We start from the raw sequence: 279967 nt of genomic DNA on the forward strand, positions 1-279967 counted from the left end.
CAGTTAATGTGTAACAGCCCTAACATGGAAATGCACTCCGGCAAAAGTCTTCATAGCTTCCGTTGCCCAAAAAGAAAGCAATGACTTGACCTTCAGTGTTGACGAGTGAAACTGAAGCGCGAAAGCTAAAGAGGCAAGTGTAAGAAAGAATAAAGCAGCCAATGAGACTTACAGTGGAATGATGGATGAAGGCATGACGTGACTCAGCTCTATTGTCGGCCATTATTTCCATGACTGGCATTCCCCCCACCGCTGCGTGACGAAGACAAATGACCCGGCAATGAAGCAAAATGAGGATTTTATCACCCATTTCCCCCTCCCATGATTGTGGGCCCACAGATTGCTCGCTTGCCTGTGAGTGTGTTTGTGCACTGGGAAGTGAACCATTGGCTTCCTGACAGGCCATCTTCCAGTCATTCGCTTGCCCAAGGGTGCAGTTTAGAGAAATCGGTCACTCGACTGGGAGCTCGGTGAGAAAGGCCCCGGGTTTGGAACATATATACGTTACCGAAGACTGTGTGGGTGTGTATATGCGTGCACATGTTTAAAAGGACATCCTCTGATATAATTACACTGCCTCAAGGGAAAAAAAAGACACCTGGTCCTTGCATGCTCTACCTTCTGTGTTAAATAAAACTACAGAATCCAGCCTGACTTTCCAGTCATAGGAAGTCATTATGGGCTTAAGTTATTCCCACATCGTGGATCTCTTCCTTGGAGCGCCACACATGGGTCTCAAGGAAGAAATCAATGAAGGTTTTCTCCTGTGGGGGGAATTCACTTCCCAAGTGTGCTCACCTTTAGCAAGTACAAACAAAGTCATGTTCAAATCAAGATTGTATTTGAGATTTGTTTCTTGATGATTTTGTTTGTTCAAATTTAAGGTGAGCAGATTTAATAACAAAAAATCTATGCATATACCCCCTGCAATATTATCACAGACCTGTCGTTGTTCTATTGGTGTACATTGGACCCCCGTGTTACAACGTCCCTGATTTACATTATTTTCATGTTGCGACCTGGAATATTGACGTTTTTCATCCCCTCTTCATGACATTTTCCCGAATTTGTGACAAACAACTGTCATGACCCTGGGGTGTTGGCTGTATTTGAGTTGCTTTGCCTCCATCTGCTGGCGTTTTTAGGTCATTTCACTTATTTACTATTACCGTCTAACTGCTTCCATGCAACGCGTGACTACAATGCTGGTCTGAGATATTCTGAATCCGAGTGATTCATGTTTACCCGAATATTAACCACATGTAAACGTAGTCAATGACAAAGGAAGAAAATCACAGTCTGGGGAGGGGTGCGGCATAATGGTTATGAACGCTTCCGACCTAAAGGCATTTAGGTTATGAAGACTGCCTGCAATGACACCCGTCACTCACTCGTTCACCCTCACAGCAAGATTACATCACAGGTTGCTGGAAAAGCAATTTCTGTCAGCTTCTTACTTTTAGGAAGACTAAATCGTCATCTGGATGCACAAGGTGCTAAGAGTGTTTCATCATAATTGATCATCTGTACTTCCAAATGATTCTTTACGGTTGATAGAAGCCGGTTGTTTGATTTGAGATATCGAGGAAGAAATGGCCAAAAAAGACCTGTTCTATGAATCCAGCTCTATTACACTGCACATTCTCCACTCTGCAATTTACTCTTGAAGAAAATGCGTCTCCATACTGAAGCCAACAGCTACATGCCAAGAAAAATAAGAGTCTTGTTCATGTCTCGTTCTGATTGATGTTTTCAGCTGGAGTTCGTAATATCCCACTATAATATTTTAAGGTAGAAAACCGACGCCAAGTCTGATACATCTGAGCCGGCGCTGTGTTGCGGAAAAGTGGCATTGCCGAATTCTTAAAGCCCAGTTGAAAACACATGGATGCCAAAAAGTGATACAGTAAATTTGCCTGTGGAAAAGCACCGTGACAACATTAACGGTTAAGAGAAATAATGTGCCGCCAGATCCCGTATATCTTTCTGAGAGCCAGCCTATTCATTTATGTCCACTTCAGTGAATATTTTCTTTTGGTCTATATCTTTTGACTCATTTGAGCTACACTACCAAGTTCTGATGTGCTCAGTGGAGGACAAGCCAGCCTTTTGGATGACGTCATGTTTGAGTGGGATGCAATTCACTTTGCTGTCTTGCCAAGAGAAACTGAACATTGGAAACACATTTTTAAAATGGGTCTCAAGATAATATCAAGCTAACTTTATGTCTTTGTAAAATGTTCCAATACTCACATTCATACATTAATACAAAGTAGTTATTCAATTTGAGAAAATAACCTTTGTAGTCAAACACCCCTGAGGTTTTATAATTTGGAATTTTCTCCTCTTTCTACAACGCTTGTCCTCAATTTGGTTGCAGGTGAGCTGCAGCATCTATGACCAATTTGCAATTAATTTAACATGCATTACCTCTCTCCATTCAGGAACGTTGAACTGAGATTTAAACCCCAAACCTCAGAGCTATCAGACAGTTGTGCCAAAGGCTACCACTACTAATTGAATTATTTCTCTTGCAAGTTTTTCCTGTGGGAAAATTCTTTTCAAATCCCACCCAACATTCTGGAAAGGATTGTGATGGGTCTTAACTTTAACTCTATTTTAGTGACTGGTGAAAATCAGCCTGATTTTGCCAATGCACACCTGTCAGCGTGTTTTAAAGAGAAAAAAACAACAAAGATTTCGCGCCGTTGTGGGTGTGAACATAACCGACGTCACTACTGGTGTGGCAACATACCCTCATTAATCCTCTTCAAACACAGAATGAGCCGAAAATAACCACTGGTGACTTCAATATGTCTGTGGACCTCATCTATCTACCCTACAGCCCTATTGTATCATATGAGTAAATACAGTGACAAACACTTGTCTGTACCTGTAGTTGTGTTTGTGGAGCTATAGCACACCCTTTTGACCTCTTTTGACCTTTGAGGGTCACTGTAGCATAATTGAGCCAAAACAAATCACAGCATGTGACAGTTTGAAAGCAGAGAGGGAGAGGGAAGCAGCTGATGCTGGCACTTGTTGCAACTCAGAACATGTGATTTTTTGTTTTTTTCCCCCAAAAAAGGGATTTTTACCATTCTATAGTAGTGTGTGTGAGACTGGCATATGTCATTGATTTTATTGACCATTGAGGCAATTGTGAGTTGTCGCCAAGCAATAAGTGACCTTTGGAATGTACAATGCTTCTGCATGTCCTTTTGACTGACCAATTGGTTAATATGTTAAAATTTGGTTGATTGATGCATCAAATTTAAAACAAAATAATTCCATATATTTAACTTAAAAAAAAATGTCATTGTCCAGCAAATGAAAATTTCAATTCATTAATTGTTCAAAGTTTAATATAATGCTCTCATTAGCAACCTAAAACATGCACAAAAACTTCCTCCCTGACACAATATTCTGTGACACATTTGAATTGAATGGGAAAATTCTGATTCGAACCATCGATTCATTATTCAATACAAATAAGCACCAATTCTTCCCATGTTCTAATTAATACTCGTCGAAAGCATGTAGACAATTTGAAAAAAGGCTGAGTGCTTGTTTTTGACCTTTTTTAAAAAAAAAATATATTATTAATATTACGACGATGTTTTCAAGCAAGATTATGCCAAACAAAAATAGAACGTTTAACATTAATATGTTTTTTTGGGCACTCAAGTGGTTTGAACAGTGTTTGCTTATTTCAAAAGCCCTCCTTGAGACTTTGTAGAGCCTCTTCATCGTTTGTCATATGAAAAGTAAAACAAAATAATATTAGAGAGTAAGAGACACTACTGTTGTGTTTGTGCTATGTTGCCTAAAGGAACTTGGCGCGGCACTTATTTTTTCCTTTAAATAAAGACGCCATTGGGAACACTAAACACATAGCGAACTGTACTGCTTGGTGGAAACAACGTTGTAAAGATGGGGAGATAAACGCATTACAGTGATGTATTGAAGAGCTTCGCTGAGCCAATCCTGCTGGAACTTTCTTATCATTTATTGTCAAATGAAGACGGGGGCTGTGAAAAAATTTAGCGTGGCACAATGTTGAGGGAGGCCAACAGGCAGTGTTTCATAAGCATGCATTGTGGACAAGTCATGCTCACAGGGTCCTTTCTGATCTTCGCCACTGTGCAGCTGTCTGTCGCCATGCTCAAGGGCATCAAGCATGTGTTGGTGACACACACACACACACACACACACACATACACACTAGAGTGTTATGCTCAAACTCAAAAGTTGTCCAAATTGGGCCATGTGGCAGCCTCCTCTCATAAAGAAGCCATACACATTTGGTGGCCGCCTGGGCATTTATCTCGCATAATGTGATTGTGCTGACATGCCCTCGCTCTCGGTGGCGATGGGTCAGGGTGGGCCACGCGGTTGGGGGCCGGCCCCTCCCCTGGGCCCTGCTTTTACTCACATCGGTGCTGCCCATTGTTAGTCCAAATGTCAGGCGTCAGAGGATCGGACCTGATTGAAAGTGAAGCCTCAAGGTTTAAGCCACGCTTTCTTGCCTATTTTTTTCCCTCTTTGTCTTCAATGGCTGGACGCGATAATGACGACCATCCATTTTATGGGAAGTAAATCAACCCATGTCACCTTAAGCATGCTGTATGCATTTGAGACTGTTATATCGTAATAGTCCCAGGTGAGATTGGGTGCAATATATTCTTCACGACGTTTGGTCTGCGGCTATCATTTTAACCAATCTGTTGATTCATTTTTCAATTCATGAATCTGATGTTTTTAGAAACACGTTTCAATTCCATTCCCTTTATTGAAAATATATATTCAACACATTTCTATTCCATTCCCTTTATTCAAAATATATATCCAAAATGACAATAACACAAGTAAACAGAGATTTAATTACTGTTTTTGAAAATAAAGTAAAAAAAACAAAATTGTAAGGTTAGATCAGTGCTTTTCAAATAGGAAGGCCTCCCCTCATGGGGGGCGCGAGGTGATGCCCGGGGGCTTGGATGACCGCAGGAACAAGACTTTGGTTCTGTCATATGAAGTGTAATTGCAATAAAATAAGAATGTCCATCATTTTTCATTTTTTCAGTTTCAGGCACTCTGATGCATTTGATTTTATTTTCCGTTTTAGACTAAGATGTAACCCGTATAAATGCTGTAAAAAAAATAATGAAGTTGTCAAAAGTTGATTTACTGTTTATTGCTTTTTTCTTTTGGCAATACAATAAAAATGATACACGTTTACATATACTTATACATGTTTTATAGATAATAATCTTATTTATAGTCAGCGCAGTTTTCTCTTTCCAAAATATAATTGAGAAGCACCGGGTTAGGTCTGTTTTTATGCATCAAGGTTCTTGTCCTTGGATTGGTGTTGGTGGTTAGAAGAAAAAAAAAGTCACTCAAATTATGAAGTGGACACTGATTGGCTGTCATTGTGTTTAGCATAACCTGATTGGCTCCCGTTGTGAGTGGAAGGGCGAGTTCGGGCGCAGAAGGAAGACGTGAAAATGAAATAGCGTGCGAGTATTGTTGGTCCGATAAAAGGTACATTTATTTAAAAAAAAAACATTACTAAAAAGTTCACTCGGTTGTAAGATGACAGAAATGGGATACTATATTGATGAGAGTCTGAAATTCCAAGGATTTGGAATTTTTTTTTAAACAAGGCCTTGAAATGATGATCAAAAATGGCTATCATTCAATCTGATAATCAATTAGCTTGTCGATTAATCATTGTAACGCTACATGAGAGTTGGCTGGCAAGCAACTTGTGATCTGCCGCTTGCCCAATATCAGAAAACACGATTTATCACAAGTATGAATTTAAAACAGTACTTAAGCTATCAGGTGATCGTTGCTGTTCAGTTAATTTAGTTAGTAAAGTCCATCTTCAATTTCCTTTCTCCCCCTGGCCTCAATTTTCTATTACATGAGATCATAATCTATTTCCCCTGCCTCCTCTTCCATAGCGGCTGCTCCAAACTTCACTTCTATCTTGTGTCATCCACCCCGCTTGCCACATACAGCCTTCTTCTCATCTCGGGAGAAAACGGCTCCTTCTGCGTGAACATCTCGGTATTTTCATCTACAAATGTCTCTTGAGTGACGGTCTGAGAGGCAAAAAAAAAAAAAAAATGCCAGTCAGATTGCCGTTTGAGATCGGCCAGGCGAGATGGAAGCCAATCTGTTCGGCCTGAGTGTCCAATCATTTCACCTGAAGTCAAGCTGGTGGAAGGTCTGCGTAAGAAGGCCCTGTTTCTTTCCAATCTCAAAAAGTATACTGAGGTATCCACACTATGAGTTTTAGCTTTTATTTTGTAGTTGTGGACATTTGTTTTGACTTATTCGAGCGAGCCTACTAAGTCCAGGTGTGCTCAATAGAGGACATTCTGCACTTTCCAAGGACATCTTAAGTGTTTGGGTGGGATACAATCCACTTTGCTGTCTTGCTGGGACACAAGAGTATACAACAATGTATACAGCTGTCATTGGCAGTGAATGATTTAACTCATTCATTTGCAGTACAGGAAAAGCAGATCTTTGACGTCAATCGTCAAAAATTCGGACAAAATATCTGATCATCTATTTTGCAGTGTTTCGTTGTTTTTCGCGGTTAATGGAGACTGGAAACCCCCCATGGAAAATGAAATCCGCAAAGTAGAACTCCCCCCTTCACACCCCAGAAATTTTCTTGCATGTGTATATGGTTACCAGAATTTTTTAAACGTGAAAAGTATTCATACTTTACGTATTTGAGGCAAAGATTCCTAAAGCGCACATAAATGACTTAAATCTTGAATTATTCAACCTTATAAAATAACTGTACTGTTATCCCTTCTCGTTTCCATCCCTTCGCTGCAGCCGGGATCAAGGAGAGACAATGTTGCTACTTGGATTAACGGCACCTGGACTTCAAATTTGAGTGAAGCCTGTAGCTAACCAAACATGATAACAAACAGAGTTTACACATGAAATTCCAATTTATTACAAAAGAAATGTAGGTAACAGATTTACAACGCTACCTTTTGTGGCCACCGCTGTCCTGCTGCTCCTTCCGTGTCTCACTGTGAGATGAGCATGTGAGTTTCACAAGAGGCACAGCCAATCTGTCAATCAGCTCACTGGCACTCCTACAAGAAACGTGTTTGACTCCCAGCGTGACCATGGAGCAATGAGAGCAGGAGTTGTATCCATTTCTGCTATCCAAGTGTAAGTATCTAAGTTCTTGTGTTAAACTCTACTATTGTCGTCAATATTCCAATTTTTATGATCTAATTATTTTTGTCAACTTATGCTTCTTTTCCATCGCACCATATTGCCTAAGCTCAGCCCAGCTGGGCTCGACTCACCTAGAGACAGTTCCACTCGGACAAAAAAGTTTTGAACACGAACAACAACAATGGAAGAGAGTCAGGATCTCCTTTCTACTTTTTGGCCTATGGCTGTTGGGTATGATGGAAATTCATTATTTATTATCTCTCTTCTTTTTTTTTTTTTTTTCAAAAGTAGACTGAAGGCAGCAAAAAAAAAAAAAAAAAAGTGACTGCATCAGAAAACCGGACACCTCGGCATATTCTACTGCAGTGGTTCTCAACCCTTTTTCACTGTGAACTATTTTTCCAGCCAATGCAAAAATGTTAATTATAAAAAAAAAATACTTTTAAACATCGTGCTTTGAGATTCATGTCTTATTAAACTTTAGAACTACATTTGTAGTGCTTTCTCTCGATGTAATTTATTCATCAAATCAAGGAGATACATGTGGTAACATCATCTGTGTCCTTTGGCATTGCTAAGATTTTGTTAATTTTTATCCCACTAAACAATACAAAATAAACAGCAATTTGTTGATGAGCAGTTAAAAATATTCCAGGACAGCCCTACAAACAAAAGAAAATAAAGGCATATGTTTTGCCAAAGTGTCACAACATTTAGCACTAGATTGCTCCATGTTCCAATTAAATTTCTCTTAATTTGAAACAAAAATCATACTGTTCCTGTCATAGCCTTAAATTAGATTTGCAGGTACCTGCAAAAATCCTGTTAAAATCTCACATGTGTAATCTCACGCGTGTAAGTGCATGAAATGCATCAATTAGTTTTCCCATAGTGAGTCATATTCTTACACTATATCAACAAATATACATGTGGATTCCCTAGCACTCTGCTGCACGATTGGTTCCACACCATGGTGGCTTCAATTCTTCACAAGGCCCCCCATCTTGCTCATTGCGACATCAATAAATAATACATAGATGTGGTAGCAGTGCAGAGGAAGCGGGGTACTGTGTGTCTGCGTGCGTGTGTGCATGCGTGCATGCACTATTGATCTTTACGGCACGGTGGGGACCAAATCTTTGGTTTTACTGTCTTTGGGGGGCCATTTTGGTAAAGCCCACAGGTTGAGACATTTTAGGGTCGGGTTTCAGAGTTTGATTTGGATTTTGGTTGAGATTGGGGTAATGGTTTGGAGTAGGCAATCTGTTGTGGTGGTACTTCCTTGCACATGTATGTGTGTCCTCTAGGTTTTTGCTACATGGTGGGGACCAAATTCCAGGTTTTACTGTCTTTTGCACTGGACCCTTACTGGAGCTTTTGCACTTTTGAGGACCTCACAAGTTCAGACCTTTTTTTGAGAATCAAGACTTGCTTTTAGAGTATTGGATTGCGGTTGAGTTAGGGCAAGGGTGTCAAACTCAAGGCTCAGGTACCCGATCCGGCCCACCACATAATTTCATGTGGCCTGCGAAATGCTGATTTGACTTCAGGTTTCTGGCTAAAATACCACATTTGCAAATGTTCTTCAACTTTAAAAAAAAAAAAAAAAAGGGGAAAAAAAAGCATTTTTTGTTCCCAATCTCTCCTTTGATCAGGTTTTACCAGCCTCTGACTTACAAACGAGGTAAATATGTGACGGACGCACTTTTATTTGACTTCACAGTCATACTGGCCCTCTGACAAAAACTCTATCTACCACACGGCCCTCTATAAAAATTAGTTTGACACCCCTTTGTTAGGGTAAGTGCTTGGTAATCTGTCATAACGGATGTCCCCACTACGATAGAAATATAATCTTTAGGTTGTATGTGTGAGCATGTGTGTGTGTGTGTGTTTCAGGGAATGAGGGCAAGAGGAATTTATATGGTGTAGTGTGTGTGTGTGTTTGGTCTTCAGGCACTATATGGAAAGGCCACAGCTGTCAAAGAACTCATGCTCGTCTCTATACAGTCTCCACCAAAGAAGATGTTTGCATTCGCCTCTCAAGTCCTTTTCTCTATGTGGCTTGTTCCGCTTTTTTTCCCAAAGGGTTGAAAGGGCGAGCGGGCCATTAAGATCGTGATTGACAGCATCATTTCACTCGTGATCCCCAATAATGTGCGCTGCCTGGACCGCATCATCGGCTCGCCCGTAACCCGCACACACGGCCAAGCTTGGCCTACATTTGATCAGGACCTCTCAGTCACTTTTGACCGAGATCAAAGCAACACGCGAGCAGCCATGCATGCATTATCAATCACGTGTGTGCCGCTTCCTTTTTATTGGACAAGAAAATACAGTATATTTCAGAGCCGAGATCAAAAGGAATGAAAGACAGTCATTTTCAAAACGGTGGGGGGAGATGCGCAAACATGAAAATTGAATTCATGCTTTGTTGTGCTGTGACCAAAATGCATGAGAGATTATTTTCTGTATGTTCAACCTTGAAATTAGCCATATGCCATTGAATGGCTTTTAAATGAGAAACTTGATTTCTCCCCCTCCATTTCCGCCTTTTTAAAAGACAATAAATTTATGATAGCAGCATGACATGTTATCTCAAAGGACACACGCAGAGGGAAATTATTCGCTCCCTCTCTGGACTAATTCCACTTTTATAATAAAAATGAATTAAAACAGCAGTCTATGTCGCCTTGTTGTTTATCACATTCTTCTTCTTTTTTTTTTTTAATTGTAAAGGTAGGAGATGCAAGCTCAGCTATTTGCACACTTGCAGATATCTGCGTGCAGGTTGCTGATGGATGCACTCCGACTGGACGCAGCTCACATGGACGGGCAGCTGAGGAATATGTCTCAACAGCTCAGACACACACTCTTGCAAATACACACCGACATGCTGTTTCTAGGCAGTGCGCCGTTGCTACACTCGCTAGGCAAGTCAAACCGCACCTGAACATGTTCAACCTTTGTTGCGCGTCAGTTGCGGCAAAGCAGCTTCATTTATATCCTCCTGAGTCCCAGCCTATTCATTTGTGCCCACACACTCGTGGACATTCGTTTTTGGTCTATGTCTTTTGACTCATTGGAGCTATCCTGCTAAGTCCTAGTGTGCTCAGTGTAGAAATGTAATTAACTTTGATGTCTTGCTGAGACAAAATGGACATAGCAGTGGAGTCAAATCAATAGGCAATGTCTCAGGAGGCTGTAGCTTATTTCATAGGAGCAAGCAAAGACACAGCACGGGGAAGCTTTTTCTTTTGTTTGGGAGGGGGGCTGATATCACCAATCCAATGTAATGGTTTTTAATGCAGCGATAGAAACATTGCATCTTTCTTTTCATATAATGAGCAAATTAATTGGAACATGAAACACTTAATTGGTAAATTGTGTTGTCGTGCCTTTTTTGCAGTTTTCCTTTATTTTAACTCTACTTTTACTTTACTTTTACTTTACTAGTGATGCCATTAAAACAGATGATGTGACACGACCAGTCTCCGGAACAAATTTTCTGAATAAAATACACCAAGAGATACCAATATAAATGTCTTCTCAAAGTTTATTAAACCCGATGTGGGATGGCTCTTTTTTAAGTCTTTTTTTTTTTTTTTTTGAAAAATAGATTTTCACGAAGGGTACATAACCACTGGCCTATCCTATACTGTCCCATGAATCAATTAGATTGTCCGAGCAAATAATGGATGGAATAAATAATGGATGGATGGGTGAAAAAAAATAACACATGGAAGTAAAAAACAGTAAAAGTAACACATAAAATTTAAGGGGTCCAAGGATTGACCCTTGAGGGATCCCGCGTAGCCCTGTTTAGCTTGACTCACCCGTTTATCTATTTTCCACAGTAAAACAATAGTATTTAATTTATAATTTGATATAATTAATTCATATGATATTATTAATTTGATAACTAAATTATTTTTCATGCATTTTTAAAACATGTTTCCATTGTCTCTTTACTGTAAATGATATCACCTGGCTTTTCTGGCTTTGGACGCAATGAGTTAGCTGACCTGTGCTTGGATGATACCTGAGCCTAAGTGCATGTAATGTCATTTTTGATCAACAGTCCATGTCCATGAAATAAAAATTGAATCATCAAATCAATTTGAGACAAAATATTAACTTTTTTCTATATGAAAAAGGATTAGCGTTCCTTTAACTTGTTAAATAACAGCGTTGTCGTATGTTATTCAAAAATGTATGCCTTACTTTTCTCGTGCAAGTAATTTCTCTTTTTCTTTTCCTTGGTCTAAAATCATTCAGTAAAATATTTACTTGTAAACTTTACTTACTTTATTTACTTGTGGGCTTCAATTTTTCTTAATTGCAGGCTCTGCTGTGTTGTGCAATGACGTGGTTGGAAGGCTGGAGTGTGAAGGCTGACAAGTGTGACCAGTAAGACCTATTTTTTTTGTACAAGAACTGGACAAAAGTTTGTTTCCATGGCAACTGTACTAGCATCCTAAGGAGACTGCGGAAAATTTGTTGAGTGGCTGGTATTGAATTGGAATCACACCTTGTGCATGATGTCCTCTAGTCACTTAAATGAGAAAAAACAACAACAAAAAACATCTCTGATGATTGTCAGCAAATCGTTTCTGGTAAATGTCCTTTCTTAACAATAACTTTGAAGAAAGAGGCATTGTGCTTCTGCCTTGCAGGGTGGTGATGCATGTGTTTTGGAAAATGAAAGTGTATGTGCATCTTTCTCAGAAAGTACCAGTAGTTCTTCACAGAAATAATACACAGCAGCTGTTCTTCACAGAAATAATACACAGCAGCTCTGCTGTCTGCATGGCCACAATCAATTATTTATTTATTTATTTATTAGGGATAATCTGATATTGGAGTCACGCACAAAGAACCTGTTCTCTGCAAAGCTTGGACAAGCCTTTTGTTTACAAGCTTGCAATCATATTTCTGTCAGTTAATACTGCGCATTGTTAATGAACTCCAACTACGATTGTTTTTATGTTAATTTACTAAATGCCTACTAATGTATTGCAAATACACAGTATACAAAAAATAGATGTTTCATAGTGTTTAGCTAGTCTGGACTCAGCTCCTCATACATGGAGGGGGGCTCCCGGTATCCACCCCCTGGAGGGGTTTGCGGGTCACGGTTGCATGTAAAGACATTCACGTCATCACGTCGACGTCCCGTCACAGCTGTAAACTCTCAATTCACATCACAGCTCGCAAATCAGCGTTTTCTCATTTACCTTCCGCGTCCCGAGCGTCTTTTAATCGCTTGTATTCTCTGCAGTCTTTGCCTCACATGTACTCTCCGTGTCTTCCCCTCCTCATCTTCAGAACCTATCGAGGATTTACCGCGACGTCGGCGTAGAGTGGATTAAGCCGTATAGTGTCCGATGGGAGGGGAGGAGGGAAATCAATAAGCACATGTGATTTCCTGAGCCGCTAACCATCCGATGACATGTCCGCCAATTAGCAGTGTCAAATGAGGATATATTACCTACGGGTACAAGGTCATCGGATAAGTACAGTGCCAGTCAAAAGTTTGGAAACACCAGCTAATAAGAACATCTTCCACACCATGAAGCTGACAGAAAATACCAGGATGCAAAGCTTTTGAAAGCTGTGGACTGAAAATGGAAAATGTCAAACTGTTAAAACCTGTTGAGAAGTTGAAAATGCATAAAAATCGACTTCAAGTCATTTTGATCATTTCTACTTTATAAAGCTAACTGGGGAAATCCCAGGATGTGCAAAGGTGTTATTACCTTGAAAATACATAGCTGTGGACTGAAAGTTAGTCCAAGTCAAAAAGCATCATCCACATCATTAAAAGCACTGGGAAAAATACCACAATGCGCAAAGCTGTTGATAATTTGAAAAAACATAAGTCTGGACAGTCATTTCAGGTCATGAACATCATCCACACATAAACAGCTGACTGGAAAAATACAAATATATGCAAAGCTTTTATTAACCTAAAAATGCATAGCTATGGAACTGAAAGTCGTTTTAGGTGCAAAAGCATTATCCATATCATGAAACTTACAGAGAAAATTCCCTGCAGGGAAAAAGGCTAAGTGCGGAGTGAAAATCACTTCAGGTCTTAAAACATCAGCCGCATCATAAAGCTGACTGGAAAATATTAAGATATGCAAAGCTGTTATTCATTTGAAAATGCATAGCTTTAAAACTGAAAGTCATTTCAGGTCAAAAACCATCTTCCACATCATAAAACTGAGTGCAAAAACGCTAAGAGATGTAAAGATGTTATCTGGGCAAAAATTGCCTACACTGATGAATCTGAGTAATGTTATTGAATTAGAGGGCGTTTCCAAACATTTGACTATACCGTATAGTTGAGGAGCATTACATGCTGTGGTATGCATATGTGTGTGTAATGGAAACATGAAACAGTAATGTGTGCTTGTGTGCTCCCTTTGTCTTGATTACCAGTGTGCCTTGCCTAATAACATTTGGGATTACACCATGTGCAGCTTGTCACACTCGCTGTAATTGCATCCACTTTAGAGAAATGAATCGAGAAGCAATTTTGCAATAATTTTGATTTTACGACGCAGTTAGTGAAGGCTTTCGCGGCTTGCACACCACATACCCTTCGCTGCTCCTTTTTTGGGATTTTTTTTGTCACACGATGAGAATGAAAGACAAAATGGTGACTTTTTTCCCCCCTCATACCTGCCGTTTAAAAACACATGGGATTTATTTTGACAGTAACTTGCATCGATATTGCACAGTTGAAATCATAATGAAAAATTGATGTCGGTTTAACACGTGCATTCCCTCTATATGGCGCCATGTTGGATGCCGGCATACTATTTGATGAATCTGTGCATTAACATGTGAGGTTCTAAATTTGGGCTTAAAAATTTGCGGTAAAAAGTATGAAGTGCCTGACTAAATAAAACACTGTCTTTGGGATTTAATCTTTTAACATTGATTAATGCAATTGATTTCTCTATGAATTTATTGCCTAAAATAATGGATTACTTTGAATTTAATTACCTAAAGTAATGGATTATTTTCACACTTTATTACCTAACGTTATTGATGACTTTCAATTGATCTGACAGTCAAACTTAAGTGGGTTTTTTTTTAGGTAAATTAGGACTAAAATAATCAATTTAGTTACTGAAATGGTAAAGTCATTAATTACTTTTGATAGTAAAGTTTTAAGGCATTGATGACTTTTGGTGATAAATTACAAATATGTATCGCTAGGCAAAAGTAAATATTGGGGCAAACAAAAACGTAAGAATAAGCAGTGTAGAAAATGGATGGCTAGCAGCACAGCAGCAATATCAGGTGGTTAAGTGCCATTTTAGACCGCCGACTCCGCTCTGCTCAGCTCGTGTGCTAAGGTGTTCATTTCAAGGCCGAATATTTTAGCTTCACATCCAAATGTTTAGTTGAATGCACCATGAGATACCAACTTTAGGGCCCTAGTCCTCCCTGCAAGCTTTTTCTCCGTCGGCCTCATGAATGGCACGCCGCATGATCGATCCAACCGGGAAGTCATTGGAAAGCTCCGCTGCACTTTCCCGCGTCACCTAGCAAATGTTTAGCATTTATATAAGTCCCTGTCCGTCCATCCACTCCACCAAGAAGATTGCGCTACCGTGGGTGCGTCTTAGCATCGGCGAATATACTTTCTCGAGTCTGACTTGTGCTTGGCTGGCTGATTTCAGGACAGCTGCGAGTGAGGACCACTCGCTGCTCTGTCAGGGATGGAATCAGAGGCAGCGGACTGAAGCCTGCCATCCTCTGTTACTTCTACTTGTCAGCTTTTTTTTTTTTCCCTCAAATGGCTTCCCATGTGGAGAACGGTCCAAGTCAAGAGGAAAAATACATATTCTCCTCAACACTTGTCTGTGGGTGGGTGTCATGCAATTCTCCAAAAATGTCAAGAACTCAAGGTTACCGTCCAATACATGCCTTAACTTACATTGTGGGCCAGACAAAGGGGCCATAGAAAACACTTGTATTCACAGCTTAAGTATTTGAGAAGACGGAGAATATCCGTGATTACAAAAGCGCAGAGAGTGGCCCAGACCTCGGCTAAGGTGGAAAGACTGTAGACTGAATTTCAACAAAATTAGCCAAAAAACGCTTTTGCTGGTTCATTCCTTCCAGACAAAGCCCCCACATTTACACTGTACTCTAATTTTTCATTCAGGATCCATTCACTAAAAAGAGACGTTCAAAAGACTGGCTCTTTTATGTTTTTTAGTTTATTTTTAAACCTCAATGTTTTACTCCTAATTGTAGGGATTAGTGACACATCTCTAATTCCTGTCATGTGTTTAAGTGATAGGACATTTAATATTGTCTTCATCTAAATTATTGTCATTAGTAAGTACATTTAGGCATGTTTGGAAATGTGCCAAATATGCAACACCGCGTGAACATAATTGATTTCGGAATTGCACCGTGAGCACCGTGATGCTCACATTGGGCATGCTGACTCTCAGAACTAAAGGTTATCAACTTGTTTGAGAGCTGTCATGTCTATCCTCATGAAAATTACTTCAAAATAAAAGCGTATTAATGCCATTTGTGTCATATGTTACCATAATTACAGTTTATTTTGAAAGATTAGCTGACTTCCTCACAGCATTTGGCTTTAACTATGATACCTTGGCTTGAAGAGCTGCACATTGTCCCGTTTGTCGAGTAGCAATTCTAAAAAGTTAATAGATCACGTCCCAAAGAGCCCCCCCAATTTAGACATATGGAAAATTAAAAAAAACAAAACAACAACAACAACATTCAGTAGCTTCTTAATATCGTTAGAACAAAAGTACTATATTTTACGCACCATATGCACACTGTATTATTATGGCTTCTATTTCTATATTTAATCCATACACGGGGCACACCATATTAAAATGAGTATGCTCAAACATATGGCTGGCAAAAAATTTAACATACACAATGTTCTCTGAATTCTGTATTGCTCCCGGTGTACACACCATGCAAAAGACGTAATGGTCGATGATTGGTTTATTGCTGCCTGCGAATGTACTGTAAATATTGCACAATGTTATTTAATTGGTTTAGTGCTGGCAGCGTACGTACTGTTCATATTCCATAACTTTATCAGTGATAAATGGTCGGAAAGTCGTTCAAGCGGAGTGCTTACCCAAACATCTTTACAGATTTTTGGACTGAGTTCACACACGTCTCACCAGATTGCCGGGCATACCGTTGATTTTTGGAACGTGGTAGAAAGCCAGAATGCCCTGAGGGAACCCACGCAGGCACTGGGAGAAAATGCAAACCCCGCACAAGGAGGCTGGAGGTAGCTGGAGTTGAACTCGGGATTCTGAACTGTGAGGCGGACGTGCTAAGCACTCTTCCGCCTCGCTGCCGTGAATATAACAATAATTCTTAATTTTGGAATGAAAGTATTTGGCAGTCAATTGTAGTGACATCACCAACTTTTGAAGATGCTTCTACCACAGTATTCATTTGCTGCTTGTTTGTGGTTATATCATTTTTTTTTTTTTCACATGAAAGCATGCTCCATTTATAACACTTCAATCGAGGTCAAGAGCCAACGCAGCCATTACGGTAAAAAGCTGAGGATGATTTCAGCTCTGTCAAATCCCAAACTTCCAACTTAACTTTCTACTTATGCATACCTGGCAAATCATGACTAAAATTTGTACTGTCACAAAATCTGGCATGACCACCATTTTGGCATAAGTCTGCGGGTTTTAAGTGAGTAGCGTAAGGCAGTCATTAAAAGTACGTTCTGACAAGCAGTCTCCCGCAGGTACTGAGCCAGCTTCTTAACTGCCTCCTTCCACAACTTTTACCCTCTGAAATGCAGTCCAAAACAATTCATGTTCAGCCTCCATTAAAAAATACATTCAAAATATCTACGCGAGGAAAACATGAACCTGAGAACCAATTTTAAACCCTATGCATTTCCATTAGTGCAAACACGGCCTTCTGATCTTTGTATATGTGGAATATGAATTAAGCCGGGGGTGAGCAAATGTTTTGACTTGCGGGCCGCAAAGGGTTCTAAAATTTGACATAAGGGCCAAGTTCAAATAGGTTAATAGTTTGCCTGTGCGTGAATCAAGCAGTCAAATCAACCCAATTTTAATCCATTTTTGGGACCATTTTTTCACTGGCTGTTGAACATTACATCACAGTTGCTCAGGGCTCTGGTAGCAACCAATCACGACCTGGAGTTTGGTCATGTGACATTTACATGTGGCAAAATGGCCACCCTCTGAGATGAATAAAGGCAGGTACATTTTTCTGCTTGATTCATATTTCACAAATGCAATTTTCATCAGAAAACCATTTTCAGAGTAATGGTGCCGCACTGTACCACCTGTAAAACACTTTTTTCCCCAGCCAAGTACAGTGCAAAGCATCTTTGTGCCCCCCCCCCCAAAAAAAAAAAAAGATCTTAAAACTAGGGTTTACCAATGTTGCAACCGAAAGTTCTATTCCATACTGATATCAATCAGATCAGATACCAACAGAAATTATGCACACTGTCATGTTTTGTTTTGTGTTTGTGTATGTGTGTGTGTGTGAGTGTGTGTGTATGTTAAAAGACACTTGATCAAGTGACACAATACAAAGAACAATAGTTGGCGAGAGTCTGTATGAGACAATATGACCTTTCTATTCCAAACTTTGGGTTACGTAAATTCAACCTCAAACACGAGAATGTGCTGCATATGAATTAAGAAAAGAGACTAAATTAATTAAATGGCCCCTTAAACTAATATCGGAGGTTTTTGAAGTAGACTGGTACAAGCCGTTTTTTTTCGGCTAATATTGGATTGCTATCCGATATCAATGTCGGATTGAGCCACTCCTACATAAAAAAGAGCATTGCGACATCTGTGTCTCATTTATTATACATTGTAACTCCTTTAATAGTGACGCTTGACTGCCAGAAAATTGAGTCACTAATAACAATGCCGATTTGTTCAAAATAAAGACACGATAGTTTGCAAAGGAGTCACTATAGCACAATTTGGGAATAGCTTGCTTCATGTTCCAATTAATTTGCTCTTGATTTGAGAAGAACAATGTACTATTCCTGTCCCTATTAAAAAAAAAATCATTTAGATTTGCAGATACCTGCAGTAAAGTGCGTCCATATCCATTTAAAAAATGTTGGCTAAAGAACACATTTGACTTGACGTCCCCTTTAAAAGGTAAATAGTTAAATCACATTTCAGTCTGATATGGTGGTTAGTGTATCATGCTTGAAATGTTGCTCATAACATCCCTTTTATAGTTGAAAGGGGTGTTATGATGGCAGCAGTTTGAGCCTGGAACCATTGAAGGAATTCTTAGTTTCACAACTTGTTTTCCATTCGGAAGAATAGTTTTGATTTGAGTATGGCCCAACATCATGGAAGAGAATTGAGGAAAACGCAAGCATCTCTAAATAAAAAAAAAGAAAGCCCCTATTTTTGAATTTGTTGTCTGGATTTCATTGTTCTCCAAATCCCATGGCTATGGCGTGAGAAACAATCCAGGCAGGAAAAGCCACAACATAAATTCCCCCTCATTTCATCATAATGAAATGTGTTGTGTTTCCTGAAAGAGCGAGCGTGTGCGCTGGCCTCCCAACCTTGCACACCCCCGTGGCACAGGCATCAGAAGCTGGCAAACAAAGGCTACACAAAGTGTTTGATAGCAAGTGCGAGACTACAAAGAGGTTGTTTGTAGCTGATTATGCGCCGGGATTGGAATCGTGATTGGGTACTTCAAATATTTCCCTCGCTGAAATTCAAGGAGGCTTTAACAGACAGTGGCTGGCTTAGCTGCTAACTAGCTTAGCATAATGAAGTCAACTAACGTCCCCCCAATCACGACTTGATATTTCAAGTGTGTCATCTTTTATTACATGACCGCAGGTGTTTATCCATTTACAATATATCCACAGCCATCATTAAAGCAATTATCTAATGCAGCCGTTCTCAACATTACCTCGTTCAATCCCAAAAATGTAATTTTATGTTTTTAAGAACCTAGATATTCAGTCAGGTTTTTTTTTTCCAATTATAAATGAATGGAAATCCATCCCTTCTCTCATAAAATAGCACAGGTTGTGCCCTAGTTGAATTCTAGGCTGCCTCTTGGCAGCCAATCATATTGCAGCAGAGAGTTAAGATTCTTAACTTATTCACTGCCAGCCCAAAACTGGATTATGATCAGTCAGTGGCATTGAATGACTTAAAATCCTTCAGCCGTTTTCAGCTGTAAAAAGTTAATATATTAGGTATAATTAATTTGATAGCTATTTAATTGTTCATGGACAATTATTACCTTTAAAAACGCATTTGCTGTCCATTTAAAATGACAAACGCATGACCAATCACAGCTCACCATTTTTCATTCATAAAATGAGCTGTAATTGGCACATGTGATGCCATTTTTAGTCAACAGCAAGCGGGAAAAAATACTTTTAAAGATTATTGTCTGCACATAAAACAATTTTCTTAACCTTTTATGGACAAAATATGAACTTTTTACTGTTAAAATAAAAAAAAGTATCTTTTAATTGTCATTTATTTACCATTGGCACTGATTAAATGATGGATTAGTGTTATTGGGTCTGGGCTATTATAATTGAAGGGGCAAAATATGATTAAGGACAATATTATAATAAGGACTACACTTTGACAAGATAATATGCCATAATATGATAATGAGAGATTGAATTGCATCACACCGTGTAGGTGTGCGCAGAAGCGCAAAGACTGATGAAATTAAAGTGCAATGTATCAAGTAGAATTACATGGCACAAATCAAATGTTTTTCTCTTTATCAACAGCAGTAGTTGGATGTAATCCTGACAGAACTGAAATTATTTAAATCCAGTATCAAGCTAGCTTTACGTTACTGTTGTTCCTCATGTTGACCAATGAGAAGTGGGGAGGAAACAGACTTATAAAGTGTCACACACATGCTGTGAGCTCCATTATGTGAGCTGGCCAAAAGCGGGATTGGAGAGATCAGACAGGTTTAGCTAGATGATATCCGGTCACCCCGCTACCGTCTTGTTGTTAGCCAATTAATGACTCATTAACTGGTTAGTCTGCTTGAGGCCACATCAAGTTACAAGACCGGCAAATCTGCTCTACGCCTGCTGTTTTACAGTCGTATTGTTATTAAGCGGACAGAACATGTTGTCGTTCGTTCTTTGCGCGTTATTATGGTTTGGCATCCCTTTTCATCTGTGATGGTGGGAGCGCTGAGGAAACTGGAAGGTTTTGGAAGGAATATTTAGATCAGTATAACCCAACTATTTGGGTCAGTCCTTTGTGGAAGCTTAATTTGGTTGGAATTTGAAAACCACTGGGTTAAAATAACCCAAATATGAGTTGAAATAAGACCTATCCAATATTTGGGTTGATTTAGGCTTGTGTGTTGTTCTCAGAACATTGGGTCAGATTGACCCAGTTTTGGGGTCTTATTAATGCTAGTTGAATCTAGCATGAAAACACAACTATTCTGAACTGCTTTTTCATTTTAGTGCTTCTTTTGTCATTTACCTCTTCAATTGATGTTTTTTGTTCTGTTATTTTTATTGTACTACAGTGACCTTGCATGCCCTATAAGTTGGCTATAAATAAAACAAATTATTATGATATCCTTATTTTTGAGCCAATCGTTTTTAAATTGTTGGGTGTATCAGTAATTGACTCAAGTATGGGATATTCCCCTTTGGACCCAAATTGGAATATTTTGATCCAATTGTTTTTAGAGTGTAGCTTGTTCATTTGAGATGTTTGGATGAAATGTACAACTCCGAAAGTTGAGTTTCTCCCTTTTTGACCCAATCTGGTTTATTTTTGACCCAAAGGTTTTTGGAGGGCACTGTTAATACATACTGTGTGAAATAATTATATACATCATTCTTCCCCTGCATGGCTTGAAATAAATATGTGTGTTCAAGGACGGAGAGATAAGTCACTCGGTGTGTTGTCCAGAAATATTTGTTCTTCTTGCCAAACACAAGCCCATTAATTGTGCATGAATAAAAAATTGAGAGCAAAGCAGCCTAGCAGCAAACAGTCATGCGCAAGTTGATTTAATATTCTCTGTGCTTTCAGCCCAAGCTGCTCAGCCTGTGCACTGTCTAGTCAACTTATGACAGCAAAGACTAATCTGGCTCATTAAAAAAGTAGTGAGCACTACTGTATATGCAAAACAAGTTTGGATGTCGTTAAGTATGCAGAGATGAAGGTGCTTTATTTAAGCCTCTTTAAGGTGCCGTGTCGTTTATATTCGGCCATCTTAAAAAGTTGCGCTGTGTTACTGTATATACAGCATAATACACACTCAACAAGAAACTCGGGTGCTTGTTTTCATGAGAACTTTCTGTACGCCCAAAGTGTAAGTCAACCATCGTGAACGCAAGACTTATCAACGTGTTGATGTTTTAGTCCGAAATCATGAACAGCTTTGTCAAGTGGCCTCATGCTTTCAGATGAGTAAGACCAAAACAACCATTTCCAATGGTGCAGTAGGCCTTAGAAAGCAATTGAAACCGGGAAAAACCTTCTTGGAGATGACTGAAATTCAGTCACATAATATTCATTTCTGTATAGCCTAATCAGTACCACACACCTCCTGTGGAGCATACACAGCAAACTGGATCAGGTGGTGTGGTCAGAACCAGAGCGTGTTTTCTGCTCTCCTGAGTGCAATCAGTAACCCGAGCTGCCTGCTTGAATAACTCACTTATGCCCAAAGCTTTCTCACTGCCCAAACATCTTTGTAAAGTGCTTAAAAAACACTTTGTCCGCGTTGCTAATATTAGCCTAAATTGAGACTGACGTTCTGCTATCAATGCCACTTTCACTGACAATGTAGCAGGGAATAAAAGTTGTCCGCGGTGCGACTTGTATTCATCATCTGTTGCCAGAGTGTTACTCAATTTAGATGAGACGGTGTGAACATTTCAGCTGATGTGACATGACAGGCAAGTCCAGAGCCTCCTTATTTAATTAGGAGCCATGTTTGTCGATTATACATTATAATTGTCCATCCGTCACTGTGGCTTAGCCGACGATCCACTTGCTATTGATGCGCTACGCAGTGTGCCAATTCAGAGGTCACCAACATGGTGCCCATGGGCACCAGATGAGAGTGATGGACAGTTGAAGCTGCATGAAGAAATTATAATATTTTGCTGCCCTAAATACTTGACTTAATGAGGCAGTGGAAATGTAATACTTTCCTGTTGCACGTCAAATGAAGATTCAATGATGCTTCATGAAGCACCTCTTGATGGCAGTCTTGATTTATGGCAATGGCAATTCAATACTTTTCTTTTGCATCTTTAAAGCAAGAGCAACATCTAGAGGGGTAAAAAATGTTGCAAGTGCTTCATGAAGCACTTTTGATATTGTTGGTTCCTCTAGATGATAGCCTTGATTTAAAGAGGTACTGGAAATTGAATACTTTTCTTTTGCATCTTTAAAGCAAGAGCAACATCTAGAGGGGTAAAAAATGTCGCAAGTGCTTCATGAAGCACTTTTGATATTGTTGGCTTCTCTAGATGATAGCCTTGATTTAAAGAGGTACTGGAAATTGAATACTTTTCTTTTGCATCTTTAAAGCAAGAGCAACATCTAGAGGGGTAAAAAATGTCGCAAGTGCTTCATGAAGCACTTTTGATATTGTTGGCTTCTCTAGATGATAGCCTTGATTTAAAGAGGTAGTGGAAATTGAATACTTTTCTATTGCATCTTTAAAGCTAGAACACCACCTGGAAAGTTTAAAAAAGATATCACGTGCTTCATGAAGTTTAATTCTCACATCAAATTACGCTTCATGAAGCACTTCAGATCTTTGGACTGCCCTAGATTTGACTGCCTTGATTTGAAAAAAGCAGTGGAAATGTAATATGTTTCAACTGCTTCTTTAGCCAAAAAGCACCATCTAGAGGGATCCAAAAATATCACAAGTGCTTTATGAAGTTTCATTTTTCGATCACTGCCAGATGGTCCCCATGGACCATACAGTATGAGTAGCCCAAAGGCCTATTTTAAAAATAGGTCAACAATGATTGGACTTTGTGATTTTCAAAGAATGTTGTATGCTATCCCCTTAAAAATGAGAAAACTGGCAGAAATGTATAGAAATTAAGCGGTACATATTTATAACAGAGGCAGAGCAAGATGGCTGCCTTCAAATGCAAGAGCCAATTAACAGTCCAGGTCCTCTCTAGAATGGAAAATCTCCTAACTTTTATGCCTCCTTCGCTTTACCATATTTTTTTTGGACTATGTTGGTGCCTGTTTTGAATGTTGCTGCCGTAAAGAATTGTGGGTAATATCCAATTGTAAAAGTGATGAATGTGATGGAATTTTTTGTTTGTTTTACTTTTGTTCTTTTTTTTCTTTAGTTTTTTCTTTTGTTAAATAAATAAATACATAACTGATATTTATTTCTCTGGTCCAAACTTGAAAGAGGAAAAATATCAAGACAAATAGAGAGATAAACCTGCAATAGATATGTTGAGACTTCAGAAATGAAAATCATAGTAGAGTTGCTTTATTTTTTCTTTTTAAATAGATAAGATTGCTGTATATTGACTGGTCCGACTTGAAAGGAAGACAAATTGCAAGAAAAATAGTAACATAAACCTGCAATAAAAAAGGCATGGTCATAAATACAAAATTGCGATGGAGTGAAGCCGCATTAACGGAACTGTGACGTAGTGAATGAGCGCTGTACAAACATCTTCCCTGAGCATTTGTAGCTTGCTTCCATTTCATGTATTTCAATAAAATAGTGAGGGGAATTTTCTTGGCCAAAAAGAGATTGATATCCGTCCATGCCTAAATGCAGTAGGGCATGTTCTACCTTGTTGCAACGGCCAATCGTATTGCAGCAGATTTGTCACTGACGGGCACTTTTCAATGTTTGAATTTTGCATTTTCTTTGTAAGATTATTTATGTGGAATTTGTGTAGATGAGCGGTCCCTTCTGGGATGTTTAATGTATAAATATATGCAGATATTCAATGAATACATTATTTATATTACAAATGACAACATCAGTCAGGAAAACTGGAATCCACTAGAAATTAAACGGATTCAAAAATAATGGAAATGAATAAGTAAACACGAGTGCCAGAATGAAATACGCTCAAATGTGATTTGTGGAAATGGGTGAGCGCTCGTACATGACAGAAATGGAACCACGGGCGTCGACCTGGGGCGCTCTCTATAGGCCGAATGAAGAACTGCACGAGTGTAACGCCTGCCCCTCCTCACCCCTCTCCTCCCATCCCCTTCCCCCCTCCGCGTGGAGCCTGAGCTGCATTCCTCTTCTCTCCAGTCACACGCAGGGAGCCGCCGAAGAGAGAGCCCCAGTCACGCCGTGACCAGAGTGGAAATGTCCCCAAGTTTTGGAATTTAAACCATGGCGAGGATTTCTTCGCTGCGGATCACTTGACTGGTAAGTGGCGTGAAAACTCTGGCGTTGCGCTCTGAAAGGAGCCCGATCTGCATTTTTTAGGAACCGAAGCCGGTTGGCGTATTAGGCTTATGCTGCTCTTGTGCAGCTCTGCACCGCGCGGTGGCTCGATTGTATCCCCAACAGAACCGCGCCGCTCCTGGTTTCGCCCTTCGGCCCCTGTTTGAAATTCTGGGCGCGCCACTCAGAGCCAGGCGTGAATATAGACTCGAGATCCAACAGGCAAAGTCTTTTTCAGCTTGACTTGGGGCACACTGAAGAACTCAAATCGAAGCTTTGCCAACTTGATCGGAAAACGTCGACTTTAGTCTTCCCGGATCTTCTCTTCTGGTCCCGATGCAGCGATCGCGGTAGCGTGCGCAGCCCGGAGTCATTTGGACTTTTCTGCCATGTCAAAAAATGTTGCAATGGCACAAGCAGGAGGCTCCCGGAGTGATGTTTGTTGACACGGAGCAGCTAGCCGCCTCGCTGGCTGTTGGAATGCAACCTCCGGCGTTTTCACGTCCACAATTCAATTCGCGTTTGACACTCTTGTCAACTGCAAGCACTTACTTTGTTTGTTTATTTCTTCTCGATTGCGACGCAAGGGGACCTCCCTACGGGATGAAGCCGGATTTCTCCGAAGGGACGTGCTTGGTCCCCCCCTTCTTCACCCACGATCAATACCCTTATTAGCTTTGAAATCATTACAATCGTGTTGGCGCGGCGTTAAAAAGGGGGCGTTAATGCAATTTGTAAGCTTTGTTATTCGACAGTAATTGAGCAGGCAGAGAGCGGAGTCTGTGGGTGTGTGGAGTGCGCAATGCTTGGCAGCTCATTGCAAAGCCTCGTTGCTCTGTGGGATTCTCCACACTCCCTTCTTTGTCGGAATAAAAAGTCAAATTAGACTTATTTGGTGCACTTTGGAAAAATTCTGCGGCACCTTAGAGAGAAATCACTGCACCGTTCCTTTATTTCATTTCAAATAAAGGAGCGTTGCAATGTTACGCACTGTGGTTAACTTAACCTCGCAAGTGCTTAAGCGTGCTCAGGAAGCCGGTGTGAAGACAATATGAGTAACTTATAAGGAACATGGCCCCATTGTGCCCATATTCAGTCACGCGGCAGCTTATTATTGGCAGTGCGATGCCACCGAGCACTCACAATCGAACAGGTGGCGATTCAAGCATGACGGTGTTTCTTTAACCGTTGACATCCGCCGCTATACTTTAACCCAGACATTCTCGAATGAGGGTTCGAGTACCCCAGGGGTACGTGAGTGCACTTTAGGATACTAATTTGTTACTTTGACATGTCAAGAAATGCACATTCTTTTCAAATTAAGAGCAAATTAATTCCTACACGAAGAAGCATGGCTTATTCTCGTGTGCGAAATGCTGTTTTCTCTTTGTTGTCATTGTTGTCATGTTTGTCCATTCAAAAGTGCTTCCTTCGCTGGGAAAATATTTCGCAGTTAAAAAGTAAAGGTTAAGAACCAACAATACTTTGGCCCACTCAAATCAGTGTCACTTTATAATGGTAGTTAGTTCATGATGATATTATCAACAAATGAAAAACAGCTTTTGACATGGCAAATAGTTTGGGTTTTGACACATTTTTATGGTGGTCAGAAATTCTGTGATCCACCATAAAATCTTTGCACCTGCACTGAACATGAGCCCATCTCTAAATTCTGAACCATAAGAAAAGCAATTTGTTGGAAGATGATTATTTCTAAAGCGGTTACTTGTGAATCATTCATGCGATTTGTTCACAATGTGTGCCCTAACACAGAGAACAAATGAAGGGAAACCCGTTTTTATGTGTAAAAATTAATCTTGTTCAACAGTTATGAAAGGAAATTTGCATTTTTTGGAGAAGTCTTTGAAATGTAGACAACACACTTACTAGCAGAAAACAAACAAACAAACAAAAAAAGCCGCAGGCCACGTAAAAAAACTGGACTGTAGGCCACAAATAGGCCCAGTGCCTTAGTTTGAACACCCGCCTTCTTGTCGTGTTTAATTTTATATTATTTTTCATCAGCCAATCTGTGTCAGTGCAGGTGCTAAATTCCCCACCCCTGGTTGCCTCCATTGAATGTGCTACGCCGCGATCTGCAATCATAAGCCAAATCTGCAACCTTGCATGACATTTACATGATTCCTACAAGCCAGCCAGAAAATGACTAGCAATTTGCCTTCATCTTTCCTAATTATGATACATATCTGCCCACAATAGAGCAGCGATGTCATGAGTTTTCAAAGCCTGCGCTGCATCTGGCTCGTCCGCTGGCGTTGAGGCTCAATCTGTGATGTCCAAACTTTGGAATTCTCGCTGACATGTGCACTTTGCACCCCTCTGTTTCTGCTTTTGTGTTGTCGCCCCCCCCCCCCGTCCCCTCCCTTCTGCGGGCATTCCTCTGGACTATTCTATGAGCGGGATAGTTAAGTTCTGATTAGATTGTAGATGGATGACAAAGCAGAAGAACCGTGCAGAAGTGAGAACGGAGTAGGGATAGGATGAGACACGAATCCGACGAGGCGAGATGTCTCACGAGATTGAGTCCGCCAGATTGAGACGCGACAAGATTTCGGCAAAATGTGTTTTTATAAAATAATGCCCCAATTATATTTTCCAGTTTTCAATTTTTTGTTGTTGTTGCGCGAACTCCTAAAAAATTAACACTTTAGTGTGTAAATGTAAACATAAATAGTATAATCACTTTTGTTACAAGCTCCTTTTCTAGCTTCAAATGAGCTGGTTTTCACAAAATTCACTCAGCTCGAGGTAGCTGTGGTGGTTGGCGTAATCTTTTTTGAAGTTTACAAACTTTTTTCTGATATACCAATATTTTACCATTCTTATCTTCAACTGGAAAACCAAAATATCCCTAAACAGATTCTTTGAAAGTAATTAGCACATCCTGTAAAAAAAAAAAAACAAAAAACAAAAACAAAACCTATCAGTCCCCTATATATATATATATATATATATATATATATATATATATATATATATATATATATACCTATCAGTCCCCTATATATATATATATATATATATATATATATATATATATATATATATATATATATATATATATATATATATATTTTTTTTTTTTTTTTTTTTTAAACTTAAATTTGAACTGTGGGATTTTAGACAGATGTCCCCATTTTTTTCCGATCACACTTCAAAAGTGATCAGTAGCAACTGCAACCATGTTTTGATTTACGTCCATTAAACTGTCACTGAAAATTAATCCGACTGCTCTTGGGGGCAATTGATTACTGCTAGCTAGCGGCTAAGCTATTCTAGAGGCTGCGCTAAACACTGGTAACAGGCACCGTACAATTAAGCCTTTTTTTAGTGGCCCGAGTTTGCGATTGAACGTGATTTCACAGCAGTGCTTTTGTTTATATCGGGATTTGGGACTCGCCACAGAGGAACACTTTGTGCAATCTGCTGTAGAAAAAGTTGTTGTGCCATGCTTCTGGGAAGAACTTCAAAATAAAAGCATGCAGGAGTCTTCATATCAATACGGTATTTGTTATTGTAAGGTTTATTTTGAAGCCTTGGGTGGCCTCCTCACCACGTTTGGTGGCGTGTTTTACTCTCACGCAATGCATTCTGCTGTGTATTCCATTTCACTTGTGGCCCAACAAGCCCAAAAAAAAAAAAAAACATCTCGCACTGTAACGGACGCAAAATCTTTGAATCTCGCGAGATCTCTTCTTCTTATTCTGCTTGAATATATGTATATTGAGATCACACACAAATTTGTGTGTCTATTTTGAGCCTGTAAAAGCCAGCCATCTCTCTCAGTCTCCTTTCCGGTCCGGTTCTTCCCGACCTTTTGATGCCACTCAGGATTTAGTCACGTCTTCTTCCCTTCACGCTCAGGTTTTCCTCTCGGCGCATTCTGTCAGGAGCGTCTAGCTCCCTCCTTTCACGCCGACGCGCGCCGTCTTTTGTGCGCTCTCTCGCTCCTTTCGTTTCCGCTGTTCTCCCTCTGTCAAGTTACACGCACATTCCCGCCGCACATATGTGAGACTCAACCATGCTGCCTCGCCTCTTTGACGAGTTCGCTTGAAAAGTCCACCATCTTCCTCAATGTTTTCCTGGCATACTTGTAGAAGGAATTATGCTGTTATGTAGCTCAGTACATAAAGAAACACTTGTGGAGTTTCCATCCAGCTATTTTTATTTGAATTTCTAAGAATTGCAAACATAAAGCTGAATGGAAGCCCTAAAAAATTGGAGGAAAAAAAGCGTAACATTTTCAAAGGACGTTTTTATGCTTGGAGGGGTGAATTTTCCAGTGTGTTGATGAAACTAAAATGAATTTTCATCCATTCATCCATTTCTTTAGTTGCTTATCCTCACTAGGGTAGCTGGCTTGCTGGCGCCTATTCCTGCTGTCTTCGGGCTGTAGGCGGTGGACACCCTCAACTGGTTGCCAGCCAATCGCAGGGCACGCAGAGACAAAAAACATTCACGCTCCCAATTACTATTTAGAATGTCCAATATATCTTCCATGAATGTAATTAGGAATGTGGGAGGAAACCGTAGTGTCTGGAGAAAAGCCACATGGGCACGGGGTGAACATACAAACTCAAAGGCTGGAACCAGTATCTAACCCGGGACCTCTGAACTGTGAGACGGGCGTGCTAACCAGTCTTCCACCTTTCCACGGAAATACACACTTTGTCCTTGAATATAGCCTTTGGGACTAAACAATGGACCCGATGTCTTATCACACATTTTCCTTGACATTACAACACATATGCACAGATTGTTGGCGGAAAAATAGCTGCGGATATAAACTAAGAGGTATTTGGGGATAAAGAATATGACATATTTCTAGAATTTTTAAAAGAAGTGAATTTTACCACAGGAAGGTACCTAGATCCCGGAATGACGTGGCGGTCTCCTTATCTCTTGTGGGCTCGGTATGCAGTGAATGCTGACACAATTGTTTTTCCAAACCAACAATCTGTCCATGATTCCTTTTGCTGACTGTTAGCCAAGTGTCTTGAGGCAAAGATTCACTTTCATGTGAGGTAGAAGTCCAGTATCCTCTCTCAATATTCACAAAACATTAACAAACGGAAGCAAGCATATGTTGCAAATCCGTTTTGCACAGTTTGAAAGAATTGTCTTAAAAATGTCAAAATAACCGATATTGGGATTGTGATCTAAAATAAAAGAATATGTCGATGTCAGAGGTAGTTAAATGTAATATCTATGCTCACATCAAAGGAAACAATTGAAGTGTTCACACTAAATGTCCACATTGAACGCTAACGCTAAAAACAATGCTTACAAAATAAGCTATTTTAAGGCCCAACATATAATGTACCGTATCTTTTTTTTTTTTTTATCGCACCGCACCACAATTTTCCTCACAGGAGTAGCTACATTATTATAATTGAAAGAAAAGTAATGTATAAGATAAAAAGGAGAAAGTCTGCCGGATTGACCGGATGCATTGATGTATGAGTTGGTGCAATAGTTAAGCCATATTTGACCACATTGGTGTATTACTGGAGTTAGTGCTCTAGTTTAGTCTCATTTAGTTGTATTTGTGTGCTAATTGATGCAACAATTAATGGTGTTGACCATGTTTGTGTATTATTTGGCACAAATTGGTGCAATAGTTGCCTTTGACCGCATTGGCGTGTTACTAGGTGCAATAGTTAAGTCAAATCTGACCAGATTGGTGTATTACTTGGTGGAATAGTTTAGTTTCGTTTGGTTGCATAACGTGCATTTGTGTACTAATCGATGGAAATCATTTAATGGTGTTGACCATGTTTGTGTAATATTTGTCACACACCAGTGCAATAGTTGCGTTTGACCGCATTGGTGTATTAGTTGGTGCAATAGTTAAACCATGTTTGACCACACTGGTCTGTTAGACGCAATAGTCTAGTCGCATTTGTGTATTAGTTGACACGATAGTTTAATCGTGTTTGACCATCTTTTTGCATTGGTAGGTCTAATAGTTTAGTCCCGTTTGACCACGTTTGTGTTTTGGTTGAAACATGAATGCGGTTTAGTCACGTTTGGCCGAGTTTGTGTGTGGCCTTTTGTTACATGTGCTGGCCCTGTTGCTCATTCCCTCGGTTTGAAGGTCTCAATATTTTTCCTACCTTGTGTACCATCGTCATTTTTCTTTTCCCTTCAGTTGGAGTGTTTTTCTTGAGTCTCTGTGGGGTTGTTTTTTGGTACCCTGAGGCAAGGATCCATGCAGCAGCAGCAATATTAAAACACACCAAAGAGGGACCAGCAGCAGAGCTAAAGGACCTGTTATACGCACGCACACACATGCACAGCTCGGCTCGTTGCTAACACCTCTCCAGTCGACAAGCCCCTAATATGAAATAAACTCACTCGCCAATACCTGGCGGGCCTGTCTTGACTGGCTGTTCAAATAGAAATGACCTCCATTTGGACCAAATGAATAGCTGGGATTGAGATTTGAGAGTCAGTGGGCGGCGCTGAGTGGCAAAATACTAGCGCATTACAAATCATATCTCAGGGTGCGAGTGCAGGTGGGCCCGCAGCATCAACCCTCATCAGTGCCAATTTGAAGGCTACCAAAGCTGTCAAAAGATTTTCAAGGATTGAAGCTGCTGGGTTATTGAGCGTTTCAAAAATAAATGGGTGAAATAAAGCATATGCACAATAGGCGGATTTCAAAGGAAAACAAAGTGTGTATTACGTGATCCTGTGACCTTTTCCCAAAAAGATCCTTTGTCAGTCCCCTACTTCAGGCAAATCAAAAAATATGAGCAGTATAAGGACACAGCTCAAATATCAGCGCCAGAGAAGGGCAGCCTTATTTTTTCCCCCCTGTCTCAGATTCAGTCTTGCTCAGCCAAGTGAACTGTCTGTTATGTATAATTAATTTTCCCTCCTCTCCCAGTTTATTTTTATCACCCACTTTTAACCATTCCTTCAAAGGACCCCTTCCTCGCTTCCGTCCTCCACAGTGCCTGCTGAAAGTGACAGCTGCTCGGCTAAGGGGGATGCTGTTTGAAGCAGATAGTAGAAAGGTCCCTCGTTCGAGATGATTTGGAACAGAAACATCTCTCTCTGCTCTGCTGACGGAATCAAAAAGGTGCCTGCTAATCTGGCTGCAAATTGAAAATAGTATCCACCTCCACTCGAGTCTGCGTGGGCCTGTTGGGAAACAGGATTTCCATGTTGGAAAGGTTGTTTGGTGGAAATCCAGTTTATACTGTGAAGCGGGATAAGGACACAACATCTATCAACCCGTTTGTCGATAACATTTTCAGTTTTGAGAGTTGCTATTTTTAAGGATTGTGGCTAAGTGGTGAATGGCTAATGGTAAATTTGGCTTGGTAACACTAAACGGGTTAAGTCTGGTACTTTTTAATAGTTAAACCTTTGTGGTCAAACCTCAAAAAGTATTTTTATTTTTATTTTATTTTTCTTTTATTCGAAGCTAGTAGGGATTTTTGATGCTTTTTTTCGAACGATATCAGTACGAGTATCCAAGTCTTGAGTAGTCACAGATTTAACACCAAGTACTATACTTTTGATGTGCAAAGGTTGCCTCCATTAAAACAATAACATGATTTGAAATAAACCTATTACAATACAGCATTTTTTCTTTGTGCTGCATTTTGATCATTTTTGGATAATTTTTTTTCCTCATGACTCTCACAGTATTTTAGCCAATGGATGACACACTCCTGCAATGGTTCTCAATTACAATATGTTTTCAGCCAAGTACCCCTTCATCAGTGCAAAGAATTTTTGGTTAAATAAAAAGACTTAAAACATATCATCAGGAACTGATTTACTAAACTTTAGAACCTTTCAAACTTCATTTGTATTTGTCAACAAAAAAATAATCAAAATGAAGTGTCCCCTTTTGGATCATAGGCACGTTCTTTGAGGATGTGTTTGAATGTCATCCTTTGGCATATCAACACGCGATTTAGTCACAGTCAAAGTGACAATTGTGCCTGAAGGTGCAACGAGCCAGTATTGACTGTGTTTCCTTTTCTGACCCGCTGGCCCCAAGTAGAAATCGCACCGCCTCCTGCAGCTCGCAGGCGCACCCGGCTCCTTCGCTTGCATGCTAACGCTCTCGTCAGCATTCTGTCCGTCTTCCCAAACTCTGAGTCAGGCTGGCCGCTTTGGGTCCCCCGCTTGCAGTCACATAAATAAAGAAATAAAAAAAAAAAAAGATGCCAATCCTTATTGCATTTTCTCCACTGCAGAAGATCTGGGACTTTCCCATCGATCATCAAGTCCTAAGTCCTTCTTGTGTCTAATGCTAACTTTGCCACTTGTGTTAACTGATTATGTTAATATAGTTTTTCTTTCATTTCTCCTTCATGTTGATTTCCCACTGGATGGCAATGAATAGTTATCATCGGGTAACTCTAACCTAAAGTACAACTACACTCCTAAAGTTATCGAGGGTAGAAATTAGATAACTAAAGTAATCGATTTCTTTATTAATCATTGCAAGTTACCTAAATTGATCAACATAAAGTAACTGATTACTTTTGCATTTAATTTCCTAAAGTAATACTATAAAAATAGCCATTTAGACCCTTCTTTAGCCAAATACTTAAAACATGGAAATTGCAATCACATGGGATTTAATGTCTTGACAAAAGAAAAGACTTTGTTGGTTAAACATGGTAAAAATCAATCAAGCAAGCAATTACACATTGTCTGTATAATGTAGCTGTTTAAATGTCTACCATCTGTCTACCATCAAACTTTTGATTTTGTTTCCACAGAGCGCTGCCAGCCATGTCAAAATTTTGGTATATACCGCGGGCCGCAAAAATGTGGATGGTGGGCCGCAAATATCCCCCAGGCCGTAGTTTCAAACGGTCGAAAGGCAAAAATTCTGTGGGTTTCGGCCATTTTAAGACGCTATAAACGATCAACCGATAGTTGAAAGAATATCCTGTTTTTGAATGACGAGTTGAAAATCAAACTTGTCTTATTTTTATCGGACCAATCAACTTAATAATCGTCATGTTAATCGATCATTAAAATCATCTTTTTTTGGACCCCCTTTGCTGGTAAAATGCGTTGTTGGCTTCATCAAGTGTTAGCCACGGTCAGCCTTTCCAGATAGTCCTCACCAACCCCACCAAAATCTGCTGGTCTCGAGAAAATCTTTAATCCCAAGTGGATGTCTGGCCCCACCTGTCAGTATCATCTGCAGAGACTGCGCGCTTGCGATGCCGAGATGTTCTGAACGTCGGGCTGAGGGAGCCTACCGGTTATTTACTATGCTCACTAGAGTCTGTCTGCCTCTTCAGGCATGTTTGGCTTGTTAATGAGAATCACCATGCGAGCGTGTGTGAGAGTGAGAGAGGAGGCAGCGCAACGCGGGTGTGTGCGTGTGCATGTATTAGCATGGAGATAAGCTGCGAATCGTCGGCGCGCGCCCATTGATGTGCACAGGAGGAAAATATACGGGATGCTATCGGAAACGTACACGGGGACCCGTGTCCAACGTAAGGGAACTATCACAGTAGAGGAGATGAAAAGGGAATCGGGCACACAGCTATTTATCCTTGCGATTAATGTTAATCACAGGCAGCGACTTGTAATTGCTCTCTTTTTTTTCTGTTAGCCTTTCGGTCTGTGGCTTTCCACTCCATTTCTTTGGAATATCATCACCTTTTCTTGTTGGACACACAACCTGCTGCTTTTTGTGGTGTTTACCCAGGGAAATGTTAAATTATTCAGTCGCTGTACATCCTAGCTCTGTACATGAGATGTATAGAGGTTAGACCTTTAAAGCGGAGCGCTTGGCGATGGGAAGCTTGACTTTGGGCTAGAATATAAATCTGCGTCTTTATAGGCCTGTTATCAGACCCTTACTAACAAATATGGTCTTGTTTCACTTGACACTGGTTTTGGGGAGACTGCATACCCTTAAACCATTTTTCTGCATTCTCTTAGATCCTAGCAGAGTTGTTAAATAAGTAATGTAATGAATAAATGAGTGAAATGCAATCTTACTCATTCGAGAGGCAATGATGAATTGATACCAATAGATTACTACAATAGATTAGTTAAGTAATCCATAATTATTTTTTCAATTATCTAACAATCATTTAGAAACATAAAATAGTCCAATAGGTTTGAATTTCAGCCTCTTGACATGACATATTTATTTTTTTAGTCCTCTTTGAAAGCAGATTGATTTTGTTTGTGTTAGGGGTGTGAGATTATAGCTAAAAGATAAAATCATTTTTTTCAGTCATTCCAGACTATTATGATTTTAATCGATTTTAATTTAGGTAATAAACCTCACAAACCTTTATTTGAAGGTTTGGTTTATGCAAAAAAAAAAAAAAAATCCCGTCTTCAGACAAAGAGAATGTATTCTGATTTTAGTTCAGTGTTAATGTAAACTTATTTCATTGCTTGTGCATAAAATGCTCAAAAGGGTCAAAATTAAACGTGCTGCAGCCCACCTACCTAGCATTTTGACACTTGTGCAAAACCTTGATTTCACAATTTCAGTCATTTTCAAACCGTGTTGGTCTTACGTCGGGCTGTCACAGACAATTAATCGACAAGTAATTGATGATCAAATTAATTGATGACTGTTTTAACAATTATTGTCAGATTTCTTTTAGATTTTTTTGCATTTTTTTTGGTGTGCGATTAAAGTTTGTTGCAGTTTATTTAGTATTGTTTACTGGAAGAAAAAAACAACAATTAAGCAATGCCACACAGATTTAGTTGAAGCTTGAGTTATAACATTTTCAAAGTAAAAGCAGTGTTTGCAAATGTTTTTTTTTTTGATAAATTAAAATTAAATTGCATCCGATTATCCGATTAATCATTAAATCAAAAAATAATCAATTCCCAAAATATTCGCAAGTGAACACTTCCCAACAACTTGTCAATCTATGTATCTTTGTAATCCTCATTCGTTGAATTTCCTCACAGGGCTGAGGAAACATGTCGAGACTTCAACCTTGCTGTATCTAAATGACAAACCAATAGTGATAGCGAGACTTTTCCCGAAGAGCCTTACAAATTCCTTTCTGGGAACTGGAAACACCACAAAATTCACCGTCCTCTTGGGATCTCTGTAATACAGTGCGGTTAATATAAGACTCAGGTCATTAAAATTACATATAAAGTTCAAAACTGCATTACAGATGTTACCGAAGAAACATGGCCTACACTTCCTCCCACTTCTTTTATTTCTTCAGCGTCTTTGTCAGCTATTGTGCTATTCTCAATGGCTTAAGGAGGGAGAAGTGATGAGTAGCCTGCCAAGTTGCTCTTCCATTGTGCCGTGGCATTGTGCCATGTCAGCCATATACATAAACATTTTCCTGTTGGCCTCGCCTCCTCAGTGTAAATTTGGGATTTCAGAGGTCGCGTGTGCTTTGCTTCGGTGATCTTCCGAAGTTACTCCTGGCGATCTTTCCGTTCTCATTCAAACAAGTCAGTGCACCTTCCTCTAACATCCAACACCGCGCGCCAGAAATATTCCTTTCTCCTGTCTTAGTGGAAACATGTGGTCCAGGACCATAAAACATGTCCCCCTCCCTTTCCTTCCTTCCAAAGCTAGTTAAGAAAACCACACAGCGCCATGTTGTTCAAAACGGTGGTGACTGCTCAAGCCTAATTCTTTTGGCAGACTTCGGTTGCCGCGATTCTACAACAGCACAAGTCCCGGGGGGGCTTTTAAGTCCTCTATCCTTCCCTGACCCCCCGCTGAGAAGAAGCATGCAGAGCAGGAGGCTCTGGGAATAAGTACTCCAGGCCAGACAATGGTGGACTGGTAGGATTGGGTGGGGGCCATAGATTTGGAGGGAAAAAGCAGTAGGGGAAAGATGCCCTAGATCTATACGGTTGAGATAAAGGGGGTCAAAGGTTAGAACCATCCCTTGTTTAAAGGTGGAATTCTCTCGAAGAGGTTTTATTGGCAGGGCCCTGAGCAGCCATGGGTGAGTCACCGGATTTTATGCTGGGGGTTGGGTATTTAGCTTGGTGTTACGATGAGGCCCACATTAATATCCTATTATGATGTCAGCTGTGGCCCGGGTTTCCATACTGAGAGTCATTTGTGTTCCACGGGCCTACGCCGACATATATTATGAATCCATTTCGCAGTAGTTAGTAGCCGGGCTGCACCGTTTCGAACACTGAAAATTAATATTGCCCGGTGAAAATGGGATGAAAAAATAGCTTTTTCGGACAAAACAATACGCCCGAAAACGGATGTTATGATGAAGCGAAAACCAGGAGACATCTGTCTGAAAGAGGCGTCACTTGGTAGGCGGCAACTGGGAAGCATTTCAGCAGGTTGGAAAAAAACCACGGCCAAGCTTCCGCTTCTTACCTATCAAGGAATACGAACAACAATAACGATGAGAAAGATGTGAAATTATTTGTCTGATATTTTAATCGGTCCATCTTGCCACTTTTGCGATACCCAATCAAATAGGCTTCTGTCTCCCTTTTTAGTATGTCAGTGAATCAAAAATAAAAAGAAGTAAAGCCACCTGGAGCACATTCTAATTAGTCTCTTTTTTTGTCCTTTGAAGTGTTTGCCATTTGCGTTTCGGTCAAACATTTTTATTTGATTGCATCTCGAGTTAATAGAGTCTTCAACTGGTTCTCAGCACTTGGATAAATGTGTGCCACCAGTCTGACTGTATAGTTTTCCATGGCAGACAAGGTGACTGAGCATGTGACAAAGCAGCCAGCGAGCATAGCGGAATGCAGCAGCCATTTGCCTCTATGGGCCACTGCATTCCAAATGAAATGGGCTGTGTAACTTGTGACTAGTGTGATGTGCTGATGCGTAGCAGCTGGGAGGAGTTTCCGCCTTCCTCTCCGCTCATCCCTCTCCCAGGGCCGACTTCCCTCCTTGCATCACCGAGATGTATATTTTCCTTGGTTTCCATTACGCGCGAAGGAATGTGTCCCGGTTCTTCTCTTGAGCCCGCTGTGACCTCACTTGGCTCCGTAAATAAAGCGACATGGCGCGCTAGGAGCACGACCGTCCGCGACATCCTTCTGACAGATGGTAGCTGCCCGACGGAAAGGCAACACCGACTGTTTATTGGAACAATGACAGGACAGCGGTATTGTGTTTGGGACACGCCCGTTTGCTTGCAAATCGCATAGTTTGTCCTCCCAAAACTAAAAATGTAACGTGTCAAAGGCACCGTCTTACGAAACGCGAAACGAAACACTGTGTTTTCCGATTCAAGAGGCGCAGCCCATCCTGCCCCGGGCAATCAGTGCTTCATTCAAAACTTGGCTGCTGTACAGGTACATGTGAACAAGTAGCCCATCTCCCAGTCTGCCTGTAGGCGCATCAACATAAAAGCCTTGAGCATTTTTAGATTTGCGGATGGGTGGGAATGGGGAAATCTGAACAAAATGACGACGGAGGCTGCGCCTCGGCCAGGCGCAGCTGCCGAACGCAGACAACAGAAGAGGGAGAGAGGGAGGGAACTTGGCAGAATGGGCACACTCGGAGAGTTTGAGCAACAAGCCAATATTAATGTTGTGACGAGACACGCTTGCTTGGAAGGTGGGGTGGGGAAAATGTAAGAGTGGGAAAAGACGGATGGCATAGGCTGAGTCAAAGTCAGCCCCGCCATGTTGTTGCTACTTCTTTTGTTTTATTCTGCACTTCTATCGGACCAGAAATTGGGTTTCACAGAAAGAGAATCATTTTTCAAAATCTAACTGATTACTGCAATACACCTTGAATAATTTGCATTTTTTACCCACGTGAAAGGCCCCAAAAACATCCGTCCATACTATACAGTTATTTAAAAAAAAAAAAAGTATTTATCGACTTATATAACCAAGATGCTAAAAAAAATGATGTACTTTGACACCCATGACAACAAAAAATGTCCTAAAATGTTGTTTCTAATTTCGGGAGAAAAAAACCAATACATTTTATTATACGCTGTCTGTTGCCGGTATTAACTCATTCCAAAGACATTTTTCAATGTATTTTAAGAGTCCAAACATTCAATCCAAGGCATTTGATAATTGATTACTGTAGGCCATTAAGTGCTAAAAAAGTTGATTACAGTGTTAGTAGCTAGCAACACTCAAGCGTCGCAGATGAGAGCCGCCAAATATGCTTTTCGAATGCAAACCGTTGCAAGCACATCTTGATCCTGATTGGCTAACGGTTGCTGTTCCTTTGAATCACTTTTTTTTTTTAAACAAACTAAGCCTACTCAAATGTTTATTTTGTCTCATAGTCCAAATTTTATACAAAGATTGGCCTTAAAAACAAACAAGCTGCTTTTTAAGGCTGTCTTTTGGGTTCATATTCTAAACTGGACTTTTCCTTTGAAGAAATTTGAAATCCCACTTGTAACATGTCAGTTTATATTGTTTTGCCTTTTTTTTTTTTTTAACACGGTCCGTCATCCATGTGATACCGCATATTGCTTGAAGAACCCCATACCCTTGGTGATGCTCACTGGGCTTCTGCATTTTTGTATCCACACAACTGGTCTACTTAATACAACCGGCTCCTCTTCTTTACCAAACGCCGTCATCCGTGTGAAGAGTTCCCATTTTTCCGGGCTCCTTCACCTTCTTATCAGCGAGCCTTGTCTCTTGCCCCCTCACGCTGTCCTCTGCTGTGGAGGATGTGATGAAAATGGCTGTTTAATCATGCAGAGAGGTCAACCAATCAAAGGGCCCGGCTGAGTGATTTAAGGGCCTATTCAGAGCACAGCTGGGGGAATAGGGAAAGGGAGAATGACGTGGCTTGGGTTTTTGATTGCTGTATGGCGCAGGTCGCCTCTCATCCACTTAGCACCGTTTTTGTTTCACCAATAATGGTTTGCGATAGATTGATATTTTACCAGACAGATGGATGGGCAAAGGGGGTCGAGAGCAGATTGACACTGAAAGTAGCAAACCAACTGGCTGGTTATCAGGCGCGAACACGCTGTGCCATTTGCGTAACCTTGTCAACGGTAGCTCATCTTGTAAACTCGGACAGGTTTCTTAACCACAAAGAAACACACTCAAATACGTCACTGTGCACATATGCCGTCTGCCGACGAGACACTTTTTACCTGAGTGTTAATGGTAGAGAATGACAGATGGCTGGGAGGAGCAGGGGTGGTTAGGATGGACAGAGATTATGATTGTGTTCTCTCTAAGTCCTTTTCCACCCCCCAATATCCAGTTTGTGATTTATCACATGGGTTGTCATTGGCATCACCTCTGCCGTTGCGGCTACAACAAAATGCATTACAGTCCATTTGCCTGCACTTATATTGTATTTAACGAAACAAAAATTAACTAAAGTCATTTTTTGAGTTAATCTAGTAACCTTTATGCAGAATGATTGGGCGTTAACCTGTGAACAACCCTCATCTTGAGCAGAATCAATATCCTATGCCCCATGGTACCCCATGGTACCCCATTCACATCCATGTGTACTTTCATACGTGCGGCGGTGCGGAATCAAATAAAGAAAAAATAGAATCACTCTGAAAATAAAAAGTGCACTCTGTGAAACTATGCTTTTTATTCTCTAACATCAATTCTGTTTATTCTTTCTCTTTATTTAATATGCACCAATCGGACCAGCGTTTCCAATTTTATTGTATACTGTAACTATAGAATGACAATAAAGATATTCTATTCTATTCTAGTCATTCTGGTGAGTATCATTGGAGATATTTGCAACTGCATAGAAACATACTTGTATGTTTTTATGTACTTGCAGGTGAAATGCTAAAAACAGCAAATTGCCTCGCAGGGTTTTGACTCGTGCGTTACATTAAGGGAAAAATGACATGCAAAGCATTACCAATTGTTGCTGCGTTGACTGCCTTTGCATGTTTTTCTGATGCTAATAAGCAGGTATCTGGGGAAAAAAAAGAAAAGGCCTGATTATTTTCACTAAAACTTGAAAATACTTTTAACTTTGAACTTTGACATATTGTCGCCATCTGGGTGAAATTTCAGCCCCCTAGTGTCTTTGTTCAGTGCTTTCTCTTTGATGTGAAATTGCTCTGATGGAAAGATGAAAGGATTGGACAAAATACTGCAAAGATTAAACATACTTGTAAATATATTGAAATGTATTTGCAAGTTTGTTCAAATGAGTTTGCCAGTGAAAAATATTCACTCCACATGAGTAGCTCCACCCTCCAAGACATAGATACAAAACGAAAGTATATATTTTTTTTCTGTCTTTGAATTTTATTGAAGATGTGTAGGTACTGTAGAGTAGAAAAGAGTTTGCGATGAGGTCATTTTGAACGTTCCTCAGAAATAGCCAATCCTCACTCTTTGCGCTTGTCTGACGGATACAGCCACTGAGTTGGTATTAATGGAGTAGCACTCTAGGAGATAGCTGGCCTCCTGCTCTGTCTCTCTTACTGTCCCACCTGCCCCCCTCTAAATTTCCCCGACCTTGCGTCGGCGTGTGCTGATGAGCGCTGAGTGGATCCACTCGTGAGTGGTGTGTGGCGCGCCCGCGTGAGAGCTGGAAGAACGTGGGCGCTCCATTTGTTGTGTAAATGCGAGCCGCTAATTGACTGCCAGGCACGCAGCCTCTCCTTCAGTGGGTGAACCCTGGCCTCCGCTGCGTCCCAGGGATCCTGCCAGGGGAATGCATGCCCCCCTTCCACACAGACCCATTCAAAGCACCCTCCAGTTCTCTGTGTTCCTCTTTTTGGAGCAGGCCTGGCACGGGGCCAACACGAGGATGGCGCACGGTGCACTCATCTGCTCCCTCTGTCTGGCTGTTGAGCTTCTGTAATGAAAAGCCGCCCAGCTTTTTATGCATGGTCGCTCACTGCTCTCTGACATTCTTTGATACCATATTTTATCTCATAAAACACAATGGCGTTCCTCTTTGCCGTACTGGTTTTAATAATGGTCCGGAAGTTTGATCTTCAGTCAAGCGGACGGTGAAATCTTTAAAAAATGGTCAAACCTGCTGCTGTCTGCTGTTAAAGGCAAAGTCTGTGGAACAGTTGCAGTCATCAGAATTAAGCTTGAGTCTATATGAAGTCTGATTTGAGCACTGATGGAACCATACGTGTCTCCCCGTAAACGTGAATGCAGCGCAACAATAATGTATTAGGGCCCAACGGACTCATTAGGCGACCGATATTAGCTCTTTTAAAATCGGCACATTCTTCACGAATGCATTTTGATTGTTGTCGTTTTTACACATTAACACACGGCACAAATAAAAAATAACAATATATAAATATAACGATATATATATAACAATAAAATATAAAATATAACAACACTACCTAAAGAAATGGCAGGAAAAACAATGGACAATTGTTGATTCTGGATTTCAATTAGTCAAATGTTTTGCCTGTAAGCTCCTTCTTTGTTGTTATAAGAGAGCGGAAACATTTCACGGCCCTACACTTGCCACGCTGACTATAAATAAGATTATATGTATATCTAAAATTGTATCCTTTTTAAAATTATCAAAAGAAAATGATATCAATCAATTTTCAACAACTGTTAACTCATTTCTTTACAGCATGTATACAGATTGCAGGTTAGTCTAAAACAGATCAAATTTAAAAAAATGATGGCGATTAATGCCAAAACAAAGACCCCCCCCCCATAAATCCCTAGTTAGGAAATAACTAGCTAAAACTAAAAATATGTATTTGTGGTAGTTAAGCAAGTTGCTTAACTACCACAAATACATATTTAATGACTTTCTGCATTGTCCCCTGTAATTTCCCTGTTTTAGCTCATTTGAAAATTGTTGATTTTTAAAATAATTATTTATTTAATTCATCATGGGAGAAAAACAAGGTTCTCCATAATTAATGCTTGTATGGGACAGCGCCTGGGAATACTGCCTGTTGTTTATGGGAAGCTATAGTAGTAGTTCACTTCGCTTGTTTTCCTGCGGTTGTGGTGGCCAATTACAATCAGCGTCTGTAGTAATTTAGTTGTGACTCGATACAGAAAAACCAGTCCAATTGTGGCTGCTACAAGGCAAATTGTGCAAGTCACTCAAGAGGACCCGGTATTTAATTTTTTAAGAATGCCGTTTAAGAATTTTTAGAAGGAAATGATTCCAAAACTGCAATCAAAATGATGGCGGCCCAGAAAAGAACCAAACACACACAGGATCAGACTCTCATTGTTCTGATTCTCCCAGACTCGTCCATTGTTATGCAGAGGTAAACATTTGGGGACACAGAAAAGAATAGACAAACAAAATGACACTCTGTTTAGACTGCAAATGCAAAAGAGCAACTGTGTTTCGTAACATAACCGTTTTAGACAGCAATTTAAAAAAAAATGGTCATGAAGGTATATTCTATTCATTCTGGAATAATCTCGGCAGCAATCAGTTCTTTCTAAAATGTGTCCATAAGCACCACATGAAAAGCAATTTTTTTTTTTTTCATAGTATGAAACTTCAACGTGACGGACAGTTGTGGCTGATAATAGGAGACAGAGTCAATAGTAAGGGTTTAACATCAAGTGTGCTCCTTTGGTTCGGGCGACAACAACAATAGGATTAGCTGGCACGCTAAATACGGAGGGCCCGGGCCAAGCCTCTTAAACTGTCACAAGGCACATTTCGTGTATTTCAATACAATCACCTGTGATGTCAATGTAGCTTGCTTTTAGAGGGGTGAGAAAAACCTTGGCTCTTTCCTAAACCAAAATAAATACATTCTTTATATCTAAAAACGGATGAGTTTCAATTTCACTTTCTGTTGGTCAGTGGAAGGAAATTGCCTCACAATCACGACATAATAAAGGCCTGCATCAAATAAAGAATAGCTGCTCCAAAAGAGCTTTGACCAAAGCACAGCTAAAAAAAAAAAATGCCATCCCCTTGTTTTTTTTTTACATTTCAGACATCAGACTCTAGGCAAAAAAAATTCTAAACCACAGGTGACAAACTCAAGGCCCGGGGGCCAAATCCGGCCCGCCACTTCATTACATGTGGCTCGGGGAAAGTTGATTTCTCTTCAAGATTCTGGCTGATATAACAGACTTGCAAAATGTCTTCAACTTTTTACAATTTGGTTTGCTGTAAAGCACAGGTGTCAAATTCAAGACATCATTTTATGTGCCCCCGCAAAATGCGAATCATGACTTTAAGGTTCTCACTAAAACATTAAATTTATAAGTTGTCTTCAACTTTAAAAACGTTTTTAGGGAGACAAGCATATTTTCTTCCCAGTCTCGTTTTTACCGGCCTCTGATTTTAGTGTGTGACAAACTCTAAAATTTGGAGATTTATTTGGAGTCGTGTTCATCTTTCGCAGATTGTAAGTATCTTTACAGTTACACTCTCAGGACAGAAAGTATGGCAGGACTAATCTAGAATAGTGGTTCTCACAATGTCCTCCTCTTTGTATTCATTTTATAGCCGAATAATAGCCAACACAAAGCATTTTGGGTGGAAAAAAAAGACTTAAAATTAGAGCCATCCGTGACTGAATCATCTGCTGGAAAATATGCTTCACTAATGACAATAGTTTGGCCATCATTTTCCAAAGTAAAAGCAGATGTTTTCAAATGTCTTGTTTTAATTTAATACAAATATAATCAATGAGCTCTCATAGAATACTACAGAAATCAGAGAATAATTACTACTGAGAGATTGAAATCATAAGATTTTGACAATTTTGAGTTAAAAAATAGGTCTGAACAATTACTCGATTATTAAAATGGTTGTTGATTAATTGCACACTCGATAACTTGTTGATTAATTTTGACAGCTCGGCATACAGCAATTTAAAAACGAGTCACTATAGCGCAATTTAGCAAAGGTTGCTTCATTTTCCAATCAATTTGCCCTTAGTTTGAAAAAGAAAATTTGCTGCTGCTGCATTGGCATTGAAAATCACAGCAGAAATCCTGTTCAAATCTCTCACTTACAGTACTGTATCTCCTGAAGTTCTTTCATGTACTCCAAGGGGTTCTCGTACCACCGATCCAGAATTGTTCGATTTCGAGTTTTATGTTCAATGTTTGATTTTCAGCCAAGCTTAACATTCATGACCGCTTGCTGCAAGTAGGCAATTATTTTAACTAACTCTGTGGATACACGTATGAGAAGGTGCTCTATCTTTACCTCATGTTTATGTTTCCCAACTAAGTGCAATGAGTCAGTGAAGCAGTTAATTCCAAGTGTTGCCCATCAAGTTTGATTCGCTCCTGCAAGAGCAGCGATATACACTTTCCGAGAGTTAAAAGACAAAGGATTTTTACTCGGGCGTACATTTAGTAAAGAAGCGTTAATCTATTGCGCAACATTTAGCAAATGTTTTTCCTGTTGTGATTTGCGCTCCTAATCTCCATGTCTGCGTCGGTTGCCAATAAAGCTTATTGACTATGCAGTGGGAGGGAGGAAGAGGAAGCGAGGCTGTCAAATATGGGGAAAGAAAGTCACACAGACAGGGAAAGAGCAAATTGCTCTTTCCCGCTGCCTGCTGCTACAGCAGCGTTGCAGCCAGACGGGCTGTGTTGACTCTGAGTCAGCAAGACTTGAACTAGGGGGCCTGGTCTGTAGCTCCGGGGCTGTCAGTACCACGCGCGTGCATACAGGCATGGTGTCAGACATGTTGCCCTATTCTCCTCAGCCCTGCAGCTCCGGCACTAACTATAGCTGCTCAGCCAACCACTCTTAATTAGTAGCTGCTGCTGCCCGCCGGCCCCGCTCCGGCGCCACTGTGGTAAAGACCCAGCCCCGTGTCTCTGTGTGTTTACGCTCAGTACCAGTGTCAATGTTGACAGTCGATGTGTGATTCAACTCGGATTTGTGGATGCCGGTTAAAGTTTTGCTCCCTCACAAAAGGAAATGATGTCTTCGTAAATAAACTTTCATCGCTTGGGCATACCTTGCTTGAAAGGGTTGTCGGTTTATTTAGCAAGTTTTCGTAGTGAAAAGTTAACGTTTTGTCCGTAATTTATTTGATAAACAAATTATGGTCCAAGGAATACCTTTAAAAACACGTGACGTTCATGAGCTGCAATCTCTTGGTTGTTATTTGAGCATTCACCACATTAGGTGATGACATTTTCGGTTATCGTGTGAAAAAAAAAAATCCAGTTATGAAATCAACTCATTCGCTCCCAAAGATCTGATTTTACATTTTTAAGAGTTCAGACGTTCAATCCCAAGTATTTTTTTTTTCTTCAAAAACATGTTTTAAGTGTTAGGCTGGAGCTGTGTGTTAGTAAAGTTACATATTTTAAACTTTTCAAACATTTAATCTTTTTAATTATGAATTAATCGCATATAAATTTGATGTATTTCCCTGCCTTAGTTTGTAGGGCTAAACAGAAAGAAATGTAAGGGAAAAATATAACGCCCACCATTTCAGTCTCAAAATGTTTCACAAATTCACAACAAACTCCTAGAAGGGCAAGGAATATTTAAAAAATAAATAAATAAATAAAACATTACAGCGTTATAGCGGACTTGGCTGATTTTTTTGAGTCACTCAGTCGCATTAAAAAAAAAAAACACAATTTAATTGGCAACAGGTAACCCTGTTATAAATTTAATGGACGCAACAGCGTTAGCAGCTAAAGATAGCATCAAATAAGTGCCGTTGAATATACTTTTCATAGGTTTGTTGGACATCCAGAAAACAATTCTGCACACTTTGATGTATGCAAAATTTGAACAAATCAACCTACTCATGCCTCACTCATGCCTGTCAAGCCAGCAAAATTCTTACTGTGTTTTTGATTTGTCTGTAATAAAAGAATACCTTAACCCTCAGAAATCATTCAAATATATTTGGACCTCAAAATAAAAGGATGCCTGAAAATAAAGGGACCGTATCATACACAAGTTCAAAAAAAAAAAAAAAAAAAAAGCTGCTTTTAAGGGTGAGTTTTGGGGCGAGGTGTATTATGCATGGGTGCGTTATGCACAATATTTCATGGAGTTGGAATAGCTACCAGCAGATCACCACAGCCAAATGGAAGCCAGACCGCCACAGCAGTGATTTGATAGTGATGACTGCAATCATTTTACCAACAGACCACCACAGCCACAGGGGTTTACTCATTACAATCTTGTCTTAAACACATGAGACAGTGAGAGCGAGAGACAAAGGGAGCGTCTTGACAAAGCTTGGGACGGGAACCACGTGCAGCTGGAGAACAGACATCAGCGAACGGAAACGGCAGCGCGTGCACACACGTGTACATTGACTGACTGCAATATGGCAGCACAGTGACCCATATTAGCAATTTCCGTTCACAGTGGGGCCTTATTTGGGCCACATGGAGACACGATTGCTGGATGAGACTTTCTAGGATTTTACAGCCACGCCAAGTGCATCGTTTTTTTTTTGTTTTTTTTGGGTGATGGTCTTAGCGGTTGTGTTTGTGCTGTATAATCTCTTGATCTCTTTTGGTCTGTTTGTAGTTTTCTTATCCTTCCTCCCTGCTCCTTAATAAATCTGCTTATAGAGGATATTCATTTTCAAGTGTGCCAATAAAGCAAGTTTTATCCCTACTTAACTCTTTGAGTGCCAAGCGTTATTGGAAAAGGATTTCTCTAGAGGGCCAATATTTTTAGCATTTTAACTCACATTTCAAGGCCAGCAGAATATTGTGTGCTATGTCTACGTAAATACGCGTGGTATCATATGAAAGATTGACTTCCATTCCTTACTTTGAATTGCATGTAGATAATAGCTGTGTTATAAGTGTTGGAACACTGCCATCCAATGGTCACAGTTAGCACTACAGTGCTCAATTTGCTTATACTGCATTAGATAAGCATTAGTCAAAGACGACTGCACTTCTCCATAAAAAATGCTATTTGACCAGAATCACATGACTTTTTATTATTACTATTTTTAAAAGAGGAAAATTCTCGTCCATGGCACTGAATGAGTTAGGCAAGTTAACACTTCATGCTTTGAAATTATATTAAATATTCACAAAAAACTCTGAGGAAAGACACATTTAATAGCCATTTAATTTGATTTTAGGTAACTCAGGAATGACAACAGTTCACAATTTTGTCTTCCGTCTGTTTGTGTTGCATACTATTCAGTATTCGGTACTCTATCATCTTGAGCATAGAGAAATGGGATTACGTTGCCACACGCGCACACAGGTTGATTTGCATTTAAGATGCTAATGTTGTCTTTTGGGTGAGCACAAATGTCTCGAGCCTGCCGGTGCTTTGTTTCATCCCACTCATTCGTTAGGCTTTAATATAGTGTCTCATATAAACACCCGCAACCAAAATGTCATTTTTATCTCTCTTATTGCAAAAGTTAAAGCATCTTGCAAGCGAATGTAAATGACTGTTTCATGCAGTTCTTCCACAAAATAGGCTCTCCAACAATAAGACCAAACCATCGCTTTTGATCTTAAGCTGGTTCACGTCACTGCTAGTTGGAAGAGATGAACGGGGTTGGAGGCCATTGTTGGTAGAAATGGCTCGCGCCACCGTGGTCGTGTTTTGTTGCCGGGGGAAGGGACCTTTCCCCCTTGACAAATCACATGATGTTTTAACAAGGCAGATCAGAGGAGGCAGGCAGATCAGACCATGGAAGCCATTCTGGAAAACATCAAGGGAAGGGTCAGATGACCTGCTGAGGAAAGTGGATTGCACTGCTGCAATGGAGACCGGTTTAGCATTCAATCCCATTATCAAACAGTGGCTATCAAATAAGAGGTCAACACTTACTTGTATTAACGGCGTTCTGGTTTTTGGGGTTTAAGGCCTTGTCTACATGTAGCAGGGGCTATTAAAACCCACATATTCTCTTTCCATTTATCCACATGGCTTTGTTTATTGAAAAAAAAAATCACTGCCACACAAATCCATATAATGAGCTGTTATTCAGCATTCCAAGCCACTAGGTGACAGTAGTGTCAACCAAAATCCTTCCAATTACAAAGAACTTCCGTCTCATAAGTCTTTCAGTGCCATGGATGAGAATTTTCGTCATGTAAAATACTTAGGTTGTGTGCGAGTGACAAGATTCCTTATCAACTGTGTTGTTTTTTTTTTTAATGAGTGGATAAATGACACTGTTGTAATGTAGTTATATACATACGGAAGATATTACTTTGCATCACCTTTTCACTGTTTTTGTTCATGTTTTATCGAAGGGAAGGACTGTTGAAATGTTTCCAATGCTACTAAAAAGATATTTGTGTGAAAGTCACTGCTGTGCAGAAAACACATCTTTTCACAAAACAGCTTGGTGTCACTCAAATGACCTAAAGAACGGAATAAGATAGAATCTTACTTTCTTTTTCTAGGCAAAGAATGAAATCCAGTCTCTCACATGGTACCATCAATTTACCACCTACATAGACATACAATATGATATTATAAATGTTCGAAAACGACTAGCACTCCAGGGGTTGCCTTTTCAGATAATTGGCACTGAAACTTGCCGGTAGTCTCCACTGATCAGTTGACTATAGCAGTCTGTTTGTCCTTTCTTGGCAAGGATCTAATACATCCTGGTGGCACCGTGAGAAAGCAAGTCCACACGCCCACGTTAAGTAATCAAAACGAAATCAAATTCGAGCACGATAAATGCCACTGGGAGAGGAGTATTTTGACTTTCAATGATTGCACGTCCCAATTAGGCTGTTTCTTTTATGCACAGCAATATTCTGACTGGAGATCAAATTTCCCTGTTTTATCACCTCAGTTTGGATTATTGTCGGGGCCTCTGGAGAAAGCTTTCGCTTTGCTACGAGTTCTGCCATCAGAAAGCGAGCCGCCTGTGTGCAACTTTAGTTTGCGGTTAACCCAAAAGCCATCGTTAGTGGCTTTTAGCCGTCATACGTCTGAGCTCAGTCTCATTTGCTTTTTTTTTTTCTCCTGGTGTTTTTACTTTGGAACTCCTCTCACTAACTCCTTTTACTCTCATCTTCTAGCAGACTGTTCTTATCTCTCTTTCACCGTGCTCAAATTACTCCTACCTACGTGTCTTTTTTTTCTTTATGTGCCCTTTTTCAATGCTGTTATCCCACACAAAGAAGTACCTCTGAGGTTCCGCTGGCACAAGGAGAGCTATAAGATCTTTGGCCAGTTTTACCTCTTTTGGACTGTTTTGCACTTTATTTTCATTTAGGATTACAACATAAACATTGACCTAATGAGATTGTGTTCAGCATATGATTTTTCTTGAAATCCACTCACCCCTCCGCCCCTGTCTGTGACTCACAATGGTGATGTTACTCGTTTTTCTGGACTGACCAGTAAGTCCGCTCCCTTCCTTTTGGGATTTGCTCCAAGAAGAGGCAAGCTCATGTCAAAAGTTTGCCCTTGCTCAATTCAAGTCCTAGAGAGTCGATGGTGTTCTAATTTGCTCAATCTGTTTAGAAAATGACTACTTTCAAGGACATCCTAATCATGGCTATTTTGTGACTGACAAACTAAGAAGTGTCCACACCTTGAACAAATGCTACACAAGTATTTCTAGTATTCTGTCGTCTAAGTGGTGTAGCTGTGTGACAGGCACTTAGTTTCCTACCGGTTGTAAAGGGAACATCTAAACATGCACAGACTGTTCTGCTCTTATCTCTCTTCATTCCACCCTGTTCTGCCTGACTGGCTATCTGAAAAGGTATCAATGCCTCTTCTCATCTTTCCCCCACTTTCCTTTTCCATTATTTTGTCCTTAATGTCTATCCTTTTCCCGCTAGTCTCCTCTCTATTATACTTTTTTTTTTCCTCAGTTGTCATTAAACATGCATCTGTGTGAGTGAATCTCTGTTTGACATTGTACATTTTGCCTGTATGTAAAATGTCTTAAATGCCTTAGCAGAGTATACATTGAACAATGACCTCCTGATTGTAAGTGGATTTTCAGAGTGGTTCTTCTCATCTTGTATTAAAGATCACGTTCTCGTCAAAGCACGGCAATGATATTTAACATTGAAATCAGCACAATTCACAATTTAATGCCAACACAGTGAGTTGGTTTTGAATTAGGTCTTTGACAGTGTAGTTGTGCACACGGATAACTTTCATGCCAGTCGTTTGGAATCAACTTTGACTCAATAGCTGTTTTTTTTTTTTCCCCCTTTTTTGATTGAAAATCATTCCTAAATCTTTGAGAATACAGGGCAATTTACTTAATGCGAAATATTTGGTTTTAATGATAAGCCAGAGCAAGGCAACGGCCAACTGGTATTTTTTTTTCTTAAATGTGTAAGTCACACATTGAAAACATTCTGTCAAAAAAAGAAGTGTTTAAAAACATGTTTACTCTAACAAGCAGTATTATTAAAGAGTATGCCGGGTAGCTAAAACCACATGGTATTGTTTACAGTATTTAATTTTTCTGCAAAGTCTGTCAAGTTTTAATATGTAACCGTGACACACGTCTGCCATTTTCCCATCATCAAACTAATAGCTTTGCTTCCTCTTCCAACTGTGTGAGGTGCAAAATGTAAATTTTGCCTTTCTAGCTGGGACACGAAACTGCTTGTCTGGAGCGTTGGCAATTTAATGCTCACTAACTATACCTGTCACAACACATTTTCCGCCTTTTAACACCTATCCAACCCGCTTGGGAAGCTAAGACCTCAGCATTGTGAGAGATATAAATAGCTTTAGAAAATGAAGCGGTTTGTGGTTGACCTTAATTGTGGCTAGCATTCCTCATTGTTGATTTAAGTCATCAGCTGCCATGTAGATGCTTGTTTGAAAAGAAGCTACCATTCACCGCCATTCACACAAACATGGGTGTGTTTTAATGTAGCTTCTGCACTGGGCCTATTTGTTTTCTTTTGACACAACCAGTTCCCTAAGCTCTTAGGATTGGCCAAATTCAACAAATTTGACCTGATTTAGGAAAAACAACTCAAAAGTCCACTTGTTTGAGGTTTTCATCACCACCCAAAAAGTTTTTTGTTGTTGTTTTTGGAGATTCCCCCCCCCCCCCCCCCCGCAAAAAAATAATCTGTCTAGTTCATTCAGTCTGAGAAAGTCCATCATGATATATAGTACAGTATGTACTGGTTCCGTTGGTTGTCTTAGCTGGACTTTTGCTTGCACTACTCCTGTATGAATCATATCCGGCTCGGTCCAGGCTTGACCTACATTTTACGTACCTTCTTCACACACTGACACAGACACACGCATTCACACAGACAGAGGATTTTTGTCACGGAAAGAAAGACCCAGTCAAGAGATTACAACGTAAACCACTAATCTGACCGTGTACGTTGCATTTTATGTGGCAACTAAATGTGGGCTGCATTAATGTGCATATAGATTACACACCAATGATTGTTGAAACAATGTCCACATCATACATGACATTAAATCATAACAGAAATAATGTGGTTTCTTCATAAAAAAAAAAGAAGGTATTACCGAGGGTGACCAGATTTTAAAAAATAAAAACTGGGACGAGACAGGTTTGCTAAAAATGGAATGTGGAATCTTCCCCAGGAAATATTTATAACAAATTGAATCAGATCAATCTGGTGTCTGTGGTTGTGTTATGACTTAAGCTAAGGCTAAATGCTCTCTTGGATGATAGTTCAGCAGCGCTAAACAGGTCAATGCGCTCACCATGATCCAATCGTTTTGCTTACTTCTGGTGTTGAGCCAGTTTAGTAAAGTTTGTAGCCCGCGCAACTTGAGTTGGCATTCATTTGTTCTCGTTTTGGTTTGTCAAATAATTAAAGATGTTTCCATATTCCCCCTGCAATGTGCACACAAAGTAGTCATTGCTGTTTTGTGCATTGAGTTCTTCTTTCGGCTTTCGCAACGTCCCATGTGAGGTCATTGAGCGTGATTGATTACAGTACCATCTTTTGATTCTCCCCGTAGCTAAAGATCCATGCATAGGAGTGTTCTTTTTTTCTTTTTTACAAAACCTTATTCATAAACTTTAAAATCCACCTGGCACAATCTACCTCGCTGTCCCATATTGAGTACATGTGGCTAAAAAGCTCAACTTGCTATTGTCTAATGTCATTTAATTGACATGGAAAGAGGAAGTAGTTCTTGTTTTGGTGTAATGTGAAAGTAAACTGCTCAAATTCCTTTTTAGTTGGTTTATTGTATACAGCGCTACAGCAACTGTGGGATTGGCACACACAATTAGCTTGCTGATCTTAAAAAAATAAAATAAAACGGACGGAACTACGTAAGATTGGGACGAAAAAAATGGGGCTGGCAGAATCCTTTGAAACTCAGGGACACAAGCAGGTACAAAATCAGGACTATCCTGGTTAAAAACCAGATGTCGGGTTACTCTAGAACTTGTACAACTCCTTGATGATAATATGTCCTGAGATTTCTGTCCATCTTCTGTACTTTTAGGGACATTTTGCTACATTTAGGTTTCTTAAGTCCTAACAGGAGGAGAATATGAAGTAGGGAATGCAGAGAAATGCGTGTGGCACATCTGAAAGAGGATATATGAGGATAAGAGAATTCAATGAAGTGAAGGCCAGAGGGGATAGAAGTCCATATACAGATGGAGATGAAAACGGTCTGTCTGCTTGCCGTGTGTTATTGTAAGGACAACAGCTCTATGCCTTGGAGATAATGAACTCTGTGTTCACCAGCCAAATCAGGCATGGGCTTTCCAAACAAGTGGCTGAGAAATACCAAGACGGTTTCATTGTTTAATACTTTCAAAATGAATGTGGAATATGAAAAAGATTGACTCACAGATTCACTTGCCACCAATTATCTCTCAAATCTCCTTCCACACTGTGAATGTGTTGAAGGTGATGAATTCCACACAGAGGTGTGTCTGCAACACATTCCCTCTGCATTCTTGTTTGGGGCTGAATGAGGGTCAGCGGTCATATTAACAGAGCCGACATGAGAGTGTTACCCTATGGGTGCACTAGGATTCCGATGTGCTCAAAGAGAAGTGTGTGTGAGTGTGTTTCAAGGAATGAGGGCAAGAGGAATTTATATGGTGTAATGCCCACGGTCAGACTGGAGACTTTGGTTGGCAGCTGTCACTTGTCAGATGCACACACACACACACACAAGAAGCGATTGTCCACACACTTTACGCTACTTCAGCCACTATGCTCGTTCACTGCTTCACTCCTTCTTCCTGAGTAAGCTTTGTAAGAGAGAGAGTCAGTAGGATGGAAAAGAATTGTCTGAAAACTAATTAATTCGATAAATACTCAAGTCAGAGGTATAAAGTCTTTCTAGTGAACAACGGAGTACTTGTCATGGCTGTAAACTACTGTATTTCTTTGTTCATTTTTTTGATAATTACATTTAAATGTTTTTGAATTATTATTTAAATAACGGACCTTAGACATTTCTAGCAATACAAAGTCAATATTTTATCTATATCAAATTTGATTACTACAATAATTTTTATGTACAATTAACGCCTATTAAAACACATTTTGCCACTTGCTGTCTACTGAAAATGACATCATGTGCTCAGTGCTAAGGTAACAACCAATCACAGCTCAGCTTGTGAGCATCATATGACCAAACCAAGAAAATATGTGAATTGTAATTGGTCGTTACCTAAGCCTTGAGCACGGAAGGCCAAGTGGCAGAATGTGTTATCAAATTCATTATAGGAGGATAATATATATATATAAATGCATAAAAATCTGATGTTGACCAAACAGTTCAGCCTTTGATGTTTCCAGTGTTTGGCAAAGAGACACTTTTAAGAAACACTCTCCTTATGCAGTTATTAATACACATAATGCAGTCGTTCATCTTGGATCAAAATGGAAATATTGCACAATGACAGATGGGCTTGGCTGATTTTTGATAGTATTCCAGTGATCCTTTGCAATTAAGTTGACATACTCTGATAATCCCATGCAGCCGGAGTAATGGCTTTGTTGTCATTTCCAGATATTAGTTTATTGCGTGCAAACTGTTTGAGAATGCCGGCCTGCTCTGAAACTGACTTCTTTATAGACCATATGTCTCATTGATAGTGTAGGCTTTGGTAGACCTTTAAAAAAAAAAAACAAACCGACTAAGACTAGCCATTTCTTAACAACTCCATTGTTTTTTTAATGTGATTGTTTTTCTGTCTAGGGATTGCGCTCCCTCTATCATGCACCCATCAGTGTCTTGGGGGATGGTAATCCATTCTTTCCATATGCAGATAGTGACTGCAAGATTAGGCAGACCCTGGGAGAGGATTATGGTTTGAGGACTTGCCCCCCCCTACTATTTTACCTCCTCTCCAAGCATGCAACCCCCAACCTCTATGGCCCCACCTCCATCCCTGCTTCCTGCGGTCGTCTCTTGCCTTTCTACCCTCGAACCTTCTTCCTCTTCTCTCCTGGGTAAATCTCCAGTCTCTGGAGTGTGTTGGTTGCTAAGGGAAGAGGTGGAGAGCAGATTAAAATATAGAACTGTACAGTTTTTTTGGTGTGTTTTAGATCCATATGTGCACACACACACACACACACACACACACACACACACTTGCATGGGCACTGTGCTTAGAGTGTGCATGGGTTGGAGTGTGTCCAATGCGTATCTTTTAAGTCAGATTTTTTTACAGTTGCCTCTCCAAATACGCTATGGTTAGGGATTGACGTTTGTAGGAGGTACAGTATGTGTGTGTTTTGAATTTGCATTCATTTAAAGAGTCTTTTTTTTTTTTCACTAACCGTGCAGAACTGGATGAATAAACTGTTGTTAAAAGCCATTTATTTCACATATTGACACACTATTTACCTTTTACATCGTGCTAGCAATGAGGAAGTTTGCGAAACTGGACATTCGACCACAGAAATCTTCGTTTGTTAGCCTAGCGCTAGCTAATAAGTATAATGGACAAAACGTGGCTGGATTTGAAAATGTGATTTTAAATTACAAAATAAAAACCTTCTCACAGTTTGGAAAAGGTATTGTCGCGCATCGGCCAGTGTTCGTACAATCCAATTATGATTCCAAAACGTGAATATGACAGCTTGGTGAAGCACTCCAGACATTTTTCGGCAAAAGTACCCCTATTCGAACGAAATTGGGATTCAGTGGTAAATGATTCGCAATTGCAGGTTCGGAGCAGGGGGTTCAATCTCCAACACAAACATGAGTTATTTCAGATTCTGTTATTTATTTGATCAGCCTTATTTACTGTTGAGAGGCTGAAATTCGAGGATATGGAAGATTTTAAGTCTAAACCATTAATTGACGATTAAAAATAACTACTGATTCAATTCTAATCTTAGCTTTTGATTAATTGCTGCAGTACTAGAGTATGTTTGTCAGTACCCTTGATTGGGAGCAATCCCATTTCCAAACTGACGATGAACAAGAAAATATTTGAGAAAACCCAATTTAGATTAATAGCCATTCCTGTATCACACTCCATTTTAGTGGCCAAGTCTACTTACTTAATCTTTGGCACTTGATATTCTCCTATACTTGGCGTGATCCACATGCTGTGATGTAGTGCAGAGGGCAGAGAATTTGTCGAAGCGCCCTTCTACTTCCTTCCTCATCATCATCATCATCATTCCTCCAGCGCAACCTTCTTCTCGTCTTTCTCCCCTCCAGTTGGGAATGCTGTAATTGATATGCCACTGGCAATAAATCAGCACTGCACCAGGGTGAGCAACAAGCATTATCTGAGTGGACAGCTTGGAGGAAACGGGAAAGAGGGAGCGATGACCCACCGTTCTACTCACCAGAGGCACCGGAGCCTCATCACTTGACCTAAAACACCAGCGCGGCCTCCTTGCGGGAATCCCACTACTGTCAAGCCAAACAAAATTATCTCGGGTCAAGGCAATGACCCTTCAAGCTTATCCCCTTTTTCCTCTCACCTGACTTCGCATCCCGCATGACTATTCCCACCCCGACGTGACGTATTGAGGTTCTCTCGATGCAAAAGGGCATCCCGATATCAAATCCAATCAACTTGACCCCTTACTGGCAGTTCACTCCAATGCTTTTCCCTGATGTGATAACATCCTCAGTTCCTTTGACACGGGCGCTACACATTCCAAAGTTGCACTCCTGCCTTGAAGTGATTGACATGTTGTTCTCTGGATGGTGCCAGATGTCTGCCTGGGTGCTCTTCCCTCTGTTTCACTTTGAAGAGTTGACTGAAACTGAGTGAAAGCCAAAAAGCCAGTCAATACAAAAATAGCTTTTCTTTATGCATTTTAATTTGGTCTCCTTCTTGTTTACTCGTTCTTTTGGCCTTGACGTTAAAATGTAGCAGCTGAACAACATTACGAATGGCCATCTGCAGTCGTTTCAAAGACCTTTTTTGCAGTTTGTTCATTTTCGTAATGTCGTGGTTAATGTCAGGGAGGAGACTGTGGGCCAGGTGACGATCATTGAATAGTTGGTAACGTCATTCAGAACCTTGCTTGTGTAAGTGTTGTGTTCAAGTGCCTCATCTTTGGTCTCGTGCACAAGTGAATGTGGAACACTAATTAAAATGCAGGCTTTGCCTTTTGTTTGGCTTCTGCTGGCTGCTAATAAATCACCCTCCCTCCCCCCCTAATGTCTTTGTTGCATCACCTGCACCCCCCTTTATAGTTTTTTTGTCCTAGAGCAGGGGTGGCAAACTCATTTTTATCGTGGGCCACATTGTAGTTAGTTTCTGTCAGAAGGCCGGCTAAATTTTAAGTGTGTTTGTCACACTCTTTACCTAGTTTTGAAATCATAGACAGACTGGGAACAAAAATCGTTATTTTTATTTTTAATTTTTTTAAGAAAACTTGCAAGTTCGGTATTTTATCCACAAACTTGAGGTCAGTCACATCAGCAATTAGTGGGCCACATAAAAAGATGTGGTGGGGCGGTCTCATGTGTTATTTTAGATGCTTTTCTGTGGTCGATCATGTTTCTGTGTTTTTTTTTTTTTAACAAATTGAAATTGGATGCGTTTGCTATTAGTTGTATCTAAACACAGTCAGTAATATCCTATCTCTATTGGGAGGAAAACATTCTTGAATGTTTTTAATGGTCGACTATACATTTTTTCCCTGTGGCCTTGTGAAAATAATACGAGCGCATTGCTGCTTGAACTTGGTCACTTTTTCCTACTTCATTTTCACTTTTTAATAGGCTACAATGTTTCGAGTAACTATTCTATGGTCAACTATACATTTCTCTCCCCCTGGTCTTGTGAAAATTGTATGAGTGCATAGCTGCTTGAAACCAGTTACTTTTCCTACCTTATTTTCACTTTTTAATAGAGTACTCAGGTAATGAGCAATGTTATAAGCTTTGATGCATATGTGTGCCTATTGTATTAGTACATTTGGTCCCTTTTAACCGCCACTCCCTGGGCTTGACGAAATTTGAATTGATTCTAATTGAAGAAATTAACCCAACAAAGTTTTTAAAATCAGTTTTTTACAGGAATTTACAGCTAAACATGGCTTACCTGTTGGTCATGTGATGTTCATAAGCTGAAATGTGATTGATTGGTTGTTACCTGATTCTTTAGCACGTGTGATGTCATTTTCAGTCGGCAGCAGGTGAAAAAAAATGCTTTCAAAAGTATTAATTGTAAAAATAACTTTGTTATACTGTTGTCTTGCTAATACTATGTATATATTTTTTGAAAGCTTGTAAGATCTGGTGGTACACTGCGGTGTTCCCACTCATACTTGAACCACAAAGGATAACAAATGTAGATATAAAAACACTTACTCATTTTTCTGAGCTTGGTTAGCTGACAACCTGACCTTCTCCTTGATTGATTGATCGATGGATAGCCTTGCTCCCGTGTGTCCCGCCACACTCAGAGCAGGAGGCAGAAACAGGGGACTCCATTTGATTATCCCCTATGTCATGGCTTTTCCCTTCCCCCTCATCTTACCTTCCTGGGGTCCAAAATGATTCTCATCTTTTCTGATTTGAAGTGGTCATAAAACACTGTTTATGTAGACACTTTGATTGTTAAGGTGAAATTGAAGCATGGCTTCCCTGGGACTGTGGCGTTCAGTTTAGCATAATCAGCATTTATGGGAGATCTCAGCTCGGTAGGAACAGAATTGGTCTGTCAAAGTAGCGGCGCACACAACTCTAAATATTATCGTTAGAGGGTGTCAATTGCTATTTCTGATGCCGGAGTAGCTCGGGGAGCGCAGAACTAGCTCTTCTGTATATCATCTTCTGTGTGGATAAATTGAAGGATGTAGAAAAGGCCCCTGTTGAGTTTCAGCCATGTCATGTCAGCAGTGATATATTGTACATAGTGATGTAGATATTAATTACGCTGGGGAACACAATATATGTTGCGTTTGAGCTTTTTGTTTGTTTTTTTGTTTGTTTGTTGTAAACCAATGTTTGGGTGTGGAATTTTTGGAGCTGTAACATCCTCATTTTCCTATAACATTAATTAAATGGCATAGGCCATGTAGTCATTACATAGTCAAGCTTCTAAAACTTCACAAAACAACATAAAATCAAAAAAAGACTTCCAAAGGTATGCCCATGCTTACAGGGTTAAAGGAAAAGCTACCGCTAATCCTCTTACTATGCTAGCTTTTTTGCAGCTATTGATGGTGATGACCAAGTGGGAGCCGCACACACCTCCCACAAAACTGTCTCAATTTTAACACTCAGCTCTTTTTACAAGTCTTACTATGACTAAAGAGTAGCTAGTTCATCCCAGATAAACACATTTTCCCTCTAAGAGCTGATTTTGTATTTTTTTTTCCCCAAAATGTTCCCCAGTGCTATAAGGAATACCAGCGCCACTGATTCAATAATCACAATACGGGTTACTCTGTAGTGTAAGGCTCGGCTATGGATATTTTTTTTCCAATGTAAGGATGCACTTTGGCACGTGATCAAACATTAGCCTCCTCTGATTGAAGTTATAAAATATTACTGATTTTATTGTTGTGTCCATTACTCATTCCAGCAAGTCATATATTATATGTACAGAGCCTTCAATAATTGGCTCATGCCTCCCATGCTATCTTCCCTCATAATTAAATGCCAACACACATTTGCCTTCCAGACTTGATTTGATATCATTAATTCATCACGGTGGCAAATGTCAGATTTTTTTTTCCCCTCCTCATTTTGTCTGTTTAATTTGTGAGCCTTTAAGGCCCCGTCCATGCTTGATGCATAATCAATAGGAAATGTTCCTCAGTTACTAACGGTGTTTTTCTTTTTGCCTTCTAGGGCTCGCGCCACGTTCCTCTGTGGATGATGATCCCGATGATGGTGTGCAACAGGGCAGTGGATCAATAGAAGTGTTTGTTTGCCACTTCATCTTCCTCTGTCTTCTTTACATACTTCTCATTTGTTCCTTGATAGTCCTCCAAAAAGACTGAAAATCCTGACTCGGCACTCGAGACCGAGTTTACACTCCTCCTCCTCTTTTTCTCCTTCCCCGCCCCCCAAGCCTCTCTTTAGGACAGACCAAACATGCGCTCACAAGCTCGATCAACAGTTTCCCCTGTCCTCGGGAAGCGCTTTCCCGTGTTTGCGCTTTTACTTATCATGACCTCGTCCTCCTGCGGAGGCCAGCCGCCAACTTTCAAACGATTCGCACCTGCAGAGTGGGGGCTTACACATTTAGCAATTCACAACAAAACTGGAGAAGTCTATGTGGGAGCTGTCAACTGGATTTTCAAGCTGTCCAGTAACCTAACCAAGCTGCGTAGTCACATGACTGGACCTGTGGTGGACAACGAAAAGTGCTACCCACCACCCAGTGTCCAGTCGTGCCCTCATGACCTGGCTCAGACGCCCAACGTCAACAAGCTTCTCCTCATCGATTATGCTCAGAATCGCCTCATTGCCTGTGGTAGCACTTCACAGGGAATCTGCCAATTTCTTCGTCTGGATGACCTCTTCAAACTGGGTGAGCCTCACCATCGCAAGGAACACTATCTGTCCAGTGTGGCTGAGTCGGGAACCATGTCAGGAGTCATTATAAGCTCCCCTGATAGTCCAACGAGCAAGCTCTTCATTGGAACCCCCATCGATGGCAAGTCCGAATACTTCCCAACGCTCTCCAGCAGAAAGCTGATGGAGAACGAAGAAAACGCCGACATGTTCAGCTTCGTGTATCAAGACGAGTTTGTCTCCTCCCAGCTCAAGATTCCATCTGATACTTTGTCCAAGTTCCCTGCTTTTGACATCTACTATGTTTACAGCTTCAGCAGTGAGCAGTTTGTGTATTATCTCACAATGCAGCTGGATACTCAGCTCACTTCTCCCGACGCCAGTGGCGAGCAGTTCTTCACCTCCAAGATAGTTCGCTTATGTGTTGATGACCCCAAGTTTTACTCCTATGTTGAGTTCCCCATTGGCTGTACTAAAGACGGTGTTGAGTACCGCCTGGTTCAAGATGCCTACCTGGCCCGACCTGGCCGCCAACTGGCAAATTCCCTGGGGATCTCCGAGAATGAAGACATCCTCTTCACGGTCTTCTCTCAGGGTCAGAAGAATCGTGCCAAACCACCTAAAGAGTCGGCGTTGTGCTTGTTCACCCTGAGGAGAATAAAGGAGAAAATCAAGGAAAGGATCCAGTCTTGTTACAAGGGAGATGGGAAGCTCTCCTTGCCGTGGCTTCTCAACAAGGAACTGGCATGCATCAACTCGGTAAGCGATTTTGATTCGTCTGTTTTATGCCACGTACCGGAGTTGTTGCTTTTCAGAAAACTGGTCAGAGGAAAATATATGTTTGCAAGTACGTACTATCTAATGGAAGAAATCACGTGTTACCGTTTTCACAGTCCCACTAAAGGTAGATTCTTAGACCTTTTGTACAATATTTCTCTGTTAGCCATTGCCAGCTCGCGTTGCACCCGACCCCGAGGGCCACTCAAGAAGGTTGAGTAACATGGATGCAATCCAGGCAATTAGGCGGTCGCCCAACAAGCCACACCCCCTTCTTGTTTTTGGTGATTAGAAAACCAATCGCCTTGAAACCGAAAACGCACTATTGGCCCGTTACCGATAGACAAAAAAAAGATGCGATTCAATTGTCATTATTGAAGCTACAGTTTCTTCAAATGACTGTTTTGCGTATGCAGCCATTGTATTTCAATTCTATTCTATTCAACGACAAGCTCATTTTTCAGTACATTTGAATTAAAATACCCATTGAAAGCGTTTTCTTCCGATTCGAGTGTACTTCATTTCTACCAGAAGGCCTCTTTGCACACTTAAAACATGTTCTATTGTCTAAAAGAGGTGGAGCCTGTGGCATAAATGATCTCTTTATGGTCGGTGCATTTGCCTGTGTTCAGGTGTTTTTTTTTTTCTTCTCAATACTGTAAGTGATGTGAAGGACTTATCCAAGGCCTATTCACCCTCCTTTCTCCCTCTTTGTCATCAAACCCTTGGTAAAGGAACTGTCTTTCCACTTCAGTAGTTGTCTAATTTTTTTGTGGATTTTTTTCACACAGACAGTAGCTGTGATTCCGAAAACAGGATCTCATTTATTTCAGTTGGATCCTTGCCCTTGTGCAAAAGAAACATGCAGCATGTGTCTGTGTATAAAGTGAGGAAGCGTGAGGAGAGAGAGGCTAAATTGTGGCAGTCTGTAGTTTAGTCTGAGGTTTAGAATTAACTGCAACGCTAAGCTCACATGTTACTATTTAGATGCTCATGTCATGCATCTATTTGTCTTATTTAAAAAAGATAAATAATCGAAAAAAAAATGTGTGCTGCGCTGAAGGCCTAGGTGTCTTTTGATTACGCTGACCTCATATTTTATTCATGTTTCTCAACTGAGTTCTGCTCATGTACAGTGTCCAAATCAATTTTTTGAAGAGATTTGCTGACCCTCATATTAGTACTTAAGCTTTCATAATAAAAGACAAGGACATTAAACTGTTATCTGTTTTAATCCATCTAATCTTCTTTCATCAAGGTGTTTGCCATTGTTGTGAGCTTGAAATGCTCGATAATCTGCCGCTCAGAATTATTTTAGTCACGGCTTAGGTAGGTTCACTCATGAGTTATCATAACCCTACAGTTAATTAATACTCTGTTCAAGATGGCTGATGTGAGAGGAGCACAATGGCTGAGCTGGGCGACAGCAGTGAGGCCTGAGGGTCAACCTCAGGTTAATGATGCCTGCTCCATGTGACCTCATGTCAGCTAGCCACCACTGGCGAGTGACCATCACCACTGTCAGCGAACCAAAGGACCTTAAATCCCACCTCCCATAAATGGAAGATAGAAATTTTTCGTGTGAGCGGGAGCTGATGTAATTAAAAACGACAATATAGGCACACTAATTTTGTTTCCTGCCGCTAAGCTGCTATAATAACCATTCACGCAGTGAAAAGTGAGTTATGTCTTCCTACCTTAAATAGTTCCGCTATGATTTGCATACCGTGGCAGTGATTCAATTACTGGTTCTCTATCCCTCCAAAAACAATTTATCCAGCCCTATACTTTCAACTTATCTGGTTCAACGGTGTACTGGCAATTTCCTTTCTTCCTTTCCGCTCTTGAACTCTTAAGCTAGTCTCACCCACTGTTTCCCCACAACTTCAAATGTGCTTTCAAACTAAGGCCTGGCATACAACTGCATTTGACTGAACAGTGTGGGAAAGCTGTTTAGCTTGACCCTGCCTTACAGCGGTGCAGAGGGCAGGCCAGGGAGGAGAGAGGGAGTCCTGCACAGCTGGTCGACGCACAGTTGTGATTGATGACCCTTGAGCTCCACTAGTCCCAAGTGTGGACTTCCTATTTGTGCCGCATCATAATTTTTGGCCTCTGGTAATCATTAGCGTGATACGTTTATGGGCACAGTGAAACGACACACACACACACACCACCTTCAGTGCTGCTACCTCGCTGTGTATATTGTTTCCTGTGTTTGTGTGTCTGTTTTTGTCCGTGAAGTTTATTACTGAACCCCTGACCTTTTCTTTGGTTTGAAAGTGGATCAATACAAAGCAGTTCCACCGAGAGAGCGCATGTGAAAGCGAGACTCTTTCAAAGCTAGTGTGGGACGAGAAAGGTATCGCAAGAAAGGATAGAAAACAAAAAAAAATCCTGACTTTAGTGAAGAAAAGAAGCCGAGTTGTGGGTCGCAAACTAGAAAGAGGTGCTAGATGTGGGCGTTCACTCAGGGAGAGAACCTTAAATAGTTAGAGCAGAGAAGAGCTACAATCATACCGCACAGTGGGAAGACATTTACAATACGGCGAGGCGGAAATTGAGTGTAATATAATAAAAGCAAGTCCTGGACAGACATTGCAACAAGAGTCATATACGTCTTAGTAGGATTGTATTCCAATTGAAATGACATAAAAAAATCAAACTAGATATAAACACTGCATTTAAACATCTCATTCGGAATAAACAAGGCGAATACAAATAATATTTAGGAGTCATGTGTTCCTTTTCCCTTTCCAAACAGGGGTCGTATAATTTCTTCAATTGTGTACACAATGCAAACCCATAATGACTTTTTCATTTACGTCCTCGAAAATAGCCGCTTCCGTCCGGAGCTGATCTGTAACGGGACAGCTTCTTTTTTCATACTTGAAGGTAAATAGAGATGTAACAACTACAATGCTAAATAGATAACTGAACTCCTTGATACAATATTGTGTTTACATCAACCTCTGTAAAGCTGCTGCTCTGATGATGAAAACATTTTTTTACAGAGTGATACATTTTCCCAGAAGCTATCGTGACAATCTATAGTATTTATTGTATTATTATTATTTTTTTGGATGATGGTTACCCATGAGATTTTTTTCTATGTAAAATAGGTACCTTGGCTCAACTACTAGTCTTTTTTTTTTTTTAAATAAATCTTATTGAGATGTTTGTATACATGTACATTACAATTTCAAACCGGACTTAATCTTTTTTGAGCCACACAGTTTGCATGCTACATGGACTCTGTGACTTCTAGCTCTTGAAACAACCTTTTTATTTTTTACTCAATGCAAGTACCTTTTTAGTTTTTAGTGAGTATAGTGAATATTGCAGGACTCATGCTTCACAAACTTTCAATAAAATTGAGGAAAAAAAATTACATAGATGATCTCAGTCAGACAAAGAATGGTTAGCGTTAGTGCTACAGTATACTTCTGCGCCTCACTTAAAATGAGAAAGAATGTTGCATACCATCGAATGAAGACATGCGAAACAAACTGGAAAAGTAGACCTAAAATATTTTTCAAAAGCTGGTATTACTCAAAAGGATTTCAATGTAAACCCAGCTATAGTAAGTATGCTTTCATTTTATCTCTTGAATTTTCACGCATGGGGGCCAGCCATTGGCTGCGTCCAAGATAGTCGCTGATGCACAAACAAAAATCAACTGAAATGATCATTTGCCTTATGCACCTGGATATTTTTTTTCTTTCCATTGCTCATTGTTATGCGTCCAAATGGAATACGCACAGTACATTTTATTAATGCTGTTCCAGAAGGAAAATTGACTCTGTGAGACCTGCTCCTAACCTTATTAAATCCATCATGATGAATATCGTTTAATGGGTGTAAGTCACTCGTGGACTGTGTAATACACAACCCTATTCTAGTGGAATACCCAGAAAGGACGTGTGTGGGCAAAAGTGTTTCAGTAATTTGCCTTGATTAATTGAGCCGGACTTGATGAGCAGAGTTAATTGGCAGTCTAAATGAGGTGAGCTGGGAGAACACTGATCGCGCAGGTGGCCGTTTGTGTTGCTGCTTACTATTAGGTCACCTTTCACATTAATATTTGCCAAAGGTGGAATTTGTTCTTCACCCTCACAAGCGCTACTGGTTTTCAGCACTCTGTACGCGGTTGTGTGCGAAAGAGCCAATGAGTGAGCCAACAATTTCAAAGCCGCACTGCACTCGAGCCTTGTTCTCATCTTGTTATTAGGGGACATTAGAAAAGCTTTTGGAAGAGACATCATGCGGCTAGTGTGAGCGAGCAGCTCGGTTCTTCATGTTGTTTGACCTTTCTGTCCGTCTCTCCGAGGAGAATTTAGCTCAACAAATCCCCTTTCCCTCGCTGCACTCTAATGATACTAATTGTCAATGTAATTGTGTATTGATCTGCGGTGTGTGTGGGTGGCGTGTTGCTTACATCATTATCAGGAGTAATTAGAAAATGTGGGCCAGACAATGCTCCTACACTGCTGACATTCAACTGTTTTCATGCTATGCTGTTTGTTTTTAGATGTTATACCGGTAAGAGACGATTTTTGTTAACGACTGCGGTGTTTGAGATATGAGTTTCATTTATTCTCTGACCATGAGATACTAGTACCGTGTATTTTTTGAGGCATTCCGGACTTTAAAGCGCAGTCTCAACTAAATAGTCTATTTTTCGGAAATTTCCATAGCCGGGGCACACTGGGTGATAAAGTGCCAGGAATAACCTGTGAACTGGTTGATATGGTGACTGGTTTCCAGAAAGATGGATTGATCGAAGTGAACAAATGTCTTGGCGGTCTTTCCGACAACAAAAGTCGCCACCGCTGTGAGCTTAGATCACAGTTGATTGGCAGATGAGTGAAATGGGACATATCATTAGGTGTCACCTTGGTAACAAGAACTGGGGAATGTCGAAGCAACAATTGACGGGCAAGCAGTTGTTACCCGATCTCCCTTTCAAATGGAGATTTTTCAACGTCTTCATTGTCATTTAATGTGAGATCAATTTATAAGTGACACAAGATAGAGTTCTTGACAAAGATAAATGTTTCAATGTGCTGACGTAGTCTATCCGGACAGGCACTCCGGAGCCCCACCTATTTGCGTACAAGCAAATATAAAGGATATTTTCCATAAACTGTCTCATTCAAATGTAAGCATTTTGAAGAGTTTCAATTTTTTAACTCCTTGCACGTTATGACCGAAACTTTACGTCACTCAATCCACCCACACTTCTCTGTTGTACATGTACATATGTACATACACACACACACACACACACCTACACCCGCACATGCACACACACATATATATATATATATATATATATATATATATATATATATATATATATAATATATATACTGTACATACTTATGTTCATATTTATACAGTATGTTCATACATACATTTGTACATCCGCATGTTTGTACATGTATTTTTGCGCGTATTTGTACGTGTATACATATTTGTACATATGCACATATTTGTATGTATCTGTATGTATTTGCATTTGTACATATTTATATATGCAAGTTTAAAGGTGTTTGTTTATGCATATATTTGTATGTACATACTGTACGCTTGTACATAAAGTACATGCGAATATATATTTGTACAGATGTGTATATGTATGTTTGCACATATGTGCATATGTACACCTTTGTACGTCCCTATATATTTGTACTTTTTTGTACATTTGTGCATATATCCGCATTTGTAAGTATGTGCATACACATGTGCAAATGTACGCATTTGTAAGTATGTGCATACACATGTGCAAATGTACATGCTTGTTTGTCCTTTATGTTTGTACGTACGTATCTAAGCTTTTAAATAGAGCATACGTATTCATGTGGATATGTACGTGTTATGTACGAATGGGGTTACATAAATATATGTGCATACATATACATGTTTGTACCGTACATATGTGTTTGTGTGTCGGACATACGTTCAAATATCAGATAAGGATTTGATGATAACTTTTAAAGACTGGATTCTCCCTAAAACCTGCCAAACCCTCATGAGTTGACAACTCTTTTGATCTTGAAGAATAGATCAGTAAAGATTAACACATGTTTAAAAAAAACTACATGTTTGAACATATAATGTCAAGTGTGAAAATCACTCAACCGCATATGAGTTTCAACTTCTTGAATCAGTAAGCCAGTTTTCCAGTTCAAATTACTGTAATAAAAGTTCTAAGAAACATATTCAACAGCAATGTTAGTCAGCAAAACTGATTTGTACACCACAAATTCAACATTATGAATATGTAGCTTCAGAGTCCCTACATTAGATGCAGCATTTTTCTTCTGCAATAAATCACCAGGAGTGCTTGTTGTCCCACACACACACACACACACGCACACACATTGCAGCACCTCTTGAAAAAACTATTGCAATTTCTCCACAAGTTCAAGGCCCCCGCTGTGACTTCTGGGTAATTTATGAGGTAGCCTCACCCACAATCCTTCACTGCTGTGCACACTCAGGTGAAGGCACCTGCGTCTCCCAACACAGTCTCGTACTACTCGGTGTGTATATATGTGTTATTGTGTGTGAACGTTTTTATCATCTGATAGGAAAACAATGTGAGAGTCTACTGAGAAATTGCCCCTCTGTGTTGTTTGCCTGATAATTCATTTGTTTTCAAACCTGTAGCTCCCACACCCTCACACATGAGGATTATTTGATATACACACCTTTCTTATACACAATTATCATACAACATTGGATAGATATTATGATGAGACAGTTCCCTGAGCTGGGTGTGTCATGTGTGTCTTTTTGTGTGTGCGCATGTTATCTTTTTAGTCAAATGTTTGCTGTCTCATACTTGGAGACACTAATGTGTACACAGTGCAAATCCTTTACATACTTTATGATTCAAGCATATTTTTGATTGCAGTTTTAGCTTTTTTTTTACACTGCATAACACAGCTTTTGAGGAAGAACGAGTGTTTAAACCTTCCATATTTATCTTCACACCAGCATAGGTCATTAACATCACATACACAAGTCGCTTGCTGTTTCTTTTCAAGGGGCTGACTATTGATAAAATCCTATCGGGGCAGGCGTAATGTTTGCCCACACATATTTTACAGACAGGAAATGTTAAAGGAATAGCAAATAAGCAATCTCTGTAATTACGGGTTGATTTACGTGCACACGCACGTTTGGTGCCTTGTGAATGACTACATTTCATCGGTGTGTAATTTGACTTGAGTATACACACAGCTCCTTACAAGAAAAACATAAGCGTGACCATTTGCCAGAAATATGCCATTTTAAGTCAAATAAATAGTCTGATTAAATCATGTTTTATGAATTCTTTACTTGTAATTCACTGTATGTCCTGAAATAGAGGCTTAATAGGTGCTGTGCAATTTCACAACAGCTGGTGCTACTAGGTAGCTGTAATGTCATTTACAAGGACACTTTTCTCTGGGTAATCCAGCTTCTCCCCACATTCCTTACCCCAAACCCATGTGTATTAGTTCAAATATTGAGGGTAAACAATACACTAAACAAAGTTAAAAAGAAAATACAATGCAGATTAAAACACTAACTACTGAAAATGGATAATTGGATGTAATTACCGCAACCTACCATTTGCTAACATAGCATCTGCAAAGTTGAAATTTGAAGTTAACACTATGCTTTCTATCTGGGTTTAAAGATGCTAAACGTTTTCAAAATACTACACCTAATGGACACCTTCCTCAAGAATAAAATGTTAGCTGTAATTAACTTTTACTCAGATATCTGATACACTGTTTTGAAAACATCATTACCACAGTATGCCTTCAAAATAGACATGGCGGGACCTAGTTGTGCACACTGTAAGTCGAGTGAAAAGTGTAGTCTTATTGTGCAGATGGGTGGAATTTTCTCTGTTTTGGTATTTTTCTAGACTTTGTGCACAATAGAATTTGGTGTAGTGGAGCATTTGGATCAAGTCCTGGCCAATCCTGAGGTTATCCCTCGTTAGCATTAAAAATGTTGGCGTGCAAAGCGCAAGATGTGTTTGGCATTGCAAAAGAAAAATGGAAACCGCCATCCAACCATGCAAAATGTGTGATTCAATGCCATGCGCGATGGTGGTATTAATTTAAAAAATATTTAATAGGATAATGATGATTATTCCTTCAATTACATAATTCCCATAATTATTCAGAGGGATTGTCCCTTGCGGTTGTCACATTTATGAATGAAATATGATAACATCCACATACACACGTCTTGGAGCGCAGATTCTGTCTGTCTGTGCCTTCGTCCAATCCGCCAGAATCACGTTAATACAATCTGCGCAAAATTTACAAATTGACAAACATTTTTTTGCTTGTATAAAAAGTCTTTTTTGTAACCAAATCAGCAGTTGCACTGCGGGGCGAGTCCCGTCACCTTCGCTAGACTCCTAACTTAAGTCGTAGCCGCTCGTCCAAACTCACAAGCGCGCTAAACTAGACTTTCAGTGGCACAAAAATGCAACCGTTTTTATGCTAAGTGCAGTCTAATTTCTGTCACCAAATTACCAGTAGGCGAGGTAACCTTATGCCAAGTGCAACACCGCCCCAAACACGGTAGACCAGGCTTGCTCTCAAACCAACATAATGTTATACCAATTTTTATGCCTAATGCGCAGAAGCGCCATTTTACAGTATAACTGAAGTTGGTCTAGAATTCTGAAGCCAAAAGTTCTGAGCTGTTCAGTTTCGACATCAAAAGAGTTGTTTGGGGGGAAAAAAAAAATCTAGGTTATAGTGTGCCTTGCAAAGTGAGGACTTATCCAAAAGAGATGCAATGAATAATAAATGTTCTTGGCCACTATACGAGAACGCCCACAACTATGCAAGCCACAGTTCACTGTAATGCACACTCCAATGCACACATGGATTTTTTTTTTCTCCATTGTTTGTTAAACCCTGCTGTTCAACTCAGCAGCAGGTTGTTGGCTTAACTCTTTCATCCCTGCTGGTTGTTGTGTGTACAGTACTTGAAAACAAAGTCGAATCTTAAATATGCTCTTCCATCAATAAAATACCACAAATGATAGACGTAGTCCTGTTGTATTGAAATTCATGTGGTAATGCTGTGTCCCAAATTACACATTTTTTCCCCATGCTTTATGAACATGCAGGATTGTTCTGGGGCGCAACAAGGAATTGATTAAATGAATTCTAACTGATTGCTAAATTAATCAATAATTATTTTTGATGAATAAATAATTATTTTGAGACCAAAAATGATCCAAACGCTCAGACTTTCAGTCTCTCTACTGAATATATTTTTAGATTATTAGTCAAACTAAGAAATTTATCATTGGTTTTTACTTCTGAAAATATTTATTTTTTATTTATTTATTTATTTTGACAAAGTATGGACAAAACCAGAACCAAATCTTAAAAATGTGATTTCTGCAATGTTGATTAAAAAAAACAAAAAAACAAAAACCAAAACAAAAACAAGATGTTTTTAAATAATGGGAAGAAATAAAAAATGGAATTCATAGATAAAATGACAAAATAATAATTCTATTCTTCAGTTATGAATATATCTGTTAGTGTACTGCCGTAAATTGTACCAGAATCTTTAAGTATCCGTTGGAGAACTGTGTATTCTTGTTCCTGAATGTGTGTTTGTGTGTTAACTATGGACTCCAGGGTATTCTATATACAATATTTCCGACATTTAGTCTGCGCCATAGAAAACGGATGAACCCTTTTACGTTTTCCCTCAGGCTGTGACGTCATGGGCATGCTTGTGTGTTGTATGTGAATGTGGCTGATTACGGAGTTGATTGTAATCCTGAGGGTGCAGTCCTGCGGCTATTATGGTTTCAAACTTTGCCTGCCAGTTGTCTACCATATGGAGACGATCAACTTGCCGCTTGTGTGCACAGAAAGGTAACAAACAGGTTTGTGTTGCTGGCAAGTCCAGACATGTATTTGCAAGTGTGTCGCCTGTCCACCGCCCGTTTTAAGAAGAAAAATTTTCTCTATTGCCATTGGTGGCCACAAAAGAAAGTTGTTTGCGAAAGGGGCCACGCGCCTGACTTACTTGAACGCTCAGCCATAAATATCAGTGAAACAAGCCTTGAAATCCTCCGCACCCTGAGACAGAAAATGGCAGCGATCAAGCTCAGTGTTGACTTTAGGAGACAATTGACTTTCCCCTCACACGTCCTCACATTTTGCCTCCAAAGCGGATGAGTGATTGATGCAGATTTGGTCTGAAAAGATTTAGGCAGATGAAGGCGATGGGCGAGTTACTTCAGCAAGTGGAAAGTAGAAAAAAAGCAAAAAGACGACCTATCGATGTACGCTTTTGCTGCAGGCTATTTAGTCAGATTGAGGGGGTGAGGGAGGGGTGTGTTATCTTTTCTTCTCCGTGGATCAATCAGATGATGTGTAGTGATAAGACTGTGGATTACACTGCCATTTACACACTCCCCAAGTGTGTGTATGCGAAAGAGAGGGGTGTGTTATTTCTTTCTACCTTCCTCTGGACACTTTCATCAATGTATCCCGACTCCCCTTCGGTTTATCGGTTAATCAATCAAACAGCGCGGCTGACAAACTTAACTTTTATTCACTTATTCGTGTATGGGCGTGTTTGGGCGTCGACCAACTCATGGTTTTTGACAGACATTTGGGGATTTCGACACAGACAACCTCCTTCAGGTCTCTAATATCATTTCTGATTTGCCAAAAAGTTCAGTGTATGAAAATTGGGCAACATGCAGAATCAAAATGAATTTTTCTAAATGTTAAATGTTTTTTCTCTAAATGAGATTTAGACTCCAATCAAATTGCTTTACTATTATCCTTTTTTCATGTATTTCTTATAAAAGGGAATTATGTGTGAAATTAGAATATATCAATATCTCAATTTTTAATTTTCAAAGACATAAACCTGATTTTGTGAAAACACCACATAAAGTGAAGTGTAGAATGGAGGTTATTTTTGGGCAATTTTGTCTGACAAACTTATTCGATTGTACTTGCAAGTATGTTGAAACTTTTGAAAGTACATTCACACATATTTTCAACTATTTTAAAACGTACTACCAAATACATTCAAACATACTTGCAAATATGTCTAAAAATACTTGTGGGCCAACGGTTCAAAATATTGGATATGTCCCCATAATGTCACGGGGTGCTAAAAAGCTGACCAAATAGTATTATGGGTAAAAATGCGATGTTTTTATCATATAGTTTATAAGTATGTTCCAATGTATTTTCAAGTATGTTCAAACAACTTTTGATATACATTTGAAGGCAAACTTATTTCCAAATACAGTCAAATATATTCAATTGCAATTACATCCAAATGTTTTTGCAAAAATGTCTGAACACATCAAAACATTTTGAAATAATAGTTGTTAATTTGCTTGAACATGTTTAAATATGTTCATGCATACTTGTAAATCTGTTTGAATGAGTTTGCTCGTCAAAAATGTTTACTCCACACTGGCAGCTCCATGCTTGTTTACATATACACGTATATACATTTTTTTAATGACTTAAAATATGCTATTAATGATGTGTTTATATATAAGGTTTAATATTTACATTTAATAAATCGGTTCTTTTTTTTTCGGGGGGGGGGGGGGGTGGAGAACTTGATTAGTCACAAAAATGTGTAAAATGTGCTTTTTGTTGGACAGCAACCACCATGTGACTGTGTGCGAGCGAGCTAGCTGTTTAAGGCGTCATATGGGTCAGCGGAGTGCCCGGGGTGATAGTCTCTCCATGACACTGGAATGCTCCAGATATTGTCACATGGTCACCAGCATGTCTGAGCACTTCACAATAAGCTTCGGCACGAGAGGGCTCTGTCTGGAAGAAGGGGGAAAAAAAGAGACATGTTTCTGAATGGGCCACATTTGAATGGACCACTTAACATGTAGGAGCATCACGGAAAGTTGATAGTTTAAGTGGAGTGATTGATGCGCCCTCAGCTTATTCTGCTCTGCTACGTTTTGTGCGGAAACAAATGAGGAGCTGGTTTTTTTCATACTCCTGGTGCTTTCAGTGGTGACTTGCATGGGACATCGGAGCCAAATTGTCACATTTGCAGAATGCGAAGTGTAATAGAATACATCTGAATGTGTATGTTAAACCATGGGTAGCCTCTAACACAGATCTCCGAGCTTCTGCATTAATATGCATGATATTGAGATTTTTTTACAATACTGTGTACTGCATCAGTCAATAGAATTCACTTATCTGCATGGCTTTTACCATAATTCCCCAAATATAGGACACACCTGTAGTAAATCATTGTCACATACATAGCACGAAACCACACAGTGATGGCATCATGCTAAACATGATATTCATTATAGTAGACTGTCTAAAAAAAAGAGATAAGAAATTAGTTGATTTATTTTCCAATTAATTTGCTCTCAATTTGAAATAGCACACAGCCTCAATTGTAAGGTCAAACTCTGGTATTTACTTCATTGCTGTGTGCAGGACGCACCAACAGTTGGTGACAATAAAAAAAACCACCCATCATTGTAAATTCTTCATATGGTCTCGTGTCCCTGGGTTATATATTTGTTGTGGGTTAAGTATGTTTAAAATGTCCCACATTGTGAGCGGTCAGTGAAAGCCTCGCCAGTATAACATTCAATGTGCTCGAAGCAGATTAGTCTTAAAAAAACTCAAAACTTTAAGCTCTCTTATATAGGACGGATACTTTTGGCCTTCATTTTTAGGAAGAAAATTACGCCTTATATTTGGGAATTAAGGTATCTGTAAATCATAAAGATGTATGATCAATTGATTTATCCTGTCTTCTTTCCCCAGCCTTTGCAGATTGACGATAACTTCTGCGGCCAGGACTTCAACCAGCCTCTGGGCGGAACCAGCACCATCGAGGGCATCCCACTCTTCCTCGACAAAGAAGACGGCATGACCTCGGTGGCAGCATATGATTACCGTGGAAACACCGTGGCTTTTGTTGGCACGCGCAACGGCAAACTCAAAAAGGTATGGATCATTTAGTTTTTTCTTGAACAAACTGATTTAGATCAGTACTTAGCAGGTTTTTTTTTTTTTTGATCATCAGTTTGCGCTTCTGGATTACGACTTAAGAAAATTTCACGCTTGCCTTTTAATCTCCTTTTACACAAAGCCGCCCCAACTCCACACTCCCCATCACACACGTCAATGCAAAGATTTAATGCACCCAGACTCATTTTCCTCATGACATTTCAGGGCCGATTTGAAGCCCGTTAGTTTAACGAGCCGTTTGCAGCGAGTCTGTGGCTTTGCCCTCATTGATTGTCATGTAAGTCACGCCAGATGTAAAATGTTGCTGTTACCACATTCTGGCTTGCCTCTAATTTGAAGAGCTCGCTTTCAATCAAGCCATTGGCAGCGAAGCTTAAAGTCTCTTAGCTTTCGTCAGACTGAGATCAATTAGGAGGATGATAGAAAAATGATAGAAGGGACTTGCATAACTAGTGTATGTGTGTGTGCGTGTGTTTTTATGTGTATGCGCGTTTATGGTCTCAGTCGATGAATGACCGCACTCATGGGAGTCATGCAGTCATTTACGCCAGTCTCCCTCTGTTCCGCTCAAGACTTGCCTGCAATTAAATATCATGAATACATTATTAACTCAGTTATTTGGCTGCTTTTGAATGCTTATTTGTGTATGCGTGTAGCGTTTGCCACTAACACTATGCATTTTGATATTTGCCATGTGGCGTTCAGGAGCGACAACGGGAGGAGAACAATGCATGTTGGGCTATGATTTATTGTTGCGCATTTGTCAAAATGACAGCTATTCACTGACTTCACTTTGCTTTTCTTGTGGCCTTCTTCTGGGTGATTGTGCGCTTCGCTTGATAGATGTGTGTGTAGGTCATTTTGGTGGGAAAGGTGTGTTTATGGATGAACACATGCATTCACACAACAATCCCCATATTGATTCCTAGGAAACTTTGGATTTTATGAAGAATGAAAGTTAAAATAGGAAAAAAGATGACTGAGGTAGAGCTTTATATTCTCTTTATGAAAGAGGGCTGGACAAAAAAATATCCATAGTGTGTAATTGATTAACACAATGCCTGCCAGCCATTTAAAATTAATCTTTAGCTTCTATAGCTGTCAGTGGAGCCCATTAAATATTAAGGATGCACTGGGTTTTTGGCCAAAAGTGGCAGGAAAAAATGCAAAACATATTTTAAACCAAAATGAAAAAATCTTTGCTAACATGTGCAGGCAGGAGAAATAAAGAGCTGTCGGTTGGTTTGCAACAACTCAAAAGGTCAACAACATGTTGCGAAAGCCAACTTCAAAATAAACACACCAAATAATGCATGGATGACCATGCAATATCTGTAGCAGGCTTTTATTTTGAAGTTGGACTTTGAAACTGTCAGTGGAATGGATAACTTGAGTCCTTGCAAGTCTGTTTTATTGTCATCATCCCAGAACTCCCAACATCAACACATCATTGTGAAAAAAAACAAAAACAAAAAAGAAACACACATTCAATCCCTGATAAGTGATGCCAAGAAATTGCGAGTCAGTTCATGAAAATAATTAATGAAATAAACAAGTCTCCAGCATTAGCACAAGCTGCTAATTCTGTATGCAGTGCATGTGGTGCATTCAAATGCCATCAGACAGTTCAAACTGAGACAGAAAAAAAACCTGTCAACCCATCAAATGTTAATAATTGCAATTGTCTAAACAATCATTGGGCTTCCCATCAGGTTATACTATATAAGATGGCATACTGTGTATATCAAGAAGAAAAATGGGGGGACATCACTTTGATATTTTACTTGATTACAATAAATGGTCCATCTCGTCACTTAAGTTTACAAAACGCAATCAAATACCTAATCTCCTGGCTCTCATTCTAGTGGTTGGATTGTCAATGGAACAAAATCGAGGAAAATACAACAACAAAAACCACCTTTTTTATATACAAGTAATTATAGAATTAATCACAAAATGAAATTGAGCATATCTAAACAGGTATTAAAACGTTAAAGAAGAATAATATTCAGAGCCATAGTATGCAGTTTTTAAATTTTCCTCATTGATTTACAGGTCGGTGCAGGACACAGCTTGTGATGTTACAATCCATTGTAAGGGTTGATTGGCTGGCTTCTTCTCATTTTCATTTCAGCGCATCCTTGTTAAAAATTGATCTTTGACATCTATTGTAGACTTTGGCTCGAAGTGAGTTCATGACAGTTTGCATTTTCAAAAGGAAGTCAGCCCAAAAATTCTCCTTACAGAAATGCATGCAGCACCAAATGTCTAAACACTGCACCCTGATTAATAGTTCATTTTTGGATTATGAATTAAGCCGCAAAATCCTTGCGTTTTAATCCATGTCAGGGGGCAGCCTTTGTGCCACATCCCAACGACTGAAAATAAAATGACACATTCTCAGCGCTCAGGTAACGACCGATCACAACAGCTTGTAAACATCACCTGAGCAAACTCAGAAAACACCTGAGCCATGATTGGTCCTTACCTGAGCCGTGAGCAACTGTGATTTCATTTTCAGTCCACAGCAACGTTTACCCAGATTATCATGTCACATGAATACATTTCAAAACTTAACTTTTAATCAACTGAAGACCAAATGTTTACCCTTGTTCAGCTGCTTCATTGTTTTATTCAAATGAGCTCATCATTAAATAGCGCAATGGATTTAGCTGCTGACAGTTTTGTGGGGCTTCGTTTTGGAAATACAGAGGCTGCCCCTGTTCTTTATGCTCTCCCCTGGAGAACACTGCTGTATAGTCGTGTTTATACAGTCATGCCTGAAGGCTTCTCCAAAGGAAGGAGTAAAATATGTGGAGAATGGATGAATAGACTTCTAGAGGGCATTTTTCTGCTGTTTTGTACAGTCACACTTTTCCAAAAAGGGCAGGAAAAGATTGATGCAAAGCAATTACATTCACAATGCAGGTAGAAAAAAAGATCCGAAAGAATTGTATTTGTTTTCCCTTTTAGTTTTTATCAAAATAATATTTTACCCGTGATATGTTTCCTTTTTTGGCTTGTTGGGAAAGAAGAGAGCGACTGCATAGAAGTGATGCAGGTGGTATTAACTAATTCCCAGTCAGCGAGATGGTCAAGGACACAGCGGTGGGCCAGCCATACGCCGCATTTCATATTTCGGATTAAATGTCTCCGTTTCATTTGACTATTTCATTATCCGGAACTGCTCGATTTGGCCCGACATTGGTCAGGGTGTCTGCTCATCTGTCTAAGCTTACATACCGTCTCAGTCGCAGATCAGGCCGTGTCTGACTTGTTGAAGCCTCGGTGCAACATTACAGACAGTTAAGATCTCTAAATAACATTATTGATAAATTGGCATACAGAGATGATTACATGAAAGAAACTCTTTGTCAATTTTATATATTGGAAGTTGCTGTCAATTGGAAATGACATCACTTGCTCAAGGTTTAGGCAAAATGACCAAACAGGGATCTCCTGCTTTCTTAGTTTGATCACATGACCTTTGCAATCTGAGCCGTGATTGGTTATTACGGAGGCTTCAGCAGATGTGATATCATTTTCAGTCGACTGCAAGCAGAACATGAGTTTTAAAGATATTAATTGTGCATGGAAAATAATTATCAAATTATACAAATCAAACATATATTTTGCCCCCGGCTGAAACTGGCCAAATAAGTTTAGTATTCCTTTCGGGAAAAGTCATTTATTATTGTGCAGAAATATGGAAAGACTCCATTTCCAATGCTAATTACCTTCACTGTCTTAGGTAATTAAGAAGCAGTTCATCTTCCTGGTGACAGTGGTTAAATTATTTTTACACTCGTGTGACAGTTAAGAATGTTAAAATGTGAATAGAATATTGCCTGTGGGTTTTTTTTTAAACAGGTCTTTGGGTGCAAAAGACTCTGTTTGACTTAAGAGGTTCTTCTCTATATTTGAGCGTACTTAGCGTGTTTCATTTATTTGTTGGTGGCGTTGATGAGGGGGCGTTCAATGTGAGCCATCTGCTTTGTGTATGTAGCCAGTGAGCCAGGTGGTGGGTGATCCCATTGCCCACTGTGTGCTCGCGGTGCTTGTGCCAGGCTCGGTCGGGTTGGGTTCCTCCCAGTTTATCCAACCTGGATGGAAGTAAAGGAAGGTAAAAAAATAGCTTCAGCCAACTATCTATGACACCGTGCCTAATCCAGCCAAACCCTGCACTTGAAAACCCAAATTCACAGTGTTTCTTGTTTTGTTTTAATACAAAAGTTTTGTGTTTTGCGCTCGTTATGCATATGCATGAGAATGAAAAGAGACAGCCTGCTGTTGTGTGCTGCTGTGACAGGCAGAGTGGAGATCCTCTGTCCAGGGTACTCCTCACATTTTTGGCAACCGTCGTCTAAAGTGGTCACTATCCACGTACTAAATATATCTGACATGGTTTCACATTTTAACACAGTCTAATCACTCATAATTCGGTGTTAACTTTGGTGTTATTAAACTGTTTGACATTGCTTGTTTATATCGCGGTGTGAAGCAAATTGGTGTATTCCACTGGGGACACTTTTGTCACCATTGCAACATGGTCTAATTGACTGATATTGTACTGACACATTGTGCTGACCTGTCACACTCCCTTGTGTGTGTTTGAGTTGGTTCGTGTGTTGTTGGTGTCTTGACGCCTATCACGCAATTTCTAAGTGCTATTAAATGCACAGTGGAAACTCAAGCTTCCAGCAGACTAAAGTGCATTTTTTTCTATTACTTACTCACTGATTTTACGTTAGGCACATTATGCTGTGCTTGCTTTTTGATAAATTGCTTAAACAAAAATTTCTAGAGCATGGAAGGAATCAGCTGACTCAAATTGGTAGCAAAATGACCATTGGAAATCTCAAGGCCATTGTTCTTACGTCGCTATTGGCCTCTTGCGCCATACTACATGAAGAGATTTTGCAAAGTCGGACCTTAGGCGTAGAATCCCTTTTTTGTTAGCTTAGCGCTAAGCTAGATAGGATGACCAAGGTCACTTTGATGGATTTAAAAATGTACTTAAAGTGAAAAACCACCCTGGGTTCTGCCATTGGCCAGTGTATGGAGATGGTCCTGGAGGTCAAGGTACCGTTTTTTTTTTTTTTTCTACAAGCTACATTGGCATGTAATCTGCACAACAAAATTTTAACAGAAAATCAATATCATGTCTAAGCCACACCGTAATATAAGCCGCAGGTTGTAACATCAGATATATGCGGAAAGATGGTACATACATTTTTTTGTCCATTTTTGTTTTTATTTAAGACTTTCAACTTCAAAACAGACTGAACATGCCCGCACGTTTAGAAACGAGAGAAGCGCCACCATATTTTACACATAACACCGACACACAGATTGACAGAATACTGCACCAACACAACAGTAACACGCTTGATTGCATTTGCCCGCGGTGGTGAGTACAATAACACTTCAACCTCAATATCAAGAGGGAGGTTGCCTTCTGGTGGTTAGTAAAAAAAACTGCAGATAAGCCTCACTGGACTTTAAGCCGCAGGGTTCAAAGTGTGGGGAAATAGTAGCGGCTCCAAAATGTATAGTAAATAATTTTAATGATTACATAGAATACTCTACAACTATGTTTCTAAAAAGCTCTTTTTGGACAACGTATGTTCACACTGGATTTTTCATTTGACATGTGCGCTCTGATTCAAATGCATTCAGGATATGGTGGGTAAATTCTATTTATTTGGGGTGCGAGTCCTGGCCTTGATACTTTTCAAATGGGAATGCCTCTAAAGAGGTTAGATCCCATGCGTGGGTGGATGCACATGTGTCATCTTTTGGCTTGAGCCACTGAGCCACGAGTTGTTTGACCCGGGCAGCCGCACAGTGGTTGGCTTTGTGCAGGCGTTTGTTGGCCCTCGGTCATTAGTTCACACAACCGCATGTGCTCACACACACACGCGCGTGCCCGCACTGAAACGGATGAAAGCGAAGACGGGAAATGCAGGGAATGATGAAAAGGATCAGATAGTGCTCAGACTGACTTCTCAAGACAAAACGGATAATTTACACTTTGCTTAAGTACATCTTTTTCCAGTTAATTTAACTCCTTCCCTCAGCGCCATCAGTCATCCAATCTTATCAGGATGTTCCCAAATTAACAGCAAAATGTGTCATTTTCTCCAGTTATTTCTTTTTCCTCTTGACGGCACAGAGTCTTAATGGCATTTTCTTATTAGATACAGCCCAGTTAAGCCATAATGCGAGTGTGACAAGTCAAGCATGGACAGTATGTCTCTCGCTCTGTCTCTCTGTCGCGATTTCTTTTTCTTTCGGTCTCAGTATCTCTCACTCCCACTCACACAAGAGTTCTCTCATCACATCCAATCTTGAAGCAAATCAGCTCAATCACATGAAGTCACAAGCCGGCTGGCTGCTCGAAAGCATGCTAACAGGCTAACCAAGGGGCACCGTGTAGGTGAGCGGTGCAGCTTCCGCGCCGCATCATATCATATATTAATCATGGATGGACTCAGAATCCATCTATGTGTATTTTAATATTTATATTTCCAGATAATGTTTGCATTTAATAACGTTATAATTTCAGGTTTTTCTGACTGCGACTCCTGGCAAAATTTATGGAATCACTTCTCCCGAAGGATGATCGTTTAAGTGTTAACCGTATTTTTCAGGCTATTAACCGCACCGGATTATAAAGCGCTGTCTTAATGAACAGGTCTATTATTGAAATTTTCCTTATATACGCTGCACCGGGCATACTGGGTTATAAGCAGCATTACTGCACTTTAAGGGCAACAAACCAGTACATCAAATAATGTAAAGTTTATCATTCGTTTATTCATTCTCTTCAACTCGACATCCATGCACAAGGGACATCTGATTGTAAAGCACACTGTTGATTTTTTGAGAAATAATGTCATTCAGCAAAGATTTCAGAGTATCTGTGAAAATGTTTATTTTCATTAATACATGTTACTTTTAGGAAGATGTCAACCATAAACTAGGTTTTAATTTTGCATTCCAAGTGATTCCAAATCTAAAAGCTTGAGGCATGGCAGGTGTAGTTACTCTATCCACCACTAGGGTTACCGGAATGGACAATATATAAGCTAGAAAGCAGGCTACACCTTAGAGGTGCTGCAAAAATATGCCAAATGTTTGGATTCCAGAAATGCAGTTGTTTGTTTTTTAACCGGAAATGACAAGACGACTCCATATTTTCACCGCAGTTTTATGATTTCAAATGATTTCCCTCGGCGTGCTCCAGAATAATGTGAGACTGCAACCGTTTGATCCCTTGCATTTTTTTCAGTGCACTTTAAACCCAGAAGGGTGGCATTTCAAATAAAATGTCTTTTGTCGAACTGTGCAATAGCACCTCTGCTGGTTTCGGTTTAACGGTGCGATATAATTTTACTCTTGTTTTCAGTGTTTTTAAATAAACGCCACGCAATCATCACATTGTCTAAAATGTGCATAGTATTTTGATGTAGGATTAGCATTTTATTCACTCAATGACTAATTGTATAGTGATACTGAAGGTAGTCCAACTGTTTTTATGTGCGCAACACAAACATAGATGGTTTATGCCTATCAGTTTATGCATGACTCGAAGGCAATCTCATTCTTATTTAAATTGCCATTGTGTAACCACAGTTATGAATTAATAACACGGCTTCTTAACGTTGTCTCTCTGCTTCTGCTCTCTCATTTTCTGTTTCATCTGCTGCTCACATATTCCCTTTCCACCCTCTCCACTCGTAATCAATGATTCCGATTCCTCTCTTGATAATGGCTGAGCGTTATGTATGCGTGGAGGTGTGGTGTAGTGATAGTGGCCTCCCCGTAATCATTTTCTCCAATTAAAGCGAGAGGCTGGCGGCACATACACACTAAGGTGTAGTAGATGTAAGAGAAACCTAAAGTACATACAAATCAGATGCCCTAACCTTGAACACATTTAAAATAATTATGTGTAACACTTTTGCTATATGGGTAGAAATTATTAAAGGCTCTTAAAAGATTGAATTCCACATCATCTACCATGATACCCGTTCACCCACCCCCACGGTCTCATTAAACTGCCTTCTGCAACAGTACCTTTTATCCTACAAACTTCTCATCTACTATAATGATCCATATTTTTAAATGAGCATCGGTTGCTTTGAGGGACATTTTTAATTGCTGCAAGTTAATTGTCCCCTTATCAAATTCTCACATGTAGCTCCAAAAGCCAATGATATCCATTTACCAGTAATTCCAATACAATCATGCTATCACTTTCAAAGCACATGTACTGTAAACGCACATGTCAGATGGGGACAGTTCATTTCCTGAAATTCTCATTTTTGCTCTTTTACTCACTTCTGCTCTGCGGTTACGCAGCACTCGCTCAGTACTTTTGAATGCCAGCCATAATTCGCCACTTTCAAGGGTTAATGAGGCACAATGAAGAGACCACGTGAGAGGGAGTCTGAGAAAAATCTTTGAGAAGATGGGAGATGAATAATAAATGTGTCAGGATAGAATCCAATTTTAAAGGAAGATCAGATGAGTGGCTACAAGCTGGGATACTCGTATGATCCCAGCAAGAACCTGGACAGCATGTTTCTAGGTCATCTCCATCAGACATCACTATTCCGTCATAATATTTCCAGAGGAACGGTGTCCAATTGTATGTATAGCGTGACGAAATACAAACAAACAAATGTATCACAAAAGACCGATAATAGGGGTAATTAGCATTAGGAGAGTAAATAAAATAAAATTAATTTGAAAACTATTTTTTATGACCGATTAATGACTTTAAAAATCATTTATTTATTTATTTGTGCCCTAACCTTGAACACATTTAAAATAATTATGTGTAACACTTTTGCTAATTGGGTCGAAATGAGGAAAATCATGGCTCATCTGTTGGACATGTGATGTTCATAAAATAAACCCTGATTGATTGGTTGTTACCTGAGCCATGAGCACACATATTTCATCTTCTGTTGAAAATCATTTACTGTTATTTGGAATTCTCAAGTGTAAGTAGCTCACATTAGTTTTCTTCAGTACTGTAAATAAACCTGTCCAATACTTTACAGTATACGTATCTCCAAATAATAATGTTAAAATTTTGCTTAATTTTGAACAAAATCAAAAGGTGCAGTGTTCCCAGGCTCAACTGAATCTCTGATGTCTTAGAAAGTTACTTAAACATGTAAATAAGTAGTTTCCTGAAGTTAATATATTTAAAATCGATTACAAAGTTACCTTTATTTCATATTACAAAAAGGCAAATGCCGATTTTCGGTATTTTGACGAAACATCGGCCCAGGCGATAACAGTATTGGCCGATAATCAGTCTTTCTATTCTCCAAACATTATATCATATAATAAGCCTGATGACAAGTGTAACAAATATGCTCCCACAGCAATGAACAAAGATTCACAGTGGGAAAGTTGGAAGCTAGCGGTGTCCAGAGGGTCATGCGCAAGTTGCACAGTGTGCCGAGATTACCTTTGGCCCACGCTCTCTCTGCCACCTCAATGTTCTAGCACACTTATTTCCTTGCAATTAAACCCAGCATCTCACCACGTATGCTTTGGCTTAGGAGAGTCTACCTTGGCTGCACACCCTTCATCAGCCCCTAACTACCACATACTGAAACTACATCAACCTTGTAGTACGCAGCACAAGATTTTAGTGGTACATTTGCATAGAGGTAGGACACATGGGAATGCAAGGCATTTAGCTTCCTCCTCTCTATTACACCGAATTTGGAGTGTAAACGATTGTAAATATGTTGCTATCAAATTAGTTAATCTAGTGTGAAGAATGCAAACAGGCAGACACTCTCAAGGAAGCAACGGAAGGAGGCTTTTCAGATTAGCCGTTGCCACCCTAATAGATTTACAGTAGATCATTTTGATGAGATCTTCTGGGGTGGAGTTGTCAGGGCGATTACGGTTTGTGTGATCTGTTAGGAATACATGCTCCTTTGTATACTGTACTCTCATTAGTACGCGTATGAAAAGGCTACACATTACATGGTTGAATGTTTAAATGTGGCTTCGCATGGATGGCATATGCTTTGGGACTACTGTATGCGGAGGCCGCGGTGTGCACCAAGGATATTACCCATGAGATACAGCTCAGCTCCCTCATATTCATCACTTCTACACAACATGGTTAAGTTGCATACTGTTTAACGAATTACCCAATTTCCTAAGGCCCTCAATGGAGATTATATAGCATACTTATAATTTAAATGCAAAATCATACACTGCTACGCAGTCAACTATAATTTCCCCTCCCATGTAACATTCTGCCTTCACATTCTTCTGCGCAGAACACCTAGTCCTCGAACCACATGTGCTAAAGGCACCAAAATGTTTGCTCACACCCAAAACTGCCTCTCGAGTCCACCGGTCTCCTTTTCTCACCGCAATGTGAAATTCGTTTGCCCCCAAATTTGCAAGCAAAAGACATCTTTAGAATGGGCTACTTGCTTATTATGTCAAGCTAGCTTCCTGAGAAAGAGAGAGAGAGTATTTGTGCTAAAACGCCTCTCTATCCTGGAGTTACTTCAAATGAAGGACTTGATGTGACAAGCTATATGATTTTCGCCATGCCGGGTTATTGCTTCAAGCAAGTTTTGGCAGGCTACTTCTTCTCAATGTGAAATACAGTAAACGCATCGTCACTAAAGGGCAGCTATAAGGTTTGTTTGCAGTCGGCCTTGTGTCACGAACGTCCTCCTGGATTTGGGTCTTGGAACTTAAAGTGGACTAATTATTTCCACCAGCTTAAGGCTTTATTAAAGCATTAGTGGACCGAGGAAAAAAAGATCATGGCGTTATTTGTGCATTAGCTGACTTTGTAATGTAGTGATTTCCACCCATTAAGCTGTTAGTAATTAAAAATGGCTCAGTCAATGTCAAGCAGAGGGTATTTTTTTCTTTATTTGTTTCGAACTTTCATTGTTCTTATCACCATACAAAATTTACTAAATTATTGCTTGTTTAAAAAAAAAAAAAAACATCAATTCACATTTGAATGACCTTATTTAGGACTGTATCTATTGAATTTTGATATTCAGATATCCTACTAAAAATTCTAGCGAGTCTTTGAGTTTTCTGGAAGAGATATCCCATATATATACATATACATTTTCTAGGCTAAAACCGCATATTCAAGCAAGAAAGGTTTGTTAAAAAGTTAGCGTCTAGTGCTGCTAGCACTGCTAGCCACTAACTTTGAAGCTGGCAACAGGTGCTGTATAATACAATGTCCTCAAAATTCAATCTTTATTAAGCATACTTAATCAGCATGATTAATGAGTTTGGGAAAGGATAGTATGTTGAGAACTGTGATGAGTCTAGTTCGCCAATATGGGATTTACTTCAAAATAAAATGTACTATGGTAATAATGTCTAAATGCTATGCTAAGATTTATTTGGAACTTGACCTTCACACAGTGCTGGTAGTGCTTTAGTAGTATGCATAGCTTGAACACTGTTGCTCTGCGGTTAGCGTGTCTTCTGACAGTGTCCACTGAATAAACTGATACCATCATGCAGGTTTTTTTTTTTTTTTTTCTCAACTGTGGTAGTGGAATTAATGAGGACTTGCATCACACCTCTATTTATTACCTCAACAATAGCCATATCTTATTTGTCTTCTCTTCTGCTTCAGCCGTCATCACTTCTCATGCGTTTGACCCAGCGCCTGTTTACCTCTTTGATTCATAGACATGCATGTCTACATTCTTAGTGCTGCACACTTTTCCCCGTGGAATTAGTCATTAGCTGACTGACTGAGCGGATTGTATCTATTCCCAAGTCTAGGTTTTATGCATCATATTTCTTCCGACTTTTCTACCTTATGCCCGCTTGTCTTCCTCCACGCTTTTTTTCCTCTCCACCAATCTTATTCTACTGCTTTTGGAGCATCTTTTCTCCCACACATCTGACAGTATTTACATATATCCTCCATAGCATTAATTCCATGTGTCATCTTAAATTGGCTAACACCAATTAAGCCCTTGCTATTATATTTAATTGGTCATTTAGCTTGGCATCTCTGTGAATGCAAAGTCTCTCTGGAAATGGTTTAGCTGGCCTCCTGCAGCACATGTGGTCATTTCAGAAACAGTTTCCTCCTCCCTGCAGGTTTCACAATGGCTAGGCCAACTATTGATGCTGCCAAGACTGAGGGGTGCTTTGTATGTGTGTGTGTGTAGCATGTTCGGGGGGGAAACAAATGGCGGAAGGAGAGATATTCTCCTCTGTGTATCCTCAGTCACCTCACCTTCCAACTATCATCAAGCCCCTCTCATTCCCAGCTCCCCCATCCATGTGTTGCTGGTGGATTAAGCTAATTAAAGCACTGCAAACAGCGTCCCAAGGGAGAGGCCATGCACACACACATATACACACACACCCTCATTAAAGACAGCAAGTACATAGGCGCACACAATAGGATAAACAGGGAGGAAACATGAGAACAGGCTTGCATGGATACAGTGGTGTGATGCACGACAACTGGCGCGGATAGTATTTACTTGATAGGTAAGGCTTGAACTTGATGAATGTTAATAAATCCGGTCACATTCCTTTTCCATGGAGACCATCTTGAATCTGCAACCCATCTGTAACATAATGTAGTACTCTGCTGTTCAAAGCTCATGCTCAGTGTGGGATTGCTCAAAGCGTCAGCCCAAGGCCTCTCAACTATGTGTTATCATCCAGAACAGCCTTGTGCTGCCAATTTGTGGGTCACTGGCAGTGAACTAGTGGCCCAGAAATAACACTAGACCCACTTTCTTCAAATTTGATACGTGCCTGGATGGGTTTGTGTGCCCAATTTTGAGAAACCGTCATGCCTGCAGTGCAGGTATTTGTTATTTGCTACTATTTGCCTCTCTGAATTTTAATATATACATTTCCAAAATGTTTTATTTCTTCCTGGCCTGTAAAATTACATTTTAAAACTACAAACATAGCAGAATCATTGAAATTCATGTTTACCTGTGGCTCCGGGTCTGTTATACCTACGTCTAGCATGAATTAGCAGCTAGCTAGGAACGCTGGAGTGCTCCGTATAGGCTGGCAAAACAGATGTAAATGACTCTGCATATTTTGTTGCTGCTGACCTGACACAGTTGCCGTTCTTACTGATCACATTTTAACAAACCATAGTGACTCATATGTGCTATTTTAGATGGCAAATTCATCTCGTTGACACATTTATGACGAGAGATATGGAAGAGGAAAGTGGTTTGAATTTCAGCAAAAAAAGTTGACATCAAAAATTTAAAATAGTCGGTCTTCCATAATTACCTAGAAATGTGTTTTTGTTTTCTGTATTTATACATAATTGTTTTTCACCAAGGAAAAACCTATATTTTTTGACACGCCCAGGAAATGTGGGGGACCAAACAAGACAGGCATGGAAAGCTGATAGAAAAATACAAGCATTGATTAGCGACTTAGAAAAACATGACCTCCCAATTTTTGTTTTTGCTTTTAGTCCTTATGTGGAATTGGAGTCTAAACCAGTAAAAAATGCATAAAAAATGCAGGTCTGAAAAGGTGGAAAGGGATCATTGATGTCTATAGTTGTCAACGGCAGTAAGGGTGTTAAACAGTTTATACGCACATCTATACCGAAGTAAACTACACTGGGTTTAAATGCGTCAGTTCACACGTATGAATCATCAGTTTGTCATCAGCGCCAACAAGAAATGAGTGGAACAAATGAAAGAAATATCTGCGGACAGCAGGAAACATTTCATCCTGTCACATAGATGGACGGGAAGAGAGCAAACGCTGTGTCACTTAGACGAGATTCCTTCCGGATGTTTCCGCTTACAGGATATTGGCTGCGTCGCTGGAAACATGCCCGCTTTCAGGGAAACCTATTGGATTACTGATAACCTTGGAATGGATAGGACTAGCACAGATGGTGTGTATATGCACATCTAATATTTGGTAGAGCGGTGAGGGTGTTGCTTTAGCCGCTTTTTTGTGTCACATTTGCCGGCATTCGGTTGGTTATTTAGTATTATGGTTAAATAACTGTCAGGCGACATTTGATGTATGATTCTCGATGTTTCCTCTAAATGGTAAGTGTCCATGTGCCACGATGAAAACTCTGTCCGTGTCCCCTGAGAGACCTGCTTCATTATTGTGGAGAAGATCTCAGTGCGTCTTGACACAGCAAAGACAAGTCACAGTCAAGAACACACCCAGTAATAAGCCTCCAATAACATAGGGATCTTTACTCCAAGTTGCCTCTAAATCCCTTGTGGCGGGCCTGCTCCTTGGTTGCTATGGCAACAGTAGTCAGGGCAGCCCATAGATACAGATAGTGAGGAAGAGGAACAAGGAGGGAAAGACCATTGATGTTTGTGGTGCAGGCTGAGGGACAACATTAAAATGGATCCACGACGTTACCAGGTTGAAGTTACGCCCGGCACAGTGCTAGGAGTAGAGTTTCAGATTGGGTTGGAATTAAGTGGGCTTGTAGGTCATGTTTACCCCTATGTGCGCATGTGTGCGCAAAAAAAAAAAAAAAAAAAAGAGCTGGAGACAGCGCAGAGATGAAACTGCGGAGACGGCGCACTCGCTCATTAAGTCCCTTGGCATGTTCGTTGAGTCTCCGTGTTTGTGTGCTCACAGATGAGCTCCGTCTTTGTGCTCATCCATGCACGACGCAGCGGTTGTGAACAGGATCCAGTTCGCCCTCCGCGCTTCTTTGATCCCGCTTGTAATTACAGTCACAATGTGAGCATATACATGAAAATGCTGCCTGGAAGTTGATAAAATGTAAATATCCTCTAACGATTCATACGCCGTTCAATATCATTCACCGGTGACGGAGATTTTCCGGTGGGTGTGGATCTTACTGTAAACATTTTTTAAAAGCTGTCTCCTACTTGACTGCAAATCAATATATAGTATATGGTTATTGCTATCAAGCTGACAAACCATTGCCACTGGCAGAATGATGTGAAACGAATTACAGAAGCGCCGTTAAAATCGCCTCTCCATATACTGTACGGAATAGTGCGGCCGGGACTGGATGCACGGCAAACAGGCAGTTAGTGTCGGGACTCTGATGGAAAATCCATAGTTTCATTACAGACTCAGTGGTATGAATGTGGCCGGGAGGCGACCGAGGCTCCATCATGGGCCCTACGGGAGCCCAAATGGCTGCATTTAGTGATGCAGTGAAGGGCGGAGGAGGCGCCGGGGTCAAGGCTGCTGCTGGGAATGAAGTGTGTCCGAGTTCGAGAAAGAAGCCGCCACGTAAAGTTCACATGCGCCGATGAGCGCTCTTCCAACTGCGCTCGGTCTAACGCGTCAGACGCTGGAGCTGGGTTCCGATTGCGCTTCTGTTGGAGGCGGATCTTGTCAAAATGGTGTGACAAACATGGGCCCAAAATAAAGGTGATTACAAACAGAAAGTTCTAACTTGAATTTGTGAGAAACTTTCTCTAACTGGCAATAAGTATATTTGGGGGGGAAAAAAAAGTTCAAAAGTGTGCTGTGCCGTCGCTGAGCAATTTAACTTTGTAACTACTGTGCATCTGTAGTGGTATCTCTATGTGTATTCAGGAACGTATTTGTTTTATCTCTCGACCGTCTGCTGGAAAATGATGTAACTAATGACGAAAACGTAGAAGAAATTATTGCTGACACATTGAACTAAAACCTGAATTCTCACATTTGACTCAAATGTGCATGGCAAATTGTCAAGGCACACTACCTTTTACAAAGGATTCCATATAACACAGTTTACCAAAAGGCTGCTTTTACCAAAAGGCTGCTTCATATATTTTGAAACATCTTTCAAGGCCAACGAAATATCTTCTTGTATGACTATGTAGATATTGCTGGTACCATATGAAAGATTAGTTTCCATTCTTTACTTTGAAAGTGAGATTTTAACCTATTCTAGTAATCACAGTTTGAAAATACTGTAGGTCAGTTTAGTGGCACCAAGGTATTTTGGACAAAAGGAGGAAAATCCTCGCAAATATACACTTTGACCTACTTTGACGTAGCATCCGAAATATCTCAACAGTCCTTCCCTTTGATAAAAGACGAACAAAAGCATCGACAATCTGTTTTTGATGTCAAAATAACAGTTTGTGAATGTGCATAACTACATTAGGGCAGTGCTCCGATGGCATACAAATAAGAGGGGCGCTGGCCATGTCATCTATCCATTCAATAAAAACTAAAGAGTTTTACATGACAAAAAATCTCATCCGAGGCACTGAAGAGTTAAAATCTCAGGTAACCCGAAGGTGTCTTCACATCCCCTTAGGGGCACGTATTGTGCTTTAATAGGTCTGGTTAAAAATGTAGTATGCGTTGTCACGTCCATTCATGGCGCAATGTGGTGCTTTGTAGTCTTCTACACTCATACATGGCACGTTCCATCTGGGCGGGGCTATTAAAGCTGGGCCCGCAGCAGAGCTCGGTATATCATATGAGGTTCCTTTTTTGCACCCCTGTTATAGTGCATGTTTTAATAAGAGCCAGAATCATAAGGCAAATATCTAAAAATGCAATAAACAAGTGGTTGCTTTTTTTTTTTGTCACAATCTCACTGATAGAAGGTAATTTACTGGACATAGTAAAGGAAATGATTGCTCTAAGGACATGAACATAATAGCATTTTTGGACAGCCATTATTATACATACTCTAAGTAAGGAACACTAAACAGTCACTGTGCCTGCCTATTGTACAATGTTATTTGTGATCAAGGATTATGATATTAGATTGGGCCTTTAGTTCTTTCTCATTATAGCTAGTCCACGACAGAACACGGTATGCTGCATATCACTATGACCTAGCACCTCCCACGCACACAACAACATACACGTTTAATGAGCATATTAAAGGTGCAGAGCTATTAAGGGATGTTGAAATGGGCCTTAGGTGAGTTAATCTGAGAAAAGGTAGCACTCAGGGGCTCCAGGCCGTTGTTTGTTCCTCTAGGTGATTAGAGTTTAGAGGCTGGCTTTAAGGGAAATTAGCTTTCGATTGGACCTACTGATAAAGAGGTGTGCTTGTAATCGTTAGTGACCCCGAGGACTACAGAGTAAAGATCAAATGAGACTTATTGTTCAAAGTAATGTGGATTGATTTGAAAATGTGGTTTATTTTGTCGTTAGGCCACACACTGCAAGTACACTTTAAATAGTTGCGGTCGGCTTGGCGTTGCCCGCTTATTGGCAAACAACAAATAACACCTTCCATTTAAATCTGGCCTGTTCAGTTATTTACTAAGTCTCGAGTCTCTGACTCACTACAAATTTGATTAACTCTGTTTCTAACCTTGTGTTCTGCGTCTTTGCTTTATGCCACATTTTGCGATTAGAAGAGCGTCTTCCATCCGCCTCTCCGGGCGCTTGATTGATTGACTGCTATATTTTTGTCACACTTGCGTGTGCCGCATTTAGCTAACCCGGTGATGTCGTGTCAAACCTCGAAAATACACTCAAGGCAAGGCATAGCTCAGTGGGATAGTGGCTCAAGCAGGTGAGGACACACAGACACACACACACACACACTTAATCAGACTGATTGCTCCCTCTCTTGCATCATTTCTCTAATGCATTGGTCCTGCGTCACTTTCTCCCTTGAGTATGGTGATTTCAAAAAAACATCCCGGGTCCTCGAGAGTGTCAAAAGCCGCAGGGAGCAGGTTCTGTTGTTAGGAACCTTCACTTGTTCACAATTTATATGATGTTTCACACCTTATCAGGGCTGAAAATGAAGATTATTTCAATAATCGATTATTTTGTTGAATATTTTACCTAATAATCAATGAATTGGATAAAATGCAAGTTTTCATTTCAAATATTTTATTCAAAAACAGGGCATGATTTCAAAGTGGCAATGCAAGTAAACTATGAATTAGGTGCTGATTTTGTCAGTGTTGCCATTTTCCAAATTCAATACTGATGAAAGATCCTTCAATTTCCATCAATATTGATTAGAATATTGTGTGACTGACTCCGATATTTCTGTGTGAACCAGAAATTGAGGCATTGAATTGTAGATTAATGGCAGGCCGACCCCATATAAACAATGCCTTGTCATTTTTCGTCCCCCTGCTGGGAAGTATGGTTGCCCTCATGTTGTCTCGACAGACATGTTCCCCCAGCTTTTATAAGCTTCTTTTAATACAATTAGCGAAACAACACTTTTGGATCCAGTTTTTCTTGATGACCCATGTTTATGTTCCTTTCCCAGCTCCACAGGTAAACTGTGAACCAGGTCTCAAAACGCCAAATCAATTCTCAATAATAGTTATTAATTAATCTCATACTCAATTTTTTTATTAATTCAGTAATAGCTCTCCTGCTTATACACACCCGTTCAGAGCTTTTTTTGACAAACCTCTTCAGTGTCCCCAAAGTAGCGATTGACTGTATTTTCAGAACGTTGTTCTTGATACCAGGACTTAGGAGCAACTGTTACAGAATAAAGACTATTCACTGCCAGGAACCTCTTCAAAATAAAAGCTTACCAAGGGATTTTTGTCTTTGTATTATGTTGCAAAGTAAAATGTACTTTGAAGTTGGCCTTCTCTCAGTGTTTCCAGCTTGTTTTACTGTCATGCAGAGCATCAACAATTATTGCTACGATTGACTTGTCATAGTTTTTTCTGATGTGTACAAAAACAAGCCTGTATCCGGCGCAAGAAAAAAAAACGCCTCAGCTTTAAGTATTTTTTGAACAGTGAGGTACTCAAATTACTCGAGGACTAATTTCAGCCCCAGAAAAAAGCCCAAATTCCTGCGCTGATTTAACTGCTAAACATGTGTTTCCCTTAGTGAAGACATCCAAACGAGACAAAAACTATCGCATACAGCTTTACACTGTGACTACTTGGCTCTTCCTCGGGGAGAACGATGAAGCCAGAAGCAATGCAAATTGGGTAAAATGTTCCGGAAAGTGGCTTTTCCCGCCGGGACTCATCCACTCCAGCTTTGCGTTAGCGCTCACTCAGCTGAAAAAGAGACCTTTGTTGGAAAGAAAGGTAAAGGTAGTGAGGGTTAAGACATCAGTGTTAGAGAGTGCTAGGATTTGCCTCTTGAAGCATATTTATTACATCGGTTAATCGTGTCTTCTCAACTTTGTTATGCAATAAATCCTCTCTTTTAAAAATGTAATAACAGGCTTTACCCTCCATTGACAACTTTGAAAAGCAGTCACAGAAATAAATAAATCACATGTTTTTTTTTCCCAGTAGTTAAGCTAATGGCAAAACCCTCAAATTCCCATCATCACTGAATTGAAGAATAGCATCATATGACTTTCCTGGGAGCGCTATTCCGCTTTACCTCCGGTTGAACTCTGGGGCGTGCAGTGTTCTCTGGAATAAACCACCACTCCCACCACGTCCGTTGCGGGGGTCGCATTGTACTCGATTCAATTTATCGCCTTCCTCGTATGCGCATGTTAGTTTGTGTGAGTTAGCCCGGTTAGGCTGGACAGTGAAGCATTTCCAGTCCGCAAATGGGCCATGATAAAGCTACAGGTTGCACCATCTGTGTGAGGTATTGTCAGACGAGATCTTGCGCCCCGGCCAATAGCAATTTGAGCGAGCGCACCAACAGTAGATTTATGCAGAGGCTGACTCGACAAACTTGGCATCGCAACACCTGGAGGATACAAGAGAGGAAGTCGGTGTGAATATGATATTTAGTTTTACAGGAAATGACACAGCGCAGGAAGAGAGACACAATACAAGTTTAGTGGATGTGTTTTGCTTGTAAATAGTTCCAGCATTGTTGGATTGTGAAGGATGGAAAGAAAACAACATTTCACTGTCTTTCCCAAGCCGCACTTGCTTGGCAACTGAGCAAACATTATCAGGGGGATTTAATGCAAAATAAGTGAATTCATTTTAGTATCAGCAGTAATGCGTTGTTTGGATGCTGCATATATCAGGCACTTATCTTAACAGCCTGGCAGACACGGGAGCATTAGACATATTTACATTTAATCCTTCCCTACTTGTTACCTCTCCCCTGTGTTGTGTCTTTTGGAAAAAAGAAAAAGTTTAGTTGTTTTTTTTTTTTTTTTAAGCAAAGAGAATAGCACACAATGTGTGCAATGTTTTGTGAAAATATAAGTCATATTGAGATTTTTAATTGCTTCCTAAATCCTGCTGAGAATCCACGCCGCTGCCGAGTCTCTCTATATGTGTGTTTGTGTGTTTTGCATTTGTCCGGTCTGTTTATGTGTCAATGGTTCCTGTGTGTGTTTGTGTATGAGTCAGGAAGGAGGCAAACGGGAAACTGTTAAAGAGCCATTCATGCGCTGTTGGGTGTGTTGTCTAGGTTTTGTTTTAAACCAATTTGAAGCAACTTTTGTGTGAAAGTCCCATATTCCATAACCCCCCCATAAGATAATGCAACACTATTCCTGTTGTGTTATTAATTTTCCAAAACCCATTGTTTTTGTATATTCAGCTTCAAATCAGGTCAGTACAGCCTGAAAATAATCAATGTGTTTGTGTGGCAATGTCAAATTACAAGTGTATCTAATCAGGCCTTATTGCTCTGATTGCATCTTGGAATCATTGTGCGAGCTCCCCATGTGCGTGCGAGCGAAAGTAATCCAGGATAAAGGATTTCCTCGTCTTCTATATGGACAACTTCTCCCCCTCATACAATCTTCCTGTTGCTTTCTGCGTAACAGTGGGAAACAAGACTATAGGAAGTGACAAGGTTAGATAAGATTGCGAGCGTGTGAGTGCGTATGGGCATGTGTGTTTGTGCCACGTAATGTCACAATAAGTAGCGCTTCTGTAAAAAAGACCGTCTTGTGACAATTCAGCATACTCAGCTGACTGTCTGAAAACTAAACTGTGCATTCCTTTCAGTTCACCACATTTGATTCACGGGAAGCCCGATTTTAGCATTCATGTGGACGACTGACGTAGGTCAACTTGATTTTGTTTTTTTGCTCTATTTTAAGCACAATGGTTGGAGAGCAAACTGCCATGGAGGCAATAAGCGATGTAATGCTTAGTGACATGTGCCAACAGCCTGTAAGGAACACAAGCACACACTTGCACATTAACACAAGAGTTCTTCTCTTACATATTGACGGTGATGCTCCTTACGTGTCCAATTACATATTAAGTAGTTTTAATAATTCAATAAAATGCTGATTTTTTTTATTGATTGACCAATCAAATGGTAAAAAAAAACATTTTTAAATTATATCTACATTGAAAAACGTGACAATTAGATTACAATTGGAATTACTTGGTTTGTTTGGTTTTCAAAATAAAAGCATGTGTTTGTAAATGTTTCATTGTGATTCAACAACATGACAATCAGTTTGTTTCATGAAGTCAGAGCCAATAAACTGTCGAGAGGCTGTAATTCTGGAGGACTTGGACATTTTTAGGTCTCCAATCAATTGATCATTAAAAAGAATTATTAACTCTTTCAATGCCAAGCGAAAAGACAACTTCTCGAGTGCCAGTATATTTAGTGTGCTCACTCATTTTTCAAGGCCGACAGAATATTGTGTGCTATGTCAATGTAAATATGGGTGGTATTATATGAAACTGATTTCCATTCCTTACTTCAAATTACAAGTATGTAATGTGCAGTGTAGTTAAAAAAACATGTTTTCATTTTCACCCCTCAATTTAAAAAAAATTGATGTTTTTATTTTTCAAGTTGACAATGCAGGAAATGGACTTGTGAAGTATCTGCTGACTTGAAGTTTTGTTTAGCGTTGGATGTATAAGTGCCTCGAAATATTTGATAAAACACCAGATTGTGTTTTTTTCAGGAAAAGCAATTGTACATTTGCACATTTTTTGCAGATGTTTTGTTTGTACGGCGGTAGTATCTTGTCCCCATTTCCATTTGATCTTGTGGTTGTATCCTGTCCCATTGCTAAAATGAAAATAGCTACCAATCATTTTCATGTGCGTTCATTGAATTTGGCATTTTTATGATTATTTGCTTTTGGCTGCCATATTTTCCCTTCGTCCTGCATTCCAGCTTACTTATCTTTCTGCATACCTTTTTTATGTCTTCCCTCGTGTTGCATACACCCGGTTGACTGAAACCAGTTTGCTGCTCACATTTGCACCATTTGGTTCTGTTTTTGTGTTTGGGACTTCCTGTCAATGGAATAGGAAACCATTAAAATGTTATATTTAGCCTCCTGCAACAAGCACATAAAAGAAAAAGAGGCATTTGCATCTGTGTAGCTTTAGTCTATGTTCTCCTCCTCTCACTCTCGTTTTTTTTCTGCGGAAAAACTGAATCTAAAAGAGAATTACGCTCCATGTCATGTATGGTGATTAACAAAAATAAAGGTTCGGAAGCAGCCGGGCCCGGGTGTTCCAGATTTTGTCCCCGCTGATTCAATCATTGCCAGATTTGTTCATGCTAATTGCACGCATGCTGCCCAGCCCTGGATGACATCATGCGCCCACGTGCGGCAGGCCAGTTACAGCTTCTTATTGTCATCATTTGGCAAGGCTCTGCTCGACGTGGGCGAGCCGGATCGTTTGATTGGTCTCCGAAACACATCCACATTTCTCTCCCGAGACCACAGCCATTGGTCGGACCCCATTGTGTTTCCGTGGCGACGGGCCAAATCAGAGGCGGGGCATCTGTCACCACCTGGCCCATACCAGCTGCTCGTGCACTTCTGCTATGGCATGACAGGAATATGTGTGTGTGTTTGGAGAGGATCGACAGTGGTATTCACTGAAAATCCTTGGCCTAAATGGAGCCCGATCCTCGGCCTCGCTGACCTCGCAGTTACGCAAGGTGATGTTGTCCGGTTGGGAAGTATTTATAGATGGCTTTTATTGTAGCAAAAAAAGGGGAACTGTCCATGCAGCTCGCTCTTGAAACTTGAAATGTACTTACTTCATTTTATTCAGTGGTAATGCTAATTTTGTGTTTGGTGTGAAATTTTTGGATAATCACAGACAATTTGTCTCTCCTGTGCACCATCGTGATGTTTTTTTTTTTTTTTTTTGGTCCATGCTGGGTGGGGATCCAATCATTCTTGGAAGCCAATTCCTCTCATTCCATTCTCTTGTCTGTGTTAACAGATGAAGACTTGATTGCGGCAATCTGTGGTGGTGCATTCATATAAAGTCAAGTCCACTGAGAAGGGAATGCAGATTAGCGATCAAGATGAATTGAGATTTTGCTTGAAAGTGTTCTGTGGGGTTTGGATCCTTGTTATTTACGTTATTTTCAGGTCGCTGACTGAGAAATGCTGTGTTCGAGTCATACATACTCTGTTCCTCCTTCCTTCCTATCTTCCTTTGTTCGTCCTTTTTCGCTCAGTCAAAATTTTGTTGCCATGTACTGCAGGTAACGACAATAAACGGTACCTACTGACCTCTTTCATTCCTTTTTCCAATGTTCCTTCCTTCCACCCTTTTTCTTCCTCCTTCTTCCTGCCGACATCAGTCCATCTGGTCTAATTTCCTCCCTTCAGCCTTCCTGTCTTTCCTTCCATCCACCCATACTTCCCTTTTTCATTCTGTCTTTTTTCTTTCCTTCCTTCTTCTTTCCTGCCTTCCTTTCCTCCCTGCTTTCCTTTTTCTCCTTCCTTCCTGCCTTCCTTTCCTTCCTTCCACCCTATTTGCCAACACTCCACTCCTTCCTTCCATCCACACATCCTTCCTTCAGTCATTCTTTTTCTTTCCTTTGATTCTTCTTTCCTTCCTGCCTTCCTTTCTTCCCTTCCTTCCTTCTTATTCCCTGCCTTCCTTTCCTTTTCTCCTTGCTTCATGCCTTCCCTCCCTTCCTTTACTTCTTCCTTCATTCATTCTTTCTTTTTTCTTTCCTTTCTTCTTCTTTCCTACCTTACTTTCCTTCCTCCTTTTCTTCAATCCTACCTACCTTCCTTCCTTCATTTCTTCCTTCTTTCCTTCCGTCCTTTCTTCCTGCCTTACTTTCCTCCATCTTCATTCTTCTTTCCTGCCTTTTTCCTTCTTGCCTTCCTACTCTCCTTCCTTCATGCCTTCACTTTTTTCCTTCCTTCCTTCATTCTGTCTTTCCTTCTTCATTCCTATGTTACTTTCCTTCCTGCTTTCCTTCCATCCTACCTGCCTTCCTTCCCTTTTTCCTTCCTTCAGTCACTTTTTCTTTCCTTCTGTCCTTCCTTCCGGCTTTCTTTTCCTCCCTTCTTTGTTTTCCTGCTTTCCTTCTCTCCTTGCTTCATTCCATTCCCTTCCTTCCTGCCTTCCCTCCTTCATTCTTTTTTCCTTCTTACTTCTTTCCTGCCTTTGTTTCCTTCCTGCTTCCTTCCTTCCTGCCATGCTTTAATTCCTTCCTTCCTTCCAAAATTCAGGCTTGATGAGCAGAGGCCCTGCCTGACACACAGTGAATAATTAGGAGGTGATTGAAAGGCGTGCCTCTGTGTATATGCTGTAGTGTCTTGTTATTCACAGTCTTCCTTTTGAATATCTTTCGCGCCTCATTTTTTCTTTCCTTCCTCTCGTCTTATGTCTTTTGATTCAGCCGGGCTTGTTGTATTAGTGGACTGCTGCCAAGACTGTCTCCATGGACCATTACAGCACACTTGGAGAACAGTTTGAGTTGCGAGGAAGGGAAACCAGAAGGAATGAGATGTAAAAAATGTAAAAATGAGACTATTCTGAATCAACCATGCGTAGAAATGAAGTCAGTGAATGAACATGTATTTAAAGGTGTTGCTCCACTGGTCCAGCTTTTATATCCTGTCTGCGGTTGCATTCCCGTGCTTGTTTTCTGTCCCACTTTTGATTTTCAAGCAGCTATTTCAAGCACAAGGCCTCAGGACCATGCCAGGGACTTTCCTCTGCCTCACCTAGGGCTGAACCAGTAGGGAGGAGAAATTATGAGCATATTTGGGCTTGCACCGGTGTCGTTTTTGACTGCATCCTACTGTACATAACCTATTGCATGCTGAGCTGGCTGGACAGTGATGGATGACAGAATGCTACCGCTAAGACACAGTTCCTGTTCTATGGTCATCACTCTGTTTATTTCTTTCAGTACTGTCACTTTTCACTGGTCAGAAAATACATTAAAATGCAGATGACGTCTTTCATGAGGGAGGTTCATATGTTAGGTTATGTTCTAAACTTTTGTCTTTCAAGTTCATTTCAAGCAATGCTCAACAGATATTTCAGCATATTTCCACCCACCCTATCTATCTCCCTGTCCAGATTTGGAGCTCCATAACTCCAACCTTATCCATCAGGTTGTGTCTGTCCAACTCTCAGCAGAAGGCCTTACATTCAGCCCCATGCCAAGAAAAACAGTTCCGCCTGACAGAGAAGCACAAATACGGTCTGGCTGTTAAGCAAACAACACAGACCCCACCAGATGTACAAAACACATACCACGTCACCATTTAACACAGCACTAAGACACAGGTCATGGTGTTTTTGACTCCAGCCCAAAGTTAATTCCTCCCCTGGCCCCTTTGACGCTGTCTTGTAAATGTGAAGCTGACACAACACATGCACACAGGCCTCCATATCTTCCTCCTAGGCATGCCAATGCCTGTTACCCTTGAACTATATGGCGAGCGTTGTTTTATTGGATGGCTGTCTGTCCGTGCCTTCACTGTGAACTGTATGCCAACAGAAAGACAGAGTTGTGCTGATGAGCTAGCAGATAGTAGTAGGATTGTTTTTAAGGGCACTCATGTCAGGAATGTGCCTCCTTTCTCTGCTATAGTAACCACCGCAAACACACACGCATGCATTGTACACTAATCACATGTCCTATATGCTAATCTCATCATTTCCATGCCATTAAAAACAATTCCGCCATGACAGCTCATCTTTACACGTTTATCACAATTTTCTGACATTTTAAGGAGAATGCCAGGGAAAAAGACAGGTCACATTTGAAAGAGGTTAATTTTGCATGAAAGGGACACATTTGAAAAAGTGTACCACGAGCAGACTCACATTCTCCATGTAAACACGCACATTCGGAGCCAATAAATGCCAGCCCACCACTACTATAAATTGCTCCAAACCACACCATAAAGCTCCTTCTAAACACCATCTGTATTTCTTTACAGGCAGACATATTTTGTGCCTGTGTATGTGTGTGTTCCTGTTTCATTAAAATCGCATCTCGTACACACCAAGCTTCTCATTGTTCCCACTATATTCTTAATGGGAAACATCGTCAACTCATGACTTTGCCAATTTTATGCCCAACGCCCACTGCCGAATTTGTTTCTCCCAGTCACAAAACTCATTCTGTTTTCATTTTTTTGCCGTGAGTGTTTGTGGTTTCAGCAGGAGCTGAGTGAGGATTTCAACTTTTTTTTTTGCTTGCAAGGGGGAAAAAAGACAGAGCTGTTGAAAGAAAAGGCAACAGTGCAAAATACTTGAGGATTTCAGAACTGAATGAGTGTTGAAGCTTTCATGAAGAGGAATGTAAAAAAAGGTGAACGTGTTGAAAATCACGTCTTAGCTTGTGAATGTTGAAGTGAAACAAATGTAAAGGAAGGTACAGAAAAAGAAGACTTTTGTGTCCAAGAGTGTTTTGGCACGCATAATACTGAGGTTTAGTTTTGGATTTACTCCCGTTAGCCTCTTGTGTTGCATCCAAATGCAAACATCTTTACAGAAACACGCTCGCTCGTAAGCCAGCCAGGCTAAAATGATTGCTACTTGCTAGATTGATATCTTCTCCTCAGGAAGTGACTGAAAAAAAACTTATAATTTTCTGCATTTAAAAACAAACAAACCAATATTCTTATACTTGACCTTAATGGACAGTTTTTTGCCTTGCAGTTTTTACTAATGCATTTTTGATATCAGTTGCTATGCAGATGGTCGGGCTCTTTTTTGAAAAGCTAGTGTTTACTATTTTATCTGTTGTGACTAGTTTCCTTTGGTTGTTACAGTTTAAGCTCTTGACTCTAATTGTCTTCATATGAATGATAGTAGGAAATTTAGAAAAGATGAGGTATTTTTTATGAGAGGGATTTATTTGCATCACGTTAATGACTATACACTATTTGCAGAAATATGATGACTTGGGCTTTTGAGAAAGTTGATCTCAATGGCGTTTGCCACTTTCTTACGTTATTACCAGCTAAAAGGTACCAATTTAAAAGAAAAAAAAAGATCTTAGACAGATTCTCTCTACCATAAAATGCTTCTATCATCATAAAATCGGGTCTTTCCCAAGAAAGATGCAAATCACTCATCACCTCCTCCTCATTCTCTAAAAGATGCTATTAGAGGCACCAGTGGCCATGTAATCACTCTGGCTCTCCCACAGGAACACAGAAACACACACACATACACACACACGCACACCTACCTTGGTAATTACTGCTGAAGATGAGGTCCATAGTCAGTGTAATCCCAGAGAATTGAGGATTTAGTCGGTGAATGGTGGGTCAAGTGTTGCTGTGTGGTGCGCCATCAGTTCTGGGATGTTGTTTGTTTTATGTTCTTAATGCCTTCCAGTTATTAATTGATGTAACGCTGCTCGCTCAATTGGGTACAAGCATCCTGTTGCACGATTAACTGTCTAACGCAGTTTGTAGACACACACGCCGTACAAAAACCTTTGCTCTTACACACCCCACAGCTCGTTTTCCATGTGCGTTGTTTGTATGCTCTCTGCTTCTCTTTTCACCCCCCCCCCCTACACACACACACACACACAGTACGTTGTGATGATAGCATCTGTCCCTCGCATTCAACATGCTTCCCATTCTTTGTCGCTACTTCTCGTTTTGTTGTCTGATAAAGCTAGCAGCTTATTAGCGTAGCTCATTTCCTCTAAGAACTTTGACCATACCAGTACATATTGTCATTGCTGGATAAATACAGCCCATAAATATATGCATGCAATATCCTTTACATTAATATTCTCTCAGCAATAGTTAAGGTGTAATATTGTTTCATATTCCATAAGGGATTTGTCCTCTGCCTCCCAGTAAGAGAAAGTCTTTCCTCATTTGAATGGCGACACTAAAAAGGCATTCAATTGGGACCCTCAATCTCATTATATCGCATATGATAATGTTGTGGTGTAATTTCTTTGCACGTTTGCAAGACGGCAGATAAAATCAGGCATATGAAGGCACCGCACGATGCACACGCGTGTACGTGTGTAATTCCTCACAGATGATTGAGTTAGTGAGATACAGCGGAGGCCGAAAGATGAAATGCCCCCACCATGCCGTGTGTATAGTTACTCGCTGCGCACACTTTATCTGACAACTACGAGCTAACTACACTTAATTTGAATGGGAAGACCAAAACATGAGAAAAAGAGGAAGTGATACTTGAGAGACAAATGAGGGCAAGAGAGAGCATGAGTGATGATAGACTAATGGCAAGATACTTAAGAGTACATTTACGCTGTTGGTCTCCTGTAAGTGCACAGTTGAACCTTAATGCTATTTATACTTAGAACCAGAGAGAGGCTGGGAAATAAATCAAGTTAAGTCCAATATGTTGTCATTCTAGAAATCGTCTAAATCGTGAAATGTGGAAGAATGCTAATTGCAGCATTTAAACAAGCTGTGCGCAAGCTATGTCTAAATTAACATTAAAATGGTTTTAAAAGCTGTACATTAATGTTGTATGAAAATTATACACGGTTTATTTTGAATACATTGAACTTTCACAATCACTATTCAGAATGAATGGAAAAAAAAACAATCTGAATTTTCCTCTACCTACACCTGAGTTTTCTAAATAATCAATTCACATAAAAACAAAAGCAAAAATTCCTTTCAAACTAATAAGATTTTCAGAAATTGGTAATTTTATAAAAAAAAAGGACAGAAAAACAGATTGTAGAAAAAGTGATACATGCATCTTGAAGACGTTAGCATTTGATATTGCCTTATTTACATTTACAAAACTTTACAAAACATAGCAACATCTGGTAATTTTGCCACAACACCAAGATGAAATGAAATGATAAAAGATCATTTAAAAATCGCCCCAGCTCTCCTTTTTTTTGAAGGGCTTTACAACTGTAATATAAATGTAGACCATATGAAATGGTCTCAACTTGCAGTTGACTCACTGCAGCTTTGATGTGCAGTGTTTGGTTATTGTGGCTTCACACTATCACAGACCTTCACTGATGACCATAACTTTTTCTATTGCAGGTTTACAGTGCTATTTTTCTTGCATTTTTCTTTCTTTTCATTCAGAAAATAAATAGCAAGTTTTTAAGTTAAAAAAAAAATCAACATTTACTACTACTACTACTACATGGATTTTCATTTATTACCCTATATTGTATTCCAGGTTTATCTTACTGTTTTTTTTACAAAAAGCGAATTTCTTTCAAACCTATTAAACGTTTTAAGCAGGGTTTCATTTAACTAAGCTACTATTCTTTTACATCCAAACTTACCTAACAGCCCTTTGATTTTTTTTTTTTTGTGCACGTGTATGTCTCTGTGTGCACGCACATGTGTGTGACCTTTTGCAAGTGGAGCTTGCAAAAGGTCACAGTCTCGCACATGAATAAGTACAGTGCAGACTGACAGGTGAATATCAAAGCCTGTCAGTTTGAGTTGGCGGAACAAGTAAACAAGGGAGGACAAAAGGATTCAAGCCACCCAATTTGGACTGACTGTCAATGGCTTCATGCTGGTGAACTTTGTCAAGAGTGGAGCCGCCGCCACGTTAACAAGGGCGATCCAAATGTCTTTCCCTTGTTTTGTCACCTGCGTTGCCAAATGAAGTTGTTTCATCCTTACTTTTCTCCGCGTGTTGCATTTGTCAAGATTTGTGCTTTTAAAGGGCAAGAGGCTTGAAAAGTGTGCGCATTAGTGTCAGCAAGGTGTAGTCGTGTGTGCGAGAATTACTGTCACGCCCCGCGGCAGCTTTGTTTGTCTTTGAGATTCTGCTGGTTGAGACATTTGGACACATCAAAGTATGGGGGAAGAGGTTGATCTTTGTTTCTGCAGCTGGGCTTTTCATCAAGTCAGTTTTAGGAGTATTTTTTAGGAGTCAGTTTTGAGAAGTGCAACCTCTAAATTTTAAAGTTATCTGTTTTTCTTTTCTTCTCTATTATACAGGCATCGTATAAAAAGGTTTGACTGTCTTTTTGTCTTTTATACATGTCTTATCTAGCCACACACACACATATATATATATATATATATATATATATATATATATATATATATATATATATATATATATATATATATATATATATATGTTTTTTTCTTTCTATTGCATAACCCCCCCATCTGCTTTTTGAGATTCCCCCAAAATTGTATTCCCTCATGTCAAATTAATTATTTAAATAGACCTCAACATAATAGAATGTTAAATGATGCTCTGCTGTTAAATATTTTGTTACACTTTATACTGTAATCGAAAAAAGCAAACTTCAAAATAGAAGCAGACGAACATAAAGACATAAAGTATACAAAGGTAAGCTGGTTTACGTTGACTTGCACATGTTGCAAGACACCGATGATGTCCCAATGATGAACTTGCTTTTTCGCTTGACAGTTAAGAAAGTTAACACGTTCCTGAAATCAGTCAATAAAGATTTTATTATGGTGACAGTTTGACCCTTGAATTGTCGAAAAGACGTGAAATCAACTAGCATCCGAATGTGTTCTTTAATAATTCATGATAGTTATGATGGCGGTGAATAAAGATCATTTTTGCGTCCCAGACCTCAAAATAACTTCACACGGACACACACGGACACTCACGGACACACGCTGTTATGATAGCTATCACACAAAAATTCCACAGTGTGTTTTTTTTGTGTGATTTATACGCGAGTACACACCCCCTCCATCATTTTTGCTCTTTGTCTGTCACAACGCTGTTAAAAGAAAAGCTGTGCTGTCCGTCTGACCCACATATGGTGCACGTTTACCCCCAGTCCATCCTGCTTGGCTGTATATGCTCTCAAAACCGTGTATGTGCGTCTGCAGGGTGTGGTGATGAGGGATCCGTCCAATAGATGTTTAAGGTTGAGCACTCATGTGTGATGCTCCATCTGCCCTCATCTTTTCACCATTAGGACATAAACACACAAACCGGCAGAAAGCTCAAATAAATACCCTTGCAATTATCGAGGAGTTCAATTATGTTTGACCTTACCTGAACACATGGTGATGGATAGGCTGTGTTCCCTAACGCTTCGCGTTGAAACCGCAAAATATTTGTATCGCTCTGCTTAAGTCGCGCCTCGCTCGTAATGCGATAGGACATGACTGATTTCTTTTGTTTATCGGTGCGCCCGCTAAAGGCGACGCGGCGTAAAGAGTCGGCGAGAAGATAGACAAGAAACTGTCGGCAAGCAGTGATCTAGTGTGGCATTGTGTGTATTTAAAAACATTTGTGTGGAATAACCTTGTGGAAGAGATCTGCGGCAATGGTAGGAAGATTAGTTGGAAATGTGCATACGGCGAAAACACAATGGCCATGCGCAGTACCACTACCTTGACAAATGCATGACATTAATAATGCACAGATGTCCTTAATGTTGCTTTGTTAGCAGGGTTTGAAAAGTGCAGTATTCGAGAGCCTGCTCTATAATTGATTTGGATTTAAAACATTTTTGGGACATATTTTGAACATATGAACCATTATTATGTATACTACATTGGAAGGTATGATTCATCACTCTCATGACAGAAAAAAAATAGTTAATCCATTCAAATATCAACGTGAAGTGCCTGTAAACTTGTCAATAATTACTAACGCTGTTGCTTTTTCGAGCAAGTAATAAATTAACTATACGGTAACTACCTTATTATTCGGACTATGAGCCACACCGGCTTATCAGATGCACCAACAAATATTGAACTGAAAATCTAACGTCAGATATTTACGCAGAAAGATTGTGCAAGGAAGTTTTTTTTTTTTAATTTTTGTTTTTGTTTGAAACTTTTTTCAGACAGCCTGGTTACAATAACGCTATGCCTTCAACACAGACTGAATATACCTGCACATTTAAAAATAAGAGCAGCACCAAGATATTTTCAACATAACATGGCAGTCTTGGATTGTTAGATTACTACGCCAACACAACAGTAACATACCAGAAGTTATAAGTGAAGATTGCCCCCTGGTGGTTAGTCAATTAAAAAAAACTGCAGATACGCTCCACCGCGGGTTTCTAAAAAAAATATCGACTCATAGTACGAATTTTACTGTAATTACTTTTGGATAGTTCTCAGGATTTATGCTCGATGATTTGCACAACCTCTTTACATTATATATCGCACATAATGTGTGTAAACCAGTATGACTTAGAGGATATAATGGTAAAAAGGTCAAATAATTGGCAAATATTGGTTAGAGACTTTAATTAGTTATGCCTTCACATCATCACATATGTGTATTTTTTTCCTTAAACGCAACCACTGCAAATAACGAGGAAACACTAATAAAATAATAAGTCAAAAGTAATAACCACAGTTTGAGTGAACTGGGAAAGCTTTCGTTGATATTGAAAGTGCTTGGATTTAACCTTGGAAGAGCTGTATGAATTAGGTCCTGGTTTTAAGTGTTTCCATCCATTGTTCACACTTTCATCCTCCCCGTGACTCCTAACATAGTGCAGGTCCTATATAGAACCCTGACACTTTTCCTGCCTCTGTCCATCAACCTCTTGCTGCTTTACTTTATTCCCCTTTGTTCTGCACTGAATTCCCCTCTCGAAGAGATCCCCCTAAACACACACATGCACACTCTTAATACATGCGGAGCCTCCTCCACATCAAAGTCAGGAATGTGAGGCCTTCTGCCATTAAGCATGGCCAGACATACTTATGTCACGTTTAACCCGCTATAGAGGTGTTAAATATGTGTGTGTGTGCAAAATATGCTTTATGTTCAACTGCATTTTCCAGATCTGCTTTCAAATGTCATAGGCATTCCCTGATTGGCACGCATAGGTTAAGGGTAACGATGCGTTGAAGATCTTCAACAGACCTGGAACATCTGGACCGTTTCATTCTGTGTTGTTCTATCCAGTGAATTTATGATTTTTTTTTTTTTTTTTTGAGAGAGAGAGTTTTACGGTTATTTCTTTTCACTCTTCATAGTTTTTCTTCACTAGTTTTGATTTGTGGAGCTTTAGATTTTTAACGAATTGAAAACCCTCTCCCCTCCGTTTGTTCCCTGCGCATCTCAAGTTTCATTTCCCTTCGGTTCGTCGCTTGTCACTACTGGCACTGACAGGCATCATTCGCATCATTTTCATGCTACTGTCTTATCAGCCGCCTCTTTCCCTGTCACAGTCCACCCGCCCCATCAGTAGCTAGCTATCACCGGTGTCTATCAGGGCCAAGCAAGCCTTGTGGCTGGATAAAAAAATGAAATTAGGGACTTTTGTTGCGGGGGAAAAAATCCAAGGGTCAAATGACTACTTCTATTTGTGACACAAATCATGCAGTCATGCAAAGGAGTAAATCCCATTCCATGTCATTACTTGTTTCCAAATTTCAGTCTTAAAGATTAGATTATATTGGCTCTGGGAAAATTCTTCTTTTTATCCATTCTCTTAGCCGCTTATTGTCACAAGGGTCGCAGGTGTGCTGGAGCTGATCCAAGCTGTCCTCGGGCATTAAGCAGGGTACACCCTGAAGTGGTTGCCAGCCAAACGAAGGGCACACAGAGAGGAAAAACCATTTACATGCACAATCACATCTAAGGGCAATTTGAAGTGCCCAATACACCTAACAGGCATGTTTTGGGGAACGTTGGAGGAAACCTTAGTACCCGGAGCAACCAGTGCAGGCATGGGGAGAGCATGCAAACTCCACGCAATGGCAGTCAGAGTTGGAATGAATGAAGAAGCCAAAACTGGTATTTTAACGATGTTGAAATGAAATGGAGTTGCCAAAAAAGCAAAAGATGTGTCAAGAGACCACACACAGTAACACACGGTCCTCCTATCAAATCCGTCTCCTCAGGAAACCACTACTCAGTTGCAACAGTTCCGGGTGAATTATGTACTACAGCGTTGATTGTTCGGCCGTGTGCTCATGAACACACTTTTTTGTCACTTGGACATTTTCTACAGTAAAACTTTCTCGCTGTTATTGTCATATTGCCTTCCGCAAGCCATTTTTATCTGCTTGGGTGGGGCCGGTGCTGAGAGCGCAGAATAAGCAAAGAGTCCTGCGAGAAATACATCAATGAAGGACAATAGGTGTTTAGGGTGATAAATTAACTTTGTAACACAGTTAAAAGCTCCAAAAAGTTGGATTTCCATGATACCGGGAGCTTTAGTGCTCAGTGAGCAGCTCAGGAGAAATTGATTCATAATCTGAAAACGCCAACGTTTAACCAATACCCTGGATCGGATTTTCTTCAATCTTAGAAGTTTCATTATGATAAGATGGCAAAAGAGGGAAAAAGGGCCACAAACAAATGCTTATATCATTCTGTGAGATCATCCATCAAGTATTTACTGGAAAGCAAAGCAATAGAGGAGACAATGACTGAGTAGCGTTGTTTCCTATTGTCACTGAACCTTGCATTGATTTCTTGACTTGATAAACATGCACAGTCACATCATGAATACTCTTTAAACTTGTACACGCGAAGAGAAAAGCTGCTTGTAGATTGATAGGACATAAACGGCGATATTTAAGGATCCACACCGCTTTTTTTCAATTAAATTTGTCTGCCTTTTCTTCAACTAGTTAATAGATCATGCTCCTTTAATCTGTGCTATGGCTCTTTCTGTGATCGAATCAAAGCGCCTTTCTCGAAGGATCCAATTCATTCATCCGTCCATCCATCCATCATTGTATCCATCTGCATGGATTACATACTCAGTAGTACTTAAGTCTTCTTATGGATCGTGTTCTCCTGCCGGTTTCAATATTTTCAGCTTTGGCCGTGGTCCCTTCTGAATAAATGGATTTGAAACAATTTATTACATCTTTTCACGGGTCGCCTACCTTCAATTGCTTCTTTTTTTTTCATGCATTTCTCACTTCCCACGTTTGTGTTTTCACTGCATACGATATCCCTCTTCAAAGAGAGGGAAGGCTTGAATGAAACAACAGCAGAAGGCAATTTGTTAGATATAAACTGGTACGCAAACATTCTGTATCATTTTGTTGCTGATGGAAATCTTTGGATTGACTGTCGCATGGTTCACACTAATGAAAGACGCCCACTTAGTGTTTTTCTCATTGCTTTCTATCTCTTTAAAAATGATATTGAAGTGCTTTGTTCTTCGTCTTTGGCTTTCTGCTAGTCGAGATACCATCCATCTGTGAATGTAACGCATCTATTGTTGACTGGTCCATTATCTTGATGATAATGTCCATATTTCCTCTCATCCCCAGTGCTTTATGGGCGCTATCTCTAGTGGAAATAATGGAATGGCCACCTGTTTTTTTTGTCTCTTTTTGTTTGTAAACAAATGATTTAATTGCAAATAAGGGCAATGGGATTTCCAATTGGGGTGAGAATCTATGATTGTCTCACGATTCACTCCAGATTTTTGTGTCCACGACTCATTTCACAATCAATTTTCGATCCCAAATGGTTTCTGATGTACGTGTGCAAAGAATTGTCTTCCTCCCACATTTCAAAAATCCGCATGGCAGATTTAACGGACAATATAAAGTGTCTTTAGGTGCAATTAGGAGCATGAATGTTCCTAATTCCTAACATCAACGTTACGCATGCAACACTATTTTATTCTTATTTTTTTATATTCATTGTTGATTATAGACCACTTATTGTAATGAATTAAAATAACAAAATAACGTCACCCTTTCATTGATCTTTCATTGAATTGATAAACAGCCCGGTGCTCGGAAATGTTCAAGTATTAAGATGGACCTTCTTTCCGTCTGAGTTTGAAGAATCCGACTACATTTGAATGAGTAATATAGACGTGTGCCGGATCGCACGACAGCGTTATTGATCTGCAGCTTCTTACCATCCTTAATGAAAGCAATTGAATATATTTTATGTTTTTATAATATAATATATTTTAATCAATTTTGGGACATATATCGATTTTGAATCATGGTAAATGATAATGAATCCTTATGTGAAGGCAGGGGTGAACTTCCCTGTTTTCCACCCAAGCGGACATCTTTCAGTATAATTGTGAGCCCATTCTAAATTTATCTGATATATGCTGTGGTCTTGCACATCCAGCAATAACCATCTCGTATGTTTGTTTCTAATCATTTATCTTCTGTAGGGGAGTGAGCCTATTTGTCAGTTCGTCTGTGTATAATTTTCGCTAACTAGTCATTGGCTGCTGTCCCTTCCTTGTCATTGTGAGCTGATGGCAGAGCGACTTGACAATAATGGAGAGGTGATGCTTGCCCCCCCCCCCCCCCCCCCCCTCCCCTCTCCTCGCCATTGCTTTTGTGATTTTCATTTGCTGCTGAGATGACTTTGGCTCACAGCCATCCCAGCCAGACAATCTTCCATCTTCTTTCTGCACCATTGCTGTTCAGGTCTTGGTGAACCATTCAGCAAAGATCACAGAGACATTTATACTTGCAAGGCACTACACAATGCGTATCCTTTTACACTATTAGGAGATTAGTGTGACCCTTTCTAAGTTTCATTCTATGTACTGCTTAGTTTGATTTTATTTGTTCGGTAGATGTGTTACCGCATTTTTTTTTAAAGGTTGAGTAGTTTCCTTTTCCATTTATCTGCTCATGTAATCATGTCTCCATTACTATAATCAGTAGCACTATAATCAACGCAGACTATTGGCAACGTCTTGCAATTAAGCCGATTAACGATGTCAAGCAGCCACTTTTTAAACAGTTGTCAAATTGGATGATTGGAGAGCCAGCTAGATAGATAGATAAATAGATCCTGGCAGATAGGTCGTGCAGTGTTTACATTGCAGAATTGCATTATAAGGTACAGTTTGCAGATAAAAGGAAATGTTTGTCAGATGTCCAATGGATGTCACTGCTCAAATGGAACAAGGAAATATTCTACATTATTACATCCTCTTGAGACTCAGCCCATTCATTTGTGTCCATTCTGGTGGACATCTGTTTTTGGTTTATATCTTTTGACTCATTCGAGCTACCTGACTATGTCTTGGTGTTCACGCTAGATGACACCCGAGCACAACCGTGAAATAAATCAAAAGGCAGCGTCTCAGGTGGATACTACAGTGTTTTTTTTTCTGTGATTTGTTTTGATGCTAAATTTGTCTCGTTATTCAATTTTTTGCTTTTTGTGCGTTCTTCCTCAGATCTTGGTCAACTCTGTAAGTCCAAACCGTCCAGCGGTACTCTATGAAAAGGTGACCTTAAGTGAAGGAGGAAGTCCCTTGCTGAGAGACATGCTGTTCAGCCCAGACCAGCAGTACCTCTACACACTGACGGACAAACAGGTGTGTCTGTGGTTTAAGCCTTTTTAAGAAAGAAAAACAAAACAGAAAAATGCACCCACAAAATAGCATTCATAGTCACATCGGAATATGAAAATGAATTAGCAGGCTGACGTGCACATGCCAAAGCAACAGCTAGCAGTACAAACCATCATGAACAAAAACATTTTTATAATCAGTCCAATATGAAGTATATTTCATAAAATTCACAATGATAGTGGTCAAGCAAGAGCATCCTTGTATTGAACTAAAAGTGGCATCTCGAATTTGAGATGCAACAAAAAAAGTCCACCTAATTGCAATTTGGCCGCACATAATATCTATCAATTGCTGAGATGGACAGTCCTTCGGGATCGCCACTGATGGATGTCTGGTTTGCCAACAAAAGACAAATGAGGAGAAACCTTGCCACAGTGTGGCTTTTCCTTTCTGCACTCGGATTTTCCACCCCTAAATAACCAAAATAGGAATTAAAAAGACATGCCAATCATCCATAACCCGTTTTTAAAAGGATTTCACTTCCAAAGCCACCAACAATGCTGTAACTCCTGCTGTATACATTTTTCTACTGGACTCCCAATTCAGACATGACTTTTTTTTTCCCTCCTGCAGACCATTATCAACTTGAACCGTCAGAACTCACCCCCATTAAACATCAACTTCAACAGATTTCGATTCGATTCCTACAATCACTTTCCTTCTCTATGTAATCCAGCATGACCTCTAATAATGAACATATACACACACACACAGCCATAGAAAGAGTTGCTGGCCGCATGCAGTGTGTGTCTATATACCTTTGGTCATTACCGGCCCCACCGCTGATGTCGACCATGTCTCCTCTGACGGTAGGACTGAGAGAGCAATGAGACGGGGGATTGGGGGGAAGCAGGCGGAGGCGAACGTGTCACAGCGCTGTCGCTCCCCATGCCCAGCTGCTCCCCTCATTTGTCTGTCTCATTAGCGCACAGTGAGTGAAGGAAGCCGAGCCGGTGCTAGCACGACGCAAAGATGGCCATTTTTAATAGATCTAAAGCGGCTGTCTGATTAAAACGCTTGAGATATATGTCTGATGTTTGCTTTTATGGAAGGTGTTGGAGACTTGGCAAGTCGCGTCATGCAGCGAGCCAAGCCAGCACTATTAAATGGAATCATATTTTTTTTTGTTAAAGAAGAGCGGGTAAGGGCTTTACAAGAATTGATATAGTCATTTGTGGCGGATAAACTTTTCAGAACAAACTGAACATAGTTGTTATACTTCCATGTAATTGTGGTCAGGAAAAGCTGATCCAATTTGCAGGAATATTGCTATGAATAGTTTTTTAATGGTTGGCTAATATGATTATTTTTTACTTGAATTCCACTAAATAAGAGTGCTTGTCTTGTTCAAAAACAGAACTTTTTTTTTCAATCAGACATTGAAGTAATATAAATAAACTAAGATAACATTACTTATTTTGTCCGTAACATCAGGAAAAAAAACGGCTTTCTTTTCTAAATTAAAAGCAACTTTTTGCAAATGATTCATTTTTGATTCAGCAAAAAGATAATCAGTCTGCTTTCATTGGGGTCTACACAATAGGATAATATTTACTAGAGGCTGCATTTAAACTAGGTCTCAAAGTATTAATCTATTTTCAAAAATGTTATAGATTAATTTTATAGTTCATTAGTTGTTGATGAATCGGTGTGGCTATATAGCATACCATTTTTTAATAAGTAATCATACACTACATGGAACAAAACAACCAAAAGCAAGATGGAACAAGGCTGCAATTAACAATTATTTTAATAAACAATATATGTGAATATGTGAATTATCTTGTCCATAAATCTATGAATTTCATAAAAAAAAAGAAGTTTTAATTTAAATTTTCAAAACAGGTCTTATTTCAAACTGACAATGCAATAATTAAACTAAGATGCTCGTTTGGTCCATAACATCGTAGTAAACGCAAATGTTTGCATTCGTTTTGATTCATCACAATAATTCTGTTCAAATGGAGGACAACATTTGGACATTTTCAAGTAAACGAGCTCTTAAAGCGATAGTCAAAAATGCTTATTGATTAATTTTATAATCCTTTAGGGGCCGAGTAAAATAAAGCAAAACCATTATTTGTAACTATTGTTTTTGCGCCATGTCTCATTGAGCTCACACTCAAACACACACATACACACACACACACTTGTCTTCTGTCAGATCACCATTAATGGATAGCAGGCTTGAGTTAAGCTGAGCAGGAGCTCAGGTTGCCAGGTCTTCTTTTTGACCCCCTTCTAGCGCTAATGACCAGAGGGGGTGCAATTCCCTCCTCTTGCCCTCCACCCTATCCTCATCTTTATCCGCCGCCCTCCATCTTCTCCAATATGCCCCCCACCCTACTTGTCCAAATTTGTCTCGGGTGACACACACTCACACACGTTTCTCCCTAAGCCTAAATTGAGTCCTCGCCTCTCAACTGCCTTATACTGATCCCATTCCCATGTTTTTAATGATCTCTCGCTATTGCCGCAATGCCTCTTTTTGCCTCTTCGTTCAACACATACAAAACACACACAAAAGGGCATTTTTCCATCGTAGTGAGGACATCTCATTGACATATTGCTTTTCTTTGTCCCTAACCATTACAACAGATGGCCTAATCCTTTACCTTAATCTCAACCAAAATCAGGTTCACCCCTATACGCTAAAAAGCAAGTTTTGACCCTCAAAAAGAGATCTGAACTTGTGGAGTCCACCAAAATGGTCTCCACTGGTCTAAGAGGTCCCCGCCAAGACAGTGGAACCCATGATTTGGTCCACGCTCATTGTCAAAAACCAAGGACACACACACACACATACACAACATTTGGTAACTTAAGAGGACGTAAGGCACATCAATTGAAGAATTGCAAGCAGGTTACTTTGCATGAGTCAGGCGGCCATGCTCTTCTTTTCCTATCTCCGCATGCCGTAGACGTACACTTACGTACGTGCGTATGTGCGTGCGTGTGTAGCTGGTTGCCTGCAGGGGCTCCTCAGACAAGCCAAGCACATTAAGGTGTCACTGGACATTTCCACTCAAGCATAGCCTACGACAAGTCCTCCCCGCTTTCCATCCCTCCAACACACACACACACACACATATATGCACGCACACATGCACGCGCACACCTACATCACACAAGGCCGAGCCGGTGAGTCAGAGTTAGGGGCGAGGCTCCGTGATTTATGACTCGCTCACTTCCAGCCATATTCATCACTGTCATTATTATCGATAGAAGATATGACAGCAGAACAGGGAAGCCTGCTGCATGTGTTTGTGTATGTGTGTATGTACACGCTTGGTTGTACAGGGTTGCTAATACAAGTTAAAGTCCTAATTGGTTAATCCATGATGGTAGGGCTGCAACTATCGAGTAATATTGGTATTCAGATATCCCGCAGACACTGCTTTCCTCTCTAGAAACAGATTTTATTGAAACAAATCCCTCCCCATTTGAAGAAAGAAATGCCATGAGCATTTTTTTAACCTCAGTTAAACTCAAATTACTCAAGAACTCATATAGAACTGAAACAGCATATATTGATTTTCTTTTTATCAGAATTTGAATGTGAAAGAATGTCCTTCATAATTGCTGTCTGAATATTGAATTGCTGAATAAGTGGTCTCTCCCGTTTTGTAACCATATTTCCAATTAAAAAGCATCATTAGCGTTTAATTTTCTCAAAAATCTACACTACATTTTATTATGTGTGCCTTGTGTATTGATAATTAGTATTATGCCGAATTAAAGTTGAATTGCGTTTCACCTTCATGTACAGTTCATACCTTCCAAAACACGGAAAATGATAACCAATCATGGCTCATCTATTGGTCATTTGACATTCACCTGCTGAGGTGTGATTGGTCGTTACCCAAACCTTGAGCATGAGCGATTTCATTTTCAGTCATTTTCAGTGGACAGCCACTTGAAAATTATGTTTTCAATAGTCTTAATTGTGCACGATGAATAAATTATTCATGAAAAGATTCATAAACAATGATAGTTTTTTAATGCTATGTGAACAATTCCTTTAAGCAGCCTAGGTACACAAACGAGGATCACAAGATTGACTTTCAATGTTCTTTTTTATTTTTTCGCCCCGTTTAAAATATTTGCTCAAAGCAACCCTGGTGCAGGCCCCCTTGCCAACATAAGCACCCGAGAGATGGAGGGTGACATGACATTTCCTGTTCTGTCTGAACTTAGCAAAAGACAAAAAGGAACAGTGAGAGTGACTTCATGTTTTGGAGAATCCTTCACAATATACAATGAATAAGATGAATTTATATGCTTGACCACCACCTTTTTGTTGTTTTCTTCTCAGAAGAAAAACAACGGGATATGTAGTGTGACTGAATTCCCGCAAGGAAGGCTAATTATTTAATGTCTCCCGCATATGGTTTCATCACACATCAATCGGCGGCGAGCATGCGCGTGTTTGCGTGTCCGCCGATCTGTTTACATTCACATATTACTGGTCTGCCGCCAATCTCGTTAGTACACACATTAGCGCAGGCTGACATCAACACACATAACAAGACATCTGGTTGTATCAATCAAGACCGTCACTTAGCGAACTCGATACAGCTAATCGGTCTGTTTTAAGTGGCTCAGATGAATTTTCCTCAATTTATCAAGCAGGTTAACGTTTCCGATAATCAGCAAGCACAAAAAGTAGTTTAAAATACGATGCATTCGGCCGAGGCTTCATTTGACTCTTTTAAAACTCAAATTACTACCAGCCCAGTTTACATTGATTTTTGACTTGTCATTAGCGGCTAGCCTATTAAAAATGGATCTTTGACGTCTACAACCGTCGATGGCAGTGAATGACTTAATGCGCTACAGCTAAAATGCTTTCCACATTTATTTGGATCTATTCAGGATCAAATTATTCATTGCATGTTTTCAAAAACCACAATGTAAAATGATATTTATGATGATTTAACACCAAGTCTTTACGCTTTTCAACTCTCTGGATTATCTATGTACGGGTTGAAAGCGCCCAAACGTTCGTCGCCCAGGAGCGACTATGTATGCACACCAAAAGACTTTGAACAAGACGGTGGTCTTTGTCATGCAAATGTTAATGGACGCGGTGCAGCGAGGCGAAGACGGCTGTGAAAAAGGAGGGAGGGTTGCTTGTGCAGAAAGGAGCGTAGCCATTTCACTCAATTGCAAGAGTTCAAACCGTTATTGCACTTTTTTTCCGCACAAAGCCGAGCAGACACAGTCAGGTTTATTCAGTGGCATTAATCTTAATGACCCAGTCAAATGAATTCAGAGATTTGTTTCAGAATACATGATTCTCCCCCAATATCACTCTACTATACTTTTATCAAAGTTGCGTTAGGTTGGGGCTGCACAAGTAATCAAATTTTAATCGCAATCACGGTATTGGCTGCCACAATTAATTTGGCTGATCATCTGCGATATTAACATTTAAAAAAACGGCTACACATCAGTACTGTACATCCTACCATCAGGGGGCAATGTTTCCCACATGTTTTGCATGACAAAAGCGTCTGCTTTTATCACCCTGATATATTATTTACCAGTGTGAAATGGCGTTGAATTTCTCACCTGATTCCTAATATAGACAGTACAGTGCTCGCTGTCAATTGAGACCCATTTTGAAAAATCCGATTGGCCAAAAAAAAAAGGCAAAAAATGTGAATACTGTACATTTGGTTTGAAATGGCGGAAAATGACATTTTAATTTGCTTGGTTCTAAGTAGTCGTTTTTTTCATTGGTTTACACTCAGCAAGTAAGTTAGCTGTGTTGCCCTGTGTAACATTTGTTTTAATTATTATTTACTTTACTTATTCATTTCAGTTTATTCTTATTATTTCTAAATAGCAATCCTTGAAGCCTTGTTTATATAACTGCTTATTTAAAAAAAAAAAAAGGCAATAAATAGGCATGTCCGACCAAACATGACGAATAATCGTGATTTTAATCTTAACCAAAACAATTGTGATTATTATTTTAGCCTAGATCGTGCAGCCCTACGTTGGGGCATATCTTAAAGTTACATTTACCATTCATTGGGTAACAGTCCTATTATGTCAGTCAAAATGTAATTAATTAATTAACTGTAGCTCATCTGTTATGGTGAAACTCCTTGGACTTGAGACTTGATTGAAGTAACAATAATAAAGATACATTAATAAAAATGGATTGTCAAATTACCTCCAGCAAGTGTAAAACAGTCATATTGTCTATGTTATACGAACAATCCCTAAACCGTAAAATGCCGTGAGAAAAAAAAAATGTGTATGTATAATTATAATGAGCACTTGTATATCTTTTAACTATTCCAATTCGCTTCTTCAGATATCAGATGAAACAACAGAATCGTTAGTATCTGAATGTGTTCAGCCTTGTAGGGGTCTACACTGTTCTGAGTAATTCTATGATATGCTTGAATAAAGTGTAAGCACTTTTTAACCGGCTCACTTTTTGATCAAGAGAAAGTGATTGTTTCCATGTCTGACAGACTACGAGGCATCTATCTGATTGTCTTCTGCCATCTTTCTCCCATTACACTTTCTTGTTGTATCTCTTGTGGGATTTTTTTTTTTTTTTTGTCCTTCCCAGAAACATGCACATTGTTGTGCGCATGCCGCATCGGAAAAAGTGTGTGCAGACACGTCTTGATGCTATCGGTTCTAATGCGAGTCGAGCTGTCACTAGATAGCTCTGTCTTTCTCTCATCTCTTGCTGTTTTACTCCACCGAGGATGGTGTGATGGTACAGACTGATAGGCTTGGAAAAGAAGGTAAGATAGATAGGGAGGTTAATGGTTTCTCTTCCTCTCCATCTCGTCCTACTCCTCTGTCACTATCAAACGGATGTACAATTGGGGTCTCCTGTTGCCTGATGACGATCCGGGTGGAAGGCTTTGCCTCTGACTGATTGTCATGAAATGGAGACTTGGCCTTCAAAGGAGTTCACTGTCTCGCAAATTTGAGCTCGGTGCCTGCAGTGATGAGGCCAAGAACATGTTCTCAGTTTGAGCAAGCGGTTTGAATGGAATTGGAATATTTTGACTTATGATCAAATATAACAGCGCTATCAAGTTAGCTTTCAAGGTTTGTCTACAACAGCAGCATTTTAAAGCCAGAAAAATGCAAGCTTTTGAATTAGAGATTTTTTTTCCCCAGTTTTTGGAGCCGATATTCATTTTCAGTATTGGAGTCAAAAATTTAAAAATCACTAAAATAGCAACTCCAATCCCTAACTTGCATGTTTTAAAAAGTTAAATGAAAAACGTTTAACAAGTAAACAGCTCCTTGTGGTTTTTTACTGTAAGAGATGTGCTCCAAAATTTAAAAATAAAAAACATTGTAAAATCGTATTTAACAAAAACAAAAAAGGTCCAAAAGTCTCGATAAATGTACGTTTAAAATAAATAGTTTATTATTGACCAGCAGATTGTTAAAGTTAGAGGCCACTAATGTTATGTTTTTTAGCAGTAAAACACTATATTTTTTTGCCTATGACTATTTTGATGATTAAATTATTTCATGTACAATGACTGTGTTTCAAAACACTTTTTTTTAATGTTTTTTTTTTTTTTTGGCTAATGGTTAATGGCTAAATCAGTGGACTGTACTTTTAAACACCAAAATGCCAAATATAGCCATCTCTCATCGTCTCTGCTGATAACCAGCCTTGCCATGCCAACCATGCCTTCTGTGAATATGGCCATATAGAAAAATATTTGTAATTGAGTTGGTACCTGAAGGCAGCAGGAAAATAGCTAAAAGCTATTTTCTATTCCCATCCCTAGTGGTTACTACAGTATAGTGTAAAGGTACCCAAAGTAAAACAAACTAGCCATTAATACCATAGCTGCAAGATTCCGATCTTCCCAAATCCCAGCACTCCGCCACACACCTTTGAGGAATGGGCCGTATTCTGGTTTCCCTTCTTTTCTGCCGGTGACCTGTGTACATGGCGGTGGGTCGCTTGGCAGTGCTAATGGAAATGCCAGCTGTGTGGCTCCTCACTCCTCACAAAGTCCATTTACTAAAGTGACAGAGTCATTTACCAGGCGGCCGGCCTCTCCCATCCGCACTTAATTAGAAGACCTCCAGGCTCGTCTACCTTCGCCACTCACATCTAGCCCTCTCGGACTGTTGTCTCTTTTTCACACCTTTGTTTTCGCTGCTTTGTTTGGTTTTTGTCTTCAGTCCCTGTCTTGGTCCCTGCTGTTTTGCTCTCTCTCTCTCTGTCACATTTTCCACCGAGTGACACAGAGGATAAGGCGAGTTTTGGAGTGAATTAGTCCATATATTACTCCGTGTTTCAAGAGTGAATTACTCCGTGTATCAAGAGTAGAATTGAAGACGAGGTGTAATTTTTCTATTTATTCCATACTTCCGTTTTTCAATGTTTTTCTACCCATGCATCAAAACGTCTGCTGTAGGTTCAGCTAAAATATTTTGTAATTCTGTATTTAGACATAAAATTGCGTAAAATCCAAGTGTCCTGCCCAACTGATCTTTCAGCGCCTTTTTTTTTTTTTTTTTAAATCACCTACCATGTACCAGTTTGCTATCTGTCAATCAACACCCCAAGCTATCCATTGATCTTCTAATTCTCTGGCAATCCGCTCAATGGAGACATGCTAACCCAACCTTTGATGCTCCGATCCACTTGCCCCCAAATGGGTATTCTAATATTAGCAAAAACTAGCTCTACATCGACACCCCTTTGAAAGTGATTTTTTTTCAATAATCCGTTTTAGGTCAAGTTGCCACATGATGCACCTCATGTATGGGCTTGTATGATGCATATATGCAAAAAAGAAAATGATCGCATTGTCTTCTACTCAAGGTAAACCACAAAGTTGGCTATTTTTTATTTTATTTTTTGCCTTGAGTCACTAATCAGTTGTTTCACTTTGAAAGTTATTGACGTGAGATGACGTCAACAGGAACCCTATGGCGGTGTAGCATTGACGTCAGTTGACGTCAACTGATTATTATTATGATTATTTTTTAATAGGAACGAACAGAGAAAACATTCAGAAAGCTCTGCTGTGATCATTTAGCTGGGATTATTAAATAAAATCACTGTGGTCAGTCAGAATGTTTTAAATTGTCTAGTTTTTATTTTCAAATGGCTGGCATTAAAAGATAAGTTCCAGGCAATATATTTCAGAAAGGTTATCATGTAACAGTTCTATCACCGCATTCTCTGAAGATTGTTGTACACAATTAGTGTAAAAAAAAATATAGAATGTATTACAAATGCTACTCATAAGCATTAAACGATCCGATGGTATATGAAGATTTCCATGAATTAACTTGCTTTTTGACTGACTAAATTGTATCATGTACATATATCAACATATCCAGGACCCAATTGATAAAGAATAAAACAAACTAATCCAGAAGCCCATAAATAATTTGCATGACCACTTAACATATATGCAGCTCTTACAAATGTCCAAAAAAAGAGACTAACCACCATATTTTCCCTACCTTGCGCTGACTGTTTTTTAATGCGTTTTAAAAAAAAAAATAGCCTCAACAAGGCTGGTCCTTTTATGCGTTTGGATTTAATAAGCAATGAAAAGCCACGTTAAAAGCTTTACACGTCCTTTGGGTTTGGGGGTGACCGTCACAAAGCCTGTTAGCTGGACTTTTAAAGGCAGGTGATAGCGCAGTGTAAAAACAGATTGGAGAGGAAAGGTGGAAAGTTTGCAGTTAAAAGGAGACGTCAAGGCACTTCTGTCAGCCCGGCTCGAGCAGTGGGGGAAGGCCAAGAAATGGGGACTTGAGTTACAGTGCAGGGGCCATTGTAAATAAGAGGAGATGGCAAGGGAGAGGAGCACCCAGTCTTGCTTTATGAGGTCATTTAAAGGAGTAATGTGGTACGCCGGACGAAATTGGCTTTCATTAAAAGAGCCATCGAGAGAGACTTCAAGAGGGAAACCCGGAGTGTATGCCAGGATGTGTGAATGCAACTCATAAATTATACGTAATCGTAAACATCATGTATATGTATGCTGATTATCGGGATTCGCACACGAGTAAGGGTCAAACGAGTCCACAAGTAATTTGAGTACCTTAAAAAAATAGCCTGAGTCATTTTCTTCTGGCACTTTAGGAAGAAGTCAAGCTAACCGCAGCAGCATGTGTTCATGAAGTGTTTTACCTTCCCAAATGTCAAATGGACATCAATTACACTTTTTTTTAAGTAAATCCCGGCACCGTGTCGTGGTGTAATTGCTGACTTTACTCATTACCAACATCAACAACCCTGAAATCAACTTCAATTGCTATTCATGCTAATTAAAGATGCTTTAAAAAAACAACTTGGTTACCATAACATTGTATTATCAGCCACTTGTTACCAGCGATTACCATGGCTTGAATGCTAGCAGCTAGCAGCCAGAAGCGTCACTTTAAGAGTATAACAAACTTCGCTCCTGGGCTAAAACTCACAAAGAATACATCACAACAAAAGGTTTGTTTTGAACCAGGCCCATCAGCGGTCAATGGGAGGATTTCCATTCCAACTTTCTTTCTCATATGAAAAGTGGGTGTGGCATGCCACAGCCGTTCCTACTGATCACTTTTTTAACAAAGCGCGTTTACTGAAGTCGTGAGATATTCATCAAAATCTGCTGTTCTCGAGAGTAAAATAGTCTGCTACTATGCACAATTGTATTGTTTTCCCATTTAAAAAAAATATACACATTGTTTCAATTATTTTAATATCCGAAAACAATTAATCCGTAGAAATTTCCGTAGAATATCCGAATAAAAATATTCAATAGTTGCAGTCCTACACATACAGTAAGTATTAGATTGCCTTGCAGATTTCCGCAAGTCATTTTCCATCCCCGTTGCGTCAACATTTTCTTTTGTTTTACCACTCCCACTGAATAGAGCACATAGCGTCATCACTTCTGTTGGCGCAAGGACAATTGTGCACAATAGACCGTATCTATCATCGCAGAGTGCAATGACAAGGTGATGCAAGCTCACCAGAGGCTGGTAGAGTAAGCAGGATTTACTGCATGTGGCCCCATTGTCTTTAATCACCATCATAATGATATATGGAGAAGGGAATCCGCCATGAATACTTCTTGCTTTTCTCCTCTTTGTTCAATCACAAACTATTATAAGAGATGGCGTCTTCAACCGTAGCTCTTTGCCTCATGCATCTGCCCATTATCTTCGCTCACGCCGTTGTTCTTCTCGACATCCCTCAGCTCTTCTTTCAAACGGAATCTGGCTTTGCAGCCATTGTGACACTGACACATAGTAAGCGTCTGCCACCATAACCCATCTACTCAGCACAATGTCCTTATAGATTCCCCCTTTTACGTGTCTTCTATTACACCTTCATTCATCCAGCTACTCTTCCCCTCCCACTTGCTCTGTCCGCTCTACACCTTTGCTTGCTTGTATCATTTTGTTAAGATCTTTTTCTGCGCCTAACGGCAATTCTTTCCCCTCCCCCTGCGCCGTATCGTTCCTTTAAAAAACATTGTACCCAGACCTATATACGACTTTTGAGCGCATAAATGAGTTCCATAATGTCACATCTGTCCTACATATCTGTTGTAGTTAGAGCTCACGTGGGACTCTTGGCCTCAAGTTTAATATTTCATTGCGCTGTTCCTTTGTCCTCCCGCAGCAATACAGCCTTAACTCACTATTCTTTTTTTTTTTTCATTTCATGCACTCACGGTTGCACTTCCTACCAAGAAGCCAAGCCCCCATTTGTCCCCGCATTCCATTGAAACCTGGTTCTCATAACGTCTCTGTGTGACCGCACTTGTTAGCCGGGGGATGTTTGTTAGATGTTGTTTCTTCCTAATAAGCAAGTTGACTCCGCCGCTTGATTTAAACTAGCCTGCAGTAGCAACTTGATACGAGCAATGGCACACACACCATGAGACAGGGGATCAAGTAACTCAACAACGTTGGGGCCCGTTAGCGAGGAAAAGTTCGTAATGCTTTTGATGCTATGCATATGCTTTAAATCAGACGTCCTCAATTAGTGGATAGTGTCCCACATCCAAATCCAGGTGTTTTTATTTTAGGATTATTCTGACAAATGCTTGTAATTAAAATAACATTGAGGAGGCTCATTTTAACAAGCGCACTTTTCTGGTGTTTAAAGTAGTTCATATATGTAGACAAGAAAGCTCTGCCTGAAATGACTTAGCTAGTCAAATTAAGTATTTGGAGCAGATTTGCCAGCATGTGTGTGTGTGTGTGTGAGGGAGGCACATGGAAAGGAGGAAAGTTCATGAGTTTGTGCTTTGAAATATGAAAGCGGTAAAGGATAATGCACAAATGGTATGCTGATTTTTTTTTATTTTTTTTTAAATGTACTACTCAAACCTTTTGATTAAAAGGCATTTATTAGAGAGGCAACGATTAATGTTTGACTAGTCATTGAGAGATGATTATGCATCTTCAAACTTCGGCCAAAAATATTATTTTACCTTTTTGCCTTTATGTACTCCAACCATTTAACAACAGTTGCATGCAAGTAATATCGGTGTTATTATTTACCTTGCATAAATCCATACCATAACCTTGTATCTGTTATTGTATAGCACAGATCTTTTTGATGAGGTCATTCTGCGAACCTGTCATTCAAAATAAAGCAAATCTTGATTTTTACAAGCAGCGATTGGGTGAATGTTTTTTTTTTCATCCCAAAATTAGTATCAGTCTAAAATCCTGATCGTTCAAGCATTGCTAAAGATTCAATCCCTCGACTAGAAATATACTCAAATGTCTTTAGTTCTGCATGACAACGCGCTGATTATCAGAGTGTTGTTTACGAATAAAAAATTTGCCAACATCCGATTTTACTTTGGAAAACAATTCAGAACTTTTTTCAGACCAAACCGGTGAGAAATTCATTACAAAATGTTGCATGTAAATGAATAAATTGTCCTATTAAAAAAAATAAAAAATAAATCATATTTAAAAACGTTGTTTTTTATTTTTTAAAGTTCAGTTTAATTCAATAGCAGAATAATAGACGGATAATCGAGTTAAAGGATCGTTTGTTGCGGCCATTTAAATTTTGAAAAACTGCTTTGAAGTCAGTTCTAAATATTCTGGCGCACACAAAAACACGTCTGCTTTGTTACAGCCCAGCAATATGCGCATATGCTTGTGATCTGTCTGTCTGTCAAACATCAAGAAGCAGTCTCCTGCAAATATCTTGAAATAGCCACGTTTCCCGGTCCCCCGGGAGCATGTTGTGAATCGTCTCTTATCACCTTTAAGTGGAGTGAAGGGCCATCTCAAACACTTTTTTTTCCTCGAGCCTCTCTGCGAGCCCACACCCCTGGCGTGTTTCTCAATGAGTGACACGCACAAACACACACTGTCACACAGGACCTCGTTACACCGACTTTGTTCAAACACTTCAGTTCAGTCTTTCACGCAAAGTGTACACACATTTACACACGCCCACGCTCCCACATTTGTCACCTAGGTCCGCTTCCCTGCCTCCCAGCGGTTTTTTGGAGGTCACCCGTCAATCCTTTCACGGCTACCATGACCACCTGTCATGTCTCCCAGCATGCATTGCGGGGCCTCTCACCTGTGCACGCTTCACTGGAAGCTGTCACACACCCACTAGCCCGTAGTCCCGCCCCAATTTACCTATTTGTCTCCGGGGAATCCATCTCAAGGATTCTTGTTTTTTTTTTTTTTTTCCTGGATGTGAACTGTCAATTATCCGTTATGATCCAACTTAATGAGAAATGAATTTCTCGAGTAACCTCCTTGTTTTCTTTCTCTTTGTTGCTGGTTTCTCTGCAGGTGGTGAGAGTTCCAGTGGAGAGCTGTGAGCAGTACACAACATGTGGGGAGTGTTTAGGCTCCAGAGACCCTCATTGTGGATGGTGTGTCCTCCATAACGTGTAAGTACCACACACTGATGCCCGTCTGATAACAATTAAAGAGCTTCGTTAACCCTAACCCTAACCTTACTGTACATACTAGTTAAAGGGGAATCCAACCCCAAATCTTTATTTACAATCATTTCTATGCTACCTCACTCGTCTAAACACAGCAATCTGATTAATATTGTGTTTGTGGAATATAAATTAAGACGCAAAATGCACCTGTTTGTTTTTTTCCTCATCAAAGGCCTGTCCCCTTAGATAAATAGGATACAAATATTCAGTAGAACATCGGGCTTGGGCTTTCATTGGTCCACTGAGACATGTTTGTTAATTTGGTTGGTCAGATGTGATGAGACTAGGTTCATGCATTTACTGATTGTAGTTCTACAGTAAACATTCATTCATACTTAAACTGTATCACTTTAAAAAATGCAGGGTTCAAAACCTAGGTAAAAAGCTATGGGCAATGTTTTCTTCTGGAATTTTACAGTGAAAAAATATACATTCGATACATATTTATGGAGGTTGAGAATCTTTTGTTTTGAAATTTGGATATTTTTTTTTAATTTATTTTTAATTACGTTACCTTATTATCAGTCTCCACCTTCGCTAACTATTTTGGCTTGTGGCAACGCCTACAGAATTTCCTATCCACATTTTATTCAACCCAAGTGAATGTCAGGAACAATTACACATTATTGAAAGGTGACAGGAAGTTCGACCACATTTAGAACACCGCGAGCATTTAGCGTAATACCGTCTCTGGCCGTGTTAATTAAACCTGGACAACTTATCAGAGGGCTGTCTTTCCTTCAGGCACGAACAATCGCGCACGTGTGCCACCCCTCCATCATTAAAATGACAACAGCGTGATGGGCCTGAACCAGTGATAACCTGCCATTTGGCCACATCTCAACTGTGTGCCATAAACGCAGCTTGCTCATTTCCAAGCTGATTGTGTAGCCAAATCTGGCAAAGGCCCTGCGGATAAAATGGGGAAATATTAATAGGCAAATTATTTATAAGCCTCGTTTCAGGCCTCTGGGGCCTTTAGCCACATCTTATTAATAACCATAGTAGTTTCAATCAACAGTAGAATTGTGCTGGGCATACACTTTTTTTTTTTTTTTTAATACCAGAGCTTTAGCAGAAAAAGAGAATGCACGCCATTGCGCACACTCATGCTTATAGTCTATGTGTGTGTGCACGAGTTGTCAAGGGGTTTGCTGGCGAACGAGCAAACTGCCACGACTAGACTAACGAAATGAGAGGATTGGGGGCCGCTCACGGACGAAACAGTTAGCATCTTTTCCCGCCTCTCTATTATTGTCAATCCTTCGCCGAGTGCCACATCAGCTCTTTTCACTCACCGCTGGGACCAGTTGTTGTTAGCGCTGAGGTGAAGTGATAGCTAATGCATTATGAATAGCTAATAGTAAAACTGCTGCACGGCCGTGCTTTTTTTTCTCCCTCGTCATCAGCCGCCTGGTAATAAGCGGGGGAAATTGCTGACCCTTTTTGATATGCGGTGGGTTTGAATGGTATCATTTTTACAGCTCAGTGAAACTTTAATGGTTGCATATATATCTCCTGACAAGTTTAAATTGGGTGGGACTGTAAAGTGAACAGATGAGGAGCTGTATGGGTGTACACACAGCTTAGTGTTTCTTGCACAAATGTCAAGGCCAGTAGGGTAATGATGTTTAGGGTTGCCGTAATGGCTGTGGCAAGCTATTAGCCAATTTGTCTTCTATTATTGCTCCCATTTTCTGTGTGAAGGTGATTGTTCTGCATCTTTATCATGTTGAAAATGATTGTCATATCATCTAAATTGCTCACAATACTCATCACCCTTTCTTTTTCTTGTGTGTCTCGTCTCCTCATTCCATTTTATTTCCCATTTTTGCTTTTCTGCTGCTCTTAAGCTGCTCACGAAAGGACCGTTGTGAAAGAGCGGGAGAACCCCAGAGGTTTGCATCCGACCAGAGGCAGTGCGTGGAGCTCACTGTTCAGCCCAAAAATATTTCCGTCACCATGTCGGAAGTGCAGGTAAGAATTCTCTGGAAGTTTGAGATGAATGGATCGATAGATAGGATAGAAAGAACTTCTTTTTTTGTATTACAACACATTCAGAACACTCATGCTCAGGTTCTCACCAAAACCAGGACGTCAGACCATATTAATTCACTCCTAAAATCATTACACTGGTCCTTAGTCAGCTGTAGAAATATACTTTAGAGTTCTACCACTGGTCTATAAATCACTGAATGTTTTTGGTCGTAAACACATTAAAGGAATTCAAACGGGATATAAATGCGGTAGAGATTTGACGTCTGCAGACCCGTGTCAATTAGTGGAGCTCGGAGTTCAAAGCAAACACGGTGAACAGCATTTAGCTGTTAAGTGGAACACAACTACAACTAGCTGCTAGGAGAAGCAAAGCCATCCCCAATTGTGAATTCCATGACATTGTGTATGAAATGTGCTATATAATTAAACCTAATTATAATTAGCACTTACAGAGTTTTATCTTTGACAGATGCTACACAAAGAACTTAAGGTTTTGTTAGCATGATGATTCTAGAAAAACATGTCCATAAAGGACGGGTCATTTGGGTACCGTTTTCATCCTCACTACATTGAATGCATAGCAACCCAAACTAAACTGTAGTTCTTGGTACACATTAACACTCACATTAACCTTGCTATAATTATAATAGCCGCCATTGTAACAGATGCACACAAATTACTTGGCGCATCACACACCCACACGTAGCCTGGTTTCACTTACATGTCTCTCCCCCCCAGCACCCATTAACCCCCATGTCATATCTTATAACAATCCATGTACACCGTGTCCTTCCATTGATCTTGGGCTGATTGCCTCTCTCTCGCTCTCTCAAAAGCTGGTCCTTCAGGCTCGTAACGTGCCTGATCTATCGGTGGGGGTCAACTGCTCCTTCGAGGACTACGTGGAGACCGAGGGACTTATCCAAGGCGGGCACATTTACTGCCTGTCTCCCTCGGCCCGTGATGTCATCCCCATCACGCGCAACAAAGGTTGGATGTCATTAGCATTAGCATAGCGGTTACATTATGTCTCAGTTACAGTCGTGTAGCATATGCTTCCCCCTTTGAATTCATTTGGTGGTATTAATTCATCAGCATGGGCTGATGTTTTCCCCCAAGCGGTCTTTTTCTACTGTGCAATCTGAGAGTTCTGCAGCTGTGCAGAAACTAGAATATATTTTTAGCATTATGAGATGATTTGAGTAGTGTGACTCTATCCAGAATACCTTGTCATTACCAATAATGCTCGCCCGTTCCATTTCAAAGCCCCCTAACTCAAGTTTGCATTTTTCTGCTGAAAATAGCACGTTTTTTGAATTCCCATTATCATGCATTATGCACCCTTGTCAGTTTCACTTATTTATTTTTCTTTCCTTCGAAAGGACACTGCTTGTGTCGCTAACTTGTTTTCAAAGCCAGGAATCTGTGATTATTGCTGTATTTAGATATACCCGCTTCCTCTTGTTTTAGCAGAGATTGCGCACAGATTTTATGTCAGCTTCTATTTTTGCTGCAAAAATGAGAAATGCATTTAAAGTACTGAAGGTTTTATGCTCAACCCTTAAGTTTTCTCCGAGTGGCATTTTTGTAATCTGTTTCACTTCAGCCATTCTTGAGTTTGTTTTTTAGTGACACACTAGTTGGAGTGTTTTGACGACTAGAATGATGAGATCTGCATATTAAAAACAAATATTCAGATGAATACAGTTTTTGGGGATAAAACCGATTTTCAGTTGGGCCAATTTATCGGCTACGATATTCAGTAAAAATCTATTTTGTGCCCGCTAATGTCATCTTTTTTTGTCTTACGTTCATTCAGGTGACAAGCGGGTGGTGAAGCTTTATCTGAAATCCAAAGAAACGGGCAAGAAGTTCGCCAGTGTTGATTTTGTCTTCTACAACTGCAGCGTGCACCACTCGTAAGTTACAGCGATGTGTTCATCACACAGGCATTTAATAACGATTTGCTCATTAGGTTTCATTTTGTTCTTCCCCTCTCTCTTACATGTTCCGTTCTTGTGTCCTTTTTCCCGTGGGATGACTCACACAATAAACACCCATCTCCCTTTTACGTCCACATGGGATATCGCATTACGTTTAGAGTGAAAAATCAAAGGCGATATATATATGTAACGATTGCAATATGAGATGGAAACTCTAGTCTTTTCATAACCCATGACACACACTAATAATTTTGCAATTATTAATTCATTACTGCACGATTTGTAATCATGCCTCTTGGACTCTCACCTTGAAAAGAGGCGTTCCATACTCCTTTACACCAGAAAGTCAAAATAGTAGGGATCTAAATGAAAATGTTTGGCCAAATTCAAAACCTGTGTTTGCATGCACCATGATCACTGCATACATAGTTAGTTGTTCGTGCTAACACTGGAGACTTGTGCCCATTATATGAGAGCATTATTGATAAACAGTTTCTTGGATTCTTAATCATTTATTGAATATGTTGTTTTTTTTTAATGGTAGTGTATTGATATTAGTAGCCTTGTGGTAACACATTTAGAAAGGCCAACTTCAAAATAAAATCCTACTACAGCTATTGCATTGTTGTTCATGTATTATTTGCTGTATATATTTTGAATTTGGCCTTGTCAACAGGTCGACAGGATGTTGGTCGTCTTCCTTGGTAGAAGCGGTGGAATATTCGGTGCATCCCTAGAAAACACTGTGTTACTTAGCAGTAAATTAGTCAGAGTGAGTCTGCACTTGGATGCCTGCAGGTTTTTTGGACAGTCACAGCTCTCTAACTTAGTGTTCAGTCGTGTGTCTGATGCCGGGATCAAATAATCCTTCAGCTCTGAATCAAATCACCCCAATTACCCCCCTTGAGTCCCAGGCTCTCCCTCCGTCCACCCATGGCTGATCCAGTGGAGGCTAAAACGTCTGGTGGGGTATTAGCCTCGGGGCAGCAGATGGCCTGCGGGCCCCCAGGGTACCGCGGGGCTCCATTCTGGCTTCCCTCTGGATGTTAGAAGAACCTCCTTCGAGGATTTTCCACCAACACACATGCACAGTCACACCTCTACCCGCTCTGTCACTTACTGCCCATTTAAGCTCCGAACGTCTCGGACACCTTATCTGTCATTCTGACCTTTGGCCCTGTGACACGGTACTTCTGTCTTAGTCTGCGAATCCCCTGCCGCAACCGCAGCGATTAGCCCAGCTGGTTAAGGGTGCCCTGGTTTACAATGTCTAATCAAGCTTAATTCATCTCCCATAAGGACGCGGTGATATTTGCTTTAACTCTGCGTGCCTTGTACGTCCCAAGGTAGTGCAAAACCCTTTATGTTCTGAGAAAGTATACTCAATTAAAATGAAAGGTGTCACAATGAGCCATCACCGATGTATTGCAATATGAAGTCACATTAAAGTTTATGGCATTCCTCCTTGTATGGAAGTAGCTTCAAACAAGAAGCGAGGCACCCATTTGAGGCTATTACACCAATGAGCTGATTAAATCTACTCTCAGGGACGGTCTAATATGCCCTTTGAGGGATGTAATGGACACATTTAATTAAGTTACAGATATGGCACGTTGCATCTATGCCACTGACTTTTATGGTGAACAGAGCTGCAAAGATAGGAATCCCTTTTAAATATGGCGCTGTCCCATATAGCCATTATGCCCCTTGGGTATTAGGAGAAATTACGGGTGTGATGATTTCAGGTCTATGCATCAACTTGCAAGGATTCTCCACAGTAAGAAGACAGTCTGAAAACATTGAAGCACATTTGCAAGCGCATGCAATATTTGGCCGTTTCAAGAATATTCTTTTATGTAGTAGTGCAAATATCCGGCATTATATTTTTTAATAATTTATACTTCCTGTCGCACAACCCCTCATCTCCAAAATATATACACCCCTCCTGCCTATTTACACAACTGATTATGTTTCAGCCCTTGCCTTTTCAAAAATGCCATACATTTGCATAGTGCTATTAATCTAATTAGAATTCCCACTGTTTCAGTTTAAGGGTTGCTGAGATTGAAATAGAAAATCACCCACGGCCATGATTGCTCCGTAATTAAATATTTCCATAAGCTTTTTTTTTCCTCATTTCTCAGCCCTCTGTTTATTAAGATTGGGAGGATAGGGTGGCAGTGAATTGGGGTTAAGCTTTAATGATGTACAGTACCTGTTGTTGTACGATACCGTCTCAAGAGATGGGCACATTATTTCCAAAATGATGGACTAAGACCGCCGGAACGGTCGATTTCGTCTCTCATTTTAATCCGTTGTTGTAATCGTGACCTGTGCCACCTGTGTCACTGCTGGTAATGGTTTGTCACCTCACCCAGTTAAATTTTGGGGAACGCAGTACTGTACTTTCTAATACACCTCATTAGGTAAGCTGAGTGTGTTTAACACTCCAAACAGACTGCATGTTGAAGAATAATTAGGAGTTTGTATCTTTTGATTTTTTGAATCTAGGTCTGAAAGAATAGCGGCGCTCTCGAGGCATTGCGGGCAGATTAGCATCTGAATAGGCATCAGCATTATGAGCATGGAGCCTGTCTGCTGCTTCTCAAATCCTCGGAGTAATAATAGCTGATGGCCATTGTAGGGGTAGAAATAAGGCAACACTCGGGGGTCTGAAAGAATGAGCCCACCGCTGATACATGGAAAAATATCAAACATTCCGCAATGCGCTTTGGTGGGGCTTAGGGCGGAGTTGCACCCAGGCTAAAGGCGAGCTTTTTAGATCCGAAGGAAGGGGACCCTGGTCACTTGAAGGGAGCGAAAAGTGAGCAGTAGGGGGTTGTCAAACAGAGCCCGCTGGCCTTGGGTGGCACCCATAATGACACGTCTCCTGTTTCAAAGGGCAACATCATAAAAGTTGGCATTGGCAACCTGCTGACATTTTGCTCGTTATTTCTATCGCTGGGACAGGAGCAAAGTTGATTTGACTTAAATAAAAGATGAAAGTCAAATATTATCTGGACACCGTGACAGATGCCATGTAATGTTCTTGTTGCTGCCAGTAAGGCTTAATCCTTTATACGTGCTGTGTTGAGTTGAAAGTTCAAAAAGAAGTGCTCTTGTAGTGGTCCTGTAAATCAATAAATAGATCAATAAATTATTTTTTTTCCTTATGATGAACTGTCTCATGTCAATAAATGTAACTTGAAGTCATTTGTATTGATTAAGGCATTTGACAAAATGTTCTTGATTTACTGTGACAAATTATTTGATTTTAAAATGGTCCTCTTCTCCTAAACTTCTCTTTTACACAAGCAATATGGCCAACTTTCGTCTGTATTGTTTACCTTTTGAAAGAGCCGATAATAATAATATTTTATTGAGTACAGTACAAAATATAAGTTGTGATGGCAAAAAAGATCATTTTGAGAGAAGAAAAACAACACAGTCCTTGAAAATGTGCCAAACTGTGGCCCAAAAATCAAGCTACAGCTTAGGGCGAAAAATAAAATAAAAAATGTATAACTGACACTATGATTAATTCGATAAGCAATTTCCTTCAAGTCAATGCAGAAATGAAATAAAATGTATCTACTCGTTTTCTACTGCTCATCCAAAACCCCCAACCCAAAGTGTAATATAAAATATATAAATGGTATAAACATAATTTTGAGACCTAACAATATGTAAATCTCAAAATTGTGGTGCAAAATATAAAAAATAACTGCTTACACTTGAGTTACATACATACAAAACACTTGAAGTCTATGCTACCGCAGAGCAAACTAGCTTAGCGTCACTCGTACGGCAGCCACAAAATTAATTACTTCTAGGTGTGTAGGTAACAACGCATTGTCGGTGCGATGGAGCTGGTTAATTTGACAACTGTTCGATGAGCTTGAAAAATAAGGACACGGCTTTGACGAAACCATGTTGTCTTCCAAACGATACATCGTTCAGCTTTAGTACAGACCACACCATGGGTTACTCTTACTGTCACAACTACCGTAGCTATAATATTATGAAATGTGTTTTTCTTGACAAAACTGTCCCAAGACCTCTGAATTAGTCTCGGGGCTTTATGCTAAGCTAAACTAGCGTGGCGCACTCATTTTCCCTCCATTTGTTAGTAGCACAGATAAATTCCTATTTGCTCTTGTGTGGTATTAAGAGGCCTGTTATTTCCTCAGCCGCTCATCCCTCATTGTAAATGGACAGCTTCTCTCAGCACAATGCTAAATTGGTCAATTAAAGCAGCAGTGGGATTGAATTAAGCCCCAGCCTCTGATCTTGCTCGAAAAGAGGGGCCCGCACTGGAAACGATCACTTAAAGTGCGCACCTAACAGAAGAGCCGCTCTAATTGATTCAAATGAATCCATGTCAGCTTTTGATGGATTTGTATATGGGCTCCATCACCATGCTGTAGATAAAACTCCCAATTTTTCGTCTTCTGGTTAGCGTTTCACACAGGTTTAAAATATATGCGATAGTTTGTCTGGAGCACCCTGAAAATTGTTCTTACATACTGTACATGTGCTTGAATACTAAGCGGTATGTATGTTTATTTTATTGTCTGAACTTCAGGTGTGTGCACCTTTTATATCAAATGCTATGATTTATTACATTTACAATACACTAAATGCTCACTCAGTTTCATGAATGCTGAATAAGTCATACTCAGACAGTGCACATTGAAGACTTTAGGGAGCCTTGTAACAAAATGAAAATGTTATTTGTAGACTCATATTGGTTACATTACACTTCTAGCTTTGTATGTAAATGAGCTTCTGTAAAGTGTAATGCCTCTCGAGGGCCAAGAATGTCCAATAAGCTGAAGCTGCGTTGATGAACTGTGTGCTCCAAACTGTCACACACCACTCTTAGTGCCCCCCTCACAACACACTTAAAGCCGCCAAGCAACTTCCAGGCCAATATTTCCCCCCTTTTACTCCCGCCCCCGTGAGACCCCCACACGGAGCCCCGCAGGCTACATACCCCCTCCACGTTTTCCCTCTCCCACGATACCTGGCGTCTCCGCGTCTATCAGGGAAATCCACCTGCTTTTGATCTCTGCGCCGTTTCTCTCTTCTTTCTCCCATCATGTTCTTTCAGCCTGTCTATCTCCACCTCACCTCTGCTGGAGCAGGTGAATTAAAAATGGTGGAAGCATTATAGCCCCGCGGATGAAAGAGCGCTTTAGACAAAGAACACGGGTAGAGCTTTAAAAAAAAAAAGGGTCTGTGGCAAATGAAAAGAATCGAAGGCATGAAGTGATGGCAGCACGGAAAGAAAAACTCCTGTCTGAATGGATGCACGGAATTACACAACAGAGTGGACATGTTGCGAGGAGAATCGCCGTGATCTTAGTGATAAATAACGGCTGTGCTGGGAGAAAGATGAGGTGGGTGAAAGGTGTGCGGAGGAGGTTTGCGGACCAGGTCACAGAAAGTGCACACATTTCACACTGCGATAAAAAGATTTATTTTATCAAAAGATCTTGAAAAAAATAGATATTTTGCCTTGTATAGATTTTCTGTACACAGTAATGTATGCTGTAATCCAGTGGTTCTCAAATAGGTACCCCTTGGGGTAAAGACAAGACAGACATTCCAACAGTTATCTACATGTGTCTAGTTTAATGATTTATAATGTTGTGACAAGAACAAGACAATTTTCCTTTCAAAGTAAGAGCAAATTAATTGGATCATAAGTCAACGCATCGCTAAATTGTGGTCGAGTGACTCCTTAGTGAAACAATACCTGCCTTGAAAAGAAGTATGGACTTCTTTTCAAATTAAAAGCTAATTAATTGCAACATCAAACATCACATTGCTAGATTGTGTTGTAGTAACTCATTTGCAAAATGTATGCCTTTAGTTACACAGATGTACATTGTCATTAGTGATGGAATTTTCCAGCAGACAAGCCATAAAGAAAATAGATGATGGTACACAATGAATCTTCCGGAATTGCTGAATAATTTACATCTTGAGATACAAGTGTTCACTGTTAACTCGTGCACTGCCATTGACGGCTATAGATGTCAAAGATCCATTTTCACTAAATTGGCAGTGTTCACTGACTGTCCCTATTACGATTCACATGATTATTGATCATGTTAGACTGCTTTGAATGATATCTTCTGCTAGGTATTATGTTTTTAAAGTCATATAATTTTGCCTTGACAACAACATTTACCTCTCCATTTTGTGTTTTCCAGCTGTTTGTCCTGTGTAAACGGATCATTCCCCTGCTACTGGTGCAAGTACCGCCACATGTGTACCCAAAATGCGAACGACTGCTCCTTCCAAGAGGGACGGGTTAACATTTCGGAGGTAAGTTTTTTTCTCTAACGAGACTGATTACTGTCAAACGATAGATCTATATCTGAGAAAGAATGTATCATGTTCATATAGCGACCATTTCTACAAATGTTTTGATCCTGTGGGGAGCACTTTTAGTGATCTCTACCCGCATGCTAATTTAATCTCTTAGAACATAACAACAAATTGTTTTCTAATGCACACACCCATTTTGGTTTTTTGCTTCAGGTTTTCTTACATCAATTTGCAGTATTTGTAGCGCAACAGCTTGAATGCTGTTCAGTAATAATTCAGTTGTAGCTCATAAAGCCATAAGCAGGCCCAGGCAAGAATAAATGTCTATTGAAATACTGCTTTGGTTTTACATAACCAAATGTTGCATTAGCATAAAAGCTAATATCGATCGTGGGGAATAGCTGCTTGGGCAGCCTACATGGGAAACATAACAAGCGTTAACAACTGCTCAAATGTATGCACGGATTTTAGTCATGCCTACAAACTGCTTTCTTCATCACACAAATGTACATAATGATTTCAAATGCACATCTTCTTAATCGTCTGACCAATGGACAGCCGTACCTTCATCTAATCTGATTAATACCACGTGTACACATGCTAATGCTTTATGTTTGTACTCTGGTTCTCTTATCTCAACGGAGATGAAAGATGTCGGCCAGGCTGTTTCTCTGGCCTTTATTAATTGGCCAACCTTTATCCAATTACTTGCCCCTTTATCTGAACCAACCCCACGTCGAATCGCAAACACCAGCATGCTCGAGCAGAGCCTCGGACCTTATCCGAAACAGCACACAGGCCTAGCCTTCATGCCTCATGGAGCTGACATTAGCGGATTAGTGCACCCATCTGCAAGACATGAGGAAAGTGTTGGCTCGTCCGCTCGGAGCTGAGAGAGGCCAGCGGGCCGACGGATGGGTAAACAGAAAAAGCCTGCAGTGATTATGGAGAAAAAAAGGAGATGTATAAGTAAACATTCAAACTGAGGTACAAGTCCTTGCCGGGCGATGGGGTTAAAGGTGTATTGTTTATATGAATACCAATCCAGTCAAACTTCTGATGTCGAACACATTCAGTTCCAGCACACTGCTGAACCTCCTTTTCTTTTTTTTCCATCAAAGAAAACACAAGGAGCCAACTGTCACCATCATAAAACCTTAAGTTGCACTTGTGCTGATGTTGCATTAAGTGGAATGTATGTATATTGAAAAAAAAAAAAAACAAGAAAATTGATCAAGTCACCTGACAGCTTTGGCGCCGGTTTCCCAGGCCCGGCGATGCAGGTGTCTGCATAGGAATTTATGGCAAATTTCCAATGTGAACATTGTACGTGCAGCTGCATGATGAACGGAGGTGAAGTCAGGGTAACAAAGTGAGGCTACCATTTAAATATTGCTCGCAATTTGAACAGGCTGGGGCTTTAACATTATGAACTTTAACAGTTAAGCATATAACAAAATGAAAGCCTGTGTGTATAAAACAGTGGTGTCCAAAAAATGGCCGAGGGCCATTTGGGGCCCACCATCCATTTTCCATTCCAAATTCATTTGAGTTAATACCCAGCCCTAATATTTAATTCCTGGGAAGAAACTGGAGGGAAAAAAAAAAAAAAAACAAGGTATGCGGACAATGCTGAAGTCCACCTACCGTAATTCCCCATATTTATATGTAAATATTTTTTTCTCCCAAAACTATGGGTGTGTCCTACAAATGGTAACAATTTGTTGGTTTTTTTTGACACCATTCGAGGAAGATTAATCTGTCAACCAGCCTCGTTTTGATGAACAGATGTGTTTTTATATTGGCTGTATTCTTACAAGAGTTACTGTAAGGGGGTGAGCTAGAAGGCAAGATATCTGTTGGCTGTTAGCAGCCAGTGCATGGTTCAGCTAACAGCAGCTTATGTTCGCTGAGGTTGTTAGGGCATTATTTTCAATAAAAGAAGCGAGCAGACTGAACCAACATCCGAGTCCATCCTTGTTCACACACAAAAATATTACTAAACGGAGATCATAATGCAAAACTCATGATGTCACTATGTGATTCAATTAAGAGTGCACAGAAAGGTGTTCCATTTGACTTTTATTAATTCTCTACTTTTGGAGTATGTGCACATTCATAACCGTGGTGGAACATGGGTGGTGCTCAACTTTGGGTATTTATGGAAAAATGAACTCGAGCTGTGTCGCGAGGAAAAGGAAAAGCAACTATTGTCGCCCAACATTTTGTTCGTCCTATACACAGTAACATAGAACATACCAGAATTTGACCCTAAAATTGAGGGTGCGTCCTATACACAAGTGTGTCCTATATTTGGGTAATTGCGGTGTACAACTTCTTGTAAACTAACTAAAATTGAGACAAAAAGACAAAAAGAGACAAATGGGCAGAAAATCAACGGTGAGATTGAGGAAGCAAGCAAGAGGCAGCCGGAAAAGATGTGATATGACAGACTTTGGCATATAGGACAGGCGAGGCCTCTCCTATCGTCGAATCGGCCTTAGAAACCAGCGGTCACATCCGCCACAAGAAAATCCATCATCTGTCTATCTCTCACACACACGCGCGCACACACATACGGGACAGCGATACTTTGTGTCTTTCACGTGCTAAAGTGTAAACACTGTGACAGTGATGGGCACACACACACACGCAGTCATCCATCATCCTTTTCTGAGCTGCCATATCCATTAGTTGCACTCTCTGTGGTCCAACTGGTACTCTTCTTCCTTTAGGCTTGACTTTATCCCTCCCTTCTCCAAGGCCCATCGTTTTGCCTCATTGCCCCCTCCCTCCTCTCTCACCTCTCCTTTACCTTCCGTCTTCTTGACTGAGCATGAGATTTTCTGGAGGTGGAGAATGAGCAGTTGTCATTCCGATAGTAAATGTGTGTGTCGTTAACGTAGACCTGACATTATCCAGTCTTTCCCCTTTAAATCCCAAAACAAGCAGTAGTCAGTTTCATTTGACTGCATATGTTCACCCAGGCTATTTTCTGGGACATTCTTTCCTTGCTTAACATCGTAATTCCGTTTTTCACTGCTCTAATGAGATGTAATCATAGCATCTCACCATGGTTACATTGACAATGATAAATGCGCATCCAACATTTTGTGTTTGTCAACTGTCAATGCACTTAATTTGTTTCCTATTTCTGTATTTTCAACATAGCTTTCACAGTATGTGTTGCCATGGCAACATCCATTCAAAAGGCCTCCACTCTGTCTTTTCTTGCGCATTGCATATCTTACCCATGAACTTTGTGTTTGAGTGAATTGAGATGCAATTTCTTTTGAAAACTAACAACAAAATAGACAAGAGAGAGCGAATCATAATTAAACAAGCCAAGCTTAGCATTTTCTTTTAAAAGAATGCTCTGCAAAAAGGAGGCAGAACGAAATGGATAGTTAATGTGAGAATGAAATGAATATCATGAGCTGCATTTTCAAATCAAATATGCATGAATCAGCAATGTCCCTGATGACACAACAAGCATATTCTGGAATTAGAGAGCAACCAGGTGGAAAATTACGAGAGAAGAAGCGTTACTTTTCTGTGGGAGGGTTAGAAAGGCTAGGAGAGCAAAAGAAGGGTGAGGCTTCATTTTCATTTCTACAACTTGCTCCGTTGTCATTTCCACAATTCTCTTTTCTTTCTCCTTTACCTTCTGTCATTCCTCCTCCCTCCCATCCTTTGGAATGGAAAGCCACAGCCTTGATAAGTGCCAGGCACAGTATTAGCTATTTGGGCTCAGCTATGTTAAGACATGCCTCAATGTGTGTTTGGCTGCAAAACACAGTCCGGTCTCGCACGAGCAAACAAGGCAAAGGCTTAATTGTATCCTGCCAGGGGAAACTCTGGGGAGTCAGTGGATTCATAGTCATTCATCTGCGACACACATTGTTTTGTACACACAATACAGGTCAGCTTTGTATACTGTAGAAGTAACACTTCTTGAGATCTCAACTTTGGCCAAGAAGCCTTTGGTTTTGTTGGAGATGAGATTTGTCTTTTTTTCCCCACTCGTATTTGATACTGAGTGTTGGTCAAACATGTCTTTGTATTGCACTCTTTTTAAACAAGCAGTATGTAAACAAGGCTTCAAGGCTTGATACTTACAAATAATAATGATAAACTAAAATAAATGAATAAAATAAATAATATTTAAAACAAATGGCACCAGGGCAACACAGCTAACTTACTTGCTGAGTGCACACCAGTGACAAACATAAGGCCTATTTAGAACCAAGCACATTATTTACTTTTAAGCAAATTTTAATCAATTAGCAGTCAAAATTAAGTCAAAATGTCCATTTTTAGCCAATCGGATTTTTCAAAATTGGTCTCAATTGATGGATAGCACTGTGAATATTGTGAATCATGTGAGAAATTCAATGCAATTTCACACTGGTAAATAATATATTAGGGTGAAAGAAGCAGAAGCCTTTGTCTTGCAAACATGTGGAAAACATATCCCCCTGGTGGGAAGATGACAAAGTGCTTGATTTGACATGTAGCGTTCTCGGCTTTTTAAATGTTAATATTGTCAAGGATCAGCTTAATTAATCGTGGCAGCCAATATCCTGACCTCGATTAAAATTCAATTAATTGTGCAGCCCTACTACAGTTTATGATCATCTAGTTAATTTACAAAAACAGTAGATTTTCAAATCAAATTATATTGGCTGTCACATACATTTGATCATTCTTTGTGCATTAGTAGTTTATGTGCAAACCTCAGTAATTGAAATCGCTTTACAATATTATAGCTCATTGTTATTCATTTTCTATCCATTTCAAATCAAATGGCTCAAGTGATGTGTTCTGTCTTTTTTTCCCCATTTTTTTAGTTTCGTGGTTTTTCTTAGTGAGATTGTGGGATTCGCCATCTCTTACAAATTTCACATTACCTGCCTTTTATCACTTGGAATGGAGGTCAAACAGACGGTGAACACACTAAAAGTCACGTATATACGTACATGCTGCGTATGAGAGGTAAAATCCGCACTGAAATGATCCTGGTAGTAGACACACGCTCACACTGGAAAAGTGTTCCAATCTGTTGCCAATTACGCCGATGTAATGTTCACGTATGACTCATTGCTCCTTGACACTACACGAGCACAGGCTCCATATAGTCTGTGCTTGGAACAAAACATGCGCAAATTTTTGCTGTCTCTGTCTTTCCATCTTTCACACCCTTAAATAAGCACATACACTTATAGCTCACAGGCTACCCACACATTCTTCAACAACCATAGAAATACTTTTCAACTCTCTCTCTCTCTCACCCATACACATTATACACACACTATAGCTGAGCTGACAGGGCTATTTGCGACAGAGGTGTGAAGGCCCCAGACCGTGACATTCTGGCACACTCAGTTTACTCTGGCTGGTACTCACATACTCAACAGGGCACACACACACACATTGTAGGCCAAGGCCACTTGAGGGGCTTCGCTATGTTTGCGCACATACGTGCAGTCAAACATGCACGTGTGTGAGTGGTTCTTATCAGGGCATAGCACAACCAGCAGCTCAGGGCTACGGGGTCCATGCGGATCCGGGAGAAGGCGCTCAGGGTTGCGGGATGTTGGGTGAATGATACCTGAACATTATTTGCTTTGGTCCCTTTTCTGATAACATATCTCCTTTCCTGATTCTTGATTTCCCTCCGTTCTCCCTGTGCTATGTTTGTAAGCATATCATGTTTTAGATGCTGTCACTCCATCCTGTGAGCGCCGGTCCAATGATTTTTCACTTCAGTTTCACGCCTTTCTCTTTTCGGCTTCCTTCTCTTGTTTTATCACGCAGATAGCTTCCCATCTCAAGCACCACAGCAGAGTGTCAAATGTCCTTCTCTGGGATCTTCTCTTATATTTTATTGCCCCACCCAAAAGGAACTCATGCTGGTTTGTGCGCCTCACAAATATTAAAGCAGCACTAGGAATTTTACAAACCTTCATTAAAGGGAAAAAGGTAATTTAGTTGAATGAGGTCTGTTTTGCTCTTAGTGGAACTAAGCAACTTCGAAGAGGGTGGCAGGAACCCAGGAACTACAAACATGGTTGACTGCTATAAGTCATATGTTATGCCCGCTTTCCCAATTTGTTGCATCCTAGATGGCAGTAAAGTCACACATACAATAAAAAAAAAATACTGCTGTCATGGCAACAGCTGCAAAAATAAACCAACATAAAGATAACATTTTACCTCAGAAGATGATAAAAATGGATGATACACAAATAGTCAAGGATGAAAATTGATCCGGCTTTCATTTGCTCAAAGACAAGGACGGATCTCCAACCAACGACACCTTTGGTTCTGGCCCTGCTATAATAGTAAGTAGCTTTTGACGCTCAAATTAAGATGTTAATGTTAGCAATCTGAATTTTTTCTAGTTGCAATATATCGCAGTCAGCCTGATAATTCACAGTTCTACACTGACACGACCAGGCACGTAAAAAACTATGCTATTGTTTGGACACTACTTAGATTACTTCATCACTGTTGATACATAGCCACTGGAACAGAAATGCCATTGAGTCCAAATGCAGGAGACCAGGAGATACGGATTTCATGACGATATACACTGGCCCTCGCAGGAAATGTAGTCTTCCTTCAGGCAAAACCACTTTTTTCCATAGGAGACTACCATAATCAACAAAACCTGAAAATTCTTAAGTGTTGCTTTAAAAAGATGATTGCCATAATTAAAATAATATAAACAAAGACTCGTTTAAATCAATGAACAACCAAAGAGGAGGTGAGTTGTATTATACCCCCAGGCTACACTTTTCCAAAACCAGCATGGGTATTTTAAGACAGACCAAAGACAGACATACGAGCCATAATTGAAACCAGATGGATATAAACACAATGAAATGTGGGGCGGGGGGGAAAAAATGAAGACAATAGCAAGAAGGAACTGTAACAAGCAGCAGATTACAGTCAGAGTGATGCAATTTATTTTTCAAATGCGGCATGTGGTTGTAGAGAGAAAGTGAGTGAGCGAAAGAGAGAAAAAGAAGCAGGAATGAGAAAATATGGGCAAGTGTCTGCTTAACCCATGTGCACACACTTTGCAAAATATACACAGTGCATTTTTTTCATAATTTTGTAAATGATTTTAAAGGCGTGATAATTTACATGTTTTTTCTTTCAACCACACAAATTGTTCAGTGCATCAGTTCTATCCATACATATGTAGGTTAAATTTAATTAACACCCACAGAAAAATGGTATGGTCTGTCTTTGTAGGCTGTGAAGTGATGATGACACTTTAAGACATAGCCATTAACTGGTCTCTACTGCCACCTACTGTCTTGAGGTGAAACACAAGTCAACACATAATTTTTTGTTTGCTGATGTAGTTTGACTGCCACTCAACGGAATGCTGCAAAAATCGCAGGAAAATCAATGTATTATATGCTATTAAAATGCACCTCAAAAATTGTAATCATAACGGTTTTGTATGGTCCAAAATTTGGACAATGATTATTGTTGTACACAAGGCGAAACTTAAAGTGAGTTTGGATTTGGCGTACTTTTCATAATTTGTTAATAGAGGATTATCCAAGGGATTTAGTGTATTTATATTTCAGACCTGTTTTGCCTCACACTGTGTTGTCTGATTTAGATGTCATTATCTGCTTTTGCACACAGGTGTGTTACACATATTCCTGACATGTTTCAACTCCCCTTTAAGCTGATACTATTTATAGCCTCACTGTCACACAGCTTATCCTTTGCATTCTCCTCTGCAGCACTTGATAAATTTCTACTGCATATAATTTAAGATGCATACATTATTCAAAACCTGACACAGGGCAACCAAAAATTGTGCGTTGGCACATACTACTAGAATAGGATAGCGCTATTCAATAATCTTTTGTGAACTTGCTTGACCGGCTGCTGGCCGACTGATATTTGTCTTCCAAAGGTTTTCCTTCAGTTTGAGATTACGCACTTAATGTGTAATATAGTGAATAGCTGGCACGCATTTTGTGTTTCTGCAGAATCTCCCAAGTCTTCATTGGGATGCTTGTTCTCTCGTTGACTGCCACTGACGGCCTATACGCGTCAACGATTCATTTTTCTAAGTTACCCTGCGATTTGGTATCATTTCTATTTTACAATAGGGAGAAATAGGGTTTGGCAATAAATCAAATGAATTTGATTACTTTGTCTTTTTAAAAACCGACCATTTGAAAAATAGCTAAAATGTGACATTTAAATTGAGGTATTGCAAAATACTTGACAAATGTTTTCAACCACTTAATTGTAGCTTGTTGTGATTTTTGCTCAAAGGCATAAACTTTCCACTTTTATTGAATATACAGGTGAGTTTTAAAGTGAAAATTTGATAGCTCCACTCTTTTACAGTTGTTGGACTTAATAAGACTTTTTTTTTAAATATATTTTCTTTAATTAAATGCAACGTTCATATTGCACTGAGGTAGATTTTCCAGTTCAATGCTTGTCAACGCACCTTTCTGATGATCTATCATTTGAACCATTCTGTTGTGGCATCATCCTTGAAAAAATATATATTTATAGTATAGTATATAGTATAGTATAGTATATTTATATTTATAGTATATTTCTTTATATACAACTGAGATAAGGTTTGGAATTGGATTTGCTGACTTCTCACATTTTGCCCCATGAGGATGAGCCTGCCTATGCTTTAGGAACGTAATGAACAGATATGCACTATAGTGATTCGGAAACATTGTGATCATAACTTCTATTTCTTCATCCTTCTGAACACAAAAGGCCCTCTGATAATAAAAAAAGTGCTAGCTATCGCTTTCAATTCTGTACTAGATCACTGTGAGCGAACAGAAGAAAGACTGTGAGGACATTATATAAGCACGCATTCCCAGGCAAACGAATTTAGTAACATCATAGGTTCAGGACACGCATAAGTGTGTTTTAATGCGAGTGTGTCTCCGTGTCAGTCACAGGTCCCAGCGGTTTAATTATTCAGGCTGTATTAAATCTTCATCTCTGCAGCCTGCCTAATGTGAACACCGATGAATTTTGCATTTTCTCCATCGAACCCAGAGAGTGAGAGGACCAGATAACTGCACAGTCACTGAACGAGGGGGATGACGTTAGTGGGGGAATAATACCGCAATGTGAGCCGCAGGAAAAACAAACTCAAAAGGAGGGGAGAATATGATAATAGGTAGCAGCGACTGCCTGCTGAGATGGAGACGCAGCGCAAAAGAGGGGGAAATAGACACTCTGCTCGCTAATGAATGCCTCATTCAGTCTTACAAGACTGTTTGACCTGTCTGTGTCATGCTGTCACCCTGCTGTTTTCCTAAAGTCATCAACAAAGTCATCGGCAGTCGCTCAAGTCTGCTGCCACTGAGTTCTGTGAATGTCACTAATGTATAAACGCATTCACGGTCATTTAAGACTTTAGACGTCTATGTTCAATCGTTACTTAACTAAGCTAACTCATTCATGCTCATTAACAGCTATATAACTTTATTCATATTGTATATACGTACCTGTTTACAGACCTGGTGGTGAATTATTGTTTTCACTAATCAATCTTCAAATTCTCCATGATTAAGTGCGATTATTTTTTCTATTAAGCTTCTACCTGAGTAAACTCTTCGAATAAACATAAAATCAGGATTTCGTATCGGAAACAGATGTTCGTAAATGCCTTACTTTTAATCAATAGTGGACTTTTTAAATATCGTTTTTACTGTCGATAATTTTGGGGATCTGTAGTTTCTAATTGATTAATCGATTATCAAAAATAATTATTGATTAATGTATTGGCTAGGTTTAGGGGTTAGGGTTAGGATTGCAGGTCTAATGAATTTCTTTTTATGGAACATGTAGAAACATAGTTTGAGATGCACTGAATGAAAAATACACAAATGATTCCACGAACTTATAAAAAAAAAAAACATGTAAATAGATCTTAAACATATTTAGGATTTTCCAGCAGTGAAAATGTCATATTTTGTCTTGCATGAATTTGATAACTAAATTACATGTCATTAAAAGTTAAAAACCTTAGAAACACATTTTGCAAATTGTAGCTGCCTGAAAATGACATGCGCTCAAGGTTCAGATACCCACCAATAACGGTTCATATTGGGAAGGTGACATGACCAAATATACAAAATACCAACTTTTTACTCCAGAAAATGCTTAATAAATTCAGCATCCCCCTAAAGATGTTTTTAGTTAAGTATACATACTGCAAGTGTCACATGAAGCGGAATTAACAACTTTGAAGAGCGATACATGCGTTTGTGATCATGATTTGTGGGGGTTATTTAAATCAATAACATCACGATAGCAGTCTATACCAATCATAGCAAACACAAGCTCGTCTAATTATTTTGACTTGTCTCGCAGAAATAAAATACGGAGCTGAGAAGAGTCATCGCTCGCAGACGTCGCAGCGTAGCTCCTAAATCAAAGTTTGTCTTTGAAAAGCATGCCACGTGATTACCGCTGACATATCTGGGTTAGCATGATAATAGGGTGCCAGGCCCCCACCCACACTACAAAAATCCATAAGGAGTAAACAAAGAAAAAAATATACACATTTCTGGATGCCCTACATGTATGTCGAAGAGGATCAACTATGCGGGTTTGCCCGCATGTCAAGAATGAAGGATTAGACAGTCGCAGATGAAATCGGCATGTATGACATTAAAGCGTGAACATCGGGATTCGCGTATAGGAGCAAGGCACGTCCCAGAATTGAGTCAAGATTGTGCTCAGCGAGACTTTGATAATCCCCTGGTAAATAACATTCCCAACACACGTTGCCATGCATCGTGCCTCCTTTCCAACTGGGTTTCTCTGCTCTGTCTGTTTTCCCTTTCCCTCCTGATCTTTGGCGCTCCCCGCTCTGTTCTGCTCGGAAGCGAAGGGCGTGGGCGGACAATCTCGGTCCCTTTCAAGGTTCAAAGTCCCCTTTCTTCCTCCGCTTCGCTCGCTCCTGCGCTCGTCTACATGTTGCAGCCTTATTAAGTTGTTCTTGCGCTCTCTTTTTCCTCACCCCTTCGCCACATTAAGTGTTGCTGAACATATTTCTGCTTTCTGCCTGCTAATGAGAGCAGCTCCACGTTCACGCCTTTTCGCGCACGCTGACACACCTGTATAACCGTGACACTACAGCTCATTTTTTTTTATAAAAAGACACGTTCCGTGTCATCCGTTTCAGTGTTTCTATAAGGAGCGCTGTATAGGCGTACTAAGGCGTCTGAGGACTCGGCCCGAACAGTATGGATTTTTTTTTTTTTTGGCCAATGACGATTATTTTGAGTGGAAAAAAAATGGATTGCCAGTTATGAATACAAGTAATGAATACAATAACATTTGTGTTCCACCAGTGCATTTCAACAGGTGTCAGTTATATGCAGATTTTCACTATTCATGGGGTATCGGAGTAACTATTTGTGGCTTGGTAACTATAAGTTGAGCAAGGCGTCTTTAAAAATTGCAAATATCATTCACGAAGCTTCCCCAGAACCATGTTTGCTACAAGGACATTTTTTGCAGATGCGCGCAGGGTTGCGATGCCAGCCAGAGTGATAAACTTGATCCAAAAAGTGTTAATTCATTCCCAATTAAAAAAAAAAAAAAAAAGTGACAAAAATGAAGTAATATTAAATTGTTGCAAAGGGGGCCTGAAAAAAAATTCAAAAATTGGCAAACATTGGCCATTCGGTCGAAAATTTTTTGGTCAATGTTTGTAAGAAAGAAAAAAATCAACCTCCATCATGTATTTTACCTATTATTTGTAAAATAATACATTCATAAATTTATAATAAAATTGTTTCTGTTGGTGATTGAATGTGTTTAATTTTTTTCAAATTGATAACTAATAAAAGATCATTGAGTTTTTAGTGCCTGGTCTTATTTATGAGGACCTCTGAGACATTTACAGAAGTCATTACAAGGGTTAGAGGTTGAATCCCCACGGGGTTCTTTACAGCTTGCATGCATACATTAACTCGGTCATGTAGCTACTTTTGTTAAAAGCATGCACCAAATGCCACGGTTAATGATATCATGTTAATAATATATAATGGATTGTATCCGCCACGGCTGAGCTGGTTCAACACAGGGGTGCAGGCTGCTTTTTTTTTTTTTTTTTAACCTTCGGCACACTTGGAATAGGACAGCTGTAAGGGGATCATCATATCCCCCTTTGTCATGGACACAAATGCACATATGCGCTCCCAAGCCGGGTACAGCGTTTGTATCGGCGTGCCCCTCGGTCCAATCCTCTGCGCCCATCCGTGCCATCTCATGCCTCCCCCGGGCTCCACATATCGCTTTACTTCATTATTTAGTGTGTTATTTTTTTCTCCTCCCTGATCTATAGTCCCCACATCACAGAGGCAGCTAATTAATTATGGATGGACTTTAGGAGGGAAGAGGGGGTTTGTGGAAGATTAAAAAAAAAACGACCAGACAACCAGCCTCATTACATATGCGCAGTGTTTTTGGTGCTTTATTAATTTATATCTTGTCAGGCTATGCCAAAGCCTTCAGAACTCTTTTGGCTTAATACATTTATTTATTTATATAGTATTTCGCTCAGGCTTTGGTCTTCATTCTGAAACCTTGCACTCTTCACCCTCTTTTCCAATACATCCTGTCTCCTTTTTTTTTTTAATATCTCACCACTTGCGTATCAGAAACCAGGCAAAAACACACACACTCACATGTCAGCCAACAGTCTCATTATCTGCACTTGGCGCATGTTAAAAGGTGTTTAGCTCACCTGCAAGTGTAGATTATCTCATTTGCCCAGAGAACACTTGTTCTATTGAATTTTTCACACATGCTTTTTTAAAAATATGTGGTGGAAAAAAGAATAGGCTGATGGTTTTAGAATAACTCGACCTAGAACGACAAGCTGCTTCTCTTTTTAGGTTTTTAGCTGGTGGCAATGTTCAATCCAAACTGGCGTAGATTAGGAAAAAAATTAGGTCAAACTAATGGAGGCACTATTGTAGGAACTGTCAATCAATCAACCACTACTACTTGGACATTATTAACTCATGCACTCCCAAAAACGTTCTTAGGTTGTTTTTTTTTTTTTTTTCTTTCAGTCCAAATATTCTGTCCCAGGTACTTTGTCACATACTGTATGTATGAATATATAATTTATTTTCAAGTGTTTGGCTAAAGAATGGTCTGGAAATGGATTGTGATAAAGTAGTGTATAGTAATGAATTAATTATTTACTTTAGTACTTAGCTAGGGTAAATGATTAGGTATTTTTTTGTGATTTAGTTCTATAACTAATGTATAACTTTAGGTAATGAAGGACTAAAATAATCAGTTTTTTACTAACTAAAGAAATTGATTCCTTTAGTGCCTAAAGTAGTTGATTACTTTTGTAATTTGGTACCTAAAGTAATTGATTCAGTTAGTACTTTAATGATATAGTTCCAGCCATTTTTAGATCATCCTGTTGCCAAACACTTAAAAAAATAGGATATTTTTATTTACTTTTTTTTCCCAAGTGTTTGGTTAAATAAATGAATAAGTGCAAGGTATTTAAGTCAGGACTAAAACAAAACAAAAAAAAAGAAACAATAGAAAAATGTCCTTGTGATTGAATGAGTCAATTGTGAAAAAGAAACTTGAAAAAGAAAACAAATGCAGTTTGTTGTAATATTCCAAAGGTCTTTGATAAGGAAGGAAGGGGCTCCCCCGTTTTTCGAGCCCAAAGTTAGTTGCACTCGAGCTGGAACAGAAAAAGGGTCTTCCCCAAACCTTTCCCACAAAGTTGGATACATTTTTCCCACAGTGTTTTGGCATATGGAAAAAGGATTCGTGGAAGATGAAGGGAATTGATTATGAGCTGTTTCGATAAAATAATTGTCAGCAGTGTTTTTGGCCAGCAAAGTAAACAAGCACACTGGGTTGATCAAAACCAACTCTATACTTGGCTTAGAATGAAAGTTAAAACCTATCAAAGTTAAGATTTCTCAGAATTTTACAAAGGCTGGACTCGTCATTACCATTCACCTGCAAATGCATGCAACTTTACAGCGTGCTGATGAAAATTTCATCCGGTCACATGACATCAGTGCATGTTTTAATTAGTACATAGACAGATGTGAAAACATTGACATATTTATTTCTGGCACACCTTGAAATAACAGCTACCAAGGAAGATGTGTCACACGTCAAGAGCATAATTCAAAGTTCAACTTCAAATTAAACACACCGAATAATACCTGAGCAGCAATGTAATCGTCATAGTAGGCTTTTATTTTAAAGTTGGCCTAGCTACGGTTGCAGAGTGGCTAGCTTGAATCCTCGCTACTCTTAAATCACTTCTCTACCAACATCGACACATCGCCATTAAAAAACTAATTTTCAAAGACGTTAAGAAACCACTAGTCAGTTACGCCGTCATTGTATGATACAGGACAAATCCCTGGCATTAGCGCTAGTGGCTAACATAACGGTGCACATGATGCATTTTATTGCAATAGGACATTTCACACTTAGAAACAAAATCAGTCAATGCATTAAATTTTAATAATTGCAAATGTCTAAATAATGCAACAATCTGTAAAAGCTGACATATATCGAGAAGAATTGGGTTGGGGGTGAAATAACTACAGTGTATGTTCATCTAGTCACTTATGTTTACAGTGCCAAATCAAATAACCAGGCTTCAATCTAACCACTCTAGTGGTTGGTGTGTCAGTGAATGAGAATAAAAAAAAAAAAAAACTCATTTTAGTAACATTTACCCCAAAGAATAGAGCACTTTTAAATTAGTCACCTTTTAAAGAGATGTTAAAACACTGAACAAGAATAATGTTATGAGACGCAATTTTATTTTATTTTCATCAGTCATCTGAGCTTTAATGAGTTTCTACAAATATCTTGCAGTGTCCTCACGTACCCTTGGTTGAAAAACACTGCCTTGGAGGACCTTATCGCACAATAAGAGCTCCGGACAAAAAAATGTTCAAATAAATGCAGTGCCTTTTTTCCAATGTTTTCTTTGAAAGTCATGTCAAACAATTGACTTTTTTTGACAATCAGCTGCCTGTTGCAGACAGTTCTTGATGCAGTATTTTGCAAATGTCATATCTTGAGACACTGTCAATCTTTACATTCCAGAAAATTATGGCATGCAAATAGAAATGACTAATCTTCGGCAAATATGGTCATAGTGTATCTCCCCGAAAAAGTGTGTGACCGAAACTCGTGCAGTGCAACCGACTGAAAATATTGGTAGCACCAGTGCTGAGTTGTCTTGTTTTTCTATTAAATCTTTATACTTTGGCCGTTGAAGTAGTAGTATGGTCCTATTATAAATGAATACTTTCACCAAGCTTTGTATGTTCCGTTTCACAGTGTTTGATCAATTAAACATGCCATCTCTGCTTTACCATTTCTTCATTCTTCTGCTTTACTGTACTACTTCCAAGAGTCGTAGTGTACTATATATCAAGAGGCAAATGGTTTTACTTCTTTCTGTAATATCCGTCTCTCATTATATGTTGCACATGTGTTGGTGTGTAATATGACACACGAGGCCTGAGCTAAGCAGGCTAATGAACAAACTCCAACATTGTGCTGTGGCCCCGGGGACACGCTGGAGCCTCTAATGTACAAAAGCTCTGAGTAAAAAAGGAGCGGGGTTCACTGCCTGGCGGGGGAGGATGTGTGTATAGGGGATTCACTGTCTGCTAAGATGGGGCGACTATTCAGTGTTTTTTTTTTGTTTTTTGTTTTTTTTAATTCCATACTGTAACTCCCCAAATATAAAGAGCACTTTTCCCCAAAAATGAAGATTATGGGTGCATCCTATAAACGATAACTTATCTATTTATTTTTATTCAACACCATTTGAGGAAGATTGATCTGTCACATTTTGACGCACAGATGTGCATTTTTATTCTTGCTTACAATAATTATCGTCATGATAAGAGCTAGTAGGTGAATGTCAGTTGGCAAATAGCAGCAAGTGCCTGTTGCAGTTAACAGGAGCTCGTGTTAGCTGAGGTTGTTACGGCATTATTTTCAATAACAGAAGCAAGCAGACTGAACCAATGTCTGAGTCTACCCTTATTCACACATTAATAGTAGTCAAACGGAGATGATAATGTAAAAGTTTGGTGTTTCCAGCTGATTCAATTAAGAGTGGCATGGTATAGAGCTGTGTGCACTGGTTAGAGCACTCGGAAAGCTATTCCGTTTGAGTCGTTTATTAATCGCGGTCTTTTGGCAAATGCACACAGTCATAAATTTGTTAAACACAGATGCTGCGCAACTAAAATGAATTCGAGCTGCGTCGCAAGGAAAACGAAGAACAACTGCTTTGAGCGCATTCAATGTTACACTCATAATGTGGGAAATCTCAAACACACTTAACCCTCAACAAATGCATAACTTGCAGCTATGAACATAAGAAAATATAAAGTTTAGGAAGATTAGATTTATTCTGTTTTGCTATAGTTTTTACATTGTTGCCAAAGTGTAACAGTAACATAGAAAATAGCATAATATGACCACAAAATTAAGGGTGCGTCCAATACACAGGTGCGTCTTGTATTTGGGGAATTATGGTACATGGATATGCTACCTGTTTTGTTTTCTTTTCTTTATTGAATCTGTGGTGCGACACTGATTCCCTTTTTGTTAACACCTATTTTTTAGACCTATTACTAAATGAACTTAAACACTGTCAGCCAGCTAGTGCTCATTTGCAACAGCTGCTATTACTTTTCCAAGCAAACACTTCAGCTCTTCTAAAATATTTGACTTTTATTGCTGCAATGTCATCAATGGGAAAATTATGGACTCGAAAATGTAGTGATTTGGCAGTGATGCCATGACACAATCAGCCTAAAGCACTTACTAAGCATCCAGATTGTTCTGATTTCACACTTCCGCAGCTCACTGCGGAACTTCAATGAATGAATGCCTCTGAGCCAATTGAATTTTGAAGTTTCAAGGGAAAAAAAAGAAATGCCACTAAAATTGCACAAAAACATCAGAGTTCAAAGTGTTGTCACGCATGACTTCACGCATAGGGTGAATGAGTTGTTTTGAATGTGACCACTAAAAGTGGTTGAACATGGATTTTATTTGATCTCAAAATTTCTAGTGTGATGGGCGTTCATTCGTCCGATTCATTACCTTGGCAATATATTAAGAATAGGAAAAAAGTGTACCAAAATGACCTTTTTATCTACTTTTTTTTCTTCTTTTTTTTAGTTAAAAAAATGCATGGCACCTTTTATATGGTTCGTGAATAAGTGGTTTAAAAGAAGCTAAAAACATTTAAACGTTCCTCCATTGGCTGTGTTTACTTTAGCTTTTTCTGGCTAGGTTGCCATGTGATGTTTACTACACATTCATATTTGTTTTGCAACATCTGTGTACTTTTCAAGCCTTTAAAAATGAAAAAAAAAATCATCATCATCAATAAAGTCAAGTGTTATTTTCCTTTCCCCACTGTAATTCCCCCTGATTCCGATCAGTCTCAATTTCTGATCACGTGATTGGGATTTGGACATTCCTATAAATTATCGTAAAGAACATTTTCTTGTTTCCTTCCGCTTCAAACATTTTTGTCTGTGTTTTTTCTTCTTCATTTGCATGGACTCCTATGTAATCAAATTGTAATTTTCACTTTACTAAGAACATAATTTCTAGATTAGATGTTACAGCACAAACTCACAGTCCGATGATCCCGATAATAAGATGTTAGGAAATTAGCAAAACCAAATCGCCTCAAAATTCGACAGCTCATTTCCCCTTGCTCACTCCAATTGGAGAGTTCTTTGCGCAATTTAAATCAAGTCTGAAGATCTAATTGCTCATTTCACCTAACACTGCTCAATTTTGTTTTGTTTTTTTATGATGTTAAATGATGTCGGTGCCTCTCTCTACAGGACTGCCCCCAGATTCTGCCCTCCACACAAATCTACATTCCAGTCGGGGTGACCAAGCCGATCACCTTAGCTGCCAAAAACCTTCCGCAGCCGCAGTCAGGACAGAGGAACTACGAGTGTGTGTTCCACATCCAGGGGGAGACGCACAGTGTGCCCGCCCTGCGCTTCAACAGCTCATCCATCCAGTGCCAAAAGACAGCGGTGAGTGCGATGATCCCCAAATATGGATCCTGCTTAGCCACAAAGAATTCAAAAGATTTGAGTTGTACAGTTGGTATTTGTTTTTTGTTTACCGATAATACCATTTTGATTTGATGCATGACTTAGCCAACACTGTTGTTTTTACCATCATTTTTTTTTCAGGCACTTTGATGAATTGTTTCAAACTTGTGATCTGCATAAACGCTGTAAAAAGTAGTTATCGACTAAAAGTCGGTTTACATTGCTTTTTTTATTTGTTAATGTTAAAAAAGGATACTTTTTAGGTATACTAGCAAGGTATAAATTGTATAGAGTTTTGAGAAGCACTGGATTACTCGATTCTAATTTTCAAAAATAATCAATGGCTCCAGCCCTTGATGAAATAATTGTTCATTTATTCGGTTATGCTGCTCAGGGTTACAGGTGAACCGACAACCTAGACATGTTGGAAGGTATAGGATTTGACGTTTTATTTATTAAGATTATTTTTGGATAGATGAGCACATTTTTTCCAAATGTTTGGAGCGCCTGCTTCTATGGGAGTTTATCATTGAGCAAAATACTGTTTCATGAGGAAGTGAGAGAGAGCAGCTTCCCATGGGAGTCAACAATCAACAGTATGACAATTTTCTGACTACCAAGTAATTGATCAATTGATTAATTTGTAAATCCATGATTGTGACAGTAAAATAAACAGTAATCTTTGCACAAGTAGACAAAAGCTTATATTTGCATGCAAATCCAGGTGAAACCTCATGCTCCGTAAACTAGCATGACAGATAAGAGGTAAGCTAGCGTTGCGCTCCACTGAGGCCGAAAATGCGAAAAAACGAGTGTGCCTGTGAAGCTAGTTTGGAGCGGATTGATCTTGTTTACACGTTGACTCGATACTTCACTCCTTTTTGCGCGCTCTGCCTCAAGAGCCCATCTTTCTTCCCACTTCCTCTTCTGTCAAATGTTCCGCTTCCTGCCTGACTTCCTTTGTGCCTCTTTCGAATGTCTCGCACACAAGATGAAAAGTAAGTTTGCCGTGTACATACTGTAGGCGCTTTGTTCAAATAGTAACACACAAAAGGATGCTGACAGATTTGAGGTTTGGTTAATGGCGCATGTTGACGGCAGAGCTAATTAGTTACTGACAGGCTTGTCTATATCACGATGTAGTCTGGTTTCTTTACTGTTGATTGGTACTTGTTAAACAGCGGCAGCGAAACCACGACCTGGCCAAATTTCTCTATTTAATGTCCACAAAGTCAGACATACTGCTCACAGTAATTAGCCCGGAGTTGTCAGCGCTTCTCCCTTGTTAGCAATTAGCAGCAGACTTCAAGGCCAAGTATTGATGATGAGTTTGTCTTGTGTACAAGATGGGAAAAGTGAATAGCGGTATATAATTGCCATACTTTACACACAATTATGTTTTATAAATGGCTGCAATTAGCACGTGATGAACTGCGGTTCCTTTCTTCTTTTAACGTTCCTTTTGTTAAGGATGCATCTCCCATTGTTGGCAGGCTTTTTTGTCAAGAGTAAGGTTTGTGCCTGAAAAATGTTTTAAACATATTTATCTATGGCAGTGTCTTTTTGAGCAGATTATTGCTGCCCGTAGGAGTTATGAAATGGACGTCCGCAGAGATGTAGGCTTCAGCTATTGTCACCTGCCTCTCTTTTAGATCACAATCGAGTTGGTACTGAATTTGCTGTGCTACTTTTGGTTGCAGTCAAGTGGTCGCATAATTATGCCTCAGTTGATTCATATTTGTCACTATTCAATTTCACACAATCATCCAAATTCATAATGGTCAATTCATTAAATAAGTATGTTGCTTCCAAATAGTTTCACATTACATGCATGGTTGAAGGCCTATAGAAAAGCAGAAGTCATAATTTATCCAGAACATAGTGATTCATTTTGTTCTCTGTATATTGCATGTTTTTATAAGGGTCTGGCTGAACAATCGGCCAGCCAATTAAATAGGCCAATTATAGACCTTCATACGACAAAACAGCTGATATTTACTGATTATTTCAATGGTGAAAATTGTTTATGAGATATTCCGGGGACCTGGCAGTCTTACAAGTAATCATTAGGTGAGCAATGGAAGGAAGTTTTGTGAGAATTGACTTGGGTGTCTGAAGTTGCAGTTTGTTTAAAAATATAATGTGTTAAATATGACATTCAACTAATCGTCGCAGATATGACACCTATGATTTTTCATCTTTTTTTTTGCTTCTCTGAAGAAATTTGACTTTCCTCAGGACGACTCTGGGTGAAGGTGATACGAGTTATTCATCTGCCTTGTGTGTCTGCACCACACCCTTCGATACGCCCAAGGCTATGTATCCCAGGATGTCTTTGAACGTGTGTCTGGTTCCAGTATTCCACTACTCTAAGACTGAGGCTGTGGGGGCCTGCCGATCAATAAACACAAGGATGCTAATCCACAGTTTAGCCTTGTGTTTGAGAAACACACTTACGTGATAGGAATAGTGGCGAAGCGGAAAGACCGGATTTTTTTCAAGTATACTTGTATTAAGTGTAAAAAAAAAAAAAAAAAAGCAGATACCGAGAAAGCCTTAAGTGAATCACAGAATCAGCGGTGAGGAGATTTATGAATTTCGAGGGGAGAATGAAATAATAGTGGACAGTGCAAAGTCAAGATGGGCCCAGACAAGACAGACCAGTGAAATTGGAGTATGGATGAACAGAGAAGGAGAGGGGAAGAAGATGATAGAAGGTAAGGAAGAAAATTGTCTCAAAAGTCTCCCCTGAGGCCAAAACTCAATCTCATCTCTTTCAAACACAATCCAAAAGGATACACCTAACATGTACACGATGACCACAGCCAGATCATGTTTAAAGTCGACTTTCCTATCCTGTACCTCATTTCCACTGACTGTAATAACCCAATACCCCCTTGTGGTATCCCCTAACAGCACAATGCCAATATTTATATAAATGTATGTGACACACTTGATATATGATAGTGTAGCATAAGCTGCATACTGATCCAGTTGGGTATCAGCAATCCATAACTGCTTACATGGGAAAATATCAATATGCTCGGTAGTTGTTGTTTTTTTTTTTTCTTCACTGTACATACAGTGGACTAGTCTGATGTTTTCCCTGCCTCCCTTAAAAAGAATGTCATTTTCAAATTGGCATGAATTAATTTTGAGGCAATCACCATGCTGACCTATAACTCATCCCGTAAATTACGGACTAGCCGATACTTTTTTTCCCGCTTTTTGAACCACATTTCTACTTTTATTGTGATGCAACTTATTCATCATTTTTTACCATGGGTCTTTAAGCAGTCAATACATTCACCTGGTCTTGTCACATCTGACCAATGAAATGACCAAACATGTCAATGTGGAAAAATGAAATTGTCCAAGAAAGCCACCCCAGTCTAAGTTCGCCAACAAATGTGCCTGGTGTGACAACAAGAGTGTCTGAAAAGAATTCTGGGAAATGTTTTTACCGTACAATAATTAACAATGTTTTTTCTTTTTGAAAACCCTTATCCCTTACTGTTGCAGCATCAGTAAGCTCTAGTCAGAAGCAACTAAAATAACAAGCTCCCATCTACAGTTAATCCCCTTTGTCCATATATTTTTTTGACCAGGCATAAAGCGTTCTGCCATGTGAGCCAATCAAAGGTCAAGGCCTAGGAGGCAAAACCAATGAGAGAGCTTTGAGTTGGGAGATTGTGCTCAAAAGTGGCAGGTGGGTTAAAGGAACAAATAAACACAGGTTCACACATTGCCTGCTCAGAGGCAGCTTGCTCACATGACCATTTTGGGGTCAGAAGAGCTGATGGACCTCAGCTGAGTATTGCGTGAAGGTAAAAGGTCAAAAGTTGGATGAGATCAAGACTTTTTACTCACCCCTCCCATCTTTTTCTCTTATTTTTTTTAGCCCTCCTTTACCTCTTTATTCTTCATTGAGGTGTCTCCCTGGAGGGCTGGAATGAGTGGACAGATAACATCTGTGTGGGCCTTACACCATTACCACCTATCTGATATAGCAAAGGGTCACTCCATCACCCTCTTTCTCTGACTCCTTCCCCAGTAAGGGGAGGAAGGGAATGGAGGAGAAAACAGATGCGGGAATGAGGAGAAAATCTAGTTTAGGATAGAATGTGTGTCTGTGCATTATTCTTCTGTGTGTAGATGTGGAGAGCAGCTGTTAGCTAAAGGAGAGATGGGAAGTATCAGGGGTCCTGATGGCATCCAATTAAGGAAGATAAAATGATGATGAATGGGCAGTGGAGAGAGTCTCGGCTATCTGTGCACACTCTTGTTCTGCTGTTGTGCATGTGCACAAAAAGGAAGAGGAAGGAGGAAGAGGAGAAAGGGGGTTTGGGGGGACGGAGGGAATCAGACAGTAAAAGTTGGATCAAGATGTGAAAGCTGATCTTTAGCCATGTTTCCACCAGATTAGTAGTTTAGTAAGGAAAGAGACACTCCTGGCACGAATTTCGGAACTCAAGCGGTAAAATACTTAATTGGTATACTGTTTTCCTTCTAGGGCTGTCACTTTTAAATATTTTTTAGACTTGATCCATGGCTTAATTGAATAAAGTGATAACATGTAATTTTGCATTTCAAAATCAATTTACTTCTTCTTTATTTGATATTATTTAGTGATTAAAAATAATTCAGCAATATCACACAATTGGGATTGATATTGTGCTTACCAAGCTTTTTGGAAGGTTATTCAGGTTACTGGGCCCGTCATTGGTTTCCAAAGTAAGACATAAATAAGAGTTTGCAAACTGTTAAAGTTTCACTTTCTCTAAGGACCACAAAAGTCATAAAATAATTACCGCTGAAAGGCAAAAATCAGTTACCCTATGGCTCGAAACCATTATAGTATTATTAAAATAGATGTTCATATAATTTGATAACAGATTAATAATCTATACCTCTATTTTACCTTCTTCCGCATTTCTTAACATACACAAAAGAACTGCAATAGCTCTAAAATATGGCTAAAAAAAAAACAACTCAATACAAGTCTCGTAGACTCTCGAATCGCACTTGCAGTGTTTCAGCAGCTGTTAATCCTTGGTGCCAAAATGGGTACAAATCCACTGTAGTGTTACCCTCTACCAACTCTGTATCAAAATAGTTGCCATACCCACCTTCACTGGTTAGATGCCCCACTTTTTTTTTTTTTTTTTTAGCAGGTGAGACTCTGCTCATTCATTTCATCTTGATAAATAAAGATGAATTGCTGTTTAGCTTTAAGCATATGTCGGCATCTCCACTCATCCACTGTTGCATCATCTATTTCTAGTAATCTGTGCCTTTTACCTGACTTTGTTTTACCCTTTCGTAGCACTGTCCCAGCTGTCCATGTCAGCTTTGATGGCCAATTATATGAGCAAGAAGTTCACACCTTGATCTTTTCCTGTTATGCTGTCAGAAGCATTTGCATTGTCTTCAATTCTATTGTAATCATCTCGGTGTGACCTTAAAGGAAAGTCAGTCATTATAATCTTTATTCACTTTGCTTCATTGTGTAGTGCTGAGAGAATCATTCTGAAAGTTCTGAACTCCTGTTTCCGTGCATTATGGGAAAAAATGGTCTTTTTTGCTAAGTGGCTTATGCTCTTCAAGCCACATGAGAATTGATTGTCAGCACTTTTGCTATTTAACGATCAGTAGTATTATCCATTTTGACTCAGGTAATTCAATCAATGATTCATCCACAGTCAATTCCGTGCAAATGATGCATTCGATGTAGAAGTAATTGTGAAAATAAAAACCAAAAAAAAAAAATCAAAGCAACCACTTGTTGACTATAGGAATGCCAAACGGTGGTGCCCCCCCAAAAATAGTGAAGATGTCGAAAGCTGGATTTTTCTACAAATAATTAAACAAGTGTGAAAATACTACACAAGCTTAATGCATATGACAGCTCTACATTTTTTTCGCTTAAGCCAGCATTTCTGTCCCTCCATGCTCTTCTTTTTATGCCTTGAGTTGTGTGTGTGGTCCTTTCCTCTGTGTGTGCAAGAGATAAGCTGGGTAACTGGGTCCAGCCATGCTCCAATCCTGTTAGCATTAGCGATTAGCACGGGCTAACAGGCCTCCATTATGAGCTGGCGCTGATTTAACAGAGCCCGATCCCTCGTATATGGCACGCACACACACACACACATACACACAAACTGAGCTATAGGACGGATTACTACTTGATCCTTGATTGGGAGGCCACATCAGTCTTGCGCCTGTGTATGCAACAGGAAGGTGGCGTACACAGATAAACACTCGGTCCGGTCCGGCTTGCCTGTACATTTCTGTGACTACATTCATGTAGTGTAGCATTTACAAGACTTTTTTTTTCCCCCGTCCTCACCTTGAAAAGAGCGAACGATCCTAAGCAACTGTATCTCGGAGTTTGCCCTGGGCTGGTTTGATATTTTTAGCAGTCCAGCTTGCACACACACCTTCAACATGACTAATTATCAGGCTGTGACCCTCGCAGAAGGTGCCCGATGCACCGAGTGTTACTTTCTTACCTGTATCTGCTCGCCATCCATCTAAGCTTTCCTTTTCACCGCCACTGATGCAGGCCATTTTGTAGCTGCAGTTTGCATCTCCACTCTATCTTTGCTTCCAGTCAGCTCTATGTGTGCCATTTGGGGCATTGCTTACTTTTTCCCAGACATGCAATCACTGATTCTATTCTCTGGTTTTTGCTCAGTAACAGGGTTTTTATTTAATTTGGTTTCAGTCTAGTGAGAGTCTTTCTCTTTATTTTTCTTTTCTCTTTGCACATGTAGATCTGACCTTTTCTTGAAATAACCTGTGTAATGTTTATGTTTCCATATTGGAATTGGTTTTGCAGTGAGTAAAATATGCACAATGTGTATTTCCCGAACGTGTGCAGCAAAAATACTGGTGTGGTATGAAAGTTTAATAAGCCTTTGGTGCAATGAGAGAAGATGAGCATTGGATCGTAACCTAACCTCTGCGATGCCTTCAATGGCCATTAAACACAGATGCGCACACGTACTGGTTGTAGCCTTAGATATTGATGGGTTTTTTTTGTTTGTTTTTCCCTACTTGGGGCAGGGACATGCTCAAGCAGGTCCCGGCTTCTCATCTCCTCAACACACAGCCTCCCCCGAGGATGGATGTTAACCCATAAACACCTTTACATGGCCAAAACAGAGAATGAGTGCAGTCATTTGGATAGTGCTCATGTCCTCTCAGCTCCTTGACAATCTTGCTGTGTATTCAGGGTGTAGCATTTCAGGGAGTCTTGTCAGAATTTAAAGCAGCAGGGTGAAAATGTTGATACACATCTATCATTTATTTTGCTATCAGCATGTGAGTCGGTATACGGACAGAGCAACCGAATGATAAGATCGATTTCCAAGATAGGGATGAAACACTTAGGCCTGCAATTATCCAGTCTTTTTGGTATTCAAATATCCTATAGAAAATGTGCAGCAAATATCGAGTATCGAATTAACAAGATATTTTTTTTTTTTTGCGAAAAACAATAACTGAAGACCAAACAACACATTGGCTCATAATTATAAATTACCAACTTTTTAAATATATTTTTGATGATCAATTTTTTTTTTACTTCACTTTACAGTTTGCATCACTTTCCTTGTGAAAAACATTCGATTTTAGACAACTCCCCATTAAGTTTGGTCTGTGAGATTAATCTGCCTGTTAAAACTGTCATCGCTGATTGATGTAGAGTTGTTTGACGTAAAGTGATCAGTAGGAACAGCAACTCTGTAAGGCTCTCAGCATCGCAGTGTGAAGAGTCATTTACGTCGTACATTTTCCTAGATATGCAATTACTGATTACATTTTATCTTTATTGCTCACTAACAACATTTTTATTTAATTTGGTTTCAGTCTGGTGAGAATCTTTCTTTTTTTTATTTTTTGTGTCTGGCTCTCAGTATCAAAGTGTCCAGACTCATTTACGTGTATCGCGCCATCATATATGGAGCATGTGATCGCTGCTAGCTAGCATTTAATCTATGCTAAAGGCAGCTATAAACACTGGCAACAGGTGCCACATTTCAATGTCGGTGCAATGAAGTCATTTATTTGGCCCTGAATTGCAGATTTAACCTGGTTTCAAAACAATGTTTGTTGTTTTTATCGAGGGTTTAGAGTTTAATTTGAAAAACTAGTGAAGTTGTTAGGAGTTCATCAACTCCTAACAACTTCACTAGCTTTTTGGTGTTACAAGAATTCCCCCCAACGCTAGCGATGTAGAGGAATTTGCAAAAAAGCCTCAGGGTCTATAACCAGCTTTTAAGGATATACAAGTAAAAGCAACACTCATAATACAGTATATATTGTTGAGACAATTAAGAGTGCATCTGCCGAAAACACGAGGCCATTGTTTTCTTTCCCAGGCATGCTGGGTGGTCTCTTGAGGGCTAAACAAGAAGAGAAGGACACTTAGAAAAATGTTCTAAACTTAGAGGACAGAAATGTGAGCTGCTGTCCAAATATATGATGTGTGCGTATATGTGAGAGAAAGTGTGTGATCCTGTGCTTTTGTGCGTTTTATTCCTAACTCTTATTTCCTGTCCAGACGTGATGCCTTTGCTGGAAAGTGCAGTGCGGAAACCCTTTTTACAACATGCGTATCGTTATAAAAGCATTTTCTTAAGACGTGCGTCAAGAAGGACTCTCATCTATATTTGTTGGTGGGCCTTGTGTGATGGAGGTAGGAGAGAAAGAATGGGATTCCCATATGGCTGTTTGGTGAGAGGCAGAGGGAGGAAATAATGAGAGGGAAGGAGAGGAAAAGAGGAGTGTGAAAAGAGCAAGCAGCCAGACATGTCAGGGAACAAATTGAAAATGCCAATTTCACTTTCGGGCCCGCCAGCTCAGCCGTTTATAGCTTAGCCGCAGCCTCTTATTCCATGTGTAAATGAATGGTGTCCACAGAATAACGCACAATAACCTCTCCCGATCCATCTTGCACATGGCCGTTTCTCCTTTTCTCTTGCTGCTATGCTACCCTCTCACCCTTTTCTAGTTCACCGCAACATTGTTTTTTTGCAACTTTTATCCACACAGCTCACGGCTCTTCTGGCTTTCTTTGTCTTGTATGCCACCACCTGCTACTTTTCTATTCCTTTTTCCACTTGAGTCTCAGTTTGTCTACGGAGTACATTTTACTCGAAAAATTATATAGGGCAGTGCTTCTCAATTATATTTTGCAATTAAAATGTATTATCTCCCCATAAACACATCCTTTTCACTTGTGTCCACTGTTATGTCCATTTGATCCCAGCAAGACAGCAAGGTCAATTGCATCCCAACCCAACGTGAGATATCATTGGAAAGGACAGAATGTCCCTCCACTGTCCCCACTTGGACTTAATAGGGTAGCTCCGATGAGTCGCAATATATGGACCAAGAACAAATGTCCACTACAGTGGACACAAATGAATAGGCTGGATGACACGTATAAAAAGTATTGCATAACACAAGTATGCAAGTGTTCAACCCATGACTTGGTACAACTTAGGTAGAAAAAATGTAGAAAAAAAAATAAAAAAAGACATTTTGTCAATTAATCGACGAGTCAGATTTTTTTTAAACCATACTTTCAATTCATCTAGTCAAAAACAAGATATTTTCACAAAGTGACAACATTTTTGTATTCTGGTTTTGTTTGTGGCGTTTGAGGAAAATGGCTAAAATATTGATAGTTGTTTTACAAATGAAAAGCTGAAGTTTGTAAATATTTTGTTGTGACTTAACACAGTGATTCTCTGCTTTCATAGAAGACTAAAACAATCGTATAATATTTACTGTCGATTAATGGTTGCACCTCTATATCTCCATAGCCATCCAAGCAATCTTGATAAAATCGGTTGAAAAGAAAAATCATTTTCCACTAACAACCAAATGGCAAGCAAAATATTGTCTGAGGTTGAAAAAAAAACATATTTGAATCAAATTCCAAAAGCAGGCCTGGAGTTCCCATGAGATGCACGAAGACATTCCCCCTAATTTGAATATCGCTATGCTTTTAGAGCCCACTCAGTGTAATTCATCCGATCGCAAACGTGAAGAATGAATTAATCAGCCACTTGCACATTGTGACATTGGTCTGTCCTAGCTCTCATTTTCTTATCTTTTCTATGCACATTTCTTGTACTTGAGGGCCTTTTTCACCCCTCAAATACATTCCAATTCACTATTGTTACTGATGTCGCGATAAATCTCCCAGTATCACACTGGAGTGGTTGATATCACATGGTGGCAAAGTTGTTGCGAGAATAGGCCTGTGTTGTTCTATAGCTCCAGGCGCTGGGCTTTCACATAGCATTTTATCCCCACTCTAGTAGAAGATAATAGTCCTGCTATCTTTCATCCTGAGGCCACTAAAGGTAGTGACCATAGCAGTGGTAGTGAGGATGAGTGGATAGCCTTTAAATGACAATGGCAGTATAAGGTAGCATGTGCTTTCTTCTTCACCAAAGCTCGGTATGTGCACACGTTATAATGTGTATGCTCCCCGTTTCCCAGATTCTTTTGTGTGAAATTTTATTGCTTACCTTGTTCCAAGATCTGACATGTGACAGTGTTTTAACAGGGAAAATTTGAGAAAATATGATTGCCTGCCTGAGAAAAGTATATTAAGTGTGTGGTAAGGGATTTTACTGCTCAAAGCATGTACAATAAATGGAAAAACAATAAACGGAAAAGCAATTTAAAAAAATACATTATAATAAACTAATAACCTAAATAAAAAACAATAATAAACAAAACATGTATAATAAAAGTATATATAAAATAATGGGGCACAGACTTCAGTCTTAACTTATAGTGAAGCCTGCGCATTAGGGAAAAAACATAAACGCATAATAAGTGAAGAAATATTAAGAAAACAAATAGAAAGGACATACAGTGTAATTTAAAAAAAAACATGAAACAAAAAAAGCATATCAATCATGAAACCTGCTAGCTTCAATAAAATGCCAGCTCAAAATGACATCACACTTGCCCGACGCCACACAAACGGTATTCAGAGGGAGAGAGAGTAAAGTTATTACAGCATTTTTTTTCTATGCCCGATATTCAGCATTCATGATTTATGAGCGTCTCATTAGACAGATTTCGGTATGTCTTGCCATCACATTGCTGTTTTGGAATCTTGTTGTCTCATTTAAAGTCATTCCATAAAACTGATTATGCCGCCAAAGAGTCAATTACATTTCAGCTCTTATTAGTTCAGGATGCAAAAATGAAATTAGATGTGAATGTTATTGTGGAAGATATATTAGGCTTTTCATTCATCACTGAATAGAGTGAGTCATCCGGCGGTGAGGATTACAATCTCTTAATCAACTCTGTGCTCTGCCAGGCAGTGTGAATGTGCGGTGTGTTAAAATCACAATATAGCCTGTCTCTCATCAGTCATTTTTATGGCCCTTCAACTGGTGGAGCAGCGCAGGTTATGACATTACTACCAGCCGCCAGCTCGACTGAATTGGCTTTTTATTTTGGCACGTTTTCTCCTCATTTTGCAAGATCTGAAGTCAGTTCCTCATGATAAAAGTATTGTTTCACACAATGCGGGCTGAATGTGAATGCTGAGTGACTGTGTCTTTTTTTCTTTTAATTTCAGTATACCTACGATGGCAATGACATCAGTGACCTGCCGGTGGATTTGTCTGTGGTTTGGAATGGAAACTTTAACATCGACAACCCGTACAATATAAAAGGTAAGTAGTTTTGATTAATATTCATCAGCCAACTTCCTTTTTGCACATTAGCAAATTATGTTAATTGTGTGAGGTGAGGAGTGTAGTAATTTCATAAGGGGCACTGTCTATTTTTGATCAAATTAAAGTTTATTAAGTGTGCCTTTTAGTCTGAAAAATAGTGAAAAAACAGTACCATAGTTGATGCCACTTATTTTGGAAATGCAAAATATAGTTAGCAATTATGCAGTATCCGCAGTCCAAAAAATGACTGTCATTTTTTTCTTGCCCCAAATACTCGCTTATTAGTGTACATTTCAGAAAAAAATGTCAAGCCATTCGCAGCAAGGATTGTTAATGTTCTGTATGACAATAAAACCCAGAAATGCAGTGAGAAGGCCAACTTTAGTTTCCCACATAATATATGGATACGACTGCCTTGGAACACTTTGATTTTTTTGAAGTTGTTCCCAGCAGCATTATGGCCTAACAGCTTGACACTTTCTACTCTGTATTGGTCCTGACTCCTGGTTCAAACAAAACCAAACAAAAAAACAAAACAAAAATGCTTTTAAAATCGCCAATTTTGTGCACATATAAACAACTTCATTATATTGTGTCGTACCTTAAATTAGCTACTAGCTAGCCATGCTCAAGTGCTTCATATCTGCTTGTGTGATAAATATTCATGACTGCATATTTTGATGCTGACAACCTGACACGGTTGCCATTCCTACTGATCACATTTTAACAAACATCTCGCTGAGCAAAATTCATAGGGGAAAACTTTGAGGAGGACAAAAAGTGTGTTGATAAGCACAGTAAATTTAAGTAAAAAAAGTTGATTATCAAAAATGTACACAAGTTTGTCATGTATAATGAAGTGGAAATGTGTTATTTGCTCTTATGTTATAAATAACATAATTATTTTTCATTTTCTTCAAATGATTTGATTAGAGTTTTCTGTCAGATATCTGAATACTGAAAATAGTCATTCGTTGCATCCCTACTCTGTTGTCTTGCTGAGACAAAATGGACGAAACAGTGGACAGAAAGAAATTGGCTGAGTCTTTGGGGAATATGGTTAAAACTGAATGACGCCACACCTTACGTGCCTGCCAGCCCAAGAATGATAATGTTTAGGTTAAAAGCATACTCGAAGCAACGCTGCGGAAGCAGACAATGAGATAATGTCTGCTGGATGTAATTGCTAGTAGGAGCGTCTTTACAGCACTGGCTCCAAAATTATTACGGTCTGTACGGCACGGCAAGGGGGCGTGACAATATTTCCTTGCAGTGCGGTAAAGTAACATTGATGGCCCGCAGAAAACGTGAAACATTAAAACATCACTGATTTTTTTTATGTGCGTGTGTGCCTGTGTGTATATATATATATATATATATATATATATATATATATATATATATATATATATATATATATATATATATATATATATATATATATATATATCTCACACACACACACACACACACACACACACACAGTATGTGTTCTAACTAGTATTCAATCCGGTTGTCCTTGTCAAGGTCACATTACATGTTCTACAGAATTTTGACACCATTGTGCCTCTGAAAATGACGGCCCAAAGATATTTTTCTTCTTCCTGCCTATCTTAGTACTCTGCCAGCCTCTATCCTATTTCTCAATCATGATAATCATCTTGTGTCGCATGAGAAATTTTCTCAAATTCTGATATGTTAATGTAATTAGGAAGGAGCCATTTAGCAGACAGTAATTGGTACGGGGTTGCTTTAAAGCTGCTCCATGACCAATGGGATTTGGGGATGGAATAGCAGAGCGAAGAAGGGATTTCACTGTACAATTCCTGGGGCATGTAGGGGAAATATTACTTTCAGATGGTGACATTGAACCCGTTTTTGAAATGCTCACCAAAAGTTAATGAGAAATGGTTTTTATCTTGGTTGTGGCCTTCAGGATGTTTAGTCCGTTTTTTTCCCCGCAATATCATATTCTACTTGTTTTCCGCAGCTCACCTGTATAAGTGTTATGCATTGAGAGACAGCTGCGGGATGTGTCTGAAGGCCAACCCCAGATTCGAGTGCGGCTGGTGTGTGCAAGAGAAAAAGTGCTCCCTCAGACAGGAGTGCACTCCGACGGAAAGCACCTGGATGCACGCCACCACGGGAAACAGCCGCTGTGCACACCCCAAGATCACCAAGGTGAGCCATGGCCCTGACAGGACAGATGCTCACATACGGGAGAAGCATGTGAATGCAGAGCAATGCTCCAATGTGTGATAATATTGGAACCGCTGACAGGAGAGCAAATGAATATACAATGGTACCTCAAGATATGATGATTATGGGTCCAAAAAATCTTCAGATGTTTTGTACATTGAGTATCCTGAGGCACATGTACATTTTGCATATGAATATTGCTGGCATTGGAAGGAGTCCCCAAATTAGTCACTTTTCAGGAGACCCCAAAAATGGAAAGATTTGTTCAAGCGTTGCATTCCGTCTAAGTTTAAGACTTTAGATGACACACACATATGGACTAAGCAATCGTAAAAGTATTCGCAATATTACAAAATATTCCCCAACGTGACTAATGAAATTTTGTTGTGAGGAGGGTAGTTGAGACCCAAAAGCACACAGTAGAAAGTCTGTATAGACAAATTTCTAATGCAACCATAAATCGGAAACTAAACTCAAGCGTCAGAATCGAGAACTACTTTAAAACGCTAGCTTCAGAAAATCACTCGGGGAAAATAAACTTGGAAACTATACAGGCTCGTAGAAAAAGTCTGTATGACAGCTTTACATGACAGCTTGAGAGGATGATTTGACTTAGCGTTTTGACAATGTGTCACTGGGAACTTAGAGCTTAAATACTGTCAGACATCAACTGTATAACATAATAAAGCCAACTAAGAGACCATAACAACTGCATATAAACGGATATGTAAGGGAACAAACCAGTCATTTATGTGTTGAAGGTGATGAATGTATAAAAATGATGAAAGGTGACCATACATGTATAACTGTATAATAACTGATATCACAACTAGATAGACCAGTGTTTCTCAAATGGGGGTACCTGAAGGTCTGCGAGATTTTTACAGCGTTTCTGCAGGTATCAGCAAATGTAATTTAACACATTATAATGCTGTGACAGTAACAGTTCTCCTTTCAAATTAAGAGCAAATTAATTGGCACATGAAACAACTTGCTGCTAAACTGTGTTACTCTGACTCCTTGGCAAAATGTGCTGGGATGTTTTTTCTTGTTAGGGTTAGCTAAACATTTAAAAAAAAATCAGATGATGTGACACGATCTAGGTTCTGTAATTGCTGGAGAAAATATGCCAAGAGCTACCACATCAAAAGTACTTCCAATTTATTAAGTCAGACACGGATGGCACAGTATTCTTTAAGGGAACAAGCCAGTACAGCAAGTGAGTCAACTTTTCTTCAACTTCAACTTGACATCCATCCATACAAGTCAAATGCACCTGATTATGAAGCACACTGCCAATTTTGTTGAGAAACATAAAATGTTTTAAGCGCACCTCATCGTCCGAAAAGTATAATACTAAAACTCCTGAGTTGTGCAACAGTAACACTATCTAAATTTTGCGGTTCCACAAGATACAATTTGATCACGACTGTGCTTGTATCGTTTTCTTTGAAATAGTATTCTCTTCCTTTTCCGTTTAAACCTTTATCTCCTTTTAGTTTTTGAAATAGCAGATAAAAGCAACAAATCACGGAGCCCCTGAATTGAACAAATACTCATCCCTCGCCTCTTTCACAAGATGTGTGCGCGTTGCCCAGCAACTCAACATTCCAAATAACAAACATGCCAGGTTTGTTTAAAAGTGGTCAAAGGGTCAGCTTAGTTCATCTGACAGCATGCACTTTGTAACTGAGCTTTGATTGCTGAAAAACTCCCGAATCCACGATTTGCTCGATGACAGGAATCGCCCACTGCAAACTATCACAAGGAGAAAAAAAGTTGAACCCTCCTGCCTTTTGCTGCATCATTGTTTGGCCCCAGCGAGGGAAGGGAACATGGTTGAAGGCAGCAGGGGAGGGTAGACATCTTCGACACCATTACCATGACGGCAAGCAAAACACAGATGGGCCTACCAGGAGGAGGCGATTCACACACACACACGCGCGCAAAGAATCTGAAACACACTGATGTGATTAGAGCCCATGAACGCGACACACTCCCAAGCAAAAGAGGCGAGAGTACGCTTGCCTGGGAAGTGTGTTTGGAGAAACAAACAAAGTGAACAGGGAGTGTGTTAATTTTGTCCCACCATGAGAGCTGAATGTGTGCGTGCTCCACTTCTGACATGCCGGGTGGGCTGAAGCGTATAAACACTGCGGTGTATCCATCTGTTGCCATCCATAACCGTGGAGGTGGCCTATGTCTCACTGTGACCGGGGTCACTGCAGCTCACCGCAGGGAACGGCATACTGTTCGGCAACAACACACTCATGCCATCGGTGGTTTGGGGGGGTACGGTATCGTCAATAGCAAGAGCTAATTGTGGCAATGTGTGTTATGGCCATTATTATTATCATTATTATTATTGTTGTTATTATTATCAGCACTATTATTATTATTCTGGTTACATTTTATTGAGTCGATTTAATACCTCAGCAATGTATTAAGGAAAAAAGTGTCCAAAATGTCCTTTTTTTTTAATTTAATGAAATAAAGGAAAAGTAAATGTTTGACAAAGACAATCTGCTTTCACGGTGGACATCAGAAACTGTTAAGAGGCTAAATTGTCAAAGTTTCACATAATTTCAAGTTAAATTAGTTGTCAAAATGATTAATTCAATAATTGATTAGTTGTCAAGTAATTGTTGGAGCCGTAAATGTTATCCTAATTTGTATTTTTTTGATGAACTTTTTTTGTATTGCCGTTGTGCAACTCATCGATTCAATTTGAGGAGCAACTTTTAGGGGAGGTGGGGGGCAGGTTAATCCCGGGGACCTGAAGAACATTTTATTTTTTCTTAAACAGTAATAATATGACATTATTTTTATAGTTTGAGACCTTCAAAACAACATGTCACCTCATTTGGAAGGAGGAATTCTGTGAATAAAAGTGCCAGTTTTCTTATCTAAATGGCGTGAAATATGTCTGCATACATATTCCACACTTGCTTGAACCCTGAGTATATTTCCTATGTGACTTGTGGCTCCTTCTTCTGAATACATAATGAAGGCACTGGATAATTGGGGCACTACTCGCACATTGATAAATCCTTTAGTTAATGCCATCTCTCTCTCTCTCCCCTCTCTCTCTCTCTCTCTCTCTCTCTCTCTCTCGCTCAGTTATCTCTTTGAAACAAGCGTACAATTGTGCACGTGTGCACATGTGAGAGAATGGGTGGTGAAGGGGTGTTTGCAGCCCGCGTGCCTGCAAGCACGTGCATATTGACGCATAAATCTTGGCCTCGGGGCAAGATGTTGGTGGCAGTCAAAAAGCCAGCGTGGTAGAAAACCAATAACAGCAGGACGAGGAACTTAGCCTGAGCGTAGCAAGGGACAAAGAAGAAGAAATTCAGTAGTGAACCACTGGAGGATTGTTTATCACATCGCCTCTCCTTTCCACCTTTGACATTTACAATGTGACATTTAACGCCTAAAGAACTTCCACAGGTGACAAAGGAATCTCTCCTCTGCAGCCATTTCATTCTTTAGTTGCTCCAGAAGAACGGCAGGAAAAAAAATTATAATTACGCCATTTCTTACCTTAATTTTCAGATTGAAAGCGAATTAATTGGAACATGAACTAGCTCATTGCTAAATTATGTTGTATTGACTTTGAAAAAAAATGCATTGCCATTATGGCTGCAATTTTCCAACACCAAATTATTTTTATTAGCAAGGAATAAAACACTATTTTCTGCAGTTGCTTAATATAATACACAGATACCGCGACAAATGTAGTTCCAATGTTTTCAAGATTCAAGAGTTTTATTGTCAGATGCATAGTAACACTACACAATGAAATTCTTATTCTGCTCTTTTTCCCAAGTAGAATTCCACACAATAGAGCAGATAATAAAGTAGACAATAGAAGACAACAAAAACAGTAATAGGGCAATCAGGGCAGTGATAAAGAGGCACTAATAAAAAGTTCACTATCGGTTTATTAAATTAGATACGGATGGCACACTTTTTTTCTGTCCAGAAATGATATATAAGTACTAAGCTATATTAAAAAAAATAAAAAAATACAGGGCACATTGAAAACAAAAAAGAATAACTTTGACAGTCCCAGTATAGCAAGTTTGGCCATTTAGCGTAATTCCTGAGTATGCTGTGCGTGTGTGCGTGCATGTTTCTCAGGAATATGCAGTTAGGTACCGTTCCACTAACAGCTTTGAGACTTACAATGCTCTCCAAACACAGAAAATGACAATCAATAAATTGGTGTGCTTTTTTTTCTCTTCAGTGGCCATTGTGAAGGATAGATGAACGATGTCAAGAAAAGTCCAAAAAGGTTTAGAATTGGAACAATACAGATCAAATCAGTCACAACACACACACATACACTTCCTGTCCTCCGGTGTGGTGCAGCATTGTCCTAGTAATGGCCTTGGATGCTGCCTGGTCCTCCATCATCCATCTTTTCAGGCCTGTTCTCCCCTAGGAGAATGAAAAAGCATTAGAGTTAGCCCTTAGAAACCAATTAAAACAACCCATGCCTATACTTTGGGGGCGGCTTTTTACTGTGTTAGCATGTGGTTGACTACTTTTTTTTTTCATCCTGTATACACTCTATGCAAGAGCATATTTAGATTGTGTTGCAAAAAAATGCGTCCTACCAGGGACGCTTAAAGTGGACGTATTCTGCCATAATTAATCAACTGTAATGCAAGTAAAATGTTTACGTTTCAAATATTTGTCACATGTACACGATAGAGCTAATTTAGTTTCCCTGCGTTGAAACCATCCCTCAGGAGCAGTGGGCAGCAATCGTGTGGCGTCCAGGGAGCAAATTAAGATCTTGTGTCAGCACTTTGGTCAGTCAAGCTGACTGGAAATTACCCTTGCATGTTTGTGGTAGTAGGGGGAAACCGGAGCACCCACAGAGGCATTGGGAGGACATGCAAACTTGACGCAGAAAAACCCCGGGAATCAAACCATGAAGCAGCAATGCTAACCGCCAGGTCAGAAATAATCAGTCAAATGAGTGATATTTGCGGATGATCTTAACTTTTTACATTTACGTACTCTAAACATTCACAGTAATAACGTCACTATACATTACACAAAAATCCATACCATAACCTTATATCCTTAAATATGTCATGAAATTTGTTGTGAAACTCATTTTGCAGACATGTCATTCAAAACCGAGCAAATTTAATTTTTTTTAAGCAATGATTAGGTGAGCAGTGTAGGGAAGTTGTGCAGACTTGACTTGGGTTTCACTACTTTACACACTACCTAGTCAGTTTGTTTAAAAAAAATGTAAATTAAACATCAATGTGTTAACATTTGACACACATTTACCTACTAGTAAAACAATGACAAGGACAAATCCCTTTATAACTTCATTAATTCCTTCACGCAATCTGTGACCCTGATTTTTTTTTTTTTCCAAAAAATAAAAATAGATTTACTGTTGACCCCTGCCATTCACGGGGGGATCGGTACCACGCCAGCCGGTGAATTGTGAAAATCTGCATAAAAGTGACACCTATTGAAATGTATTGTGAGGGAAAAATGCAATTTGTATTCATTAGAAATATTCAGTAATCAGTAATCTGTTTTGATTTGTCTGCTAAAAATCAACATTGGCCTAAATAACTTGATTTTGTTCCCCTTTTTCAGTTAGTTTCTTTTGTTGGAAAAATAAAACCATAAAATCCACATTTTTATTTAGACTGGTCCAACTTAGGAGAAAAAAATATCAAGATAAACTTGTTCGTAAATGAAATGTAGAGTTGTTTTTTTTTAAACAAAAATTTTATTTTTTGCCTCAAAGTTGCTTGAAAATGGCATGGCATGCTCAAGGCTCAGCTAACGAACAATCAAGGCACCAATGTTTGCTGAGTAGTATATGAAAAGTAATTTAGTTATCGCGTAGCCAAAAAATGAAACTTTACTGCCGAAAATGGATAAAATATCCCTTTAATAAAACATGTCATGTTTGCCGCAAGTATTTTTTTGTTTGTTTTAGTTAAATGTTCTCATCTGACAAGAACATTTTGCAAAGTCTAACCAGGGAGTTAGTTTTGTGGTCTTGTGATATGACTGATAAACTTGTTTAAAGCCTCACGCCGTCTTTTCCCAATCTCAGTCTGCCCCTGCCGCATCAATTTCTCGATGTTATCTCCGCACTGCTGCCGGAGCGGCCACAATAGGTTTGGCGTCAAGTCTTTGACACAACGGGACAAGTTGTAGATGAGAATGAGGGGAAAAGCCACTTTGAATGGAAGTCAAGAGCTGTGACTGCGAAGGGAGAAAAGAACGAGTGTTTGAGCTGGTGGCATTCACCAAAGCCGGCTTTTTTTCGTTCGTGTTGTTTGGGTGTGAAAATAACAACTTTTGTATTTGCGTGTGTTTTGATAAGCCCGACCGAACGGAGAAAGAGATTTGATTACCATATCTGGAGACTTTGGACTACTCCGCCACTGTGTGCCAATCATTCTTTTGTCTCCTGCTAAAACACATGCATTCATGCGCGCTGACAAAGAGGCGAGCCAGTTGAAAAGGCACAAAAGCGGAGAGGAAGAAGGAAAGGGCAAGGGAGAGAGCACAAGATATTCACCATCAGCTTTTGTTGGTGGAAGATAGAGAACACTCCGTCATGATATCGCCGTGGCCTTTCAGTTTGGGCCTGCATGACACTCAGTATTGCTCCCGTCACATTGTGTTTCTTCTCCCCGTCGTCGACATTTTTGACATGAACGTATTTTTTGTCAGATGTTCACCGCAAAGATTATTGCGAGGTAGCGTGAGAAGAAAGAGCAGCGTGTAGGCTGTTTGTTTATCTGAGAACAGATTGTAGGTGGTTGTGAAGAATCATCCTACGCCGCTGACCCCCGTCGTAAGTCATAAAAGCGAGTAACTTTACCGTCACTACTAGCTCCAGACACTTGCCAATATACCTTTAATTCTTTTGCTTTTATATGTGGGTGCCGAATCAGCGTGATACCCTTACATGATGCACTTAAAGCCGGGGTTCTTGCAAACTGGCAGTAATGTTTCCGTTTTGCCATATTTGCTATATGTGGCCGGACTTTTTTTGTTTTTTCCCAGCAAAACCGAAAGACCTTAATCACCTGCCCTGTAACCCGGTACGCCTTTATAACTGGTCTACCTTATAATCAGGTGTTCGTTATAACCCGTATGACTTATAACCTGGCGCGCTTTGCAACCCTTATGAATTGGTGAATCTTGTAATACAGTGTGCAGCCAGATTTTCCTTATAACCTGATGTGCTTTATAAACAGTTGCACCGTATAATACGATCACTTTATTTTCTTAGTCGTCATCATAGTTCTCTTTTTTACCATCGCTGGTCACCTTTTGTGCTGGTCACAAACTCATCGTGTACAAAGTATGCAAGATTACTTCAAGCAATGTCCAAATGTCACTGTAACCACATGATAACCAACTATCAGCATACGCTTTACCTTCCTCCCATATTATGTGACAGATGACCCCACCCCCCCATCAGTTTTAATCCAATTAGCCTTAGCCCTAATTATCCCACTAATGACTGATTACCAAAGGGACTATTGTCTGCGTTCATGCTGTTATTGAATGGCGCGTGATTAGCGACAACGGTTAGTCTTGGGTAGCCATTAGCACCTCTGCACACCTTTCACGGAACTCAAGGGGGAAACAGCAGGATCAGAGGCCACCCTGTGCTGTAATTGTGTTCACTAGATTAATGGTTCTGGGGTCAAAAGAGAGGACTTTGCGGGTGCTTCTTGCTCGTGTGCTCGTTGTCATTTTTTTTTAATCCAACTTAATTATGTAGGGGAAAAAAAGTCATATCAATTTAATGTAGGGGTCAGCAACATCCCAAAGAATTTATATATGTATTGTTAACGCTTGAATGTTTTCCATCACTTCTGTTTGCAGCTATTTCCCGAGACGGGGCCCAGGCAGGGAGGAACCATGCTGACTATCACCGGTGAGAATTTGGGTCTCCAGTTCAAAGACATCCAAAACGGAGTCCGCATTGGCAAAGTGGCCTGCAACCCTCAAGAGGACCAGTACATCAGTGCTGAGCAGTACGTCAACATCATTTTCACTTTTCCTTCTTTCTCTTTTTTTGCCTACGATTACGTTGATGCCAAAATCAGTTTGAGTGCTTCATTGGTCTCTTATAGAAAGCGGTGGTCCACGTTAGGACAAATGGCCGCCCATTTACCTTGAAACATTTGACTCCACTATCAATCAGAATTATAGCCCAATCGCAATTGAATTACCTCATTTAACCCCCTTCATCACCGTAAATCTGCCCCCTCTGACAGCCATTTAATGACATTTGAGTTGGACGGTATATATTCGTGAAAGCTTTGCCATGTGAACACTGCCTCTGATTAAGTCTTGTTTTCTGAGAAATTTCTGTGGAGCTTTTACTAACTACAAGACTACATTAATAGAGAAATATTATTCAAGCCGCTAGCACAAAGAAGCTCGCAGTTTAGTAGATTTTTCACTGTAAATAGGACAAACAATTGTAGTAATTGTATTCAGGGGAAGACATCAGCCGGCATTTTTTATGATTCCACCCTCCCCGTTTCTTTTAAATTGAATTAACATAAAAAAGAGATGCAGATATTAGAGCGGGACAAAATAGGTGGGGGTGGGCGGTTGTGTTTGTGTGTGTGTGTGTCCCCCATTTGGGTGCCGGTGGTGTCCTCAATATTCTATTTTCAGTGCTGTCTCTGTCATTTGTACTCAAACGATAGACTTGCTGAGTTTTGCACAAGCCCCAGCGGATTCATCATCTTTGGGTCTGTCACCACGAAGGAAACGTCACAAATTTGACTTTGATGCTTTGACAGAGGACAAACAATTGCTGTACAACTCAAACCGGCGATGACAGGTGTCCCCGAAATGGCTTTAGAAACATGCTGTTGACATGTTGTGTTATTTTATAATTCATGAACTCGTATTCTCATATTCAAGAAACGTCTTCATTACATCTGCATGCTGGTGTAATGTTTGGCGACCCCTTATGCTTATTTTTCTTTGCTACGTGTTCATTTTGCTGTTTTTATGCCATCGGAAACCACAGATGTGTCCATTTTTAACCCTGTGCGCTCCGTAAAAGCGTACTGGCTTGTTGTCATAGCACCCGGAGGAGGAGGAGGAGGAAGAGGTGGACGAGAGGGCACAGTTGGCAGTCAAGCTGTCCCGATAATTAAAAGTGATGTTAGCCATGCGGCGCCATTAGTGGCCCGCTTAGTCTCTTCGTTCCTGTGACCCTGTCAGAGCTGCCTGTAACACAAGAGACGCAAGATTATGCGACTGACGCTGTAGGTCGAAGGTCAGCTGCTGGAAGAGAAAAATGATGTGCAGTGATAGTTAGGCACAAACACCAACCGTTAAAAGGAGGAGATGTGATTAGTTCCTGCCAGAAATAACCTCAGGAAGTGGCAAAAAAGATGAGTGCTATTCTGAATATTGCAGTATAAATTGAGCATTAAAATTTAAATAAATATGTTAATAAATAAATGCATACAGTTTGCATGTTTTTTTGTTAATGTTAATTAAACAGTGATAAACAGGGTCAATGATTTATTGACAATTAATCGATAAATATATTTAATTGTCAATTAATCGTTTAGAGACATTCATTTGTCCACATCTTGACTATAGATATTGTCTGATTTATTTTCATTTCTGTTGTATTCAAAATATTTTTACCAATACCAAATTAAGGCTTGAAAAATTTGAAAAAGTTTTTTTTCCCTCTGTACAGTCCATTTGACAAAATGTCATTTTGCATAAAAAAATGAGTCAAAACATTTTAACTAAATCATAACTATCAATTAATTGTTAACTTTATCAACAGATTAACCAATTTAAATATTGATTTGAATTGATTTAAAATTATCCTTAGTTGCAGCATCATAGTGATACATTATTAATGAAATTATAATAACTCTTCATTAGTTTGTTTACCAACACAAGAGTCTGCTTACTAAATACAATTATTCAAATAATTTCAATTATTATTGAACACAACTGCAGTTGTCTCTTGATGAAGAGTGGTAAAATCCTCTCCACTTTTCTATTGGAATATTCCAGATACGACTAAATTGATAAAAATCGTGAAGCTCTTTGCACATGGAACTTTAAGATTGAAAATAAAATTAGAATGAGATTTTTTAAATTGACTCATCTCATCTCTTCCCCTCACTCTATGGTGGATCAGTGCTTAGCACATCTGCTTCATAGCTGTGAGATTTTGTCTTCAAATGGCAGCCCAGGCCCTCCTGTGTGCAGTGTTAATGTGCTTCTCGTTCTTTTTGGATTTTTCTGGGTACTCAGACTTCCTATCATTGATGATAGCTTAATTGAAAACTAAATTAGCCCGAGTTGTGAATGTGAATCATTTAGAGCATTGCGGTTCGCACTACATTTTCCTTTCGTGATGATACTTCATTCTACTGCTACTTGATGAGCCGCAGCACAGATATTTCAATATTTGCACTTCACACATTGTTACATCACTACATGGATAAGGCACTGCACGTCGTTATATCTTTAAATGATGTTTTTTTTTTCCCATAAATAATTTTCGACGTGTCCAATGTCATGACATTTCACTGATGGGATCAAATATATTTCATTCATTCACTTGATTGCCATTTAATAACGGCTCAGTTCAACGATAGGGCTGGGCAATATGGCCTAAAAATAAATTGTCTCACTTTGCGTCAATCATTGTGAATGATAAAGATTTTAATCGGTTTTAATGGAAGAAATAAACCCAACAAATATACATTTTAAAAACACATTTTGTACTCCTAGCCGTCTACTGAAAATGACATCACCTGCGCGCAAGGCTTGACTACTGACAAATCATGGATCATCTGTTAGTCATGTGACATTCATAAGCTGAACCATAATTGATTGATTGGTCGTTACCATAGCCTTCATCATATATGCCATTGTCAGGTGACAACCAGTGAAGAAAACCTGTTTTTAAAAGTACTGTATTCATTGTATACGCAAAATATTTTAATTATCAAATGAACTAATTCAATCCAAAAGACGTCATTTTAAGTTTTTAAATCCAGACTCCAGATATTCAAACCCAGTTACTTATATACATTTTTTCAAACATATTCAAGTGTTATGCTAAAGGAATATCTAAATACGGCCGGTTCAAAAATATTTTTTACTGCTAAAAATGGCTTAATAAGCAGACCATCCCTTTAAATGCCACGAATAAGTCGTTCCTTCCTATTGTAAACCTGTCTTATAAACCACCTACTCCCTACATTCTGCCACTGTAGAAAAATCTCAATTTCCCGATTTAGCTCATTTTCATATACTTGATTTTTAAAATGAATAAAATCCATTTGATTTATTGCCCATCCCTATTCAACAGCATCTCACTTTGGCGAAGGTGAAGTCGGGTTTCAGACTGAGAGCTATCCAGCTCTTTAATCGCAGCTTCTCGTGGGAGTCCGGGGAATAAATGAAAGGGAAAACAGAAACAATGGGCACGCACCATACTGCATCCTAACGTGAAATACAGTGGCACTGCAGTTGCCATGACCACCTGCTGGGAGAGTGGAAACATGGGAGTTAATAACTCATCTCAGGGAGTGAGAGAAGCGGAGGAGATGTGTTGGGTATGAGCTTGTTCAATTAATCAGACGCTCACTCTCGCCGTCTTTTCCTCTGTACTTTCTTCGAGCGTCCCCTTTCTTTCGTGGCCTTTCTTTCCGTCTCATTCATTTGTTGCGCCTAATTAACAGTCAAGCATGACTTCATTGGGTGAAATGTGTGCGATTGTTCGCCCTGTGGGCTAGACTGAAGTCATTTCTTCAGTGGATTTTCATTTGACCGGCCGGAGCCACGAGCGAAATGCGAGGCTTAATGTTGTGTGATTCTTACAAGTATAGCAATTTTTTTGCTTATAAAACTCTTGAAATCATTTATTTAAAATGGCAGCTTACTTAGCTGTGTTCTGGTTTTTATTTTTCTTATCTGTCCACCTTGTTTTACACTATAACCTTCTGTGACTTAGCCTATTCATTTGTGTCCCCTGTTATGCCCATTTTGTCTCAGCAAGACAGCAAAGTGAAGGGAATTAGAAAGGACAGGATCTCCTCCACTGAACATACAAGGACTTAGTAGGGTATCTCCGAACAGTCAAAAGCTATTGATTAAGAACAAATGTCCACTACAATGCACACAAATGAGTAAGCATATTTTTTTATTATTGTACAAGGGAATTTTAAGAACTAGGCCTGCAACTCACTGATATCAAATTTTCCTCAATTCAAAAAACAGCACATTTTCTGAAACTTACAGTGAAACTTTTTTTTTTAAATTATTCAATTACTGGTTCGGATCTTCTAAAATATAAAAAAAAATAGGCAAAAGTGTTCATTATAGCTTGTCATAGTAAAAGCAGATGTTGTAAATACTCAGTCTGCTTTCATAGAGGACTAAATAAATCAGAGAATATATCCTGTCAAGGGGATTTAGACACTTTTAGGTCTCGTAAACAATTAATCGATCATCAAAATAAATGATCGATGAGCTAAATTAGCAAGTAGTGGTCGATTAATCATCGGACTGTATTACATATTTTTCAGATACCCCTCTTATTCGTTTGTGTCCCCTGTTGCGTCCATTTTGTTTCAGTAAGACAACGACGTTAATATCATCACACCCAAACACATCAGACATCATTGAAAAGGCAAGGATGTCCTCTACTGAGCACACGTGGACTTAGTAGTGTAGGTCCAAGGAGTCAAAAGATAGAGATCATAAACTAATGTCCACTACTGCGGACACAAATGATTTTCTTTTTTTATGACATATATAAAAGTGAAGGCATCTGTCTGTTCCAGGATCGTGTGTCGACTGAACGATGCAACAGGTTACCGGGTGCAGGAGGCTCAAGTGGAGGTGTGTGTGAGGGACTGCATTCATCCCGACTACAAAGCCATCTCCTCCAAGGCTTTCACATTTGTGGTAAGGGTCCACGCATTCGGATAAAGGAAGCATCTATCGGTCCCGCAGCAACGGTTAAGTCCGTTTTATTGTCTACGCGTGTGTTCCTCCTCAGTCTCCGTACTTCACCCGCGTCAGGCCGTCCACTGGGCCGCTGTCTGGCGGCACCAGGATCACCATAGATGGCAGTAATCTAAATGCAGGCAGTGCTGTGTATGTCAAGATTGGACTCCATGCCTGCCGCTTTGAGAAGTGAGTGAACTCAATGTACTCCAAATATTTGTCCTAGTTTATTACATTATAAACACATTATATCATAGCTTTTTTCCACCCTTATAGGCGTTACTAGTCGGGCTATACTTGAGTTTTTCATAATTAAAGAAACATAACTTTGATTTGCTGCAGAAAAAAAAAATCTTGGTAGGCGGATGAACCGTAGCAATTGTGAAAATGGCAGTGGAGCCTTTTCTTAGTGAGACTGCCATCATTTTCTGTTGTGCTATGGTTGGCCTATATTTTTCAGTCATTACTCGAGATTCAGAAAAACTATATGGTGTTAAAAATAAATTTTGCTCCACGGAAGTGTCCCCGCCGCAGTGATGTGTATATAATTCTTCTTCGCTAATCTTCGCTACCATGTGAAAAAGATGTAAAAATACATTACATTACAGTACTGTAATGCATTAAAGTAATATATGAAGATGGTCTAGTACCGATAGCAATTATAACTAGCAACCTTATACTTGGCCTTAGTCAAAGGTGGATTGTCCGCTTTTTTGGTGCAGTTTTACACACCCTAGTGAAAGAGAAAATGTAATCTCAGATAAAAATACTCTTTCGTCAACTAGTGACAACGCACAATCTAGCTAGCAAGCTACAGCGCTTTGGTCCGTTTCTTATAACGTGAATATTGAGGTTCCTTCTTCCAATTAAATTAGAAATGATAATAAAGGCTTCGCCGTCTTATCTTGCGCTTTGAAGCTGAACGTTTGAGTTATATTCTTGTTCAATGTAGCATTTGTTTTTCCTATATTAGTTTCCTTTTCCACCCCAACAAGTGACAGGTCCAACTAATGAGCTTGGACCTATCAAGTTCTTTTTATATCGTAGCAAAGGCCAATTTAAAGCTCTGTAGCGCACCCGGAGAAAGGTGAACATAATAGTCTTGGCCTTTCATCCACTGAGCAGCAATAACCTTTATGGCCAAAGTAATGAACTGGATGCGTCTGTCTTTTTTAATGTGTCTTTGTATTCAGTGGGGCTTCAACTTTAATCAAAACCTATTTACCCCGAGTCACTCATCCGCTTATCTCCCTCTGCAACGCGTTTTCCTTCTTTGGTGTTTTCTTTCGCTCCGTATCCCCCATTGGCTTTCTTTTGTGTTGGCCGCAACCTTGTCAGAAATACATACGTGACACCACAGGCTCTCTCAGCAGTGACAGTGTTGTGAAAATAGTTACCATGGAAACTGAGGACTATTGGAATGTGGGGGGAAAAAACCTTTTTAAAAAGTCATCCTTTTTTCTTCGATATTCAGCCCCCATTTCGTTCCTCCCTTGGTTTGAGTATGCATGGAGGAAGCTGTTGAAATTGCTTCCCGAGTGGCAGCAGGGATTGCAAAGAGAAAATATAGATTTCATGTTTTGTGTGTACTGTGTGTATATATATTTATTAGAAGTATGGGTCTCTCCAATAAAATGTGACTCAATTCAATATGGTACCAATCAAGTTCCTGACGGGTGCATATATGGAGTATATTTTGGTATTTGGATATCCTACAGAAAATTCCAAATGAAAAATATATGGATAAAAAATTATATTTTTTCCTTGATGATCTTTTTTTCATCACACTACTTTACGCTCCAGAAACATTAGATTTTTACATATATCTCTCGCATAAATTTTGGTGTATGAGACGACCGAAAATCATTTGAGTCCGTGTGGTTTTTTAAAAAGTGATCACTAGGAACGGCAACTCTTTGAGGCTGCGAAAATCAAATTGTGCAGAGGCATTAACATTGCAATGGAAAGTCGCTAGCTAGCAGCTAATATGCAAATATGATAGGTGGAGCTATGACCAAGCGGAGGCCAAGCAACGGTAAACACTGGCAACAGTTGTCAAATATCGTTGTCAGCGAAATTAAGTCATTCGTTAGCATCCGGTTGAATGTGATTTGTGTTGTTTTTGAATCGAGATAGGAAGCAACAGTTGTAGTAGCGAGACTTGTCAAGCTGCTACACCATGACACCATGCCAGGAACAACTTCAAAATAAAAGCATACCAAAGCAATTTGTTTGCAATTATTTGCTGATGTAAGGTTTATTTTGAAGTTGGCCTTCTCATAGTGTTTCCAGCATGTTTTGTGGTCATTCTGAGCATTAACAATTGTTGCTGTGGTTGACTTGACATATTTTTACTCAGTGGGTATCTCAAGTGGGGCAAAAAAAAAATGTTTCAAGTATCTTTTACAATATGAACAAACGTGCTTGTACAGTAAAAATAAATTAACTCATTCAATCCCATCTGCGAGTTAACTTCTTATTTTATAATGGGTCAGGGTTAGCATTGAACACATAATAAAGTGGAACAATTGGATGCACTCACATCCTTTAAATCAAAACAGGTTTTCCCATTCAAAACGGTTGTCATTACACCCCTAATTTTTCTATTTCCATCCAACCTGTCTCTACCTCGCTGCAAGCTGTCAGGGGAGAGCCGCACTTCATCATCCTCCCCATCATCTCAGCTCTCGCTGGATTTCAGCCTGCCTCCATTCGAGAGTGGAGGATTTGTGTATGGATCAGCGTGTTCAACTATCACACTGCGCCACGTGCCATTTGGGCAACTTGTTCACATTTGCAGGAAGGCAAAGGACTCTACCTGCGTTTACCGTATTTATATGCAAATTCAGCGCCCCCCACACTGTGCGCAAGGAGCTTTTTACACGCCCAGACAGATGGACTGATGGGAGGCCTATCTGCTATCGCTTGGGCAGCAGTGTTTCACCCTGACATTGCAGGACATCCTAAAATAAATCTCTGGAGAGGAACGCAAAGTTTCCCCGCAGGTCACAGCTGGTCGTCTGTCTGCTCGTCATGCCGTTACATCACACACAGAGACGACCAGCTTCAACTGTCACATCTGATCTTTCAGCAAGACAGAGCACAGTAGGGAGGAGAGATGTTTGGCAGATCAAACCGCTGCTGCGCGGAATAAAAGTTGTTGGTACTTGTTGGATATGCGACTGAAATTAAGTGTCATTCTGGCGCAAATGTCGAATGATTGGAGTCGTTTAAGTCGAACTGAATCGTGTAACCTTTTTCCAAGTTCTTTGTAACACCGAGAAGACTTTGGTGACTAATGTGTCTCTCTACTGCCTTGATCTCCTGCTCATCCAGGCGAAACAGCAGCGAGATAGTGTGTGTGACCCCAGCCGGACAAGCTCCGGGCCCGACCCCGGTCATGGTGGACATCAACTCAGCCGAGCTGAGAAACCCGGAGGTCAAGTTCAACTACTCGGATGATCCCTCTATCCTCAAAATTGAACCCGACTGGAGTATTGCCAGGTGAGAGGAAGTGGGCTAAAATTGTGGTTCGCACATGGGGGGGGGGGGGGTGAGATTTTAAAATGTATTTATTCAAGTGTTGCATCCATGCAAAAATACGTTTTAGATTAAATATTTTACATATGATATATTATAATATATAAAAACATATTGATTATTAATATTTTAGGAATATATCAATTCATAAAACAAAATTTTTCTATACAATTTCATTATCCCAAATTCCCTACCAGAAGGTTTGGCCCAACCTGTCTTTATATCTGTCAATAATTTGACAACTTTTTGAAAAACTATTTAAAATACAATTATTTTTTGAAAACACATCTTTACTATGTTTTCCTTACAAAACCTTGCATATGTAGTTTGTACACTAAATAATTATGAGTGCAGTACTTTCCTGCTCACCCTATAGGTCATGAACTATATAGAATGTAATAAAATGCATAGTTCATATGAACTGCGTTTGATCTACAATGCTGCTTGATGCGTCCATATAGCACATGCAAACACAGCAATGCATTATTTATCCTATCTGATGGTTGCGCTGTATTTTCATGCAATTCACCCACCAAATTGAGATATGGACTCTGTGTATAAGCTCATTGATGTAATGCTTCTCCACCCCTTCTCCCTGCCAGCTCCTCGCCGAATAGAAAAACAAACATTGCTCTCAATTTTCAACCTCATCTCTCTTTTTAAAGAGCTCTTATTTATGCTGTTTATAGTTGTGTATGAAAAGTAAATGTTTGTGAGCAGCAGCAGTAAAGGAGTGCTCCTGGAACAGCAGTGTGCCGCTATAGTTGATGAGCTGCAGCACAGATATACAGTGTGTGTAAATATTATTGGACTTTATTGAAATGAGCCTATATAGCCATGGGAAGGAGTGCTGCTCAAACACAAGCTGTGTTGTTGTGTGTAAAAAAATAATAAAAAAATAAATTCCCAAAAAAGCTTGCAGCAACCAAATGCTAATCGGCTCACTAATATGACCTAGAAACTGCTGTGTTCTTCGGCTCACATGGTCGTCGCTGACATAAACAGTAGACTTCGAGGAAATGTTTCTGCATTATTTCCAAGGCTTTTAATGGGGGTTTATTTCTCATATATTTTGAAATAATAGGAGCTAATTAAAGGAAATGTGACTCAAAGTAATATCAATAAACATTCTGCTTCTGTGCAATCTATGGCCAGAAGATGTTTTGTTTGTTGGATTGAATATGTTATTGCCATTTTTTTATAAAGGGTAATGGTAATTATCTCACCTAGGCAGATTTTTGTCACCTTGCCACTGAACTTTTGTTTTATGGGTTTTGCTCATCCAGGCGCATCCAAAACACGACAATTCTTTATTTATGTATTGTTTGTTTGCTTCTTTGGCTAAAATACTGTCTGAATAATGTGGAATAAAATGACCCAAAAATAGTCACAGTACTGCACAAGGGTTAATAGAGCCAGCAATGAATACACACCTGTGTTTGTGATCGTGCGCCTAAAAGCTTGCCCGAAAGGGCTCCATTTTAAGTTGTATGTTAACTCATTTAACTGCTGTCAGACTTGTTCGCGTCAGCTAAAGTTCGGCGTCTCGGGCCAACGGGGGCTGTTAGGAAGGCAGCCGGCAAAAGGAAGTCTTTCACTCGTGTTACCGACGTCTCTCTTGGTCAGCATCACATGGACCACAATAGGTCACAGGTGTAAAGGTTACACAATATGTCAGATCACTGACAACACGGACCTTTCTGAGTGTATATCTCAGGCTGAAAATACCAAAGTCAAATTTTAATACACACAACTTAATATCTCCCGAGAGCTGCTGTGGAGTGTTCGTTTCCTCATTCAATCCCTTAACTTATTTTTATTATAAATGATTGTTATTTATTAATATTTTTCCACCCAAAAAAATAAAGTGTCCTGTTTGCAAAAGAAAAATAATTGTATATTAACATTTGTCAGCAGAAAAATATTGAAATTGAAGCGTCCTGTTTTGGGGTTACAGTAGAGATCTGTTCGCAAAAATAAATCATTAATTAATCATTGTTTCAGGACTAATTTGCACCGCGCATACCTGCAGCCGCACTTAATCAGCACCACGTTTGCACTTTCCATCCCATCCCACTGTTGATTGTGTGTTTTGTTTTGTTTTGTATCGTGGTAATTCCAAAACACTTTCCTCTACATTTTTTGACATACATGCCTTAAAGAATCTGAATCTGAATTAACTTAATTATTAATAAATATTTTACAATAATGAAATTGAAAAACCTATTGAACTGTTTTATGAACTTATATTTTCCTGAAACAATTCATTAATTCAATAATTATTTGAAAGGGTTTTAACATATTTGTTTGTTTTATGTAAAACATCGAGTAACCCCTGAAGTTCGTTCAAGTACCCCCAGTGGTACTAGTACCCCCATTTGAGAACCATTGCTTTAGATAATTAGGTACCAACTTAATCCAATACTTTAGGTACTTAAGTACTATAGTAACAATTACCTTTGTACCAAAGTGCTAAATACTTAAAAGTACTAAAGTAATTTACTATTTACTAAAGTAATTGATTAGTTGACCAGCCATTTTTAGACCCTCCTTTCACCAAACACTTAAAAATTTAAAATAAATACATTGGGAATGAGTGTGGACTTTTAAACAAGAGGAATGGAGTAATTGCAAGTTCTGTTAAAGATTATTTGCTGTATATATTTTTGTTGACATGGCTTTTAATGGTTGTTATTCATTTTTAGTGGCGGGACCATGTTGACCATTACAGGAACCAATTTGATGACTATCAAAGAACCCAAGATGAGGGCCAAATACGGAGCGGCCCAGTCAGAAAACGTAAGCGAGCACATGCACGCACACACAAAATAAGTGGGTGAATTCAATTCACACACATATGATGACATCTCTATCTTTCCTTTGTAGATTCTCTTTAGAAGAACTGATTTTCAAATGATACGCGCACACACTCTTTGGAGACACACACGCGTGCCTTTAGCTGTCAGTCAAGCAGCCAAGGGCCTATTTTCTGTTTGTTTTTGATGTTGAATTTCCTTTTAGCAGCTTTAACCTTTGAAATGTCAAGCAGTAATAAAGCGGCTCCAGCAAATCCCCTCTTTTCACCTATAGCACCATGGGGCTTAGCTAACCTTTCCCCCTCACCAGCTCAAAGTGGGGGGGAAAAAAAAAAGATATCGCTTTTTAGCCTTTGTGGCCACTCTTTGCAGGCAATTTGGTTTTGCCTGGTTAATTTTTCGATTGACCTATAAATAGTGATTTGAAGCACCCCCTTTGTCTCAATCTTGTTCTTAAATGTGACATCCAGCGGCGTACTCTCTGACTGTCATGAAATTCAATTGGAAATCCAAGTCTTCTGATTTCAGCTTCTCTATTGTCGGACGTCTGTACTTTCTTGAAAGCAATCCATCGAAATAAGACAAATACAAACATCTGATTTTACTCAAGTAAAGTCAAGATTGTTTAGTTGTTTTTCCATTTAATGGAAAGTAATTGGGTGAAATGGCTTTCCATTAGTTCAATACAAAATTCGATTAATCGATTCATTCGATAGAACGATTAAAAAAATATTCAAAAGTAACAACCTAGTTCAATGTGTGAGGAAAGGCAGAATATCATCAGAAGATGCAAAACACGTATTTATTGTTTTCGGATGTTTACTTTTGTTTCGAAAAAATAGAATTTGATGGGAGGCACAAACTTTCCATTGTCAGTTTAAGTGCTTTAAGTACTGGAGTTTTTAAGACATATTACATGGCTGTTCTAGTCATTTGTCAAATGTTTTTGGAAAACTGCCCGAAAACAACTTCCAAATGATTTGCTATATGATATGAAGCATTGTTCCAATGTTGAACATAGTTATTTTGCTTAAACATATCGCAATTATTAACTCAGTTACTTAGGGTCACGGTTAGGGTTTGCCCAACTTTTGAGTAACTATAAGTACTTTGATAATGTAACATTGCCAATGCTGGAAGTTTTTATTAACTGTATATTATATGCTAATTTGATTACCTGTTCTGTTTAGAACTGCACGGTGGTCAACAACACGGTGATGGTGTGTCTCGCTCCCTCCGTGGCCAACTCGGACAAAGTTTTCTCAGAGGTGGGCAGCAGTCCAGATGAAATTGGTTTCATCATGGATAATGTGCATTCTGTGCTGGTGGTCAATGAGACATTCAGCTACCATCCGGACCCTGTGTTTGAACCTCTGAGCCCCAACGGCATGTTGGAGCTGAAGCCCAGCTCGCCACTTATACTCAAGGTAATTTGTTTTTTTTTTTTGCTTTTAGCATTGATCGATTTTTATTCTCTCTCTCTCTCTTACTCTCTTTTCTATACCTGTTTTTTTAAGGTGCAATATAGCCTTTTACGCAATGTTTCTCTATTTATTCTTTATTTTTTTCAATCAAGTTTATTCTGTAAAGGTTTTTGAAATAAAAAAAATTCACACATGACTCAAAAAGAAGACCTTTTAAAAGTTCACTCATATTTTTTACGTTACATAAAACTTTCAGACAGCATCCAAGGTCATCGATAAAAAGGCTGCTGTCATTCGAAATGATTGGTTCACCACAGCTTTCTTTTATGTTTCTCATCCTTGAAAGGTGTTTCTTTAAGTCTTGCCTGACCTTATCATTGTGCAGCACTGTTGCTATGGTTACCTCCCACGAATACAATTTCAAATAAGTGTCCCACTGCTGACACAAACCTGATGTCAAAGCAGAAATAATTGCACGTCACGAAAACTGCATCTAGTTAACTTCAGATAGACTTTAAAATGATCATTTCAAAATTGGGTTTGCCAACATATATCAGATATATTTATGAACATTCTGTGCGTTTCTAGGGTCGTAATCTAATTCCTGCAGCCCCTGGAAATACAAAGCTGAACTATACGGTGCTGATCGGGGAGACGCCGTGCGTTCTCACCTTGTCTGAGAGCCAGCTGCTGTGTGAGTGGCCCAACCTTACTGGAGAACACAAAGTCACTGTGAGTACTCTACTGCCGAGCTTATTTTATGACAACACTCTTTATTCGGATGAAAATCTTTGCCTGTCATTAGAATTCAAAATTATTTCATTGACAATGGCGTCTGCTGCAATCTCTAGATGTGCAAAGAATCGGCGTTATCTCCTTCAGTCTGATTTGAGAGGCAAAATGACAAAACATAGTCCAGTTATCATAATTATAATCATTTTGAGGAAAACACCTTTTTCCACAAAACAGCATGCTGTGGTCCCGGCTGCTATTCTATAATTTATTTTGATTCATTGACATACCAATAGTTAGATAGATAAACAGATAGCATTTATTATCATAACTCCTGCACAAATACAAGGTATGAAATTTTGTCTTAAAAAGCTCGAATCATCCAAAAAACTTACAATACAATTGAGTGACGGGGGAGACGGATGGCGAAGCCCCTCGGGATTTGGTAACGCTGAGCACTCCAAGAACTTAGGAGAAATAAGTTTACTTGGGGGGTGAGATGGAGGAGATGGGCATGGCGCAAGTCATGAAAATGAAAAAAAAGAAAAAAAATTCCCGTACACGCACCAAGAAAAAGGCACTATAAGTTATCTCGCACAACATGTTGATGACAGGGGAAAGGACAGTGGGGAAAGGACAGTGGGGAAAGGGGGGACATGACGCAGCCCTCTGCCGGCAACAGCCATGTCCGGCATTTCCTCAGCGACAGTCATATCATGTCATGTCCCCCATCAGTCTTCTTGATGTATGTCAACATTTACAGATTGATAGAAAGCCCACACGGTTCAGATATTTGCAGTTATTGATATCTAATGCTTGGATGGAGCTTTTTATGTCTGCATTTGAATGCATCACATACAGTAGTTGGTTAGCTCCAAGCTTTGACTGAAGACTTGTGCCATATTGTACAACGGTAGCTTAATTGTGAAGCTGTTTCTTAGCGTAGTGATTTAGTGATTTAATATTTTATTTATTATTATTATTATTTTAATGCCGGTGTGTTAATGTTGGTAGAGATGTGATGTGATTTGAACACATTTGCGCGGAGTGAAGATATATATATATATATATATATTTTTTTTTTTTTTTCGGCATGCATCTACTCTTTAAACATACTGTGTGTTTAGTGTGTTACTATTTGTTTACAATTTCTAACAGAGTTGTTACTTCATCACTTTTTGTTGTTTTTGGCAAGGACTGAATGTTTTTGTGAGGGTTTAATTATTCTGAGCTTCTTAGTCTATGTTTTGTATCCCTTTTATTTACGTCAATCCACTTCCTTGCTTTTTCACTGTTTGCTTATTCTTTCCTCCCCAAGCATTAAACCTAAATCGTTTTAGTCATTCTACAATCCCTATCCCCATTCATATTTCTACACCCGTAAAAACACACATCTTGGCTCTAATATTGCTCGGGGTGTTTGCAAATGTATTTATATTTTAGAGGCTTTTCATTGGTCTTGGCTGGCTAGTATACTCCTGGGGCTTTGAACGGTATTGCTATTCAATAGCAAACTCAAATGGCTAGTGGGTGCTTGCTGCCTGGGACTACTTTTATTCCACCCTGCATTTCGTATTTCTTAGATATAAGCCACTTGAAGAATTAAAAAAGGGTGAAAATGGATAGAAAAGCAATCACTTTTGTTCCCATGCCTCAGCAAGCCGGGACTGTTTTTCGTGATATGGTGTGTGACTCTATAAACAACATACTATGCTGCCTCCGGGCAAAAATATTTAGCTGTAGGGTCTCAGGTTTAGTCTGGACGTGACACAAATGAGAGTTTCTTATGCAGCAGCATCTTGTTTTTATGGATTGAATTCAGACACGTTTCATCAAGGCAGATTCTGTACTCGCTGGTTCATTACTGCAAAGGTTCTCAAATGGAGGTGTGTGTACCCCTGGGGGTACAAGAAGGCACCCCAGGGTGTATGCGAGATTTTACAATAATATTGTCCAAACTTGCAAAGTATTGCATGGAACATGAAGTAAATCGCAAAACTCCGCCATTTTTATCCATCTTTTTGGGCGACCATTTTGCCGCTTGCTGTTGACAGAAAATGGCATCAAATTTGCTCAGGACTTGGGTAAACAACCTGCTAATGCTCAGGTTGTGAACGTCACATGACCAAATGCAGAATACAAGTGATCTGTGATTGGTTATAAACACAATCCTGAGCAAAAGTGATGTCATTCTCAGTCAACAGCAAGTGACAAAATGTCCGCGCACTGCGATGGATAAAATCAGGTGGATTTCGCTACTCAAGAGTCAGGGTACGCGTGCTGGTTTCGGTCTGAAAAAAATGTGATAGGAAACATCCCTAACAATTGTCCCTCTCTCAAGGTGCGCGTCGGAGGCTTCGAGTACTCGCCGGGGACCTTACAAATCTACTCGGACAGCCTCCTCACCTTGCCCGCTATCATCGGTATTGGGGGAGGAGGTGGCCTGTTGCTGCTGGTTATCATCGTGGTGCTGATTGCTTACAAGAGGAAGTCCCGTGACGCGGATCGCACCCTCAAACGACTCCAGCTGCAGATGGACAACTTGGAGTCCAGAGTGGCCCTCGAGTGCAAGGAAGGTATGTCGATGTGGTAGTAACACGTGTAGCCCCAAGACGTTATTAATGTAGTACCGAGAGATGTTCTCCTAGTTACCTCCTACCTTCTCGTGATCGTTCTCTCTAAATAACCGCCGCGTCCCGAAATAACTGTCTGCAAATCTTTCCCTTGCTGCAGCTTACCTCAAACACCGCACAACCCCAATTAAACATCGCTATCCATTTTAGTCTCAATTTCCTCGCTTGCTCTGTTTCCCTCTCCCTCCCACTTCCAAAGCGAGCCTCCCGCTGTTACGTGGCAATCAAGTGTCCGTGTGTGTGTGTGGGTGTTGGTGTGATTCCAGAGGAGTACTTTGATCTGCGCCAGCCACCAGATGTTGGCTCTCCACCCCGTGAGAGAGCCGCCTGGCTAGCCTTACTACCATCCGCGGCGCGAGAGAGGCAGAGAACGGAGGACAGATAGATGCGGGGTGCAGAGGTGGAACATTGAGGGAATAGTAAGGAAGGAGGGGCTTGGCAGCGAATGAAGACGAGGGAGAGAAAGCGAGAGACTTGCACAGCGGCACATTAGCATAAATTAATTTGGCAGGCAAGTGCATGCATTGAGCAAGTGCCTATTGATGCTGCTAAATGGTTTGTCTGGTATGGGAGGCAGATGGGAAGAAAGAGGAGAATAACGATAACCATAATCATCATCCTACACTTCCATACTGCCTCGGTAAAGATCAAATAAAACATGCATTGTTACTGCTAAAAAAGAGATGCGGGTTCACTTTTGCGATCCACTGACAGCGATATAAAATGAAAGCTTGTGTTATTTATTTCTGAGTATTTAAAAAAAGTGCTGAAGCTACAATTGCTTCGGATAACCAGGTTTTAGAAGGAACATTTTGAATGAATGATGAAAATACCAACGTGCCAATTGTAGCAGTAAATGTCACATGATGCATTTCGTCTGTTTGTCTGAGCAGTCCAGCACGTTTTCATCGTTTAAATACATGCAAAACTTGTGCTGTATTACTGAAGAATACCTGTCACGACAAACAATCGATCATGCCCCAGTTTTAGGTGTTTGAATTTTAACCAGATGGGAGCAGTCAAGCATGTAACATGTCCATTCAGCTCATCAAGAAGAAGAACAGGAAGTCATTGACCTCGTTATGGCAAAGAAGCAGCTGTACTCTTAGGTTTGCTTATGGAATAGTATTAAAGCATTCTCTTTAAGTCAGTTTAAAACTATATATATTTTGCGTGTATTGTACAAGAACATTTTGTAGATGTACATTTTGTACTAGCATGCAAGGACTATTGCTAACTTTTAGCATAGGCAAATTTTATTGACGTCTCATAATTCATATGACGTTCAAATTTCCAGAGTCATCATGATCATATGCTAATCCAGTTTTTTTTTTTCAATCTTGTACAGCATTCGCAGAACTGCAGACTGACATCCATGAGTTGACTCAGGAGCTTGATGGCGCAGGAATCCCCTTCCTAGACTACCGCACCTATGCCATGAGGGTCCTGTTCCCGGGTATTGAGGACCATCCCGTCCTCAAAGAGATGGAGGTACTGGTCAATAGAGAGCAATTGAGGCCTAAATCGCACAAAAGTGAACAAATGAAGTTCGCTTGAGTTCCCAATGCACAGTGTGATTTTTTTTTTTTTTTTTGCCTCTTTATAATAGTTACTGGTCCAGCTTCAATTATTGACTGAAAAAAATAACTCTTTTAAAGGGACAGTGTGTAAGATTTAGAGCGTTTTTCATTAAAAATACATTAAATGATTATACATTTCAAAAACTTGCAAATAAATGTGTTCTCAATGACCACCAGTATGTTTTAAATATAACCGTAGGTCTAGTTATCATTAAATTAAATTACATGAGGGGTGGCACCCCTCCGGAGGCTGCCATGTCTGTTATAGCTACGGGCAATGGTAAATGCAGCACCTCCTGCTGTTCGTAATGAAAAACGGTCTAAATCGTACACATTATCCCTTTAATGCAAACAAGAGTTAACATGAGTTTTGACTTCACTTGCAGGAATGTAATGATATTAATAGGGAAAAACAGATTGTCAGCTGGGCCATTTTTTGAATATCTGTATTAGGTTTTCTTAAAAACCTGATAGTCGATACTTAATCAATTTAAAACTTTACTGATGGCAAATATTTGTTTCATTTCACTTTATTTGGGAACACTGCAGAAATAAACACAACGATCAGTATTGCATTAACATTTCAATTATTTTTTTTTAACTGTAGAAAAGTATATTGAGCTATTTACCTTAGGAGTTTTTCATTCACCTTTTTAAGACATGCTTATGTCCCTGGGAGCTGCATTAATTTGTATAACGTCCAAAAGTTAAAAGGCTTAGATCAGCTCCAAATATCAGTAGTTGGCATCAATGACTACTAATAAATGGTACTGACCCTGAAAAAAACATAGATATACTGATAATTATTAATTACGACACACAGTGTACATACTGCACAACGTCTTCACACCCCTGTTTTAGATAAGCATTACAAAAATGAATTAAAAAGAAAAAAAAGCATTCTGAATATTGGTGCTGAGAATCAGCCTGTCCAATATTGGTCTATCCCTACTTACAATGAACCACCAACCTACAGTCAGTTCCATTTCGTTTTCCATTTCAAATTAAATGCATTTCAATCCTCAGCGGTTGCATTTTCTTACAACATTACAGCCTTTAATGCAGCATGCCGTGTATTTCCATCACAGTCGCACGCAGTGCACTTTGCATGGAAAGGCACACACTGCACAGTTGTGTGCTGATATGCATGGAAGGTGTCAGCTACATTTGAGCCTCTCACTATCTGCACTATGCTATCAACTGTATTCCAAAGGGATAGTGTAGCGCGACATTGGATTTTCATTTGTATGGCCCAGGCAATCACAGGCCACAGTAGTGCAGTAGTAGGCAGATCAATTTCTTATTACAGCATGAAGCTTACATTCTGGTCTTCAAGCCGGCGTTAAGAGAGGAAAAGACTCGACGGAGAGCGTGTGGGAGGGTAGTGAGGGATGAAGGGAGGAAAGACAAAAGATAAAGCATCGGGACAGCTGTGAAGAGAATAATAGGTAATGGGAATAAGTGAAAGGAGATGACAAGAAATTGGTTTATGCATGTAGCTGAAACTGAATCGATTTGTCTGGTTTTCTTCGTAAGGAGACAGAGAACAAGTGTCTGTGAAGACTCGCGTTGCTCCCGTGACTCTTGTCAACGCGTCCTCGTGTATCACCACAAAGGAACTCTCCGGTTATGTTGTGGGTCAAACTGAGCCATTTGGAAGTTAAAGTAAATAGTGAGTTTAGTTTTTCAGTCCAGGGTTCATGCTTCACTTACATATAATATATATATTTATTTATTTTTTTAACAAACAAGCAAAACCAGGTTCAAAATTATGCGTAACATAGCCAGAAACAGCGGAGGTGAACACAGTCAGTGGAAAAACATTTAAATGTTTGGACTCTTTAAAAAAAAAAAAAAAAACATAAATATACACTTTTGGGATTGGGACTTCAAAATCAGGTGACTCAAAATAAATTGGGATGTCCCATGTTAGAACAAAAATTATTCTATGTTTTCTCTTTTTGTGGCTTTTCATTAATGACCAGAACTTTAACGCTGGTTAACTTATTGAGAAAATATCGATATGATGTATTTCTTTTTTAACAAAAGAAACAAACCAAAAAAAAAGGAGTTGGGAATATAACGCCCACGATAAACAAGGGAACACAATAATGCTATTTAATTTATTGGTAATTTATTCTCCCCCCCAAAATTCTCCTCCAGGTCCCAGCGAACGTGGAGAAGGCCCTGACACTTTTCGGGCAGATGTTGACCAAAAAGCACTTCCTGCTGACGTTCATCCGCACCCTGGAAGCGCAGCGGTCCTTCTCCATGCGAGACCGCGGCAACGTGGCCTCCCTCATCATGACTGCGCTGCAGGGAGAGATGGAGTACGCCACGGGCGTCCTCAAACAGCTCCTGTCCGACCTCATCGACAAGAACCTGGAGAGCAAGAACCACCCCAAGCTTTTACTCCGGAGGTATGCACAAATTGTTCGATACCTTTTGAGAGAGATTAGCGAACGCCAAAAAGTGTACTACTGTGAGCTGTGTGTCTTCTTGAAGCAGGACGGCTTTTTTTTTTTTTTTTTTTTTTTTACAAGCATATGTGACGTTTCGTCCTCTCTCTCTGTCAACCCTGTCGCTGTCAGAAAGGATTACACCCCTGAGCACACACATTCCCAGCAGAGTTGCAGACAGACAGACAGACTTCTCTCACACTCGCACACACACACACACAGGTAGTAGGGGGTTACAAGGGATGGAGTGAATGTCAATGGATAGAGGCGAAGGATTTACAAGGGTGTGTGTAAAGGAGAGAATACAGGGTGGATCAGTCAAGGTGGGGCAGTGTGCAAGAGGAGTGAAATAAAGGGCAAGAGTGAGTTTGGGGCTTAGTGTCCTAGGGAGTGAGAGAGAAATGGATGGCATGCAGGAACAGAGGATTTGTGATCAAAACACCTGAAGGGAATTTGGAGCTGGCATCAAACTGATGGAGGAAAATAAAGTACCAGTCAAAGGTTTGGAATCAAATTCAAAGTAATGCAAGATTTGTTTACCAAATCATTCCATCTAGAGCTGCAAATGATAATTATTTTACTAATCAATGAATGTTGATTATTTTGTCAAATAAAAGAAAAAAATAATAATTGGCATTTTCTCAAACTGACAGAGCAGATAATTAGCTTTAAAAAAAATTCAGTGCTTTGATCTGTAACATGAAATAAGTAGAAAGAACATACTCAAAATATTCATAATTGTTTTCCAAAGTAAAAGCGGATTATTTGTGAATATAATTATTTTACAAATCAATTAATCAATCAATAATCAGATTTATTAAGCAATGATTCCTATTATTAGAAAATGTGTTTTATTCTATCACGATCTTAATGGGACATTCCTTGAAATTGACAGAGCAGAAAATAAATAGTCTATTATTAAAATAGTGTATTAGTATACATCAGTTCTAAAAGTTGCAGTACGATTTTGACCCCCCCCCCCTTTCAATCTCTGTTCCCCAGAAACAAAGCTGAATAAACACCAATTAAACCACCATGCTAGCAAAAAGGTGCAAGTGGGCTACATAAGGGAATTTGACAGCAGTATAGTCACAATGAGAGAAAAATAGCCTTTCACCTTGTAAGTAGGGATTTGACATTAAATAATACCCCCCCCCCCATTTCACCTTATCCCTGGAGAGATATTTATTTTTAAAAAATCTAATCAAATAAATGCCTTCCCACCAATGAGCCTTTATACTATATAAATATAAAAAATAAAACTTCCTTTGCTTCTTTGAACCAAGAGTGTTATCTGGAACAGCAAAAAAAAGTGCTTCATGAAGCTTCATCACTAGGTTCTGAATTTTGAGAGCGTGAATCAAGAGAAACTTGAGAAAATGTCAGGCTGAGAGAATTCCAGTCTTCTAGAGTTGCTGAATAAGACTGAACAAAAGCCTTGTGCCGTGTTGTGTCTAATTTTTGGACAAATATTCCACATTCTATTGCTATTTCAAACTTTGACGTGATGTCACCATCTGTGCAAAATTTCAGCTTTCTAGTTCTTTGAACGCTTTACCTTTGATGTCAAGATCAAAGGCCAAGACACTGCCCAAGGGTTAAGTGTTCCAAAAATAAATGTCTTGAAAAAATATTTCACAGGGTGTACGATACTGAAAAACATTCAGAAGCTCAGTGGTTTTGAGAACAATGGGCGCTGGCGCATAGTTTCCGTGAATGAGAGGCTGATTGGTGTCACCCTTGATCAAGACCTGACATGCCCACAAGCGTGTACTGTCCAGGTGTATTCACCTTCTTCGTCCTCCAGCTTCTCCTTCCCCTGTTGCCTCATCATTCATCGGTTATATTTTGCTGACAGCCATGAAAAAGAAAGCGTTCCACATACATCAAACAACACTCAACAGTCAAATGGGAGGCTGGCGGAAGCGTAGGAGTTCACATCTCGTTCCTGCTACAGGCTTTCACGAGCTGCTTTCTTTGGCCTAGTTTCCTAGTTTTTTTTTTTTTTCCCCTGTTATTTTTCCTCTTTCTCCTTGGTCTTGCGCAGAACATGGTAAAATTAAATGTCAATGGTGTCATTTCTCATCAGTGAGCCCTTTCCACCTTTTTCCAACCTGCGCGCAGCAAATAGTCAATATTTAATGGAAGCTGGGAATGTGGCCCAGTTAGACAACACAGCTGCACAGTTGTTGCCAGTCTATTTAAAGACAAAACAAAAGGATGGATAATTAAACAGCATGAGTGACAAAGAGGTGTCAAAGATAGCGAGCGGGAAGACATAAGGGTGTAAATGAAAGAAGTAAGGAAAGTGCTCCACGGCATAAAAGAGTTCTCGAGTGAATTTGAGTACCTCAATTCAAAATAATGCTCGGGGTATTTTTTCTTGCCCCAGATACCCACTTATTGCTGTACACGTCAGAAAAATAAGTGTCAAACCAATCGCAGCAGCAATTGTTAATGTTATGCATGACAGTAAAACAGTTTAGTTTACCAAATATATGGTTACACTTTTATTTTGAAGTTTTTCCCGGCAACTTCGCAGCGTAAAAGCTTGGCGTGTCTATCTATTGCAACTGTTTCTGCCGACTCCCGCTACAAATTACACTATATTGTTTGTAAATCCTATTCAATTCCAAGTCAAGGCGCTAACAAATGACGTACGGTGACGTTAACATTGTCGTACGGCACCTGTTGCGGGCGTTTACCATTGCGTCTAACAGAAATGAGTCGCTAGCTAGCAGCGCTCGAGAGCTCCATATATAGGCTGGCTTGATAGACTTAAATGACTGCGCACACTTTAACGCTGACCGCCTGACATAATTGATCACATTTTAACAAACCGTGCCGACTCAATCGCGCCGTGTCAGCCGGCAAATTTGTCTCGTAGACCAAAATTTATTGAGAGATGTTTTTTCTCGAATCTAATGCTTCTAGAAATGCAGAGGGCTAGAGAGTAATATATAAAGTAAAACAAATATCTGTATACCCAAAATACTCACATCGCTGCAGCCCAAGGCTCCATCATCTAGTAATGCAGCAATAATTGATATGATCCGGAGTTTTAGTTTACATCCACACATTGGTGACGATGTTTATATGTTGCGAGTTTCAGTTTTTCACCTTCTCTTATCCTTTTCGCCTTCTTGTCCTTCCCAGGACCGAGTCAGTGGCTGAGAAGATGCTCACCAACTGGTTCACCTTCCTGCTTTACAAGTTCCTCAAGGTAAAAATGGTGCCTCACGCCCACAGGCACACATGTTTTGGAGTGATTCCGCTTGCAGTAGAGTAGAGAAATCCCCAGTAAAGCGCACAGCTGCAGCGTTAGATAAGGCAGAGGCCGGTGGCTACCTATCGTTTACCTCCGCCTTTCATTTGGTCAGTGCCCCTCTTTTCCAAATGGAAGAATTGATGGGGTCTGAAGCTGTGTTCAGACGCGCTCGCTCGTGTTGTTGCGGCTGCCAAAGCTTTTCGCCACAATCTCTTCGTGTCCGTCACTTCATTATTTCGCAGCCAGAATTCGTGTGTGGGTTTACCTTTGTGAATTTGTGAGCTGTTTGTCCATTTCGCTTTGAATTCCTCTTGGATGCAGAATCAGAAAGAATTATGGATGGCTTGACTTTTCTTTTTTTTTTTTCCCCCCTACTGTACACTTTCATACGTGCGTTATAAATTCAAATGTTGCCGCATCTAATCAATCTGAAACTGGCATTGGGGTGATCATCGGCCCATTCAAAACACCAGCTGCTCCCAACAAAAACAGTGGATGTTGAGTCAAGAGAGACAAACAAGAAATGCATGTGCTAAATGTTTGGTTTGGGATGAACGATGCTAGTGTGACCATTGTTTAAAAGAAAAATTGAGCATAAAAATGCTTAGGAATGTTTTTGTATTTGATAAAGTACCATCCCTATCTTTACATAACCTCTACATGTCAGTGTCCGTCTTCTTCAGGTCACAAAACCAGTCTAAGCGGTAAATTGCACACATTCAAGAAGAAATGCAGTCTACAAGGCACACTTCAAATATTTTAATCTTTCAGTCTTTTAATGTGTCTTATAATCGTGTGTGCCTTGTATATGAATGTCAAATTGAAATTGAATAAAATTTGACTCATTTGTCAAAGTCTTACTCATTTGCTGTTAAGGGCATAGGATTTATTACGATCAATCAATTACTGTCAAATTAAAGGATTTTTTTATCACGTTAATCCAATTTTTAATCTAATCTAATTAATTCTATATGCTGTTAAAATTATTTTTTTGTGGATCGGGCTTCTTGTACCTGATGGGAATTAGGATTTTCTGTCATTGTGTTTGGCATAAACTGACCTCTTGTGGGTGGGAGGGAAATTTCAGGCCCAGAAGGAAGACATGAAAATGGAAGAGCCCATGATAGTTGTCAATCTGACGAATGGTAAATTTAACTTTAAAAAATGTCAACCTTGATAAAGGTAGAGTGATGTGCATTCTATCGAATGATTTTTTTTTTACCATAGAAGCAGCTCATTTTAGCCTGCCACATAAATGCAAAGCACTCAGCTGTGACTCCATCCAGTGTAAATAATACCAACAGAGACTCTAATGTAGCTAGCTGTCAAACATAAATCAAGAACACCCCACATTTGAGAAAATCCGTGACGGACAGGATGGACGATGTTTTAGTTAATTATTTTCTAATTATTTGGCGGTGGACAAAAGCAAATGGCAATATTACACTTGATGGTCAAAACTAAAGGTTGCAACCAAGCACTTAGGACTTCTCTCAAATAAAGCAGCAAGTAAGTGTTACAACTGCATCCTTCAAAGGAAATAAATAACTGAAGCCAACTGTTTTTGTGGTTTTTTAATCTTTTGATCTGCCATAATAGCACTATATATCCACATTAAAAAAAAAATAAAAAAAAACTCTGGTTGAGCATACATCTCAGCATTGTTTTAGGTGAGATATATTTGATCATTTCTTTTCAAATCTTAATTTCATCTCTACTTTTTAATCTCTTGATATGTATTTCTCCTAATTTCCACTAAAATCTTATAACCCTGCGCGTTCATATTCTCCTGAGACCCAGCCTAGTCATTTGTGTCCACAGGTGTGTCCATTTTGTCTCAGCAAGACAGCAAAGTGAATTGCCTCCCATCCAAACTCATTTGATCTCATTGGAAAGGCCAGGATGTCCTCTACTGAGCATACTTGGATTTAGGAGGGTGTCCACTGTGTTCAGTCCAATGGAGTGGACACAAATGAGTCAACTAGGTCTCAGTAGGATATAATTTAATTATTTTTCCTTTTATTAGAGTGAGCCCTTTTTATTTTGTTGAAATGATGCTCCTCACTGGAGTAAGAGATGACAAGCATGAGAGTTGGCGAGGGAAGTCCCGGCATCCAATCGCTCGTTTCCCATTTGACATGTCTGACACAACAAAAGTGCTTCTCCAAGCATTTTCACCACTCACTCATTAACCCTCTTTTAACTTTTCCATCAATTGCCACTCAGTCGCACTTTCTCGAGTTTCTTTCATCCCCGCACACTTACGCAGAGGAAAGGCTCACAAAAGAGATTGGATCAGTTACAAAATAGTGTCTTGTCAGTTTTCTTCAATAAGAGGCAATGCTAATGCCAGGTTTAACGCTTCCAAATGCATTATCGCCAAATTTTCTGCATCTGCGCATTCCTTTTAATCTACATTTCCCTTTTTTTGTCTCTCTCTTGCTTTTGCAGGAGTGTGCCGGTGAGCCGCTCTTTATGCTGTATTGTGCCATGAAGCAGCAAATGGAGAAGGGGCCGATAGATGCAATCACAGGAGAGGCCCGCTACTCCCTCAGCGAGGACAAGCTCATCAGACAGCAGATTGACTACAAGACTTTGGTATGTGCTTTGACTCAATCAGTCATTTATCAAAGCTGGTACATGGATGATTTTAACATTTTGGTTTTGATTTCAAACTTATTTTCTCAAACTGCCTGCTTAGAGCAACACCATGTCTTCATTACAGACTGAACACACTTGCACGTTTAGAAGAAAAAGAGCAAAACCAACATATTTTCAACAGACACATTCAGATTGTCAGAATACTGCACTAACACCACAGTAACATGCTCGATTGTGTTTATTAGTGGAGAGCGCCCCAGGGTGGCGAGTAAAATTCAAGCTCAAATTCAATACTTTGAGAGCATCTTTTTCTGTCACGTGACATGAACACTAATTCCCCACTTAAAATATCTGCCTCTGACTCCTCCACGAATAGACGCTGCACTGTGTGAACCCAGAGAATGAGAATGCTCCCGAGGTGACTGTTAAGAGTCTAAACTGTGACACGGTGACACAAGTGAAGGAAAAGCTGCTGGATGCAGTGTACAAAGGAACACCCTACTCACAGAGACCAAAGGCCTCCGATATGGACCTGGGTAAGAAGAAGAAAAATTATTTCTTAATCCCACAGCTGGGATAGTCCTTGGATAACCCTTTGGCGGTATTTGTCCATATTTTTGTACATTTATTGTCCAAATAGGGGGCCAAAAAAATCATGCATGGATAGGTATAATGCCGTTCAACATTTAGAGTGGTGGAAGCATACGAAAAAAAAGAATAAAGAATGAAATACCACTCACAGGTTAGAAAATATGTATGCATCCATCCAGTACGCGTGTAAAGCAGTTGTGTTTATTCAGCTCTGGTCTTATTTTGAAATTTGACCATGCTCACATTTTGGTGTTTTTCTGTACAGTATATTTATTTTGTGTTTGTTTGCGTATCAGAATGGCGACAAGGAAGGATGGCTCGCATCATTCTTCAGGATGAAGATGTGACCACAAAGATTGATAATGACTGGAAGAGACTGAACACCCTGGCTCACTACCAGGTACACGTTTAGAGTTTTTAGCTTTTTAGCCAATGACGGTTTCAGACGTCCAAGAGATTCGTTCGATCCGTTTTTAGGAATGACTTAGCAAGGGCTTTGTAACTCTTTCCTGACTCATAAATGTCATTTACTTTATTTCTCATCTGTTTTTGAACGTATTTTTATCATTGCATCTTGGTGCATGCAGTATTTTGTGATCCTCTGTCCAAATGTCTCGCTTCCTGTGATTTTCTTTATTTTCACTTTAAGGTCAGAATTCTGATTTTATTGTCAGATTTCTGAAGGTAAAGTCTTCATGAGAATTAAGTCAGAATTCTGACCTTAAAGTTAGAATCATTCAAGTTGAGAAATCAAAGAACTTTAAAGTGAAAAACAGCCGAAAGTATTCTTACTTTAAAGTCCGACTTTTCAATGTGTGTATAGAGTCTCATAATTCTCACTTTAAGGTGAGAATATTGAAAGTCACAAAGTCTCACAAATTGACTCTATATATTTTTGTCCCCGGTAATGAACAACTTGAACGAGACGGTGTTTTTTTTTTGCTGCAGTGATAACTAATCGGATGTGTTGTCACAGGTGACAGATGGCTCTGTGATTGCCCTCGTACCCAAGCAGAACTCTGCCTACAACATCTCCAACTCGTCCACCTTCACCAAATCCCTCAGCAGATACGGTACGAGAGAAGGTGTGTGTGTGCGTTTTTTTTTTTTTTGTTCGTGTGCGTGTGTGTCAGTGTCAATTTCTTCCTGTAAAATCAAACTAATCAAGCTGTCCACTTCCCAACTTTGCAAACTACTCACAAAATACCAAATCGAAATGGATTTAGTCTGTGTTGAATTTCTTTGGACTAAAATTTCTCAAGCGTACCTTACATAGGTGAATGTGTTCCATTTGCATCAGTTAAGGACGTAACAGCCGTAAAGCAGACCTTTGCTCATGCCAACAAAACAAAGGTAGCTCTTTTGAGCGTGACGATCCCAGTAACGTGCACGCGTCATGCTTCCATAGACCCTCGTCTGAATCCCTCCTGACATTTGTAACCTCTTAATCCTGTCCTCCTTTGTCACAGAAATGACAAGCATTGACAATGTGATAGCATTAATGCGCCATATGATCAAATAGGGGATGGTGGTCCAACAGAGTCAGCCGGGAAGCGGGAGTTGGGGCGAGTGGGTGACAGATAATTGTATTAGAGGATAAAAGAGTGACATGGAAGTAGAAAGAAAGCTGTCACTTTTCACTTGCATGGAGATTTTTTTTTTCAACATACTAAAGCGATATTCCTGCTAATCGGGACTTGGGTCGGGTAGCCAGTCTCTTGACATGGAGTCACAAAAGCTGCACCGGCACTTCCTCATTTTTATTTTTTATTTATTTGTATTTTTATGGTCTGAAATTAACATTACATCTGTAATTTTGTTCACTGATGTTAAAGACAATGTTTTGCTTCTGTATGACACCTAATTGGGATTCTAAACCTAGCAATGGAAAAAAAAAATATGTATTTGATAGCTAAATTATTTCTCTTGTTCAATTAATAGCTTTGAAAACACCTTTTGCCGCATGCTGTCAACTGAAAATAGTGTTGAATGTGCACAGAGAACAACAAATCACAGCTCAGCTTGCGAACATCACCCAGAAAGCATGTGAGCTGTGAAAAATTTCCCCCTTGACCAATAAATGATTAATTGATGATGTTATTTTTCACAGTTTTAGTGTTCTTTTTATTTTTTTCTAATACTATTTTCTCAGCATTTTACCAACCTTGCATCAATTCACACAATAATAAAGGAAATCATAATTATATCTAAAACAGTGCAAAAACACATGTAAAAAAGTTGCCCGTATGCTTATTAAAAAATAAAAGTGAAGGGGTACTTTGTTTATGTCACCTTTAAGTAAAATAATTGATTCCTTTAATAGTTAAGTACCTAATTTATTTTAGTATTTAAGTTCATAAAATAATGTATTATAATACTTAATTACTTAAATTAATTCATCACTTTATTCTGTAAATTATTTTACTGCTTTTGTAATGTAATCAAGTACTTTAATACGTGAAGGCTACTTCAGTATTCAATTAATTAATTGCCTCGTTTTTAATTTACCTTCATTTTTAGACCCTCCTTTTGCCAAACACTTGGGGGGGGAAACAAAATCTTTAAAAAGGATTTTAAAACAATGTAAAAAAATGTCTTTGTGATTCAATACATGTATTTAAATTGAAGCACACGTGATGCCATTTTACATAAAGGTCATTTACTTATCATACTAAATATAGATGAAATATTCACTTTTTACAGCTGAAAATGGCCAAATAAGTAAAGTAGCCTTCTAATGATCATGGGAAATGTAGTCCCAAAGCGAGACCATTTGAGATCATTCACTGGCACATGTTCTCTAAATTCCCGAGTGCTACAAGAAAAGCCCGTGTACGACTCCATAGTTCGCTTACTGCGCTTTTGTCACTAATGTCAGACTCTTTGGCCTTTGCAGAGAGCATGCTGAGAACCGCCAGCAGTCCGGACAGTTTGCGCTCCCGAACCCCAATGATCACGCCCGACTTGGAGAGCGGCACCAAACTGTGGCATCTGGTCAAGAACCACGACCACTCGGATCAGAGGGAGGGCGACCGAGGGAGCAAGATGGTCTCCGAGATCTACCTGACCCGTTTGCTGGCCACCAAGGTAAAGAAGAGCTCAAAGCCGACCTCTTCAGCACCCCTCTCTTGACCTTTGTTTTCTGTTGGTCTCTGAGCTCATTAACATTGTTCGTAACCTTTTGCCAAAAAAAAAAAAAAAAAAAAAGTGTGCGTCTTAATTAGTAGGTTGACCTTTGACTATTGAGTTGTTTGTTGGTGGTGCCGAACTCTCTCTCGGTGGCCTCGGGGCTTATAGGCCCAGGCCTTTACCCTGCCATCATTACCATCCAAATTCCACCAAGGCCTCCAGAAATCACTTTCAGCATGTACGCGTCCTTACTTGCTGAGATGTTTTTTTTTTCTTTTTGAAGCGGAAGCTTGCTGAGCCAAACAGTCGACAAAAGTGTGTGTTTCATCCTTGAGTTGTTGAGTCCACACTTTGATGGGCAGCCAGGCACTTTTAAATGTTTTCAGGGACAGCGCACACAGCGCTGGAACTATTTATTCATCATTTTTGACACTTTTTGAGAAATCTCATTGAATCGTACTGATTTTCAAGGGGAAGTCAACCCCCAATTTTTTTTTATTTTACAACACTATGTTCTATTACAGTGGTTTTCAACCTTTTTTGATAATGTACCCCCCTGTGATTTTTTTTTTTTTTTTTTTTAGCCAAGTACCCCGTAATGAGTGCAAAGCATTTTTGGATTAAAAAAATACAAAACAAAAAACTCACAACAGAGTGAAATTCATGTCTTATTAATTAAACTAAAGATCTACATTTGTAGTGCTATTTTAGTGGTGTTTTTATTCAGCAAATTCAGTTGATCATGTAACACAATCTGTTCTATTACCTTATTAAACAAGACAAAAAAATATTTTAACAACATAAATACATTTATTGTATTTTTCCAGATGCCAAGCTGCTACTTTTTTTATATGTAATCACTAAAGTAAAATTGTAAAATTCACCCAAAACAGGTGGGTTTTGAAGTTTGTATTTGACTTATTTTTCGCAAATGCAACATCAATCAGAATGCCATGTTAAGGCCGTTGGAGGTAAAAAAAAACCCAAATGGGGTTGACTTCCTCTTTAAGTTCACCAGCCAAGGTTCTGACTTGCAAGATGTTTGTTTTTTTTAAGGTCGGGTGGAAGCCTCACATGTTCACAGACTTTCCCGCCTTCTGCCAAAAGTGATGCGCCAAGCATTCCTCAGCGACTGCGCTCGCCCCGATACTTCCTCTCCCCTGATGTTTCCACTCATTAGCTCCACATTCCCATTGTTCATGCGCAGCATTGAACACTATCGCGTTCCCTCAATCAGGAAACCATTAACAAGGCAAAGCAAGGGAAGGCAATGAGGAAGCGCTGCAGTTTGTTCTTACTTACGACTTCCCCGCTGCTTTGTGTCTTCACGATGCTGATTCTAGGAAGTGCTAACATTTGAACAAAAAGCTCTTGCTAAACGCCATCAAGATGCTCGACGAAAATTGCGCGTCAAAACCGGGACGATATCGCATCACTTCGTCATCATGGGTGCTTTTGTGGAATGAAAAATTCCACGTGTGATGTGATGTGATGAAGAAAAGAAAGGGGAGAAAAAAAATATCGTATTAACAGCCCAAGGCTGAACTCTCATTGGGCGCAATGAGTAAAAAGCGGAATGAGCACCCGGCACGTCACAAAGTCGGCACGGTAAAAGGAAAGGGCGCTCGAGCACCTGCCGGCGACAGCCGTCGCCTGCAGCGACACCGTTAGCCAAGCTGTGATGCCTAATTAACGACGGCAACGCTGCCTTTCCTTAATTTCAGTATCACCATTAGAATCGTCCTTCAACCCATCTGTGTCTCCTTCCGCCGTCATCTCAACCAAAACCGCCTTTGAGAATCCATCATTTGATTCCTGAATCCCGCCGCGATTCTCCTCCTCAGGGCACGCTCCAAAAGTTTGTGGACGATCTGTTTGAGACCATCTTCAGCACGGCTCACAGAGGCAGCGCCTTGCCGCTCGCCATCAAGTACATGTTTGACTTCCTGGACGAGCAGGCCGACAAACACTCCATCTCCGACTCGGACGTCCGGCACACTTGGAAGAGCAACTGGTGAGTTGGTTTGCAAATTGTGGAGGGTTCTTCATTAGAAATGCTTTGCTGCTGCGTCAAGAGCAGTGATTATCTATTTAAATTGATTTTGCCATGGCTGGAGTGATTTATACCTGATATTAGCATCATGATGATGATGAAACAAAATGCAGCGGTTCTCGAATGTGGCGGTATGTAAAAGCACATAACTCATTCAATCCCAAAGACGTTTTTTTTTTTTTTTTTAAATGTCCAGCAGTGCTTCTCAATATATTTTGCAAAGACCCCCCACCCGCCCCACCCCCACCCCTACTGGTCACACCAAAACTGTATCATTTTTACGCTTAACAAAACTAAAAAGCAATATGAGTTAACTTTCAACTGATGACTACTTTTTACAGCATTTATGCTGGTTTACGTGTTAGTCTAAAAAGAACAGTGCATCAAAATGCCCCCCAAAAAAACGCCAATCCTTATTTTATTGCAATTATACTTAACATGGCAAAAACAAAGGCCTTTCCTGGGGTCATCCGCGACCCCCCCCATCACCTCGCCCCCTCCCTTCCCCCCTCCCCCAGGGGAGACCGCCCCACTATTTGAGAAGGACGGGGCTGAAGGAAGGTTTAACAATTGCTGGTACAGAATTAGTTAATCAATTATATGATTTCTTAAGTACCTAAACTTTTGGAAGGTACTTAAGAAATCACGTAATTAGATACTTAAGTGATGGATAACTTTAGGCAATCAACTACTAAAGTAATCAAATACTTTAGGTATTTAAGTGCTAATCAATTATTTTAGTAATTTAAAACTCAAAGAAACTGTTTACTTTTTGTATCACTGAAATTGACTACTTTGGTACCTAAACTAATCAATTACTGGGTTGTAGTGGTTGTTTAAGGCATAATAAACTAATTTAGCCATTTTCAGCATATACCTTGAGCGCAGGCCATTTCATCTCAATCAACATCAAGTGGACAATCGTTTATGAAATAATTATCAATGAACTAGAGATTAAATGTCACCTTGTAAAAGCTGAAAATGGCTAAATAAGTGGACTATCCCTTTAATGCTTTTTAAATGCGGTGAAAGTGAGGACTTTTTCCTGTTCTTCTCGCAGCCTCCCTTTGCGCTTCTGGGTGAACGTGATCAAGAACCCGCAGTTTGTCTTCGACATCCACAAGAACAGCATCACGGACGCCTGTTTGTCGGTGGTGGCGCAAACCTTCATGGACTCCTGTTCGACGTCCGAGCATAAACTGGGGAAGGACTCGCCATCCAATAAGCTGCTTTACGCTAAAGACATCCCCAACTACAAGAACTGGGTGGAGAGGTACATCGAGCGTCCCCCGATCGGGCCTCATTGAGGCGACGGATGTTCTGAATCGTCCCGCGCGTTCCTTCAGGTACTACTCCGATATCTCGAGGATGTCGGCCATCAGCGACCAGGACATGAGTGCCTACCTGGCGGAGCAGTCGCGGCTGCACGCCAACCAGTTTAACAGCATGTCTGCCCTCCACGAGATCTACTCCTACATCGTCAAATATAAGGACGAGGTGAGTGCCGGCGTCCGTTTACGAGACGTCGCGGGGAATGTTTCAAAGTAACGTTGACTGGAACACATACGTCCAGTCGGGTTTATTACAGCCACTAGTTGGCGCTTCTGTAATCGATCCGTATAATGAACACAAAGCGTTTAACCATCCGTCTAATGAAAACCCCCCCAAATTCGTCAAAATAATCATTATTATTATTTTATATTTGTTAATATTAAAATAATATTTATTTATTTTTATTTCTCACACTTTTTTGATGTACTCCTGCTTCCAATTTAGCTGATTTATGTCATTCAAATATCCACATGTTCCACATATCTATGCCATAAGGGCTTACCATTTCAGGGTTTTTTTTTTCCATTCCAAAAATGTCCATACCCAGTGGCAGATTCAACATTATTGCTTGATATGATTCCCATTTGAAATTCAAAACATTTTACACATTCAGTTCATGTAGGTAAGGATTTTCAATGTTTAACACCTAACCTACGCATTTTTGTCGAATAATGTCTTTTTTTAACCAATTCGCTTATAATAATAATAATTATTATTATTATTATTATTATTATTATTATATTCTTCACAGTTTTTGACATGCTTCAGCTACCGCATAAATCATCCAATTTACTTATTTACAATTTTAACATGTTCCAAATATTCACACCATAGAGGCTTCTGTTTTTTCTTACCAAAAATTATTCCAAATTTAGATTTTTTTTTCACATCTTTTCATCAATTCAAGCTGAGCCCACTTAGCAAAAATTCTACATTTCCACCATTAAAATCCCTAAAAAAACAAAATGTAAAACTTCCTCTTTATTTTTTGTGCTTTAATTTCCACATTTTTTGAACATTTCAGTGAAGTTCAAATTGAGTTTATTCATGTTTGCATTTCTACTTCTTAATAGTTGCACCGATTCAAGTCATTTCTATTTTTAACTGTTCATCTTATCCCAAGCATTGCACAACTTTTAATTCAGCTGCTGAGCCTTCATACGCCATTTCGCTAGAAATCACATTTTCCGGTTGCTTTAAGAAATCTTAGCATTGAAGGGAAACCAGTTGGCTGCCCCCCATTTTTGTAAATGTGCCTACGTCTGACCTCACCCCCGCGTCCGTCTCCGTGGTCAGATCTTGTCGGCGCTGGAGCGGGACGAGCAGGCCAGGAGGCAGAGGCTGCGGAGCAAGCTGGAGCAGGTCATCGACACAATGGCCCTGACGAGCTGAGGATCCGTCTCCCTCCTCTCGAAGACGACAAAGCAACCCCCCCGCTCCCCTCCCATCCTCCCCCCCCCAACAACACGACAAACACAAACTGCAAAAGCATTGAGGCGGTATACTGCAAAACGGACGGGGGTCGGCAGAGATGGGCGGGTCTGTGTATGCCTACGTGTGTTCGTGTATGTGTGTGAGAGTGGACATTTTCACACACTCCGTTCATGGAGAACGTTTTTCCGTGAGAGCTTTTGGTTCCTGTGGATGTTATTTGAAAGAACTCCATGCGGGGCCTCGTGTGCACAATGGAGAGAAGCTTTGTGGCTCAAGTGTCAGGATGTTGGCTTTTTTTTTTTTTCCAATTGTTTTGTATAAATGTAATCAACTGCCCACTCTCTGATCTCTCGCCACTTGTATTACTGCTGAATTTGCACAATTTACAGAAACGCTACAAAGGAAGAATATATAGATGTTATATATAAATACAGCTACGTTTTTAAAAGGATTAGGGAGAGAGAACTGTTTTTTCCCCCCTTTTTTTTCGGTTTTAATCTAGACAAAATCCAACCGTAAATTTGATAGTGCAAAGAAACAAAGAAAAAAGACAAAAAAAAAAGTCGTACTGTGCCATGTTTCCTTTGAATGTTGTTTAGTGCAAAGACATTTTGTTAGATGGAATGTGCTACCGTATGATTTTTAAAAATGCCTCGTGACTGAATTGAAACGTTTGAGATTGTCGGAAAACGAAATGACAAAAGGCAGCGGGCCTTTAGGTTGCCGATCATGTTTTTGATGGGGCTGGCCAAATTCCTCGCCTGCACCGTTCCGCGAAAGCTCGACAAGATGGCACGTGGGAGTAATTTGTGGCCGTGAGCTTCGCGGGCGCCGAGCGAGGTCGTGTGGCGCTTAGCTGTCGTGTTGAACAAAATCGGATGGCGTTTTCCTTCGCCTGAAGCCACATGAATTATTCATGTTCCAAATGTTTCCTGGCTGGACACAGATGTGCTGACGTAGGTCATCATGCGCATAACCTGCAGCTGGCCTATTGCCACCAGTGGCTTTGAAAACTCATTCCCTGCCAGACATTTTAGAGTATTTTGACATTTTCAAGACTCTTTTAGTGCCGTTGACGTGAAATGACGTCATCTGGAACCCTGCCGAGGTGCACCGTTAAGGTCAGGTAATGTAATGGTCGGAAAAAATCAGTAAACCTGGGACTATCTACAGCCTGCAGGTGGCAGCGTTTTAAAAGACTGGCATTAAAATATTGTCTTCAATCTCTAAAATGGGGCATTGCCGCCATCTACTGGTGGTGATGCATTAGAAAAGTTGTTTGCGACATTTGATTTTACAGTGGAATAGCACCAGGTGCTCTTTTGCTCATCTCCATTGAAAAATTATATATGTCATTGGCAGTGAATGAGTGTAAACGACTTACTAGTGAGAATTTTTTTTTTTTTTTTTGCTTGCCCAAAACCAAACTGTGGTCTGTATAATGTTTTCATTTGTAAATTGTATACTTTCTCACTTGTTCATTTTGTAATCAGGTTGTTTTTGTTTATTCCCAATATGTAAATTGTACATTTGATGGTACGCTGAAGGCAAAAACAAACAAACAACGACAAAAAAAAGACAAAAAATACTCTTCAGTTTGCCTGAAGGTAAAAAAAGTACTTGATGGGACCTCAGTGGGGGTCCAAATGATGAGCATCTGTGTCTTTGTGATGGAAATGTGACTTTGCTGCTTTAAACTTCTTGTCATTTGTTTTCCAGCTCATCTCTTTTCGGGGCTGTCATTTAATGCTGATCATAAATGCTGTGACTCTCCAGTTTTTTTTTTTAAATCATTCAATGCCAGGGACGTATTTTCACGTTTTTCAAGAGTCTAGAGATTTAATCCCAGATAGTTAAATAATGATTTAATACTTAATTATCTAGAAATTAATGTCCTTAATGTACATAAGTATTGATTTAATACTTAAGTATCTGGGATGTAATGTCAGGACGTTTAAAAAAAACGTGAAAATACGTCCTTGGCATTAAATGAGATAATTAGGTCAGCGCACCGCCCTTAGTTCAAAAACAACACACTACTTTGTTTACATGAGTGAGATGTGTCGGAACTTCAACTGGATACATTTCACCACTCGATAGTTTACCATGCCACACGCTTAGACTTTGAGAATCACTTTCAAATGTTGGTTTGAGAATCACGTCTGGAAGCATCTATCATATCGGTGCTGCGTTTGTACTTTTCCAGGGGGCTGGAAAAATTGAGTATGGATCAGTACAATGTAACGCAGATGACGATCCCCCCCGCCGAAGCACACAAAGCGAACAGTGGCGACGTTCTGAATTCATTCTCTCTCAGGTTCATGGTCCGCTTTGTGTTTTTATTCTTTTTTTTTTTTTGCTTCTTGTTGTTGATCAAGTGACAGCGGGTGCTTTTAAAGAAGCATCACTCGTTTTTGCACTGTTGGCGCTGATAGTGGACTCGCAACAAAAAAAAAAAGCATGTCTGTCACAACAACATCATGCTTTTGTAAAACACTCCCAAGAAAAAGTCCTATCACTCGCCTCTTTGATTTCCTCCTTTTTTTAAGTCTTCAAACTGAGCTGCATACCAAGCAAGACAACCAGATATCCAGTTGAGAGCACGTGGCAAAGGAATTCAAACAAAAAACAACAAAAAAAAATTTGTGTCTCAGACTTGAAGCGACTGAGTTTGCAGGTGAACATTCATTGTGTAAATATTCTGTTATTTCCTACTTTGCAGATTTACTACTTGTAAATAAACACGCATCAAGGAGAGATTAAACATTTTTTGCTAAATAAGAAAGGCTTTTCTTCTTCTTCTTGAATGATCTGGGTGAAGTTGCACTGGTACCTTGGGGGTCCGATTTGGAGTTATGGGTTATTGAGTTATTTGTATTTTCTTTTTTCTTTTTTTTAATGGCCCTGGCACCAAGAGATTATGAGTTATTTTTCATATATATATATATATATATATATATATACACACACACACACACATATATAGTGTGTATGTATCATAGTGATAGGCATTTCTTTCTTTTTTGTTCACAATACTGGTATTTTTATTTTTTATTACCACTATTCTCATCCCTATTCAGTTTTTTTTTCAACAAATATGGTTAATTTCATTGAGGAAGGGGACACTGCATTTTAAAATGTTTTTCAAGATCATAAGCTTTTGAAATTGTTTCAATGTTGAGACCTTTAAACAGATATTTAATTTAAATATATTAACATTATTTTTGGTCCATTTCTTTCTTTTGCTATGTTTTACCCAAAAACATGGGCATTTATCAACTTTTTTTCCCTCTCATTAACACTGTTAATGCTGTTCACGCTGTCATGTTACTTGTATTTATTCCCCTGCAGTTTTTCCTAATAGAAGCTTTATTGAATCTTAATTGTACATGGATGTCAATTCTCTATCTTTTAAGCCCTGCGGGAGCACCCCTCTCTCAGCAGGGGTATTTATAGAACCCCCAGGCAAGAATGACAATAGATCCCCCATTTGATTAAAAAGAGGGTCACATACTGGATAATCATTGTTTTAGAATAATAAAAATACGGTTCATATGGATTCTACTAATTGTGCTCCCTACTGTCAAGACGTCTAAGGGGTATTGTTGCTAGGGGCCGATATTAGTCCAAGAACAGCTGGTAAGGACGTCTAAATTGTGGATTTTCTACAGCAACAGTCTGTCATTGTTTGCCATTGTCATTATTATTTTGTACCATTTGTGGCATATCTGCTCCCCACTCAAAAATACTTGGGTTAGCCCCATCCATGAACATGCATCATGGTCCGGTGGCGTAAAAGGTCTAATCAAAATGGTCGACTGGTGAGATGTGCCATGGGTCATCCTTCAGCACCACCTCTTCATATGTTTTTCAAGATGCAACGTGCATGAACGCTGTACCCCTTTAAGTGGTCGAAATCCGATGTGGGCGGCGACAGGACTTTTTTTTTTTTTTCCCCCCTTTGGACATGAGGGTCACTGCAAATCAATGCAAAGTGATTGCCCATGTCCCATCATGCAACACTCTCAATTCTAATGGCAGGGGCCTACTCTGGCATGAACAAGGCCCTCCTTAGGGCCTTCCATATGGGTCACTGAATAAAGTGATGGCTGAGAAACATCTCAACATTTTATCAATGATGTGAAGTGTTTTTTTCAGCCAAGTGAGTATTTTGAAGGGAAAATTACTTCATAAAATGCTGTCATTCATGTTTGATTTATTACACTTTAGAACTACATTTATATCTGATTTTTTTCGTGTATTGTACTCACCGATTCCAAAAAATTGTGAAACTTTATGTGTTTTATTTCAGGCTTGTCTGTTGGAAAATTGTGTCACTAACATCATGATCATTTTTGGTTCCCGGGGTGAACAGGCTCCAATGTGAGCAACAAGGTGCTGTTCTGAAATCACTTTCAGAATTTTGTGCATTTTGGAAATGAAGTTTAAACTGTTAGTTTGGGCGCTATGGGCAACCAAAATATAGCGAGGCGGCCGCCCCGTAAACCCCGGGCGACGCATTGAGCACCCCTGACGTAGCCACTAGTGCATTCATCGGGCCCAGCTCCTCACTAGCGTAAAGAATCATGTTGCTCACATTAGCATCGCCCCCATCCATTAATCTCATCTCCTTAATGGCTGCTCACATGTAGCATCAAAGTAACCAGGAGACACCTTGTTGTCAGGCTGCGGCGTGACGCCCCCCCCCCCCCCCCCCCCCCTCCCTCCTTGGCCTTTCCGAGCATGACCGCCATCATTCATCATTCCGACGCCCCCCTCGACCAATATCTGCCGTGCCGCGCGTACGCAGTCCCCTCAGCTTCCGCGGGCGCCGGCTGAGGGTCGCTAAAAGAGTAAAGAGAGCATATTGCAATCAGCATAAAACACCTTGTCATTTTTCCCCCTTCTTCTTGGCCTTCTTAAAGTGTTAACCCGCTCCCAACGAGGCCATATAAGACAGCAAATGTTATCGTCTGCACCATGTGTAACCAGCCGGGCTAATTCAATTAAAATTCCATACAAGGAGGAACGCTGAAATTGGGCAGCGGTTGCGGGAGCACTGAATGTCGTAATGATCCTGTCAAGAGGCAAATGATCTCGCGGCGCCGACTCGATAAATTCCTCCGCCAAGATGCTCGCTTCCTTACCCCCTCTCCTCCTCCCTCCACCTTGCAGTTCATGCGCAATGACGATGCTATATAGCCAATAGAGGTATGATCTATATTTGTCCTCCTTGGCCTTTACTCTTTAATCTTGTTGTGGCATAATGAAAGAGGCCTTGGTGCTTTTAGCCCGGGTTATTTTCTTTTTTTCGGGGGGGGGGGGGGGGGGGGCACTGGATGATGTCAAAGAGCCCAAAAGATTCAAAATTCAAGAGGTTTATCATTATATGCATAGTAACACGCCAAAATAAAAACTTATTCTGTTCACTTTCCCGAGAAGACTTACATATACAGTAGTTACATACTTACATATAGTTATTTTTAGCACTCAGTATCTAGTGCAACCTGTTGAGCCTGGAAAGGGGCTCCTCCCACCTGAGGTCCCTTTTGAAGTTTTCTTATTATCCCCAGAGGATGTTTTTGAGTTTTTCCTTCCCCGTCTGAGAGCTTTGTTCAGGAGATGCTGTTGTGCATTTATGATGTTCTGTACGATTTCTTTTTCACCTGTGAAGCCCTTTGAGACTCTGGTAATTCAAGGCTATACTCAAATAAATTTTACTTGAGTAAATAGAGTGAAAGAAACTATATATATGTCAGGACGATATTGCAAACTATCATGTAATGCAAAATATTATATAATTATAAGTTTTTCTGCACTGTGCAGGATTTGTAAGGTGCATGTGTGCATGCGGTCAAGTGACTGTTGATGACACAGTAAGGGTGCATTGACAGTGTTACCTCACTACTTTACAGATCAGTTATTGCGGCTTCGCTCTGCTGCAGATTTTCATTTATGATCAAAGATTTTTCTATTTGAAATTTGCATCGCTATTTTTTTTTTTTTTTTTTTTTTTTTTTACAATCCTTCTCCCTTTTACACCAGACCAGTAAAGGAACAGCAATTATACATATTTAATTAAATAAAAAAAATCCACCTGTACCACATGGATTTCCATTTATGACCATATCTATTGCATGTATAACTTTCTATTTTTCTTGATAATTTTACTCCTTCTAAGTCAGACCAGACAAAAACAAATATCACTTTTATGTATTCATTGTTTTTTCACATTATAGAAAACTTGTGACGTACGTTTTGCGAATGGAATAATTTTGAAATGTTGATTCGTGTTCCAATTGATTTGCTCTTAATCTGAAAAAATACTGTTCCCTTGTTAAATTGCACTTTTTTAAATTCTAAAAATCCTTCATGCATTCACTGCTCTATCTGATATCTATGATGATCTATGTTTGGATGAATAAGTTAGTCAGTTGTGTTTTGATTGGTGCACAATTCCATAAACCGTCCGTGTGTCATGTGACGTGATCAAAATGGTCCCACACAGTGAACATATTTTCATTTAGTTAGCTCAATCACACTGTTGTCTTTTTTTTATTTATTATTCATTATTATTTCTAACGAGACATTTCAAATTAAAGACCAAACCATACAAATGATGAGTGTTAATTATACTGCATATCTTATTGCCCTAACTGCCTGATTGTTTGCTGAAATGAAAATGAGATTGAAGCATATATGAATAAATGAAATAAACATGAAATATTGATGGCAGTCAATGTAAATGTGAATTGAACCTCTTAGCTAATTAGTCATTTATTGTGAAAAGTGACACAGCTGTGCTCCACAGGCATTTGAGACGCCTAATCGTGTTAAAACACATTTAAGAGGCTAAACATGCAAAACTTTTTCCAACTAGAAAATAGACAAGGGGCAGATATCTGATAAGAGCGTTTTAATGAGCTGATTTAATTAGCTGATTTAGCACGCTAGTGTTTTGCTGCTCTTGTTTTTCTGTGGCTCTGTATGTTTTCTTTAGGATCGGGAGGAAGGTTTTAATAACTGTGAAAATAGCCAACCGGGCTTTTACAAGATGAATTACTGAATATTTCCCTCAAGAGTAAGGGAAAGTTTTGCAACTTGAAATGGAAGTAGCAGTGCAACAAAAGCAACTTTCCAACTAGTGTAACACTTGTATCTTTTGCTTTATCAGTGGAGCTTTTCGGTATTCATCAGCGTCAAAGAAGGAGTTCAAACTCCATGGCTGATCTTTTCTGACTGCTTTGTTAATTTCTCCACAGGTAGAAAAAGCATCACGGCACAAAATCCGTCTCGCGCTCCACTGACCTTTTGCTTCCTAATGTGACGTTAGCATACATGACTTGATGCGCTACGGGTACCTTTGCGCTCGAACACGTTTTTCATAGAATTCAAAGTGTGGTTTCAAACGACTGTCAAATCAATGTTATGTTTCAATGTAAGGTTTCAATCTAGGATTAGGGTTTCAAAGTAGGGTGCCAAATTAACTCATTCAGAAATAATCAATTACTTTTGCACTTTTTTATCCTAAAATACAGATGCTCCTGCACCTAGGAATGAGTTACGTTTCGGAATCCAGTTTCTTAGCTTATTTTATTCGTCAGTTGTTAGCAACAAAAGTCAGACGAAGAAAGGAGTGTCGAAAAAGTTCAAAATAAAGGCGTACCATGGCAGTTCGTGTCATACGCTTATTGCTATCGTACAGTTTATTTTGAAGCAATGATTGGCTTCTGAGAACATTTCCTGCCAGCCTCGCAGAGCATTGCCTGTTTAACTAAAATGGAGGGGACTGGCGGACAGCCCTTTCTCCCCATGCACTTCTGGCTCACACCTATTAGTTACTGCCCAGCAAATGTGTTTATCCTTCCTGGGTCATTTTTCTCTGCAAAAGAGCTGAGCTTTATTTTGCACCCCTCCACTACACTATCAATGGGCAAATGATGTACTGTGCAGGAGGTTTGTTTATGATGGTATTGTATACTTTGATATAAAAGAATATGTGCTGAATGCAATTTTGTTCATATCTCTGAATGTTCATAAATCAAACGTTTGGTATATAGAAGAGCGTTTTTCATCAATTACTTAGTCCTCTGTTAACTAAAGTAATGGATTACCTTTGTACCTATTACCTAAGCTAATATATTGCTTTTGTAATTATTTATCCTAATAAACTGATTATTGTATATATATATATATATATATATATATATATATATATATATATATATATATATATATATATATATATATATATATATATATATATATATATATATATATATATATATATATGTATTTGGTTATAAGTTAACTAAAATAATGAGCCACAGGTCTCAAATCATGAGGAAAAAAAAGGTGGGTTTAGTTATAGTTATAGTCCAAAAAAGATGGTACCTATTTTCAAACAGTGATTAATAAAGAACGGAATCAGAAAGAAACTTTTTTTAATGAATAGAATCCAATATTTTGGATGGTACCAAGCAAGTTTGCATATACATCGATCCCAATATTTTGTCAGTCGTGAAAGATGAGTGAAAATGCTGAAATAAGTGGCAGACGGTTTTCCAAAAACACTTAACACTCAAAATCACCAGCTGTATTTGTGAAGTACTCAGCAAAGACAAAGATCAGCCTCACGTAACGACCCTAGCTAGCTAATTTATGTTAGTTTCCCCTCGCCGTGATGTATTTCCTGGTCAGACTTGGGAGCTCCCCTCTCCATCATGGGTCCGGTCCCCCGGGATCTTCCGGAGTCTGTCCAATTAACGGCGCCGCCCCCTCACCGACGTCCGCAAGATGCGTCCACAAAGCGGAGGAGGAGGTCATCAATGTACACCTCCCACGCGAGACACTGTCAGTCAATTTGATGATGAGTCAAGCGGTCCATGAATGCAATTCTTCACAATTGGTGCTAATAGCTCATGCTTTGCTTACTCCCACACGTCTTTGACGTCCCCAATATAATTGTGCGTTTCTGTTTAGCGATTCCGCTGAAAGCCCGTTAAAAAGTTGCCTTTTCTCCTCAGAGAGAAGAAAGAATCAGATGAGGTCTATCAAGCTGTAAGGGACCAAAAAGATATCAACATATTTTTGCTTGTTTCCTCTTGGAAATATTTTCCAATTACCATTTCTAAAAAGGAGGTAAAATTGCATTGCGTGCTCTTGTAAGATAAGACTTGAAAATAGAAATGGTGCGCTCGTGCTAAATCAGACTATTATGAATCATCAAGGCTGCTTAATCATAAAACACCAGATGCGTCCTCAACTAAAACATTTTTGCGCAAGCGTTAACCCCTCGACCTTTTCTGTCTTCTTCTCGTGCGAGATGTTGCTGTCACTTTGTTGTCAGAGGGACAGAGTGAATTCATTAAGTCGCGTCGGCAACACGGCAGCTCGTGATCAAGTGCATTGTGCTATTGAGATAAGGCAATGGAACTGACACAAGGACCCCTAATTAGTTCAATTAATTAACAGGAGGAAGGAGGGTGTGTGTGCATGTGTGTTACGACTTGAGGGTCCCATGATGATGATGTCATCATGTTGGACTCGCAGCAAGAAGCCGCTCGGATGTGCTCCCACCTAACGACACCCTGTGCTTCGCTGTGTGTTTGTACACAGCTGACATTTGCTAAAACACAGGAAGTCTCACACACACACACACACACACACACATTTGCACTACATATATGTATCAATCAGATTTGTTTAAAGTTGGACTGTGCAGATCAATCCAAGTATTGATAGAATTGATAGCAAAGTCAGTATTTAGTATGCATCCTTTACATTTCTTTGTTTCGGGTTCTCATTGGTCCTTCACACGCTCCCATTTTCGCATTATTACCGTGAATGACATTACATTGAGGGATATTTTGTAGCACAATATATAATCTCATAGTGTCTAAGAATAGCGTCAAGTTAAATAATTGAAATTAAATCAATTATTAATGAAAGCACACTACCTTCCCACAGTGTGTCATTTTTCAGTACAAGGGCAGCACAAAGGAAATTAAAGCAAATGCATAGAAGCTAACCAGTGTGATCACAGCATATTGGATAAAGAAAAATTAGACTCGAGCAATTTCACAGCTTTAATTTTTTTTAAAGTAGTCCACTCAAACTAGACACAATAAAAAAATTAAAACATTATTTTGTCTTTACCTAATTTGATTGCTAAATTATTTTTCACGTTCAAATAATACGTTAAAAACACATAGTTACTTCCTGTCACCTAAAAATGATCTCACATGTCCTGACCAATTACAGCTAAGCTCAATATCACATGACCAAGAGATGAGCAATGATTGGTCATTATCTAAGCATTGAGCACAAGTGATATCATTTACTGTATGTTGACAGCAAGTGGAAAGATATGTTTTTAAAGGTATTAATTGTTTGTGAAAGATTATTTGGTTATTATTCATGGACAAAATAGTTACCCTTTACTGCTAAAAATGGCAATAGAATTGGACTATCCATTTCTCTCACATTTAAGGCCCAAAGTGCATTTTTGTTTTAAATTAAGAGTACATTTGTTGGTACGTGTTGGTACAACAAAAAACTACTAATTAATCATACAAATAATTATAAGTCTTATTTATTATTGTTAAATTGTGCCACAATGACTCTTTTACTGAATGTTATCTTTTTTCATTTCTAAAAAAAAGAGAATCTGCCTGCCAATTCCAAGAATTATTACTTATTTTAAAAATCGTAAAATTATTTTTTTTTATAAGTATTTACAATCAATATTGACATCAGTTATAATGGTGCCTTTTTAATCGGTATCAACTGACACCAAAATATCAGGTATAGCACATCTCTGCTTAAAGAACTTTTACTTGACTTTCAAGTAGCTTTTTTTTTTTGCTAATAGTGACAGTATGTGAACTTCAGTTACTTTAGTTTTAAACTTTGTGACTGAGATGAGTTTTTGCTTCTGCATCCAAAATTTTGTTAAAATTAAAATGAGTTGCCAGACATAGCTCAACAAAAATGATGTTCACCTTTTTTTTTTTTTTTTTTGTGCATGTGCCAGTTGCTCAGTGTGTAGAGACAATAAACCAAGTTGATTCTCCTCACATCAGCCATCACTTTGAGATGATTGTCATTCATTCCAACGCAATGCTTTGGATAGAGGCATGTGTAAACAAAATACATGTTTGCACTCGGGAGACCAAATTGCAAACAAAGACCCGGGAAAAATCTGGCTATTGACTTCAAATACTTTCCATCTCACCGTGCACGCGGCATGTGCATATGCTCACCGAGAATCCATTTTCACAGCAGCGACCGGCTTTTCTTTGGATTGCTCTCAGTGGGATTGGCGATAAAAAAAACACAAAAAACAAAGATGAGCAATAAACTGGAGAGGACCAGTACACAATAATAATAGGAGAAAGGAAGTGAGCGCAGTGGGTGACACAAGTAGAAAGAACGTCAAACTTTGTACTACAGAGAGGACACCTGGTGACTGTCTATTAGTCTTTTTTTTTTTTTTTAATTTAACATTATCCCTGTCCCTCTCTTTCAATTCATTTCTGTTGTGTTACAAGTATTTGCTGTGTGGCTCTCCTCCAGAGGTTTCGGAATCAGCGTTGAAGACCGAGAAGAAAAAGAGGAGCGGGAGGAAGCGAAAGGTGCAGCGCCGATGAGCAGGAAGGTGCCTTCAATGTCACGTTGCCGTGGTAACCGACGTGTCAGACAGCTATTACCATGGGATTGCTGGAAGAGTGTTGACAGTGATAGCAACAAGTCTTTTAGCACATTTTCACCTTGCACTTTGCGCAAAGTATTTGTTTGGCCTCCAACTGGCCAAGGCTTCCGGCTGCCACAGGTCCGAAGGCCTGTTAGAAGTGCTTCTCAAATTATTAGCTACGGTATTTTATGCCAATTTGGAAACAAATGTTCTGATTTCTTAATAAATTTATAGAAATTAAGGCACTTTATTAAATAATCAATTGACAAAATAAGTGAGAGAATACCTGTTTATTAAAATAGCTTAACTGATTATCAAGACACCCGTTAATAGCAGCACTAATCTATATTAATTTGCAAAAGTTTCCCCAGCTTGTCACACATGTACTCCATGTTGCCCCCTTTCTTCTTCCTTCACATTTTGACAGCACTGTCACAACTAAACTCAAAGTGCATAAATTAGCCCTCAAGCAGCCCGTAAATGTAACAAGCACAGCTATGTTGCTCCATCTCTACTGAGTGAATTGTCACCGAAAAAAAAAAAAAAAGGTTTACATGAAGCGGACCAAAGCAAAAAAATGTTAGCTTATCAAACTAAGTTTGTAGGTCTTGTGTCTTGTTTTTATTTTTTTATTTTCTGGGACCTCAGCAGTGTTTTGGTAGTGTCACAATCTTTGACAAGTCAGTGCTCTGTGCCTTGATTGTTTTCCTTCGTGGCAGATATGTTTCTTCTTCCCCGTCTCACTCCCACGCAATCTTTTGCTAGAAAGTTTCTTATGTATGCTTTCAGTTGTGTGTCGGTAGGGGGGTGGGGGTGAGCTGATAAAGTTTTACTTTGCTGCACAAGACAGAAGAAGTTTGTGAAGCAAGCATGCGATAGAGCGGAGGGTGCAGGCAATCTTGCAGACACATACACGACACTGGCAGTGTGAGCTAATGAGTCAAATGTATTTTTTAACTTAAAAAAGGATCCCAGTTTAAATACGTTTAGGGCTGCCTTTGTGCATTCTGATTAGGGGTGCAACTAACGCTTATTTTAATAACCAATTAGTTTTTTGATTATTTTTCATGCCTTGATTTTTCATGCTTATATTTACATTCCTTTATTAAAAAAACAGGACATTATTTTCAAATTGACATAGAATATTTTAAATGATTTATTTGCTGGTTTTGGTGGCAACAGCAGAAAATCGGCAAATCTTGATTGTCTATACCAAAAAAGCATATTTCTATTATTTTGATTCAAAGGCTCCTATCCCACTGAGATGCGAAGATTTGTGAGATTTGACAACATCAGTGAGTGTTCTTAATAGATTCTTAAACTTTTTCTTAAACTTAAAATTTTCATGTTGCAAGGTTGTTGCAAGGAAATTTTTAGGACATTCTGGTCCAGGATTCCACATACTGCGTTGCATCTCCACTGCGCTGTGGTCAGCTGTGTCAGCCATGTTAAAATGTGTAAGATTTAGAGTAGATTCAAAAAGAATCAATTAAATGTTTGTAAATTTCAAAAACTTGCAAATGAAATGGGTTCTTAATGACCAACAGTATGTTTTAAATACAAACATTGGTCTTGTTATCATTAAAGTATATCACATGGGGGGTGGCACTTCTCTGGAGGCGGCCATGTTTGTTATAGCTACGAACACTGGTAAACAATGCCCCTGCAGCTCCTCCTGCTGTCCGTAATGAAAAACGGTGTTAATCTTACACACTATCCCTTCAATGAATGAGAGCGGCCTCTGTCCGGCAACTTTTCGCAGGACTTGAAAAATTTGGTCCACCGCATTCCGCCGTTATCAATTCAGGGAGCGCCAAACATGAAAAAAAGAATGTGATCTACGTCCGGATTTACAAAGAAAATACACTCCACATGGGCAAGATTGTCTTCTTCCTTGCTGATATATATACACACGCAATACAGACACGAATGTGCACACACACACATGCAAACTGTCTAACTGGGACCAAAAGGCGCTCTCTTTTGTATTTTTTTTCTGTTTGAAAATTTCCACGATATAACAATGACATTGAAACAAAGAAAAATAGAATCACAAAAATCAACACACGTCATACAAAAGGCTATGACACACACGCGCGGGAAAGTGTTGTATCACACAGCGTTCCAAAAGCCAGCTGCCTTAGCAGGTTCAATTACACGCACTTACACTCAGGCACACAAATGAGGGCATGCAAGGCAGCTGGGGGTTCTGCTGCCATGCTATTGCTTCTTCCTACGGGGCCGGCGTCGTAATGCAAAGAGACAGATTCAGGTCAGTCACTCACTCCGTGCGAGGACGATTCCTCAAGGAGAGAAGATGCCTCAGCATCGACGTCTCTGCGTCCTGCAGGAACATGAGGCATACACACTCTGAACAGAAAGTCATCAAAATTAAAGACTGCCTTCGACTCGTTCAATGCGCGGCCCTGTAAAAAGAGATCTCGGACGTGTATAGCCGTCAATGGCAGTGATTGCGTTAAAGGAAAGGAATAATAAATCACATTTATATAGCGCTTTTCTAAACACTCAATGAGAAGGAAAGGTGTGTAAGAGACAAACAGGAAGGAGAAAAATACATTGTGCTGCAATGTAAAAGGTGTAGAAAGTATAGACAAAAGGGGATGAGAGTGTAATTGACATGGAGGGAAAGTGACAAGCAGGAAGATGAGAGCGGAGTATTGAATGAGGCCCGTGGGGAGAAACAGGCAGATAAGAGAGAGGACACGTTGTCATACAGCCTGCCATTCAGCGCACTCACAAGAATCTTAAATCATTCAACACAATAGCCTGTGTAATGACAAGGGATTGTACTCTGCGCACACATTATTCATATAGAGCACAGTTTTTTGTGTGTGGTTTTTTTTTTTGTTGGAAAAAGTCAACCACACCCAACGCGTTCTTCATGTCTCACAATGATTTTGATGTGACACCACCTCAAAGGAGCGCATTTAAATGAACTTGACTAAAAGGCTTCATTCTCCTCCAGCAGTTGCAGATTTTGAGTGTGGTTTTTTTTTTGGGGTCTTTGTCCTTGCACATGAGAGCGAGATGAGAAGATGAGGAGGAGTGACAAGGGTCAAAGCTTCTTTCTATCTGGCGCCTTCTCATGTGAGGATGCTGGTGCACGGGGGAGGGGGAGATGTTCACAAGACAGGTGGAGGAAAGAACCCAAACTCGACTGCCTAAATCCCAGCAGGAATTATCATAGCAAAGAACTGGCAAACATATACTGTGACGGGAAGCAGCCTTCACCAGCCACAATGCAAACTTGGGCTTCAAGGAAACTTTGACAAGAAGCCAACGCAGCAAGCTCCCTCAATTGTGGAGCACTACTTAAATTTCCCTACTCATTAGAACATAACAGTACAAGGGATCAGCCACATGTGGCTTCTGAACAATCTCACTTTGACTTGAAGCTTGACATTCGAAAGTATTTGCCAAATGACGATTTGACAGCCTTACAAGTGCATTAAGAGTGACAAGCTGTCATTTCACACTTCTTATTCCAGGCTGTGGCAAAGTATGAGCAGTGGGCAGCACGTGGCTCTGTTCTCCAAACCGGCACACCAAGCATTTAGTTTCCCAAAATTATTTGTATAATTGACAAAATAGATGGAGAGATTTTCAAGCTGCAGATCTGGTCACTATTGAGTTTGTGACAACTATGTAAAAACAAACAAAAAAACAAACAAAAAAAACAAATAACAAAAACAAACAAAAAACATATATATATATATATATATATATATATATATATATATATATATATATATATATATATATATATATATATATATATATATATATATATATATATATATATATATAATTTTTATTTTTATTATTATTATTTTCCAATAGTAAAGTAGCAGTAGAATTCATTTCTTCTTACTTTTTTTTTTTTTATTAAAGTCAGAATTTTTTAAATAGCGACAAAAAGCCACTTTTGCTACTTGCTAAAATGGCAGCACAGCTGTTCAGGGCTAAAGAAACAACCAATCACATCTCAGCTATTTTGTGAGTTTGGTCATGTGACCTTTTCAAGTGGAGCAAGTTATAAAAAAAAAGCTACGAATGTTAAATTTACGTTAAAGCTTATTTTAAATCAGTAAACATTATAACTATGAATATTTTTCAAGAAATCAAACATTCTTTAAATACATTTGCGCTGGGTGTATTACTTCGATTAAAATCAATTAAAATTGTAAAAATTGTTTTGCCATTTTCCCAAGCACTTGGTAACCAAATAACTTTTACTGCTGACAAACTAAAGCGATGAGAACCTTCTTTTCAGTGAATACAGCATTGTTGTCTATTCTCTTCTTACCACCTGACTGTTTCCGATAAGAATAAAGCGAAGAGTGTTTTGTTCCCTTTCCTTTCTTTCCTTCCAACCTTCGCGGTTGGCCCGGTGACAACGAAGAGAATTGTTTGCTATGCGCTGCGGTGCGCAAACGCCAGAAGTGGAAGTAAAAGTCACAGCACAAATGTTATGTCATTAAATCCCCAAAACTCAATTCAACTCAGTCAACTAGTTGCTCGCTTGTTCCCAAATCATTTTGTTGCTTCCTCCGCATCACTTGAATGAGTCTCCATGTGCCGAAAGATGAGCACACAAACGTTGACATTTTAAGGTTGTTCACTCCTCATCTGCTGTGCGCCGGAGTCTTCAACATGACTCGTGACATGACATCAACGACTTTGGAGCCAATTATGTCAGCTAGCGCAGTTCTCACAAACCTGAGAACAGACTGCTCTTCACTCACAATCATCATACTTCATGCTTGAAATGTGCACACATTTTTTTCTTTTTTTTGTTTTGTTTTTGTTTATGCCTACTGAGCCAGGAGGGAAGAACATCATGTCCTTACAGTGTGTCTCGGGATGTCTGTCGGGAATTCCAAGCACTCGCTGTTGCTTCACGAAATTGTTTGTCATATATTTTGGATTTTTTTATTTTCCTCTCGGACATTCAAGCAGTTAATTTGTGAGTTTGTTATCTATATGTCCTAGGCAAGGTCATTAGTGAGCACAGGAGATAAATTTGATAGAACATTTTGTTAATAAAATAAAAGGAAAATGCTAAAAAAAAAAAAAAAATTCTTAAGACCGTTTTTAAGATATTATTAAGACATTCTTAAGATGCTTTTTTTTTAGACATTCTGAAACAGTGTAATTGTTCTTAATTTTGAGTGTTCACAATTTTGAGAGGCTTATTTTGAACATGTGCAGAATTTTCTCACCGCAGAGCGTACAGAATGGATCACATGTGTTTTTGTTTTGTTTGTTTTTTTTGGTGTCATTGTACATGGAGAAAGAATGTGCAGAAAACCTGAGGTTGAAATCTTGTTTCCCTTTTTTTTTTTTTAATGCATTGCTCTGTGTAGCCCTGATTTGAGAATAAACACTAAACCAAATTCCTCAGTATTATATTCAGCTTTATACTATAGTTCATGTTTTAAAACAATTAATTTTGTAGAAAAAAGTTTGGAAAAAAAACGATTCCGCTTTACTGTCTTGGACATCCCTTCTTGCTGTTAACATGTACAGAAGGACAGTTTTACTTTACTCCTTAATATCTAGTGACTTTTTTACCTTGGTCTCAAGAAATACTCCCATGTATAAAAAACAAAAAATAATAATAATATAATTAAAAAAAAAAGAAATCAATAATTTCCCACATCAAAAATAAAACTCATTAAAACCAGCCCATCCTCTATGAACAAATTCAAACTAGATGAATTTAAAAAAAAAAGGGCAAAAACAAATTATTATTCCCAGGGTATTCAACAAGTTTACCACCCTCATTCTATTCTTTACATGGTTTTATGTTACACCTTTTACATGTCTGAACAGACAAGCCATGTAACATAATACTCACCGCAGTGTCTGAAACAATATCACTCTGGTTGTATCATAATACAAAAATACACACAACACATGCAAAAGTACACGTCAATGTAATCAGAGCGGTTCCTGTGATGTGCTCATGAAATCTGATCAAGACTTTTTGCCCTTGAAGCACATAGCCAGCTGTTCAATTGCAGCAATTGGACAAAATGCCGGTGTAGATTCAGCCAAAGTCACATGTTTAATTCATGTTTAATGTACGTCCTTTTGAGAGATTAATAGTAAAAATAGATAGTAAAATAGTAGGAATGAGTTCAAGGGGTACAGCAGTTCAACAACAAGTTGCTGTTTTTATATGAATAAATGAAGAAAAAGATCTAAGACAAGATTCCTGACTACAGACACGCTTGTTTTTTTTTTAAAGGTTAATGAGTTGAAAATAACATTGTTATTTTTTTTAATTTAATATAACAAGGGAAAAAAAGGGACAGTGACACCAGATCATCCACTCTACTAAAGAACGTTTTGGTCTATTTAGAGAAAGAAAGTTAAAAAAACAGATTTGAGTCTACTTTGTAAGTGTGAAATCTGTAATTACGCTGCTGATGGGTTTTTTTTTTTCTACCATCAAACACCTCTCACTAAATGAAGCCACATTTGATGCTAACTCAAATTAGATTCTTTCAGGGTTGTTTTCATTAAGCAACTCGAAAGCGCTCGGAAGGGCGCAGTACTTTGACAAAGTGGATCTGTTCAAAAAAGTAGGTGTGCTGGGGTCAAAGGGTGAACGGGGTGGGGATTATACAGCAAAGTGAGGGACTGTCGGGATATTTTCTCTAGCTTCACAATGCTGTTAGAACGCATTCACCCTCCTTTATCCTAGTTTAAAAAAAAAACCAAATAAGTACCTGAGCTTGAATGTGTGGACTCTTAACACTTGCAAATCAGCGCTGTTGTTAAATCCATCTTGTTTTCCTCTAAGCCAGCTGGCTGTGGTAAAAGTCTTCCCTTAGCAACAGCACTTCAAAACGGAAATTCATGGTGTTGTTACATGTCAACTGGATTACTGTAATACACGTTTATTTTGGAATCGGCCATTCCTCCCTCGAACGACTCCAGTTGGTCCAAAATAATGCCTCTAATTTGTGCTTGTAAGAGGGAGCACGTGAGTCCAATTTATTTCACTGAATTCATTTCAAGATACTCCTATTTGTTTACAAAACGTTAAATAGTCTGGCTCCACCTTATCTCAGTGAATTCCTCCACCCTCAAACACCTGCCCGCGGCCTCAGGTCTGCAGACCAGATGCTACTGCAGGTGCCGAAGACTAAGTTGGAGCCCTTCTGTTAAATGACAGGCAAGCAACCTCGCTTTCCAACTTCAAAACACGTCTTTATGTTCTTATTTTGCTTTAAATTGTGTTAACTTCTTGTTTTCATTGTGTATGTTGTCGCATGCAGTAACGACCGTTTTAAAGTGTCATATAAATTGACTTGAAAAAAGAAAAACTAGATAATTAGAACAGCATTTTTTTTTACAGGCGGGTGCAAAACTTATCTTCCCCATTAGACATGGCATTTTGATTAATATTGCATTTGTGGAATTTGGATTAAGCAGCAAAATCCACCTGTTTAATCCATCTAGGTGCGGTGGACATCCTATTGAAGACACTCTGGACTGGTTGTCAAACTACAGGGCACACATAAACATATAAACACACTAGCATTCACACTCACATCCCGCCCCAAGCACAATTTCTAGTATAAGTGCTGTTAGATGCATGCTTTGGGATTTGAAGAGAACTCCAGAAGGGTCCCAATAGCAATGTACTATTATATTATTTCTATTATTTCCTTTGGGAAAAAATAGTTCAGAATCCCTGGACGGTGGGACTTAAAGGTTCCACTGTAGCAGCATGTGCCAGAGGTGACACACACACACACACACACACACACACACACACAACAGCATCTTTTCCATTGTGTGTGGTCATGTCGCTGTGGATGAAGCCATGACCTCTGGCTTTTTGACCAAGAAGGAGGAGGACGAATGGGAAGATGGGAGCGAGTGATGAAAAGATGGCGTGATGAATAGTCCTGCCCGGAAAGAACACATCTTGGGCACAGGGAAGAGGGATGAGGTCATTATCTCTATCCTCACCTGTGGCCTCCAATATCCACACAAAAACAAACACACAACAAGCACACCATCAACTTGGTGTCTCCTCGCTGAATTTCCTCTTTTCATTCCCGGACAACTACTTTGTTCTGTCAGCGCGCAAACGGCCACAAATCTTTGTCTCCTTGTCAGTCGGACACTATTCAAAGTGTTTGGACTCCTCCCTTGCTGTCACTTTTTCTTCCAGAAGGAATCCACGACAATTTCTCTGCCTCTGGCACGACAATTATATTTGCTTGTACCAATTCAGTTTCCAGGCCCATTATAGTTCAAATTATGCCCCCCCCCCCCCCGCGCGCTCCCATTTTCCCCACAGTAAGCTGTAATCACGTCCAACGGACCATGATCACCCCTCTTCTTTGTCACCCCCACTTTGACCAAGCGGATCACGCCTCTTGAGGCAGCAGAGCAGAGAAATTGCCTGTTATCAAGGGTCGATTTTTCATGCGCTTGTAAATTGCTTTGTATTGACACTCTGTCAGAGTGGGGTCGTCACAGCGGCCCGGGCCGCCCGCCACCTCGCCGCCGTGACGAAAGATCCCGGGGCGCTTCCGCCAAAATACAGCAGGTCCGGTGAAGGGGCGTTTGTGTGTGGGAGTGTGTGTCCAAGTGTGCGTTTCCATTTCATAAATTACTGTTGAGACTGGAGGTTTCGATACATCTCGAGGTAGGATAGGCGGTCTTGGTTGTCCACATAGGTAAAATTGGAGGATAGTGGACTCCTTCCATGTGGCTGCAAAATTTTTACCCAGTGGCAATGTGGTACTGCTTTAAATCTAATTTCAGTTGTGAAGTTTGATAGATCAACTGACTTTTTTTATGTTCAATTTTTTTCCATATAAAATAGACATTTCAGGTGGTATGTGAGATTTTTGTAATGCTGTGCCAGAAAGTACGACAGTACACTTTGCTTTTCAAATTAAGAACAAGTTAATTGAAACATGAAACAATTTATCCCTGGATTGCAGGCGTGAATGTCTCTCCATTCAATTCTGATTTTTGGATCTACGATTTGCTTCAGAATTTGTTTCCGAATAGAAATGGTTTGAGTGACAATTATTTCTGCTTCAATAGATGTGCAAAGAATTGTTATGATCCACTCCAGTCTGCTCTGCAAGACAGAACGAGGAAAGGAGATATGAAAGTGTCTTTTTTTTCTTACATTTCTTAAATTTGGAATACTAAGGAAAGTGCCTTTTTCACCAAAAACAGCATGTTGATTATAAGAATGAGAATGGAAAACGGAAGCCTTGTCCTTTGATTAGGTAATGTAAACAAAAATTATTAGATTTGCCTTTTATTAAATAAAATATCAATCATTTCATCCGCATTATTATTCCTGATTATTATTCCTGATTATTATTCCGTAGATGGCCCATTTTTCTGCCTGAGATTGAAATGGAAACAACTGCACTTGAATGCACCACGTTAGCAGCTAGTGCTAACGTTGGAGACCTGTGCTGTTGCTGATAACCTGCAGAAACTTTATTTAACTCCATTTGAGAGCTGCCAGTATAATAAACCCCAATCATATTGGAATAAAAAAGAACACATTTGACAATAGTGAGTGTACAATACTTTTAAAGTAAACTACAGTAGTGTTCTTTTTTCTATTTTTTTTTTAAATACAAGTGGTCTTTTGTTCTCTATCCGTCCTCCAAAATTAACTAAATGAAAAGAACACCGAGGGGTAGGTCCAATGTGAGAACTTTTCAGAAAAATTGGAAGTAGGCTATTAGTTTTTGTGGGAGAGGGCACATTGTTGAAAGCAGCCCAACTCACACTTATTTTGAGATACTGGAGATCGAGGCCCTGGCTGAACTCAAGAGTGGCATGAAATACTTTGCAGGGGTTCCTTTTTTCCCCTTAATCCAGGAAAGAGGGGACATCTTCCAAAACCACAACAGGGGTTATCGGTTTCAAAAATGGCATAAATCCCTCATTTCTAGGGGGTCCATTTTGTGCCAATTTTTTAAAGGTCCGGGGCCTGTCACAAGTTTGCATTTTTGGACTGTGCCGGTAAGCCGTGTTTTCACAGGGAGCGAAGGGAAACCTACCAAACACACACCGGGGGTCATGGCCACACTGAAAAGTGGCATTATAAACAAAACACTGCAAGGACTCCATTTTTGGGAAGCTAATTAGTTCTGTGCAAAATCGACTATCTGGAACACTTTAAAAATGGTTTGACTTGGATGTTTTCACAGATAGGCATTTAGGCATAATTTTCACTTGCTCTCTTGGGGAGATTAATTTGGAAAATAGCTATTTTGCATGTTCCTTTTGTTGAAATGCTTCAGTGTTTTAATGACTTCTGTGTTTTCTCGTGTGTGTGTGTTTTTTTTCCTTCAGTTTGTCACATAAAGACCAAAAGAAAAAAAAAATCAGTCCAGTGTGTCCAGGAAACGACAGATAATTGCAGCAGCAATATTTCAACAATTGATCGATGCACAACATCCATCTACGTTACTGCCAACCTTTTTTCAATGATATAACTGGGTGGTACATATATTTTGTCAACCAGCACAAAACCAGCACAAAACATTTTCAGATACATTTCTGATTTATTAAACTTTGGAACTACATTTGTAATAGTATATCAACAAATATTTATTCAGAATTGTGTGTCATCATCCGTTTTGTTTTCGGCTTGTCCGATGGAAAATTGTGTCACTAATGACTATGTGTCGTCAAAATTAACCTTAACAAATCAAACGCCTACGATGTCTTGCAAAGGAGCTACTATATCCCAAGTTAGCAAATAGTTGCTTAATGTTGCAAATAATTTGCTCTTGATTTGAAAAGAATAAAGTAATTTTGCTGCCATAGCGTTAAATGGCATTAAAATAGATGTTTAAATTTCCCACTGAGGTGCCTCCACGTTCCTCTATTTGGAATCGCTGTCCTGGATAAATGACCAGACACACACATTCACACTAAAAGGCATTTTTATGTTAATGACCTGGAGAGGACCACAGGGAGAAAATATTAACTCCGCACAAACACAATAAATCTTAGCCTAACCTAACATGAAATTTCAAAAGATCGCTGCTATATCAGGAGCTTCATTTTATGCAGATACGGTTCTTCAGAGCAAAGAGATCCAAAAAAATCCAACAGGGATGAGTGGGTGGCAGCAGACAGAATGTATTCATGTTTTGTGCAGCCATCGACTTGGATGTGGTGCCATCTCACTGGCACACTGTGGAAATGTCTGTGTTTCACACCCACTCTCTTGGTAATGTGGCTCAATGTAGACCGTCCTGGCACACGTCCCATGCCAAGTTCTTTCCTGGTGAATAAAAATGGAGCCAAAAAAGGGGAGGTAAAGGAGCAAAGGAGGTGGTGAGCGCAGATAGACGATAATTCAGAAAAGGATCAAGTCTGGACAGGTGATGGAATGATGTGAGGAATCCAATGTGGTTTTAAAGTGAAAAAATAAAAAAAACAAGCTCGAGTGAGTCCAGATGCAGTGTGAAAAAGAACAGGGGAGAAGACAGACTGATAAATGGGCAGAGAGAAAAGAGGAATGCCTGTGAGACTTTCCTTTCTTCCTTCTGTTCGCTCCAAAGTCGAGCCAAGCCGACCCCCCCCCAAGCCGACGTCCTCTCCACTCCGATGGCCCCACCTGCTTCCCCTTCCTTCCTCCTCACGTCCTCCCGCTATCTTCCTCGCCTGTCCTGTCTGTCCTGCCACAGCTGCTCATCAGCTCGCTGTGTATTCGTTCTCCTGCAGCATGTCCTGATGGAGCCCTTCAAGATTCTATTACCGCGCATTAAGGCCGCACTGGGCAAGACACTCCATCTGAAAATGCAGCCAATTTATTAATGTAACTTCAAAATTGGAGCAGCAGATGATATTAGAGTCATGTTGACTCTAATCAAGAGCCTATGGATCCACAAGAAATCATTTCAGGCAGGGCCGGTGTGAAATTTGTCTTCAGCCCTGGAGTTTTTAAGGCTCTGACTGGCTCACTTTAGTTCACAGTGTTTCAAAGATAAACAAGTTTACCAATATAAATGTATCTAAAAAGCAGCAGAGTGAAAAATAGTAACTTTATTGCTACTTTAACAATTACGGTGACTTATTGACATCCATATAAAGAAAGATAGAGTGATATATACAGTAGGCTGTTACTAATAAATATTTAGATAATTCAAAAATTTGCTTATGCCAACCGATTATCAATCGTGACTAGCATTAGCGTGCTAGCGATTACCATTTAAAGTCAGCAAACACAAACTACAATTTAGTTTATGTTATATGCATATTAGGGACTCTATTACATGGGTGAAGTCATTTATAAACAATGCTCCACAAAAAACAATACATTTTTCAGGAGTAAATTTAAAGATGGAGCTGCCCGTTAGCTACAGTAGCTACTATTAGAACAATAACTTACTGTTCTTCTTTGCTTTCTTCTTCTTCTTGATGAGTTAACCGGACAGGTTTTATGCTTGACTGCCTCCTACTGGTGATAATTTGAACACTTAAAATTGAGCCACTACAGACTGAAGTTAACAGTTATAAATTGATTTATCGGCCATCAAATTTAAAAAAAAGTCTAATGGTAAGTCTAATTAATCAAAAGGCCAAATATTAGCGCTGATAATAGACCCGGCAGATATTCGAGCTAACCTTATTCAACCCTAAAACGACAATGATCGTAAACTATAATCAAACTAGGGCACATGTACAGGTATCAACTAAATAGGTGAACAGTCATGGAGGAAAGGAATTAAAATGCAAAACCACAACTTGGCTTAAGGTAAAGCTACTATCTAAATCAGCCTTTTAGCAAAAACTACAAATAGTGCAGAGGAATAACAACGGTGGTGGTGATGGGAAAATGAAGCTTCAAGATGCTTCATAAACCAATGGATTTGCTTAGTGAGCTCTGTAGATGGCAACATGCCATTTCCCAAACACTTTTCTTTAAACCAACAGTGCCATCTAGAGGAGTCAAAAATACAACAACTGGCTCAGGAAGCATCGTAAAGCGTTTTTTTCCCCCATCACTACTTAGAGGAAAAGGGCAGGTAATCATAGAACAATAAAAAGAAAGGGAAAAATGTCCTTCCCGCCACTGCTGCAACTGCAAACTAGCTGATTGTCAGTCAAGAGCAGGTGCGCCACAGGAGACGGCAACCGCCAGCGCCCACCAAAGAAAAAACACAAAGTAAAGCGCAAACATGACAGATTAATGCCGTCACCACAAAAGCACTCAACTACATTTGGTTTGGATTTATCTATCTATAAATTTTTACGTCCCCGTTTCAAGGTACCTTACCAAGCCCACATTAGGTTTCAACAAGCAACTCTGGTCTATAGGTGAACTTCATTAACAGAGCCGCTGTGGGTGACATTTAAAATAAATATGTTGATACTCCGGACCTGCAACCACGACATTATTGTTATTATGACTTGATGCCAAAGAGTATGCATCCATATCCTGACTTTGATTAACAGAGTGCTTTGAGCATGGGGTAAGAACAAAGAGGCTCCATTGAAATACATAATTTCATGCACAGACGAGCACACACAAAGGCAAAAGCAACAAAGCTGAGCTTCTGTGAGGAAGACATGCGCCTTATGAAAGCGCACAAAATCAAATGTACTTGGGTGGTAAATAGCATTGCTGACATTTGGCTACCCCCACCACCATATACAAAAAAAAAAATGGTCTCAACAATAATTCTTCATTTACAGACATACAAAAGTGTAGACTTAAGATTGAATTCATGCATCCCCGAGCAAAAGGTTGAAACATCAAAAGAGCAAATGTGATTAGACCATTGCCTAATACAACATCATCTCCATGTCAGCCAATGAACGCTGTAAAACATAAGCTGTAAATACACACAAACACACGAGTGGCCTTATGATTTATTTATTTCTATTTTCATTGCTTATGGATGCGGAAAGAGGGGTGCTGGGGGAACGGGAGAGGTGGCAAAGAAGCATGTTTTTGAACAGGTTGCCGATGATCACAGAGTCTTGGGGCCACTGTTAATGACTTATTCATGGACCCTTCTGGCCCCTTGCGGGCCCCTGGGAGCACGGCACATCCAACAGATGCGCGCGGGAAAGAGAGAGGGCTGGCGAAGCAAGAGATGTGAGGCGAGCCGCGATGTAAAAGGGGAAAGGGGAGCGAGACGATGTCAGAGGGCAGCGACGGTGGGATGACTGGGGGTGGGAACATCTTCGCATGGAAAAAGAAAAAATAGTGAAAGGGAACAGATGAACTGAGACGTCACACTAAGTCGTAACCTTCTTGAATGCGACCCGGTAGTGGTGCAAAAAAAAAAAAACTTCCTGGCCTGCTGAGCAGGTGACGGACTGTTGGCCCACATTATCATGCTCAACTGGAGCTGGGCTGAAGAAGAAAGGAAAGGGCTTTTATATGCCAGAATGATGTGGATCTTGATTTTATTGAGCCCAAATGCACTGAGAGACCAGATGTGAGCTAGATAAAATATTGACCAAGTGTTCCTTTGAAAGACTTTAGTGTATATACGGCACATCTGTTACAAGTAATTTTAGTGATGCTAGAGATTTGGCACATTTTCTAAGGTTTATTTTTCCAACCCAAGTAGGACTGTCGGTATTTAGTATTTTTAGAATCAATCATTCGCTTGACAATTCCATTGATTAACTGAATAACCTGATTATTTACTGTCCTTTAAAGTGTACAGTTATTACCAAAATAACCTGCAGTAACCGAACTCTGCAAAGTAACAATTTTTGTTGTTGTTGCTTTGGCTTCATCTTTGTTTCGTTTCTTTTGTTAATAAAATAAACATAAAATTGATCATCGTTTTTGGCTGGTCCAACTTAGAAGGAAGGAAAATTATCATGAGCGAGCTAAAGCTACTATAGATTTGGTCATAGTGAAAATAAATGGAGAAGTTGATTTTTATTTTTAACTCATTCAATGCCAGAAACATATTTTCAAATTTATTTTTAAAGAGTTCAAACATCAAATTCTTGATACTTAAGCATGAAATTGATTTTGAATTACATTAAGGACATACATTTCCAGATACTTGAGTATTAAATCAATACTTAAGTATCTTGGATTGAATGCCCAGACTCTTAAAAAATTGCAGAAATGTTCCGGGCATTGAATGAGTTAAGAAAAAAAATAGCTATGTTTTAACTGGTCTGACTTAAAAAGGAAAAAAATGCTAGAAAATAGTGAGAACATGAAAAAGAAAAGGTCATAAATTAAAATCCACCATAACCAAACCAGGAGCGAACACTGTATTACAAAATCATTTGTCCCAGTCTATTTTCTAATTCTATATTGTTTACTTCGTAGTTATTATGAATATGAATGATAAATATACAACAATTAGGTTGGATGCTAGATTGTAGAGACAGCACACTATTTTTTAAATAAAAAATGTAACAAATCTTGAACTTTAGATAACATTTCTTCAATTTGACACTATAGAAATGAAGTGTTAACAATAAGAATAACTACTGTATTCTATTGTTTAATTGAAAAAAAAAATAAAATGTAGCACGAAACAGGGTTTTTTTTTTTCCCAATTTGAGATAATTTACTTATTTATGCTGTTAATGCGGTGTTGTTTATTGATTAAAAACTAAAGAGGGACTGATGCTAAAGTAAATGCTTAGTTTAAAAATTTAAATAGTAAAGGAATCTTTTCAGTTAATTTTATGCACAATACTAATTATTCAGCTCAATCATTTAATTTGATTACTTTTGATAATGAAGTTTTAAATCCATTACAAAAGCAATCAAGTACATTGATACTAGGGTAATGGATTACTTAAGATTCTAAAGTGATTGATAAGTAATGAAGCTTCAAAGCAAATGATATTTTTGGGATTGAATGAGTTAATACTCTGAAAGCTCGTTAACAGATTTATTTCATTTTTAGAAGTGACAGCAGCATTTGAAATATTGATCACCTTTTTCTTAAATTTGATTCCATCGTTTTAAGACAAATGGCAAGCTGAAAACATTGATAAGAATTGGAGACTGGCTGAATTCCTCCTGGAATTTCAGCCCTAGTGATGTTTTTAGCACTTTTTGTTCAAACACTTGTTTACAAGGCTCCAATCGTACAATACCTCAGGTTGTTTATCTGAAATCTCTGTCTCCATCAAAGTTGTGTTCAAAGAGAAGATAAGGGCTGCGCAAATCCTTGTTAACCCGCCAGCGCTACACTTCACAGAAATTTACGTGCGTCTCATGAAAAAAGAAGGTAGCAGGCTTTGTGTTGATGGAGTGGCAGATAGCCACAAAGACGTGCGAGCTTTTGTTTTTTTTTTTTCTCTTTTAACTGATGAAGCGTGGTGGCAAAATTTAGGATGATATCTATTTTAAGCGACGGACTGTCAGATGAAACACTGCCTCTCCAATCTTGACTCGTTATTTGCATAATTGATTGCAACGTTGCGAATATTTAATTTTGACCTTAAATCTCATCCGGCTTCGTTTTTTTGGCAAGGTACTCTTTCTTTGGTCTGGAGCAGTATTCTATTTTTTTTTTATTTGATTTTTTTTTTTTGTCCGCGCTGGTTGAATGATACTTTTTCTCCAGTTTCTCACACAGATATCAAGAGAAAGAAAAATATATACCTTTGCATTTTATGTTAATTTTTTCTTTTAGTGGAAGGATAAACAAGCAGACCTTGTCGCCCTCGCATCTCTGATCATATTAAACTTTGTTTATTTATTATGCTGACTGTATTTTTGTGTAATGATGGCTCATTTATATAACTGCATTATATTATATTACTCCCCCTTCTTTTAAAATATTAAAATATTACTGGAGGGTCAACCGACAGTAGCTATGATGGAAAGCTTCCTGAGAGTTCTTCAAATGCAAGCACAGCCTTGAAATCGTGATGGATGAAATTAAACAATCGTTTCACCACATCTTGCTTCAGTCGTTATCATATTAAAGGCTTGTCGCTACCATACTAAACGCTCGTGACAAAATCATTCCTGAATTCAAAATGTTAAAAAAGTTCGAGGCCATTCAAATGCATCATAGATAGCCAATAAATTGATTAAGGCGCACGCGCAAATCATACTGGGCATGTCAACACACACGCAAAGATTATTGTACTTGTTAACACCTGCTTATCTAAACATCGGCATTGCATGGGCACTGGCGCGATGACTATAATCCATCATGAGTTGTGCCACCCCGGTATCACAACACACTCCTGCAGATGTTGGGCACACGTCCAAGGCCGAAGGAGGCAATTCACACAGTCTCCCCCCTACTGCTTGACAAACAATTGCCTCCTTCCTTCTCACCCCCACACTACACACGCACACTTAACCATCAGAAATGATTGCCTAATCCTAACCCTACCCTCAACCAAAATTGAATTCAAATCTATACTCTAAAAGCAAGTCTGGACCCTCAAAAGGAGGTCTGAAGTTTTAGAGTAAACCAAAATGGTTCCAAGTGCAAGAGATTCCTACAAAAACAATATAACCTGTGATTTTTTTCCCACCCAGTAGCAAAAACCAAGAGAGCACACACACAGAGGAGTTATTCTATCATAGTGGGGGCATTCCATTGACAATGCATTTCCTAGCCTTGAACCTTAATCTTGACCATCACACCAGGTTGCCTAAACCGAAACCTTACCCTATTCAAATCAATTAAACTCCATACTCTAAAACAGAGCTGTCAAATGTTACGCCCAGGGGGGTTAAATCCAGCCGGCAAGATGATTCTGTGAAGTATTAAAAATATATATATACATATCTATAATAGGACCGAACCCATTAGTCCACTGTCTTGTGTTAAATGATTCAATCAGTCATGGTCTGTCTGATCACTTTTTTTATTGAAAGAAAAATAGAAAAACAGTTAACAAGTATGTCGTCCCAGGAACCCCCCCCCCCCCCCCCCCCCCCCCCCCCCCCCCGCTTCATTCGCACACGTGCATGCTAGCCTTAATAAATATAAAGGGGAGATAGAGCAGCTGAAAAATGCATGTGCTGTTGATTTCATGTGTGTTCAACCTGTAACAATGCTAGGTCACATTTGGATATAAATTAGTGTCAATTACATAGAAATGTAGCAAGCTTCGTTAATTGACGAAAATATAGTATATACTGTTTTGTTGTGACACATCAAAAGCGATAAAGATAAAAGGAAAATACAAAGGAGCAGACAAAAATATTTGCTTCTCATCATGATGAGAAGAAAGTGAAATGTACTTTATATTTTTACATTAAGACAGTCATGATGAAAGCCGTAGTATGATCAGACTCAGAACAAAGCGTATATTTTGAGTAATTAAATGCCGTAGAGTCTTGTAGCCAAATGGGTGAGCCCAGATTTTGACAAGATGAATGTTTTATTGCAGAAATGTGAAGTATAAGTCTCCAAACAAAAATTGTTTGATGCAAGTGTGTATATGATGAGCAGCAGTTTTCAAATGGGGGTACGTGAAGGCACTTCAGGGTGTACACAAAATTTTTAAAAGGGTTTCTACAGCTTATCAGCAAATCTCATATACTGCCGTTTTTAATGCTACGATCGGAACATGACGTTTTCTTTTCAGATTAAGAGCCAATCAATTGGAACATTGGCACCATTGCTTAATTTTAATACAATGACTAGGTTTTAAAATGTCCTATGTCTTTGTGCTCATGATGTGTCATTAGGGACACATTTTTTTAGTACAGAAGCCAGAACCAAAACAAATGATGTTACACAATTTCCGCGGTTGCTATGTATACCTAGAGATACAATGTAGCATTGTGAAAAATATTTCACAAAAGGTATATCGTTGCAATGTTGCTCTCGTTGATTTTGTGATCTCTCGGTCCAATCTCTAGGTACTGAGTGCGACTTATGTAGACACTTGCTCTTTCCTAACAGGATATGAGGTGCTATCACATCTCCCAACAGCACCTATGGCTTTCTAGAATAGTGGCATCCAGTTTTCCATCTATAGGTAAGTTGTGATAAGCAGATTACCAATAGCAATAAACCATAAAGCACAAAGACATCAGTGTCATCTCTGAAAATGCAAATGCCAATGTCTGACAGCATCCAATGCATGAAAAAAGTGATATATTGGCTTTATCGGGAGTTTCTTGGCTCCCTTTCAAAGAGGTGATGTTTTGCTTTTGGATGTGAGTGACAGGTTTTTGATGTATGTGAGAGTTTAACTGGGTGTGCGTGAGAGAATTGTTAGTGTCGCCCAAACCAAGGAAACGTTATTTTTCACCCAAAAGGCATGTGGTTTACCAGAAAAAACAAAACAAAACATTTTTAGAAGATTGAAGTCGGTAGATCGATTAAAGCGCTTACCCTGTACTCAGAGAATAACAGGAAAAAGTTGCCAGAGTTAATTAAGTCACATTAATGAAGAGCAAGACGTGATGCCCAGACCTTTTGCTATAATCACACTGAAATCAAGTAACATTTTAATTGGTGCCTAAGCTCTCACTTTCACACATGCACTAAAATGCACACACACAATTTACACACCAATTTATGTTGCCACCCACCAGCAAACTGGCACCAGCTTCATTCGCACGCTCGTGCATACTTGCACATGCATACATACTTCTGTCACACTCATTTGTATGCAAAGGGGCCTGCTGTGTGACAGGTTGCTATGGCTGCAGTTGCCAGGTTATGTGACAAGGAGCAACTCGCTTTATATCTTATTGACGCCAATGTCACCATGTCATAGTGAGGCTGAGCTCAGCTGAAAGGGGGACGATGGCACGTTGCATGCTGTAACGCAAATAAAATGGGATCATTAGGGATGCTGAAAACTAAAGCACGAAAGCAAAAGACGCAGCCAAGTATTTCAACCTCACTTTTGAGCAGATGGAGTAAGGTACAGGTATTTAGGGGGGAGCGGGCTTGAGAACACGAGAGAGAGGAAGGGTGGCAGCGAAGAGAGAAAAAGTGTAAGGATATGAGAAAGAGAGAACAGAAAGACAGAAAGAAAAAGAGAGAAAGCATGAAAGTGAAACACACGATAGAGGGAGAATGAGCAAGAGAACGTGCGAGAGAAACAGAGCAAGAGAAAGACAGCAAGGCTGAGAGAAAAAGCAAGAACAAGAGAGAGAGAGAGAGAGCAAGACAGAAAGGGAGAGGAGTAGAAAGTGAAAAAGAAAAAAGAAAAACAAAGAGATAGAGCGAGGAAGAACAAAAAACTCACAGACAAAGAAAGTGAGAGAAGAGTGAGAAAGCAATCTAGAGAGAAAAAGAGAAAAAAGAGACAAATAAAGAGAGAAAGCGCACGAGAAAGAGAGCGAGGGAAAAGGCAAGAGGGAGAGAGAGAGTGAAAGAAAGCAAGAAAGAAAGAAAGAAGACCAAAAAGAAGAAAGCAAGAATGAGAGAAAGTCAGACAGAAAGAAAGTAAAGAAAGAAAGACCAAAAAGAAGCGAGCAAGAAAGTCAGAGACAGACAGACAGACAGAAGAAAGAAAGAAAAAGTCAGACAGAAAGAAAATGAAGCAAGAAAGACCAAAAAGAGAGCAAGAAAGAATGTCAGACAGAAAGAAAGAAAGCAAGAAAAAAAGAAAGAGAGAGTGAGAGAAAAAGAGCAAGTGAGATAGAGAGGACAAAGAAAGAAAGTGTTTAAGAAGGAGCGAAAATAAATGTGAGGGAAAAACATGCGAGAGAGCGAGAGAGGGAGAGAGGGAGAGAGAGAGTGAAAGAAAGCAAGAAAGAAAGAAAGAAAGAAAGAAGACCAAAAGGGAGAAAGCAAGAATGAGAGAAAGTCAGACAGAAAGAAAGTAAAGAAAGAAAGACCAAAAAGAAGCGAGCAAGAAAGTCAGAGACAGACAAACAGACAGACAGAAGAAAGAAAGAAAAAGTCAGACAGAAAGAAAATGAAGCAAGAAAGACCAAAAAGAGAGCAAGAAAGAATGTCAGAGACAGAAAGAAAGAAAGAAATAAAGAAAGAAAGAAAGAAAGAAAGAAAGAAAGAGAGAGTGAGAGAGAGAAAAAGAGCAAGTGAAATAGAGAGGACAAAGAAAGAGTTTAAGAAGGAGCGAAAATAAATGTGAGGGAAAAACATGCGAGAGAGATAGAGAGAGAGGGAGAGGGAGAGAGAGTTTGCAGAATTGATGGAGATACGGCGTGAGTCATTGCATATCCAGCAGATAAAAGTGACATCTTAAGGTCACGTAAAAGGGAAGGCGCACATCTGAGGATGGTGTTTCTTTGACGTCAAAACAAGGAAAATGAGCTTGTGGCCATGAACTTTTGCGCAGTCAAAGGAAAGATGCCTCAGATGCATTCAAGGTAAAGTTTGCAGTGTTGCAAAATAAAACTTTATCATCTATATTTTATATGAAATCATGACCCGAGAGAAGAATACGATTGAAATCTTTTGACAAATCATCCTTCGCTAGCCCTGTATTCTATTAATATATCAATTGAATCAAGCAGATGTCCCCCACCCTCCCCAAACACACGCATTTTCCATCATCTTTTAATTGGCTATTGTTCTGTTTTCATCATCTCTCCGGGGCAGAACCATCTGGCCGCTCCAACAGGTGAGATTTGAGGGGCATGTACAATTGTTTGCATGTCTCCTAAAATGTGTTTATTCATCCAACACACTCACCGCATGCTATTATTCTTTGAAATGATTGACTTTTTTCATAAATTGCATTTTCAACCATGAATGAAAATGATCTTGACCTTGTTACATTCCACTACATTAGCGAAAAGGTAGATGACCGCTGCGTGCAAATGGGAAATGAGGAGAAGAAGGAACAGCGGGAAGCGATGTCATTTATCAGCAGTGCGACAGAGCATGAACCGTGGTGGCTACTGTATTATTTTATGCTCCCTCTCATTTACCTTATTATCTTCTTATCTATACGCATCATTATGGAGGATATAGCCTCTGTGATGAATAGGATTTTTGATTAAGGATGCATGCTTCCTTTTGTTTTAACACACAGAGGGGTGTGGCGGGTGTTACTGTGTAATGCATGATAATAATCTTCAGGAACAGGTTGACCTTTAACCACGAGAAGTAATTATTCAGAAATTTCCTTGACTATTTACTGAAGCAGAAATACAAGAAGCGTCAGAAAAGAACAAGGACCAGCGTGATAAAAGATAATTTTCAAGGTGTCAGAGTTATCAATAAAAGACACTATAGACAAAGAACACAACCTGAGGAAAAAAAAATGGATTCTTTGCTAAGGGACAATGGTCTTAGCTTGCACCAACCAGTTCTAAAGAGTGCCTCTTGCGCGCTACCCGTTTTTCTTTTTCAAGCAGGGCATAGTTGACAACATGAACAAAATAATTCATTCTCCTTTGTTAAATTTGCTCAACTCTATCTCCCGGTCAGGGACCTTCCACTATATGCAGAAGTGGTTCAAACCAGTTCTACAAGTTCTTGCATGCAGCTGTCTCCCATACAGCCATCACTAATATTTTTCACCACATCCTGAGCAAGTATTATAATACTGTATATGGATTTTTTGTGTTTGAATGAGATTACTTGTACATTTTTCTCTCACAAAGCCAATCTAGAAACAACATGATTTCCCTTTCCTTTATGTGAGAGTTTTGTCGGAACTTGTGACTTCTATATCATCAAAATTGGTTTTCTCACAATGCCGCTGAGCATCTGACAGTTCCTGGCAGGAGGAACATGGTGTTGCTTTAGGACATTTCTCAAATGGGGTACAAGTACACCTGGGAGCACATGAAGGCACTTCAAGGGGTACGTGGGATTTTAAAAGGATTTCTGCAGATAACATTAAATCGGATCTACACTCTAAAAGGAGTTGTGTTAAAAATAACCCTGATGTGGCCCAAAAAAAAGTCTGATCAGGGTCATTTTTGTTTCTATCTAAAATTTGGTCATTTTGTACAAAGCAACTGAGAAAGTTGGGTCGAATTGACCATTTTTGACTCATAAATGTGTTATTTTTAGAGTATAATGTAATACTCTTTATTGCCAGGCAACAATAGTACAGTTTTCTTTTCAAATGAATAACAAATTAACTGGAACATGCAGCACTGAATGCAAAATTGTATTATGGTTCAAAACCTTGTATTTTGCCACGTTTTATACTGCTGCACATTGTCATTAGTAATGCAATTTTGAGAACTTAAAAGAATCCTTTCAGGGCTGCATGAACACCAGGATGAATGTTGTGACTGCAGTCTAGCGATTGGGGACCTCTGACCAAGACAAGCCATTAAAGTTTATGAATGACATTTTCATGAGCCGGGGATAAAAGGAGACAAAGATGATCTGATTAGCAGATCGCTTCAGTTAGCCTTTTCCAATCAGAAAATGCTTGGAACCTGAACGCGCATGCTGTGTTCCTGACAGATGATGTGCTGGAGAGGGGCTACGCTCAACGGCCTTACTTGTAATGAGCGCCGACCACTAATTAGTTTGTTGCCGGATAGCAGATCGGGCCGGAGCCCGAGCTGAAGCCCTGTCACTGGAGCAGCGCGGCGAGGAGAGCACAGAGCTCCTCTAATGAGCCCTCGGCGGTGTGTTTACTGTTAACCAAAGTCATGGCTTTCCACTCCATGCCCCCACTCCCCCCTTTTCCCCGCCAGGTGGTGCTTGCACGAAGCCGCAAACACTGTCGGATGTTGGGCGGTCAACACATCTGATCTATATTCCTAATTCATGAGTGCAAATGCATGCATAGACAGACAGGCACGCTTGAAAGCTCCTCTCAGTTGTATGCCAGTGATGGTGCCTAATTAATGTGGCTGCGCTGCAACTCGTCATCGTGTGTGCGTGAAGCTTCTCCTGGTCTGGCATGATTGACCTGATATGAAAAAACATCAGCTGCGGATGACTCCACAAAGATTTTATTTGTATCCATTCCTAGCTCCACTGCCTCTTCATAGGTCTATGGAAAACAAATAATATCATTTTCGAACCTCCAAAGGACTGAGGTTTCGGGGCGGGTCTGCACACTGTGATAATAAACGAACTACCATTCATACTCACATTCACACCTATGGAAAATTTTGAGATTTCACTTCATCAAATACATAGCTGGACATGCATTTTTTTGGGGAATGTGGGTAGACGCCAAAGTCCACAAAGGGAGAACATAGTCAAAAAGGGGGGCTAAGATTCAAACCAAGAACTAGTCTGCAACTGTGTGTTTTTTTCTAAATCAAAAATAGATAACAGATGACGTCAGCTGTGACGCGCAAAGCTTGGCGACTCATGGGACGAGACCAAACTCACTTCTATGAGTTTATAGAGTCAAATTAAATTTGTAATTTTCTTTAAGGCTCAACTTCTCACGTGCGGAGGAGGATTCGGAACCAGAAGAAGTGCAAAATAGCAAAAACCAAAGTGACCACAACCAGTATCAGAAACAAGAATGATAACCCTAACTCCAAAAACTAAGCTCGAAAAACTGACTTGAAAACCGGATTCAGAAGACAGCTGGAACTGACAGAACTAGAATGGGACTCGAAAACTGACTTGGAAAATGGATTCAGAAAAAACCTTAAAAAGATAGTTTGACACGATAGAAACACGACCGCGACTTGAAAACTTGACAAACAGACTCAGAAACTGACTTTGAAAGAAACTCAGAAGACAGCTTGAAATGACAGAAACTAGAACTAGACTAGTACCCAGAAAATGGAAAACAGTCTCAGATATTGATTTGGAAACTGGACTCAGAAAGGAACTAAGAAAACAGCTTCATTAGGGGTAACATTAACTAGATTATGAAACTGAAAACTGACTCGGAAAGTGGACTCGGAAAGAAACTCGGAAGACAGCTTGACACGATCGAAAGAAAAACTAGACTTTGTGTCAGAAAACCGACCGGGAAATAAACTGGAATGACAACTTGATGAGGTGAACTGTGAACTAGACTCAGAAACTTGGAAAACTGACTTGGACTTGCAAACTGACTCAGAAGCTGGACTTGGAAAGACACTCAGACATGACAGAAACAAGAACAAGACTCCAAAAGGAGGGAAACTGACTCGGAAATTGACTGGGAAAGAGACAGCATTTAGTCAGCCTCTATTAGAGCGTGGCACCCGCATTGTGATCTGACCATGTCAGACTATTAGTGTGTGTTAAAAAAAAAAAAAAGTCAAGTAGTTTCACCTCTGCCTCCTCTCTAAAGTCTTTCAAGTGTCCAACGCTTATTGATGTAAACTGATGTCCCCATTTGTTTCATCTTGCAATGTCCCCAGGTGAGTCGGAACAGATAACAGTCCTCTCTTATTCATGGGCCTGTCGGACAACGCTGACTGGTGACCTCCGTAGTTCGCCACAGGAACCGAAAAAAAAAAAGGTTGGATCAAACGCACCAAAGACGATCCGGACATCTTAATTTCTTTCTTCGAATGCATCTACAGTCATTCATATGTGTAGGTAACCCCGTGAAAAGATCAAACTAAATCAGCATCCGATCCCCTTCAACACGGCTCGAGCTCTGACTCACGTCTCCGGGGCCCGGCGAACGTCTGGCTGCCGCATCCTTCCACACCTCCACGTGAGAGCTGGATTACTTCGTCTACGACAGTGTGTGAGGTGAATGCAAATAGCGACATGCTCCGAACACGGCAGCACGCGTGCAGGTCGTGTAACGAAGCCTCTGTGCAAGACTGAAGATGCGTGTTGGAGGACGGGCCCGGGGGAAAAACATTCAACATGCGCGACAATTTTATGATAGACTTGTGACATGTTGTGTAAGTTGCGAAAATTCTCACATGGATTAGATATAATGCGCGCCTTTTGAATGCGTATTTTGTGTGTGTGTGTGTTCGGCGCATATCTTGCATGATAAGCTGGTAGTGTCAGCCGCCTGCGCTTTCAATCATGTTTGAAATTTTAATTGAAAGCTATGACTGTCAGTTATCAGAGACATGCAAATTACATGCCACATCGTTGAAGTCACACTGAATTTTCTGACCCAAATACTGTTTGTCTCTCAATGACTATTTTATCAAAGTATAGTCAATAACAGTAAGCTTCTTGTGCTTAGTGATTTTTATGTTTCTTTGATGTAAAACTTTCACACGGAATACATAGATAAAAACATCGGTGTTGGCATATTTTCCCAATTGCAGACTATAGGGAATTCCATACTCTAAATGAATGAGAAATTTGCTTATGTTTGGGGACCTCAAAAAGTCACACGGCTTATTCCTCTTTAAGCTTGAAAGTGCTCAGATTCATATGTGATTCAATGTAGGGTAAACATTTTTTATTTGGAAAACTCACGTTGTTATACTTGCACGTTTCTTTGACCGTGATTTGAAAAAAGATTGAATGTATGGCAAACATGTTTGAATGTTGACAACTATGAACATTCGAATGTATATACAGTACAGGTATAATCGTACTTGCATGTGTGTTGTAACTTGCATATTCAAAATTACGTGAAAATATAGTCTAACATACTTGCAAATACATTCAAACACACTTGCAGACAAATGCAAACATACTAATATACGTTTGAAAATGTTAAACAAGTTCATTAAAACGTGTGAAATGTTCAAACTTACTGTTCATGTATGTATGTATCATCATATTTTTAAATATGTTTGAACATACCTGCAAATTTACAAATATTTATAGGCTAAATGCATTTGAACATACCTGCAAATTTGCAAATATTTATAGGCTAAATGTGTTTATTTTTCTTCCAAAATTCTATTGGGGTATGCTTATTAAGATCCTGTGCGATCGTAAGAACAAATGCTATGCTTTTAGCATTTAGCCTTTGCAAGTACTATCGAATATGTTTGCAGGTACAAAACATACAGGAAATGCCTTTGATTGTTGTTTCAAATATGTTCAAACTCATATGTTAATATGTTTGAACATATTTACAAGTTTATTTGATCGTATATTCAAATCTGTTTGAACATACTTGCAAATACTGCTGAAAGTAGTTGCAAATACTTTCAAATATACTTGGAAATGTGTTGCAATATACTTGCATATACATTTGAACGTGCTTAAAAATATGTTTGAATGTTCTTTCAAATACATTTAACGCTTAGGCAATGTTTTCTCCAATCCTTTGATCTTTACATCAAAGGAAATTCGCACCAAAGGGAAATCATTGAAAAAAGTCATTATGGAGCTGAAATTTCACCAAGATGGTGACAACATGTCAAAGTTCAAAAAGGCACGACAACTTAGTTATCACACCATGAATGTGTTTTCAAATACTGTTATTGGGTTATTGTTACTTGTTTGTATGCAAGTATGTGAATAGGTTTGCCAGCAAAAAAAAAACAACAACAAAAAAACGTGAACTAGTTGCAAGCCTATCGCAGGCCACAGAGGTAAAAACAACCACTCACCCACCCAATCACACCTAAGGACAATTCAGTGTCCAATACACCTGAAACCATCTTCTTCGCACATTGTTATTTTTTTGTGTGGTTAAAACACAACACGGTACACTCACTGCATCATTTTCGAAGACTGGAATGCTGCTGAAGTCCCAGAATGCAACCAGGAAAATACATTTGGAGCATTCTCATTATCGATGCAGCGTGGGCCACTCGCAGCTGCGTTAGCAGAGACATTTGGTGCCGAGAAGAGTGACCAGGCTTCCGTGAGTCTGCAGTCCACACGGCGCTCTTCGGTGCCCGCTAATTATTCTTCGCACCTAATCGGCGAAGGAAGAGCAAGGCAGATGATGGAAGAAGACCAGAGCGGGAGATGGAAGAGTGATTAGTGGCCAGTGTGGTTTGAGCGTCCTTACAGGAACAATTAATCACATGTAGCCGCCACCTGTCTTGTGTTGTCCCTTCTGTCGCTCCCGGCATTACATGCGGGATGTCAGTGTTTGTACAGTATGGAGCCAGCTGGGTTACCAGTCGACGAGCTTGCGGGTCTTCACTGGGCATCAGGTATGAATAACAAATTGGAAAGGCCCAAAGCAGAAAGTCTCTTTTGACGTTTTTACGTAATTGGATAAAATTCAGGTATTGCAATGATTTTCGTTTGTTGTTATGTGGTTCTCAGATAGCCGCATCGGAAAGCACTTTCAGGGGTATACGTAATAACAGAGTTCCTGCAAATATCAGCAAATCTTAGAGGTGTGCACTTTTGGCACTTTAAAGGGAAACTATTCATTCTCAAATCGTTCACTAAAAAGAGCCATTCAAAAGACTCGCTCTTTGATGGCTTTCAGTTTAGTAGAAAACGTCAATGTACTCGTTTTACTCTTAAAATAAACACTGCAATAGCCCCTTTACTGAGGTTCAGTGTATCAGTTTCCTTCCAGCAAAGGTCTAAAACACAAAATTTAAATATAAAATAAGATTTTCAAATACTCCGATAACTTTCTTCATATAAATAGTACTAATTGTAAATAGACTTCATGAATACCCTATAAAATGCTTTTCAAAGCCGTGACAGGAACACTACATTTTCTTTTCAAGTTAAGAGCAAATTAATTGGAACATTAAAACCCTTATTCCTAAATTTTTATTTCTTCGAAAATATATACCTTTATATTATTAACTTTTATATAAATGTACAATGTCATTAATGACGCAAATTTCCACGAGACCAGAAAAAAATATCTAACTGATGATGTTGCATGATCTAACTCTTAGAGTTGCTGAATAAATGTGCAGGGATATACATGTATTTTCCAGAGTTGATTAAATCAGACACAGATGCCACAGCGCTGCTTTGAGTCTTTTTTTTTTTTTTTAAATCCTTTACGCTGGTAGAAAAAAATATTTCACAAGAGGGGTAAGAAGTACAGTTAAAAGTAAAAAATACATATATACTTTAGTATTATTGTTATATTGTCAATTTTATAAGCCTTGAGTGGAAAGTCAGTATATCGGCCGCGGATTCGATGATACCTTTGAACGCTGCTGCATCTCGTTAAAGCGGCTTTTATCTTCATCTAATCTCAATGAAATTGGTATTGACTCATACGTAAAGCACTTTTTCACCTGGTGTATTGAGGGAAATGTCAAGTGTGTTTTGGGAGGTCCAAATATTCAATCCCCGACTCTTGACACATTCAAATGTCATTAGTTGGCTGTTGTTCCCATCTGTGACATTAGCGCTACTAGGCAACACGTATCCTTGAGTGGTTAATGGCCTAGTCCTATTTTTGTCGATAATCAGATGTGCTTGTAATTCAGACCGAGACCGAGAAATGTGAACCCTCCCTGTTGGTTTTTGTCTCTCCTCTCAACCTTGGACAGCATCTCGAGGCATGGCGAGAACATGGCCAAGGTGAAAATTCCATTTGCAAATTCCCACCATCCCTGCAGCATATGGACACACACTTATTCGCCGCCTTTCGCATCATCCCTCATTCTGTCCCATCCTCAATCAAAGCTCTCAAGTTCCATGCACCCCGTGACTCTTGAGGAGACCTCAAAGAGTGACTATAATTCTAATCAAACAAATACCCTTTGCGATGGCACTTTTCAACTTCCTCACAAAGACAAATTCCCCATGCAGGCGTCACTATTCATTTTCCTGCTGCGTGAGGTTGATCTTCACTTGCAGCACATTCAAAATTCAATAACATGCACACAACATCCACCTGTGACTACAAGGCCTGAAAATCTGGCAATCTGGAAAGATTGCGCATTTCATATATATTTATATACATATATATATATGTATATATATAGCATTGTATTTCCTAATTTATATTTAAGGTCACAAAGTTATTGTATTGGTTTATGTGTAATGAACAATAACACCAGTGTTGGTTAAGCACACAAGTACAACTATAGTAAATGGTTAGAGGACATAATGATAAATAAGTTAAAATAATCACCAAACAGAGCAAAAGGCCTCAGTGTTTATAAGACGTCATCTAAATTCTGCATACAGCCATTGAAGTTGGTGCATGTGTGGTTCCCTTCTGAAATTTCTTTCTTTGTGTATGTGTGTGCATGTTTGCCGCCTCTTGAGTCTGACTACAAGAAAGAAGGTGACAGATACAGTAACTTTTACTTTTCCAACCTCTACCCTCAACTCATCTTCATGCAAAACACGTTTGCTTGCAGGATATGGTGCAATATTCAGTGAGCACAATATTAGATTTGGGAAAATTCACAGAAAAACGTGTTTCTTTATCTTAGAGCTCTATCTTAGTGTGATGCACAGCAGGCTTTGGGAAAATGAGCTAGGAGTGTACACATAAATCCAATCTAGTATACTGTAGATCATTCTGCCAGCACTGTACAGTCTGTTTTTTCTTTTTTTTTTTCCAAAAGCGGTGGTTTATGCTGACCCAGGCCTGATCAAAAATGATGTATAGCAGGCCCAGGCAGCGGAGAACTATAATCGCCTGCGCCAAGCTTTTAATACTGTTTCTCAGTTGCAGTTCGAGGGACAATTACAAGCAGGTTAAATATATCATTAAAGCGCTGTTTCCTGAAGTGCCTCTTGCTCCCTGTCAAAATAACTTATGATGCATTGACAGGATTGATTTGAAATGGACGCCAACGGCCTGCTAGAAACGCCGCGATGCAGGCATCTGTTTTCATTATGCATCTCATCCAGTCCAGCAAATCCTTCTCCCTCCTTGGACGCAACCTTGGTGGTTTGTCATTGGGGCTTTTTCCACTTCTTATTTTCTTTTAATCTGGATTCTCGCTGATGGACTTGGTTGGAGTTCAGCAGGCAACAAATTAACTGTAACCAATTAGCATGTCTGACCATGACATGGTATATATACATATATATTTATTCCAGGTTATATACTTATTGTGGGGACCTCTAGCACTTATGGGGACCATTTTGGTGGACCCCACAAGTTCAAATCATTCATCATGGGAATTTTGGGGAAATGACAGACATACCAAAGAAACTATTTACAATTAAAATAATATATAAATAAGGGTGGCGTGGTAGAAGAGTGGTTAGCACGTCTGCCTTACAGGTCTGAGTCTGGAGTTCAATTCCAGCTCACTGCGGCCTTCCTGTGTGGAGTTTGCATGTTCTCCCTGTGCCTGCATGGGTTATTTTCGGGCCTTACGGCGTCATGCCACACTCCATAAACATGCATGGCCTGTGTATTGGACACTTTAAATTGTATTTAGGTGTGATTGGGTACTTGAATCGGTGTTCGTCACTGTGTGCCCTGCGATTGGCTGGCTACCAGTAACCAGCCAATACATTATTATTTTATTATAGATTACTGAGATCTGTTCAGGGCAGGGGCAGAGCTATTTTTTTGAAATAATAGGCTGTGGTCCCCCACAATCACAAAAAAAACAAAACAAAACTATTTTTACATTTTACACTATTTTTACAGTTTAAAAATTAATTTAAAAATGATTACATTACTATAATACAAAATATATAATACAATATACAAATGATATAATACAAAATCACTTGATTTTTTGGTTCTGGACAGTGAATTAAAGTGAATTAAAGTTATATTATGTCAAAGCAGCCTTTACAAGTTTCAATTTTTCTGTATGTAGCCCTCAAAGGAAAAATGTTTGAACACCCTTGTCCCAGATCTTAGTGCATGTTTGAATTCAGCAATACCAAAACCTCCCAGGGACATACAGACTGAAAACAGTTTATGATACCAGTTAATAATACAGTTAGATTCATTTTGCGATAAATACCTGAGCAACCGTGCGATTGACCAATTTTGTTGTTGTTTTTTTTCTTTCTACCCATTATGCAGCGCAGATGAAATTGTTCACCGCGCGTAGCAGTGCAGGCCGCGAGCGGTTCCGATGGCAAACATTGATCCTTGACTCGGCCTATCTTAATGAATTCATGGAACAAAGTGACTCAGATTAGAGAAGCGGAAGAGACGGGAACCAGAAAGACAGTAACAGGCGGACAAAAATGGGAGGGGGCGAGTCAGCGTGTAGAAAGAATAGGGCTATTAAAGAGAGGGATGAAATGGTATTGTTCCTCTTTGCCTTGTGGGAGTTTCTGTGTCTATGTGAAGCTTTGCCAGTTCGCTGAGCCCAACCGTGTGCTGCGGGGCGCGAGCGCAGCCCGGATATTTATTTGCGTCTACATGGGGGGAGAAAATGAGCGCGCGCACTAAAATGTGAGACTTTTTAGGGGATGAAAATTTTCCAGTGTCAGAGGACAGACTTAATTACAATTGCATAGCAGCCACGTTTAACTCGACTGCACCAAGCTTGGACAAAGTCTGCTATAAGCCTCGGCTAATTGGGCCAAAGGAAAGGAAAATCCCCATCCCAGCTGTGACGGCGGGCACTGGGTGGATATGGAAAAGGAGAGCAGACAGTGGGAGCTTAGTTCCTCCTTGCATCCATTTACATGAGCACTTGCTGGATCAATACCATTTTGGATTGTACTTTTTTTTGACAGCCTTTCCACTGCAGCCCTCTTGATTGGCTCAGCTGCAGGGCACCCCAAGTGCTGCTGACGATCAACATCCAGCCAATCTTGCCTACCAAATGGGAGTGTGTGGAGAGACTCACATTGGTGGTTACTGCAGCATGTATTTCTGCCAATCTGTCAATTTAAAGATAGGGATTGGATCTCCCAAGTCCACCTCCCAGCTGCCTTGAGCAGCAGGGGGCTCCCCAGCCTTGCCAAAAGGATGGCAGGCTATATATAACTTGCAAAATAATAGCACCACTGTCCTGCAGTACCACGAATTTCATCATCTTGCTGGCTATGTTTCAATCTTTCCCGTATTTTCCGCACTGTAAGGCATTCCTAAAAGCCTTCAATTTTCTCTTTAAGATGACAGTGCGCCTTATAATCAGGCGCGCCGTGGTTATTTTTACAAAAAATATTTTGTATATTTCATTGGCATGAAATTTCTTCAAACCCCTCGATTTCAGTTCTAAATGTATTTTTTATTATTAAAAAATTGTAACACCCAGCAACCTTTTCTTGATTACAAAAAAATAAGTTGCCTACCAAATTCTTTTGTTTCTTGATTCTTTTGTTGACAATCCCTTTAGCGCAGCGCCACCTACTGGATGCATATCGTAACCCCAGCCACTGGTGTAGCTTCTATTCTATGCGCCTTATAACGTGGTGCGCCTTAGCTATGAAAACAGTTTTAAAATAGGTCATTCCTTGAAAGTGCGGCAGTAACCAGTATATAAAATTCTTTTTCTGAGAACCTAAGAAAATACATTAATAATACAATGCAGCAGTTAAAGCATGCATGCTACAGAACACCAGTTGATCCCGATTACACTCGAGTCCCGATTCTCACCATACGACCCCTATCATGAAGGTTTCCTATATTAAAATGAAAGAGATCCATTTTGACGAAAGGTTTTATTTACTGTATGAAGCGTTTATGACTGCAGACGAAATGCAAGTGTGATTTTGCCCTCAAAGCTATGGAACATGCATCACGCACAAAGACACATATGTATTCAGCGCAGCGCATTTGCCTGGCTGAGTGACAGCATGACTACGGCATGCCGTTTCTCCATTATTCAACAGCATCAGTGGGCAGATGAGAAGCAACAGAAAAAGACAGATGGGAACAGAAGAATAGGTTGTTTGTGCTCACCCATGATGTCGGATGCCAGAACCGGTTTTCAAAAAATAATGGAGTTTGTCGATGATGGCTGAAGATGCAATTTGCAACAACAGACGAGAGCAGCCATTACAACACAGAGTAGACAAAGATGAAGACGCGACAGAGAGACAACATAAGTAACAGAGAAGAAATGACAGAAATGACAATCCCTATCAAAATTTGGTCCAGGAAGGTTTCGTGTGAGTCAAAAGAAGTGCAAGTTATGGTTATCTCAAACAAGAAAGCAGGATATTCTTTCTATCTAAAAGCTGTAATGAAAAATTTGGATCGTATCTTTCTACCTTTTATATCCTGTCTCAAATGAAGGATAAGCTTTGGTGATATCCTCTGCTCCTGATCCGTGTGATTAAAAGGTCATTTTGATGAAACGCCGGTAGATAAAGCTTTGCATTTCCACCCCAGGGCCAACATTGACCGTGTCGTGACAACCATTGCCCATAAGCTGTTTTTTTTTTCTTTTCCACATTGATGGAACATTTGTGATTGAAAGATATTCCAAAATGTTTGGGGTAATTTTTATGGACAAATCTCACTTTTCTACACACACACATACACACAGACATAAACAATTCCTTATATGGTATTACTGTGAAACTTGTAACCGCCTTCTTTGTAGAAGATCACCGAGTTACTTCACGGTTTTTCACTTTTTGCAGGGGAGGGTGTTGATCCCTATTAACTGCAAAAAATGAGGGATTGCTGTAAATAAATAAATACATATCAAAGAAGAAGCTACCACACAAGCATTGTATTTTGTTTTGATAAACCATTAACTTCTCTGTTTTTTAATTTCATGAACTTTTCACTGAGTACTTTACAATGAGTTCCTCAAAGGACTTTTTTTTATTATCATGTACACTTTACTTTTAAAACCTTAAGGAAAGACAGTTTAAGCATGCTACTGAAAGATGGATGAAATACTGTTGTTATTGTTTAGGAAAAAAACATATATACCTGACAAGCTACCAAGCACTATAAAGTGTGTTATGCTATTGCTATGCTACGAATAACTTCAATTATTGTAATATTCATGTTTTTCTCAGACTTAACTGTAGGTTAATTAAAGTAAATGGGTTTGATAGTGTAACCCATTGTCATGTTTCAACAATGGATAGCAGAAGAAGGGTAGTAACATCCATACAATCAGGTAATTTGAGCATTTTCCCTTGATTGCAATCAAAGTCAGCAAAGGCCCAATTTTTGGATGGCTCTCAAACATTGTTTTGCGGGGCACGGTGAGAGTAATGTTTTCTTTCCAACCTGACAGGCCATAATGAAAACTTTTCTTCTTGGAAAATGTATTTTCTCTGCATAAATCCCCCCTTCTCCATTCCCTTTGTGGCCGAGATTATTCTGCCGTTTAGTATGATAAAAACAAGTGCAAATCATTTCTGGTGAATGTTAGCCTGAAATAAGCTTTTGTGTCTCGCCAAGGCCAGACTGTGATTGTCAATAATTGAGAACATCGTACACAATATATTTGTGGGATTTCATATTAGCCCCCTCCAATAAACAATGCTTGCGGTCTGAGTGGGTTCGATTGGATCACGACAAGAAGCTCTGCTCTACAATGCTTTAATTATGCAAATGCGATGCACGTTTCAATCGAATTGTGTTCATAAAGCTTGCACATAATGACTTTAATTAATCTCTGGGTATTTACAAACTCAGATAAATGATAAAGTGCCAAGAGAAATGGTATGGGAAGTGCGAAAAAAAAATAACAGTCTGGTTGATGTAGGGCATTGTTTTGATGACAAAAAAGTCGCCAATTGGTCAAAATAGACTGAAATATACTGGCAAGACACAAAATTTACAAAATCACATTTCAGAAAAGTGAAAAAGCAGAAAAGTTTATTAAACATTTCTCCTATTGCAACAAAACGTATTCAAGGTATTTATAAGCGCTAAAGTCATTTTATTCAATCCAGAAATAATGAATGACCAATCAAAATATGTATTCAAGAGTCTATTCATTTTTTTTTAAGAAATTATTTTTAATTAACTCTCAGAAAGGCCATTATACATACTCAAAGGCCCACGCTGTACCTTCAAAGAAGTGAGCAGAGCCAAGGCTACCACCTGTCGTTAGAACTCCTCGGAGAGAAATGTGAATCACCTGCCTTGAACAGCAGAACAGTTGGATGTATATATATATTATATATATATATATATATATATATATATATATATATATATATATATATATATATATATATATATATATATATACTATTCTGACAGAATTCTGACTTTAATCCTTTCACTAAAGATTTTTTTTCTCCCAAAAAAAAAAAAAAAATCTAACTGATGGCATACATCACTTGGTTATATGTCCAGGATACTTGGCAATATAATATAATATATTATATAATAATATATGTAATATATTCCCACTTCCATTTTCCCCAAGAATTACTACTGGGACTGTATATCCCATAGACCATAATACTTATACATAAAACATGCCATAGAAGTAAAAATTATTGCCTCCAATATATAGTAATCAGTGTAATCTATCGTAACACACATATATAGCAAATATTATCAATATATTTCCGTAGCACTAGATCGTTGATTCACGAGGAATTGTAGAACACTACCTTGTTGACAGTCGGCTCAGCACTGGCTTGTTTCTTAATGTCACTAGAATCTGCAGATAGGTGTATAATGAACCAATGGGATGCCGTTTCATCCCTATACCCACTGGGATTTTTGAAAAGCTGAGGGATGCATTGTCCCATTGGGAGTGAAAGGGTTAAATTTGGACTTCAAAGACAGAATTCTTACTTAATTCTCAAAACTCACACTTTCAAGTGAGAATTCTAAGAATGGTCAGCAGCTTTTCTTCTTCTCCACTGGCCCTAACCATCTTCCATAAAAGAAAGTCGTTTCAAAATACTTGTGTATATTGATTCTTCTTCAGAAAAGTCACCAACCTTTAGGGTAAATAAACGTTATTTCCAATGGCTATGGGCACAAAAGTCCCATTTTAAAGCCAAATGCTCATTGAATTAGATTCTGCAGTCATTTTGCATGTGGCTTCATCTAACTTTACTTCTTCTAAATTTGGCATAGACCTACTGTAATTATATTTGATGATAATTAAATATGATTACAATATTTAACATTCATTAGAATTAATGATATCCCACTCAGCCCTATGATTGAGCTGCAATCACTCCAGGGTGTGCCCCATGAAATGCTTGAATTCAAGTGTCGTAGGCTCATCCCCTGTCGAGGGACTAGTTTAGATTATGGATTTATGATGTACATTTATTTTCTTATAGTTCTTCTATTGTTGTGTTCTTTTTTAGAGAAGAATGATCCATTTTTTGCCACATAGGATGATGCTGCGGCTTCATTTTCAAACACAAACTATGCCTTTCGTCCGATTTAACCTTGTGAGTGCAACGATTGAGTTTCTCTATAACTTGGTTTGGTGCGACTGTTTGCAAAAACCTCTCAGTGAAGGCATTTCAGATTTTATGACAAGCAACGTTAGTTTCAGTGGTGCGTCATAACTTTTCTGAGTAATGTTATCTCCTTGGAAGTTCTAATGTCATAAGAGTATAACAGATGAGGAGAAAACATGTCAATAATTGGTCCCATGAGAAAAAAATTTACAGAGTGAATCCGCATTCTTCTCTTGTTATCTAATCACTGGTTTCCACCCTAATTCCGCGCGTTGTCACATTCAATCCGACGGAATATATCAAGACCAGACAATCTCAAAACTTTCTATTTCAAATATTGTCGTGGCGCTAACGTCAACATAATCATTTCATCTAATGTGTCTGCTGGAGGATGTTATGTCTTTCAAATCAAATCACAGCACCAACAAGGTCGCTAAGGCCTGTGTTTTGAATTGTTCACAAAAAAGTCCATGGCCCACAATATTTCATTAAGAAAAAACAGATGACTTGCATCATACTTTCAGATAAAAACGAGAATAAGAATCCTGCCATCATTTCAATCCCATCTGTTTTTGTTCCTAATGAGAAGCACAGCAGTACGTCAACGTGAATCTTATACTGACTGCCTAACACACAAGTGCAAGGTCTTTAGGAAAAATGTGACATTTCTGCACACAGCCATCTCGCCGTGTGAACTAATCAAAAGGCAAGGTGTCAGAATGCAGAAGGATTTGGAATATGAGACATTTATGTATATATTAGGGCTGTCAAAGCTGTGGTAACTTTGGAGAAAGCGTGTAAAAAATTAACTTCCAGTTTACTTCCTGTGGGAGCTCATTTTTGCAAACAAACATAGAAGCGAGCCACTACTGCAAAGATGGAGAAACGAGTGTCTAGTTTGACTTTAAAAAGCGGCTTGATGACTCGCACATTCTGCAAAGGCAATTTCAAACACCATATTGGATATCTTTGGCATACCATCTCAGAGTAATCATTTAAGTTTTGAGAATTTTTTTTCTATGAGAAGACTATAATGGAAAAAAAAAGCCTGTTGATGAGTCGGTTTTGTAGTTTTAGGTAACAGTTGTATTTTATGTGACAATAACAACATTAAAGGATCAAAAACGTTTTTTAAACAGCCTTCTAAACTAAATATTTATTATATTATTTGATTACCTTGTATTAACTAAGTGGAAAAAAAACATTTATTTTAAATAAAAGCATTTACATGTGAAGTCGTATGGGCACTTTCATGGACCAAAATAAAAACAAATGATTAAAAATGTCACTCGGCATTAGCATTGCCGTACAATGAAATTGGCGGTATCATACAGTAATACAGTGCAGAGTGATGACGTTTAGTGTTCTCTGATGGATGAAGTTGTTGTGAGTACAAAACTGTATTCCGTGGGTCAGTGGATATAATTTGCCAGTGAATCCTCACCTTGTGCAGCGGCACTCCTTTGTCACGCTTTATATAAATCTATTAAAACTAGCAGCGATTGTGATGACCTTGTCGGCTGCTCGCATTACATCGTAGAAACAACTAGCAAAAGAAGCTGTTGTCAAATAGAGATCGCAATTATGTATGAGGTCATTTTGTAAACTTTCACCCTTTACTAAAACTAACAGTAATCGGGGTCAAGTTATGTCATTAGCTTTCAGCTAACTTTGACTTGCTAGCTAGCTTCCACAGCAACGATACATAATCGAAACCACCGGCAGACTTTTTTGTTTTGTTTTTTAATTTCCGGTAAACACGTTCCGCCTGTTCAGGGAATTCCATAACAAAGTATGGACAATCTGTAACAGTTGGCAACACTTAGCTTGACATGATGATTACAGTCACTCAACAATAGGCCATTTGACACATTGATTTTTCTTGATACATATATCAAGGGCAACAAGGGTGGTTTTCCTTTTAATTAAGTCTTATACCAAGCACTTTTTGTCACTGTGGGAGAATATGTAATGAAAATAAGAGCAGAGCTATCCAACTGTGTTATTTATCTCCCCGTTGCTCACAGCTGGATCCATCTGGATGGAACTATTTAGCTTCAATTAAATTCAGCACTTCAACACCCCTTTTTTTTTTTACAACTCAAAATTTGTCTCCACCCATATTAGATAAGCACGCCATCGGCCAAATGTATCAAACCCTCGGGACGTATCTCAAGGCCCTTTGTGTTCCTCCAACTCAATGTCACCACAATTTTTCAAATTCCCCAAAGCAGTTACCGGACAAAAATTCTTTTCTTAACCTAACAGCCAAGACATACAACATTGCTCTATCGGAAACATGCCTGGGGACAGTGTTGGCTTCGGTTTGACACGGTTTGATACAAAACAGACACTTGTTGACACAAAACAGTTGAGCTCGCACACGCATGGGCGATTATGAATTTTCAGGTTTGCAATTTCAGATTCAATGGGCTTGAAGTTGCTAATCGAAAGGCTGACCCCCAAGGTCGAGGACGCAGACAATCGGAAGACTAATCTTGACATCATCAGTGTACAGCATCTGATACAGACTTGAATGAGAGCAGCAGAGGAAATGAAAAGAGAAAGCCATGGGTACTTTGGTATAATTATCGATATATATATATATATATATATATATATATATACACACACACACACAATAAAACTCAAATTTCACGAAAAGGTGCTGCAAAATAGTCCTCAGTAAAACCACTGAAATTGCCATGATTATTACGAAGATTTTGAAGGGAAGTGTAAATTCATATAATACACATAAATACACATAAAAAAGTGAAGTTTCACTTTTAATGGTTCAACCTTAGTGTATTTGTAGCTTTCGAGTATCAATTGAGCTTTCCACAAAGCTGTTTTTTAATAAACTGAACATGCACGCATGCACAGTGGGACTCTCTTTATTATTAAAATGTCTAGCAGTGCCCCCCAGGCCATCAAATCACCTGGCAGCTCTCGTACACCCCCACCACTCTAACACTCTGACAGCTATCGTTAGTTGTATTAATAGAACACACATCGAATACTGGGGGGCTTGACCGACTGTATATTGCTCTAATACCGCTGTGTATAACCTGCTGATTGATATGCTAACATTGTGCAGCTAAAAGCTCAGAGGCAGAACATTAATTACACCCGGGGGACCAATGTCCACGTTCCAGTTCTTAACGTGGTCTGGCTCAAAGTAGATGATAGATGTCAAAAAAAAAAAAAAAACATCAAAGTGCCTTAAAAAGAAAGTGGATAAAAGCCAGTCTTGGTCAATTTCATGGCATTGTGTCTTGTTAAAGAAGCACATGTTTAACTATATAGTCATTTTGGTGTTTTGGTTTTCTTAATATTTTATAATAAGAATTTAGACTTGCTCAACCTTTTTTCAGTGATGTGATTTTTTTTAGCCAAGTACCCCACAACCAGTGTACAGCATTTTTTGAGTTGAAAAAAAAGAAAAAAGATTTAAACATGCCATCAATGACTGATTTTTTAAACTTTAGAGCCTTTCAAGCATCATTTGTTTTAGGCTGCAAAAAATAATCAAGATAAGGTGTCCTCTTTAGGGAGTACAGTAGAGATCTGTTCACAAAGATATATCATTAAAGGGATAGTGTGAACGATTTAGACCGTTTTTCATTACGGACAGCAGGAGGTGCTGCAGGTGCTGTATTGCCCGTAGCTATAACAAACATGGCCGCCTCTGGAGAAGTGCCTCCCTCCATGTAATATAATTTAATGATAACTAGATCGATTTGGTCATTAAGAACACATTCATTTGCGAGTTTTTGAAATTCACAAACATGTAATTTTTTTTTAATGAAAAACAGTCTAAATCTTACACACAGTCCCTTTAATTATTAATCAATAATTGGTCACAAAAAATAATCAACATAAAGTGCCAGACCTGTTCTCAAAACGAAATAATTAAAAATGATTCAAAATTTGTCCTCACAATTTTTCTTCACAAAAAAATTCTTTTGGGACTAAAATAGAGATCTCTTCACAAAAATGAAACATGAACTTATTATTACATATTTATCCACAATAAGTAATGAACATAAAGTGCCAGACCTGTTTTCAAAAGGAAATAATTTTAAATATTTTTCCCCAGAAAAATACTAAACATAAAGTGGACTCTTACAGTAGGGATCTGTTCACAAGAAAAGAAATAAATAAATAACTTGACAGGTAACAAAAGGTGGGTCAAGTTGGGTCAAACCATTGACCCTTGGGTGTCAAGCTGAGTTTTTAAAACAATGAATAACTTACTGAAGATAACATTTGTTTTATGAACTTTTATTTTCCTGAAATAGTACAAAATCAATTAAAAATAAATAATTATTTTTAAAGGATTTTTACATGTTTATTTTATTTAAAATCTCTAGTACCCCCTTTTTGATAACAATCATTGTAAAAACTGCCCGTTGAAACAAGCAATAACACGTTTCCTGTAAAACACAGATTAAAAAAAACAAAACAAACAAAAAAAAAAAAACACAAACACACACAGCTTTACTTTTATTTATCATCTTCCAAAGCACCTGGAGCGATCTTATGAGTTTCAGCAGGCTCCGTCTCCCACCTCCGGTTCACACCCCTTTTAGCAAATCAGACCGTTTAATTAGAAAAACCTCATTTGTATCAAATAATTTACATAGTTCAAACAGCCCATGCCAGGATATTCTAATTGATTATTATTGCCCGAGGATCCATGTGCGTGCGCGCTTGTGTAAATATTGCTTTATGGCGGATAAGGAAGGAATCTTTATCACTGCACCCGTGTTAATGTTCACATTTATATTTCACCGCGTTTTATGCCTTATGTAAAATATTTGCTGTTCTTGCTGCCCATTGTGTTGTAAATCTCTCTTTTGATCAAACTCCAGCTTTGTGTGTTCTGAAGTGCCTCTTAGCACACTCTTGTGGTGACACACCATTCAATCACCTCTGCTTGGCTGCAGCGGCTAACAGGCGACAACGTCCCTTGATTCCTTTCATGAAGCTCCATTTAGGGATAAAAAATATTCCATTCCTGCTTCCCATTTGAGACTAATAAATGACCATTTGATGAGGCCTCTCATTCAGCGTTTGCATAAAGCTGAGCGAACAAGAGGGAGTTGAGTGCGAGGCGGTTTGAAAGATTTGTGATAAAGAGGGTAGAGAAAGGGCCCGCCGATTAAGAGTTCACCCAGTGGTGCGACGTGGCGCCTTTCAGCTGCCTGTTCCTCTTTCCCGTTCCTATTCACCAGCTGTTCAGCAAAAAATACATTAATGACTAAATGGTTACCATGGCATTGCGTGTGTAAATGTTTCCAATCACTTCTTTCTTTTCACATCTGATGCTTGTTGACAGCCTTTTCAAATCATAATGGCAGACTAAGATGAAAAAGGAATTGGTTTATGCCGTTTTAATTTAAAGAATATGTTATCCCCTCCGTACATACATATGTACAGGGCTGTCAAACTTAGATAAATCCCTGATGCAGAGAGAAACATGGACTACAGGTGGTTTTACTTACTAGTGTAGAAAACGCAAGTAATGTGTGTACTTTACAAGCCATATTAGCTGCACATATTTGGTAGATCGTCTCAGAGAAAAATATGCTGCTCAAGTTCATGCCATGGGACCTATGGAGATATTCGATTATATTTGATGCATAAAAAGTAAAGACTTTTTTTTTTTTTTCCTAAGTAACCTATTTAGTATCAACTGAGTTTAGACCCTCTTCAAGCCTAACACAAAAAGAAATAGATATTTATAAATAGATACCTGGTAATGAATGACTCCATAAAAAAAGTAAAAATAAATCCTCGGGAGTGAATAAATTAATGTAATCTTTGGTCTATGACTTATTTCAGTCAGGGCAAATAGGAATGGGAATAGTTTGTTGATTTCCCAGCAGTTCCCCCGTTTGTTTAACATGCAACAGGTGTGGTTTTCTCGAACCTCCGGGTCTCCATCTTCTGTCTCGCTCACACACCGGCAGAAGGACAGGTGACAGTCCCCTCATTGTCATTCAAGCAGTCGGAAGCTATATGAAGGTCAATACTTTGAAGGAGGGCACGAATGTGGAACAAGCCAATCAGAAGGCAGAGATGAGACAAAACTGTGATTGATTGGCATCGTAGGGTGGAAGGGTGAGTATGCGAAATAGAATATGCATACCAATGAGGAGCTGGGAGAGGAAAGGTCTTTGTTGCCACAGCAACACACCTGCCATTGCAGAGTATTGCTGTGCTTCATTGATTTGAGGACTGTTGCGGTTTTGGTTGAGAGTCAGGTGAGGAAATGTTTATCAAGTAGTTTATTATTTTGATTAGTGTCTCAAATCTTGCATGTCCATTTTTGGCTCAATTGCTGATCGTATACTAAAACGTCGTTTACTAATAAGTCATAGAGAGAACTCCAAAAATTATTCATAAACAAAATACAATCATAGCTATCAGAGCACAATATTCTGCAATTGTTACCGTCTGTGTCAGATTTAGTTAAGCCATTCGCTCCCATTGACAACTTTAGACATAAAAATGCTTTGTTTCTGATAGCGATTAATAATAGGAATAAATGTTAGGTTAGGGCTGGACTGTGTTTGATTGCTACAGAGACACAATATAACGTCTTGTGCTCGCTTAAGACTACCCTAGCTTTGTAGGTGTTTCAAAGCAATGCATAATTGGGACATAAGTAGATGATTTTGGAATCATATGTACGCAATGTTCTCTCACTGGTTTATCGCTGCTCGCAAACATTTTTGGTGTGTTCCTTATCTTATGTCCCTTTGTAGACTGAAAATGGTCAGGGGGTCTTACCAAAGTCGTTCCATAACATTTTAAGAGATTTTGGGACTCGGTCGATCGATTTTGGAGAAAATTAAAGGCTTTTATTTGCACCTTATATTATGGAAAATGTGTTGATCAAAATCAAAAATGGTTATCATCCATTTTGAGCAGGGAAGCCTAGACTTCGCTCTCCACTTTGTCCCGCTCCTCCGAAAGGATCCTCAGGCGTTCCCAGACAGGCCGAGAGATATTGTTCCTCAGATGTACCCGGGGTCTCCTCCCTGTGGGACAAGTCCGGAACACCTCACCAGGGAGGCATTCAAACCAGATTCCCGAACCACCTCAACTGGCTCCTCTCAAGCTAGCTATTGGTCATCGATTGATTTAATAACAATTACTCGTTGATTAATCTTTGCAGCTCTAGTCTGAAGTAAAAATGCTGAGCAAGTTACCTGGTGCATGAGAAACCGTTCATATTGTCGGTAACGTTTGTCGGGAAATCCCATTTTTCTCCCACTTCAGTCTCTTGACAAAAGCATGAACCAAAGTGATAGGGATCATTTGGTCAATACTAATATAGATTAGATTGATATAAAAATAAAAAACAGAAAAGGGGAAGGAGATTTTGGATTGCCAGGAGATCGAAACAAGAGATATTAGGGAAAAAAAAAACTCCGCTTGCAAAAGCATATGGAGAAAAGGCCTCCTCGTCCTACTCCCTCCTCTGCGTCTCTTCTCCTCTCATTTATTTCAATTTGTCATGCTTTACTTTCCCCTCAAGAGAGCACGCTAGCTGGTGAGCGACCCCATATAGGCCGCGAAATTGTGTCGGCGCTCAGGCTGTAATGAAACATTTAGATGCAGGGGAGAGTGATGGTTACGCATTAATGCAAGCGCTGGTGTCACCGACGCACAAGCGCCGGCTCCGAGCGGCCGGCCCAGCTTGCCACTCCAAACGGCGTGCGGTGGCGAGAGGCTACTCATCCATTCCCGTCATTTGGGGGCAACTTTGATTCAAGTGGCTTCCAATGGTGCGTGATGCTTATGAACATTTGTTAGCGTCTGATGAGGAAATTATGACGCTAATTCCCATTCAAGGTTTCTGAAAAAAACCTCATATTGTTCAAAGCGAAATATAATAAGAAGGTACCCGCAAGCTAACCGAGGCAACATAATCAATGAAAATGCAGAGTAGATTTGCCATCACATAGCACACGTTTTCTATTTTTAGCCGTAGTGTAGAATTAAATAAATGTGTTACAATGAAGCCCCGCCACATGCCAAATACCATACGCTGTGAGCTTTGTAGGTGTTTCAAAGCAATGCATAATTGGGACATAAGCAGAAAGGAAGGTCCTTGCCTTAGGTTGGTCACACAAAACAAACAAAAAAAAGTACTTTTCTCACATATATATGAGTGGTGTACATAGATTTTGGCATCCACGCATATTACAATAAATCTAACACTGGCATTAAGGACAAATTTAAACATTGATTTTGTGTAACACTAGAGCAGTAAGGAAATCATTGTGATTCATGTATTTAAATCCAGATGTATTTGTGCGCACGTTGTCATTCGGAGCTCTCTTTGATTCAAGTCCAGTTTTCCTTCCTTGCTATTCTTCATTCAATAAAACACTAGAATTCATTGAATTCCACCCTTCTCTCTCTCTCTTTTTTTTTTTTTTTAAATTCAGCAACAGCTGTAGCTCCCGGCACAAGTGAGCGTGTGTGCATGCATGTACATGCGTAGATGTGTGTCATTCAAAGACAAGGACATAATACTTATGTTATTGTGAGATCAAAGAAAGGCAAATGATGCCTTGCTACTGGGAACAAAAGCAGAGTGAAACTGGTCGAAACTGGTCTGTCACACATCACTTGTAAGTTTGCATGTGTAACACACAGATACTAAAGAAAACTTGATGTTGAACATGTTTATAATTTTATATTTCTATCCTGTCAAACCCACTGATCTATTGTAGTCATGGGCATAACTTCTTTCAGGCATACTGATTTATTAGAATCAGTTCTTCGAAAGAATTGTTTATAGGATTATGTCAGGCACCAGGGTAAAACATACACTGGGTTTTACATGAAGAGGGTCATAATAGGTACTGTCATAAAATTGTGCACCAAGTTATAAGGTGCAGAGGCTTATGAAATGGGGATGAGTTGCACCAATTTTTAACATGTATGGGGTTGTACGGGATAACATGCACCGGGGTGTAACGAGCACTGGGGTATAACAGGTACTGCCATATAATGCGAACCTGGTTATAATGTGTACTGGGTCACCAGACATCAGGTAATAACGCATATTGGGTTTCAATGTGTACTGGGTTATAACAGGCACCGGATTAAAATGTGGACCGCGTTATATTATGCACAAGGTTATAACATGGGGATGAGTTGCACCAATTCATCACATGCATGGGGTTATAACAGGCAGAGGGGATAATGTGCACTGGGGTATAACAGGTCCAACCAACGCATAGCGTGACACTGGTCAGAAAGGGCAACGGGGTATAACGCACACTGGGTCATTATGTGTGCTAGGTTATAACAGGCACCTGCTTATAAAGTGGACTGGGTTATAAAGCACATTACTGCACATAAAAGGGTAAATAGACCTGTACAACACGTACAGTAGGTCATTGGATCATTCCTGAAATTTCCATATACACTAAACATTGCCGAATTGGAGTTTAAGCCAACAAAATTCCGTACGTAATTCAAAAAGGATGAAAAGCAAGAACAAAAAAAATAAAAGGTTTGGCTGGCGGTGGTTAAATTAGCTTTTGATGAAAGACACCAGAAACGAGCTTGTCAGACATTTTTCATTCCGAATGACTAATGTCCAGCCAGTGCCACCATCCTGCAGGATCATTGCTTGTGTCAGCACCATGACCCCCAGCTATTGTAGAAGTTCTGCTCCACAGGCTTATAAATTGCCTTACTGCTTCTCAGAATCACTTTAAGTCCATTCATTTACACCATGCATCCAGCGCAGCAGCCTTTTGACATAGCCATCATGGCTGATATAATTAGTCTACGGTTATAAAAAGAAAAGCCGGTAATGAATTGTTGAATTCCGGAGCGGGAGTAATCCGTTTTATGACATAAAAAGTTCCATTATCTTATTGTATAGACAGGAGACGTTACGCTCGCATGTTGAGTGCTTTTTCCTATTGTCCTGGACGAATCCGACGTGAGCGCATGAGCTCGCAGTGGTCATGACAAGCGTGAAAACATCTGGAGATATAAGTCTCCGTCCTGTTGGCCCTGTCAGTCTTAGCCGGCCCTCGAGCAGCCGGGAAGCACAAGTGTGGGTGGGAGTGCCTCGGGTCTTTCACTGGAGGGGCCCATATAGTCTCTCCTGTCTGCTGGAGGGTGAAATGAGCCCAGGTAGAGCATACTGAGTAGTGGCTGGTGTAGTGAGACCAGATGGAAGGCTCTTCCACCTTTACCCCTCCTGCACGCTTTCCAGATGATAAATTGCATTTCTAGTATGGAACCAAGAGCCTTCTGTTTTTGTTTGTTTGTTTGTTTTTAGTTGATAGGCCCTCAGCTTGTGTGTGAGAAACCAACTAAAAAAGTCTGATTGGTCAAGTATAGCTAGTCACAATATTAATATTTACGTCAATCCGAGCACAACCCAATATGAAAGATCCTATTGTTTAAATGTCCTTTTAACAAGATGGAACAGTGTGAAGGCCATCTTGTACTTGGTTGAAATGTAAATTTGACAACAAAAATTTAGCGAACCGCTCAAATTTCATGACACGGATTTCTTTTCAGGCCTATAGCAATGCAGATCACTTGGCAGAGAAAAATCTGATTAGCGATTAGCAAATTAGCAAAATAATGTGAAAAATGATCATGTTATGTTAATGATAGATGGATAGCTAGCTAGCTAGCTAGCTAGATAGATAAGTAAAAGTGTGTGTATATATGTATATATATATATATATATATATATATATATATATATATATATATATATATATATATACACACACACACACACACACACAAACACACACACACACACACAGTATATATAATTGTATACATAACTGTATAGATAATTATTCACAACTTTACTCCTAATTCGAACTCGAACTTTGTTAACGAATTATTGTGATCTAACAAACTTACAATGAATTGTACAAGGTCTATAAGGTCAATAGATGACACAAAAGCCGGCTGTTTACTAAGCAGTTCACTGCACTGGATTTTATTTACAGAAGATGTCAAGTAAAGAGGGTTGGACAGTTTTGCACTCCGCCCTTTTTAGATTGTATTTCATGTGAAACGGGCAAAAGATAAAATGTATTTCCACTTCACAATTATGCAACATTTTGAGTTGGTCTGTCTCTGAAATCGCCTCAAAATACATGCAAATTGTTTGTTGCAAATGGAGCTTGTTTCCCATTTCCTAACCCCTCCCAGCTCCATATAATGGACCAATCTTCCCACACCCTACGACCCCCCCCCCCCACCCCACGGGAAACAACAACACCCATCTCGCTTCTCCAATGAGCGCTGCTTTGCAAATTAAGTAGAGTGTTTGTGACAGCTTGATGCTAGCGGAAGCAACAGCAAGTGGAGCTTTGGATTGCAAATGTCCCCTGAGGGAGCCAGCCCCAACTTCATATACTTAATAAACTTCAAAACCAACAGACTGGCAGAGGCGGCATGCTGATGTGTTTTTTTTTTTCTTTCCCTCTTGCTATGAGATATGAAATAGGCATGTCAAATGTTAAAACACTTTAAAGGAAACCGACAGAGGTGTGAGCGTGTTTGCATGTGTGACCGCTTGATTCGGAAGACTGAAAGGACTCGGCCGTGTTTCATTAAAGCGAAGCTGAGTTCATGCTTGGTTTATTGATCTATCATAAAATATGTATGCATTTACATCCCTGTAGACCGTAATCCAGATTCTGATTGAAATAATCCATTCCGAACCATTACGAACATCCATCTATTATTTGTAAGTTGTTTACATCAGTGTTGCGGGCAAGCCTATCCCAGCGGATGTGAGACCAAAGCTAAGATGTGTGACCATGACCTTTGAACAACAGGACTAACCATTTTTCAAATGTGCTTCTCATCATGAGACAGTAACATACAATTTTAAACAAACAAAGAAAAAAAAAATCTGAAAATGTAAACGTTGACTTTGAATTGAATGAGTGTCAGCCGGTATATATTTTTATTCTATTTGACTGTGAAGTAAAATACGCCAAGCATCTGAAGGTAGATCCAAAAAAATTAGTATGCTAATTTTGGTACATGCTTATGGTTATAATTTCTATTTCTTGCAGTATTGCAAGAAAGAAAGTTTGGTTGATATTTTGCTGAGCAGTTGGACAGAGCAGAAAAAAAGATGCTGGTACACTGTGCCATGCTGTTTTGGAGACTGATAAAACATTCTGCAACTTATGTAAATTAATATGCAAGAGTGCATTTTTAACGGAAAATTTTGATTGAATTGCAAATTGTATGACCTTTAGAGAGTTTGACTCACGCCGCAACTGCAGTGTTTGACCTTTTAATAGCTGTTAAGTTCAAACGGGTCTCAATTGGCCCCGTAAGAAGACAGATTGCAACGAAGTCCTCCAGACTCGCTATTGTGTTCTCATTAAGTCTCTGGTAATTAGCGGCTCAAAGCATGGGGTCCAAGTAGAAATAAAACTGCTACCTTCCTTGTAAAACCTCGCTTTGCAAATTAAAGTGAGAAATTGAATTAAAAGCTTTTCTTGGCCAACAATAAAGTATCTAATGGGGGTAAAAGCAGTAGGCTCGACTCTGATGACATATCCTCATAAGTCTCATCTCTTGCATGCTGTACATGCTATTTTTGATGTCCAATTAACCAGAATGCGCACCAAATGTCCCTTGAAAGCCCATTATCCAGACAAGGGAAATGGCTAACCGTAACTCTGAATTTTTACTGCCAAATCCCCAAGAGCTCCTCCCTGAGCCGTCACCTTATCGTGGTGGAGGGTTTTGTGTGTCCTAATGATCCTAAGAGCTGAGTTGCCTGGGCCTTAAATGCCCCGGGCAGTATCCGTGGCAAACAGGTGCTGTTTGAGCATCCAGAGAAGGAATAACTCAGACCACCTCTGGTTAAGCTTGTCCTGATCCGGTATTGATATCGGATATTGGTCCAATAACAGTTAAAAAACATATTGGAAAAGACTGGTCAACATATATACATTCTTTGTTTGAATATTATCAATTGAACAAGTCGCGTCTAACATTTTGCATTTAAAAAAACAAAACTAAGCAGGTATTGTTCCTGCTGATATTGTTATGTATCTATCGATATAGATATCAGACAAGGAAACTATTTGAGCAGTATTTTCCAAGAGATATCAAATGATTGGACTGAGAATGCCTCAGTATATCATGTGATATCAGCTGCCAAGCATTTGCTATGGTCATGGATTCGTCACTTTTTTGTCATTTTAATATGTCACTTTTGCCATATAAGGTCCAGTATTTACTGTTGTGAATGGTTAGTTTCTTGATGCTGTTATCATTTTTTTTAGTTGGCTTCATCATGATATATAGGATTGATACTGACTATTTAAGATCTAGGTTCTGAGTGAAACATTGAAACTAAATGAAATGTCAAGCTGTCTTCCTTGTGTCCTTCTGGGGCAACTTTCAGAATCTAGTTATCAGGTCTAGGTTCCAAGTTTAGTTTCTGAATCTAGTTTCCGAGGCCAGTTTCTGATGTTCACTGTGGTTACGTTGGATTTGTGTGTATTAAGGCTTCTCAGCTTCCCACTTCCACGTCTGGTCTGCTTCCAGGTCTAAATCTTCCTTCTTGCATGACATTGTCCCTACAAAAGGAGCTGGACAAACAGTCTGGGGAAAGGGAAGTCTTAGCTACCCTGCTAAAGTTACTAGTCATATGAGCTGACCCTGGATAAGCAGAAGAAAAGGGATGGATGCATGGAAATTGCCATGAGCTGCATTCCTAACAATGCCCGTCATTTCTTTAGTCAAATAATAGATAGTATAAAGTGTTAAAACAGAATCTAAAATTGTCGCAAAGGAGAAAAGTTTGGAGGCAACTTTTTGAGCCCTACTCCGGCCAGAAGTGATGTTGAACAGAAAACTGTATATTTCATAAACACTTTTGTATTACTTTAGAAATTGCAAGCAAAACATGTTGTCACTGAAATATTAATGGTATGTTTTCCACTTCTTCCTCCCCCAAAGCGTCCTTGAGCAAGATACTAAACCCCCTCTTATACTTAATGCTGCATTATCAGTGTGCGCTTGAATAAAATACACATTCATACACCGCCATCATTGTGCATATGGAACAGGAGAATGAGAGAATATTGTAAATAGGCATAGTTAAATGAATGCACCTCACGAACCAATAACTCATTCACTGCCATTCAATTTTTAAAATATTTTAACTGTATAGCTGTCAACGGCATGAATAGTCCGGTAAAAAATGATCTTTGAGCATTGAATGAGCAACTGCATAATTGCAGAGACATGCTCATCTCAAGGCTAACAAAACCATTCAAAACTGGTTAGTTGCTCAAACATTTCAGCGCACGCCCTTGTAGTAGGACACGTTTAAAATTCTGTTCATAATTACAGATTTTGAAAATCACATTTCACGGTAAACCACGTAGTATCTGCTGCAGAGCCACTGCAGTGTCTGAGCGAGGCAACGCAAGCCTGGTAATTGTGAATTTCTCTATCCAATTCCTCCTTTGGTTGTTGCGCTGTATAGAAGGTAAGGTAGTGTGCTGAGGTAGTAGGAAGCCGAAGCATTGCCTCTAATAAGCCCCTGTGGGAGCGGTACGGAACGCTCCTGCAAGTAGATGCACGCCGTCTGCAGAGTGAGCGCGCCATACACTTTTAGCAAGGTTGCATATCAAGGCAAGTGTGAACACTGCCTGTTGTAGAATAACGACCTCATATCACGTTCCTCGCCACAGCTTATTGCTAAACATGCCGGGGTTACGATAAGATGTCACATTTAATGACACGTAGAGCAACACCTAATGTATTTTTGCTAGCATATTGACTGCTCAGAGAATTTTCATATGAAAAGCAGCGGTAAGCAACGCTAAAGTAACAAGTACCCACAGTTCTATTTTGTTCTTTCAGGATGAAACTTTGCAACTGGAGTAAGAAGATGAGCTAACTTGGCTAACCCGTCTCTACCAACATCACTGCACCGCCATGAAAAACAAAATCACTTATTTTGGATAATAATACATAATAATCTATTACACCCGCAATTTGATACGGCAAAAGTCTGTAGCGTTAGCCTTTATCTGTTCGCGTGGTGCATTCAAACGCAGTCGGACATTTCACACAGAAAAAAAGTCAATTCATTCAACAATAACTGCAAATGTCTAAACAATGTGGACTTTCCATCATGTATAAAAGCTGACCTATTGAGGAGAATGATGGGATGAAATTGATATTTTACTTCATTGCAGGAGAAAAAGTAGTGTGAATAAAAGATGGAGATATTGGGTGATGATCTCCCAACACATGGCTTCTACTTAACCCTTTTTTGTTGACACACAACCCCCTTGTGACAATCGCCATCCAAGAATGTCATCAGCTGCCGGGTAAGATGCTATGGGGGACTCGATATGATTAATTTCCCGGAGGCTTGGCCCAAGAGCTGCAGAACCTTTCATTTTGTATCAGGTCTGTGGATCTCCCACCTTTTATAGCTTTTGATTCTGCTGTCGGGGTCTCGGGTCTTATCTGTGTCCCAGTCTTATCTGCCAACTTGTCCCTGCAACCTGACTGCAGGAGGATTAGCTCCGGACCTTTTGTTAGCTTCAGAATTTTCTTGTAGCGGAGATTGAAAGGAGCCCAACGTAAACCAAAATTAATCTGGTTCTGAGGGCGCTCTGACCATGTTTTTCCATGGCTGGGGCAGATATGGCAAAGGTCATTTTCTTTTTTTTTAATCGAATCCGCAAGGAAAGAACTTTGATGAGTCCAATCAATGAATACTACTCAAGAGTTTAACGTACAGCCTCTTATATGCTGAATTTCACTGGATTTGTTTCAAATAAAGGTCGGAAAAATGAATCGTGTTAAATTGGTTCCGATGACACATCTATTGGATCGGGGTCAGTCAGCGGCTACGCAAGCCGTGACCAGAAGAAGACAAAACACGGATAGTTGAAGACTAATGAGAAGACCTTCGTTGAGGAATCGCAAGCTCAGCCAATTAGTTGCTGAAAGGTTAGTGTTGAACTCTGACCTTGTCTGCCCTACGTCCATTCTACAGAGAATTCTCATTAAGTTTGGCGTCAAATACTGTAGTTCCTCCCGTCTACATCTGAGAATTATATCCTGACAACAGAGGCTACATATGGTCCAATTTCTACTCAGTACTCGGACATTTTAGAGAAAAGGGCCATATAAGAAGAGAGCTCCGCTGTAGACCGGAAGAGCAGGAGAAATTAATTATATTTGAAGGTATGAACCCAGACTGAAGCCTCGCATCTCTTTGAAATGCTTGACCATCTGCGGACTTTTATTTTGGCCCTCAGCACAGACATTTGGACAGCATGGCAGAGTTTGCGCAGGAGCACAGTTGGAAATCTGTCACAGATTCTGTTTGCACTAAGACGCTGCACTCGGGCCTCACCTCGCTCGCAAGTGTGTTTCTCAGTCTGGAGTTGTGCTGTTCTCATGGGAACTGGGGAGGAAATCGGAACAAGAGTGACGCACTGTATTAGTTTTGCGTATTTGTGGGCGATATGAACGTTATATGCTCAAAAATGCTCGAAGGGGTAAAAAACATACTTTTATCCAGGCTTAACACCCGGCTTGATCATGATGGTCTGAAATTAATCATTTAATGCAAGATTTTTTTGTCTGCTTTCAGATCATGTGCTAGACGACCAATGATGTAATTGATCAGTTCGGAAAATAAAATGTTGTTCAAAGGTTTTGAGGGACAACATTATGCTTTTTATTTGCACTCGTTTGACTGTTCATTTTCTATTGTTGTTGGAATGTTTGCTGTTGCATCAGTATGATATTTGCGATACTGTGAGAAATTTAAGCCTTGTGCAGTATTTGACCATTTTTGGATCATTTCCTCTTACGTTATTCTTGCAGTATTTTAGCTAACGGATGACACACTCTTAGTACTGTGATAACTAAGTGGTCATGCATTGTACACTGCACAAGGGTTAAACCTTCTGATCAGCGAGCGTAACTAGCCACAAAAATGCTGACTTATGTAAAGTCTATTTTTATCACATTTTTATTTTATTATTCTATTTTTTAAAATATTTTTCAAATATTTAAACGTCAAAGAAAAACGTTTCCTTCAGTTAATTAAAGTTGCAAAACTGAGCGGAAGGGAATAAAGTACAATGATTAATCATTTATGGAACTAAAATTGCCCAAAGCCTCAGATTTTTAGCATTTTGAAAGTTATTGTCAGATTTCTTTACTTTTTATAAAAGAGTTTTTTTTTAATCAAAATGAACCCGATAAAAAGAAAAAAAAATCTGCTTTTATTTTGGAAAATAACGATCAACAATTGTGCCTATTGGCTGAAATCTTATGGCTCAAAAGGTGTCAAAATCATACAATCCCCTGCATCTTATTTGAGAAAAAATGCCTTTTTTTTTTTTTTAAAAAAGGATAGAAATGAAAATGTGCACAGGTTTTTACCTGTAGCAACAAAAAATATTTTTACAGTTTGAGATTTGCCAAACATTTGTAGACATGAATATAAGAATTAACTAGCTTCAAACCATAATTAAACTATGAAAATGAGCTTCATATAACGCAAAAGAAAAACTACAGAAGAAAAAAAAAAAAAAGACTCGTTCCACCCACACTTCAGATCTTGGAAATGGAAACAGTTGAAGCACAAAAGAAACTGTCACATCATTTTTTTTAAATCCCAAACGACTGTAAGAAAATTACAATAGCGCTGACAGAAAGTGGCATGCTTACAAAAGATATGAGTGAACTTAATTGGCTGTATTGTTGTGGTATGATAGCGTTCAAAGTGCACTTTCCTTCTTTTTACCCCTGCGATAATAAGTGTATCATTTGAGCAACATGAGGAAAAGCTGAATTTATGTGCTATATATATTGAAGTTTAAGCTCAATGATTTTTCAAATAACCACAATTATGCAAAAGACATCATTACAGCCTCCCCCTTTTAAGTCTTCAACACAATTTCTCGGTGTCAAAGTGATTAACCTAAAAGACGGAATCATAATTTATTTGCCGTTTGCATGGCGGGTCACCAAACAGCCGAAGCGACCGTAACGCATTAGCTTCTATTTTGAGAAAGAGAGGCAGGAAAAAAAAAAAAAAACATGATTGACAAGCAACAGCTGCGAAGGAGGATAACACAAGGGTGCGATGCAGGAACACAGGTGTCACTCACGAAGCTTCATTAAAACAAAAAGCTGCATCTTAGTGAAGCTACGACGCTCTCATGTCTTTCAAATATGAAGACTATGACGTCACACACAGTGCTGTTGACTTCTTCTATGTAACCACTAGAATATTTGAGGGTCAAAATTTGGTATTTTCGTATGTAGAAGATATGCTGCTGCTTTCCACAGTGGACTCACCAACATTTTGAAACCTTGTTAGCAACTAGCAATCATGACAAGTTAAGCTATACCTGTACACTGTACAATTGCTATTAATAATAGTCTACAAATACTTCTGGTCAATATGAAGCATACAAAAACTCAAGTTAAACAGTATGTTAAACACAGTAACGATGATGTAGGCTAGTTGCTAATGTTAGCCCCATTGATACCATCTGTTTTCAAAATGTCTGTCCCTAACCTAGCCAACTGAACTTGAATTTGAATATTAACATTGAAATTATGGAATGCATTCACTGTTTTTGCCTAAATCATTAACAATGCATCACTATTCTGTGAAGCTAAGGAACAAAGGGATCAAAAGACAAAAAAAGATTCTGAATCTTGTCATGTCTTTAAATTTACAATACAATTAAGTTTACAATATAATACAGATGAAATGATTTGAACTGTCTTTAGGCTTAAGCCAACCTTTCATTGGATGTGTAATGAGTTACATTTAGAGTTGCGAATCCATATTTCTAGTTATGTTGGTGAGAGTAATATAAAAGTAATACGATAGTAATACATTACATTTGAAATACAGTAAATTACTTTGAAATAACAATAAGTAAGAAATAATGCATTAGAGTTTTGAAGTAACTTGCCTAACAGTGCTAACAGCTTTGTTTTGCTTGCAGGTGAGTGAGTGGGCGAGCGAGGGAGCGAGGCAGCCGGAGTCTCCGTGCAGCTAGTTCAATTTGCTCAATTCTTTTATTGAAAAGAAAGTAATAGTTGCATCTAACAAGCTACTCGTGTTAGCTTGGTCTGCTAAGTGTTGAAGGGAAAAATTTCAAAATAAAGGCAAAATAAAGCTGTAGCATTGACGTCCATGTATTATTAGGTGTGTTTATTTCGAATCTGGCTGGGGTAGTGTGTTGTTGCCGTGTTGTGTTATGTGTTGCGGCTCTTGACATGACAGCTCCTCCTACTCCTCCTCATCCTCCGGCAGCAAACGTGTTATGTCAGTCGTTACGGGAATGCACACATTTTCTTCCACCGAGCATTGCGCAAACCACGTGTTGGTTCCGTAAACATCGGGCATGAAGACTAACTAAATCTGACACTCTTGAACACAAATGAACTGTCATTCAAAAACCATTTCGGATCATCAACAGGCGCTTGATACTCAATTTCGCGAGTGCATGTGTTTACATGAGGCGCAAAGTCAAACATTTACACAGCAGAATTGTGAAATAAACTTTAAAGCATTGCTGTATAAAAATCCAATTTATGGCCTACCTCGTCCATGCAGAAAAAAAACATAACATGCTCACTTACAGCACATGCTTCCAAAAGAGAGAGAGAGAGAAAAAGAAAAAAAAAGACCGCCATCCGTGCACACTCCGCTATTCCATATCACGCATGCCTGCACAAACATTTACATTCAATCACAAAGATTGGGAAGCACTCAGGTAAGAAGCAACACGCAAAAATCTCCCAGCACACTTACAGGGATTTTCATTTGTTTATTTTTCCATGCGCATGAGGCGTCATTGGAAAAGCCAGGATGTCCTCTACTGAGCACACTAGGACTTAGTAGAATAGCTCCACAGACGCAAAAGATGTAGGCCAGATTCAAATGTTTATAGGCTTGGTCTTGGGAAGATATAAGAGACTTATTTCAAATGAGTGAAGGAAAAAACTCATAATAAAAAGAATAATAATTCTAATAAACTGTAAAATGCAGTCTTCTGTAGAGGAATACACTGTGAAAATTATGTTATTTCTTTCACCTAGTGTTCATGTCATGTCACCTTAGAGTCGGTTGCCTTGTTTGCGAAAACTACTCTTGATCAGTGGTTCTCAAATGGGGGTACTTGAAGGAGGGGGGTACAATTAAATGTTACAGGTAAATATAAGTTTAGTAAACAAATTTAATGTTCAGTGGGTTATTCAATTTCCTTATTTTTAAAGACCACATTCTATATTCTATTTTGATGAACACATCTCTACTATAAGCCCAAAAGAGGACACTTTAAGTTGACCATTTTTCTGTGGAAATATATATATATTTTTTATTATTTCTTTTTGAGAACAGGTCTGATACTTTGTTGATTTTTTTTTTTTTGGGGGGGGGGGGGGGGACAAATATTTATTAATAATTAAGTTAAATATTTATTTTGCGAACGGCTCTCTGCCTTAGTTGCAAAAGTGGATGCTTTATATTTAACATTTTTTCTGTGGACAAACATTTATTTATATTTATTTTAATTAATTTTAATTTTTATTTATTTTACAGG

At 39.4% G+C, this 279967-nt stretch overlaps 1 protein-coding gene and 1 long non-coding RNA gene across 3 annotated transcripts; one reads left to right on the top strand and one right to left on the bottom strand.

Annotated features, from left to right (window-relative positions):
- Positions 1-24572: 24572 nt before the first annotated feature.
- Positions 24573-212857, top strand: plxna1b (plexin A1b). Of its 2 annotated transcripts, none has more exons than XM_088422806.1 (32): positions 24573-24690; positions 59819-61246; positions 74095-74277; positions 111535-111675; positions 125521-125621; positions 127532-127655; positions 128513-128666; positions 129496-129595; positions 135841-135955; positions 153892-154092; positions 165734-165830; positions 167824-168014; positions 175926-176077; positions 180893-181016; positions 181111-181247; positions 184395-184562; positions 187304-187397; positions 188605-188841; positions 189427-189570; positions 191912-192146; positions 193552-193694; positions 195947-196203; positions 199399-199465; positions 201962-202108; positions 202488-202647; positions 202999-203102; positions 203679-203787; positions 205599-205789; positions 207676-207845; positions 208945-209157; positions 209231-209381; positions 210513-212857. In XM_088422806.1, exons 2-32 carry the CDS (start codon positions 60065-60067, stop codon positions 210606-210608), a joined length of 5688 nt encoding a protein of 1895 aa, XP_088278932.1. In that variant the 5' UTR covers positions 24573-24690; positions 59819-60064; the 3' UTR covers positions 210609-212857. The 2 variants fall into 2 exon arrangements, with proteins under 2 accessions (XP_088278932.1, XP_088278933.1); XM_088422807.1 differs by having other exon boundaries at positions 203679-203775.
- Positions 92686-101910, bottom strand: LOC148419106 (uncharacterized). Its single transcript, XR_015866545.1, has 3 exons — positions 101641-101910; positions 96352-96452; positions 92686-93963 (listed from the first exon to the last, which is right to left on the bottom strand). It is a non-coding gene; the product is annotated as an uncharacterized LOC148419106 (long non-coding RNA).
- Positions 212858-279967: the final 67110 nt, after the last annotated feature.

The sequence above is a fragment of the Hippichthys cyanospilos genome, chromosome 9 (assembly GCF_059441005.1).
Source record: "Hippichthys cyanospilos isolate Australia breed blue-spotted pipefish chromosome 9, RoL_Hcya_1.0, whole genome shotgun sequence".
NCBI classification, from domain to species: domain Eukaryota; kingdom Metazoa; phylum Chordata; class Actinopteri; order Syngnathiformes; family Syngnathidae; genus Hippichthys; species Hippichthys cyanospilos.

What these genes read in the sequence shown, in the direction of transcription:
- plxna1b (XM_088422806.1), top strand. Translation starts at nt 60,065, where the DNA reads ATGCGCTCACAAGCTCGATCAACAGTTTCCCCTGTCCTCGGGAAGCGC. An exon ending in CCCGACTGGAGTATTGCCAG is followed by an intron (nt 184,563 to 187,303) that starts GTGAGAGGAAGT and finishes ATTCATTTTTAG; the next exon opens with TGGCGGGACCATGTTGACCA. An exon ending in GGCCCTCGAGTGCAAGGAAG is followed by an intron (nt 192,147 to 193,551) that starts GTATGTCGATGT and finishes AATCTTGTACAG; the next exon opens with CATTCGCAGAACTGCAGACT.